Raw genomic sequence first — 288,358 nt, forward strand, 5'->3', positions numbered from 1 at the left:
AAAATCTACAGATAAATAAATTCTCCTTCCTTCAAATCATTTCAATATCATTCAACTTTCTCACAAACATAAACACAACCTATACGTGTATGCCATAACAAAATGTACAATCTCACAGATTCGGTCCCGAAACCTGCTCACTCAGCTTGCAGAACATGATAACACACTGTTAATATGCTTTCAATTAACGCCAATCTTCTGCTGGGGTGTGGAAATTTCTCCGTCCGACTTTGACCCAATTCGTACATACATTTCACGACACCTTTTCATAAAGTCAAGGGACCTCTAATTATACAGTAATTCCGAAGTAGGTAACTGACACTTTTATAAACTCGTTAATGTTTTAAAACATTTTATGCAAATTATAAAGACTTGTTTTACCCTTCGTCACTTTTTATAATGGATACAATAAACTTCTAATTTAATACCTTAATAAGCGAAAAGAAAGCACTTCTTAATAACACGAATATGCTCGTAGATAAAATCGAAAACTTTGAAAGGTATCAAAAAAGAGCTAGCCTAGAATTGAGAAACATACCTTCACGTATACCGGAATCCAAAGAAGACCTTTTTAAAATAGTTATCAACACGGGCAACTTCCTAAGTGTTCCTGTCGCTCCTTCGGATATCTTTGATGTATTCCGTACTAAAGCAAATTCACAAGGCATGAAATCTCTGATAGTTGAATTTAATTCAGTTATAACTAAAGAAAGATTTTTACAGTCATTGAAAAAATATAATCAGATAAATAAACCGAATTTCTTCAACTCTACAAATCTGGAAATTGAAGGACCGTCTAAACAGGTCTATATGTCAGAATCTCTTACCGCAAAAACAAGACACCTTTTTTATTTAGCCCGAGATTTTGCAAAAACCAATAACTATAGCTATTGTTGGACATCCCGAGGTTTTGTTTATTTGAAGAAAAAGGAGGGTAGTCAAGCAATTCGCGTAAACTCGCAAGATATTCTAACATCCTTATGTATATCAAAATGACTAATTTTTGTAAAGTTTAAATATTTTAATTTTGTAAACTATTTTTTTCTTTCAACTTATTATGTATTTATTACTAAAATGATTGTAAACAATTTCAACAAACACATAACATATACACATGTTAATTATACATTAATTATCTACAGAAACACATATTTTTATCACTTTATAAACGACACCAAATTCATCCTCCAGTACTACATCATAACTACCATTTATATTGATTGTGGATCTGAATGTTATTTGCACTTCCACTACAATACAACCGCTTTTATAATCTGTTTAAAAAAAAGTAAATATTGCTTAGCTAATTTAGACACAACTGCTTGTTGTTGTAAGGCTATAATATTAGGTTTTCTCTTTGTCGCAATTAAAAAAACCCCAATTTTAAATACACTATATACGTTTCTATGTACAAATGTAGAAGGTATCGTTATTTTGTATTGTCTTAAAAAATCGTATACGCCCTTTTATATAATGAACAATCAGTATTATATCATTTTATTTAAAATTCGATGATGTTAATCAAATACACAAAGACATAGATTCCTTTAATATAGCTGAATCTACTATGTGTGATATTGAAGACTGTCGGTCTCACCTTCCAGTTTCTAAAAAATGTTTAAAAATTTTCCAGCAAAATATACGTAGCTTAAGTTGTAATTTTGATGGTCTATTAGCGATTCTTACCAGCAGTGGAGTTTTGTGGGACTATGTTGTCTTGACGGAGTGTTGGCTGTCACTTAATTATAATATACCAATTATGGAAGGGTACCACCATCACGCTAGTACGAACAATCGTACTCAAAACGAAGGCGTCGTGGTGTATTATAGAAATGAATTAGTTACTCTGGTATCGGAACCACAAATAGTGGACGCAAACTGTGTTATTCTTCAACCAGATCGTAATACTATCGTTATTGCTATTTATAGACCTCCAGGGTATAAAAATATAAATAACTTTATTCAATCTCTAAACAGCATTTTGATGAATTATTCTTCCACTCAGAATATAATAATCGTGGGTGACATTAATATTGACATTAGCGAAAATTGCTCGGATATAAACGCCTTCACTTATTTGGAAATGCTAGCATTCCATGGCATTCAACCGGCTCATTCTCTTCCTACTCGCTATAAATCATGCTTAGATCACGTTTTACTTAAAACTAAACTAGCTGCTCATTGTCTTATACTTCCAACATCTCTTACTGATCATAACAGTGTAGTTCTTTATATTTCCATAAATAAAATCTTAAAACCCAGTAAACATGTAACACATATAAACTATGATAAATTAGGTATTGATTTAAATGAAACAGATTTTGAACCTCTTTACACATTTCCGGATATAGATGATGCTGTTGACTTCTTTATAAATAGTCTTCGAACTCTGATAGTTGCGAACTCTACTAAGACCGTAAAGTCTAAGAGAAAGAAAATTCTTAAGCCATGGATGACACAAGGAATCTTAAAATGTCTTAAAAATCGAGATAGCCTATACAAAAAAACTAAAAAAGAACCAAATAACGATATCTTAAAAGTTACTTATAAGAGATACAGAAATTTTTGTTCGTCTTTGATTAAAAAATTAAAAAGAGATTACGAGAAATTACAACTACAAAATGCTAAAAATAATAATAAAAGACTATGGAAAGCCATCAAAGAGATCACAAATACAGCGAAAATTAAAAATAATTCATCCGAACTCCTATTAAGCAATAACTCTAAGCAATCTATAAATGACGTTAATAGCTTCTTTGTTAATATTGGCGAAAAGTTGGCAGAAAAAATAAACCTGAACAAACATATCAGACGGACAGCCTCTTCAGCACATGTTTCCAACCCCCATTCTTTTGTTATGCTACCTACCACTGAAGATGAAGTCAAATCTATAATAAGGAATCTAAAAAGTGATTGCGCTGTTGGTCTCGATCTGATTTCTTCCAATATCCTAAAGAATTTCTGTGAAATTTTATCTCCTCATATAACATATATTTGTAACTTGTCAATATCGACAGGACAATTTCCTAAAGTTTTAAAAAAATCTAGAATCCATCCAATCCACAAGGGCGGAGACAGGGACTGTGTTAATAACTACAGGCCAATTTCTATCCTTCCAGCTTTGTCAAAAATTTTGGAAAGAGTCATGAATAAAAGGCTTGTTGACTTTTTAGAGAAGAATAAGCTTTTGTCTTCAGCTCAATTCGGTTTTAGAGCTAACAAATCGACTTCTGATGCTGTACACGAACTTACAAATTTTATTGTGACTAATATGAATAAAAAGAAGAAAACATTAGCAATATTTCTGGATCTGGCCAAGGCTTTTGACACAGTCTCTGTCCCGATCTTGATAAACAAACTTGAATGCTTAGGTGTTAGGGATATACAATTGAATCTGTTCAAAAGCTATTTGACTGATCGAACGCAATGTGTAATAATTGACGATGTTACCAGTGATGAGGCTCCTATCAACTATGGCGTCCCGCAGGGCAGTATTTTAGGCCCTACTTTGTTTCTCGTCTATATTAATGATTTGTGTCAACTTAAATTTCCATCAGCTAAAATCATTACCTTTGCTGATGACACATCTTTGGTATTCAGCGGTGATACGTGGAATGAAGTATTTTTAAATGCCCAACAAGGACTTGATGAAGTTACTGAGTGGTTACATGTAAATTCCCTAACTTTAAACATCGATAAGACAAAGTATATAACTTTCTCTATGAAAAATACTGATAAAACTGATATGCATAGTTTAATTTCACACTCTTGTAACAAAAATGATCCAAACTGCACATGTCCTAGAATAAATAGTACTGAATCAATAAAATACTTGGGCGTTATTATAGACGATAAATTGAATTTTCAATCACACATTAACTTAATAGCCACTCGCACCCGTAAGCTTATCTCAATTTTCAAAAATTTAAGACATGTTGCTGATGAACAGCTCATTATAACAGTATATAAAGCCCTATGCCAGTCACTGTTGACCTATTGCATAACATCTTGGGGTGGTGCTCCTAAAACTTATTTTATTAAGATAGAAAGAGCACAACGAGCTGTCTTAAAAGTTATAAAATTTCTGCCTTTCTTTCACCCTACAAAGGACGTTTATGTGATGACCAGGGTACTAACTGTACGACAGTTATTTATTCTTCACACAGCTGTACGCCAACATTCTCTTACTACCTTCAGCCTTGAGCGGGCTAACGCGTCACGCAGAAGGGGCAAAATTTGTGAAACAAATAAGTTTAGTACAAAATTTTCACATCGCTTTTTTTGTTACCAGGGCCCTAATATCTACAATAAATTAAACGAAATTCTCTCAATTTTTTCACTAACAACTGACAAATGTAAACGTGTGGTAAAGGAATGGATTCAAAAATTGGATTATGCTGCTACCGAAAACTTGCTTTAAATTGTGATGTTAGTAAATATGAAATTAATATTAATAATATAATAATAAATTATTTATTACAATAGGTAAAATGATAAAATTGCTTTCAGTGTAAATTATTTTATTTAAAATATAAATAAACAAATGGATGAATTGGAAAATATTTATGACACACAAACACAAACGCGCGCACACACACACACTCACAACACACACACACATACACACACACAACACTCACACAACACACAAACACATATGTAGGTATATTATTTTAATTTTTTTTTGGTTTTTAAATTTTAAATAACAATAAACTTATGTCGTTCTCACTACCTAAGCACAAACTCTTGAATTATGTATGTGAAACTTATTTTTGTAAGTGTTTTTTGGTTCCGAGGGCGGGGACCTGGTGATCTGTGATACCGGTTAAAACCCATTTCAGACACCAGCTCCTCCAACTCCAGCTTATTGTTTATAATTTTTTGTATGCATGTAGATTAATTTTGTGACTGGGAATTGTGAGGAGAAATAAATAAAATATTTATTATTATTATTATTATAATTAGAATTCTTTAGGAATACAATTTAACGTAAATAATTATTTTATGTAATTCTATGACAATTTTGGATCTCTAGTTTCGTAATTGACTTCAAATTACACATAGAGTCATAAATTTAATTTTAAAACAAAAATGAATTTAAAGGCCACGGGACAATTCCTATTTCTATAATAAATTTATTGATATAAATCAATCACGAAAACCGCAAACTTAACAACAAACCAATAACCAATATATTTATTGGATAATAAAGCGTTATGTTCAATGAAATCGACATACGTATAATAAAACAGCAGCGTAATTCCAAATTATATTATTTCACTTGAAAAAACTCTGACAGCACATTACTCATAGTATTCACAAGTGTATTTGGTGATTTGTTTAGGCAAATGGGGATCAATGACGTCGGGTAATTTATCAATAGCAGACGATGGGTTTAGTATTACAGCATAGACAGGCTTTTAGTGTCGACATTTTCATATAGAGCTGTATAACTATAGGTAGGTACGATTAAATATGCTTTGATCTCTGTGACTCTGTCTATAAATAAGCATACAGTGTCAACACAATCCTTGACAACTTACCACCGAACATCGACGTCTAAAATTATTCAACAAAGATAGTGTGCTAAAGATCAGTATCAGTAAAGCTATGTATATTATAGAGTTGATAAATATTTACTAAGTCAACGTACTCGTATAATCAAAACGTAAAAGGAAATGAAACTATCAAAGCAAATGAAGCTTTTAATTTTACTCAACCAACACCTCAAACGACCATCGTATGTGTTAAACGCGACCCATATCTGTTTTACCCTTATCTACGGATTATTTAACCCTTTCAGCTCGACGTGTGTTCAGAAAGTCAATAATGTCACATTCCTTGGTCCGTTAAAGTCAATTAACGGCTCCTATAGAGCGTGAAATGAAATATAAAAATGGGCCATCGGCGGTCGCCGTAAAATAACAACAATAAGTATTTAACGATAGTCCGTCCATTAGCGACTCGTATAGATCGAATACTAATATATTTTAGTACGAATAATGTGTGCACTTTATTGAATAACATTAATAAAGATACCGCTATCCTGAATACTATGACTACACGTTCAGTGATTAATGTTTCACTTCGGACATTATTGTATTCAGGAGGAATTTATTATGTTGAACAAAATAGGCCACATTTAAGGTGGCTATTTATTAAGATCGTATAAAAATAACAACATCTCAAGCTTAGGGATTACATTAAATTTTATTGCATTGCGTGTCGGAACTCGAGTAGTAAAGATATTTGAAATATACCTTAATAAATAATTATATTATTTTTCGTAAGTCGTAGACTTTACGTTTACACTTTTACTTAAACTTTTATGTCAACGTACCAATTCAAATTTTTAAAAGAATCAATCAAAACAGGATATCATATTTCTATTAACCAAATTAATTAGATACTTGCCTTGTTAAGGTGTTCGAAAAAAAATTGTCTTAATATAATATTGTTAAACCAACATAATTAAAAAGCTGCGAAAATTTCACGTAACATCCAAGATCCCGCTACACAAGTATCCACTATCCTATAAAGCCGTTACTATCACACTTGAGCTAAAAGTATTGCTTATCTCATAATATCTAATCCTATAATCCAAGAAACGTGATTATGTTCCCGTTCTGAAGCCTCATTCTCATATTTTGATCATTATTTTACATATTTCAAGTATATCGTTACACGGAATAGGAAAGCATGGATTAGTGAGCATACGATAGAGTATTATTCGATAATACAAGAAAATGGAGCACCGTTCAATACAGGTACGAGTATAGTAGTATATTATCTTTGATAAAGACATGGTTATTGTTACAGTACTTTAGAACATAGTTCGATTGTAGAGAATCGTTTGATGTTTCAGTTGAATTGCAACGTTATGTCGTCAAGAGCTTAACATGATTTAGTGAAGATAAACTGATCTCCTCCTCGCATCTATTAATAATATTGAACTTTTATTGCACTTTTACTAAGCTTTAAAATACTGATTGTTGCTTAAAAAAGTTTAGTAAAAATCTCGATCATATTTTAAATAGTTTTTTGCTATATCCAAGAAGATTTTTATGCATGTAAAAAACACTGATACACTTACGTTCTCTATATAATTTAGGTTTCTAGATTATTGGCAGACTTACTTTAAATTTGTATCAGAGAATATCATCCATACTCATCTATCTAATATCTAATATCTATATATTATAAAGGCGAAAGTTTGTATTGATGTATGGATGTTTGTTACTCTTTCACGTAAAAACTACTGAACAGATTACAATGCAATTTAGCACACATATAGAGGGTAACTTGGATTAACACATAGGATAGTTTTAATCCCGGAAATCCCACGGGAACGGGAACTATGCGGGTTTTCGGGCGAAGCCGCGGGCGGAAATCTAGTACATAATATTATACACTCTCTACATATAGGATTTTATAAGTATATGTACTTATGTGAAATGTACTTAATTGAGTCATTATTGGGGTATCAAATAAAATGAATAAATAAATAAATGTATTACTATGGGTGTACACAATTTAATACAAGCAATTATCTTATTCCTCAACATATAGCGCACACGATTTAAAGGCGCCTAACTATCAAAATCCTACCTACCGAATACGGTAATTTATATGACGTGACAGGACTTGCGGTTGTAAAATATATTTTATAAAGGTTCGCTTAATTTTGAACAACTTCTTTAATATTTACGACAGAGGCAGTTAAATGAAAAAAAAATCTTGTTTTATGACATTTTCAGACCTCTCACCGCCAAGGCTGCTTTAAGATAACGTCAGCGTACAATGTAAGTCGTAAAAGGTATATGAAGGCAAGAAAGATATTTCCGATTTCCATCAACAAGGATTTCTCTAGAGACATTCACAAAGAATTTCTACAAAGCTTTATGTAGTCACATGTTATAATGCGCTTATCTTGGACTTAGTGTTACGTTGCAAACTCAAAAACTGCAACTCAAACGTTTATTCACTGAACTAGACTTATGTAGAGAGGGTTTTCGAATCATCATGAGTAATAAAAAATATTTATTGTTTAACCACAGAATACATAATAGTAGCTAAACACTAGTACCTATAACGTACCTAATCATTGACTCTAAAAGGAAGAGCCGGCAAGATATTAAATGTTAATTTTTCTTTTCAAATCGTATCAATTGTACGTTTTAATTTTTCATTAAAAATAATAATGATTCAAAAAATTATCATTTAGTGCTTTAGCAAAAAAATTGCAAGGTTTTCAAGGATTTCATACATTTTTATACCAATCGAAAAACTTTAGTGACTGGAAAAGCGATGCCTTTTCCAACCAACTTTCACGTTGTTATTTGACTGTGCTCAGATACATGTGCAGGCGCTGCAAATTGTAGATAAAATAATCTTAATATAATATATAAATCTCGTGTCACAATGTTTGTCCTCAATGGACTCATAAACCACTTAACCGATTATAATAAAATTCGCACACCATGTGCAGTTCGATCCAACTTGAGAGATAGGATAGTTTAAACATGTAGGTACCACGGGCGAAGCCGGGGCGGACCACTAGTATTTCTATAAGTTCATTGACATTGACCTTTACTTTCAACATTCTTGTACTATAAATAGTACTGTCAAGATTTTATTCCTACTATCAAAATTGTCTTCCTATCGTAAAACTGCAATAATTCGAAAAAATAAATAAATGAGAGAGTTTTTAATGACCATAATATAAAATATATAATTAATGTTATAAATGCGAAAGTAACTCTGTCTGTCTGTCTGTTACTCAATCACGCCTAAACTAATGAACCAATTTGCATGAAATTTGGTATGGAGATATTTTGATACCCGAGAAAGGACATAGGCTACTTTTTATTGCGAAATATGTACCACGGGCGAAGCCGGGGCGGACCGCTAGTATACTATATATTAAATTCTATTAAACTACTATTTAAATACAAAATTTATATGAAGCTAATAATAAAGATATATAAAACTCAACAGTCAACTTTTCACAAGAATTACTCGCATAACATATGAAAATATAAATATGCTATAAAACTATAAAGTACCTACTGTTAATTAAAAAACATCTTCAAAAATGTACATTTTAATTACAATGAACCATATCATTATTACGTCAGAACCATAGATTAAAACCTAAACATAACTTTGCAGGCTTTTTTTTTCAACATTAGGGATATATTTTTTCATAAAAATTCTATTGTGGCATCTTGTATATAATCTTTTAAAAATTACCTCTGAAGAGAGATACTTACATCATTACAACACGAAAAGAAGTGTAATAAAAAAATATTTGTAAGAAGTCTAATTTTGCTGTTTTTATATCGGAGTTTGGCATTGTTAAAAATATTCAAATATTCAGTTTTGTTCAATGCAAAGGGAGAAAACGATTACCTTTTTAGATATAATACCTATATTGATTTCATTTTCTAAAAATTCTTCGTAAATGTTGAAGATTTTACCAGTATACCGTGGTCTCTATTGTCCATGTAGTTCCATAAAAAATAAAGGTCTCATTTTAATAGTTGCATGCAACGACTCAATTCGTCTCCCGTGACACTGAAGCGAAGCAAGGGGAGGTCATTACTATAATAACATTGACTTACAATATTACTGAACTTGACGGATAGACCTTGTACAAATTTAAATCAGCTGCTTACTTCCTTTTGCCAAAATAATCATATGTTTTCACATGTAACCGGTTAAAAATGCAAATGTACCTATTAATAAAGATAACTAGCATTCGTCTATATTTACGCTTATAAAGAATTATTAGACTTTTTTATTAATATTACGTTGAGATAAAAACATAATGAATAAATCGCGTCTAATCCGTTCAAATGTTTAATTTTTAAATGTACGATACTCGCGTAAAATCAAAGATAAGAAAATACAATATTACGACAATTCCACGCAAGGGAACAAAATTATAGAAAAATCTGTTCATCTATACTAGTACTGCAGTATGCAGTTGTTTCTCGTGGCCTAAACTAGGTATATTCATCTAAGTCTGCACCACTGGTCAACCAATACAAAACCGGGACTAGGTGCTATCCTAAATAGTTACATTACAAGAAAAATTGCGACACAGACTACAAATCATCTTGTACTCTGCCTCAGGGAGTGGCAAGTTAGTCCGATCTAGTTGGCGCCCAAAACTTGCTTTTCATTTAACATAGCCTGAGAATTTAGTTGGCTAACCGAGACAAAAGGGAAGCACTAGGCTTATATTGTAACGAATTTATAGCTCTCTTGCATTAACATTGTATATGAGGATTTCGTATGAAAGAATGTCATTGTTGAGGAATAAGAATAATTTAAAGTAAAATTTAATTCAAACTGAAATTTATTTATTGAATTAGACTTCATTTACAAGCACTTCTGAGTCTAGCTGTTGAATATTATAGATAAGCTTCGTGCAATGCACGTCATAGAGATAATTAGCATTTGAGATAATAGTGTAGAGAAAAAAGAAAGAATATATTTTACTATATTTACTTTTCAGCTATGTACTCAATTTTATTAAAATAGACCACAGCGATGCACTGTTTTTGTTATAATTTGGATAAAACTGGATTATTTGATAATCCCGACGGATCACACGACATTGAACTCCTATCAATACGAATTCAAAGTCACATTGCAAGCAAATTATTTATAAACAGTTTAGATACAAAATTTATTAACACTAGCAACACGTCCCAGCATCGCTCGAGTTAAGCTAAAAAGCCCGGAAGCCGGTATGTGTGATTTGTATGTGGTTAGGCCGGTTATTAAAAAATATATATAAAATATACAGACGTCAGCTACGAGATTTCAATATGTTTGTAAACATATAAAAGTAACCAGAGGCAAAGTTTGTCGTGTATAAGTTATATGTACTTATTTATTATTATATTGTGTATATACTTAAAATGTTAAAAGTTAACGATGCAATGTTACTATTATTGGTCCATATTGCTAACAAACTTCAAAGAACAACAATGAAGTGCTTAGAAATGTAACACGCCTCATAAAAAACTATACCCAAACGTATATTACGTAAATTCATAAAAAAATATGATCTGCATAAAAACATGGTGTTTTTATTTGTGTATTTTTGGTTGTACATTTAGGTTTTTATTGTTTTATTTTATTAGTATACCGTATTGAGGGAAAAAATTAAGTTAATAACAATTGCCATAAATTTGTTGAGTATTGAGTACATTGTAACACAATAATAACGTACATTGGAATTTGGAATATACCGACTATAAAAATTAATATATAATGTTTAAAGTTTGAATTTTAGTTTAAATTCTTCATAGGTACGAATTCAGTCGCGCGGAAACTAGCTTTGCATAGGAATACGAAAAGTTATTGGAAACTATGATAGGAAATGTTTTATGTTACATGAGACACGTATCGAATGTGTCTGTTTGATAATACAAGTTTAAAATTTAAAAACTAACCATTTATTTTACTATTATTTAAGTTTGAATGTTGTTATCATTTAAGTAGAGTTTAAGACAGTGCTCAAAAGGTAATAAAATTAACCACTATGATATCATCATATTATCATAATTCTAATTTTTGTAAATTGAAATAATATCAATAGATGGAATTATTATAACATAGTTAGATAGATAGATTTTATTTAAAATTTGAAGAGCAAATTTAAACAAAACATTAACCTTTGCCCTATTTTAGTGTTAGTTTTTCCTTTTTGTACCACTAAGAAACTTTGGCCTACAGAAATTACCTGCTTAAAATGTATATAAGATGCGGAATAAGTTGTAAAAATACTTACTTAATAAACACGTCAAACGAGTTAATGTGTTAATTAGTATGGACTTGATTTTTTTTAATGCATAGGTATATTATAACGAAACTTTAAAAGTGTAATTTTTGTAAAGTATCTACTTATACTAATTATCTGCTTAATTAAAATGAATATCTGCATCTGCAGTATACAATACAAAATATTAAATGAATAAATAAGTATAAAAAGGAAAGATTTGTATTTTTGTTAATTATAACTTAGGTACCTATTAAAAAAATTTCAAAATCCAATTTTTATTACGTCACACATGTGAAGAGGCAAGCGGCCCGTTAAAAAAACTACAACATAAGGTTGTGTCTTTGTATTAGATGACTATTGTAAAATGTAAACATACAATCTCAACCTTAAATGAAATTATCACTAATCACATTCAATATGATTGTGTTAATAGCATATAGACGAGTTTGTAATTATAGACCAATTAGTTGAAATCTGTTTAGATACGTAATAATATCTTTCTCATCACATGATACCTTAAAGACTACATTGTTTATTCTAGCTAAATTAAGATTTTAATTTATTTGGCTTACAAAATATATAAAGTTTCAAGCCATAATCATTAATCTCTCTTACTTTTTGTTACTATAGTGATACATAAGGATTAGATTCTCTATACGTATTGAATATTTTATTTTCAAATTATATCTATTTATTGCAAAAATATAATTACAAATTAATAAATTTCAGCAATGATTAGCTGTTGAACATCGACGGTGATGCAATGTAAAATAAGCTCTGCGTCAGGTGCATCTATAATAATCCGAGGGATGTGACACATTCTTTGATGTCCATAGTAAGCCTTTATATCTTTTACCTAGATACTTCTATTTCAAAAGAAGCGCTAAATTTCAATACTAAGGACGATCTGAGGACTTCTGTTGCTAAGGACGATGAAACTAAAGCCTTTTAATTATATAAATGTACCATTCATAGGCTTAACCTATAGGCTCTGTTGTAGGCAAACATGTTTAATCCCGACATTATTTCCTGATTTACTTAATTAATACAATTCTGAATCACTATAATATTATAAAAAGCTAAATAATCTAATATGGAATTTAAAAAAAAGAGCGTGAGTGCCAAACATATGTGTCAGAAGTAAAACTTCTTTGGCAAGATTCAAAGATACCAAAATCGTCGCCTTACTCCATAACGTGACGGTATTGTCATGACGCGACCTTGAAATTTTACTCTCAACGTGCTTAAAGATGTTTCACTTTAAAAAAATGGTAAATGAGAACTTCAAGGATGGGGTTCTTTTACATGTAAGAGTAACATGATCCGATATCTAGGTACTAGGTACTGTCAACTGTGGTAACCGATTTTCAATTTTTTGTTTAAAAGAGGTACAATTGGCCTTGTAGCTCATAAGCAAATCTAAGCCAGCGTAGAAGATCAAATTTACAAACACCGATATGGTAGAGCTAAAAACGGCACATTTAATACGAATTGAGCTTATTTTAAATATGACTTTAAGAAATAGACCTGAAGGTTCTTATCCGTATTTTCATACAATTTGGATCCAGTTTTAATTTCAACACCGATTTTATGTCAATTATTTACTCTTAGTAAGTAATCAATACTCTGTAATAACATAGTGTTTTCATCACCAAATAAAATACCTAGTACCAACTTCATGTGCATGTTACAGCGCAAGGTGCATACTTTTTAACTTGAAAACTTGAAAAACTTTTTATTATTCATTTCATACAATACAATATGGAGTAGTAGGGCCCTCCTAGTAAGTTTAATATAAAACCTGTGTCAGGAGGACCCGCTCTTCCTTAACTTAAAATAGGAATCTACATCAGAATAATAAACTGTTTAAATAACAAAATATTAATAGTTAAGTGTGGAGTGTATTCGTGTGTATGTGTGTAATGTGATTGTGTATTGTGTGTGTGGGCGATGTGTGCGTGTGTGTTGGTGAATGTGTGCGTGTGTGGGTGAATGTGTGCGTGTGTGGGTGTATGTGTGTGTGTTTAGATTTGTCAGTTTATGTATGAGCACGAGTTATACTTGTATTTATAAATTTTTAGGTCACATAAAAATTCGTGAACAACCCTTTTATTGGTACTTGAATACATAGCGTTAAACATAGCGTTAATAAAACAAAAACTAAATTTATTATCATGTACTATTAAATCTAATACATATTATCAATGATATAATAATTGTGATAACGACTAGCACTAATTACATGAAATGCACACGTCATTTTATGAATAAATGTAGAAATTCATTCAATACAATCGCAAAATGGTAATATTGTGTTATTATTCAAAATAAATTTAACTACAACATATAGGACGAAGCCAATGAAACTCCAAAATGAACTGTTTTAATCGCAAGCGCAGCCAGTCACGGCCAATCAGCTTCGCGTGACGGCCGGCCTTACCGAGTCGCGATTAGATATTTTTTGTTAAAAATGATTATCTAATTTTAACGTAACAACATATAAGTGCGTGAATGGAAAAAGTATAAGATAGTAGTGAATATAAAAAAATACATGAAACTGGTAAGTATGGTACGATTCATTATATTATTTTTTAGTTCCTAACTTGTTTGTCAACAAAAATATATACAATTCATTGACCGCTCGTATGTAGAATGTACCTACGGGTACAGTACCGAACAGTAGAGTTTTTTTTTTGTTGACAATAATTTATAAACGATATTATCTCAATATTAGATAAAATATATAAAATGGAATTAATCCGTGAATTAATTAACCTAATTGATTACTAATCGGGTTTTTTTCCTATGTTATTGTCATTAACGTTTTTATGTAGAGCATTTCTGCGATTCTTTAGCATTTATATGCTTTTTGTTTAATAATACCTATGATATTAATTAATTAATATGAATTCACTTTATAGATATTAAAATTAATTCAAATAGGTAATCTTTGTTTATTATTGTCAACTGGTATCCGTGAACCATGCAACTTCCACAAATCTTCCGTATAAAATCTATTTCATCGTTAAAATTTTATTGACGATAAAAATAACTGTCTTTTCATAGTTATTATCTAAATAAATGATATTATTGTAGTCAGTTTTATATTTATAACTAGCTTCCGCCCACGACTTTGTACGTGCATCCCCGTTTTTCCCTGTTCCCGCAAGAATTTCGGGAAATCCTTTCTTAGCGGATGCCTACGTCCTAACATCTACCTGCATGCCAAATTTCAGCCCGATACGTCCAGTGGTTTGGGCTGTGCGTTGATAGATCACTATATCAGTCACCTTTGAGTTTTATATATATACGTATAGATATTATTATGATAACACAGATATTCAAAAAAATGAATTTTTGATTCATATCCAGTTTCTTTTAGCCGGTGACATCGCCTGCGTTTTAAAGAAAAAACCGCATAGTTCCCTTTCCCGTGGGATTTCCGGGATAAAACTTATCCTATGTGTTAATCCAAGTTACCCTCTATATGTGTGCTAAATTGCATTGTAATCGGTACAGTAGTATTTGCGCGAAAGAGTAACAAACACATACAGGTATCCATCGTCAAAAAGTTCCGCATTTATGATATTACTAGTAGGATAGGATTCAATTGTTACTGTATAATAAGTATAATTATTTGTAGTGTAGTATATTGTAGCTTAATAATTTTATTCTTTTTTTTCTAGTAGGTAAATACATTTTAGATATTCACAAGGCCAGTCAGTGTTAGTTTTTGTTAGTTTGATTAAATTAAGGAATAATTTAATATGATTTAATTTAGCTTTTTTTGTAGTAATAAATTTCAAATGCATATTAGCATTTAATTAAAAATTTAATACCCAAATAAAATTGTTGAACTTAGAATAATTGAACGATATGTTTTTTATGAAAATCCGGTACTGAATAAAGGAAACTTAATAAAAAATTGAACTTTAATTTTTCTAAAAACTTCAAATCACTTTTAATTATTCTGTAATTAAAATATTTTTATTCCCGACATCTACGTATTATTTTTTCCTTTATTATTTGCCTTATATTATATCGTTTTAAGCACTCTCTGAGCCAAGGCCTTACGAGCTTACGAATATTGTGTTTCAGTTATATTATTTTTCACTCTTATTTCTATTGTTTCCAAATCGTGGTCTTTCAAAAATATATTTCCCAGCGCTGTAAAATATAATAAACTAGCTGCTTGCCCTGGCTATTTACGGGTTACAACTATTTTTTGGCAAAAACTACAAACTATCAGTACCTAGCAGCTTAATTTTATTGAAATCGGTTCAATAGTAGAGTCTGTAGCGGACAAATAACCTGACACATAAATAACAATATTCATATATGTAGTTATATATACAATATATCTTTCAAGTTTGTTAAAACTGCAATGTGCATAAGATGCTTAATTTTAATACAATCGATTCAGTAAAGAGTCCATAGACCATAGCAGACAAACAATATTACATACATAATTTCATTCATCCGTATTATTTTTCAGAACCATGGCACCAAACAGTAATCGGCAGCAGATTAGTTTTCCAAATCTTCCATACCCATTATTACGTGATGAGGAGCCAAAGTCAGGGCACGGATGGTTAGCAGCCAAACGAATACAAGATGGTGCTGAAGGCCTCTGGAGAATACATGATAGTCTTTACGATTTGACAGACTTAATATCTTCACACCCAGGTGGCTCGCAATGGCTTGAATGTACTAAGGTAAGAAAAATAGTAAAAGTAAAAGTAAAAATAGTAATCCACATTTGATTAATATTGGTTAATATTTCATTATGTAGTGCTTTATGTATTGATTTATTTATTTTATGTCATATACTGCTTTCCATTAACACATTTGTTTAAATTTTAATATTAGTGCATATTTCATTATGTAGTGCTTTATGTATTGATTTATTTATTTTATGTCATATACTGCTTTCCATTAACACATTTGTTTAAATTTTAATATTAGTGCATATTTCATTATGTAGTGCTTTATATATTGATTTATTTATTTTATGTCTTATACTGCTTTCCATGAACACATTTGTTTAAATTTTAATATTAGTGCATATTTCATTATGTAGTGCTTTATATATTGATTTATTTATTTTATGTCTTATACTGCTTTCCATTAACACATTTGTTTAAATTTTAATATTAGTGCATATTTCATTATGTAGTGCTTTATATATTGATTTATTTATTTTATGTCTTATACTGCTTTCCATTAACACATTTGTTTAAATTTTAATATTAGTGCATATTTCATTATGTAGTGCTTTAAGTTCTTTACGACATACTGCTTTGTATTTTTTCAATTCAAAGATATGGTAGAGATGGTAGAGTATAGTAGTAGAGTGGATGGTATCATTGGTAGAGCTGATAGTTTTTATAAAAAAATAATTTTGATGACTCAATTAACCAAATGTCTTTCCAAAAACTATCATCTACATATTCTACATGTTAACGGAACAATTGTTCTAAAAAAAAACACAAAAAAAATGTTCTATGCTCTGCTACAAAAGATAGATAGACGAAAAAAGCTTTTTATTGGAAAACACTAAAGCTAAAAGTATAAAAATATTGCAATTTTAATCCGAAGTTATGCCTGTTCTAGACTTTAGCCTGACGCTAGTTAATGTTAGGTATCTTAATTAAAATTTCCCCTCCGTCATATACGGTCTATCTCAGCTATGTAGATTTTCGAAGTCCATTTACATTTCCTTAGAATATAAACATAAAAGAGAGCATAAAAATACTTTTGACAGCAGAAAAGTATGTAAATTCTCTCTTGGGCTCTTAATTACTGAAATGAAAACATACGTCTTTATATGTTTTCTTCGAATAGACGTATATCTTACGTCTTAACAAAAACATGCTTAGATTACAGCAATTTATTTAAAGAAAAAACAAATAAAAACAGTCTCATTAACTTATGGTTATTAAGTAAACAATATAACATAACTATGAATTATTTAAGCTTTACATATACTTAACTAGCTGCTCCGCGCGGTTTCACCCCCGTGGCTGGTAGTGTAATGACACATAGCCTATATAACCTTCCTCAATAAATGGGCTATATATTATTATAGGCTATAAAATTTTTCAAATCGGACCAGTAGTTCCCGAGATAATAGTGCAGTAGGTATTCATTAGGTACATCTTATGTTTTTCTTAACAAAATTCGCAAAATTCACATAATTTCCCAAACTTAATTTATTAGATTTGATGCTCCAAATATTATAAAAGTATGATAAAATGTCAAGAATGTATGTAATATAAAAGTATGATAAAATGTAAAATCATACGATTTAATTTGTTAATCCATACTAATATTATAAATGCGAAAGTAACTCTGTCTGTTACTCAATCACGCCTAAACTACTGAACCAATTTTCATGAAATTTGAGATCATTTCGAAATAGGATATAGCCTACTTTTTCCCGGGAAAATGACGCAATCTAACATATAAATAAATCCCGCGGGAACGGGAACTATGCGGGTTTTTCTTTGACTGTGCGAGTGAAGCCGCGGGCGGAAACCTAGTAATAAATAATAGTTAAAAATATATTTATTTTTAAAATATCTCAATTGTTACAAACTAATTAAAAAGTTACGAAAGTAATACATTCTTTTATTCAAAACAAAACTATGTATATTTGATATTTGCTTCTGTGCTTATTTGCATAAAGTTTGAACTGAGGTTCCACCTTATCGCCTTCCTCTTCAATGCGTTTTCTGAAGTCGACTGTTTATTTTATCTCCTCATATTGCTACTTTAAGTTTTAAACCGACTTCAAAAAAGGGGTTTTCAATTAGGCCGGTATATTTTTTGTCCAAAATGATATGATCATACGTTTACATTTGAGTACCTAGTACCTACTATATTTTTTACAATTTCATATTTTACTTGCGTCATAAGCGTTACGATGGTTCGTTACTTACAATAAAATTTGTAATTACTTTGATGGATGTTTCTTTCGGAAACTTTAAATTATTAAAAAAATATTAGTAAAATATTTTTTAGGTTCAAGTTGTTTTCGAATTTTCTTCAATTATTATTAGTCCTCACTGAAATATTTAAATATTTATTTACGTTAAAATATCGTCATTGATCTTATTTTAAAACCTTAAAAAAAGTACACAAAAATTATCAGGATATGTTCTCCAGTAAATGCTATGACATTTCATGATAAAAAATAAAGAAATCTAATTTTTGTATATAAAATTATCAAATTACATTTTATATTGTGCAAGCCATGTACATACCTACGTATGTTGTTAATTTAATAAACATAATATTATATGAAATGATAAGAGGAATATTAAGCTTTTTTGACACAAAAAAATCGGTATAAACTATAAGCCAATATGTGTATGATATTTAGTTTAGTTATATTTACACGTCTGGACAACGTTTCACGTAATAAAGACATAATAAAAATATACAATTGAAATTGCCTACACATTTATTTACTTTAATAATACCCAGTATATTCGCGATATTTTCATTTCTCAGACAGTTTTGAAAACCTTAACCTTAACGTTGAACATTAATTGTGAACCTGTCACAAAGCTAATAGCGAAATAATCAAAACCAAGATCTATCTCATTCCGAATTATACAACTATCAAATAAATAGCACAATAGACAAAGTTTTGGTTTCAATCTACAACTTTGTCTATCACTTTGTGTAGTTATAATGCTGCAAAATTTAGAACAACGCTCTACAGCTCAAAATGTAGGTGAAAGTTCACTACATAGTTTGAGTTGTATGTTCTACAAATTAAGGTATATATTTGCTATTAAATTGAACTTTAAGACAGGCAAAAATGGGGTGAAATATAATAAGAACTTTACAAAATATAGGGAAAGACGGTGCCTTTTATTGCACGACTCGCTGATTTTGGAAAGAAAGTAGCACTGAATTGATTAAATTAATTTGAATAGTATAATGGTGGTCTGTCCTTTTAAAATTTGATTTCAATGAGTTAAATAAGTATTCTCTTTTATTTTACCTTCAAAGTTACAAGCCAAATGCTACAAACCGAAATTATATATTTTTTTGGAAAGCGTCATCTATACATATAATAAATCTGTAGAAGGGTCAATTCTGTACATTGAAAATATTGAAAAAATAACTAGCAGGGGTTGTTACTGGATCGATACCAAACCCAAATATGTGATTAAAAAAATTTTTGTCTGTCTGTCTGTCTGTCTGTCTGTCTGTCTGTATATGAAGACATCACGTGAAAACTACCGGTTCGATTTCGATGAAACTTGGTATAATTATACTTTATTATCCTGGGCGTAAAATAGGATACTTTTTATCCTGGAAAAATACGTAGAAAAAAAATTAATCTCAATTTTTCAGTTATCCATAGACGTTGTTCTGTAGTAGGTACCGCGAACACACGTTGCGTATTATTATAGACCTAGCCGTATTTGGGTCCAATAGATATTTATAAGATGTCATTGTCCGAGTTACTAAAGACAGAATCCGCGCGAACGGAGTCGCGGGCGGAAGCTAGTTAAAAATAATAAAGAGTTAAGGCAATTTTTTATCATCTAATTTTAAGAATGGCGATAAGAAATCAAGTAGTGTAAATATTGTTACTATTTTTTAAAAACAACCTTCTAATTCGTTAACTTAATAAGAGAGAATGTGTGGATACGAAAGTTTTAAATTTTGACGCAGATCACAGATGCTCAAAACTCAAAGCCCAGTAAATTAACAAGATGTTTTGCGAGAGTATTCTAATTTCTGATCCTCTTCCGCAATAGTACTTCAAATGCTATCCATGTTAATGAAATAACAAACATCTTTGCACTCACAATGATTATAATTTATACGAATCTCCTTTCAGGGCACAGATGTAACGGAACAATTCGAGACCCACCACATAAAAAGCGTCGCAGCTGAAATCCTTCCTAAATACTTTGTTCGCAAGACCTCTGCGCCTAGGAACTCCCCATTTACGTTCAACGAAGACGGTTTTTATAGAACATTGAAAATGAAAATAGCTGCAAAGCTCAAAGATGTACCAAAGGACGCTAGGAAAAAGAGTGACTTTGTTAGCGACGTTCTATTTGTTTTATTGTTAATTGGAAGTCCTTTGTGTTGCTGGACTTGGACACAGCATTTGTTATTGGGCGCTCTGTCAACGGTTGTTCTTGGTTATTTGCTGAGCGCCCTAACAATCTGCGCACATAATTACTTCCATAGATCTGACAGCTGGCGGATGTATCTATTCAACGTCAGCGGGTTTTCTTATGCGTGAGTAAATTATTAACTGAAACAATTAAAAAAAAAATATTAAGATAGATTGGCATTTGTCGTGTGGGTTCTTCCAATAAAACTTTCACGATTTTCAATGAACATTATACCTAATCATATCATCAGGTCATCATATTTAATAAAAAGCAAGTTTGATCGTACGAATCATTCTGTTGATAGAGTTTACATAATATATCTAATAAAATTATATAAATAATTAATTACTGTTTTTTTAGAGACTGGAGAATAACCCACGCTATGTCACATCATCTGCATACAAACACAGCGCAAGATATCGAGCTAAGTCTCGTAGAACCCTTCCTTCAATTCCTGCCAAACCCAAATAAACCAATTTGGGCCCAAATGGCTGCGTTTTATTATCCGATCGTATTTGCTTTCACTTCATTGGCCGTTCTGCTAAAAGAGTATGTATATTTTATAATAAATTATCCTTTAAGTTGTTAAATGTAATGTAAAGAGATTTTTTTACTAGGGAAGTATTAATACATAATATATATATCCATACTAATATTATAAATGCGAAAGTAACTCTGTCTGTCTGTCTGTCTGTTACTCAATCACGCCTTAACTACTGAACCAATTTGCATGAAATTTGGTATAGAGATATTTTGATACCCGAGAAAGGACATAGGATAGGTTTTATCCCGGAAATCCTACGGGAACGGGTTTTTCTTTGAAAAAGCGGGCGAAGCCGCGGGCGGAAAGCTAGTTGTATATATATATTGTATGTATTGAAGAGAATTGCTGATTAATCTTTGAAGACGGATAAAGAGTTAAAAGTATATAATTATGTTGATTTAATCATAAAACATTGTTTTACAGCGTTGTGCTAGGCGTCGTCGGTCATCAAGGTGTGAAAATATCATGGACAAATATGATTCCATTTATAGTACCCGTATGGATGTGGATTGGTAGTGGCTTGTTCCTTCCATGGGTGATCGTCATTTGGATTGCCACAGTGATGATCAGCAGTGAAATCTTCATGATCTTCGGCTTGACCGCTGGTCACCATGCTCATAGTAACTTCTTTGAAGGCGATGTACCTAGGTAAGAAATTAATATACCTATTAATAAGATTTTTTATATAGAGCTTGTATTATAATGTATTGAACTGTTGTTACAACTGCTCTTAAACTGAAGAACCACAGGACTACATAGCTATAAATTTATTAGATAGAGCCTCTTAAAATTGTAACCTATCTATAATTGGTTCGATTTTTATATATCTGGAAGCTACCAGCATATCATATAGTCATCAGAATGATAATAAATCTGGACTATATTATTATAGTTAAAAATAAATTAAAAATTTCAAATTTGATTTAAATGTGGTGTCTATTTCATAGTATTGTAATTTACTGCCGCTGAGTCGTTAACCTCGGCACTTTAAAATTAGGTATAAGCTGTTATGTACCATGATGATTTTGTGTTCACATTGTTTTGTACAGTTTTTGTTGACATCTCATTTTCATTTAATGATAATGAATGTAAAAAACGTAGGTAATGTTACAAATAAGCACTTGACGATTACTTCACAAGCAAATGCGCAAAAATCTAAACTAAATAACTTTATTGACTCGCTTTTTTATAAGATCTAAAAGGATTGATTAACGTATATCCGATATGTTTTTATATAGTTATAAAAATTTTAGATTTGATATCCAAAACAGAATAAATCACATTTATTCACTTCATCTTTTTCTCAATTTTTATATCATTCTGGCTAAAAATAAAAAAAAAAACTTAACTAGAGCAAGAGTGTGGAAGAATATGAGTGCAATTTATGAATGCGCAAATAATAATAATTAAATACCTACAGCTTATTTACTTTTGGCGTATTGTATCTGGGGGCACGGTAGTGCCCCCGCCAAGACGAGCCAAGCGAAAGCGAAGCGCACGGGCACTACCTACCTTTTCTCGAAGCGCTTCGACGTTTTTTTGAACCCTCATAACTTGGGTTTGGATTATGCTAGATCAACAAAATTTTCGGGATATATTGTCAATAGCGGACTTATTGAACATATTAAGTTTTAATTACATTAGCTTTTATGCTTCAGATTTTATTTATATCTAAAAAACGCTAATTTCGTCACTGACTCACTGATGATCATCAAAATTCTTAAGGTATTTCCTAATGTCCTAGAAAGCTGAAATTTTGTATGTAAGCTAGTATTAGCACACAAACAACAAAAAAATTATAAAACTTGTAACTTTCATCCCCCAACCCCTTAAACTAGGGGATGGGAGTTTGTATGAGACCTGTAATTTTAAATTAAATTTTGATGACGCTAGAGGTCTAATCTAATAATCTAAAACTTGGTTCCCCTAGATATATATATGTATAGGTACTCCTTGTTAAAAAAAAATTAAAAATTTAATCGACATATATTGAGACATATACTTCAGATCAGATCATATAAATATGAATGAATAGAAGTGCAACACTTCTCTCCAACGTCTCCTGCCTCTTACGTCCACACAGCTGTAGCTAAAAATAAAAAAAAAATTGTCCTTGACAAGAGAGTGGGCTATAAAAAAGGCGTCTCTGATGTGCAAGAAATACACCCCAAAAAAAGAAGAAAAAAATTTTGTTACAAACAACTTACAAAAAGAAATGAAATCCCACCAAAAACATTTTCATGTAAAATGTTGCCAAGACGAGCCCATAGGTATGACTCGCACTGTGAAAAAGTTATCAGATCTCATGTAGAGCCAAGCTTCTAACACTACACGCCCTAACTCTACAAGGCCTAACTTCACAAACTCTACACCTTAGTCAAAATATGTGGCTTGGCCGTTCGTTACTACAAGAACTATTGTATAACACAAAAGTAATGAACAGTGAATTAATTTTTCACCTTACGCCGATGTGAATGTAGCGAAATGGCCAAGCCACATATTTTGACTAAGGTGTAGAGTTTGTGAAGTTAGGCCTTGTAGAGTTAGGGCGTGTAGTGTTAGAAGCTTGGCTCTACATGAGATCTGATAACTTTTTGACAGTGCGAGTCATATGGGCTCGTCTTGGCAACATTTTACATGAAAATGTTTTTGGTGGGATTTTAATTTCGAATGCAATTAATGTGATTTTTTATTATTTAAACTACCTGCCTACTTATGCGGTTTAAAGTCCATGACATAAAATGATAGTAATTTTTCTATTGTTTGTGCATATTTATTATTGTCTTTTTCTATGTAAATATTTACGAAGTATGAGTAGGTACAGCCTTTAGCCTATAACCTCAATAATAGATATTTAAATTCAGGAAATTCCTTAACATTTGATTTTATCTATAAATTAACTATATTATATTCGCAATTCGAAGCATTTTGAAAATTGTGATTGATCTTTACATATAACTAGTGGGTCGCCCCGGCTTCGCCCGTGGTACCTACATATTTAAACTATCCTATCTCTCAAGTCAGATCGAACTGCACATGGTGTGCGAATTTTATTATAATCGGTTAAGTGGTTTAGGAGTCCATTGAGGACAAACATTGTGACACGAGATTTATATATATTAAGATTATGTAAATATAAAAATGAAACAAGTTTCGCGTTGTCTCGGCATAACGTGTGAACGGCTGAACCGATTTCGATAATTCTTTTTTTATTATATTCCTTGAAGTACGAGGATGGTTCTTATGTAGAGAAAACGTAAATACGGGCAAAGCCGGGGCGGACCGCTAGTTATTTATACAAATCATATTAACAGAATAGAAAAAGTACGAAATACCTTGATAATACCTTGGGCTGTTCTTAATCAAACCCTCATAATATAAAGAGCTAAAATAAAATTATTATAATATTTAATAGACAATAAACATACAATTTCAAGAACCGTGCACTTATCATCGAATTAATGCTGTTTTTGTCATACTTTGTTTAAAATGTGATAATTAAATTAGCATTGTATTGTATTGTTGCGAAGGAAACATTGTTGTTTTTATTGTTATAAAACCCAGAATATATATTTGAATCAAATTGTTAGGTTTATTTATTTTAAGTCCCAAAATAATGTAATTTAAATAAAAATCATAATCGATTAATATTGTTAAAGCTTTATTCTTTTCAAACTTACATTTTATGTAGCTTATTCCACTTGAAATTTTCAATATAATTCCCGAAATCCACGTTTATATTTTCATGCAACTGCTGCTAAAAGCGAAATTAAAATTCCCGTTATGAGTCCATTTACTTATTACGCAGAAAATTATCAATAATTTGGCAATTACGAAGGACATTCACAGATCACCAGATTTAAAGAATTATTATTATTTTCCTCGTTATGTTAAAAATGAAATTTTATAAGATAAATAGCATAATAATTTGTGAGACAACCTGTTAATTACGGAAATATCCGTGTTAATAAAAACCTTATTAAATATTCACATTGTCGTAGCCTCGACCCTGAGGTCATATAATATTATGTTTTTACTCCAAAGCAATGTTGCGACTGTAATTTTAACCGGTTAAATCGGTTTATTGTTTATCCATACTAATTACTTATATCATTGTAAATGTGGAAATTTGTATGTCTGTCGTTTCATTTAACGGAAACTGAGAGAGGTAAGATTTACAGATCTCCAGATTTCAGCCAGACTTAGATATACTAATTTTATTGATAACGGTTTAAAACGATTAGTTATATTTCAAAGATAAAACAATTATACCACTTTTGAATTTCCCTTAGTCATAAGTCTAGGAATAAAATAACTAACTTATTCTTTAGGACTAAACACGACTAACGTATTGAAAACTCCCAACGGGATTAAGAATAGGGTTTTAGGACAAGAATAAGAAATAAGTACAGACATTAGGGTCCGCAAAGTCGACGGTCCTTCATTGTCGAAGCCCTACAATTTTTTGTTACTTCAATGGATAAAAATAGCAATTTAATAATATAGTTTAGTCCTAATGCGCTGAATCAAACCGGTTGAAGCGGCTTAGTAGTTAGTTAGCGTTTATTTTTAAATACATAATTATTTATTACTAGCTTCCGCCCACGACTTTGTACGTGCATCCCCGTTTTCCCCCGTTCCCGCAAGAATTTCGGGAAATCCTTTCTTAGCGGATGCCTACGTCCTAACATCTACCTGCATGCCAAATTTCAGCCCGATAAGTCCAGTGGTTTGGGCTGTGCGTTGATAGATCACTATATCAGTCACCTTTGAGTTTTATATATATAGATTTTTAGTATTGAATTTTATGTTACTTCCAAAATTCAGTTTAATAAAATGTACTTTGAATGATTCGTGGATGAGCAAACCTTCCATATTATGCCATTTAAGTAGAAATTATTACCATAGGTATACTTATTGCCATAAGCTCTTTTTATTAATATAAAGTTAAGTATAATAAATTTACTTTTAACAAAACTGTAATTATTTTCGTCTAATTGGGTGTTATTTCTAATTCTGTTATAGTCTCCGTCGACTTCGTAACTTAATCTAACACTTAATTTGTAAAAGAAGGTCAAAGTCGCCAACTAGCTACTAAATTCTAAACTCAAATCCTTTCAAATTACCTAAGTTCCAACTATAAATTAATTTAAAATTAATTTTGTGTAGCTTTGCAGAACTCTCTATAACGCAGTTTAAATTTCAATACAAGATAACAAATGTAAAGTGGGTCGTGTTTAATATCAGTTTCTATTCACTTTGGTGTCAATGCGTTGCGATTGTGACATGCCGGTTTAATCACTCGTCTTTTGTTGCTCCAGATTTGTTCCTATTGTACAGTTGAATGCAGAACATCGAGCATGCATCGGTTTTAATTCCTTGCTTGGTTTCAAAACAAATATAACGTTTATAACCCGGAATATTGGTTGAAGTTTTGATATTAAGGCGCACCTTCATGACTGCAGATTTTTTGTGAACAAAAGCAATTTTACTTGAATTATGTGATGACTATGAACAAAATTATAAGTTCTGAATTTGCAATTTGGTCGTTGTTACGTAGGCATAAAACTGAACATGCTTGCGGTGTACTAGTTATTCTTTAGTAACGGTTGTTTGACACTTTCGTCTAAGTATTGGTAGAAGGTTTGTCACGTTATGTGGTTTTATTTCGGGGTATTGTACTAGTTTCAAACTTATCATAACCGTATACATAATATTATTTGTAACAAAATCTTGATGTGTTCCTTTTGGCGGACGATTTGCACCAATAGAGCAACGATTTGTTGGTTAGGAAGTTTCTATTATAATTATAAATGTGAACATGGATTAACATGCTTGTATTAAATTATATTAACAAGAACGTATTATAACGTAACGTATTCTATTAACTAAAAATTATTTTTGCATTCAAATATACATTTCACTTTTTCCTTATATATCTTCCATAATATTTCATTCTTTACCTATTATCATAAAATTGATGATTATTGCTCGACACACTTTAATTACTCACAGCATAAATACTCCACCAAATATTCTAATCACGCTATCAAATCAATCTGTTCTTAATTTTCAGAGAAGAATACCTGGACTGGGGCATTCATCAGCTCGACACGATCATCGAAAGGGTAGAATATGCTGGGAACCACTACAAATCCCTTACAAGATTCGGGGACCATGCCTTACATCACCTGTTTCCAACATTAGACCACGCAGAGCTCAAATACCTTTACCCGACTCTACTTGAACATTGTGAGAAATTTGAAATGCAACTGCGAATGACAAACTTCTACCAAGCTCTCCTAAGCCACAGCAAACAATTAATACGAAAACGACCAAACAATTTCACGAAAAGAAAACTCATTTCATAATAAATTGTAAAGACTGGGCTTATAGTGTGTCGTAGGGACTGAGAGAATCAATCCATTACATTACATTATCAATTATTTAATAAATTATGATATAACATTGGGACTGGATTAGAAATGTATACGTATTTTTATGTAGAAAATAAATTATGTATTACAATACCTAAGTTAAGGATACAGGCTGTTATTTTAGAAGTAAGAATCACTAAGTCATTTTTTTTTCATAATAATATATTTCATACGGATTTCGGTAATATTGATGTGGTTATACATTAGCATATTAATTAATTATATAAATTATAATATGTTTTTAAGGCCTAAGTATTAATTATCAAGTTTATACTTTACAATTTTTCTTTATGACCAAATGACCAATACTTACCTCATTGGATACAATGTAAAATTATGAAGACATAAATAAAGTTATTTTACACTGCATTATAATATTTTAATTTGTATTTTCTTGATCCCATATTATCTTTAGACACCCACACTTTGCAATAATATTTAAAAAAAATCTAGTATTTAATGAAAATTAAAACATAAATTAAATAATCGTTAAAACACACATCGATTTAGTTATTTATGATATTATTTCCTCACTAATGTCTTATAAAATAGCTTTTCAACTAAAATAGGTAAGTCTTAAGTCTTCGTTGTACACAACGATGTAGAGCCCACCTGTTACACGCTTTTTAAAATGTTTAAGAGAAAACACTCGTACTATACAACTCAACCTTACAACAGAGTGCTTCAGAAAAATAGTATGTTAATTATAAACACTCTGTAACTTTTATACGAGTTTGTTGTTTTATATCTTAACTAAGAGTTAATGTGGGCTAAAGTTCAAAGACTCACCACGCTGCTCGTCTTCTTACACGTAGCATACTAGGTATGTATCTATATAATATTATTACCAGGTATTTTTATTAGATAAATTTAATACACTGCAATGTTAATCTATTAATAATATCTTTATTATAAAACAACCTACTTAAGTAATTTAAGCATAAAACTATTTAAGAATAAAACGGTAACTAATAAGTTCAATTATTATACTTAGGTCATTATCACCAATCAAATAGGTATTAAAAATACGTTAGCTTGCAATCTTATTTAGGTGGTATACAATAACGTGACCCGAGGGATATACCTACTTGCAATTTTTTTTTTAATTGATTTAACTATGAAAAAAGTAACGGATATTAATAACCCGGATTAAATTCTATGAAAGAGAAAAATACAAACACGTCGGCAATAAAATTTATCATTTAAAAATTAAAACTCATTCTAGATATCATGACCCAGATTATCTAGGCTACTTAGTTCTAGGTACACAAATTACCGGGAATTTGCAAAAATCAATTTAAAAATAGTTATGCGATTAAAACATAATTAATTACTAGACATTAATTTTATGCTAGTCATGATTATTTGGATGTGCAACTCTTGCAGAACACTATTGTAATTATATTTTATTTATAAGTTGTTGTTATTTAGTAGTTAGGTAGGTAGTAATTGATTGTTTTATTGCATATTCAAGCATACAAAATTAAAATTAAATTTGCCGTAGATTTAATCATGAAAATGCGTTTAAATCAATAAAAATAAATTATATTCGATAAAGAAAACGTGACCAGGTACAAAAATTAACAATAAGGTACATTCAAATAACTGTGGCAGTATTGTACTAAAGTGATTACTTGGAGATAATAATATTTTTAACATATTTTATTATTTACTCGATAAAGCTTGTAGCTCACCTTAATATTTCTTGAGTAGTGCGGTATATAGTTAATAATATTATAATGCATCACGTTATAAATAAATTATTTACAAAATCGTTAAATAATAATATAAAATGAACACTCATTACACGCTTTACACTATTTATGAGCCTTAAAACGTGATTCATCCGTGATCCTGGTGGATTTACTTGCATCTGAGAGAGTTTATGGTTTCCAAGTTATATAATGTCTATAATATCATCTGCATCTCTCTGCAATTGTTTATTTAATTTACACTATATTCTGCAATATTTTTTTTTTTAATTTTAATTCATTGTTTACCAGAATACATGTTTATAGTATCAATAGTTATAGTGATTATTTGAAAATATGATATCGAATAATAATGACATTAGGGCCACTGAATAGATTATTGATGATAGATGCTGATAAATAATCAGCAGTGTAGATATTCATCTAAATGTTCTTATGATAATGTTCATAATATGTTCGAGTAGTAAAATATGAGAAACTTAATACCTATTTACATATCAGAAAGAATTACATCAAACAACAAGACAAAATAGAAATCTGGCCCACTGACATCTTCAATAAGAAAACTAAACATAGGTACTTACGTCATAGGTATACTATTTTTCCAATATTATAATAACCCTCATTCTGGTAAGTAATATTACTTACAAAATAGCCGAGGTCACTAAACTAGTAAAACAATCATCTGTCATTGGAAAGAAAAAAGAAATACACTATGAATTTTAAACCTGCATCGTGTTGCGAATAAATAATTAATGATTAAATTACAATCCACTGGACATCTCTATTTATGCTAATAGGGCAAATGATACCTGATTCCCAATCATAAATCTACAGGAAGGTACCTAATTATATGATTTCATCTAAGAGTTTGGAAATTTAAATCATTAGATGAAATACCATTCAAGAAATTCGAGCTGAAATTTTAAAGTTTTAATGTCTTTGAATTACTCTGAATTAACTTAGCAAAGATGTTTTAGGGAGCGAAACTTCGTTCTAATTTGCAGCTTTGGTGAAAATATATGGCCTACAACACTTTCCTCTTAGCAATTTCACACGAGCGCTGAATAATTAGCGAAGCAGCGAACACTTTTTAGGAATAAAAATTGCAATGGAACCTAGCTAATGTTGCTAAACTTTAGTTGGGAGTAACTTGAACAATTTCAGTAAATTTCTCGGAAACCTGCTTTACAAAGTTGGGTAAGGAATTTATTTTGTATGATACGCATTATTCTGATGATAATATATCCTTGTCGGTTATTTGTTGAAGAAAATTATGAATGGCAATTTCAGCACTTATAGTCTGGTTATATGATATATATATCTGGTTCTATTTTTAGTCTGACGCAGACTAAAAATAGAACAAATACAGTAAATTCAACTAGCTAATTATGAAACGTTGATCCATTGCAAAAAAAAAAACAATTTTGGAAACCAGTACATGTTGATAAAATGAAAATTAGCTTTTATTTTTTTTGTTACCTTCGATACGAAATATTAAGAATTAAATAAAAATTCACGATAAAATTGATCCGAACGTTTTTTTATTTTATAAGAATAGCTTCGTAAGCCCTAATCTCAAATAATTTCCCAAGAAAATGTATGACAAATTTCCAACGTTGGATAAATCTTGAAGGTAGCGTTAAAAATAATAAGAAAGGTGAATAAAAAATGACTATGGTGCGAAAAGAAGGTTGCGTTCTTTGATATAATTATAGGTTTTTTTTATATGTCAATGTTTGCATATACCTAGTAACCTATCTCTTTTTTTAGTATTTGTACTAGGATAATTTATTATTATCATACGTTTCTTGGCATTTCTGTGGAAGCGCTGTGACAAGCGGAGAGACGGAAAGCAAAGTTAGTAATAGGGTCACGCACCCTTTAGTTAGGGAACCCTAATAAAGTACCTACTTCAACGTCGATCTTTTGTGAAGGTTTGACCAATTCCTTGGTGCGAACGTGACCCAATAATCAATTAGTTGATTTGTACCAATGCATGTAAGACTACTTTCAAATAAATAATCCGGCTCCTACTGATATTATTAACTTGAAAATGTATGAGATGAGATTCATAAAAGACAGGTTTATTTTTACATGGGTACACCCGACACCGTACATCGCGATTAAAACTGCGGGCTCCAGCTATTTCACTATAAATACATTATTGCAATGGATCTTGGGGAATGTTCATTATTCAGTTAAATTGAATTCGATGCACAAGCATGCATAAATAGTTGAGAATTTCAAAATTTATCAAAGTGAAAACCATTTACTTGAATTAATTTTACAAAGCTCGCCGATTTAGTTGAACTGAGCTCTATATTTAGTAGACTTATCAAGCACTGCAGACTCATGTTTATGACATCATAAAATAAACCCGTCTTTACCAGTATTTTTGGCCGAATTTGGCGATTTCCTAAATATATTTTTATAGTGCTGATGATAAACTAGATTAAATGATTAATTTTTTATAATATGTCGCAATTATCACGGAATAAAAAAAAACAAAATAAGTACATTTCATATAGAATTGTCCAGTCATACAACCTTTATATAGCTTGTTGTACCCATTTCAAGACATAATTAATTAATTCATTACATTATTTTTAAATGGGTGAACACAAAACTAAGGATCATGTTCGTTATAATATTAAAATATTCAATAGATTTTTAAATCTTTAACGCCTTGAATACTTTTTGAGCAAAATTGTTGATAACAAACATAGCCATTCAGGCGTTATATAATGAATTGAATCGTTACCATCATGTTAAATTTATAAATACCGTTTGTTAAATGAATGAACAAAATATGTGAACACAAATAAACGTAATTCTTGGTTACAATATTTAACTAAGATCTTGGCAAAAATATAAGTCTTCTAGGCGATTGCTTCTATTTTCACACAAGAAATCAAAAACTATCTTAGAAGATTCAGTTGACTATGAAATTCCACCCAAATCATATCAATCATTCAGCGGCTACGATGCCATATTTGATACAATTAAAATAATACAAAGGTGTTGTATTATTCTTACCTAGTTACCAGTCCTTTTATAAGAGTTCAGATAGTCAGATAGAGTATAGTTTTTATTACAACTTCTGTGCCACTTTCAACTGATTAATTGCAATAATAACTATTATAACGATACTTATTACATGTGAACATGATATAGAAATTTCGGTGGAACATTATAAAGCGCTTGTATGAGATTATTACTGTGAACACGATGTTTAAGCTTGAAACCACCCTCATTACACTGTCACATAATTTGCACCCGTTAATACCTACTACAAAACCCAGACAAATTACAGAGTTAGGTATGCGAGTTAATGATCACAAGTCTTTGCATATTCCGCTTACTATTTTAATATTACAATATATTGGGATGGGAAAACCGATCTTACAATAACGCCCAATATCCCTCGTTGGAGTACCATGCGAGTTCTTTTTATTTCTTTTTCTTATGTAACAATTCATAATTTCACTTCTTTTTTTGTTTCATAATATTGATGTGCTATGTGTTTTCTGTAAGATTAGCCTAAGATTTCCACGTCCTTACGATGTGATTCCCAATATCTGCTCACTCTACTTGAATCTTACAATGTGAAAACAAACTAATTACTAACCTTTAGACAGAGAGATAATAAAAACAGTTATTGATTCAAATAAAGAAGACTATGGATCAGTTAAGATCAGAAACATAAATATTTGCGCCTGTGAATCCTTTCTTAGTATTATTTGCCTCAGTCGTTTTCGTACTAATTGGTATCCGCTACTTTTTAGTTAAAACGACCCGTTAGTTTCCATACAAGCTTCGCTAAATTCGGGATCAAATAACATGTATCCAGACATACGTCTAATCTATACTATATAATAAAATCGTAGGAGAGTCGAAACTGTGCATTGATATATTTGATAAATAATACTTGGAGCGTGATTCGCCTGTTCGTCTGTATATATGTCTAGGTTAAACTTACTGCATGTATTTACTTAACTACTGCGATAGCTTGAGACCTGATAAAGGACATAGGTTTGGTTTTATCCAGGAAAATGCCACGAGAACGAGAACTATGCGTGTTTATCTGAAACTTCGCGGGCGAAGCCGTTGACGGAAAGCTAGTTATATTATTATACATATACAAAAATGTATCCAAGTCCCTATACATCAGGTCACGCGTGAAAACGTAACAAATAGACAGTTACTTTCGCATTTATAACATTAGTATGGACACTCAAGCGGAAGTCTCCACGGTTGTATGGAAGGCTTCTGAACGGTCAACCGGCAAACGAGGAAGCCTTTGCATCGAGGTCACGGTCAGATTATTCTTATGTGAATTCATATTCTAAACGATATATTATTGTTCAAATTCGTTCATAATGATGATGCTTGAGCGACCGTTACACGAAAAAACAAAACAAAATTTTAATTAGACGATTTACTTCTCATTTTTTTATGATATCTCACACTTATCACAATCACAAAAACAGATTGTTTTTGATGTTAGTATTTATATATTATTAAAGTAACCATATTTTAATATTGTCGGGATGTGAATTAAACTATAGATATATTACACGTAGCATTAAAACTATTCAACTAACACAACTGCTAAAGGTTAAGGTAGGTGTGAAGTTGTTGGAGAGATCATAAATTCTAAGATGTTTCTCATACAAGCTTGAATCTTTACACGTTCCATTTATTTAATCTATGAATAGAATTAAATTGTATAGTTACATATTTTAACGAGATAGGACCACGAATTTGGAATATTTTAATATGGTTATTTTAATGAAATAGAAATTAAGTTTTATTTCAAAGGGAGACATAATAATTAATGCGTTAGATCTATTTTTTGTAATACCTAATTAATAATTGTATCTATGTCTATAACTCTAAATAAATACAACAAAGTAACAACAGAATGAGCAACAGAAAAATGCAACATATAGGTACAATGAAACTCTCCTATGAAAAGATCCATACGAATCTAACATTTAATTAAAGCCTCTAATTGGATATTCTTATCACGAGTCAATAACTAAGGTATGCACTGATGAAGCCCTGTATAAATTAAAAAGTAAGCCGCATCCAATAAATACAAAGTTAACCCCGTGTATGGGACTTTTTAAAAAGTAATTTACGCGAAACAGGGTTAGGGGTGAAATGAAAAAATAATAAGGCAAGTGAGTACGCAATTATCCCTTTTCATATGCGACGTGCTTAGATGCTATAACAAGGGTTTTTCCCCTGTTCAAATAAATTCTAAGTCAGTTCTCATTATGAGATTCATGGTATTGCGCTCATGGGGCATTCTTTGTGACTTTGAATGAGTATAATTTAAATTTCGGATGGAAATTGCTCTAAATTGTTATTATAAAACGAAATTTATGGATAATCTTTACGTAGTTGGTAAATAGAATTTATGTAGATTGTAGGTATTGTAGGATGAGTAACAAATATTGTAATAAAGTACATATTAGTTTTCATAAATTGAAGGATCCGAATAAAACTAGGTACATTATCTATAAATTATAGGCGTACCTATGTATCGTTAACTTGCCCTTACAAGGACAAAAATAAAGTAATTTTGCTTTATTTTAGAAATTATTTTAAGTGGAAGCGTAGGTATTTAATTTTTCGTTTTGTACTTTTTAACTACATCGTAATTTTCAATGCATTTTGGATTCTAGATATAACACCAGATGATAACTTTAATAAGCCAAAAATTCATGATCTTGTGTCCCTCGTCATTTTTATCAAGCGGCTGTAAATGTACCTACGTATCATTAAAAAGTTTTACGCAGTTCCAAAAAATAATGGAGATGAGAAAAAATTTTAATGCATGAAGTATAAAAATCAACAGATTTATGTTAATAATAAAGTTACTTGATACTAAGGCTTAGCTTCTAGATGGTCTTGATCGCTACGGAAACTTCAAGGTGTTGTAGACTTGTAAGCCGATATGAAACATGATTCTAATCATTTCCTCTGAAATATAGTCCATATCTGCGGTTTCCATCACATGAAGATTCACGTGAAAATATGTCAAGTTCAAAATTCGAATATCTGCATGTCTCTAGACGCATTACAAGGCATTGCATAAAACAAAATGTAGATACGAACGCGCATTTTAGAGGTCTGATGAAATATTGCTTCCGTGAGTTATATTTAGAACTATTATATTACTATTTGTGGACTGCATAACATAAAGGATAACACGAAAATATGTCAAGACCCTTCTCATGGGCAAATATTTACTGACAGATGCTTGAAAAAAGTTTGGTTTGGATTTACGTTAGTGTTTAGTTTAATACGTTAGTGTCCATTAAAATTTGTGAGGAAGTCTATAAAGTTTTAATTAAGGACTTTATGTCCAAATTCATTATTTCACACAACTATACTTATACTGTTACATGGTATGTTTATCCATTTTTTGCCGTACACTATGAATAGACACTATACATAATACTTATTCTAAAATATCATTGACTATAAGTGATGATAACCACATAATGTAAGAACTAAAGTAACTTAGATATTGAAATTTTATATTATGTACTGTTTCGTGAAGACATCGAAAGCTAAATTCGGTATCGAGGGTCTCTTTGAATATTTTAGACACAATAAAAAATGATAACCATCTGGGGTGCTCCAGGCAAACGGTATAAGAATTTTACAAAATAAACGAAACGATTCCAATCATTACCTCCAGCAAAATACACATCATCCTAATTCCTAATACGTATTACGTATTTAATCCAGCAAAATTGGTAGGTACACTTTTCTTTTGCGAAAAAAGGAAAACAAAAAAACGTATAAATATTGAAAGCAACAAACTCCCTGAAGAGTCGTTTCGCGCCTGTAAAAGTGAGGCGTGACTTTAATTTTAAAGCAAGTTAATGTGACACAAGAGTAGTTGCATGGTAAAGTTTTTATGAGTGTCGGCTGAGAAAAACTTCCTAATCTACTGAGTCATTTAGTCTCGACTCCTAAAAACGTGTAATTAAGACTCTCCCGGGACGCCCGGCTTGCTCATAAACGAAATAGGAGCTTTAAATCTTTCTCATTTGTTGTAATCGTCGAGGAGATACCTTATTTATGAATATTTGACTTCGGCAGTAAGAGTACCCCGGTTTTAGATTCAATTTCGCTGCAGCGTCGAAGCAACGAATTTACTTTAACAACTATTTCTACAAGTGTAACATGCATATAAATTACTTAATAACAGGCAAGAGTAAAATTCCGTATTGTCGTGCTTAGAAAAGCAGAAATACTCAAATATTTTAATAGTTAGTTAATTCAAAATTCTAGCGTTATTAAATATTTCGAAGTTGAATTATTTTTAAGTACCTACCTACCTATCACAAGCAACTGATACCTGCATAATTGGTACACTTTTTCTTTTACGAAAAAAGAAAAACAAAAAAATGTATAAATATTGAAAGCAACAAACTCCCTGAAGAGTCGTTTTGCGCCTGTAATACTGAGGCGCGACTTTAATTTTAAAGCAAGTTAATGTGACACAAGAGTAGTTGCGTGGTAAAGTTTTTATGAGTGTCGGCTGAGAAAAACTTCATCATTATTCATCTACATGTGGCAGTTATTTTATATTAGTGGTACCTAGTTATTATATACTATAATAATAAATAAAATTTGTCCAGACCAAAAAACTAATATATTTGTATGTATATGAAAAAGAATAACATAACACTTCAACACAATGGGGAAGTTTTCCACTACTAGAAGAAATAATAAGAATGAGACAAAAAGTAAGGAACAGCGTAATAATTCCATTCAACTTGTTCCCATGGAATTAACATTCAATTGTGATTTGTTTCGTAAAACTGTTCACAGTTTTAGTGATAATTAGCTGATGAGTTATGACCTGATGCGTAGAAAGTTTCATAAGATGTCGTTTATAAGCGTTCATAATATGTAAATTGGTTTATTTTTATTTGGAATTTTATTAATTTCATTAATTTATTGAAAACACATTATTAGATTAGATATTATATCTCGAAATGCAAATGTTTTGTCACTGTGTTTACCTAATTTATACTCGCTGTTAATATAAATTAATGCTGAAATGAAAGTGAAATTTCTAAGTTTTGTAGAAATATTCGTATTAACATAAGAGAGCTGCAGTGTTTGTTTGTTAGCTTGGTAAATTGAATGTAATTATCTCAGGAACAGGTACGAAGTTGAAAAAAAAATTGTTAGATGACCGTTGGAGGAACTGTAAAAGCACCCTACGAACTATAAGAGCAGAATAGTTAATAAAAAATATAGAATTGATCATTGTATTGTAGATGTTAGCTTACACGTTAAAGACACTTTAAAGTTTCATTCATTTAACTTCTGGGCAATATTGCTGACAGTAAAAATCTATATTATGTTAATACCCTTTGAAAGGTCGCTATAGAAACAAGGTTTCAATGTCAGCTGTAAAAAGGCTGACCTTGACTGTTACATAAATAAATATCGTTGGTCATTTCTTCGGGTCTCGTGCTACAGATATAACAATTATTATAACATTAAATCTATAAACCTACCTATATATGTAGAAAGCTGAGTCAGTTACACCACTTATAACTCAAGATCGGATGAACGGATTTTAATTATTAGGTATATTCGTATCGGCGGGATCCAATATAAATGATACAAATTTGAAAAAATAAATAAATAACATCCGGGCGGAGAGGGGACAAAGAGAGCTAATTACACTTAACTATGAGATAAATGTATTATGTAATTAGGTAAATAATTCAGAAAATTAATAACAAATACCTAAACTAGCCAAATTTTCTTAATATATCTTCATTTAAAATCAGGGGTTAGGTATAAAATATACTAGATTTCCGCCCGCGGTTTCGCCCGCGTTTTCAAAGAAAAACTCGCATAGTTCCCGTTCCCGTGGGATTTCCGGGATCAAACCTATCCTATGTGTCCAAGTTACCCTCTATGTGTGCTAAATTTCATTGTAATCGGTTCAGTAGTATTTGCGTGAAAGAGTAACAAACACATACACACACACATCCTCACAAACTTTCGCATTTATAATATTATTAGTAGGAAGGATATAATTTTTTTTTTAATATAACAAGCCAAAACTATTAAGTTTTTATTGCATAAGAAGATAATCCTACATACTACATACTTCATTATATAATTGTACGCAAATCGCAAGCGTAGTAAGTGCTCTAATTAATTTAACCATTTCAGGGAACTTTTAATTAAGTCAATTGCATTGGGCAATACGATTAATTGCATTACAATTCCTTAATACATATTTAAATACCATTACTCGTTAGTTAATGTTTTTCAGTCGATTATAAATTTTTATAACGATTGTTTTCAGAGAAATTAAAAAAGTGCTAATTTAAAGATGTTAATGGACAAAAGAAAGTCGGTAATGTAATACCTACTAAGTGAAATTTAAAATGTTCTCATAACTTGAGAGTATGTGAAGAACTATTATTTCTTTCAATTACTAAAACGTAAATTAGAATTTTGTTATTGTATGCGTAGATTTAGCTTTAGAGCCTCTGCGCATATTTAATAAAATAATTGAATATTTTTGTTTAGTTTACTTTCCTACTAACAAAGCAAGCGCTTTTAGCACTGAATATTAATATTTATTATCAGTTGTTTTATTTATTTATCTTGTAATAATTATATATTATAAGATAACATTGTTTTTTGCCATCATAGCAAATACTTAAAATATTCCAGGAACACCTTGTAGGCAAGAATATTCTCCTCATTGTATAAATGAATCGCTCAATCAACGTAAAAAACATAAAAAACAGAGTACCTATTTGCTAACTAACATAGGAACTAACATTTATCTACTCAACGAGGCCTTTCCTTCATCAAATTTCAAGTTTTCAAATTCTAGGTATTGGAGCCTCAATGGATACGAAATGGTGACCCATTGCATGACGTCATCGTGCCTTCGGAGAAAGTGCCGCATTCTGCATCACTCCATACAAGATTTAGGTATGTAATTTCGACGAAGATTGAGAATAAATCGGTTGTGTAATCAATAATTTACCGGTAATTTATCAGTTTAAGAACTTCGACACGTGTGAAATTGTTTGATATTACTGAACGAATGTCGTCCATTTGTCAGGAATTTTGAATAACTTATCGATACGTACGTTACGTGAAATGTGCGTAATTATAGTCGAGCCAATTTAATAGGCAACATTTGACGTCCATCAATTTTATCTTCGAAGAGAGGTAATCTGCTTAAAAACATCGATTAAAGTGAATTAATCGATACGGATTTGAAACATTTGTCAATCGAATTTATTTATTTTGTGATGATTTTTATCCACAAGTAATCAATGCATTCGATTATAAATGTCAGATTTCGATTTTAGAGAACATCTCTGGTATTTAAAAAGAAAAAATGTTTATTGACACAAAATTGTAGCGACGTCAGTTCTTCAATTCATAAATTGTTTATTATGTTTAGAATGGTTTATCATTAAAATGAAATCTTAAAATTACTTGTGTCGGTCATTATTATTATAAATATGTAATCGTGATTGAAAAAAGTTAAGCAAATGTGCAGATCTAACAAAACGAAATATCATGTTATTCTATGTCGTCGTTACTAGGTTAGGTTGTTGAATTTTGTTGAACTGTCAAATGTTGCCTATTGAAATGGCTCTACTATAATATTGGGAATTATTTTAAAATAATATCAACGCATTCGTGATTCATACAGGATTTAAACAAGATGCTTTTATACAAATAAAAATGAAAACAATTTTGTAAAATTAAATTAAAAATTAATAAAGCCGATTTGATTCTTTTTCATAAATCATCAAAATCGATTTACCATTAAGGTCTGTGTTTTTGTTTTCTTGTGTTGTGGTCGAATTGAACCACCTCCTTTTTTGAAGTCGGTTGAAAATATTCATTTCATGCTATGACCAACAAGTGCGTCACCTAACGGTCGCGGTGTGAGACAGATGGACTATAAACAGCAATCAAATAGAATAGACATACAGAAAGAAAACAAATTTTCCGTATATAAATATTACACAAAATACGGTTCTGGTGACAGTAAAAATCGTAATTTAGAACAAAATGTAAAAGATTTGTGATGTTATAAAAGCTGAAGCTTGTATTTCAAGTTTCAACAAATTATAAAAAAAAATTGTCAACAGTCAATCCTATCATATCCTATTATTTTAAGGACAGCTTAAATCAACTATTAAATAACATTACATGAGTTTGAAAGTTTTTATGTATTTACATTTTACATTTTGTAGCAAATATTATGACTTCAACAAGAGTTTAGTTTACAAATCCGGTCAAAATGTATACAGCAGGATCAATTAGGCTAACCCCAGTTACTTCACTAATGCTATTAACAGACGATACAAATTTAGTTGAAACTAGCGAACTGAAATCCTTATAAACCGAACATCTGCTAATGCCTAATACCATTAGAGTCAAAAGGGAAATAGCACTATACTACCTAAGTACCTAGCTTATCGCATGGCATAGTATACCTATAAAACAAAGTCGCTTTCTCTGTCCCTATGTCCCTTTGTATGCACGCAACGGATTTTGATGCGGTTTTTTTAATAGGTAGAGTGATTCAAGAGGAAGGTTTTAGAATATAATTTATTAGGTTTTGGATAAAGCGGGCGAAGTCGCGGGCCGTAAGCTAGTTGTATAATAGATATATAAATATGGTATAGTAAAAAAATAAGGAATGGATTTAATTTTATAGATAACTGTACTGATAAGTTATGCTACTAAGCTTTATGAACAAAAATTATATAGGATATTAGTAAACGGTAAACATGCAGTGCTATATTTTTCTTTCAGTGTTTTTTCTTTATAGTGCTAGTAATAAAACTCTTGCGTGTCATTATGTATTATTTACATACGTTTATGTTCCTACGCATGCCATGCAATTTAAGTAATTGTTCACAAGTTGGTACTATAACTAAATAGGAAGTATGCTTTATTAAGGTCTAATTGAGAAACTTGTAGCTGAGCTTGCATTATCAAGATTAACTAGTATTCATATTAAACCATTTGTATTTTATCATTGAAAATCTTTAATAGTAACTATGTATGTACATAATATTTTATCCTACTTACATTATACTAGCTGCTCCGCGCGGTTTCACCCTCTCGTGGCTCCACCCCTGTTGGTCGTAGCGTGATGATAATATATAGCCTATAACCTTCCTCGATAAATGGGCTATCTAACACCGAAAGAATTTTTCAAATCGGACCAGTAGTTCCCGAGATTAGCGCGTTCAAACAAACAAACAAACAAACTCTTCAGCTTTATAATATTAGTATAGATTATATCAAATGAAAACAACATAATACCTTTATTAGATAGATAACAGTTTAGATATAAGTAAATAGGTAGTTACTTATTATACCAAAGTTAAAAATAAAACAAACGTGTTATGTTTTAAAGCTTTATTAGCTTCTTCTTATCGTTTTGATAAGATGAAAAAGTTGAAGCTTAAACAATTATCCGCGTCGTTGTCTACTCAATTATGACGAGCCTTTTATCATTTTGAGTCTGTACTATGTTGGTAAGCCGCATCCTTGCTATGTAGTGGTAAATACGTGTAACAGTAACATGAGAATATGTCGGCGGATTGGAGAAGCGTTGTGGTTCAGTGTTTGAAACGTTTTTGTAGGTTATACGTCGTGTGTACGTTATCATAATGCAAAATAATATTAAATAAAACGTATTTTGGTAACTCTACGAATTTGTACAAGACGAAGTGTTTTCATAATTGAAATTATTTAAGGGTAAAGTTCTAATAAAGCACAGACTAGCACACTCAGTTCCGCAGAAAACTTGTTAAATCACCTGACTTAAATGTATAAAAAATAGAACATAATTTTAAAGCTTTTATTAAATCTATAATTCTCGTAAACCAATGACAAAAGTAGCTTTTCCAGAAATCAATTAAACAAAAGCTAAATAGTTCATTAGCTAAACATTATATATTGAGCTGCGTCGCTGGTTTAATCCGACGCACACAACGGTAACCCGTCAGTGTGGTGACGTTCTCATTCTTACCTGCGCGCGCGCGTGTCTCGAAGAAAGCCTCCGCCTCAGTGCTGACCTGGCGGCCGTCCCGACCGTACCGGCCTGCCGACCATGCGGCAGACATCGTGACTCCAGTGAAGTGACTTGTGTTACAGCGCAGTGCCCGTGCGTTAACCCCAACCCCTGATAGTGTAACCGGATTTTAAATTTTGGAACGCCCCGCGGCGTGAAAAAGGTTAGTACTAGCATTGTGATCATTTACGCCGATGTGAAAGTTCTGATCGGCCTGGCACACTTTTGGTTCAGGTGCTAGCAGGTGGGCGCGGTTCACAACCAAAATTCCAATCTCGTGAGACCGCTTTCGTAGACAACTTTCTTCCGAGTTTCATTGCTTATGTATCGCGTTTGATACTTTTTCGCTGGCTCGTAGTTACGTCATGTAACTTGGAGCTAACGTCCGTGTAAGAAGGGAAGACATCAACGCGCTCAAGCTTTTTTAAGCTCGTTAATGTCGGTGGTTTCGCAGACAAAAAATATTATTCGATACGCTTCCTGTCTGCCACGTAAACAAAAACTTAAAGCCTTTGTTTTATATATAGGTTTGTGCCATATTTCTTGGAGAGCATTCTAGAATGTTTGACCAAACAGTGGATGTAGATTTAGACTTGTTTTTAAAAAGACGATGCATAAGCAATGTTTACAGCGCCAAACGAGGACACTGCACATCTTGCGTCTAACCGGTCTGTTTACCGCCACGCTCTCCCTCGTATTATTTATCTAAGTGTTTCCTGTTCCTACCCTCTATACATTTTATAATTTCAATATTCTTAACGTTCGTTTTCGAGAATGTTCTTGGAAAACAGCAATTTAAATAAATAGGTATTAAATATTAATTGTTTCATTGAATTATCGATTGATCAAATCGCCGCGTTTTCACTAAGGCGCTTGTGAAACAATGTTTGAGAACGTTAATGATTGCTTTATAGATACTGCTTATAATAAATATTATAAATTGTGATATCGCAACTATTGAACAAACGCAAAATATCTACTTTACAAGCAAAATAAACGTAACGGACGGGAAACCGTAGAACGTATAAATAGAACCAGTTGCACCGCTCACAAGCAGTGCCATCGCAATATTAATTTTAAAAGGCAAAGCGGCGGAATCTCATCAGAATTCCAACCTGTGGCAGCTCGAGCGAGCCAAGTTAGCTAATTGTGATATTGCTCCACGGTGGCCGCATTACTCTGTACTCTAGCCACACGTCGCGAAAATACTTCCGAGTATCTCGTTCATACATCAAAGAGAACGAAAGAGACAAAAACTAGGTGCAATATGCAACAATGGCAAGCCAATGCTCGCTTGCACAGCTTTTTATGAACTTTGATATCTACTCTTTATTTTTAATTTAGAGGACCTTCTTGGTGTTAAGAAACTGTTCCTTAACCTTTAACTTTTAGAAATAAGAATGGTATGTATTTGTCTATTTCACCATCAAACAACTTATCCAATATTAAAAAGTATAATAAAACGTTGTAAAGAAAGACTTATACAATGTTTTAAAAATAAATCATCGAAAGCAAAATAATAGATACCGTCGCATTAAGAAAGGAGAAAATGTATTGTTTACAAAACATTTAATCCAATCCTATATAACATCGTAAGTCTACAAATGAAGACGAAAAAGTACATTAAGGGTTTCATTTATCTTGAACAGATCCAGTAACACATAGGATATTGAACTGTTGTTTTCTTTACTGAGAAATAAATGAGAATACGCTAACACTATTATTAGATGGGGTGTTACGCTTGGAGGGATTTTGCCACAGGAGTGGAATACTAGATAATATATAAGTATTCCACTTCAGTACGAAATAACTCCGTTATAAAAAGATAACGAATTGTTGATAGTAATTGCATTAATTTAAATCGTTTTAATACCTATTTTAATAACGTTTGGTGGTTTGATTGATATTGGTAAAAATTCCTACGTAATAAACATTTTAATCGTTGCAAAAATGCAGTTTTCCGAAAGAACCGCGAACAAAAAAGGGATAAGACGTTAAGCTTCCAGCGATTTTCTGGAGCCAACAGTACAATGCACCTATTGTATTGTAAATTTTATTGTATCAATTCTAGTCATGCATAAACACATAAGTTTATACGGAAACTTATTGAAGTAACTTCTTCAAAACTAAGATGTTTAATAAAAACAAGTAAAACCACATAGCTAAGTAGAAAACCGTAACCTCCTTTTCTTATGAAGCAGCTTGACAACGTTAGCTTTAACTTTGTAAACATTTTCCCAAGTTTAAGCACGGTAATAAATGAAATCCGAGGAGATGAACCCTCGAGGCGCTGCTCTTATTTTTCAGAGACACAGTTTTTATAATAATATGTTTGGTTTGTTTTTTTTTACGTATAACCTACTCAGATATCCTTTTATAAGTTTTATGTTCTAGACTTCACAATATTATTACGATTACTATGAAGCTTATTAATAAATCTATATATCCGAATTCAGATATGATAACAAAATTACATGATGACGATTTTTATTGATAAGTAAATAAATGTTACGATAATTTTTAGGATCTGAAAATAAACATCACGTTAAGCTGTCAATAGAACAGCTTAATTAACATAGTAGTAGTCTTCACCAATTACAACCTTCATTGCGTGAGAAGCTAACACCATTAAACGATTCATCTCAAAATGACTCTTAACAATTAGATTTACGAGTCATTATACCTTGGATCGTATTGACACAAATTTGTTGACCTTTGTCGTTTCTAAATCAATGAGCATCAAACTTACGGAATGTTTGTTATTCTTATATAATACGAGTAGTAGTGTAGAAGTAGAGTGTACACCTGGCAACTCAAGACTACAGTTACACTAGTCCGTTAGTGCGAAGGAGGTCACTCGTCGCGTGTCGACTTTCAATGCTAGAATTAGCGTTCGCTGAAACACTAATAAATAATCACGTTTTTAATTGACACAAATAATAGCTTCACTGAATATTAATTTAAAATAATAATTTCACATTACTCCTATTCACTAAATCGAACACGCAAACTTAGAATACGTTTCGTAAATTTGTTGCTTTTGAGCAAGGTCCTGTGGCGCAACGGATAACGCGTCTGACTACGGATCAGAAGATTCCAGGTTCGAATCCTGGCAGGATCGAGGTATACTTTTTTTATTTTAATTTTTATATTATTATTAACTACATAATATGAACCATGTAATTCGATTAATACTATTATTGATTGCGTTTTTTTAACAATATAAAATTATTAATTTTATGTTACTTACTATGAAGCATAGACGCACGTATTTCTAGTGTATTTATTGTATGATATTATTCATTATTGGAGACAAAAGGAAAACAAGTTTTTATTGCTACAATAAATTATCGATTTGTTCTCTATCATCTGTAAAATACAACGAAATGAGATAAGACAGTCTTTCCGCGCTATTTACGGAACAAAGAGCACTAATGAAATTGATTATCCAAAGGGTTTCTTTGCTTCCGTTGTCTGCAAACCATTGTCGTATAAAATACACTTCTGTTTACAAATATATTTTGAACTGTATCTGCTTTTCTTAAGTCGCAATATTGCTTAAAACCATTTGTTGACAGCTAAGTTTGTGGCAACTCATTGTATCGAAGACTATTCTTCGAAAAGTTCATAGTTGTATTTGTATTCGATCGCAAAAAACAAAGTCGTAAGTTTTCAAGATGAATGAATTGAAATGCAGGCTTAAGCTTTTGTAATGTTTACAGTAAAAATAAACTAGGAACTATGTTTTTTCAAACTGGTTGCATAGATCACTCGCAGCTCAAATATTTTTTTTAAAAACTTCTAGGTAGGTATAAAAATTGAAACAAAATTACATTTATATTAAATTCCCAATTAAATAAATTATTTAATAATATGAAAGCAAGAAATATTTAAGTAGATACAAAATAAACTACATCTCTGTTAGATTTACCAAAATACTCAGATACTTAGTTATAAACTTAGTATATAAAATGAATAAAATTGTTTAAAACCATTTACGTAATACTGATATTAGGATAAAACTGTTGCAAAGACCTCATCTGTAAGTATAGCACTAACCGTGTGCTAGCTAAGTGATTGCTATTTTATTTTCTTAAATAAACACACCTGTCTTTAAAAACATTTAAATGTGTATTGTGTAACTGAACAAACTAAACTGCAGTAAGGTCTATTCATATAGCTATAGAGTATTCTATTATGAATAAAAATATGTTTAAATATTAACACAGACATATTTCGCAAATTTATTGGATCGAAAACTCCATTGCTTTTTTGTTTATTTTATGCGGCAAATTTCATTACAACAACCGTTCTAATTTAATACACATTTTTTCAATGAAATAAACAATTTCATTCAATTTTTTAAATTCCAAGCCTGAGTAGAATAACGAAATAGTCGATCGTATGTTATCACATAAATATTTTTTTAAACAGCAGATGTAGGGACATCAGACAGCTTATGTACGTACCTACCTCTAAGCCTCTCTCAAATTGTCCTTAAAGCTGTAATTTATAAAGTAAATCCCTCATATTCAAACACGTAGGTACTTACATGGCAATATTAACTTCATTCAATATATATATAATGGGAGCACGTACAAACAGCAAGCAGTTTGTATAGGTAATGTTCTGTTGCGGTTTCTTCAAATATTCATGGCTCTAACGTTAGCCTTTCTAAACCGCTGCCCGGCGACAATTTCGATACTTAGCAAATTGAAAAGTGGATATTCAATTTGCTGCTAATTTTATAAAGCCTATTCCATGCACGAGGTATTTTTCTTTTGTATTTTTAGTGGCACTATTATTATTCTACCAAGGGTTTCTAATTTCTATGATAGAATAAGTAGGTACTGTTTCTCAAATTCTTCGGAAATCGAGTTTACTCCAATATTTATGATTTTAACTATCAAGGAGGCTTTGTATACCTACTGGCGAATGCAGCTCGAAACAGCTCTATGTTAGTGTTACCACTAACTGCCCCCTTGGCAATGTTAAAGGTCAAAGAATAAGCTGCGAAAACGTGTAACGTGGGCCGTGGCTATGGGTGAAGCATATACGCATTTGATCACCTACATTCTCCTGATTTACATTCAACTCGCATATAATATAGGTATTTAGGTGACGAAGAATCTTGATTAACGGTACAATGGTCTATCACATAAACCTGACTGAATGTTTGTTGGAATTATTAGTATATTTTAACTTTAATTTAGAGATCTATAAAACAATAATAAGCCTCGTTTTTTATAAGCAAATTACGGTTTAATTTTAACAGAAGTTTATATAAAATACAGAAAGCTTAAAGGTAATTTGTGAAAATTAATGTCAACCATACGGTTTATCCATAAATTATCCAAAGTTCGTCATTTGTTCCGTATTAGTTACGGTTTGGAGAGAACAAATTGATCTCATTTCCATGAAATACAACACTCTTTATTTTTATGTTAATTTTAATTTGTAGAACGTCTTATTTATTGTATTTTGTATTATACACAAGAAGCTTATAAATATCATTAGTTATACTTCAAGTCATTTTCAGTTTCCAAATCTACGCTTAATATTATAAAGCTGATGAGTTTGTTTGAACGGGCTAATCTCTGGAACTGCTGGTCCGATTTGAAAAATTATTTCGGTGTTTGATAGCCCATTCATCGAGGAAGGCTATAGGCTATGTGAAACCGCGGAGCGCAGGCAACTAAGTCACTACATAGTATAAAACAAAGTGGCTTTCTCTGTCCTTTTGTATGCTTAAATCTTTAAAACTACGCAACGGATTTTGATGCGGTTTTTTTTTTAATAGATAGAGTGATTCTGGATGAAGGTTTTAGTATATAATTTATTAGGTTTTAGTCAAAACAGGCGAAGACACGGATGGAAAGCTAGTTAAATATAGTATAACAAAAGTTAATCGAGTTTAACCGAATACTAATTGCTCATCAAATTATATCTAGACTCCATTTAATCTTAATTGCAAAACCATAATTATATATAACTGATATACGCAAGTAATTTGCATTAATTATAAATGTGCAGATTATTATTTTTAATTAAGTACCTAGTCTAGTTAGACAAGAATCAAATCACCTTCGTAATCTACAAGTAAACAATTTATATTATGTATGTAATTTTCAATTTGCATTAGCATTCCATAGGTACCCTGAGTAATCTAACTAATATTTCATTTTAGGTATTAACTAGGTATGTTGATATTGAAAAATTTTAATACTTACTAAGTAAGGTATTTAAGAAAATTTAGATGCAATTCATGAACCTAACTGCTGAAGTAATAAAACCACAATTCTCACTTCCGACTTATTTCATTGTTTAAAAACTACGCTCAATAATAATAATTAAAGGTTTCATTACAACTGTAATCACTTTACATTATACCAAATAGGTACGCGCAAAATTTTCTGAAATACAAATAAATATTCATACAAACTGCAAATTTTTTAGGGAACCTTAATTACTTTGCCTTTACAGTCAATATCTCTAAAAATTCTCGGCTTATTAACCCATATACGAGTTTAGGAAGTACAGCTGCGCTTATATTATTATCTAGAAGTGTTCAGGTAAGTCAGTAGTCCCCTTCTAAAGTGACCTTGCTTCATCGCAAGGCTCGCTGTCGTTCACCTCGCAGGAATGCGACCAATAATGCCGCTTTGTTGACGAACCAGGAGATAATATGAGGGAATTCACTTCCAATGACCTGAAATAATTGATACCACGCCCTACTTTTGTATTAATAAATCGCCATCTTGATACTTCAACGAAATAAAATAAAACGAGAAACATTTTAACGGCAAGACATGCAGTAAACGCAATCGAACTTATTGAGGAAAACATATATTATCAACCATATCTTATTGAAACTATATTACGTATACGTTATTCTGTAAAACATGAGAACACTAATATGATTAGAGTCATTTATATGCATAATGATCCGCTTTCTAAATCAGTCTTAATTAAAAATGCAATAGATAAAAGAAAGCTTGTGTATTACGTGTTATGTAAATCAATGCGTTATCTCATTTTGCTGACAAATTTAATCGAAAAAAAATTTTGTTTTACATTTTAATTACAGATACAGCTATTTTTATATTGGATGTTTCTCAAAGTATAGAAACATAATTAGTAAGGTATGGTAACCATTAATTTCGTATTTTATTTATTCTCCAGTAAAAAGATTCGTAAAAAGTAAATGTATTTTTAATGAAGAGTGCTTAACTTAATCCCAACTCCAGCGATCTAAATTTAATCCTATTTAATTCCAACACAAACTTATGAATTAATGAATTCACCCAATGAAGTCGACCTCGGCAAGGAATTCCGCGCCATATTGTTAAATCACCCGCCTAAATTAGTAGGCGAAATAAAGCCAACCACATCTAATTGTTTCCACTTGTAAAGTTAGCGAAATAACAATCGATTTAATTAAATCCCGGATTGGAGTGAGGTGTAATTTTAAGAATCTTTCTACGTTCACAAATAACAAAAGGCGTTGCTACTTACAATGATAGTGAAGCTTTAAGCTTTTGAGCGTTTAGCTACTATTATGTATTCTGTGCTTTTGATACGAAGACTTACGGGTACCTGCCTGCAACGAAACGAGTTGTCATTGTATACGAATAATTTGCTATAGGTACACATTTAGCACGCAGCTAATCGCTAACGTCAAGGAGATATTGCACAAAGTTATTTTAACCCACACCATGTTTCTTAACTACGTTCTCTGAAAACACATCGTATTGTTTATGAATAAGACATGTACAAATGATATTTTGATGCCATCATAATATGTATTTATAATGAATGAACAATAAATAGGAAAACGGGAAATTAAAATGATCATATCTTTTTATATCTGTTTGTTAAGATAAACAATGCCTTATATTTACATTATAAATACCATAGCTTTTCGACCTTGTTGAAATAAAAGAACAAACCACAAACCGGACTAAACGCTCATTGTGAAATGTGTATCGTGAAATCGTTTGAACTAGTTATAACTGTCGACGCTAACCATTTAGACTTTATGAATATTGTATTCTCTTTACCTTTAATAAAATGTAATACGTTAAATTTAAAAGAATATACGATGCTTCATTTCCAATTCATAATATTTCCTCGTATCATCAAATCAGCATTTTGCATAAAATGTTTGTGTCAAATAGCCTATTACTAATGCTGATTTTGCTTAGTTAAATACAAATATTCTCACGTTTATACTAGGTGTAATAAGACCTAGAGAATACGTGATCTTTCGATTCCTTTATGTTGAGTGCTCGTCATTTATTTTTATCGCACGATTATTATAAACATGCATACAAAAGTTTAGTCATGCGTTTTAATAATATTTGGTTCAAGTTCATATTATCCAGTCATTAAATTAAGTAATCGTTACAGACTATACAATTATACATCATACATGTAGGAAAGAAACATAACCTTTCGGCTTAAGCATATGTACCTACATACCTTTAATTTTCATTTTTACTGATTATTACTTATGAATGTGTTCAATCTTAGATTGCACTCTAGCACTTAATATTCCACTATCGTTCCAAAGCCATTGTCAGAATAATAAATGTTAACACAACATAGCCATTCGCTAAAGAAACCAACGATATCACCACGGCACTTTCGAGCATCGCCCGAATACAAAGTAATATTTCTGAGCCTCGTTTAAAGGGGTATAAGCGAAGTTGTTTTTTTCTATTATTTCTTTGTAATAAGATATTTCAACGTAGGCCGTTTGAAACTCGAGTTCTCTTTATAATACAAATACGGGAAAATCTTATTTGCAGAAAGCAAACTCATTTTACTAGGCAAAGATACGTATGGCATAATATTTATTTAAATAGATTTTACATTGAATTTGTTTGTATTTTAAAATAGCAATATTCTAATTCAAACAATTACGGTAAATGTTTATGTTACATCACAACTTTTCAAATAGCCCTTATTTACAATTTATTACTTTCTATAAAATCATGTTTCCAAAATATGCCACGTTATAAAGTGCTAAAAGCATTATTGAAAATGCAAGCCTGGGTTTATATTTATCGCGTGTGGGCCGTACTATTTGCTGCACTTCTTTCAATCCAATTTACAGGCGAGTCGCTGCTATGTGCCTGGATTGCCGAAGTTTATCAGCCACTACATACGATACATTGCCCATTCACAGTTTGTTGCCTTTTATTTTGCAAATACAAATCTGTGTTACTAGAGAACAATTGAAAGCACTGCAGCTAGCAGGTGAATTTACAATTGGTTAAACTTTTACGGACAGAATTGAGGGTTTGCTTTTCTTTTGACTGTGATTTCAATAATTGCCGTTTTTATTAGTCTGTGAAAGTTTCCGTCGTTTGAACAATTATTGCATCGCTTGTTGCGTAATGTGCATTAATAATGTATGTAGTTTCATTCGAACAAAATTACGTGCGAATGATTTGCTCAATTCAACAACAATACTTATTGTTGACAATTTTGTCAATGCATTATAAAATCGTTATGTCAGCGGAAGAAGTTTTCAAGGTTTTAATATCAACAAATTATAGTACGGATATACAAACAAGCACAGTGTGAAGGTTCATTTTGGTGAAATTGGTGCTTTTAAAAGTATTTTTTAATTTCGTATACGCTCATAAATTATAAATGTTCAATTAAATTTATTATGTATCTGTATACCTATACACTATCTACTATGTCTACCTGTACACTTAGCGAATAGCGATAAATATTTTGAGATACAAAATTATAACTAATAGAAAATAACGATATTGTCTGGTTCTTATAAATTGCATCTTGTATGACTTATTCTTAATCAGTAACTAAATAAATTATATCTATAAATAATTCAGTACACACAATTCCATCAGTAGGTATACACATCGAAAACATTAGGTACATTACTTGTTTGTGCAGATGTTTGGAACAACTCCAGTTTTTGTAACAATAACGTAAAAAGTTATAAACTGAGTAAATATAGGGACATACAGACAAAATATATAACCTGCGTTTTGCGAATTAAAACTAAATACATACCATTTTATTACAATGGCAGTAATTAACCAACCTATAATAAATATAGTAAAATAAAGTTTCAGGTAGTGAGAACATCTTGAATTCTTGAACCTTGAACTTTTTGCCTGAGAGCTTGCACGCCTTGCCAATACCGGTTGAGTCATTTATATATGAGTATGTGTACTAATATGTATCTGTTTTATATCCTGTTACCAAATTATTTTGAAGATTTTCAGAATCACTTGGATATTAAAATTGTAATTAATTACATACTATTTCTTGCAAATTCCTACAGGTACCATTGTTATTTAAAGGTTGATTCTAGTTATTAACGTTATCTTGTATTGATGTCTTAAAAATAACTTTTCCTGGTAACTAACTATTTTGATCTAAAATCTGCTGTGAAAGTAAGTCCTATCACAGCAGATTTTAAACCAAAATAATTTGAAAAAGTTACTTTTAAGACATCAATACAAGATTATGAATAAATTTCATGGCAGAAATAGGCAGTCGCCGACATAATAACTCATATTGTTTTAATGAGAAATAAAATTTAAATAACGTTCAATTTTAACACCTTGAAAACTTGACGTATAAATACTTATGACTCATCGTATTAGGTAATGCAAATAAATAATAGCGATGAGGTTACCGACATACCTTTATAAAGTGCAATTTTCTCGTAATAATAAACATTATTTATTGAAGGGAATGTAGATACGAGATGCTTGAGCAGATTTCTATTCAGGAATCACTTATATTAAAATAATAATAGTTTAAAAAAACTAAAAAACACGCTTTTTATAGAAAACCGAACTAAAAAATAGAAAATTTTATCAAATTAGTGTATTGTCATCGGTCCTCAATAAATCTACAAAGTTTGAACGAAATCTGGCCGTTTAAAGTGGGTCAAAATCGCGCCCAAAGAAGTCTGTTACAAACATACAAACATACAGGTGAAGCTAATATAAAGCGTGTAAAAAGGCTTAATTAATGAATACGTCTACTGTTTTATCTAACGTATTATTTTCAACATCACTACGTAAGGGTCACACGGAAATTCAAAAGCTAGTTATAATAGCATCACTTGTCTTGTTAGTTTCATTCATGCGCTTCGCCAGACTTCACAAAACCTTTTTGTTGCTCCAATCCTCTGACTCTTTTATGTAAACCCTCGCCATCGGTTTTGCCTTTTACTATTACACCGTTTTTCTACACCTTCTAACGAACGCTGTGTTCACGTTTGTTTATTCAACCCGTAGTGGAATGATTTACGAATTTATTCCTACTATTTCTTTTGGTTTAACGTCAATTTCGTCACAGACTAATAATAATATACTACGTATACAAGTTTCGTATTTTGATGGTAGAATATCGTCGTAGGTTCATAACGGAATACATATATGAATTATAGTAGAGCAGTAGTCATTTTAAAGTATTTATAACGGGTGTATCATAGAAACCCGTATTATAATAATGTAAATTCGAAGAACCTTCTATCGATCCGTTACACTTTATTAGGATAAATTAATTTAAAACGTACCTCCGTCTAAAAGTAACTATATTGAAGGTAGTTGAAGGATTAATACCAATCCTTCAAATACCTTCAAATTTATTTATAAGCAACCATTTTATTATAAATACCATTTAAAACATGAAATCCTGAAATCTCTCTCAATATTAAGTTAAATACTAGTTATAATGAACAATATGGTAAACTAAAGCTTAAAAAGATTCATTGTACGTAAGTAGCATTTCTATAAGGACGTGTTAAGGCAAAGAAAACTTTAGTTCCTCTCATCATTTACTAAATGAATGTCTAAAAGGCATACTGTAAAATAAGGCATCTGCTGGATACATTCTGCGTGGCTTGTACCGGTGCTAAAACAGCGAATTTATTGAAACCGGTTGGCCTTGCGAAACAGTCACAGACATCCTCAATTTGAATTCGAAATTGTTGGGTTAGTTCCACTATTGAATTCTTTATTCTATATTTACAATACATATATGTAGTTTCGATTTCAAATGAATAATTCTCGGAAAATTTGTTAATATCCAGTTTTACACGCTAAATTTGACGCAATAACAAAAACATTTGGTGAATCAGCGGACAGGTATTCAGGTAGATTTTTAAGTACCTAATGAAAAAAGGTACCCGGTGCATATAATCACCATTAACTCAGGGATATTCCTTTCGGCATACTTAATAATAGGATTGTAACTTACAACAATATGTTACCTTTTTAACAAAAAAATCCTAAAAGCAAATCGGTGAAGGTATGTCATGTCGCAGTATCAAATACTTACTTGTCTATGATTAATAACAGAAGGCCAATGATAATTCACTATTAATTAGTAATATTATAAGTTAATTACTAACTGTAACTACTGTAGCTTAAATCAAAGTATAATGCTAACGTATAATAGACAAAACCTGTCTCGCAGTTATTGCGGCAAAAACCATCACTTTGCATGTTCCTGAGACCGTTAACACATAAATTACAATCTCTGCTTAGACTAGAACGAACAAGAACAGTTCAATAAATGAGGTGAAAGAAATATACAGATCATAAGCATACTTAAGTCTTAAACCACAGATAATATCATATTATACAAGTACCTATACTGGAAGTTAGCAAGCAAAAAAAGAATATTTTGACTTCGAATTCTTGGAACCTTCAATATAAATATAACTATAAATAAATTAAATATTTCCAATGCATCACGCGTGCATCGTGTAGGTACATGATGAATAGGTGTGCATTAGATTATCCTGACTTCTAATATTGATTTGGTTATCTACCTAATTGATATTTACAAAAAATTATATCAATGTAAAAATATTCCCATTTCGCTCCTAATTATGCGGAATATAAAGGGTTCTAAACATGAAAAACCGTTTTATTTCTACTAGATCAAATATAATGGTCATGAATATTTCATATCTAGCGTAACATTTTATTAAAGGAAACGGTCTCATTAGAGTTCCTCGCTTTATAATTTTCCTCAAATGAAAACGCATGGTAATGGGAATGAGATGCAAACTATTTATTATAAAATAAAATGTACTACTTGATTATAATATTCTCATGCTAAAAAAGCGATTATTTGACTTTGAAAATGTAATTCTTTAGATTGGTATTGGCTAAAACTTTTTATGCATTTATTTTGATAAATTTTAGTTCCGTTACTAGACTTCCTGAGTAAAGTAGATATGTAGATTGTAGATTCAGATCGACAAAAAAGACTTGTGTTAAAAAGAAGATTGAAATGAATGTTGGCTGAATGATACCTCACCTGCCACTATTCTGATTGTAGCGGACCTTTCGACCCCGACTTCGGGAATGATATTGGGATTCCACTTGTGATTGCGAGCATACTTTAGCAATTTCTACCAAATTGGACGGTCTTCCTGGAAATTTCATCAAATTATTAATGGCTTTTTAGTACCTGAAAAAATTTGGATAGGCTCGACGTTTTTCTATACTTAATTCTAATAATTTGATAGCTTTCCTTATAGCAACCAATTTGTAATTGCCAATTACTTACCTGAATAAAATGTCCTAAAGTAGCTATTAAAATCTTCTAATAGGTTTCTTAGAAATTACCTTGTTAGGCTTATTACCTACACAATTTTAATATCGACGTTTTCTAAGATAAACTATAGAAATTAAAAAGCAATCATTATAATTTTCTTTTTTTTATTGTAAGTAGGTACTTAATAAATTATTGTTTGAAATGTGCATCGATTTATTCGATACGGAAAGATATTTTCTCATCTATTATGAAGATGCTACTTTCGAAGTTAGCAAAGCTTTAAATCTATACCTAGTATTTTTCTACGAAAACTAAATAAATCTCAGCAATGTCAGATCGTCAGCCATATTGGAAGTAAATAGCAAAACTTTTCGCCACACTGGCTTATCCAGTTCATTGACGAAACCGTGGCGAAATGTAATGCTGTTAAACTATTTTTAATTCACGCCAATTTGAAACTTAGAATGATAGGTGTAATTAACATAATCGATTGGCAATCAATCATCATACTTGTGAAATGCAATTCTAACATTAATTGGAACTTTCGGCTATAAATATAATAATAAATTAAAAGTAAATATACCAGTTTATCGCTCTAAATTAAATTGTAGTGATACCTACATAACGATCTGGTGGATATACTTAAGAGAAAAAAAAGGTTCAATATGAATCGTGTATTGTACTTAAATTGCAATAACGTTTCATTTAAAAGTAATTCAATCGTTTTCACTTTGCCATAAATAGTTACCTTTCCATAGAAATCGAAATCAGGATTAAATGCCGCAGAAAACCTCGCTAAATTACACAAGAATAATGCGGATAACATTTCATATGACTCATGGATTAAACCGGTAACATTTTTATGCTAAATAAAATGGGAACATAAATATGATTTCTGCTTTTTATCTTTATACAAGTTTTAATATTCATTACAATTTGTAATCAAGGCTAAATTAACGTGCATAGAACATTGTTGTTCAAAACTTTTAAAAAGATAAACAGCAGCAGTATTATATCCAATATCGACTACTGTTTCATAAATATTAAAATATATTTTTTTCTTTGCAGGTATGATAGTCAAAGGCTTCCGTCACACATCTGTTTCCTGTAACCGTATCTGAAACCAAATGGTAGCACTAAAACCGAGTAATAAAGTTCTTGACCTCACATTTTTGTTACACGAGTAAGTATTGAGTATAAAATCTATTATGCAACGTTTAGCACTTTCAAATCGGTAAACACGAGCTTGTGCCCCACAAAACTCAGGAACGTATTTTAAATATTTTTTAACTTACACACCTATCATAGGCGTATGTAGCCAATTGGATGATTATTATTTGTGTCATGTAGCAAGACGGCGAGAGCTAAATGCGTAAACCAGCTAACGGTGTTAGTTCAACGAACGGAAAGTAGTACTTATAATATGCCCACCTGTCTCAAAATGTTGAAGGAAGCATTCCATATAGAGCACGGTCGCCAAATGAATCGGGAAGTCAGGATGTCGGCCATATTAAATTACTTATAATTAATTCAATGCAATATACCATGTTATTACTTTGCACTCAATTGCCTTTGCAAATATCTATCAGAAATATAGCTCTCGTATTTTAGATTTCAGCCACTAAATTTGTAGTCTAACAATTGTATTTTATTTGCATTTAGTATTTGAAAGTGTAAACCAAATCCAGTTATGCATTGTCATAGCTTTACCAAAATATTGTCCGCGTTTCGGCGTTTCCATTGAATTTTACGAGTTTAATCTATCCGTAAATTTGTTGCACAACAAAAATACTTGATGAAGTAAAGCTTCAAACCAGTTCACAGCGATCGACTTCCCATTTTCTAACGAGATTTTTTTGCTCTCAAGCTCACACGGCAAAATACTACACCTTCTTTCGCGGAACTTGTAATAGAGATCTCTAACAATGTTACATTTGAAGAATAAAGTCCTGATACAAAGGCACTTTTAAATCGCTATTACAATATCCATTCGCTATTACGCTTTATTATCTAACATTAATTAAGGTCTGCGCAGTATCAGTTAGGCGATTAACTATTGCACGTATTACGTCATTTACGTTTGAACAGAATTAATAAGCTTTTATTAGTAAGTACCTAGTAAATATGTAAAGTTTTCTAACTTTTTCATATTATTTTATACCAGGAAGTGGTATTACAACTGTTGCTTGTTTGCATTGCTCTGTTTTCAAAATAGCTGTTTGCAAGTAATTAATTAACATGTAGAAAGTAGTCTATTAAAAAATAATGATAGAGGCGTATATTAACTTCCTTGATGTAAAGAAAAAATTACGCTTTACGCTGTAAAGTAATTCATTTGTCACTATGTTAATTCCTAGAGACTTTCTTAAAGCCAACAAAAACGTCATATAGGAAATGTTGACGGAACAGTGATTGTATAGTCAATAACTTTCCCCACGTATGACCTGCTAATAACTGCTTGCACGTCTCTCATTCATACCGGTTGAAGAAAAAGAAAAGATAATCACTTATAAACACTCTGGAGAGTAACAAAGTGAAGTCGGCCTACTGACCAACATTGTCCTTTTAATGTAACAAAGGCAACTCTTCTATTTTCACACAATTAGTCAAACAATTAGTAATTATTGTTATCCTTTTCCTCACCTAAGTCTCTTATGCTACGTCAAAATTAATTTTAATTATTTATTTTCATTCTGTTTCCTTCCATTCAAACTAATTATTATTTCGGGATATTCGTGTAGACATCTCAAGGTTTATAATAGATATTACAACCGAATAGCAAACACATTATGTTAAGCATAAACACAAATGTACACTTAAAATTCCCATACGGAAACGTTTAATTAATTGAACAACAACAGCGTGATAGTTTTCCATGAAAATTACATTTCATTCTAGCCGTGACGGTTTGGGTCTTTCACTTTGAAATGAAATATGAATATGGAGGACACGTCGGCTGCCATATACGAAGAGGAGATGGAAAAAAGCGGTAACTGTAAAACAGTGAACGAACGAGCGACACTGACAATGAGAAGGCGGAACGTTCCGTTTTAGGTAGCCGTCACGTATGCAGACCTACGTGGACGGTATGACCAGGCCGGGGCACGTACTGACTTTCCAACGCATTGTAGATAAATGATTCACGAGCATCACAATGTTTACTTCTCTTTCTAAAACCACACATTTAATTACGCACGATTTTTCAACACTTCCGTATGATGTACGATTTTCAGGAATATTGAGATCAAAATCTGCATAATACCACTTTCCATCACTGTTAGTTATTACACGTGTTATGTAATGATTTATTTGTAGTTAAAAGTATATTACATCCGGATATGTTCATCATCATCTAAACGATTTAGCAATATGAGCGTAGCAACAATATTAGAGATTGATAATATTAAGTTAATTAAAGTAAAATTATGAAGCGCCGTTAACATGCACGTAGTAATTACACGTTGTCTTAAATATATTTGAACTTAACTTAATCAATTAACATATTACATAAGCGAAACGTAGTTTGGACTTTAAAAAGTAAAAATATCTTCGCTGTAAGTATTAAAGTTTAATTATTTCATAAAATTGTCTCTATCGTCTCTATTTTCATAAAAATGTACCTTTATCATAAAGTCGTTTTATATAATTAGGGAAATTACATACACTAAAAATAATTGCAGCAATTGCGTCTCTGAACTTTATTCGAGTAGACTGTAATATTTAAATTTTAACCTGATTAAAATTGCGTTCAAAAATAGTATGCTCATTCTTAGAAGTTAAACGAGCAAAGAACTGAAAGTTAACATTGCTACAATTTGCAAATATCCAATTATATAACATTAATTAAAATAACAATTATTTTTACGTTATCAGTTTAATAATTACGGTAATTTTAACACAAGCTCTTATAACCATATTATGACCATAGTGACCAAATGTGAGGGATGAATAACTACCGAAGCGTAATGCGAGTCGTGTCGAAACATAAAATACGATAAACGTCTTCAAATAAGAAGCAGTTCAATAAACTAATAAACTAAACCAGACACTTTCATCAAACAATATTCAAATTCCAAACTATACGTGAATGGAAAGTGAAATTAGTTAGCATCGATTTTTATAGCTGATCGGAATGACCACTTTTTTCAAATATTGACAATCGCTTTAACGTTTGAAATATTTTCTAACTGTATGTTCATTTATAATAACCATAAATTGAATAAAATTTAAAATGTACGTAAGCGCCATTGTGTTTTCTATACACCTATAATATATAAATAACAGCAATACGCCTATCAATGCGTTTGTACTTGACCCAATATTGTGCACGTTTCAAATTATAGCTACGTTAGCTATTCTAATATAAACACCAGATATTTAACTTTATCTTCTATTCACGTTTTTAATCAAAACAAAAATAAAATACTTATTGAATTTAATTATAACAATTAGCTAAATAAATTATATTGATGATTGATCAACCAAATAATGTAGCTGCTAAATGATTCACAAATATGTAACATTTTGTAAAGCAAGTATTTATTGCTCGTAAAACGCCACATAACTGTAAAATACTTACCATACCAATATGTGAATGTGTAAACCACGATCGGCTTTATTCGGCGCACAATTTATTATTCAGGACAAATATTTAGATTCAATTTACCTAACTGTCCTTTGACACTATAACGGGCAGTTATCGGTGTCCCTAATCACCGCAGTAGCACTTTCGACCGAATATTTGATATACAAATACATAAATAGATGTTCCTTTACGTCTTCCTCTATTAAGGTTTGCCATAGCTAATTTGGGTTTGATTTAGCGGTATTTATAGACCAAAACAGCCTCCCGAACATATTTTGTCAACATCTACAATGTGTGGATTGACGCGTAGACCCGCGTAGCCCGGGTGTTCACCTAAATCCACATCAATATGTCGACGTCTTGTATAACATACCATATTCAATTAAGTAACTTAGAACTCCTGTTAGGCATGTTAACCCCAAATACGGATTGGATTAATGAAGGTCTAAATCTCAAATTAATGAATGGATATTCAATATAAACTGTTGAGGAGTGTTCCTCCTCCATTGAAGTAAAAGTTTGAAGGATATAGGAAACTGGAAACTGTATCTCTTAGTAATTTTAGATTAATTAGGAAACAATGTGGCCCATTGTTTCAATTCAATTCAATTATATACACCATTACATTTTGCAATTATTATACGTAAAAATATTTTACAAATATGCGAAGGTATCTAAATTAATACTTTTAAACAGTGAACATTATGAAATCAAGTAAGTACAGTTCATCAAACAATTGTGTGTAGCAACTGTTATCGCCTTTGCATAGTGCTAATTTTAAAGCGTGAGAGACATTTCAAAACATGTATTATTTTTGGTGAGCGATATAGAATAAAGGGGTCAGCCAATTCTCCCATTGTCACAATGGTCAATTATAAGGTACGTCTTGCTTCAGGTAGACATTGTTACGGTAATTAATATGATTTAGGTTCTGTGTACATTCTATTGGAACAGTTACTTCGAACAAAAGTAATGTTTACTATTTTTATTCGTAATTGGTTCTGGTGAATTTAATAATTTTTTTTAAATCAATTTTTTGTATCAAATGTAATATTCTCTTACGTTTCAGGTAAAAGCTTCCTTTGAAAATCGGTTGTACCTATAGTATTGTTATAGATCTGTCACATGTATACTAATCAGCTTTTCTAAGATCTTTGAATGAAGACATATTATATCTATCTTTTAAATTTAACTTTTAAACTCAAGTTAACATAAGAAGCAATCAATTGTGTAAAACACAAATAGAAAAACTCAATGCAAATTAGGCAAAGAGAAAGGCTTTTATATATTTTTACATATACCCACTTCAATTTCACTCATTATGTGGGTGTTTTAAATACACTGGATGCAAATGCGTTTTGAGTCTCATTGCAAGCAAGAGAACATGATAATTATAACACAATATGTTAGGAAAATGTTACATATTTCTTCAAATATTAAGAGCTATAGAAACATTTATCTCTAAGTATACATTAGATTTGAATTATGGGGGTTAGAGAGATAGTTTTCTCTAATATAATAAGTTAAGGGAATAAAAAAGGAAAGAAGGAAAAAATCGGGTAATGGAAAACCTTATCTAATATAATACCTATGCATCTTTCTCAAAACATACATCTATTATTGATGCTACTTAATTATTTTTATTTCAAAAAGATTGCTATCAAGTGAACGACCCAAATCTCATATCCTCCGTCACGCAGTCACGTCAAACCGTAATCTTATTCAGATTCTCAATTTCTAAAGGTTATCCGCGTCTATAAATATTTGCTCATATTGTTGAGAAAAATTCCTTTACCATACTAAAAATGCATTTAATATTTTAGTTTATACGCGTAAATATTAACGTGACATGCGAGATGCATCCGCTGTTGAAATCTGGTTTAAAAACAATGCTTGCCCGCATCGGGCCAGTTATCTGCGCAAATTATCGCATTGTAGCTATAACATTTCTGGAAACAAAAGAGATGTCAAGCCGATATCTGCGAGCCATCTGCAAATTGATCAAAACCTCTGAGAAGTGGATTAATTGTAACCTCTATTGTATTTTAACCTATGCTGTAATCTGCGTGAAATTCGGTTTGGTGTTTTTAAATTATGTTTTTATTTATTTTTCTTACCTATCTACTTTCATTTTATGACTTTGACCTTGGTTAAAATCATGAATGTCATACCGTTAAATTAATTAGTTTTATAACGAACCTAGTTTTTAAATTAAAATGTATCCAAATAAGAGTGTATTATGGTGAAGCATAGTGCTATCACACAATAGAATAATTTCTCAAGCAGCATGAGAACATACCAATGGGGTCACGCAAAGACGTAACAAATAATAAGCCACTTCCGACAATAGGTATAATATTTAATAACGAATAATCAAAGAGAAGTAAAAATTCTCAAATAGATGGCTAAGAAGTACCATTTAATTTAATACCAAAATTCATTTGGTTGCTGGAACAGGCTCTTATTGTTAAATATTGGATTTTCGCCACCCCCTAATGACGTCATCATTTCTATATAGCTGTCTTGACACTTCCTAATTTGAAGAAGGAGTTTTTTTTATACGGAAAATATAAAAGTAAAAAATAAATCAAATGTTACATTTTTACTTGATGGGATAAATACTTCATTATATAATGAAAATATGTTTTCTTAACATAATTATTATTTATTTTCATACACCAGGGTGAACACTGTCTTCAAAATTAAATATAATTAGATAAGTAATTCTCATTGTTTATTTAACAAGAAACGAGCGTAGTACCTACTTTCTGTTATAATTTTTAAAATTTAATACAATTGTGTTAAATGTTAAAGTGCGATATATCCATAAGTAGCTCTGTGAAATTATGTTAATACTTTTTTAACATTAAACAAAAATTAACTTCCTATAGAAACTAGTACAGCGTGTGTTGAATGGCGCTCTATGCGTCTGCTTTTGCTTTATCGTGGGATCTGACACTTCCCATCTTCAAAAGAAATGATGTTAAAGGCCTTTTGTCTTCAATTTATCATTCACCAATAAAATAAATTAACAAAACTAGTTTAAATCATGAAGTAGGGAAAGAACTAGGAAACTCTATCAAGGGCTTTTCAAATAACATCCGGGAGAATGTGAAGTATAGAAAGTGTAATATATATTATTGGTATAGTAGATCAATAATACAAACTTGGTATTTAGTAAACTAGTTTTGCTTGTAGAAGTAATTTATAAAAATCACACATAGTTGTGTAATAATGTCAGAAACTAATGTTGTAACGTCCTGGTACAAAACTCGACGTATTTCCTCTTTTAAAATGTGTTAAATTAAATACTTAAAAATTAATATAATTATAGCATATCTATATCCATATAAAACACACTTTATGTAGAAGGTATTTAAGATCATTTCAAACTTAACTGCAGTATTAACAAAAAATCAGAATGAATGAATAATCAAATAACTCATTACCAATATCAAGATTTTAATACTCTTAACCTGATAACGTAATATGAAAAGTAAAAAGGCGAACAATATATTATAATACAATATAACATGCAGCTTAATCGAAGCGCAGTCGGTATAGAATAATATATTATTCTGTCAGATTGACTTGCACAATCCAAAACCGGTTAACCTCTCTACGTGATATCATCAAACGATTTTGTATTATATCTAATGTGAGACTCGGTTAACATATAACCGAGTCTCACATTAGATATAATACAAAATTGTTCTCGCTAACATTATGATAGGTATTTATTTTATCCCAGCGTTTGACCTTTCTGTAACATCGCTGCACGTTAACCTCTGAAAATGGCTATGAAAAAGTCTCATATCTAAATTTAAAAGCTCGTATATAATATTTCTCTCGATAAGTAATAACTTTAAAATAACGAAGAGATACGTAATTTGTCTAAAGTACTTTTGTAGAGCGAGTACTTACTTTACTACTTACTTTTTTTTTACTTTCTCATCGCTAATCTTATTTTAAGGAATTACTCCAGTAACATTCCTTGAAACATACGTACTAGATATACGAGAAATAATGTAAATTCAAACAAAAAAGACATACACGTGCAGAAGACAACAAACTAGGATAAATAAGAAATAAAGTGGGATAAGAGAGCTTGTATATTTTGCTTAAAGAAAAACACTTCTGTTCACGAATCCTCAGTCTTATAGCAAATGTTGTACAAAAAGGAAAGTTCTCTCGACGACGACGGTTGCGTAACTTATTCAATATCAGAATATTTTGTATCAATGAACTTTACAGCGTTTTGTCACGATAGAGCTAGCGCAATATTTCATTTGCCTACCGCCCTCGTCCCCATTGTAGCAACCCACTAAATGAATTCACCGTCTCTAGACGTCTATTACGACCGTAGGTACGTGACCACGGAACAAAATTATTCCCTACTAAAACGAAAACACTCCAAAATTAACGTAGCAGGGAACCGATTAATCGTCTGTTACATAGATTAAATGGATTCATTCCACTTCTTACCTTATCCTTAATAAATTTCGACGAGCTTTTGAAGGCTCTTACTTACATTATTGCGTGTATCAAGACACAATACAAGGAATTATTAATTTGGATCTACTTGTTCGGATACCGTTATCATTTTACATTTTGTAGCTTAGAGATCAACGTTATTGTTATAATATTGTTATGGATTACTTTTAATGAGTTTAAAAGATATTTTCATGAAAATCGATAAGTATCTCCAAAGCTAATATAATATTCAGAAAGACGTATCAATTACTTAATTAAATTTAATTATGTCAATTTAAGTACTGAATACACAGCAGAGCATTAAATTTTATTAATAATTACCAATCGTCAATCACAAGTGGAATACAAACTGTGTACACTAGGTCTGATCATAAACAATCAGCTCGAAATGAAAACGAATTAACCGCATTAATTACAACGTTCAAAATACATGAGCATTCGATATTTGTACGTAGTTTTTGGAGGTGTATATTATGTTGAATTAAATACATTATCAACCACAATTCAAATAATATATTCTGCATATGAAAATAACTATAGATTTGTACTGATAGGTATATGCAACGAATCTAATATACGCAAATCATGCGGGAAGTTATAAGAAATTGAATATTTTAATAAGCCTAAATAGTAAATATATAATTGGTCTATAAACTTACTCATACTGTTTATTTATACACATTAATATACATCATAACAATTTTAAAGCTGTCAATAATTATGATAATTTATTAGGTATATTATCTATGTATATGTAATTAATGCTTTTTGAAGTACGTTAAAATTACAGTAGGTGGAAGTAGTTCTTTCCACATAAATAATACTTTCTCTGACCATAATTTCTCGTAATGGAGTACAGTACAAAGTCTTAATGACTATTTCTTTGCCTTTAAGTAGAGCAGTATGAGGTTTTCTCTTAGAACTAACTCAAGGTGTGTTTACCTTCCAGATTTACGATGTTGATAAGGTGTCGGACGGCACTGTGTGTCGTCGCGCTCCTGACACTCTACGCGACACAAGCAAACTCAGAGGTAAGCTTTAGTCTTAAGTTCAAGATAAGGCAATCGAATGTTACTTTTTATATGAGATTAACGGCCACGCTAGACAAGGCTTGGCTATTTTGGGAGAATTTTATTATCCGTTAACTTCTTAAAAGCTAAGAAAACTTAGTCCAGAAAAGATAATTCTCTTAATTCTCTCAACAAAGCTTTGTAATACAATTTAATCGCGGCCATATAATATTAGTTAGTATAGTTTTCATCGTTTAACATTCAATCGAAAATAGGCTAATTTTACACATCCCGAGCTTAATCCTTAAAATTGGAAACAATTATAATAATCATTGTTGTTAAATGATTAGTAAGTTGATTACGGTAATTAAATATAAAATATTAATATTTCATTCGCATGAATTTAATAATTAATTTTCTATTTGTATAGGTAACATCGATAAGGTACAAGTTTACTAACTATGACATGGATTAACGCAATTAAAGTTTGTTTTCCATACGCAATAGGTGTGGGTAGGCATATTGTATTTAACCAATGTAATCAAAAGACGATCATGAATGAAGAATATATTATTACAGCTTCACGTCACGCTTCTCCTCTTCTTTGTTCAATACAATTCGATCAAAATAACTTCTTTTGTTAACAAACAATGTTATCAGTGATGTTATTAACAAGTACACCTTAAAAACAATATAGGCTTAAATTTTGCAATTACAAACATGATATGTGTTCGGGAAAAAATGAAATTCTGTGTAGTAAGATTAATTAATGAATAAACCAATAACTTTGTTAACGCATTTCACGAATTAAAATACGTGAATGCTGCTTTTGCACGGATTTCATGTAAAGTAGGTACAACATATAAGACCAGAGTCAGTAATGAACCGTCAGTCTCACGTTTTCCCAAAATATGTAGAATTAATAACTTACAGCATGTTACATTTGATAAAATTAAACAGTTTTAACATGCAAAGCTTGTGAGAATGAAATTTTTCATAAGAGCTTGTCCAGTTTAATCTGATAGTTAATAAAGCATATAAAAAGTAGTATAATATAATTGTATATTAACAGAAAAAAGCTCTAATATCACTGAAATTTATAGTAGTGCACTAGAGAAGAAATTCATATTACCTAAAACACATACAAAAAGACTTACAACTTTTTTCACTGTTTGCATTAGTAAAAGCAATAACAAACATCAATATTTACAAACGCAAAACATTTCAAACTATTTACTCAATCGAGTTTAGCCTATATCGAAAACAATAATTATAAACAATTTTCTAATTCTACATTGCGATTAGCTTTCGCTCATCTACTCTGATGAATGATGAAATGAAAAGTAATTAAAACGATTCCATAAAACCTAATTGTAAAATATATTTATGATGAACACACATTAAAATTGCTTATGTATTATATGTTTATTATGATCGATCGAAGCACTAATATCACGATATGTTTACATATTGTCTCTTATCTCAATTCCAACAGCAATTTATCTTATATCATAAAGTCCGATTTGAATGTGTCCAAGTCCAACAGTCACGGACGCCGATTGTCCTCGATCTCACTTTCGCTTATTTAGCAAACCGTTACATTCCATCTTACTTCACCCACACCAATTGTCGAATGGAAAACTGTAAAAGGGACTTCTGGGCAGATTTATTGCTTTGTTACGGATCGAAACGACCCACAACGATCGTATCATCAACGTATTTATCATTGTAAATGTGTCAACGTTACCCCGTTTCGCAGATATCTACCCCCGAAACTGAAGTATATATTTTCGATAGAGCATAATATAACCACTTTAGTATTATTTACGAGTTTCACGTGCGCTATCTGTTGTAAAAGTTAGAATCATTAATATTTTCTTAGTTTAAACATGATTCTCAGATCAAACAGCAAGGCTTTATGTATTAACAATTCTAATTCTTGTTTTATTTTTGTTTTTACAGGGAAACCTCTTCACGTGTCCAAATGGTAAGTTGCATTTTATATACATATCTACTATTAGATATTTACCAACACAACATTAGTAGATTTTTTCACACATTTATCAAACTACAATATCACTTTTGAAATTAGAGTTCTATAAATTGTGCCCAAATTAACTACTATGTAAATGTGGATAAAGAGCAATTAAATTAATTACAAAGCGTGCAACCTGAAACTTTTAAATTACACAAACATACATATTCGCACCTAACACAAACATTATAGCAAAATGCATTAGCAGAAACGAGTTTTCGCTCACGAAGCTTATATAAAAGCATTTGTACTTCTAGTTGACAATAAAGCGAGATACGACTAGCTCATTCACAGCTTAACACAGCTTACGAACTAATGTGCTTAGTAAATTAATTAGTTACACAAGTTCCAAAACACTAAAAGCTCTCATAAACAAAGGTACCTGTATTCATATAATGTGATAACAGTGTCCTCTAATCTACTTTTATAAATGCACTACATAAAACATAATTATATCGTTCGTTATTAAAATGAAATTGAAATAATTCTACAAAAGCAATAAGCTGATAATATTATCTCAATGATTAAACTAATTTGCGTATATTTTAAAACACAAAATATTTAGTCTAATAAATAGATAACTGTGTCGTCACTCGTCATGTGTTATTCAATACATAAATGTAAATCATATGTCGCACGTTGGTGTTCTCATATTGACAGCCAATGAGTAAGCAAATTAAATGGTTCACCGGTCTTCGTAATCTTCATTAACCACATAATTAATCTGCGGAGATTGCCTCTCAGCACACGCTACAGTGCTTTCCTAGCCACCTAGATAGATTGGCGTACGCTTCAGGTGTCCTCATACTCCTGAGATGAATAGACAGTTAATGGGTTACCTGCCTACGTTACGGTGCGCGTTAGGTGCAGTGCACACATACAGATCTAAGATCAAAGCCCAAATAACAAGGCACTGGATTTCAACTATTATCGAAAACTACTGCTTGTTTAAGTTAATCCTGAACATAAATTAGTAAGTTATACTGAAAAGCAGTTTTTATTATTTAAAACAAAAAAGTCGCCGTATCACAGTAATTAATACACATCGTCACCATCAAAATGTCACCTATATGCTACCCACAAAAGTGCTTTTGATAATATCAATGTGTAGCCTGCAGGAACGGGTATAATATTAACCTAGGGATGATTAGTTCGTCGACCTAGGCGTGGTAATGTCCTATTAATATGCTGTAACTAAAACAACGTCTCTCCGTATGAATGTACTGCCAAAAAATGATACCTCCTGTATTTCTAGGTAAAGTTTATATAAACTGAGGATAAATTACACCTCATCATCGATTAACACAGGGGGTTGTTATACCTCCCTAATAACGAGCGGCTTAATCTATACCAATGTTCTCGCATGCAATTAATTCACATATGATGCAATGTGGGTAAATTACTTCCAATTAGAATAGGATGGTCTAATTCAATCATTCATATATATACCAGACAATAACCCTAGAATTGCATACTGTATGCATTAATAGAGGAAGTGCGTATCTGTGCATTATTAACTGAGATACAGCAGTTAGGCTATAAGAGCCTCAGATTTCAATTAGTTAATCAAATACATTATAATATAATATATTCGTCACTGTGGAGAAGTCAATATTCTATATGATGTCAATATTCTCAATAGATCATTGCTTGAAACGTAACACAAAATCATAACATCTTAAATTACCTACGAATTTCAAAAATAGCAATTTATTGGTGTAATATTTACGTAGATTTGTGCAAAATAAGGTTATTTACATAAATTTAAGGTTCAACATTAACTTATAAATTTGTATAACTATAATTTTGTTTGAGTATTATTGAGACGAATTTATTTCTCTTTTCCCGGTAACGTTGGTTTCCTTGATATTTTAGCATCCCCAAGGAAAGATTCAACGGGTCTGTATATATTTTTGCGGGCAGAAAGGCTAGTTACAACTTAATAACGCAATTAAAATCCCTTATCACGAATCCGCTGCGCCCAACTGTCGGTTTACGTGAAAATATTAGCAATGATTCTGTATTTTTATTAGTACCTATTCTCCTGAGCGATTATTAACGTTTGAATTATAAAAAAATTAATTGACTTCTAAAGGAAATGCTTGTCTTCGTTTCCAGATATAGATAATTAAGATATTAGTATCCAATTATGTTGCCAATATTGACTCATATTCCAATATCGATTTGTGTATCATTTATGTTTTCTACTTCACGATGATAAGGGTGGGTACCAGTAACAATAAACATTGAAAGAAATCAGTTACTAACGTCCTTCCTTATTTAAAAGCAATACCACGGTCTATAATTAATATTTAATACAAACGTTTTTGTACAAAGTAGAAATAGTACAATCGTTTCGTATAAGATCATCTTACATCCTAGATTATTGTACTAAGAGAAATATTAATAACACGGATAAATAGCGCTAACATAACCGCTATTGTTGGTCAAGAGGCTAGGAATTCTAACGCTTTCACCGAAGAAGTTATGAGGGCATACTGCCACAGAGAACAGCAATATACCCTCAATAACGTTTATAAAAATTATATATATAGCTGCAAATACCTGTTATCTAAATACGCAAGCGCTTTTTATTAAAAGACTGTAGTAAATGCACTCAATTAAGTGAGAATTCCCAAGTATACAACTCGTTTAGAGTTAGTATAATAGCTAAATTGAGAACTCGTTTTAAAAGGTTATATTAATAACCTTCTTAAATTGGTGCTCAATTTATCTCTTAACTAAGAACTACCGGCTCTTTTACCAAGAGAATAGACAGGAGCTCATATAAAAGAAACCCAAATACTTACTCAGCCATTATAAAGAAAGATCAAACAGAAAAATAGCTCTGCTCTATGTCCAATTAGGGAACTTTACCCTTACTGCAATCGTAGAGAAATTGCAGGCAAAAAATTTAATAACTTTTATATACTAATGTTAGCTATTAAAACTTTGTTAATCATAAAGTCTGCGCTTATGGGGATTAACTTATTAAGTAGGTTCACTTATAACTTAGCACGAGTGTTATATTCGGAGCATCACGATCTGGGTCAGTAGCTTTGTAAAACATCGTCACAAGGTTACAATGGCAGTATAAATTCAACCATTTCATTTATTTACTGTGACAAGACGTAAACTACCGTAACAACTTACTGCGACTGTATTAGATTAGCGATTTAGTTAGATAATACGCAATACCTTCGATTATTAAATTACCTTTGTATATTGTTATTTATTTTGCAATTTCTTGTTTAAAATATTTATAAGCATAACTAATTAAACGAGGGAAGTTTCACGTGTTTCATCAAAAAAATCATATCGGAGTTGAGCAATTTACCTAGGCGTTATTTTTTATGAAAATAAAAACGATAAATAATAATTTCAGTAAGTAATTAAAATGCTTGTTATACATTCGTGTGAACTAAAAGTTTATCGTTGAAAACGCCAATGATTTATTAGCTTTACAAAAATACGAAATACTTATATTAATAAAAGTACAGTTCTTATATCATAGTTCAAAATAATTTGAACTTTTTATACCCGACGCATTGCATTATAGCCTATTATGTTCGATAGACTGACATCGAGAACTAGCCTTGAAGTTTATTCACATAGAGTGAAAGGCTAACGTATCATAGGCTGAGGCTAATATTATAAGAACTTATTAACATACCTATTAATGACTCATTTTAACATCACAATCAGGCCTGTTAATCAATTTATTAAATACTATCGATATTTATTAACTCATTGTTTTAAATTTAATCATAGTTCTACGGGCTTTTTCAGATAGTAACATTTTATTTTAGATAAAAAATTAAATACGAAATACTTCTATGTTTCATAAACATCCATCCTACAAAAACTGTTCTTGCACTTAAACAACGTGATTTTGCACATATGCAATGCACTCGGCTATGTAGAGCATCTTGATAATTTGATCTTGGTGCTCTTTGTGGCAACTAGGCCTCAAAGAGACTGTTATAGGACATTTCCCTTGCTATAGCGTATCGATGATACTTGAAACCCAATCGTGCATATGCAATATTTATGTCACCCATGACCAACATGGGAACGGAATGCATGAATGCAACTCATCGCATAGGTAATATAAGTTACCAGTTACCACTAAACTTATTTAGGAAATTATGAACATGATTTTATTTAGAGCGAAGAAATTTATCTAATATCTGAACAGTATACAGTTATAGGTTCCAAATATGAAATACCCAAGTTATTTTTCTTATAAGATTTAACTTTTTACGTATTAAACTAATTATAATAAACTACTTAGGTAGTAAAGAGATGAGTCTCTAGAGATAGGTTATATATGTAGGTTGCCATGATATTGACTGAGCGGTTATTTGTGGATTTGTACAGATAATAAAAGTATTTAGCCGCATTCGTACGTACTTTTATTTCGTGCTAACACAGAAGTGGGTCAAACATTGCATCGTGTTGCGCGTTGCAGTGAAGCGTGAATCCATCGCAGTCTTCACATTCATCGGCCAGCTCACACGCTCTATTTGTCATTATTTGTTTTTTATCGTCGGCACGGAAGTACTTTGTAAGTTCGTAACGTAGTCAAAGATCTCCTAGTCTACCATCATCTGGTATTCTCTGCTGCAGTATGAACTAGTTGATACGAATCAACGTGTGTTGACCAGATAGTATATCTTAGTATCGATTGAAAAATTGCAATACCAATTCAAAAAGGCAAACTATAAGTAGGAAAGTGTAGGTACACTATGATGAAGGGTTTATTTTATTGAGATAAAAGAACACAAAATACAACTTATTTTTAATAAACTTTGAACAATATGTTCGTAATGTGGATGCGTTTACACGACGCTCAAACTCCTTACGTAAATAAACCAGATGGTATTATCATTCAAGGCTCTAATTGTTGTAAATTTCACAATAAGAGAGTTTCGAGCCCTTAGAGAAAGTCTTCTTAAGTATTTACCTGTGATACACAATTTACTCAGCAAACATGTAAAATACATAACACGTACATTTCCTTTCACCTAATAGTCATCGCACGTTTAACTTTTCCGACTACTGTTCTAAAGTTTTATGCAAATATTTTCGTGATAGAAAATTTTAAATTACACATCAGTTAAGTCATAAACATTAATAATATTATATCTTTTCTATCTTTTCAGGCTGGGACTTAAAAGGTCTACACTGTTACAAATTCTTCAACATAAGGCATTCCTGGGAAAAAGCAGCTGAATTATGTCGAAGGTAAATTGAATTTTATGAATGCTTTTAAAATAATTATCAACATTTTAAACCATTTTTAAAAAATATTAAACTGTATTAAATAAGTAATCGTTGATGATTTGTCCTTCCAGATATGGCAGTGAACTAATGGTCATTGACACTTACAACGAAAATAACATGACCGCCAGTTTGGTCCCATCTAGTCCAAGTAATAACCATTACTGGCTCGGTCTAGCTACCGTCGATGACCTAAGGACAAACACGCTCGAATCGGCAGCTGGTGGTTTAGTGTCACAGTACGCTGGGTTCTGGGATTTGAGGCAACCTAATCCTAAAGACGGAGAATGCGTGGACGTTCATGTTACTTCCGAAAGACAATCATGGGAGCTGACAACTTGCGAAACACTTCTGCCTTTTATGTGTAGGGCAAACGCTTGTCCTGAAGGTAACTATAATATGAATAATAATATATATATTATAATAATAATAATTTATCAGATCTGTTGATTATTAGGTCTATTTCTTTTTAGTTACATTGTGTATTTCTATATGCATAACATTACTAACATCTCAACATTTTCATAAATTTTCAGGAACGTTCCACTGTTCGAATGGGAAGTGCATTAACGCTGCCTTCAAATGTGATAAGCAAGATGATTGTGGAGATGCTTCTGATGAAATGGATTGTGCCTCAGAATGTCACTTCTATATGGCAAGCAGTGGAGACGTTGTTGAAAGTCCTAACTACCCTCACAAATATCCGCCTTTTAGTGAATGCAAATGGACACTCGAGGGACCTCAAGGACAAAATATCGTTTTACAGTTCCAAGATTTTGAAACTGAAAAGTCTTTCGATACTGTTCAAATCTTAGTAGGTGGCCGCACCGAAGACAAATCTGTTAACCTAGCGACTCTTTCAGGAAAACAAGATTTATCGACTAAAATTTACGTGTCAGCTTCGAACTTCATGGTAATTAAATTTAGTTCTGATGGTTCAGTGGAAAGAAAAGGTTTTAGAGCTTCATGGAAAACTGAATCATCAAATTGCGGTGGAATTTTGAGAGCGACACCTCAAGGTCAAGTTTTAACTTCACCTGGATATCCAAATAATTACCCCGGGGGATTAGAGTGCATGTACATAATTGAAGCCCAACCCGGACGGATTGTTTCTTTAGAAATTGAAGATTTAGACTTAGAAATGAATAGAGACTACATCGTAATTAAAGACGGCAATTTACCGTCCAGCCCTGTACTTGCACGGTTAACTGGTCCGGGTGAAGATAACCAAAAGGTTGTCATATCAACAACAAACCATCTATACATGTATTTCCGCACAAGCCTTGGAGACTCCAAGAAAGGATTTAATATGAGATATTCACAAGGTTGTAGGGCTACCATAATTGCCGCAAATGGTACATTTACTTCGCCCGCCTTTGGTCTTAGCAATTACCCCAATAATCAAGAATGTTTATACAGGGTCAAAAATCCGAATGGCGGCCCTCTTTCATTAAAGTTTAATGATTTTAACATCCATCCATCTGATGTTGTTCAAGTATTTGACGGTTCAAGTACAAACGGCCTTAGGTTGCATTCTGACAACGGATTTACGGTCAAACCACGGATAACTTTAACTGCCTCAAGTGGAGAAATGTTAATACGTTTTATGTCTGACGCCTTACACAATAGCATTGGATGGAAAGCAACATTTTCAGCAGGTAAATATATAGTTCTATTTATAAAAATTTACGTTTTGATTAAAATACTTCAATCTTTTAATTTAATTGTTCTTAAAAAATATTCTTAGTTTATTTTGGACCTCCGATGATGATTCTGATTATGCAAAAAAATTTTTTTTCCAGATTGTCCACCACTTAAATCTGGTATCGGAGCTCTTGCATCCAACAGAGACACAGCTTTTGGAACTACAATAACCTTCTCGTGCCCAATTGGACAGGAATTCGCTACAGGAAAATCACGAATTACCACTAAATGTTTAGATGGAGGAAATTGGTCTGTCACATACATACCTAGCTGTCAAGGTAAAATAATCTAAACAAATCTTTACAAAAACCAATAAATTATAGAAATATTTTCATTATAATCATATAACATTTGCAATTTTCAGAGGTGTACTGCGGTCCTGTACCTCAGATAGACAATGGCTTTTCAATTGGTTCAACAAACGTTACATACAAAGGAGTTGCAACATATCAGTGTTATGCAGGATTTGCATTCCCTACTGGACAACCCATTGAACGAATTTCTTGCTTATCGGATGGTCGATGGGAAAGGACCCCAACTTGTTTAGGTAACTCTATACGTTGAGCGTCCCATTAAATTATTATATCAATTAATTGTATATATTTTATTAATACATGTTTTTCTCTTTTCAGCATCTCAATGCTCCGCTCTCCCAGATGTACCTCATGCAAATGTAACCATTTTGAATGGCGGAGGTCGAAGCTATGGTACCATTGTTCGTTATGAATGTGAACCTGGCTATGTTCGTTCTGGACAACCAGTACTCCTTTGTATGAGTAACGGAACGTGGTCTGGGGACGTACCTACCTGTTCAAAAGCTTTATGCCCCAAATTTCCCGAAATTCCAAACGGTTTCTTTGTAGATCAAAGTAGAGTTTATATGTTTGGTGATGAAGCTCGTGTACAATGTTATAAAGGTAAACAATTACGATAAATAATTATCACATAATACAATAAAAAATATATCGTATAAAATTAACATTCTATTTAATAATTTCAGGATATAAACTCAACGGACCGAGCATTTTGCGATGTGGAGCTAATCAACAATTCGATGCAGTACCAACTTGTGAGGACATTAATGAATGTCTCAGCAGCCAGTGTGATTCCGTTTCAACTGAATGTAAAAATACCCTTGGTGGTTTCTACTGTCCATGCAAAGCAGGATTCACTCCGAGCTTAGATTGTAGACCAGTTGGTGATCTAGGTCTCATTAATGGCGCAATACCCGACGAGTCCATTACCACTTCTACTCCGGAACCAGGATATTATAAAGGAGTTAGTATATTATTTATTTAGTTTTAAAATATCATATTTTATTTCCACCTATTTGAATTTTGCTAATAAGATAAAATTTCTAATTTATTTATTTTTGCTTTAAAGATGATTCGACTTAACAATGGAGGTGGATGGTGTGGTAACAATCTCGAAGCTGGTGCAAATTGGGTTCTTATTGATTTACGTGCACCTACTATTGTCAGAGGATTCCGTACAATGAGCGTTATGAGAGCTGATGCTAACATTGCATTTACATCTGCCATAAGAATTCAGTATAGTAATAGTTTAACTGACGTCTTCAAAGATTATACAAATCCCGATGGTACAGCAGTTGAATTCAGAATCTTAGAACCGACCTTATCAGTATTAAATTTACCAGTCCCGATTGAAGCACAGTACGTCAAATTCAAAATTCAGGATTATGTTGGTGCTCCTTGTCTCAAACTAGAAGTTATGGGTTGTGCCAGACTTGACTGCTTAGATATTAACGAATGTAATGAAAATAATGGTGGATGTGACCAAAAATGTTTGAATACGTGAGTATATTTGAAATATAAAAAAATATTGATTTAGTATAAATATTTAACTTAAAACAAAAAATTCGTCTGTCAGTTCTATACAAAATACGTTCAATTTGTATAATTTTTTTTTCAGTCCCGGAAATTATTCATGCGCTTGCAACATTGGTTATGAACTTTATTCTTCGAACGGAACGGCCGGATTTGCGATCGAAAAATCAGAAACCGGCGAAAGAGATGGTGACACTTACCAAAGAAACAAAACATGTGTGCCCGTCATGTGTCCACCGCTAGCGCCACCTGAAAATGGTTTATTATTGGCAACAAAAAGCTCATATCATTTCGGTGATATAGTTGAATTCCAATGCGACTTTGGATACGTTATGTCTGGATTTTCTTCACTTCTTTGTACCTCTAGCGGTACATGGAATGGAACAGCACCAGAGTGTCAATGTATGTATTAACTCACTGTGTTCTTACAGCATTCTTAAATAATTTCTGTTAGAAATATATTTTTATGCTATAATCGTTTTATCTTTTAGATGCTCGTTGCGTTACATTGTCAGATGATAAGAACGATGGTCTAAAAATTATCAGAAACGATCCAGAAAGTGTATTGGTCCCATACAGGGATAATGTCACCATAACATGCGCATCTCCTGGCCGTCAATTAAGAAATACAGTGTCATCTTCATTTAGGCAATGTGTATATGATCCCAAACCGGTAATTATTTTTATTAATTCTCATCTGATACCTACTTAGATATTTATTAATTGGGATAAAGTACAATCAATTGTATCTACTTTCAGGGATTACCCGATTATTGGCTATCAGGAGCGCAACCTCAATGTCCACGTAAAGACTGCGGTGTCCCGATGCCTACACCAGGTGCTGAATATGGTCAATACTTAGACACAAGATACCAAAGTTCATTTTTCTTTGGTTGTCAAAATACCTTCAAGCTCGCTGGTCAAACCAGTAAACATGATAACGTGGTAAGATGTCAAGCCAATGGAGTCTGGGACTTTGGAGACTTGAGATGCGAAGGACCTGTTTGCGAAGATCCGGGTAGGCCTGCGGATGGATACCAAATCGCAAAAAGCTATGAACAAAGCTCAGAAGTCCTCTTTGGTTGTTCAAGACCTGGCTACATTTTAATTAATCCAAGACCTATAACTTGTATACGAGAACCGGAATGTAAAGTGATTAAACCCCTTGGCTTGGCATCCGGTAGAATTCCTGATTCTGCAATTAATGCCACTTCCGAGAGACCTAACTATGAAGCTAAAAATATACGACTAAATTCAGTCACCGGTTGGTGTGGCAAACAGGAAGCATTCACTTATGTGAGTGTTGATCTCGGAAAAGTATATAGAGTAAAGGCGATATTAGTAAAAGGTGTTGTCACTTCGGACATTGTCGGTCGACCAACTGAAATAAGATTCTTTTACAAACAAGCTGAAAACGAAAATTATGTTGTATACTTCCCTAACTTTAACTTAACAATGAGGGATCCAGGCAACTACGGTGAACTAGCCATGATAACTTTACCGAAATACGTACAAGCTCGTTTTGTTATATTAGGTATAGTTAGTTTTATGGACAACGCTTGCTTGAAATTTGAGTTAATGGGATGCGAAGAACCCTCGGTAGATCCTTTATTAGGATACGACTATGGATATTCTCCCTGCGTTGGTAAGTGGTTATCATTAATAATACTTTACGCTTTTTTATTACAAATAAATGAATCACCGTATAAATTTCGCCATAAATATAGTTAATACTTCATTTGAAACTGAAATATTTACAATTTTTTCTTTCAGACAATGAACCACCTGTTTTCCAAAATTGCCCTCAACATCCTATCGTTGTTCAGACAGACGTAAATGGAGGATTGCTTCCTGTTAACTTTACTGAACCCACTGCAACTGATAATTCGGGTGCTATTGCTAGATTGGAAGTAACTCCACAACATTTCAAAACGCCTATTCAAGTTTTCCACAATATGGTTGTGAGATACGTAGCTTTTGATTTCGATGGCAATGTTGCTATCTGTGAAGTTAATATAACTGTTCCTGATTATACACCACCTAAACTAAGTTGTCCACAAAGTTATGTAATAGAATTAGTCGACAAACAAGACAGCTATGCCGTAAATTTCAATGAAACCAGGCGAAGAATAAATGCAACTGACGCATCAGGAGAAGTTTTCCTAAAATTCATACCGGAACGAGCTGTGATACCTATTCGTGGTTATGAAAATGTTACTGTAATTGCTACAGATAAATATGGAAACAAAGCTCAATGTTACTTCCAAGTAAGAATATTTCTTGATCACATGCTTGTTTATTTTCTTAAGACTAGAAGACTTATTAAATTAAAATATTTTTTTAAATAAATTAAAAAAAAAATATACTTTAAAAATAATACTCACAACGTTAATTTTCTTTGGTATAGGTTTCCGTACAAGCTACTCCTTGCGTTGATTGGGAGTTAATGCCACCCGCAAATGGTGCTTTGAACTGTCTTCCTGGAGATAGAGGAATACAATGTATTGCCACATGTAGCCCCGGCTTCAGATTTACTGATGGTGAACCAGTGAAAACTTTCGTTTGTGAAACTAAACGGCAATGGACTCCTACAGCTGTTGTTCCGGATTGTGTATCTGAAAGTAAGTTAACAGCTTATAAAGTATATAAAAATATGCATAATATTATTCATTACTAAAATGTATGTTGTAGGCATGCAACTTCTGGTGAACAATGTTTAAATTTATAATTATTTATTTTCCAGACACTCAACAAGCTGCCTATCACGTTGTAGCTAGTGTTCAATATCGTGCACTTGGTGCAGTATCAAATGCTTGCTTACCCCAATACAAAGACCTACTAGCTCAGTACGACAACGTTCTTAATGAAAGGTTATCCCAACGATGCTCTGCAGTGAACGTTAACATCAATGTCACTTTCGTCAAAGCAATGCCAGCGCTTTTAGATGAAAATGTTGTGAAAATGGACTTTGTTTTGGCTATTATTCCTGCTATAAGGCAAACACAGTTATACGACCTTTGTGGATCAACCTTAAACCTTATATTTGACCTTTCTGTGCCATATGCAAGCGCTCTTATTGAACCCGTATTGAATGTATCTTCCATCGGCAATCAGTGTCCACCGCTACGAGCTATAAGAAGTTCTATTTCACGAGGTTTTACTTGTAGTGTTGGAGAAGTTCTTAATATGGACACAACGGATGTTCCGCGTTGCTGTAAGTATATTCAAAAACCTTTATAGTTTATTATGATTTAAAAATCATACAAAACTGATATTGATCAACAAAATATTTATATTCCAGTGCACTGTCCTGCTGGTACATTCGCTGGTGAAAAACAAAAAAGCTGTACCATGTGCCCAAGAGGTTATTTCCAAAATCAAGCACGACAAGGCTCATGTCTTAAATGTCCACAAGGCACATTTACACGAGAAGAGGGCTCCAAAGATTTATCGGACTGTGTACCCGTATGTGGTTATGGTACATATTCTCCCACGGGCTTAGTTCCTTGTTTGGAATGTCCTAGAAACAGCTATACGAGCGAGCCACCTTTGGGAGGTTTTAAGGATTGCCAAGCGTGTCCAGTTAATACTTACACATACCAACCAGCTGCATCTGGTAGAGACAAGTGTAGAGCTAAATGTGCCCCGGGAACTTATTCACCAACTGGATTGGCGCCATGCTCTCAATGTCCAAGGAATTTCTATCAAAATTTAATTGGCCAAACGCTGTGTATGGAATGTCCGACAAATATGAAAACTGTGGGAACCGGTGCCTCTGGATTAGAAGAATGTATTCCAGTAGAGTGTTCGAATAGTGCCTGTCAACACGGTGGTTTGTGTGTTCCTAAAGGACACGGTGTGCAATGCTATTGTCCAGCTGGTTTCTCCGGACGTCGATGTGAAATCGATATTGATGAATGTGAAAGTCAACCTTGTTATAACGGCGGAACATGCATTGATCTACCACAAGGATATAGATGCTCCTGCCCTACTGGGTATGGAGGAATAAATTGTCAAGAAGAAAGATCTGACTGCAGAAATGACACTTGCCCCGAACGTGCAATGTGTAAAGACGAACCAGGCTACAATAACTATACATGTTTGTGTCGATCTGGATATACTGGAATAGACTGTGATATAACGGTATGTAATAATAGTATAATATGTGTGGTTATTGTAATTTACTTAAATCTGTGACTTAAATTTATTTTTAAGGCATTTACTAACGTTAAATATTTTTGCAGATCGACCCCTGTACCGCTAACGGTAACCCTTGTAAAAACGGTGCTTCATGTACTGCATTACAACAAGGCAGATATAAGTGCGAATGCTTACCTGGATGGGAAGGACAACTTTGTGAAATAAATACGGACGATTGTATCGAAAAACCTTGTCTTCTTGGAGCTCCTTGTACAGATTTAGTAAATGATTTTAGCTGCACGTGTCCAGCTGGATTCACTGGCAAACGTTGTCATGAAAAGATTGATTTGTGCTCTAATGAACCATGCAAACACGGTATTTGTGTAGATAAACTTTTCGTGCATCAATGTATTTGTGATCCAGGTTGGACAGGACCGTCCTGCGATATAAATATCAATGAGTGTGTAATATCACCTTGTGAAAATGGTGGAAGGTGTATCGATGGCACTGACGACTTCACCTGTATTTGCGAAGCCGGATATACTGGCAAACGTTGTCAACATACCATTGATGATTGTTCTTCAGATCCTTGTCAAAACGGCGCGAGCTGCGTGGACCAGCTAGACGGATTTATATGCAAATGTCGCCCAGGATTTATAGGATTACAATGCGAAACTGAAATTGATGAATGCTTAACTGAGCCATGCAATCCAGCAGGAACTGAAAAATGTATCGACCTTGACAACAAATACATGTGTCAGTGCAAGGAAGGTTTCACTGGAGAAATGTGCGAGACAAATATTGATGACTGCGCATCTGATCCTTGCTTCAATGGAGGCTCATGCAAAGATCAAATAGGAGATTACAGATGCGTGTGCCCATCGGGATGGACTGGAAAGCGATGTGAAAAAGACATTGGCAATTGTGAAAACTTACCTTGTCAGAATAATGCTAAATGTATTGATCTATTCCAAGATTTCTTCTGTGTGTAAGTATAAAAAACAAACAAAGAACTAAAATAATACGTATTATTTTAGAAAATAATTGACTATAATGTTATTTTAATTTTTATAGATGTCCAAGCGGAACAGATGGTAAACAATGTGAAACTGCACCAGAACGTTGCATCGGAAGTCCTTGTATGCACGGTGGTAAATGTCAAGACTTCGGCTCAGGATTAAACTGCACTTGCTCGATGGACTACACAGGAATTGGATGTCAATATGAGTTCGACGCTTGTGAAGCTGGCTTATGTCAAAATGGTGCAACATGTATAGATGAGGGCGAAGGCTATTCCTGCATGTGTACCCCAGGTTTTACAGGAAAGAACTGCGATGAAGACATAATTGATTGCAAAGATAATTCGTGCCCACCTTCAGCAACTTGTATCGACTTACCTGGCAGATTCTACTGTCAATGTCCATTCAACATGACTGGAGATGACTGTAGAAAAGGTTCGTAGATAAATAGCTAAAATTACCAAAATATCAATAAACAAATTGATAATTGTTACTAACCATTTTTGTTATTTTTTACAGCAATTAGTGTAGATTACGATATGTACTTTAGCGATCCATTACGTTCAAGTGCAGCACAAGTTGTACCAATTGACACAGGCTCTGCTGACAGTTTAACGATTGCATTGTGGGTTCAATACACGCAACAGGATGAAGGCGGTGTGTTCTTCACCGCTTACGGAGTCAGGTATGTCCTATTAACAAGAAGATTACAATTAAATCTTTTGATTATCAATATTATAATTATTTAATTAACAACATTGTACATAAATTTTTCAGCAACTCTCACATCGCTTTGAACAGACGAACAATAATTCAAATTCACTCAAGCGGGGTCCAAGTATCTATATTCCCTGAATTACAAGATGTTTACTTAAGTTTCGGTGAATTTGCCACGGTAAATGATGGACAATGGCACCATGTTGCTTTAGTTTGGGATGGCAGTAACGGCGGAGAGTTAACTTTAATTACTGAAGGATTAATTGCTAGCAAGTTTGAAGGCTACGGTAGCGGACGAACGTTACCACAATAGTAAGTAATTTTATGAATTTGGTAATGATTTTTGACATGCATATAAAATGAAAATAATGAAAACAAAACGAAATACTAAAATCATATTTCTTTTTTATTCTAGTATTTGGGTGACATTGGGTAAACCTCAATCTGAAAATCCAAAGGCATATACTGAATCTGGATTCCAAGGTCATTTGACTAAAGTACAAGTTTGGAACAGAGCACTTGATGTAACAAATGAAATACAAAAACAAGTCCGAGATTGCCGAACAGAACCCGTCCTTTACAGTGGATTGGTATTGACATGGGCTGGTTATGATGATGTATTTGGTGGAGTTGAAAGAATTGTACCATCTCATTGTGGTCAAAGAGTGTGTCCAAATGGTTACGGTGGCGCTAAATGCCAACAATTACAAGTTGACAAAGAACCTCCTAAAGTGGAACGTTGTCCAGGAGACTTATGGGTAATCGCTAAAAATGGATCATCTTTAGTGAAATGGGATACACCTGCATTCAGTGACAACATTGGAGTTGTAAAAGTATTAGAAAAATCGGGACACAAACCGGGTCAGAATCTGGCATGGGGTGCATACGACATTGCTTACGTCGCTTACGATGCCGCTGGAAATGCAGCAACATGCACCTTTAAAGTAACAGTTCTATGTACGTATATTAAACAATTCACTGCCACGACTTATATATTTTGTTAAAATTTACATACAAATATAATAAAAAATATTAATATTTCAGCTGAATTCTGTCCTCCGTTACCTGATCCTTTGGGCGGATACCAATCCTGTCGCGACTGGGGTGCAGGAGGCCAGTTCAAGGTGTGCGAGATTGCTTGTCGTGACGGCCTCAGGTTCTCACAGCTAGTACCACCCTTCTACACTTGCGGTGCTGAAGGATTCTGGCGCCCAACTAATGACCCGACGCTGCCTCTCGTATATCCTGCTTGTTCACGTATGTATTATTCAATGAAAATAAATAATAATATTTTTTTAGTTCTTCGTTAAGTTTATTAAAAATGAAATTTTAATTACAGCTGCTACACCTGCTCAACGCGTTTTCAAAATATCCATGTTGTTCCCAAGTTCGGTGCTCTGCAATGACGCAGGTCAAGGAGTGCTTCGACAGAAAGTACGCAGTGCCATCAACCAACTTAATAGAGATTGGAACTTCTGTTCGTATGCAATTGATGGTATGTTTATTCCAAAATTTTAGCCAAACTTTATGCTAAAAACCTCCTCATGTAATGCGTGTTATTTTATAAATATCAATAAATTTTCCTTTACAATATAATATGTAATAAACCAAACTCACATTCAACATAGATTTTACCAGTAGTTAACAAATGCGTCTTCTGAAGTAAGAAGTCAATAGTCATATCCTATGTTACAATTCTTTCATTTGCCTCAGGAACACGCGAGTGCAAAGAACTCGACATTAACGTAAAGTGCGATCACCGAGCGAATAACCGACAAACAAGACAAGTATCTACCTCGCCAACTGTAAAATCTGAAGACACTTATGTTTTGGATGCTATCATACCAGTGGAAGAGTGAGTAATATTTGTAAAAAAAATATGCTACACATGTAGAATGTATAAATTGATTTTTTGTAGATTTTCAGGTCTGTGGTATTTATTCTTTTATAACAGTAATAAATACACGGGAAATTTTTTTAGTGGTGTTGGAGTAGTCAATAGTCATAGATATAAAGATGTAGAACTACGACACCTAAAATCTAATGTATCTAGCTCAAAAGTAGATTATTATAGCACTATTATAAATTACAATAATAGTAAAATAACTTCAAGTGCACGTATTTGCACAATGTATATTCTTTTTGCAATATTACGATGAACATTGTCTAAGCATGATTCTTATACACTATTGCATGTTTTTATCTGGCACATAGGACTAGAAGCAACAGGGAAGGACGTCAAGCCGGAGACACATATAGCGTCGAAATCTCATTCCCAGCCGTTATGTAAGTTTCTCACTAAAATTGCACTCGCACTTATTAGTTATATTACGTATACATAGATTTTAAACCTGTTTGTTTGCTAGATAGTCGCTTGTTATTAATGCTTTTATTTTTATGGTAGATAAAAGGAAGTAAAATAGATAAAGCAATTTTATTAAATGCAAAACTTTCAGTATATAGCTATTTTACTCGAAAATTCCATTGATAACAAACCGTAACGACTGAGCTTAACCAGCATTTCTCAACTTGCAGCGACCCAGTTATCCACAATGGAAACAACGAAAGATCAACTGTGAAACGACTATTGGAGAAACTAATTCTCGAAGACGAACAATTCGACGTGCGAAGTATACTACCGAACACGGTGCCCGACCCAGCGAGCTTGAAACTTGAATCGGATTATGCCTGCCCGATGGGACAGGTCGTAATGGCACCTGATTGCGGTAAGCGTACATTTAAGTTACATTGTTTAGAACTCAGAATTACGATCTATCCACATTATTTTGCGAAAGCTGCAAGTTTCACTCAAGTTATCTTTTACATAAACTATCATTGTTTGTTCGCGTTACGTAAAGCAGAGGCGTAGTCGTAAGTTACGACGATACGTGAAACTTTATAGCCGTAAACATGTGTTCGAAATCCAAGCCTCCGCTTCGATGTTTTGCGAATAATGTGTTGCCCATATTTCATATCTTTTACGCTCGCAATGTTATTCAATCTACATGGAAAATCGAATCGCATCGATTATGAGCAAACGCTTCACAAATTCTACTTCCATCATAATATTTTCGTTCATGCTTTCTATCATATTTAAACAGCTGAAATTAACATCCACGTATAATTTAGTGTCATGTGCTGTGGGCACCTTCTTGGACGCGGCAAGCGACACCTGCCAGCCGTGCCCATCTGGTACATATCAATCAGAAGCCGGCCAACTGCAATGTACCCCTTGCCCTTCGATCGCTGGCCAATCGGGAGTCACTCAATCTACTGGAGCAAGGAGTGCGGGAGATTGTAAAGGTATGGAACTATAATTCTATGGACATTTTTAGAGTTTCGTTGAATAGTATGAAAATACCTTTCACGTTTTTAATTGGAAAGACCAATAGCGTAATATTACCTACGAGTAATTAATCATTAATGGGCACAAATAGCCAATTACAGAATTCCACATTTAGGTAATGTAAAACAATACATAATTGATATCGCGCTATAAAATTAATATGTGAATCAATAATTTTGTTAATGTGATTAACTTTAAGACTAGTAAACAAAATGCGATATTATTGATGGCCACAATTTACATAATTTGTTTATATATTGATATAGTTTGGAGTACAAATCAAATGAAAACTAATTTCACATTTTTTTTATAGAACGATGCGCTGCTGGTAAATACTACGATGCCGATGCTGAATTATGCAGACCTTGTGGTCACGGATCATACCAACCGAAAGAAGGAGCATTTTCGTGCATCGCTTGTCCCAGAGGACAGACAACGCGAGCAACGGAGGCTGTATCCGCAGCGGAATGTAGAGACGATTGTCCATCAGGTAAGGAGAATTTTTAAGTAACAAAATATCCGGCTGAAAGTTTTATTGTCTTCACTAGATAATAAAACTAACTTAACACCGATAGAGATAGTTATACGAATAGAGCACTTAGCCACAACCCCAATGAAAACTTTTAAGCTTAGTAATATTTCAACTGTAATTGTATTAAACATAACGATAATATTAAATCTATGTATAAAGGTATAACTGTTAAAAAATACTTGATAATAAAATTCGTTTTTGAACACAAAGAATGCGACACATATCGTTTTAAAATGCAACTTTTTATTTTGTCATGCTGCGTTTTCTTGGCAGCTTCCAAACATCCGCAATGAAAAAAAGAATAACACCAAAATATAAAGTTTCGTTAAAAATTATTTACAAGACAATGTAAAACCACATAACTAGTTGGATAATATATTTTTACGTAATTTTTTTCGATGTATTTAACGCTCATAATATAATATGTAATTCTGTTACCAGGAGAGCAGCTAAGCAACGATGGTGGTTGTGAGCCGTGCCCGCGTGGGACGTGGCGCGCGAATGGCGCTGGGGCTGCGTGTGCCCCGTGTCCTTCCGGCACTACCACACCTCAAGTGGGCGCTGCTTCGCCTGACCAGTGCTCCTTACCAGTCTGCAAGCCTGGTAATTATTTATACCCATTTTATGTCAAAACCTTACTCGTTATTTTCATTTATTTAATAGGATGAAGGATGAATATGGCGATAGGTAAATGACCGAATGGGTTATTCGTTTATACTTACAAAATTTATTGAAGCACTTAGATATTATGAATATTATATACACGATGATATAGCTGAATCAATCACATCAGAACGCCACGAAACTTTAATCTATTTAAATGATATTATTTATGCAGTAGTTAAGCTTAAGCGGACATGAGCCAAGCTGCATCACAGTATTTCACTTTATGAATGGTATTACGTCCGAACACAATCTATAAATATATTTTAATTTAATTACACAACCGGTTTGTTGGAAATTAAATTCGCAATACTGCGATTTAAATGCTGTTTGTATTGCTAAAGCCATGAAATGATAATATCAGTGAAGGAAATTAATGAATTGCGATCGTTTATTAGTTCATGTGTTGAATTTTCACTAAAATAAAACGGTCGTAAAGGGACTCTTTAACATGCACAAAACTGAGCCGTTCATAATTAATGAAACTGCAACAAGATTCGGTGCCAAAAATTTAACTCGATATAAACCGATTGCATTCATTCAGAGTAATTCACTTATTTATTATTTCAACTGGGTAATCTTATTTAACTTGTATACTCTTAGTTAGTATTCATGCTATGAAATATTTATACTGAATTCTCTATTAATTCCATTGTCCATGTTGTAAAATTTATTCGTGTTTGATTTGACATGCTTTATAAAATAATTATAACATCTACAATATCTTCATCGGTTTAATGTGTAATATATTATCTGGAAACGTGGATCATGAATAAACAACATTCATTACCATAATTTCAGGATCATACTTGAACGCAACCCTGAATACCTGCATACAATGTAAAAAGGGTACATACCAGTCAGAAACCCAGCAAAATCAATGTATCCCGTGCCCAATCAACACCAGTACTAAAGAAGCGGGAGCCGTAAGTATTTTAAAAAACTATGTTGTTCCGTTAATACTCCAGCTTATTCTGAAGTAAATCATAGTTATAAAACTGTCTCTTATCGAAGATATCTTTTCATCTATAAATAATTTGCATCGTCCAGGGACAAAAAATAGCCTATGTCACTGAGATTTTGTAATGCTTTCTATTAGTGAACGCAAGGAATATAATCTTCCCTCTTTAGAATATAAAAATAGATAATTCACTCGTACTCCGTCAATTACTAATGATCGAAAATTTCTTGCAGACTTCAGAATCGGACTGCACAAACCCCTGTGATATGAGCGGACCAGAAATGCATTGTGATACAAACGCTTACTGTCTTCTCGTACAAGATACCAATGAATTCAAGTGTCAGTGTAAACCAGGATTCAACGGCACTGGCAAAGTGTGCACAGGTAATTATTTATCTAGGTTTCCTACCTACAGAAATCTTATCTAAATTCTAATGAACAGCAAGAAGGTCGAAAGTTTTCTAATTCAACAAATTAAATCTAAATCCTCATAAACGTTCTTCGGCGTAATGCGCCAGTACCATAAATACACACTAATGTAATTGCCACACCATTTGCATAAGTGGCCATCTAAAACGATTTAGGTAGGTTACTTGAAAACAATGTTTAGGTTTATTTTATATTGAAGGATCGGGATGTTAGTATTAGATCTTCGGTGCGGGTTTATAGATAAGATTTTAATAACAAGCATTTCTTTTTTCAGATCTGTGTATTGATTTCTGCGACAACGGTGGTGAATGTGTTAAGGACGCTCGTGGTGAACCTTCATGTAGATGTACCGGGTCCTTCACGGGAAGACATTGTAGGGAGAAGAGCGAATTCGCGTATATCGCCAGTGGTGTCGCTGGTGGTGTCATCTTTATTATATTCCTTGTGCTGCTCGTATGGATGATCTGTGCCAGGTACTATACTAATGCTTACAAGTTTATATTTTGTCTAGAAATATTCGTTTCCTAAGTTCAGAATCAAACAATTCTGTGGATTTTATTTATCAAATAAGTGTAAAACTGTAGCTTCTCAAACGACATATTGAATAGACAAAAAATAAAAAATATTTTGCAAAAGTGTAAAGTATCCAATATTTTAGTTTAAAGTATTCTAACCTATATCTTACAATATTTTCCTCCAGATCTTCAAAGAAACGGGAACCAAAGAAAACGCTAACGCCAGCTATCGACCAAAACGGTTCACAAGTGAACTTCTACTACGGAGCGCACACCCCGTACGCGGAGTCCATCGCTCCTTCACACCACTCCACATACGCTCATTACTATGACGACGAAGAAGATGGCTGGGAAATGCCTAACTTCTACAACGAAACATACATGAAGGAAAGCCTACACAATGGGATGAACGGAAAAATGAACAGTCTAGCTAGATCCAACGCTAGTATATACGGCACGAAGGAGGATCTATATGACAGATTAAAAAGGCACGCATACCCTGGTAAGAAAGGTCAGTATTTGGAGCACGCAATGTAGTGCGCACTTTATATTCTATAGCAGCCGTACACGTTTAGCTTGTAGTTGCATGTCGTAGATCTTATTTCCAATACGTAATATTATCAATAGTGTTGCCCTATTTTCTACAGTTTGATGTTTTTCCCTATAATTTACGATGCTAATTAGTTACGCTGATGTAATATAGCTTCTATTGTAGAAAATATATTAAGATAGGTTTGCTTAATATGCTTAGCCTGATGCCCGCAAAGTATAGTTTATAAAATAGTTTCATTGATAATAGATAAGGTTACTAGCTAGATATGTTGTTATTTAATTGTATGAATGATAAAGGTTTGATATTTAGCATTAGATACTATTTACTACAGATAAAAAAGTAAAGAACACTTATGGTTGATTTTGTACTTATAAAATTTAATCACTATAATTGGAATCTAGTAGAAAAGTTTAAATCTAAAGGGCAACAAAGACTAGTAAGAAGTTATCATTATAAAAAACCTATTAGGAAAAATATTATCTTCAATTTATATTCTCCTACGGTTCTTCCCTTTTATAATTTCCCCTTTTCCTACACTTAATTAGCCTCTGCTTAAAAACAATTTACTGACGTCACAATCACAACAAGCAAGTCCTTATAAACAATGACTTACATCATATAGATGATATGAAGCACAAATGTTTTGAAACAAATAATAATGATGCAACATTACTTACAGATAAGAGTGACAGTGACAGTGAGGGTCAGTAAACAGCAATGGACTGCGTTTTGTCGTATTCTGGTCAAATTTACATAATAATATAGTTTCGTGTCTCGGTGAAACTTATTTTTTTTAATGTAAACATGAAATGATTCTCACAGATGCTTATCATCTGTAAATTCGCTTATAATGGTGCTTCTTTTTAATCTCTAATTTTTTCCCTTTGTCTCTTACTACAAAATTTCGTACCTATGTCATGACAATGTAAATACTTCGTCATCTATGAGAATTGTTGCGTGTAGCCGAGATGTTATGTAGAATTTTGTACTCTGCTAGCTTTATAATTAGGTTTAGTTTAAATAACAATGTGTATTAACACACTCACTGTTTTACCCCCACCAAATGTTTAATCCCTCAGTCACAAATACGCATAATTTCGTCTTATTTTCTTCCAAAACAGTGAATGTGTTGATGTTCGTACTATATCAACGAATCGAATGCTCAAGTATTTTAGGCAAATAATGCCATATCAGACAAAACAGGGCGTTGTGACATTCCAATAAAGATAACTTCGATTTTGTTATACAATTTATTAGTGTAAATATTATTTTATAAAATATTTGTATATTTATAAACCTCATTTTACTGTCTTAGAATTAACTGATGAATTGAAGTTTTGTACATCGATAATATTTCCAAATAATAACGAGTATGCTATTGAGAAACGTTTATTATATTTTTGTATAATAATGTGGACTGTACTTAATCTATTAATAATTCAATTTAGGTATGCGAGTATTTTGTATAGATGGGTTGTATAGTTTTAGAATTATATACAAAACAATGTATTTTATTTTTACTGTAATATATACAATTTTATCATAATTTTAATAATAAATAATCAAGTGATTATATTATGTAGCCCAATTATTAAGTTTAGTTTATTCTCACAAGGGTTTAACCGGTCTACACTGATGCTTTTTACAAATAACTTCATAACAATAGTTTCAATTTTTATAAAGGTAAAATTTGTATTTAAATATAAGCACCCGCCTTCGTGAGATAGCTCGGCTACTCAAATTTAGATTTAAATAATTATTATTTCAATCAATTTCTAATTTTTATACAGAATAATAATAAATACTCATCATGTTTTAGTGGTCTGTATTCCATCACAATAATTACCACATTCGATATTAACAGTAAATAATTTTACAAAGAATAAATTAAATATGTATTTAAGTCTGTACTTTTATTTGGCCCCAATTTTATTAGCACTTGAATTTTACAATAAATCAATATTAAGTATAATTAAAATGAGTAACTACCTATATTTCTTTAAATACACCACAGACAGGACGAATATATTTAAGGAAAACAGCTGTACCCTGCATAGATGTAATAATTAAACTTTATCAGTCACCTGAAAACTGATAAAACTATTGATCACTACAAAAAACGACAAAAGCTTACTAAACTGGTATTATTTAAAGAAAATTAAAAAACATAGTTTAATATAAAATCCTCTTTTTATTAATTCCCTAGTATCAGTACCACCAGATAGTACCAAGTAAACAGATTACACAATGTGTCGCATCTGCGCGTATTGCTTAATCTTTGAACTCGGAACCTCGCCCCGCTCGTCCCGCACGTACCTACTGTTTTAATTGGAATAGCCACTCTAGTACATAGTACATAGTAACTCAATGTCATTCACTAGATTTATCTTTAGTTTTTCTTGTAATTCTGTGTACATCTATAATTGGGTCAAGCATTAGAATATTATTACTCTGAATTTATTATTAAGGAATTATGTATGCGCGATCTGTCGATGTATACCCAAATAAATAAATAAATAATAAAACCATGGAATAAAGTCATACAAAAATATAGTTTATTTTAATAATATCGATACTCAAGTTCTATTCTTGAGAAAGTGCGTCATTTCCTACATTGTATAAACAAACATACAAATATTAAATGACATTTTACTTGGCGTGCTTTTTGTAGAATTCAGTCATATATTTAACTAAAACTTCTACTTCCTCGACAGTAACTGCATTATATATAGATGCGCGAATACCACCGACGCTCCTGGAAAGAAAAAACAATTAGAAATAATCCTAGTATAATCGAAATTATTTAGAAACTAGACTACAGGGTTATAGGGTACAGATATAAATATAATATAATTAATACAAGTAGATCAATACGATGGTAATTAATTAGTAAACCTTTTATATTCAAATATAATGTAACTTATAGGTATAGTACCTAACAGTAAGTACCTAATAGTAACGGTAAGTTTACTCTTATATAATTTCAAGATTTAAAAAGGAATAATAATATATTCCGTATTCTGTTTTTATTAGTTCTTTATTTCAAACTCACTCGTTAAAAAACGGAAAACAAGTCAAAATTTGTTTATTTTTCTTGTTATAATTAGCTGATACCCCGAGGACAAAATGAAGGACAACAAAGGACAAATCGTACAAATCCCTGTATTTACTTAATGTTCCGTTTATAGACATTATAATGTATTGTTTTACGATTCGGTTCTGCAATCGTAAACAAAACGTCAAGGACAAGTTCGGAATAAAAAGGTATCAGTTTAACAAAGGAAGTATGTATACCTAGTTGATTTTCTTTTAACAATTTGTTTTTGTTTCATACATTACTCGTAATAAATGGTTTTTATTTATTTCTTATTTTCTTACATATGCTTGCATTTGCTTTTTTCAATTTTCGAGATAAAATCTTCAATTATCAAATGAAATTCAAAATTTTACTGGACACTTTCTTGTACAAACAGACAAAAATAGGTAAATACAATTTTGCTTATGTCTTGATATCAGCATAATATTTTACACAATTAAATATCCTATATCCAGCTCCCCATTCAAAAAGTATTTCCTACATAAGTATCAGAAGTAACAATATCTATGAAAAAAAGTTCATCATACTTATTATACTTAAAGAAAGAGTAAATAAAAACTTACCTATGTCCCTTCAACTGAATCAAGCCTAGAGCTTCAGCGCCCTTCAAGAACTCCTTTTCCAAAGCTTCATCACCTTTATCCGAACCAATTCTAAACGGAACATTCATTTTGCTTCTAGCGTTCTTAGCAACTGGTGCGTAGTAGAAACCATTTGAATTCTCTATTAAACCGTAAATCATGGATGCCTTCTTTGCTGCTAGTTCGGCCATTTTGTCCAAACCACCTTTGGATTCTATCCATTGGAGGCACTTGCCCATGACATAGATACTGAAAGTAATATTAGATTTTGAATCTTGGCATTTGGTAAATTTAAGAGAGTGCTCTAGCTGTGCCCCGCGTAATTCATCTACGTGCAAAATCAAGTACTTCTAGCCCATGTGTTCTTACGATGTATAACGTATCTATATTACTAAAAGTTTCATCCAAATCCTCGTACTTTTTAGTGGAAGAGTATCAAACATGCATACATCCATCCACATAAATTTTCACATTTATTCTATAAGAAGACAGGACTAGCAATTTATTCTGTGGTTATATTTGGATAAACTAGATGGAAGGCAATCTAAAATAGTTAAGGTTAGCCGCATTATGTCTCATCATACAAACCGCAATATAATGTAAATCGAGTTAACTCGAATCTGATTACGAATGTGGTTACTACGAGTAACTATGGGAATATGGGAAAATCTCTCGCTAAATGATTAAAAGTCAGTCTATTTCAAAATAAACGAGGAGGATGCTATAGAAAATTCTTTGGCAGAACCAGGTTCTCGATTGTACTGGACCAGCAACAAAGTAATAGAATACCTATCATAAATGTAATCTGACGATATATAATATACCTATGTTTCTTCTTTTTTTTTTTGTAAGGTGTCTCTCAATGTCAGCCAAAAGGGCTTCTACATTTTAACGCGGACGCAATATGTTTTATTGTGTGTGTGCAAGAGTTCAAGATTCCTATATCCTTTTCCTATTGTGTTACATCAGGTAACGATCATCAGGATATCATAACTTCTGCAGTTTAATGTAAGGGTAACCACAATGCTATTAGCAATATCGAACTCTATATAAATAATATCATTGCGAATATTACAGCATGATATTATGAATTTATTTTATTTCATCACCTAAACATACACTTCAAAAGATAAGTATAAGCCAGTTTAATACCGCTTTTAACCGGTATAATGCGAACAATGAATAAAAATTGATAACGCAATATTGATAAAAATCACAAGAAAAAACTGGATCAAAGAGCGTTTATTATTGGCACTACGTAATTCTCCTACACAATCAGAATGATTAAATTTTTACCCATACATTGCAGAAGATTTATTCGATAACCAAATTATACTATTAATAGCAACGCTTTGTTTGTGCATAATAATGAAATAAAAAGAGAAACGAAAGTGGAAATATTTTTATCCTATCCCTTATTTTTTCTGACTGCAGACTATTTTATAACAATTTTGTATATCAGACACTCTGTTATTGGTATTAAACAAATATGTAAATCCAGGTTATAAACTACTTTTGTATTAATTGTATCCAACTTTCAAAATATTATGGCAAACCGCAAAAGTAAACTGCTGTGTAGTTTGAAATTATACATTTATATACCTACCTACTTAAATATGTACGTTGAACTTAAACTCCTAAAAATTGCCTTTCAACTAATTAATTATTCATGTAAATACATATTCGATTACGTTACATGATCCAAGTTCAAAGATTACAAGAAAGACAAAACAACGTCTCGGTGTCGGGGGAATTTTTACTTTTGTATCAAAACTTCATTAGTTAATTTATCTTATGATAAAATTGTTTTGTTTCTCCGGTCATTCATTTTATCAGTTATGCGTTTCAGATTTACTTTCTTATAATTGATATTGGATCACAAAAATAATATTTTCGTCTCTTCTACTTTAAAAGCTCTGTGAAATACCTATTTGTTAAAAAGTTACTAAGCTATTAAGCTCCCTAAAACTCGATAAATATTAGACAGAACTGCTTCTAAAGCTAAACCTCTTCTATGACTAAGCCAATTCATCAATTCATCTAAAACTGTTCAAATCTTTAAAAAATGATGGACAATAGAAACTCACATATCTACATCAATTAACAATGAAAACATTATACAACTTTTAAAACAGTCCCCTAAATAAATATGCATAACCCATTGAGCCCCAAGCGGCCTAATCGGTCCCAGACACAATAGATTTTCTATTGTGTCTGTGGTTCCGGGGCCTGAGTTAATAACCATAATTATAACCTAAAACATAAATAACTTACGCAAACATAGGCGGAGTATTCAATATAGAATCAGCTTTAGCATTCGCAGTCCAGTCTAAAACAACGGGACAAATAGGCAGTGCTTGGTTGAGAAGATCCTCCCGTACTATGACTACAACTACTCCTGACGTTCCGATGTTCTTTTGAGCACCCCCGTATATTACTCCGAACTGGATAGAGAAATATAAATTATTAACAAAAAAAATGTGTGCGTGTACTAGTGGGAAGACTAACTACACACGTAAGAAGTGAAACTTCTTTATGACCTTATTTTTCAAAAAAATATTTACTATATTATACAACTTTACAGAAATAAGTCGAATCACGCGTGGTAGGGATAAGAAAAAGATGGCGCGTAAAGGAAAAATGTCACGCGTAACGAAAAAATGTAACACTAAATTTTTTTACAACCCCGATAAAGAAGTTTCACTTCAAAAAAAACCCACTCTAAGTCTATTTAATAATGTTATGGCATTTTGGCAAACTGGAGATAATATTATAATGAAGGTCTGTTAAGAATTCCAATAGGATATTGGTTAGGATAAGGCATAAATCTTAGACAATCTTTGACGTATTATTGATATTATTACGCGTGCCTAGACATTGTAACCACCAGAACCACACAAGCACGTAGATACCTAATACTCAGAACAAATAAGGTAAATAGACGGACACAAATTCAAAGATTTGTATTTATATGCATTTTTGCAATTTTATATTATACCGATATTATTATAACACAGAAAATTAATAAGTACGGTACGTGATATTTCAGTTTCTGAGCAGCTTTAAGTCCGGATTACGGTCAATATACCTATGCATACATTGAAGATGAAATATTTTATAATAAGCTAGAACATCTCAACAGAAGAAAACCCGCCGGTCTTTAACACCTTGGCCACGGGAACCGGCGACGCGACCGACGGCGCGTCGGGCGTAGGCTTGCCAGGTGTCCGGCTTTAGCCGGACATGTTAGGCTTTTTGCAGTCGCGTCCGGCCAAATATGTACGTGTTTGGCCTGTCCGGCTTTTGTCAGGCTTTTTGTCAGAGTGGCGATTCGTACGACGATGGGCGGACGAGCGCCCGACCCGAACGGACAAGGGCGAGCGTAGAGCAAACTATCTTCCGGCCGGCAAATATAACTAGATTTTGTTATTTTTTAAAGATTTTAAATTGTTCTATAAATACCTACTATAAAGTAAATTCTTACCTAGCCGTAAAATTAATATTATCTTTTTGTTACTTTCCAGAAGAATGATTATTTTTATTTGTTTTATTATATTTTTTAGTTTATAGTATTAAGAATGCCAAAAGAGAGCTATATTCATTTGTTTTTTAGTTTTAATAATATTTAATTATCTACAAAAGACTGATGATCCATTTGTAAGTAAAACTGTAATAGTGTAACTTAATAAACATTTCAAATTCGTAAACGAGTTTTTTTATTATAAATATTATGTCCATCTTTTAATAAATATCGAATATCCTCACTTTTCACCAAGTATAAATACTTTTTTCAACAGCCCAGCTGTAAAAACATTATGTTTGGCAATAAAAAAAACATGTCCGGCTTTTAGGCTAAAATGTCCGGCCTTATATAGTGCGCAGTCCGGCCTTTGCATTTTATGGCCTGGCAACCCTAGTCGGGCGGCGCGGCAATTCGCGCGGCGCGGAAAGCACGCCACGGGCAGTTGCGTTCGCCGCCGCGACCAGTGTAGACGAGGAGACGAGATGGCTTTATCAAAGTTAGCTCGACGTTAGTTTGGAGAGTAGCAGCTTTTTTGCTCAAGATTTAATGTTTGGAAGATATAGTGGAGTACACGAATTAAATAGAAATCGTGTTACAGACGGAGAATTCCACCAAAAATATGATTTTTTTCACAACATTTTTAAACTTATGTTGCGGGTGGCTAGACTTCCAAATAGCTGGTCTATCTAGAATTTCTGCAATAAAAGCTTCCGTATCCATTTTCGCGAAAAAAAAAAAACTATTTTAAATTAAGTTCGCTCCGGCACTAGTCGCCGCGTCTGCCGCTCGACTCCGTGGCCTGCGCCGTAATAACTCATACATTTGTTTCGATCGCTAGTCGTGCCGCGCGATTCGCTCGGGGAAATTCGCCGGTCGTCTCGCTGGTCGCCGCTGCGCGTGGCATGCCCAGTACATTTCCATACATTTGATTCATTCGCAAGACGCGCCGCCGGTCGCGCCGCGCGAATTTTCGCTATAGCGAATTGTCCGTGGCCAGCACGTAAAACACACATCCTATGAGATCAAGACGTAGAGAAATACCTTTCATAGACTTTGTACTCTTTTCAAACCAGGGACTGTATTCATTTCTAATGTTATTTTCTGCTTGTTATGTTGCGTATTGTAGGCGTATCTTATTTTCTTCAAAATATTGGATAGTATATCTATGAAGTAGGTAGTAAATAATCAACATCTGCTTGTTATCGGATACAGTTATTTTTAGTGAGCGTCTGACGATAACAGCTATCAAAAATAATAAAATTATTATGACGATTGCCACGCCTCACGTGTTTCGAGTCAACAAATCGACGTTGTTTATAATTTATTTACTTATTAATTTTATTTTAGGATACATATTACATTTATTACATTTAAGTACGTATCTACTGTATGTAGTATCTACTGCACCTTTAACTATAGGAAATTACAGCGTTCAAAATCAAATGATAAATACAATTACAATTTGTCAATTTATTAAAAACTAGTGGCCCGCCTCGGCTTCGCCCGTGGTACATGTTTCACAATAAAAGGTAGCCTATGTCCTTTCTCGGGTATCAAAATATCTCCATACCAAATTTCATGCAAATTGGTTCAGTAGTTTAGGCGTGATTGAGTAACAAACAGACAGACAGAGTTGCTTTCGCATTTATAATATTAGTATGGATTATTAAGAAATAGTTAAAAATAATTTAAGACATTTAATACCTAACACTAATTATATAAACAAAAAAGTATTGCAATTACAAATTTAAAACTACATTTATGTTCATCATGGTAGATATTAAAAAAATATTTAAATTTTAAGAGCAATTAATTACACTTAGGTATACATATTCCAAATAATTACTAAATTACAATTTTTATTCAATTAAAATTATATTAAAATTTATTAAAATTAATCAATACATTAAAATTATAGTATACAGGCTGGTTAAATTTTAAAAAAGGAAAAATATAAACTTTTATAATGATAAAAGTTGAATGATAAACTTCTATAATGATATTAAAATGTTAATAAAATCAAATGAGGATTAACGATTTGAAACGTTGAATTTGATATTTTTGGTTTAATCGCATTCAAATCTTAATATATAAAAATCAATGCCACTTTTCGTTGTAATTCCATAACTCGAGAACGGCTGAACCGATTTCGATAATTCTTTTTTTATTATATTCCTTGAAGTACGAGGATGGTTCTTATGTAGAGAAAACGTTAATATGTACCACGGGCGAAGCCGGGGCGGACCGCTAGTGCTTTATAAATATAAATTCCAGGACTTGAACCCGCATCCTTTGACCAATTCAGCCACGGGCGGGTCACGATTATCTATTCTTTATAAATTTTGATTTGAAACGTGTTAGAGATTGACTGAAGATGTCTATGTCTTTCGAGACGCCTGACGAATGACGATGTGAGCTTATTGTACACATGGGTGAGCCTGACTATTGGTGAGTTTTTACAAAGGTTTGTCCGATAAGGAAGACACTAAAAAGCACGAGTTTGACGAGGAACTCTACATGGTACATTGATGTTAAATCTGGTTAGTAACGCAGGACAATCGAAACCATTTTTAGCACTTTGTATAAAAACAGAAGATTAACTACCATAGTGCGACGCGATTCAAGATCTCATATATTTTATTCTGTTGTTGCTACGATGTATTGAAATTTTGTTTTAATATGTACATTAACATGAATTAGCTATGTAGCTTAAGATTATCGCATAAGGTAGATAGAAGTAGTTACGCTTCTATAAGAATACAAAAGTGAAACTTTGTTCGTCGGAACTCGAAAGTTCCACGAACATGAAGACTGTATTTATAATCGCACAGACAGTTTTTCCGGGGAAAATGGAAGCCTGTATTCTTTGAAATCGTTGTTGTACTAGTAGAAAATTATTCATTTGTTGCTTTTGACCTCCTCCTTGGTATAGAAATTAATGCGTGGTCGTAAAACTTAATTCTATTCCTGATGGTCAACTAAAAAATGTATCAGGACACAGAAGGCTAATTGATTATCTAGTTGTCCGTAAAGAAAAAAAATATTGATCAATGAAAAAATGTCAGATGCATCTTCCCCTAATGCCGGAATTTTTGATCGTATAAATTTTTGCTAATCATACATTAATATCCCAAATATCTAGATAAAAGTAAGAAAACAACGGTCTTATAACGCAACTTATTCAAGCAAAATGGAAACAGGTTATCAAAAAATGTTGATAACTGACTAATAAAGTCTATTAAAATGTATAATGTAGCTGATATCAGATCGCATAAAAAGTTACCTATTAAGAAATTTATAAGAAGAGTTCATTTTCTTAAGGTTTTTTGCCTAAGATGTTAAGAAAAATATTCCATTATTCCGCATAAGTACAACAAAATAATTACAATAAACCGAAACTGTTTTAAATTTGTAATATCTATTTACCTTGGACACATCCAATTTTTTCGACATAAAGTTAGAACTGATATCAGCAACTAATGGCACTCCCTTTGTGTCCGGAATGAAATCAAACTCAACACCTGAAACAAATAACCATATAAACGATAAATACATTATATTTATTTATTTATTTATTTAACACTTTATTGTGCAAGAAACAAAATATACAATATACAAGGTTACAAAAAAATAAGATTAAAAAGCACAAAGGGCGGCCTTATCACTATGCAGTGATCTCTGCCAGGCAACCACGGGGAGAAAGGCAAAGAAGCGCAAAATGTTGTAAAACAAATAAAACATATTTTAGAATAGGGTAGAAATAATAAAAGAATACAATAAAATATAATATAATATTCTATCCTTAACAGGGATTCAAATATCCTGTTTGTTTTGCACGTCATGTTGCGGTTGCTAACTTTTACTTAACCTCGGATACCTCGACTAAAATATCTATTTTCCTGCAGTTATAACGCGGGAACTTACATCGGCTGATATTCTTTGCATATACATAATTGGATATTTCGGCGTCATCTAGTTGAATATGTTATTTGATTGAATGACTAGCGCGTTCATTGAATGACGACATTTAATTGTTATGGAAGTCATTCAATCAAATATGAGATTCAACCAAATTATTACAACATAATATATTGTGTACCTCTAGATGGCCTCATAGTACAGTGAAATTATAACAAACAACCATAATTAACGGTTTTCAAGATAGGAGAGAGAGAGAATAATTGATGTTTAATTCTGAGGCACTAGTGGCAAAAATATTTAATTTCTGAATCGTCTAATTTTCATTTTTAATTATTCAAATACTTAATAGGTTCTTACAAAGAATAATTATACTTTATTGATATTAACCCTAATACAACTATAACTAGTTGTTTCGCGTAGTATTCAATAGATTACCAATCTCGTAAACATTTTATTACAATGAAGATGAATATAAATTTGCTATCACACACAATATAAGGCTTGTAAAAAAAGTAAAAATAAATAACATGTAGGTAAATAAGGCTAGTATTATATCAATCAAGCAATCGGATATATTTTGCATTCAAATAATACCTAAGTAGGTTTGAAGCGTTTTTCCATCATTTTCTATCAAAATTAGTCCACAAATTTTTTGCTGCAGTTTCGAAATTATTAAAATACTATTATTCGATAGTTCGATTCGAATAGTTTTTGTAAAGTAGTCAGGTACAACAAATTCCAAATTCGATTTATATAAAATAAATGGTTCCAATAAAAATATCTGTACCTATATTTAAATCACCTGCAATAAAAATGAATTATTGCCAGTTCACGATACCCTTTCCTAAAATTTGATCGTTCTTTATATTGCTATAATATTTAAAATTTGAATTGTAATAGGACTGTTTTTAGCGACAGATAATATCTGCTACTTAAGCAATGATAAAAATGTAATCAATACCAAATTACAAAGGAATTAGATAGCTGATAGTGACATACCTAATCTGCCATCACGAATTCACGAGGAGTATTGCAATAATATATTTTCTATTGGATAAAAAAAATAATGCATAATTGCATGACATTGTGGTGAAATTATTCTTAAACTAGCTTCCGCCCACGACTTTGTACGTGCATCCCCGTTTTTCCCCGTTCCCGCAAGAATTTCGGGAAATCCTTTCTTAGGGGACGCCTAAGTTATGACATCTACCTGCATGCCAAATTTCAGCCCGATACGTCCAGTGGTTTGGGCTGTGCGTTGATAGAGTACTATATCAGTCACCTTTGAGTTTTATATATATAGATATTTTATCCTGGAAGGGATTGTATTAACAGTTTTGATGAATTGTGAAAAAATTAAAATTTATGAATTATTCTGTACTTGTAGCAAAACAATTCAATTTACTCCACGATTTAATTTCCACTTCACCGAGATTGGCTAAATTGCTGTTTGTCCGAAATAACTTAATCTAAATTTACTACCTGAAAACTTAGAACTCAACGATTTTACAATTCTAAGAGAAACTGAAAAGAACTTCCTGGAACATAATATTAGTTCTAGAACGTTCTAGAAGAAAAGTTTACGTACCGTGGATAGTTTCGTTTCCACAAATATGGACGTATGAGGCATTAGGGTCCAGGTTCCAAGTCGATTGGTCTGGGATGCCCACATAACGATCTGTGGGCGGCAAAACCATGTTCACTTTGCCATATTTCTTCGCTTCTTTAGCCGCCATTGCTGACCATGATCCTGGGAACAATACGCGGTTTTAATTTTTGATACAAGATGTGTAGACATTGGAATTAAATTCAATTTTGATATTCTTGAAAATTCGGAAAGTATAGGAAACATTACTAAATCTTTGAATGATAGATAAAAATTTAGATTATGGACCGATTACGGAAGTTAAAACTTCGTAATATTACTTCTGAGTCTTATCTTATTGCTATAAAATCGCCGATATCCAACTCGACGGTTATCTAAATTTTATCCGAATGATGAAATATAAACTTAGATTAATAATAACATTTTTAGATTTAAATGATGCAACCTCTATGAAATACAGTAAGTTAATTGGCAGTTATATATTTTACTTGTGCGGTCATATAGGTACGGTAGGTACGCTTGGGTACAAACCTAACCTACATCAAGAAGGGCTGGACCGATTTGTACGATCTAATTATCAGATTCGAGTTTGGCACCCCAATTAATAAACTTAGTAAAAATCATCCCAAAAACTTGACGTAAAATTATAAGAAGTGAGTCCAAAGTAAGAGACTAAAAATCAACTTCAAGAAGGTTTCAAAGGCATTTCAATATTTTAATCCAAACTACTTCTTTATCTATCACATATCAAATATAATTCGTCCAAAATATATTTGACTTACCTGTTACAACGTAATCCGCAGTACCCGTCCTTGAAATTAAATTCATAGGTACAGCAGCAAATTGGCCCTGACCACCACCAGCGAGAAACAGGATTTTGTAGTTGCTGGGTACATTTCTGCAAATAATATTACGACTAAATTGTATTTGATCCTGTGGAATATCTAGTTTACAGATTTTAACTGGAATTATGTAAAGTAGGACTATTTTATAAGGAGTTTATTGTGTATGCCTATAATATGAGGAAGCAAGGAATTTTACTTTGTCCTGATCTATGTATTATTAAGGAAAATCTAGGATATAACTAAAACAATTTCCAACGTTTACACTTGTTGTAAAGACGACGTTATAAGGAAAAAAAGAACTGTTATTTGTAGTTTTTCTATTGTTTACACGCGAATCGAATATGTTTATAATAATTAACATAGATATTATTTATGGCATTTCTTCACTTATTCTATTTGCATGTGCCTAATTTATACAATTTGTAATACATATTCAAATTATAAATTATTAAAAAGAACAGCATATTTTGATATTATAATATTTTCAATAAATAGGACATATTTGACTTACAACAGTCTTCTAACAACATTTTGTGTCTCAGTATTAAAGGTCATATATGTAGACGTACGGTGACTTGTCTCCATCAAACTTATTCCCGATCCTTTAAAGTTTGTTAACTCCTCTCGTATTGTTTCGTACACCTAGAACCAAAAACTTGTTTGTTGTATCTATTTGTGGTATAATTTAAATTATTTCAATACATTTCAATGGATACTTACATCTTCTGGCATTTTCGCCGGACCGGCACCAAAATTGATAATTTTCGGCATATTGTAAATTTACGTAATTTGACGCAACCACTCACTACCTCATACAAAAGACAACTGGTTTGCGTTTATATGTAAACGGGCGTGACTGGTGACTGTGGCACACTATCACACTATATTATATATGTAATTACGTCGCTCGCACAACGCTTGATAAATAATTTTAATCATTCATTGATAACACGGGCGGACAAAATAGTGTCAAGTATTATTTGTTATCGTTCATGATCATTGATCTACTAGATAATTATGTTAAAGACATTCATCGAATATATCTACATATTTAAGTTTTACCCTAAGCAATCCTTAAAATAAAAATTAAAATATAGTTATAAATGCGAAAGGGTGACACACAAAATGCACGCATTCACGAAAAAGACATGATCATTTTTTATGTATACCTTTAATATATTTGATTTTACATTGTTAATAATAAATTAATTATAATTAAGTATATAGTGGTCCTAGTTCCTACCCACATATCACCTTCTTATTATTTAAAAAAACCTTACATTTTACTGGTTCTCTATTTGGACGTTTCAGACAATGCCCTACCCTACCTACCTACCTAATTTAAAACTTAAAATATGTGAACTAGTAACATCAGCCGTTTTATTAAAAGCCTAGGCTCTCTATTTTAGCCACTGCGACATACACATACCTATCGCTGTCTTCTCTCTATATAAAATTCTCGTTTTACAATGATAGTTAGAATGCTTCTCCGAAACGATTGAGCCGATTCTCTTGAAATTTTGTAAATCTATTTTTCATAGGTATCCATAAGTGATAAGATAACAAACAGTAAGGCAGAATACCTAATATTTGCCGGAACAGCCAGTTTTCTTATAAAAAATTCAAATCTATACAACATAATGTCTATGCAGTGCAGTGCATAATATAGTTTTTGAATTTCAATCATTAAAATATGATGTTAAGAAATAAGTAGTAGTTACGTATATCTACCTATATTTAAGTACTAGATTTCCGCCCGCGAATTCGCCCGCGTTTTCAAAGGAAAACCCGCATAGTTCCCGTTCCCGTTGAATTTCCGGTATAAAACCTAAGTATACTATGTGTTATTCCAAGTTACCCTCTAGCCTCCACGTATATGTGTGCTAAATTTCAGTGTATGTTATCGGTTCAGTATAATTTGCGTGAAAGATTAACAAACACACACACACACACATCCTCACAAACTTTCGCATTTATAATATTAGTAGGATAGGATAGTAAGGTACCCACAGATAGATACATGCATCATGCATGTGAGCTCGGTTCCACCCGAAGACGAACCCGCAAGCGAGTTCGAGTGGGTGGGTTATTACAATAGCTCATGTCTTTTTCTTTGTGTGATTTGATATTACTGAAAAGTTTCATCAAAATTCATCCGTAGTTATTTCGTTAAAGTGTAACAAATATAACATAGTAAAAAGGATAGTAAGGTACCCACAGATAGATACGTAAGTATGCATCATGCATGTGGAGCTCGGTTCCGTCCGAAGACGAACCCGCAAGCGAGTTCGAGTGGGTGGGTTATTACAATAACTCATGTCTTTTTCTTTGTGTGATTTGATATTACTGAAAAGTTTCATCAAAATTCATCCGTAGTTATTTCGTTAAAGTGTAACAAATCTTAATCTTAATCTAATATATATATTATAAAGGCGAAAGTTTGTAAGTATGGATGTATGGATGTTTGTTACTCTTTCACGTAAAAACTACTGAACCGATTACAATGAAATTTAGCACACATATAGAGGGTAAATTGGATTAACACATAGGATAGTTTTTATCCCGGAAATCCCACGGGAACGGGAACTATGCGGGTTTTCCTTTACAAACGCGGGCGAAGCAGCGGGCGGAAATCTAGTATAACATAATCTTATATCTTATAATATATAGGTATATAAATCTCGTGTCACAATGTTTGTCCTCAATGGACTCCTAAACCACTTAACCGATTATAATAAAATTCGCACACCATCTGCAGTTTGATCCAACTTGAGAGATAGGATAGTTTAAATCTCAAATCGTTTTAGAGAAAGCGGGCGAAGCCGCGGGCGGTAAGCTAGTATAATATAGGTACCTCCATCAGCGATCTTCAGAAACTTTTGGATTTATAATACAGTACACATATACATTATACATGGTAGCTATACATACCTACACTGCATACATACATACTTAGTGGCTGATATAATTGTATTTATTTTTATTTAGATAACTAGCTGTTAAGCATTAGACAAAATTTCATGAGAATCGGTCGAGCCGAGAATTTATTTGAGTTATTATAAAAGATGCAACTTCTAATTGATAAGTACTACCACAGACTAATAATAATATACTACGTATACAATACTACACACAATAATTGTAGGTCTATTCATTTTTGATGACACTACAAAACTATTAATTACTTAATACTTAGGTATCTTAACTACATAATATCTTTTGAACAACAGGAGACAAATATGTTTTTCTAAATAAGTACCTACCTGGTACCTATCTACTCTCAGGCTTGAGCTGGTTTCGGATTTAGGACCTGAAATGGTTTTAAAGTTATTAGCATAGAGTAAAGTAATATATTGGTTACTAGCATACCGCCCGCCCGCGGCTTCGCCCTCTTTGTTTAAAACCTAATAAATTATATACTTAAACCTTCCTCTTGAATCAATCTATTTATTACAAAAAACCGCATCAAAATCCGTTATGTAGTTTTAAAGATTTAAGCATACTAAGGGACATAGGGAAATAGGGACAGAGAAATCGACTTTGTTTTATACTATGTAGTGATTAGGTAGGTAGTTAGTAGTTACACATTCCAAAATGGCAATACTCGTGTTGCTTAAAATAGGTAGGTACATCTTAAATCTATACTAATATTATAAAGCTGAAGAGTTTGTTTGTTTGAACGCGCTAATCTCGGGAACTACTGGTCCGATTTGAAAAATTCTTTCGGTGTTAGATAGTTCATTTATCGAGGAAGGCTATAGGCTATAATTATATCATCACGCTAAGACCAACAGGAGCTGAGCCACGCGGGTGAAACCGCGGGGCATAATATAATACTTATACTAAAAATAGTTAATCGTCAGTAGTATGCTGTTTACAAAATTAATTAGAATACGGTTAAAATCATACCGTCAAATTGGCCAAAATGATGAAGAGAAATATTCGAATTCTAATACCATTCGAATCCTACATTATCCCTGATGTTCATAGGCTATAATTAATACGAAAAAAATAGAGATTCGCATGAAAATTTCGACAATGTAGGTAGGTAATACCAGTTAGTGTGATGATGTGATCCCTGTAGAACACAGATTAACTGTAGAAATCACAGTAGAAATGTGTAATCTTAAAGGCCCTACTCACGGTTCAACACAACCCACAATCTGCTGACACAATTTGTTGAAGTCGCGATTGAGCGTTCTCTACTCACGATTCATCCAACCCTCAATCTGCTGATACAATTTCATTCCGCGATTGCTTGCCACAACGTGTGCACGTCACGTTGATGCCTGGCCTGATGCTAAACCTCAACGCAATAATACGCATTATTAATGGATATACTAATTTATGAAATATAAGATAATTATCTTTGTAAAGCTTGTATTTTTTCCAATTTTATTGATAGATTTCAAGGTATAGCCCTTGAAATCTATCAATAAAATTGGAAAAAATAGTAAAAGTATAAACGGCTATAAAATATAAACATCTTCCTCAAATATGTAAAAATGTCTTTCCCGCGTTTATCTCAAAACCGCCATTTTGCGATTACTGCGCAGCGCGATTGAGCCGAGATTGGAGCAATCACAATACTCACGATTCAACACGCACACAATCTGCTGAGACAATTTGTCGGGTTGCTTCCGCGCCGATCCAATACACAACATGTTGGGTTACGCCCCCAACGTGCCCTCAACTATACTATTCAGTTATTCACGACACAATCTGTCAGCTCACTGCAGATTGTGTCAACAGATTGTTACTGAAATTGAATCGTGAGTAGGCTACTTTAAAGGCCCTACTCACGGTTCAACACAACCAACAATCTGCTGAAACAATTTGTTGCAGTCGCGATTGAGCGTTCTCTACTCACGATTCATCCAACCCTCAATCTGTTGACACAATTTCATTCCGCGATTGCTTGCCACAACGTGTGCACGTCACGTTGATGCCTGGCCTGATGCTAAACCTCAACGCAATAATACGCATTATTAATGGATATACTAATTTATGAAATATAAGATAATTATCTTTGTAAAGCTTGTATTTTTTCCAATTTTATTGATAGATTTCAAGGGCTATAAACTATAAAATATAAACATCTTCCTCAAATATGTAAAAATGTCTTTCCCGCGTTTATTTCAAAACCGCCATTTTGCGATTAACGCGGCAGCGCGATTGAGCCGAGATTGGAGCAATCACAATACTCACGTTTCAACACGCACACAATCTGCTGAGACAATTTGTCGGGTTGCTTCCGCGCCGATCCAATACGCAACATGTTGGGTTACGCCCCCAACGTGCCCTCAACTATACTATTCACGACACAATCTGTCAGCTCACTGCAGATTGTGTCAGCAGATTGTTACTGAAATTGAATCGTGAGTAGGCTACTTTACTCACACTAAACTTGTAAACAATCGTTTCCTTGCAGCGATGGATGATTTAGATGGCAATTTTTACAATACAACATAATAATTATGTGACATTGTAACAATGAAGAAAGTTCATTCACATTTCACAAATACATAATTAAAACCATAATAATTATGATGTATGTAATCCGACAATAATTTGTAATCTATTTTATTAGTTTGTCAATTCCCGCCAAAATCTGAAGACCCACAGATGAAGTTTAGTTATCTATAATCTATGCTATCTAGATAATAATATTATACCGTAGACTGAGAAACTAATAGACAAAGGTACTCTGTAACCGCGACTGAGACAAAGATAGTTTGTCAATGTATAAGTTGAATGTTGCCACAGTATCCGAGCTCCCGGATGTTTTGGAAAGGGTAAATATTTTTAGGAGCAATTAAATAAAACCAGTTATGAGATTTTTCTTTTGTCTTTATAATCAATTTAGTAGATACAAAAAATATAAGCAGATTGATTATTGATGACGAAACACATTTCTTACTTTTTCATTGGCTTGTTCATATTTTACAATATTTTGTGAGAATCCAATCTTTTCTACCACTTCGATCCATTAATTACGTAGGTCTGGATCATCTGGAAACAAATCGATAAACATAGGTTAATAATAATTAATGCTCGCAGGTAGTTCAGGTTCTCTAAAATTATAAGTGTAATTTTATGTCAATCACAATTATTACTATGAGAAATAATAAATTAAAATATGTTTTCGATGCCGAAGTCTTCCCGAAACACTGGGTTATTATGGGATTTCATATTCATTTACTTTCGAGTTTCGCCATATTGTTAAATCAATATTTTTTTATTGATGATCGGGGTATTATTTTTCCCGACACTGGCAACACTTACTTGTTGATGTTTATAGGTTATTGAATGTAAAAATCGATATTACGCTAATATTTTCCTTGTTTTAACGCGACTTGTTGTTACTTTAGGCTAAAGTATAAATAATCATCACTGAGAAACTATAAATAAGGACAATAAAGTCGTACTTACGCGTGAAAAGACACACCGGCAATTTTCTTCTCACTATCGCTTATACATGCAATAACACGACAACGCACCATTCTATTTACTTCGATGTCTATATTAAGATAATTTTACCGTCTTTTCAATGTACTCGTATCGATTTTTTACTAAATAATATCCAAAATTCGAACACCAAGCACGATGAAGGCACGAACTGTCAAAGTTTGTTTCGCAACTCAAGTTGCGGATCTTGAAAAACAGGTTACACACTAAGGGACAAAAAATTGGGTATTTGTGTCTTTGTCTTATGCATTTGTTATGGTATTTTCGCTCTCTTTCTTGTGTAAGTGAGAAAGGTATCGTCATTGGGTCTATTAGTTACTCTGTCTACGTATTATACTGTCTAAAAGGCCCTACTCACGGTTAAAGTAGCCTACTCACGATTCAATTTCAGTAACAATCTGTTGACACAATCTGCAGTGAGCTGACAGATTGTGTCGTGAATAGTATAGTTGAGGGCACGTTGGGGGCGTAACCCAACATGTTGCGTATTGGATCAGCGCGGAAGCAACCCGACAAATTGTCTCAGCAGATTGTGTGCGTGTTGAAACGTGAGTATTGTTATTACTGATTGCTCCAATCTCGGCTCAATCGCGCTCGCAAAATGGCGCGGACGGTTTTGAGATAAACGCGGGAAAGACATTTTTACATATTTGAGGAAGATGTTTATATTTTATAGCCGTTTATACTTTATAGCCCTTGAAATCTATCAATAAAATTGGAAAAAATACAAGCTTTACAAAGATAATTATCTTATATTTTATAATTTAGTATATCCATTAATAATGCGTATTATTGCGTTGAGGTTTAGCATCAGGCCAGGCATCAACGTGACGTGCACACGTTGTGGCAAGCAATCGCGGAATGAAATTGTGTCATCAGATTGAGGGTTGGATGAATCGTGAGTAGAGAACGCTCAATCGCGACTGCAACAAATTGTTTCAGCAGATTGTTGGTTGTGTTGAACCGTGAGTAGGGCCTTTTCCAGGATAATTATCTTTGTAAAGCTTGTATTTTTTCCAATTTTATTGATAGATTTCAAGGGCTATAAAGTATAAACGGCTATAAAATATAAACATCTTCCTCAAATATGTAAAAATGTCTTTCCCGCGTTTATCTCAAAACCGCCATTTTGCGAGCGCGATTGAGCCGAGATTGGAGCAATCACAATACTCACGTTTCAACACGCACACAATCTGCTGAGACAATTTGTCGGGTTGCTTCCGCGCCGATCCAATTCGCAACATGTTGGGTTACGCCCCCAACGTGCCCTCAACTATACTATTGACGACACAATCTGTCAGCTCACTGCAGATATTGCTGCAGATTGTGTCAACAGATTGTTACTGAAATTGAATCGTGAGTAGGCTACTTTAGAGTACGATCTAAGTATAGTACCTACTTCACAGACCTACTTACTCTATGACAAAATAATATTTGTTTGTTCATCCATGTAAGTGTTTTTTGTTTATCCGTTCGTAATAGCGAAGTGGAAAGATTCGTTCGTTTTTATCCACCAGTTCCGAGGAACATTAATAATTAATTTCAATCTATATAAAACATCAACTATCAGTCTGTAACATTTAGCCTATAAATAACCATAAAACCATCATAAAACAATGAAATTCAGAATTAGAACAGTATCGCATCATAGCTTGGCGTTTAATTGAAATCTAAGATTGAAATAGAATCACAAAATATTACGTAATAATGAATATAAAGCAATCTGATATGTATTTAAAAATCACTTTATCAGAGAAACAGTAAATCAAGAGAATAAATAATATAATATATTTCTGTGAAACTGTGTTTTCAGTTGTGAAATATATAAAATTATTAGGTACCTAGCCTGTGAGGTAGCCGTAATGTCTTGTGTTAGTACCCAACTTGCAAATAATCAGTAATCTTATCAAAATTTCAGTAACGTGGCAATAAAAGTAAAGTAATTAGTTAATTTTTTCAATTAACTATTATTTTACTTTGTAACATTAACTTGATTTATGTGAAAAATATTGTAAAAATGTGCTTTACCTTAACCATAGACCAAAGATCTAATCTAAGATCCACAGCTAAGATCTTAAAGGGGTGACAGACGTACGAGTAAGTACGCGAACTTGTGGCTCGACGACCTTTTTCGCTCGTGTGTCACCCCAAGTACGCGTACTTAAAAACCGTCGAGTAAGTTCGTTGACGATCCAACATGTTTGAAATCTTACTCGAAGCCCGCCTTGGCTCGCACGTCTGTCACCGCCGCGAGCCGAGTAAGTACGCGAACTTTAAAACCGCGACTTTAAAGTTCGTACGTCTATCAGCCCTATAAGTCGCACTACATAAGTAGCCTGTGGTAGCATAATTACTAATCTGTGGTCGCACTTTAAAAATCAAAGCCAAGTTCGTGCAGGTTCGTGCCGAGTTCGCTTGTTCGCTTGTCAGACTGTCAGTTGTCAAATTGCCACTTGCGGCTTGTCAGTTGTCAGTGTCAGCATAAAGTTGTCAGTTCTATAGCTTGGTTCTCGAGATATATCGAGTCCTTTTTATTTTATTCATTTTTCTCTCAAATTGACGCAAAAAATAACTCGTTTATTATTGAGTATTTCATTTAAGTTCAGTAAGAAAAAACTACAAACAAGATTCCTGTAAAGGACATGCCTCCCGTAAAAGATGAAATGATCAGAGAAATTAATTGTTTGGATATAAACCTAACTGAGAAGAGCCCAGCAAAGAATAGTGCACTGGTCGATGTGAGAGCGTGTAATAAACCTGCCGCTAAGGTAAGATTTAAATATATTTAATTTAAAAATATGTACTTATTTGTTTTGCAAGACAAGTACAAAATATCGATCGCTTCAGCTTCGTTATGATATGAATTTCGGAAAGTTACAATTCCATTGTTTATATTTTCATTGAAAATAAATTTCATCTCAGCTTTTGCCTTAGACTATGACAGTGATGAGAAGAAAAATTTATTTAAATTTAATATTTGAATGTTGTTTTCAACCGAAAGAAAAGTTAAATAAAATAAAACCACGTTTAGAAAAGTTAAAATAACTTAATAATTAATAATAAACATCAATATAGATTAAAATGTCAATGCACGAAACACAATGTAGTCTATTTTCATTTGTTATCTAACTTTATGAATCTGGTCTATTATGTGTTACAAAATTATAAGTAATTATGTAACAATAGTTCATATCTAAGCATTTAAAGTTGGTAGATGTGCTGTCAGTTTCAGTAACGCTTTGGTGCACATCATGCAACTTAAGTACATATTATGTGCTATGTAATTGCTAAGCGTTTGTATTTGAAACACCTTCACATTGTGTTTTTCAGTTCCTTATGAACTAGGTATTTCAAATATTTCTTTAACAAGTCTTATATAATAATTATATTATTAATATACCTTTTATTATAAAATAACTCATAAACAGTAGAATGGAAATTATTGGCTCGTCATTATTTTATGTTGTGCTTTTATAATGCTATATTTTTTGGCTGATTGATGCATGATCAAATTACACTACTAGGAAGTAAAATTGATTGCAGCTGATATTTTAGGTTTTGTGCCAAAATGCTTTTTGTTATTAAAGGATAAACATTGAAATTCACATATTTATTATTAATTAATGATGTTAAGGATTATAAGGTTACACACATACAATTAAAAATGTATCTTTTTAGTAGGTGTCAGAATGCTGATCATCTACTTGCTTTAGCTAAAATACACATTTCATAAATTTGTATTAACTTTTAACAAGTAGTTCATTACAAAAACAAACTGAGACCTAAGTATTCTACTTGTAAAGAAAATCAATAGTAGGATGGAAAATACATCTACTTATCAAACTATTCACTTCCTTTTTCCTTAAGATACAAATAAATTATAAACATTGTTTTATTATTATAAGTATGCATCTTTGTTTGCATACTATGCCATATTCTTAAAAACCTATCAGAATTTCACCAAACTACAAACTGTACTTAGATTATTGTCGGCAATATCTTACACAGTTACATATTTGTCTCACAAACCTTGTAGTTTTATGATGAACAAACAACATAAACCTTAGGAATGTATAGCTGTTTTGTGACCCTGTTTAATAGTTAGTATGTTCGAATTTGATTGAAGGAAATACATGAGGAGTAACAAAACTAGATATAGATGAATATTTATAATTGTCTCCAGAATATTACTCTATATCATAAAGTATCACTTATTTATAAGGGATCAATTATCTTAATATCTCCGTTCTTATTTATCCTAGAATTATAATAGTCAGATATTAAATTGTAAAAAAACCTGGCAATACATCTGGTATTTGATTGAAATTTTAAAGTTTGGTATCTAGATACCAAACTTTAAAATTTCAATCATATATTGTAGTATATTCTTATCTACATCATGTTGCGATAGTATAAAAACTATACAGCAAACCTAATATATTTTTTTTTTAATTTGTTAGCTTAGAAATAATGTTATTGTATGCTTAAATACATATTTAAGTAAAATTTTACGACTGTAAAACATGCAAATGGATAACACTTATATTAATTATGTAATGGTTTCTTCAATGTGAATGTATGAATTGGCAACTTTTTGTTTTTAATTTAATACCAAGTTTTCTAATTTTATTACAAATCTAAATAAATGTGAAAGTTCAAGCTATCATGTTTTTTTTTATTGTAAAATGAACTTGTCTCAATAGATATCTAATTATTATAATGAAAGTGTTTTATGCAATGGATTGTTTTACTTTAGACGATGGTTAAATGATATACTGCCTATAGACAGATAGTACAATGATTTTAAATTTCTCTCAGCATCAACGGCGGCTACATGTAACATGTTTTCACTTTTTTTTCGCCTCCCGCCCGCAGCACGCGTTTGTTCTTAGCGTCACTATAATCACACGTTTAATTGCCATTTCAAACCTAAGCACAAGTAAAGTGTTCAGTAGTTATGTAGAGAATGCTGTCATGATTCGCACAATTTTATGCCTTTTGGTTTCACTGTTTTTTATTAGTTCTGTTTTTTTTTATTTCTTTGAACATTTCAGTGGTCCCTTTGCCGCTCGTGATGTGGACGACTGATTTTTATGTTCCTTATGTACTTTATGTTTTATAAAATGCACAAATCGTATTCATAGTTGAGTGCTGGATCTATGTAGTGCATGCTTAAACGCACCTGAATACCGGCGCCGAAATGACTAACTCGCAGGTTTGTATTTTTTTAGTATCATTACATTATGTATCTTGAATTTCATTAATGGAGTTTATACTCGATGTACACGCTTTGAATCTTGTAGTTAGAATTTCACTACAGTTATAAAATTGTGTACCTACGACTATTTATGAACAAAGAACATTAATTGTCCCAATTCTCGCAAGTAACCCAGACAATTTATACACAGGCCATTTAAATTATGATAGGTTGAGTAGACTCCTTGTTAATCGTGCGTCTTGGAATATTTTAGAAATGTTTTTTTATTTTATTTTTTATTAAAAGCTTTATCCTTTTAAGTAGTGCTTTGCAAAGTTCAATTTTTGTTTGTTTAATGTTTTTGGCTAATGTAGAGTAATGGGTGTTATAAAGATGTTATAGAAATTTGTTTATGCATGTACCTACTTAGAAAACTCTTTATTCAGAAAACTTGAGGGTAGACATGTATAATTATTTACCTACATAGTTCCAGGTAGTTTAGTACCTATATGTTGGTATATTTTAAATTTTCACATCACATTTTCTACTCCCAAGCTCTATTATCACGTAAATAAATAATAATTTTTTATGGTAGGTATGAAATACAAAATAGTTAGAATATATTTTATTTTTCAAAGTAAGCAACAATCAAAACATTTCAGGTATGGTTTCGCGGCGTGAGAAGTTCAAAATTCCGCCATGTTTACGGTGTGCCATTCAAAAGAGAGCGATGCTATGACAATATAAAAATCACTAGAAATGCGCACGATTCAAATTTTTGCGCGGTAAATCCTAAGTTTGTGGCGATCGTGACCGAGGTCGCCGGGGGCGGGGCCTTCCTAGTTCTACCCTTGGATCATGTAAGTAGACACATATTATGTAGGTAAGTACATAGTTTTTATAGTATCCTGTAAAACGTGTTAATATTAAGACTTATGTGATGAGATTTTGATCTGCTGCGGATATGCTAAATTCATTTTGAAAGAATAAAAAATATCCATCCATAATGTCTTACCATATATTACGTTGAGAAGGAATAAGTACTTATACTTTATATGAAATATTGTAAAGCAAACATCAACATAAAATACTATTACGTCATTACGTATCATATACGAAAACCTATGAAGGGAATAGCTTGGATTTCCTATTTCCCTTGATGGAGCGGAAGTGTCTAGTCCCCTATGTATTAGTTGCCCCAATTTACTCCTAACTACGTTGACCTTATAGCACTTTATTTCGCCCAGCGCCGTGTGTAGTAAATGTAACGAAAACAAAACAAACCAAGTTTATCCGTCACAAATATTTGCTTACTCCGTGATACGTGATCGCTTATGTCATTTTTTCAAATAGAATCGGTCATGCGACGTGCAATTTTCCATATTTATGTAATAAATGGTCTCCGCTTTCCATATGATATTACTCGATTAATATATGTTGATTGATTACACACATGCATGAAATTAAACACCTCACGCATCGGTCGGGCTAGATGATATTATTGCCATGCAATCAACCTTGTCCGTTATACGTGTATAATGAATAAACCTGCTATAAATCATCACATTAGCATATTATCGCAATCAAGTAATGTGTCACTTTTCGCACTCATTGTTAACTATGAACTCTCCGTAGAATACAAATGACTTATTCATTTTAAATTATTCCAATTCTAGAAGAAACTCGACGCACGACGCGGACGTGAGAATTGGAGAGAAAAAATATTAACAGTTAGATTACTTTATCTCGAAGCGCACCTATTGTGTCGAATCGTAACGTAAATTACTTTGGGCGATCGCTGAAATCAAGCGTGTCGTTAATACTAATTGGTTCTTCCAAATTAAAACGACTGCAACTAAAGACCTAACTGTCTCTAGATTACAGTTTTAGATTTCGAATTGATTGTTACATGAATCTATCTGAACCGAATATTATTATGTTAGAGTAGGTCGTAGCTATCCAGTAAAAATTACATTTTAATAAAAAAATGTACAATATAAAGAGGTCTTTAGGTGGATTCGAATCAACAAATTTATTTACGTCGCCTTTGGTTAACATTATCGATTATTTTTGTTATTACATCATTCTATTGGTTATGGAAAACCACGCTATGACATCATTAATTAGTTACTGTAAATATATTCTTACAATTTTGTACGATTTTACAAGTTTCTACAATAGAGATATTATTAACTTAACGTTGCAAAAATGTACCCACCTATATAAGGCACCTAAACCGTACCGTTTTTTTTTTTCTAAGAACCTAATTTATATTCTCAGCATGATACGACCCTGGTCTAGGTTTTGGGTAGCTAATGAAATTAGTATAGCAAAATGGTACGCCCTGAAAATATCAGTGGAAATATTTGAACACGTAGAATATAATCATTTTAGATTTAGGTTTGTTCCATCGAACAAATGAAGAATAAGTAAATATTGGGTGACATAAACATGATGATGTAAGAACTGTGCACACGTAATATTTTTCGTAAATGGTACTGTGTTTCTACAGTAACCGAAATTTTATTATTCTGCAGTACAAATTCCCAATTAATAAGCATTTTTATAGATTACCTACTTGTATTAAAACACAGAACAGTAAGAACATAATAGAAGTGCTATAATGTCATCATTAGTATGAAAACCAGTGTCGCCAAACCCACACATTTAAACCGATAGTTATACAGTACACTACAAGTAAACTATGCCTTTGATTGGACAGCTTAATTTGAGTAAAAACTGACTTAGGTTATAAATTCAGCATTTCAATATGTACCCTAACGAACCAAGTTACGGTTTATTTTAGTATAACATCCCTAGGTATATTAGCTGTTTTGTTTCTCTTTGCTCAGAAATTCCAAATTCGAAAACATTCAGCTATTCCACAACAGATGGCGTTGGTTTTCAATACATATAACTTTGAACCTCTACACATAAAGATAAGGTTGAAATTTGTGTCACTCTAAATTAATGACATTAACTTGACATTAACCTGATGCTATGCTCTAAGGGATGTCAGCCTTGTTATCGATAATTCACAAATAAATATATTTTTGTGCATTTTTTTTTCTTTCTATTATATGAGTATAGGATAATGTGTCACATTTTGGAGTATGTTTATTACTACTAAGTACGTCTTTTCATATTATTATATTTAAATAAAAAACGGAATAGAATAGTATAAATCTATATTTACAAAACAAACAGAAAATATGCATTATTTTAAATCTTGGAACTGCCGTAGGTTTGATGTATCGGTGGCCTTTGTTAGACTGCTTATTGCTGTTCGGCATCCAGTTAACTCGTCACGTTGCATTTATTATCCATTTCTCTTTTAAATTAGGCTCTTTCGAAAATCTATAAATAAATAGGACAAATGAAAGCTAAGGAAAAATAGAATAAAATTTAATATTTATAATGTTTGTCTTTTCTAAAGTATCGATACTGTCGATATGCGCCACATGCATCACTAATCCGACATTCGTTTGTTTATTTCAATAATATTCCAGAAAGTTTTGTTTGCTGTTCATCTATATTAGTACTTATTTCTTATGGATTAAGGTTCATTTTGACTTAATATTTTTATAAATTTTTGACAAATTACGACAAGCGAAGTTGTAACATAAAATATATTTAAAATAAATTAAAATAAGACTTACCGATGGTATGAAATGCCTCGATTGCTGATATTATTTCGTCTGCTATCATTTTTCCACTCTAATACCGAACAACACACTCTAAATAATGAATAAATATGGAAATAAGGTTTGACAGTTGACAACCGACTCGAATATTTTTCTGCGCACAACTGAGAGCGAGTTAGGTGATCTTACCTTACTAGTGACACGTGGGCCACGCCCACATCGCACTTCTATTATGTTCTTACTGTTCTGTGTATTAAAAGTGCTGAGTTAAAATATGTATAGTCATAAATAATCCTGCTATAAACGCGAAGTTTGTAAGAATGTAGGTACTTATGGATTTGTTAGTTTGTTACTCTTTCACTCAAAAACCAATGAACGGAATTTTATCATACTTGCTTGTGTACAAGAACAACAAAAGCTATAACAAATACTTGCTTTTGTTCTCACAAAATAAAATAATAGTAGCATATAAATAATTATCTTTCCAGACTGGTCGTCTAGACTTCAATGCGAGCCGGGTAACTGGCCACAAAGGGCCCGTACTAGACATCAAATGGAACCCCTTCAATGATAACATCATCGCGTCTTGCTCCGATGATTGCACGGTAATTTTGGTGCTTTAATCTATACTAATATGTAAGCTGAAGAGTTTGTTTGTTTGAACGCGGTAGGATTTATGTACTGGTCCGATTTGAAATGTTTCAGTTTTAGATAGCCCATTTATTGAGAAAGGCAAGGCAGCCTATAGGCTGTATATTGGAGAGTAGCAATGCTTCATAAAACCCCGGGGCACAGCTAGTTGTTCATGAATCTCCAATTATTTATCACAATAGCTCGAGAGACGAGTAACTATCAATATCAATGAAAACATACGCGCATGCGATGATATAAGCCCTGATGTTTTTACCTATAACAGTTTAGGTACAACTTTGAGATGTATTTGTTTTAATTACCAATGATATCACCGTTCTTGTGTCATATTTTAATCGTATTTGTTACAAGACTGTATACTATAGTATAGCTCATAGGTAGGTACAAAGATACATATGTGAATACAATTATCTAAAAAATTAAAATGAATATAAGTATCTATAACTATAATTTTTTAAAGCATCATGTTATATTATCACTACTTGACTTCATTATAAAGGTATAGTAATAACATTTATATAAAATTCCTAGCTTGTGTATTATCATTTCACGCTCGGCATATTTTTTCTCTCGAAATTATATAGAGTAACGATGACCCAGCAGTTTTATGCCTCTAATATAAACTGTACTTCGGAGGCTCGACGAGAGTATATTTTTTATTTTTTAATGCTCGGGCAACGCGTCCATACCACCTGAGAAGAAGACATTGGCTTACTGAATACAAAAAATAAACATTTTAATGGAATTGACACCATAAAACCATAGAAAGAGAAAACATAAAATGTATTAATCTATACTATAAAAATGAATCGCAAAATGTGTTGGTAAGCGCATAACTCGAGAACAGCTGAACCGATTTCGTTAATTCTTTTTTTTTAATATTCCTTGAAGTATGAGGATGGTTCTTATGGATAGAAAACGTAAACATGTACCACGGGCGAAGCCGGGGCAGAACGCTAGTCTTATATATAAAAATTAATCGCAAAATGTGTTGGTAAGCGCATAACTCGAGAACGGCTGAACCGATTTCGATAATTCTTTTTTTATTATATTCCTTGAAGTACGAGGATGGTTCTTATGTAGAGAAAACGTAAACATGTACCACGGGCGAAGCCGGGGCGGACCGCTAGTAGATGTATAAAAATAACAAAACATTTGTAGACACACTTTCAACTTCAGAGCCTTTACAGAGATGAATTGTGTCGCGTATCATTCAGAAAGGTTTGTTTTACAGCATTAATATCTTGGAAACGTTTTATTATTTTATGAAAAACTATAAAATAACAAAACATATGCCTGGTGACCTAAAATACAGGTAATTTTTATTACCTAGTTTAGGCACCAGGTCTGACACTTATTTATGTGTACTGAAAATGTATTTAATGTGAGAGTCATAAACTCTTTTTTTGTGGTAGAATCTAATTAATATTATTTGACTATCAAACAGGTAAAACTATGGCATATACCAGACGGTGGTCTATCCATGCACCTGACCGATTGGCTCGTAGAACTGCACGGCCATAAGAGACGAGTTGCGTACATCGAATGGCATCCCACAGCTGAAAATATTCTGCTTAGCGCTGGTTTTGATTATTTGGTAAGGTTTTTTTAACTATTTTCTTGTATTTGGAGAAGTTATTGTACAGCGTTTTCTATAGTGAAAGTTATTTTTCACTGATACTCCAAAAAAAAAAAAAAACGCTAGAGGCGTCAAGTTGTTGCCAAATTTTTGCGTTTTCTTTTTATCAATAACTAGCCTCCTCATTATTATTTCAAAATGTACACTTGAAATGTGAATTACTTTTACCAAATTATGGAAGCAGAAAAAAAAAGAAGAATAAGTGTATATGTATTTTTTAATCCACTCGTATAATAAATCCTTGTCAATTTGAATAGAAATAATGTTCCGTTTTTGCCACACTGTCAGATGTTATCAGGTACATGTACTGAACATTATCAAGATCAATGTAGAATATGGGGTTAATGGCTTAGTATATCAGATATCTATTTATCTAACATTTGAAATACAAGTAGTGGAACTATTAACCCACTAAATTTAACAAAACAAAAACATGATACAAGGAGTATCAAAATATTTATGTTAGGAAAGTCATACTTTAATCTCATTAGATAACTAATTTCAATGAACTATCAGTATATTTTGCTATGTTTTTAGTTGATATTTTAATATTTTTCTCGTAGAAAGTATAACTAAATTCAACTATGTTTCAACTAAAGTAAAAACAAAATTATCGAACCGTAACTGCGTATTAATTGCCCACATAACGATTTTATTATTTTTGTGAGATTTTAAATTTTTGAACAATTATTATGCTCAAGCAAGCAGAGACAAATCTTAATTATCAAAAATCATTCAAATCTGTTCAGACGTTATTGCGTTATAAGCTTTATACCTACTCACAATCTTTAACATACTTTTATTTTGTTTATTATATTTTAGATAGTTACGCAACTTCACTTCATAGTATAAAACAAAGTCGCTTTTTTGCCCCCTATGTTTGCTTAAATCTATAAAACTAAACAACGGATGTTGATGCGATTTTTTTTAATAGATAGAGTGATTCAAGAGGAAGGTTTTAGTATATAATTTATTAGGTTTTTGACGAAGTGGGCGAAGCCGCGGGCGGAAAACAAGTAAAATATAAATTAAAATGTTTCAGATTTTCGTATGGGACGTCGGTAAAGGGGAGGCCGTAAAAGTCATCGACTGCCACAGTGACGTCATCTACTGCATGTCGTTCAACCGGGACGGCTCGCTCTTGGCCACCACATGCAAGGATAAGAAGCTGCGAGTGATCGAACCGAGGCGCGGTATTGTGCTCTCTGTGAGTATTGGAAAATATATTAACTTAATATAAGTACTAAAACATTATTTAATACTTTTTACAAGTATGATTAAAAGCTTAAAATTATGTAACCAATTAAAACGTTGTGTGTAATTGAAAGGAATGAGCCCGAGTTAAATAATAGCGATTTAACTTCCTGATTTGATAAAAATGTGATTTAAGTAAGTTTACAATTACATAATATTTTATGTTGAAAACAAAAAAAATTGTTATCAAGTAAAAATCTTCTATAGTCCCCAATCTAACAAAACATTAATTTTAACAAAATCTCATGTTTCTTAAAAATATATCTGCGCCTGTGTATAATCTACTTTATACTTTCAGGAAGGGCAATGCCACACGGGCACGAAAGCGTCCAAGTGCACGTTCCTCGGGAACCAAGGGCGCGTTCTCACCACGGGCTTCTCGCGATACAGCGACCGGCAGTACGCAGTGTGGGAGCAGCACGACCTCACGCGCCCGCTCGTGTGCGAGACCATCGACAGCTCCTCCGGCGTCGTGTTCCCGTACTACGACTATGACACTAATATGGTGAGCAGTAAGGTCCACATTGGCACTGCGCAGTGTGGGAGCAGCACGACCTCACGCGCCCGCTCGTGTGCGAGACCATCGACAGCTCCTCCGGCGTCGTGTTCCCGTACTACGACTATGACACTAATATGGTGAGCAGTAAGGTCCACATTGGCACTGCGCAGTGTGGGAGCAGCACGACCTCACGCGCCCGCTCGTGTGCGAGACCATGGACAGCTCCTCCGGCGTCGTGTTCCCGTACTACGACTATGACACTAATATGGTGAGCAGTAAGGTCCACATTGGCACTGCGCAGTGTGGGAGCAGCACGACCTCACGCGCCCGCTCGTGTGCGAGACCATCGACAGCTCCTCCGGCGTCGTGTTCCCGTACTACGACTATGACACTAATATGGTGAGCAGTAAGGTCCACATTGGCACTGCGCAGTGTGGGAGCAGCACGACCTCACGCGCCCGCTCGTGTGCGAGACCATCGACAGCTCCTCCGGCGTCGTGTTCCCGTACTACGACTATGACACTAATATGGTGAGCAGTAAGGTCCACATTGGCACTGCGCAGTGTGGGAGCAGCACGACCTCACGCGCCCGCTCGTGTGCGAGACCATCGACAGCTCCTCCGGCGTCGTGTTCCCGTACTACGACTATGACACTAATATGGTGAGCAGTAAGGTCCACATTGGCACTGCGCAGTGTGGGAGCAGCACGACCTCACGCGCCCGCTCGTGTGCGAGACCATCGACAGCTCCTCCGGCGTCGTGTTCCCGTACTACGACTATGACACTAATATGGTGAGCAGTAAGGTCCACATTGGCACTGCGCAGTGTGGGAGCAGCACGACCTCACGCGCCCGCTCGTGTGCGAGACCATCGACAGCTCCTCCGGCGTCGTGTTCCCGTACTACGACTATGACACTAATATGGTGAGCAGTAAGGTCCACATTGGCACTGCGCAGTGTGGGAGCAGCACGACCTCACGCGCCCGCTCGTGTGCGAGACCATCGACAGCTCCTCCGGCGTCGTGTTCCCGTACTACGACTATGACACTAATATGGTGAGCAGTAAGGTCCACATTGGCACTGCGCAGTGTGGGAGCAGCACGACCTCACGCGCCCGCTCGTGTGCGAGACCATCGACAGCTCCTCCGGCGTCGTGTTCCCGTACTACGACTATGACACTAATATGGTGAGCAGTAAGGTCCACATTGGCACAGACAATAGTAGAACTCCGTCTACCTGTAGATGTGTGTACAACTTACTCTTATATCGTGAGTATGAAGGTCCACATTAGCACTGTTACCCGAGAGAGCTTCGACTCGACTTGGCGAAGCGTTCCTTTACTGTTAGTATGACAATTATAAAAAAAAAGTTATTTCATAGTATATTAATTTTATGATTAATACATTTATTGATTTTTCAGGTTTATCTTGCGGGCAAGGGAGATGGCAACATTCGGTACTATGAAGTAGTTGATGAAGCGCCATATGTTCATTTTCTGAATCAATTTCTATCTGGTAACCCACAGGTAATAATCCTATGAAATAATTATTTATTTCTAATATTAAGATAAGTCATATTTTAAGCAGTGATTTTAATGAATGACGTATACCCAAATGACATAAAATAATAATAATTTTATGTACTTATGTACAGTTGTTATGTTAATAAATAAGCATTTAGTAATGAAAAATGGTCCCAAAAAAAAGGTATCAATATTTCACTATATAAAAATTTCAGCGCGGTCTAGGCTTCATGCCAAAACGTGGTGTGAATACAGCGGCGTGCGAAGTATTCCGCTTCTACAAGTTGCATACTTCGCGTGGCCTGTGTGAACCCATTTCCATGATTGTGCCGAGGAAGTCGGATTGTTTCCAGGTAATAAAAAGCGATAGGTATAAGATATTATATTGCAATTTTTCTTTTATTTGTACCATAATTAGTATAAGTAGGTTTTATAATAAGGATAAAAGATTGACAGCTACTGGAATTCATAGGGGAAAAAATTAGAAATGAATCCAACATGATTGAATATGATTTAATGGTGTACACTGTACAGTAGTTCCCTTCACGTGTCCAAATGATAATATAGCCCTTGTTTTCATATTAAAATTGTTAAATAAGAATTTTGACATCTAGGTTCAGTGATTAAGCCCAAAAATTGCTATATTTTCTATTTCATTCTTGTCTATTTACATCAAAACAAACTCAAACCTAATACTAAAGCAAGTTAACACAAACACAGGAGGACCTATACCCGGACACAGCGGCGCCCCAACCGGCTCTGAGCGCGCGAGACTGGCTCAGCGGGATGAACGCACCACCACTGCTCATTAGTTTGAAGACCGGTATGTATTTATAAATAAATAAATAAATAATAAATAAATAAATATTATAGGACATTATTACACAAATCGACCTAGTCCCACAGTAAGCTCAATTAAGGCTTGTGTTGTGGGTACTAGGCGACGATAAATATAATATTTAATAAATACATATATAGATAATAACACCCAGACCCAAGAGCAAATAATTGAGTTCATCACACAAATATTTGCCCTGACCGGGGAACGAACCCGGGACCGTCGGCTCAGTAGGCAGTTACTTTACCACTGCGCCAACCGCGTCGTCGGTCGTCGTTATGTTGGTTATTTTATACTAGCTTTCCGCCGGCGGCTCCGCCCGCGCTTTCAAAGAAAAACTCGCATAGTTCCCGTTCCCGTGAAATTTCCGGGATAAAACCTATCCTATATTACTCGTTGATAATGTAGCTTTCGAATGGTGAAAGAATTTTTAAAATCGGTCCAGTAGTTTATGAGCCTATTCATAACACTCAAACAAACAAAGTTTTCCTCTTTATAGGTACCTAATATTAGTGTAGATTATGTTTGGTACTGTTGACATCGTACTTGTTAACTTGTGGATGAGAGATTCAATGTTTTATTTTACTTATTAATATTAATACTTATTACAAATTACATTGTTATAAATTGTTATAATTTTAATAAAATTACAATTTATAACAATGATTACAACTTGTGCGTAGATTATTCAGATTTCTCGTATGTACAATGCCTATTTTGAAATTATTGTGTAACAAAATTAGCTGAAGAAATTTTCATTACAAAATAATTGGTTGTTTGTAAAGTGGGTTTACGATCGAGATGTTTACGTGATAACGTCTTATGATGAGATGAGACGGTAGATCGGTCCGTCTCTCTCTCGTTATACCTGCGATCGCGCTCGTGAGGTTGTGGTGTGACACAAGTTTCTGAACATGTCACCCGACTAAAACGATTTTAAAGACGTTATCACGTCAAAAAAAAAAAACAAATATTGACCTGATTTCATATGACAGGTGTAACAATATCAACGCACAAACCGCGGCAGAACAACAAGAGCGCGCCGGCCCTACAGCCGCAGGACGCGAACAACCGCAAGAAGTTCGCGTTCCTGTCGCGCGAGACCACGCCCGACTACCGCCCGCTCGCCACCTGGCAGCCCGACCACAACAACGATACCGACGTGCAGGTAATCCATAGGTTACACGATCAGTCTGGCGTCAGTTCAGTCCATCAGTTTGATCCGGCTTAGACTGATGCCAGAATGATGGATGAAAAACACGAACAATTTTTGACATTCTGAACCATCAATCCGTCAGTCAACCGGTTAGACGATAATTCTCCCGTCATTCTGAGCAGACTGAAGGACTGAACTGACGCCAGACTGAGCGTGTAACCTGTGTCTAACACGAGATAATAATAATCATAAGAAACTACATGTTTAAACGTGCTTTTCCACTAATAATATCAAAGAAGAAGTTTGCGTTTTCAAATGTACTAAATATATTATGCTATCAGCAAAAATGTCAATTTTATTAATAGGCTATTATAGTGTGGTATGTGACCGCCTCCTTGGTACAGTGGTTAACGCGTGAGCGTAGAACCGAGAGGTCCTGGGTTCGATTCCCGGAGGAGACGAAGAAGAAAAAAAATGTCTCGGTCTGGTAGGATACAGAAGGCTGTTCACCTACTTGTCCCTAAAGAAAATCGATCAGTGAAACAGATGTATAATGCATCTACCCCTTACCCCGCTAGGGGACATGGGATTGCACTTATAGTGTTACAACGTGTTTATTGTGTGTTTATTTTTATTTTTTATGAGATATGTTTTTTTTTTAATTCATAAAAGAAGTCAGTCGAATTAGGTTAACCTTTATTGATAGTAAGTTCCATATGATGTAAATAAATAAGATGCTTCATGCCTTTCCACCAAATAATGTGCGACGCTGTGTAGCGAGGAATGTGTTTGTAAATCTATACTAATATCATCGAATCACAATTTTATTTAAAAGATAATATCAGCAGCTAATTCTGACTAAAACTAAACTAATTATTGTATTATTTACGAACAGCAGGTAACCGAGAAATCGGCGAAAACGAGCGCTAACCAAAGCGCTAAGTTCCACCAATTGCAGCGCATGTTCGGCAAGCAGCCCGCCGGCGATGAGCCCGTGCCGCTCTACAAGCAGATCAGCCAGGGAGACGTGTTTACTACTGAACAAGAGGTAAACACACATACAAACACTTACATACACATATATACATACATAAATACACATTTCATTCACATATATACACGAATACACGCTCGTTTATACTGAAAGCACGCATATGTGCGTACACATACGCAACAACACGCACCATACACATCATACAAACCACACATTTAGTACAGATACAGGGTTAGTTTTCAATGACCAGCCAAAATTTAAAATTAAGATCTAGATATTAAACCAAAGGTACATTTGAAATTTTATTGTCAAATAAAATAATAGCATTCATTTGAAAATGTCTTAAAAATTTCCTAAATCGTAAACACGCGATAATCAATGCACTTGTGTGCGTGCGCGCATCGCCAAATTTATGTGTGTGCTAACTTCTACCTATCTAGGTTGTTGAACTGAATTGTGCTTTTGTAATGTCCACACGTTCGCTTTTTAGTGGCTGACAGGAATGAAATCTAATTAAAAAAAAGTGTTTTTTTTTTCGATTCTGAAAATGATTTCTGAAAATGTTATCGATTCTGAACCATTTCTGAAAATTTGGCCGGTCATTGAAAACTAACCCTGTATACACCGCACACACAATCAGACATACGTACTCGGACATGCACGTAGTACAAGCACCATATCTAAAATTCAAATAGCAAAGACATGCATCGTAATCAGAAACGCGAATTTTTAGTTTTTACATGCAGGGACCGTATTGACGTAGCATACAGACGATGTAAAATACAAAACACAAACACGCACCGCATAGTCTTGTAAAAGTCACATCGTCGAAGATCACACATCGCACCCACATATTGCATGAATACACGCTTCTACCAAACATGAAACTTATTATTATCCGGTATATAAAAATATTCATTAAATATACTGATAATTACAAACAAATACGTAATTTGGTCCTTTTTTACATGTTGTATTATAATTGTAGTAAATGGTTTACATTTCAGTTACGACTCGCGTTCAACCGCCAAGGCGAAGAATTGCGCATTGTAAAACGGCAGCTACAAATCAGCCAACAGCGTGTGCGTGAACTGGAACAACATATCGCGATGCTGCAAGCTAAGACTCCACAAAACTGAATTAAATATTGTAAATCCAACGCGATTTACTCTTAAATGTTCGGCTTTAGTACGCCTTTGAAATGTTTCCCCTGTTTGCATTATGGCTTTTATTTCAATTCACATATTGACTGTGATTGGTCGACTCAAATTATGTGAATTCTAAATTGCTGTTTATTTGCGTTGTTTCTCATGGTATGCAATATAATATGAGTCTTAATTGAACGGGCTAAAACGCTAGTTTTTTTTTTAGATCTTAAGGTATATCAACAGTTTTAAGTTAGTTCATTAGCCATTTATTTAGGCTTAAGCATTCGTCGTTCACTTAGTGTTGTGGCTGGCCACAAACTATGCTTGGCTTAAGTTGAATAATTATTATTACTAGGCCTTATTTTTACAATGTGTGATTTTTTTCACTTTGCTATGATGTATGTGATTTTAATGATGTGTTAGTGAATGTGTTTTAATGTGACTATTGTAATTCATTTTGTATTATATTATTTTGATTATTGATTTATAATGAAGATTGTAGTTTTTATATAATTGTTTTAATAATGCTTTCATGGCTAGTACGTATGTATTATTATGTAAAAAATCGTATTTACATAGTAGAATCGAAAACCGATTCATTCAAGAACAATGAATATATTACAAATGATTGGGCACAAAACTTTAACATTAATTTCAATATTTTTTAATAAATGCGTGGCCTATATAACTGTCTCGGCTAACTCGACTGAAGCACTATGTGATAATTTCATGACATTCAAAGAAATGCGAAGTGATTGTGTATATGTGGCCATTTTTATTTCATGACAAAATCATACAATAATTTTAATGTATGTGCAATTCAATTCCAGGGTTTTTTTATCTATAGTTAAGTTTATGCACTGTTTGGAATGCACGAAATTGTATTTTATTTCAATTTCATCGATTTGATTTATTGTTAGCAATGATTTAGTCTGAATTACTTTCAGTTTTTACTTGTTTGTGTTATTTTATATTATTAAGTTTACTATTTTTGTTAGGTAGCATTGTATGATCATTTTTGATAGTAGTTTTATCTATTTTAGGGTTTTGATACTTTACATATTTTCTCGATCTTGTATTCCTCAATGCATTTTATTTCAATGGAAGTTTATGTTGTGAATGTTTCTTCAATGGTTTATGAAAACTCAAAAAAATATTGTACAAAAAAGTTACCTGAACCATTTTTATAATCTACATTAGCTTTAGATTTTGACATTATTTAAGAAGTATTTTAATAGGTGCTAGATTTAACAAGCCTTGAGCAAAATTATATTAAATTTTTAATTTTGTGGCCTTTAATGACATTGGAAATGACAATTTGTTGGAAGAATGGTTTTATTCAATACGAAATGTGGATACTTACAAATTAGTAAAACAGTAGCGTGATTTTATCAGTAGATTATGTTAAAATGACGAAATATTTTTTGTACCCAGATTGTACTGTAATTCGCAATAAATTTTGGTAGAAATTTCTACACTTTAACATTCCAATATGAAGACATTGATAAAGTTTAAGTGAAACGATTGAAAGTATTATAGCATATTAGCTGAGATAGTTTAGTTTCGCTAAGTCGATGTTAATATTTATTGTGTATTTTTATATCAAGCTTGTGTAGCACAAATTTTCAATAAATATTCGAACCTTGTGGCTGGATTTTTATTAGATTCCTACTTCCTGTTCCTACTTAACGCCTATGTAAAAAATCTATGAAAAGTACCACTATTTTCCAGATACAATTTCCATGCAATTAAAATTTAATTCTACATACATGAAAGTTTGATGGACGCTTGCATTTGGCAATTTTATTCTATGACGCGATTGTAGCCTGACTACAGCTATAAAATCTTTAATAAGTATTTCTCCTTCCTTCGTAAACTGCGTAGTAATCTACACTAATATTATAAAGCTGAAGAGTTTGTTTGAACGCGCTAATCTCGGGAACTACTGGTCCGATTTGAAAAATTCTTTCGTGTTAGGTAGCCCGTTTATCGAGGAAGGTTATAAGCTACATATCATCACGCTACGACCAACAGGAGTGGAGCTACGGGGGTGAAACCGAGCGGAGCAGCTAGTTATATATAAAATGTGTAGGTTTAGTTACTATAGTAGTTCCTTTTTTTCAAGGAATTGCTATTACTTTAATATATACATGGTTTGATATCAATTAGGTTGAAAATGAAACAAAACAATAGATATAAAATATTTATTAACAAAATATAAAAAGTCAGTTTTTCTTACAATAATAAATTCTTAATCTATGGACGGATTATGGAATGCTGAAATGGCTGTCTATTTGCATAAAATAAAAACTTTACAAAACAACACTTTTAAGTACTATTGAGTAAGGCTTGTAATTTGGTTTACATTATTATTAAAAAAGACCAGTTTCACAACTTCTGGATGTCCTGATTGTCTTATCTATCAGTTAATAAATCAAAAAGAAAGTACGAAATATACCTCAAAAAGCTTTGAATTGGTAATCAGGGACATTCATCAAAAGCTGTGAAACGAGGCCTTACTTTCAAATTATACACACTTATATACAAAAAGAGCTAACATCAGCAACATTGCTGATAATTTCATAGTTATGGCGCTATTACATCCATCAGTAGTACATGTATAGATACATGTTCTATACTCCAGCTTGTCTCCAGGTTGTTGGACATATTTACACTGGTTACCTAAATCCAATGATGAGCAAAACCTTTTTGTGCCGATTCCACCTGAAAAATAATTATGTTCATTGATGTATTTTGAGTATTTAATGGTTAATACACAGGAAAAGTAATACTAAATGATATAAGTAGTGTATGTTATAAATCGATTTCGAAAATAATCCTATCCTTTTAAACATACATTAGTACTCTTTTGCAAAATTGATTAATAATGAAAAAACCAATAATTGGATATATTAATTTCATACTTATTTGAAAACTAGCGGTCCGCCCTGCCTTCGCCCGTAGTACATATTTACGTTTCTTCTACATAAGAACCATCCTCGTACTTCAAGGAATATAATAAAAAAAGAATTAACGAAATCGGTCCACCCGTTAACACGTGATGCCGTGACCAAGGAAAACGGGTTTCATTTTTATAAATATAGATGAAAGACAATATTATAAAAATTTACTCACATAATCAAATTGTGTACAAGGTGCCAAATTGATATTCACAGTGCAAAAACTGTGTAGACCTAATCATTAAACACCATGCAAAACATAAAGAAAAACCATCACCACATTATAAATTATGTTAATTTGATTAAATTGTAAGTATTTTACCATTTAGATAAGATTCAGAGCAGAATATAAGTTCTTAGAATTCAAAAATCTTTGTTTGGTTCCATCAGACTACTTTACATCATATTTGGCTTATGGCTATAAGAATTTACTTCCTTCACAACAGAATTTTAATTATTTTAATTTCAAGTCGCTTATACGCTATAAGTGAAATCAGTGCAGCACTATTATTTTGAAAGAATTCATGTCTTTATCAAGGAAAAGAAGACACATCATGCTTTAAGAATGTTAAAAAAATAAACCAGACACCAGAAACTGATTTATGTTCGACAGGGTCTATAAATAAATTAAAATGTGATGAATCTTATTTAACACCAAAGATAAATTAGCAGCAAACAACTGCTTTGACTTTATATTTACTTTTAGGTTTAGAACTTGAAAAATTGCTTTATTTTTCTAAATAGCAAAGTAAAGGCAAGGGGCCGAATAAAAATAAAAACAGGCAAGTTATACGACGTGACACAAAGCAAATAATCCAAATCTCAGTTGATAGCACTTCTATATACAGATAAATAAAAGCACCAGTGATGTTAATAAAATTACTGTCAACCTATTTCCTTGACGCAATACTGAGCATTGTAAACTTGGTCACAGGGTGTGGCCCTCAAGATGCCACCATCCAAATTCATGAGCCCATCCCCACATTCCATATCCCCTGTCGAGTTACATTGGTAGCACTCGATGGAATAACCTGCTCTTAATACCTACTATGGTTAATAAAATAATTAACTACTATGGTAAGTATAAGTATTAGTTTTGTTAGTTACAGTTAGTACGCCCAATGCTAATATCGTTATTGTATCGGTCGTACCTTCAAATCTTCCTACATGTTTAATACAAAACTGCGCGTTATGAATTAGCGAACAATCTGTAGGCACTAAACTTGATTCGGAATCTAAATATTCATTGCATTGAAATGGGTCATTTGAATCGGTTCCAGAACATTGGTAACAATTAATAGAATAAACTAAAATAAAAAAATCATATTATAACAAAGTTATATAGAATACAAATATAAAATTGAGGCAATTACCCTTTTAATTTACCTGATTTTATTGTAGTCAAACATACTGCAAGTATCAACAGATTCATAGTACCTATTTTGTTATGTTTGAAAATTGTACTAAGTTGAATGAAGCTGTAAATTTTTTGACTGAAATGTAAATGTGTGTTATAATAACAATCGTTCTCAATACAAATAGATAAAATCGAATACAATTAATTCAAATATCAACAAACACTGTCTAAAAATTTAAAACCAAGCCAACACCAAGCCAAGCCCATATTTTTGAAGTACCTGTTGACGTTTTACCATAGATTTAAATTTTGCTGTATCAATGTCAATTGTCATCTTGTACATACGCCGCACAGAGACAAAAAGACAGACTGAAAAGATTAAATATAGCAGAATATAGCACTCGCTAGATACTTTTAATAAATCTATTTGCGAGTTTTGAACTTATATTTTACTAATAATTACAAAAGTTTCAGCGATTGGCGTACTAAATTATGTTTTAAGATAAATTTTAACTGAAACGTTGCTAGTTCTACTCAAAGTGATTACACACAGTGATTACACAAAATGAATTATGTACAAGTACTTAAGTAGTACAATATTTTTTCTACGTAAGACTAAGCATTCAAAACAGCTATCGTTAAACACATAAGTAACACAGCAATGGTAAAAAATGCTTAAAAATATTAACATGGAGTCTTATTATTTTATAAATTTATAAAGAATAGAAAAAAATCGATCACGAGGCAGGACTCGAACCCGCATCCTTTCCGCCATTCCGGGGCGGATGCCTGACCAACTCGGCCACTCGTGACCCGCCAGAGCGATCGAATTTTTTCTATTCTTTATAAATTTATATTTATAAAGCATTTGAATGCTATAAAACCAAAAATATCAGTCTTATTATTTGTAAATATTCTTATTTAGAAAATCATAGCTTAGACTTAGACTTGTGTATATTGTGACTTTATCAATAGAGTGCTAAATCTTTACACACACTAACTAGGCGCATAGGTACTATGCAATCAAGCTTTCCTGATAACCTGTGGGGAAGGGAATTAGGGAAAACACACTGGTGTGGGTGGCTCTGTGGTGTGTACAATCGGGGCGAGGCGCGCGCATTGGCCGCGGGTCCGCTGTGGCCTGTGAGGCCCGGTGTTTTTTTACAAATTAAGGTTGATTAAATTTTGATGCTATGGGATTTTGAATATGACTCAGTTTTGGATAGTCTATAATTATTTATTAATTGAGCAATAAGCTCTTTGAGCGACGCCTATGTGAAAATAAATTTGTACTAAACGGAAAAAGTCAGCCTGGCAAATTGTATCCATTATTCGTATCATCGTCATAACACGAATTTTACGTTATGGCTCTTTTAGAAATATAAAACTTATTATCGCCTGAGAAACTCGAGCCCGCGGCGCCGCAGGAATTCCACGGAATTCCTGTGGCGCCGCGGGCATCCCCGCGACTCGTTAGAGTTTCTCAGGCGATAAGTTTTATAGTAATGACAATAAAGTAAAAATTCATATGACACGGAAACTGCGCTCCGCTTCGCTGCCCTTCGCCGCTCTTTCGGTGTGAGTTGACCCTTTGCGTCCAGTAGCGACAATACCTACGTTGTGAGCTATTTATTCGCTATCATTTTCGGTATATCATGCTTTAAAATTTAAAGCATAGTTTATTTAAAGTTTAAATAAAATATGCTTGCCATAATTATTGTTAATCATCGTATGTTCAAACGTCAAATCCTTTCTTAATATTCATTCTAATCAGGATATAACACAGGAAATGAAACTCCAATATTGATAGTAAAAATATTTATTCAAATATTAATTTACATTATTTTTGTAAAAAATATGGAAATAAGGACACTTAATTTTAAGTAGATTTATTAAAAAAATATTCTTATTAGTAATTATACATTTATGGACGACATAATATTTAACAATCCTATCACGCTTTTTCACACATTCACACACACACACAGGTGAGGGATTTAGAACTTATTAACTACGAATGTAATAATATTAATTAAATCACAATAGTCATGAGCGGATTCTTAAGACTCATGTTAACTTAAATTTGTACATTAAAGTCCTAAATTAAATGCGTAAATAATATTTTCTTATTATTATAGGCAGTTTAACCTAAACAAAGCTTATGTTTTAACTTATGCATCACAATGCGGGAATGTAGGAGAAAATATAAAAATATACAATTCAGTTTGAAAATTTGGCCTAGGTTATTAGATTGGCACGTTTTATTACATTGCTTAATGTATTTAAAACACACAACATTTATAAAGAGTATTTATTTATCGATATAATATAAAATTGGTCCTACGAACGCACACAATAACAGTCCTTAAATATAAATATATAGCTTTTACAAAGTGTAATTAATTCGTTGTAGAAAACGTGGGCTTTACAAGATTTATATAAATAAAGAAAATATATTTATCATTTCAGTCAGAATTTTTCTGCTTCACATTTTTACTGCCATCGCCTTTCGCCATTACAACATTATCATGTGGCGGGAACTAACGGCCATTTTGAAATCTCCAACTGTCAAATTTAAAGTGCAAAATACACTGGCGTATTGTCATCTAGTAAATAAGTTATTTAAGTAGGTATCAAGACGAAGCGTTATTTTTCACTGAGACGTTATAAGAAGTTTCTTAATTGTTGTTGAGTTGTGGCCTGAGGGGTAAGGAGCCTTCCACCCAGAAGTTCGGTCGCTGCATCATCGTTTGCCACAGGGATACTTCTTTGCCCGCGCTGTCCATCCAGTTCACGCTAGCTCCCATATAAGTACCTGTAAATGTTAATAAAGATTAACATATTGTTATAGAAATCAAGAAACCGTTTTTAATGAATTCTACAAGGACGCCATTGAAATTGTCATAAATACCCATAGAGGTGAATAGGTTAAGGTTCTACTTAAGGTTTTACATATATTTTTGCTACTGTTATTTTCTTCTTAGTGTGTAAGGCGGGGCAGCGTATCAAAAAGTGAGATAGAAACACCTAGCACTCAATTTATTTATTTATTTACTCTTTATTGTACAACAGTCTTAATTAAAGTAAAACAATACCATTAAAATGGCGGCCTTATGGCTCAAAGCCATCTCTGCCAGGCAAAGGACAAATCACAATTCCACATGAAATAAACACCAAGAATCACCATAATTGGCTATATAACTCACCAGTGCCAAGCGACAATCGCACAGCGCCCATAAAGTCATTCGACGCCAAACGATCTCTATCCCATAGACTGAGTTCTAGTGCCCTTGTAGCTAACTCGTTGAGTGTAACTCCACGGTAAGTAAAGGTGTGTTCCCATCGCGGGCTCAGTGTGCGACGAGCTACACCCGTCTTCTGTTTCGCGAGACGACCACGTTCCGGGAGGAGATAGCTGTAGGAAAATTAATAAAAAAAATTATCAAATGAACGCTACATTATTCTTTAAGAGTAGGTTGCTGTAGGGTATGTGATTCAAACTCAAACACGTATATTGTTCATGTGAACGAATCGAAAGGAGGTAGCTGTGGGATAGGTGACGTTACCAAAATTCGAATGTAAATTTTGCAACTCGACTGTGCTCTGGGAATAGGTAGCTATGGCATAATATGATAAACATGTAAAACGGGATAATTGGCGTCATTAAAACACGATTACTGATGAAATCAAACTGCACAAACAAAGTAATGAAGTCTATTAAGATGGGCTCAAATTGTATAGTTTAAACTTTTTGAAAACATCAAATCACCAATTTATTTCCTCTTTTATGTAAAACTAAGTCCTATTCTACTTTCTTAGTCACATTAACCAACATGCTAAATCTTTTATGTCATAATATATAATTAATGAAAAAACTACCAATGTACCAATATTAACAATGAAAAGGGTTATATGAATGTTCGTTTTGTTTTTATTCATTTTTTATCTGATATTACTAGTTTATATTATATTGAATAAATGGTTTTGATTGAAGTCAAGTCAAAAGGGTCGAAAGAGTCGAAAGGGTAACTACACATTTTTTCTTTATTTACTATTTCAATAACATTTAACACAAAACTCATGAATACAAAATGATACAAACAAAGTGTAATTACATTGATATGTATGTACTTAGTCACTACGCACCATTCTGAATGCTTTAGTAACATTATTAGCAGTATGATTGTAGAATGTACAGAAATGATAATATCATTGTCTTACAAGTTGTTTTGTACGCACTGTATAATCCTGTCTTTAAAGCGGCTGAAAGCAAAGAAAAGAAGCGTGATAGATATTTCTAAAATAAAATAAATCTAGAGCACATGTGGTTGTTGTTCTTGAAAATAAACCTAGTATTCATTTCATGGTCATTTAACTGGAATTCTTAAGAATGTTCAATAGCCATTTTCTATTAAACGAAAATAATATTTTTATTGTTTTATTACATAGAGCAAAGCAAAGTAAAATTAGTGCAATTAGTAGCATAGACTTTATATAAATTACTGTTAATACACATAGATCGGTTTGGACAAAGATTGCGGGGATAGAAAAAGTAAAGATTTGGTTTTATGGAGATCGGGTTATTACGGTGGCTTAAACCAGTATTATGTTCAACGTGGAAAAATTATAGATCTATCTAGCGCCATCACTTTCCCACAAAGAAAATAATACTGCTTTAAAACATCATGGTAACCCGGCGGGACTTATTAGATTCTTTTATTCATAGGTAAAAATTTGGCCGCTGTTTCACTTGATCTTAAGTGACAACGCGTCCTAAGTTGGAGCATTTACCAAAAAGGTGCATATTCGCTTACAATTTATCAATATTATAAGAAGCCGGGAAATCTTAATATGTATATACATTATACATATTATAAAGGCGAAAGTTTGTAAGTATGGATGTATGGATGTTTGTTACTCTTTCACGTAAAAACTACTCAACCGATTACAATGAAATTTAGCACACATATAGAGGGTAACTTGGATTAACACATAGGATAGTTTTTATCCCGGAAATCCCACGGGAACGGGAACTATGCGGGCGAAGTCGCGGGTGGAAATCTAGTGTAAAATATAAATCGGTAGTAAAGAAATCCTAAAGCTTTACCTCTTGCAGAAGACATCAGCGAGTCCACTAGGGCGAGTGGCGACGAGGTTCTTGGCCTCCTTGACGAGCACGTGCAGAGTGCCCTTGCCCCGCGCGCCGGCGCCGGGCTCGGGCTCGAACTTCAGCCCCACGATCAGGTCCCCGCGCGTGCCTTGCTGCTCGTCGAACTGCTCCGTCTGGTCACCAATGCATTCGTTTTATAATTGTAGTAGGGTCAGAATAATTTGATAATAGCCAGTCTATTATTTGTGGCTAGTTTAAGTGCTCCGTCTGGAAGAGTAGTTGCGTTATATACGGACTGCTATCCCAGGTGAAAGGGGAAAATAATTTGAAAGGATCCAGTCTTTTATAAGGTTGTTGTTGTACTGCTCCGCCTGGAAGAGCAGCTGGGTTATATATAGCCCATATACTTGCTTGTACGAGGGAATACGTCTTTGAAAGGGGATACGGATTTGACAGGAGCCGGCCTTTTATTAGTTGCTTGTTGAACTGATGGTCTGGGAATAGATTTTTTGATACGAGAAGAATTGTTACTTGAAAGGTGGCTTTGATCAGTTGCTCCTTGAATTACTCTTAGTTTTTGTTCTTCGGAACGAAGTTGTCTACCAACCGATCTTCACTTAGATCTCTAAACTGACCAGCAGATAAAATAATAAAAGTTCTCCTACCCGAGTTTGGTTTAAAAAATGAAAATTACGAAATATTTGATGTCTAAGTCAAAAGATGCAGTAATTAGGGAAAGGACCTTAGAGTACAAATGAGTGCATTAGACTGACCCGCTCGTGCAGCTTGTACCACTTGGGCGCGGGCTCGTCGAACACGACGTCGGCGAGCGGCAGCGCCACCTCGCCCAGGAAGTCGTTCCGCCCGAACATGTCCGCGTGCCACACGCTGAGCCACAGTGTCCGCGCGGACAGCGTGGCCAGCGGCTGCGAGAAGCTCAGCGTCTCCTCGAACACGGGGTTCAGCGTGTTCTTCTTCACCTTCGTCTTCCTCTTGCCAGCTTTCGACTTGTCGGGCAACAAGTACACCTGGATGACAGAATATTGGCATTAGATAGTGATCTTGCATGAATTCATATTTAAATACTACTAGAACTAGACTAATAATAATATACTAGCTGCGCTCCGCGGTTTCACCCACGTGGCTCCGCTTGTTGGTCTTAGCGTGATGATATATATAAAATGGGCTATCCAACACCGAAATAATTTTTCAAATCGGACCTGTAGTTCTTGAGATTAGCGCGTTCAAACATACAAACACTCTTTGTCTTTATAATATTAGTATAGATAATACTAGTATAAATGTATTTTAATAGGACAGTTCAGAAAGCAGTTTACGTATAGAAACCCGTTCCTCTTTCGGTCTTTCTGATGAACGAAAATGTCTTTTAACAGAAATAAAATTATTCGATTTTTACCTTTTACGAGCGGACGGATATAAATTAATTAATTTACAAGACTAAAAATACCTCAACACCAAAAACAAAAAGTATATAACATTCCAAAAAACCAGTTTGTTTACAGAAGAAAGAATTTAGAATACATTACAAAAACACACCTTGACATAAGGATCGGACCGGTTCCTCTTGACGTCGACCGGGGCCAGGTCTCTGCAGCGCTTCACTCCGACCTCCAGGGCTCCGAGCCTGTAGTTGTACAGGAGAGAGAACTGAACCTCTCCTCTTACGGTGACAGTACCCCGCATTCCCTCCCCGGCTCCACTGTATACGGAGGCCATGGACTCGGAACGCGCCTGCAAAAGGCATTGAAAAATAACAAAAAAATATCGTGAGGCGGGATGCTATTTTTCTCAAACTCAAACATTTATTTATTCAATTAGACTTCTTAGCACTTTTGAAGCACTTTTGAATCGTCATAACTGTTTGAACATTTGACATAGAAGTTCTTATATTTTGTTTTGCAATAGTATGTTTATACACCCAAAATTAAATCGTAATGATTTTTGACCACACCATACGTACACTTAATAACTTAAAGTTCAACAACATTTCGTACCGATAAACTTGTATTCTAGCTCCGATGAATAGAACGCAAGCGCACACAGCTCGTAATGTAAACAAATGTTCAATAAAAATATCATTTGCGGTAAACACGATATTTAATCCGACACCTTACCCGCATCTGTGTTATTGTGTCGAGTTCATGAAACCGCATTCACTTTTTGTTTGTCAACGTAATATACGCCCATTTGACTTGCAATCGAAATGGAATGGAAACATATTATATAGGGAAAATTGATTATTTTAAATCATCACATAGACATATATCAGAGAACGTGTGTAGGTATATATCTATTAAATATATATCAATACATTTATATACTGTTGGATTGTGCGTGTTAAAATTATGGTTCTTTTTTCTTAATATTTTCGTGTATTTTCGGTGATTGGACCGCTTTAGCATGGTACCTTAAATTCTAATGTATCAATTTATAAATGTTTTTTGAGAAAAAAACGACGGTATCAAGTCATTATAGTCAGATTGAATGTAAATTATTGGATTAGAGACTGATTAAAGGTCTATTTTATAGCCGTGTGAAGAATATATAAAAAATATTATAAAATAATCTATTTTAAGCAATCTAAAGAAGGTGTTATTTTGTGAAGGCGGAAACAAATGTATAAACTTTGTATTTGTGGCAAATTAACATAATATGATTATACACAATCAATTTTATCTAAATAGGTACCACATTCTACGCACCCACGATATTCAAATATTTTAAAAAATATAAATAGTATGTAATGTACCCTTATAAATTATAATACATATTTTAAAGTACTTAGATTGTACTTAGATTAAAGCGACTCAGAAAAGAACAACAAACTTTGTAAATAACATGATGATATTTTAATGAATAAACTTTGAGTTCACATAAAGATTCATTGATTTAAGAGATAAGACCTATGTATTTTTGTAGATGGACATTGGAAACATATTTTAAAGGTGCCTATTAAGAAGTTTAAATTATTGCTTGCAAAAGTCATCGGGATCACAAATATATGCAAACGATCGATAAGAAAGATAATTTTAAGATTTTAAAAAGTGTTTTTTTTTTTTTTTAATTTTAAACACGTTTTAAAACAGATTTCTTAAAGCTTATCTATAAGATCTGCGCCGCAGATTACTTTAAGTTTAGTCTTTATGTAATGTGGGTGTAATATTTCAATCATGTACATAAACAACATTATATAAAATCCGGTTTTAATAAATATATAGACCTTGAAGAAATATGCATATATCTAAAGATCGAAGTTGAAAGTAATTTATTAAACCGAATTGTTACTTAAATTTTAAATCCGTTCAACGATTAATTATTAACAGTATTCTCATTTTAACTTAATTAATCTATTGTTGTATTAAATATACGTTATAAATAAATCTATTGTTATATTTAAAAATACGTTAAAATCTAGTTAAAAGCAGTTAATTGAATTTGATACTTTAATCAGAGTACGATAAACATGGAACTGCAATTAACGATAAAACAAAGTACATACACAATAATAAAGCAGTATATTGGTACATAGAATTCGCTAGCTATGCCACGCGGTTTCACCCGTGGACGAACCCGTTACATTGTCAAAATTTTCACGCGGATCCCTATTTTTTTCGTATTAAATAAAGCCTATGAACATCAGGGATAATGTAGGATTCGAATGGTATTAGAATTCGAATTTCTCTTCATCATTCTTCTTTATAATATTGGTGTAGATTAGAACTGTGAAATTTTGCAATACACCTATACTTGTTCCTTTGAAATCGCCATAACGCGTTCGCATCTACATTAAGAATATGTTTTGCAAACCCAGTTATTCGCAGGCCATGTCGTAACAAGACATTGCCCCTAATTTCTTACAATAGCCCACGCGAGGCCTCTAAAACAATACCGAATAGCGCATACAGTTATACATACAGTGCTGTGTTCCACAAAACTCATTTTTTGTGCGCACAAGCCTACTTCATACAAAGGACGTGTGTTAAATACATGTTTGCAATTAAATACAGTACCTGCAGGCCACTTCTGTTGAGAGAAAACCTATCTCTGTCTGCATCGTGCGGTAAAGGAGAACTTGATCGTCGGGGCAAGGTGGCGTGGCCCGGAGACAGCGTTTCAGACATGTAGACTTCATCTGAAACAATTATAATACCCATATTTTAAACAACAGTTAAAAATATATTTAACAACAAACAGACAAAACATGTATGAAAATTTATTTATAAAATTCCATGTTATTTGATAAGTTGATGTGAGTAAATAAATTAAAGAATTTCATGCATATTCAAATATAACATTGTACCTAAATGTTTATATGTGTGCATTGTGCATATTTTACCATAAATAGTGACAATAATATAATAATGTAGTTAATTTATCACAATTTTATTCATAGAAAAGATTAAGAAGATAAAATAACAGCAGATTTATGCACCAAGGGTAGTTAATTACATTAATGTTTTTTTAAAGTTTATAGAAACATGTGATATAATTTTAGATACAATCCACTCAAATCATGCGTGCTCCGTGAAATCAAAACAGATTTCTTGGTACCATCGCTTTGTAATTCAAGCCATTCATCGCGCTTTACGCGGCGGCACTTTTTACGTCTCGTAAGAGAGTTATCACACCACTCAAGGGATTTTAAAAATGAATCTCGGCAGTTCAGGATGTCACTAATGAATGACTTCTCACCGGTTCTAAGAGTGCTGCACCTGCTAAAATTGCTACTGTCATCTCGGCTTTCAGATATATTATCGAGTCGTTTTGGTTTTTTCTTACTGTACGGTTCCAAGCTCAGTGCACTTGCATGTTGCTCAGACGACAGCAACAGCAAAGTTGTAGATTTTACAGAAACAGATTCGCTGTCAACATTCCTAGTATACGTTAGCTCGGGTTCCGGCTTACCGGCTAATTTGCTATAATCTTTTTTTAGAGAATAACTTCTTTTAACATGACCCACTAAGGAAGAGTTAGGATTATCTAAGAGAGCATCATTGACTTTTTTCGGAGATGATTTGCAACACGGAAAACAACACTCGATGCACTCACGTATGCATGATTTCTTATTACTATCACTTAAATCATTTGCGTCTATTCTATACACATTCACTGGCTCGTAATAAGTTGATACAGAATCATTTACAGCTGGCGAGGCATTGTTTTGTATAGACAAATAGCGCGTTTCTGGAGACGAAGTTACACGCGACATCGTTTAAACACTAGCAACTGATTTAAATAAACTAGTGATTGTTATTGTATTGTTTAAAATCCCCGATTTATCACACATCCTGCGCCATTGTTTCCTGTTACGTACTGAGTACAGTTTTAGCATTCAGTGACCAGCATAATGTGATTATGGTATACCTACAAATAATAGCAGAATTAAACACGATTGTGAGAGTGCGTAAAATTGGCATAACCACCAATAATCATAAATCTTTTTCATTTTTACATTCGATGTTTTCTTTCTTTTTATTTATCACTAGCTGTGTATCACGGTTTTACCCGCATTGCTCCTCTCTTATTGGCCTTAGCGTAATGATAATTATGTATCCTTTCTAAAAAAATAACTATCTAACATCATTTTTCTAATCGAACCCGTGGTTAGCGCGTTTGCATTGAGATTAGCGCGTTCAGGCAAACAAAACAACAAAAACTTCAACATAATAATATTATTATAGAAGGATAGATTTTAACTTACAGATAGGTAATACGTTATAGAAAAGCATACCTTCTACACTGAAAGATCGATTTGGCAAAGTCATAGTGCTCCATGTGATTGACTTGGGTGAAGACTTTTTATGAGCAGTATTCATATCTGACGACAGAGAAGTAGAAGGCATTTTTAGAATTTTCTTTTCAACTTTATTAAGTGCTGGAAGGGATGTCTTGAATGACTCGCTGACACTCAACTTTTTCATTTCTTCTGTGAGCGAAGAAATTTTTTCAGAAAGCTCATTTTCATTTGTATCTTGAACAGTAGCCACAGACCCTGCGTATCCAGATTCTGATCCATTTGAACTAACGTTATCCGCCTTTTCTTTTAAATCTTCGTTATCAGCGTTCGAATTATTGTCACTTTTTGCGAACTTTATATCAACATCTTGTTCTACAGAAAAAGATAATTTCCTTTCCTTAGGAGTTGACGTCTCCATCTGAGATTTATAAAGACCTTCATTGTCATTCGGGGTGGTAATTGCGGTGTTTTCGTTTTGAATTGCATCAGCAGTAAGTATTTGTTTAAGTGAAACCGGTGTGTTAGGATCATCTCTGTTTAATTTTCTTAGAGATAATCTTGACTTCATGAAATTATCTCCGTCCAATGACATATGACGTGCTTCCTTGATAGCTTTGATATTATCAATAGACTTTGATGTTGAAGCTGCCAGAGCTCTTGGAGTGCTAAATGACAATTGTTTTGAAATTCTTGTTACTTCCTCTCTTACATTGGACTTTTCGTTGGCTCTTCGAACGGGAGGTGTTTGTGATAGTCTGTCAATTCGAGATTGATTCATTTTACTTTTCGCAATTGCAACACCTACTTTATTTGCAGCCGACTGCTCCTCAGTAGCATATTGTTTTTGTAAGGTCGGCTTTGTATAAGATATTTCTTTGCTTTGTAGAGATGTTTGAGGTATTTCATCATCCAAAATTGCCTTTATCTTTCTTCTTACAGGCTTGTCATTAGGTTTTTGTTCGGTGAACGATGTATTCTTTGAAAAAGTTTCACTGGTAGAGCTATTACTAAAATTATTTTCAACTTCTTGTTTATATTTCTTAGGGTCAGTTTTCTTTCCAATTTTTTCATCAATTTTTTTACTTACCACGTAGGTTTCACTTATTTTCTGTTTTAAAGAAACCGCTTTTGGTTTTGAAATTTCTGCGGCTAAGAAAGAATAAAGCTTTAATTTTTCCCTCTGTTCTTCTCTTATTTTTGGCAAGGGGACCGGTTGGGGAATATCACGGTCCGAATCTTCAGAGCTAAAACAATTCCAACAGCTCACATCCGCGTCATTTTTATTGTTTTTAACACTATTATCACGATCACTTTCATGTTCACGTCTACCACCCATCACGAATAAATAAAGTTTCACGATAAACTAAAAACAAACAAATTTATCTTACAACAGCCTCGATGGCTGGTATCGGACTAAAGAATTTTCAACCAGTTTATACATTAAATAATGAAGGCTTCGGGCAGGTATAATAATGAATTTTAAACGACATATATTGACGATTAAATGTTCTAGATATAAAAGTTACGCAATCTAAAAGAACGACCGTCTAGAACATTATGTTAATACGATTTGAACGTCCTTAAGAATATTATACGTTGTAATCTATAATGATCAAAAGTCAAAACCAGTTCTTATTAATCCCTACCATTATAACACGATCGAGCGTACAACTAATGAGTTGTAATTAAATTACGATTATTTACATAGACAATGGTAGTCAATCAAAACTATAATTACTATCTGGATTTTATTTATTGCAAATAATTAAATCATTATATCTTCATATTTACAAATTATGCCAAAGAATAGATATTAAATATTTCTTTAGCTAATTGGTCTCGCTACCAAAACGTACACCGTAGTTAAAAATGATGTAAGTATAATTTAATGGGTCATGGGATCAATCCACTTAGAACACGCATGTTAAATTACTTTGTGCATTAGAAACCTGAGTAAAAATCTAAATGTGAAGTTAGCTTCATTTCACCAGGAACCGTGAAAAAAACAATTTATATTATATAATTTATCAAACTTTTGTTTGATAAATATAAAATAAATAAACTGCATAAGAATTGATATTCATTTTTAAATAAGACTTTTATTGAATAAATAGATATTTAATTATTTATTACTTTTTTGATAGAGATACTAATACTGTACATTAGTAGAATAAATAAAAAAAACAGAGGGTTATGAAAACACATCTCGTTTTATATATATGTATTGCAATTTAATCATAATAAAATATGATTGCGTGTTCATGTATAAAAAAACAATTACCGGAGTTTATAATGATATTATTATAAAGTTAATTTAAATGCAAAAAGCACCTCTTTTAATTGGAAGTATGTAGTAGGTAGGTATCTTCATTCAAATTTTCATAATTTTCAGGTTAAAATAGCTACAATAATTAAGTTTATGTATTAGGCAGGATAATATAAAATGTTAATACAACTTATTCACATTGAACAAAATCGGAGAAAAGATAATAACGTCTCAGCCTTTTGGAAACAACTCTTAGGCTGTACCGTACTGATTTGCATGCTATTGTTTTAAGTAGGCCACATTGCCTTATTTCGTTATTCACTTCTACTCCCAAAAACAGGTAGTGACCATTGGGGGTCTTATGACTTTAAATCTATCTATGCCACGGTCAAATTACCTCACGAATCCCACACGATTGTGAAATTTGTATAGAATGTAGATACTTTAGAAGAAATAGTTTCAATTACTACCTGTACTCTTTTATATATTGCGCGTGCAATAATAATTGGCAAGAGACCGCTCAGGACAGGGGAAGGTGTAAGAGTTCTCGTTTCAGAGGCCAAGACCCACTTCGGGGTTTCAGCGCCATAGGAGTTAGTATTTTAGTGTAATAGGTAAATATATAACGGCACAGAAACCTCGACCTTGATACCCACATGTGTAACACAGTTAAAAGTTTTAACCTGTTCTCCAATTAACATTATGTCGCCATATTTCATAAAGTTATGTAATGTGCTTTAAGAGTAAGTTTATACAAAATCAACCTTATAAATAGGAGAATATTTCAAGAGACGCTAAAATTGTGAAAATACGAATGAAAACGTGAAAGTAAGTAATGAAGTTTTTAAAAATAATAAAAAGTAAGAAATTATATTTTTAACTTTAACACGTTTCTTTTCTATAAATTGTTCGTAAAATAGAAATACGAAAAATATAATAAAAATAATAGGTTTTTTATAGATATCATTTTTAAATATTTTATTTAGGAATAGTTATAATTATATTTAAAACTCCGTGAAATATCTCTTCGATTGCAACAAAGTTTATCGATTTTTTTTATACTACTCGATACTTTTGTAAGAATGAGCTTGCAACATGAAATACATCGTCATGAAACGCTGTTTAGCATAATTATGCAAATATTTATTTTAGCTAAACTTGAGAAGTTGAGAGTGCAAATATTTCAGTTTGACATTTATCAAACAAGCTATTTTTAAATTATCTATTTATTTGTAACTCAGAAACGGACCACATTTTTGCTAACTCGTTTCATTGATTGAAAAACAAAGAAAAAAATAAATGCATACTTAAGTCTTCCTTAATCAAAATCGAATAAAGAATACAAATATTTCAATACTGAACTATTTTTATTACACGCAATCATTACGTGTATCAATGAGTAAGGTCATTTACTTAACCGCATTCATGAGATTCCTTGTTTGTTTTATTAATTGGTTCAAAATCATTTTCATTCTACAAATTAATCTTTCTTCAAGATAGCTGCGCTTTTAATAGCTTTTGTTATTCGTTTATTATGATGATAATAACATACCATTAAGTGTTATCTTGATAGTTATATGTATTACATTTTGATAGTTTATACGCTAAACATTTGAAGCTTTACTTATTTGAAGTACTGCGGTAGTTACCTACGGTAATGCACTATTGTTACATTTAGTTCAGTACATTACCACTCCTTATTCATATACTGGGACTTCAACAGCAGATCATTGTTTATCAACAGATTACGTTTTAACTAACGAGTCATTGTTTTGCAAGTCTCACAGTTTCAACTATCGCTAATGTGATATTCAATCAATCGTTGAGGCCATGGCCCAGAAATTGCAATACACACACTTTAGTGTATTTTATATCATTCTTTACTCGAATGTCTTTACTTGCTATAGGTAATATAAATTATTTATCTGTTTATATGTATATGCAGTTATTAAATGTTCCAACGCCTCTTGTCAACATAATGGCATTTTAATCGTTTTCTTTACGATATTTCAAGCGTATTACGAAATCTTTTGTGTCTGTGAATCTTACATCTATTTTTTATTTTCTGTAGGAGAAAGTTCTGCACATTTTACTTACATTAAATAGCTGAAAATTGGACGTGGAATAATTAGTTAAAGTCTATGTTAATTGTTTAGTGATGACCTTAAAAGCACAAAAAGGAAATTGCTTATTTTAGTATTTATATTATATTATAATAATATAATATATATTTAATACGACATATATGTAGTTAGCCGAGAATCTATATGTTTTTTTAGATAGGTATTTTTAATCAAGAAACCTGTCTTTAACATAGGTGTGTTTACATTTTATTTGTAATTTAAATGCCTGTTTTCGCACTTTATAAAAAATACGTATTCTGAACAATTATTATACATATATGATTGATAAATTAATAGCTGACAAATTTTGTAATACTATTAGAATACTAACAAGGTCTTTTAAACCAAATTTGTACGTGTTCGTGACTCTGAACAATAGTTGTTATCTCATATAAATACGAGCTAAAGTAATAACTATATCCTTCCGAACAAACTAGAGTAAAATAAACACGGTTTCTGTAATTAAATCAGCTTCAATGATAACTAGTGCATGTTTATTCACAAGCAACAACGCATGAATGATGAAAATGCTAATAAATAGTTGTAGGAATCACAATATTTAAATTTTTACTTCACGTGGGCAATGTTCATTAAAATACAAAATAACAATATCATCGATTGGTTTTTCCACTTTTCTAAAAGCGGAATAGTAATGATGATATTGTTACTTAATAATTTTGTGATGATCCAGACAAGAAGAAATACTTGAGCATCATCATTCATCTCCCTTTGAATTTAAATAAAATATAAAAAAAAAAACAAAGTTGATTTAAACCTCGAAGATGTAAATTGTAAAGCATAATATATAAATCAGAAGCCCTTAGAAATACTCTTCAAATTTTACTTGAAAGTTTAGCATCGTTGATCGCCCATTATCAGCTATCTATAGACCGTACCCGGAATTATTAAGTACCAACTCGAGATGATAAAAAACCGCATTCATATGAAGAAGGAAGTAATAATTAAGAACAACACAATGTCTGATGTCAAGTCAACGCACGGTAATCGCAAGGCATCGTTGATCGCCTATTCTTATCAGCTATCTATAGACCGTACCCGGAATTATTAAGTACCAACTCGAGATGTTAAAAAACCGCATTTATAGGAAGTTATAATTAAGAGCAACTCAATGTCCGATGTCAAGTCAACGCACGGTAATCGCAAGGCTAATGAACGCTCCACGCGGGCTTCATAAGTCTATGAAGCAACAAGAAATCTTTCCTCTAATCTGGAAGTAATAGCTTTAACGATCTTTCATACAATTTATCTTTAACAATAACAATAAAATTGTGGTCTTATTTATTTGTGCAATTCCTATTAATGATAGCAATTTTCTTTAGTTCACTGAGATCAGTTATTATCACGTAATAAGGATATGGAGTGTAAATCCGATATAGAAATGTATAAATGCTAATTGCTAATTAGGTAATATGTAGTACAGGCAGGTAATATTGGCTTATTACCTAAGCGCAGCTAAGATTAGCTACAATTTACAAATATAGTATTTTTTACTATTAAAAACCTAGAAGATAACTTTATATGAATATTAGGTACCTGCCTCTAGTCACGGTCGCGGTGGCAGAAAAAGTAAGTGTCAAATACCATAAAAAGTTAGTTAAATTCGTGTTTTTGTAGAAACTTGTATGTGATATAAAATTTAATTTACAGGAACATAAAATAAAAAGACACATTTATATTTATGTCTGTTATTTGACGGCATAACGAGTTATTTTTCGCGTGAGATTTAGAGGTTCAGAAGAAACCAGTTCCATAAACAACATACATTTCGGACAAGGTTAGGATTTTTGGTCAAATCCTGTTCGAATCTAAAAAAAAATAGTCACTGGTTGCTTAGAGCAGGCACTCCTTTCTATTGGCTTAATATTAAGCTGGTATTAATTTGTTTAAATATCTAATGTTAAAGCTAGCTATTTCATTTTGTTTTAGAATCCATATTAACTTAATTTTACATCTATTGAAAAGCTGATTCATTATAATTATTATTCTTGCACATTAAGTTTTCCATGATTCTAGAGCAACTGCCCGACATTGTCTTTATAATTTTTATTAATCTAACTCACCACTCCTCGGCATAGTGGTTAACTTGATTAAGTATGACGGAGGGGGTTTCCAGTTTCGGAGGAAACAGTACACATTTTTTTTTGATCTATCGGTGGACCGCAGGTTATCTATCAACTAGACCGTCAAAATTGATCAATGAAATCCTACCTACCCGACAAAAGGACTTCGGACTTTACTTTTTATTAATTCTAAACAGTAGCCAAAACGGTAACGAATAAACGATTCGAATATCTTTATCCGATTGGATACTTTATCAATATAACATGAATGAGTAACTGTACAACATATGACACGATTCAAAGGGACCATGTAGTACGACATTTAGAAAGTCATGCAACAGGTATGTGCATAAACAATGAAATATTACGTTTAACCTCCTGAGACCCAGGATTTTTTTCTCTTTCTTTTGTAATAAAAATTAGCTGTATCTGTTCTAATGCAATTATAGATATTCAAAAAAATGGTAAAAAAAATCTTTCGTGGAAAACTTGGATTTTCTTTATGTCATGTATATATTACAGGGGGTCCCAGTTCCAAGTGTAATAAGTTTATGAAAATGAAGAAAAACTACATGTTTTTTTAGTTATTATATATTTTTAAACTTGAATCTAAATAGTTATTATTCTATCCATTGTTCTGTGTCTATTTTTTGTACCTTGGTTCATAGATAGGTATTTTTAAGGGTGAGAAACGACCAGTTCATGTATTTTGCACCGGCGTGGTGGTGTATTTATATTGTCACGTCCACCCCTAGGTCTTATTTCTAATCCATCCTCTCGGTCAGCCTCCCCATAAGCTTGGTCCACGTCATGTGCGTCCCCGAGATGGTCTGCCAACAACTGAAGATGACATACATAGTGACGATTCTGTTCTGAAATGACTCATACTCATTGGACGAATGGAAGAAGAATCATGTTCTGGTATTTGGGCGGCTTCATCGGTATCATTTGGGGTATTACCTTCATCTCAAACATTTATTTATTCAATTAGACTTCTTCTAAAAGCAATTTTGAATCGTCACAACAGTATTAACATTTACCACCGATTCGGAAAGCAGTATCTATGGAGAAGAACCGGCAAGAAACTCCATAGGTCCATCATATAGGTCAATATTTGACTCATCCAGGTGTTGGTAGATCTCAGTATCTTATAATCCTTGGAAATTATAATAAAATCTGTAACATAAACTAAAGAATGTCATGTAGGTAATACATGGGGCTCTAGTAACCAATACCAATTTGGCAAGAATTGAGACCAAATGTCTTACCAGTATGACATAAAAGAAAACATTAATATTTTTCACAAGTTTTAGATTTATCTTACAAAATAACTATTGCAGTTGCAGAAATAATATCTATTATCATTAGATATACAAAGATATACTGCAATATACGAATGGTTCCACTAGAAATATAAGATTACTGACCACGTGTTTGCCGTCGCACAGCCACCGTCAACTTCGAAATGAGAATACTTCAAATCACTGTCACTTATAAAACCAAAAACCGTTTAGTATAGTGGATGACATACCACTACATCGATTTGAGGTATTATTCGCGCATATACGCAAAAGATGGCGTTGAAATATTTTTTTATTGTTTATGTAATATATATATGACCGCAGGCCCCAGGAGGTTAATGGCAACAAGTACGTTAGCACTGGATGTGACGCGAGAAAGTCACCTAGACGTGTTTGCGTCTGCGCCACTGTTTCCCATGATGACGATAGAAAGTTGAACAGCATCGGTCGTTTTTAATTGCTGTAATTTACGTAATGCAACAATGTTGTACAATCTGTTTCTTAACAAGTACGGTTTTTTTTTTTATTTTTTATGGTGTTTCTCAATGTTAGCCAGAAGGGCTACTACATTTTAACGCGGACGCGGGGGTGAACTGAAGGTTCACCCTGGTAGCGACATGCACAAGGGCGTCCCCCCTTGACGGGGACCACGAACCTCGGCTTGAGCTGTCGCTTGAGTGGAGGAGGCCAGAAGGGCCCTAATCGGACGGGACAAGTACGGTGCGTGCCGCTTTAATATAAATATAATGAAATAAATATTATAGATAGATAATGAAACGTTGTTAGTAATGAATAAGGTTATTCAAATCTAGGATAATCCAACATATTAATACGCTTAATAGATTATTATCTGGCTTAAACGCTAAGGACATCCTGACCTAATCTTCTCGGCTATTTGAGGCCATCTATAAACGTAGTGGATTAGAATCACCTAATATAATTAGTACCTGTATGTTCTATATAATGTTACCCCATATATTAAGTAATACAGAAGTGTGTATGGTACCTACACTAACGGTAAAATAACACAGTTGCACAAGTAAGCTCCTTTATCTGGACAATTTACTACAAGATAAGGTGAACGACTTGCCAAAGCAAGCGTGTTGCATGGAAAATATTTACATTCTTACCGGATTGCGTACAACCAACAACCAAAAAGTACTACAACTAGCATTGAGAAAAGCTTCTAAACATTGAGGTTTCATGCTGTGGATGGCGATAATTGTCGGTGTATTTTCCCACGAGTGAACTATCGTTGTGAAAAGAATAATGGTGATGAATTATAAATAATTTACAAGACATTTTATACCAATTTCTGCTTTATTTTTATTTGTAAGTTCGCATCCTTTTGTTATTTTATTTCCAGGTGCATGCAGATCTATTGAATCGATTATCATTAAAGGGGTGAATTTAAAGAAATTTTAAATAAGTGGAAAATACTGAGTCATTTATTTATAATTTTATATACTAATTTGTTCAACAAGGTAAATAGAACCAGAATCATACTGCACAAAGGATCATACGACACGTTGGAACTCTAGTATGAACTCATCCGTACTGTTACGTCATTTAGGCAGAAACAGGCTCTACCGGTTGACCTCGACTAGATCTGCAATAAGTACAGTCCGATTTGTATTGTCTAACCTCAAACAATCCCCAAAACAAAATGGCTAAATCTGTCGATTGGTAAATGTACAAAAATATTCACAGAAATCACAAGTAGCATTATTTTATTCTGAGGAAACGAACCTTAAAGTAAAGCAAGTAGTTGATGTTTTGTAATCATATTCACGTAGAACAATGCATTCTCACAGCAGACACTACTGTAATTATGTGTACCTATCAATTTACGAATCTCTGAGTAAAATATAGGTACAATCACGGTACAATACAATCGTACACGGTTACTTCATATTGCGATTCGAGTGGTCACGACGGTTTTACGACCATGTGGAGCAATTTGGTAAGGACTGAAGTCGATTTTAAAGGTTATTAGGTTATAAAATAGAACATAATGGATCCGGTTATAGGTATTCAAATATTTTGGTTATAAGTTTTAATACATTTTGGTGAACTGTGATGAATTGTAGGTATTGAAAATGAACAATGTTGCCACAAGTGTTATGAAGAACAAAATTATATGGTTGAATATTTGTATTTGTAGGTTGAATTCATTGAACAAAGGATAGCTACCATCAAGCTAATAGCTTTATGTACAACACGTATAAAGATGTAATTGTAAGTTTCGTCAGTTCTCTTTAAAACACATAGGGAGTATAATAACAGCCCAATAGCGAATACATTATTCAGTCGACCTTTCTACGCTTCGTTGGTTACGCGTTCTGTGACATTTCAACAATTTTGCAAGCCGCGTGACATGCCAGTGCCCAGTGGTTCGATCGAATGTTGCTAATATTCGGTCTAAGCTCTATTTACCCTGATTCCGTGCCCAGATATCAAGTGTTACCAGCCACAGTTTCTCACAGTTACGCAAGCATTTATTAAGGCGTTAAGATTAGCACCGCTCGATCGGTTCTCATAATGAAAAATGAAGAAATTGAGTGAAAGCACTTAATAACACATGTATAAAGACATCACGATAAAACAATTGATTGTGTTACGAATAGAAAATGTTGCACGAACAAAGGCGGACTCATTCATCGGTTGTAATGTCAAGTATGCGACAATAATTCAATTTTAATATCTTGCATATATAATTTAGTACGCCGTAGTTTTGCATGCAAAATCTTTTGTGTCTAATCGATTATTAGCTTTCGTAATTTTTTATAAATTATTTTCTTTGGTGATACTTTTTCTTCTAACGATCTAAGTATGATATTTTGTATCTAGAGTAGTAATTTACATTAGTGTTGTGTTGCTATTTTGAAGAGTAGTATTTTACATTAGTTTTGTATTACATTTTGTTAATTTATTTGCTTCCTTTTACACATCGGTATAAAATATAAATCCGTGACCGCTATTCATTGTTTGAAAATTCGTTGTTTAGCGGTAGAAGAACTGGCAGATAGTTTTGTAAGGCTAAATTAAACACCATTGGAGGAAGTAACGCTTTATGAAACCGAGTAAGCGTAAAGTTGAGCAAGAAAAGTTGAATTATGCATTTAAATTTAAACACGATGTTGCCAATACTTTATAAATAGCGATAAAACTGTACTTCAGTAGAGAGTTCAATAAAATACAGTTGAATATCAAATTTTGTCACTGTATCAGTTTTCTAAACTCCAAATAAGTCACGCTTCACGAGCGTGCATGTAAATATTTTTATTACTTCATATTTAATTATTCAATACATGTTTAAATTAATGTTGTGCAAATACCTACGTAGTACGTACTATATCAAGTATTAGTTTGAAGTAACAATAGTGGCTATAAATCATTCTATAGGACAACGATGAATTGTATTCATATACATTTAATCTTAATGAATGTAAAATATACAACTTCTTTGCATAACACACTTGTTCTGATTATGAGTTATATACATTTACATATTATATAAATTTATGTACCAGAAATCATTTCTGGTGTTTGAATTGACACGTAATCCTATTATCCGACTTGAAGCCACAGAAATGTTTTGATATCGACACGCGAACTATTTTTAATACCACTATCATATGTATAAGAATCTAAATATATTAGATATCTATTTATCAGATGAGAAGTGATTAATGGGTTATTTGGTTGATAACACATTCACGTGTTTATTATACCTAGGCCTATTTATTTTCGTAGTTTATACACAATTATTTAATTAAGAAAGAAGAAATTTTCTTGTTTCGTACATTACTTATGGACAAAGTCTATATTCATATTTATATTTATCAAATAAATTCTTAACTTATAATTAAGAAAGAACATTTGTTATCTACCTATCTAAGTTTTTGTTGTCAAATATTGAATTAAAATACAAGCAAGTTATAATCATGTCAGCTTCTATAATTAAATTTGTACGCTTAAATGTATGTTAAAAAAAACTGCATAGGTAATATAAACGACAAACAATTAAGGTGTAACAAAAACAAGGCTGTCAATATAGCACAGAGTATCCGAATAAAAAGGTACAACCAACGCAATTATAAACCGGACACAAGTCCTAATTGAGAAACGATCAACTCGTTATATTAACAAGAGCGATCTAAATGATAGGAAACATTACTGGTGAATACAAGTACTCTTACATCTACAACCGGAACATTATCAAATGACCGGTTATTGCTTTTGAAAGGTGTTACGTAGTGACCCGAAAAGAAGTATAATTCGGTGCCAAGTACCAGAGATACAAATTAAATGTTAAGTTGCGCGTCTTTTATTTTACGACATAATATCACATTGGTTGCAGGTGGAATTCTGAAGGTTTTTTGTTCCCCGAAAATGCTATAAAGCAGTCAAGTTTTAGATGCAAAATAATGTTGTTTTATTTAATTTCTTATCACTTATCTACAGGTCATATTTTTCCTATTTTTTCTAGAGTACGACCGCCTTTTATTTCGAGTTACAACCGAGTTACATCTTGAAGGAGCTCGTGTAAAATTGTCAACTAAAAATGTGTGTTAGCACGAACATTAAGGCTACCAAGCGAGGAATGTAAGCACGAACAAAGAAGATATTTACTGAACAGTTAGGTTTACTTTAACCTGGTCAGGTTGATCAAAACGCGTGACGAATTTGAAACAGATGACTTATTGAATAAATTAATGGCAAGTCAAGTATGGACGTTTTAATAACTTGCAGAACCATTTTAATAAACGTATGAACTATAATTGAGATGTATGACGAGTAAAACATGTTTATGTAGCGTAGAAACTATATTAAACTAGCGGTCCGCCCCGGCTTCGCCCGTGGTACATATTAACGTTTTCTCTACATAAGAACCATCCTCGTACTTCAAGGAATATAATAAAAAAAGAATTATCGAAATCGGTTCAGCCGTTCTCGAGTTATGGAATTACAACGAAAAGTGGCATTGATTTTTATATATTAGATTTCTGAATATTGACTATAGGAATAATCATTCCTGTTCTATTGATTAATTCCGTTTTTAATGAAAATCTACCTATTTCGGTCTGGTAGGACACAGATGGCTGATCACCTACTTATCCATAAGGAAAATCAATCAGTGAAACAGATGTATAATGCATCTGCCCCTTACCCCACTAGGAGACACGGGACTTCACTTTCTTCTATGTAAATAACATTCGTGTATAAAATAAAAAATGTTATAAGTCTAGTGAAACCAAACTTTGCTCAAGACGCGGACCGTGACTACCGAATATAGTTTAGACATTTTAGAGAATTTAGGTTTCTAAGTTCAACGACCCATTACTTGGGAAATTTGAAGATACGATCATGGTTTAACATTTATAAATTAAAAATATCATACCTACTCTCTACAGACACCATTAAAAATATCTTTTAACATTTTTAAAGATTATTAAATCGTACTTTTAGAAACTTGCAAAAATTATCAGAGAAATTTATGCAGATTGAATTAGAAACGCATCCATTGAAAAAATATTTAGTGCAAAATGCTATCACTTAATTAATTATGTGCATTTTTTCTTCGTCAAAAAGTAGGATGGTGAAGGTAATCGCGTCATTCGAATTTCCTTCCTGCCTTAATTACTTCCGAGACCTTAGTAAAATTTTAGTAAAACTATTTAAAGGCACCGTTAAGAGGAAGTCTCCGTTTTTCTTATCTGTGGCTTCTTATTTATATCGAGATATTTCGCTCATATTTACAAACTAGCTTCCGCCCACGACTTTGTACGTGCATCCCCGTTTTTCCCCGTTCCCGCAAGAATTTCGGGAAATCCTTTCTTAGGGGACGCCTACGTTATGACATCTATCTGCATGCCAAATTTCAGCCCGATACGTCCCGTGGTTTGGGCTGTGCGTTGATAGATCACTATATAAGTCACCTTTGAGTTTTATATAATTATATAGATTATGTGCTTACTCCTACTAACAGTAATATTATAAATTGGATAGTTTGTAAGGATGAATGTATGTTTGTTAGTCTTTCAATTAAAAACTAGTGGATGGATTTGGATGAAACTTTACAGTAAGTATATCAATTTTACAGTTCCCAGTTTTACATCAGAAAACCATAAGAGCTACAAGATTTTGTGTGTGTGTAACCGCGCGGCACAACTACAACTAGTAAGACATATTTAAATAATTTAGCTGCAAGTCAACTTGTTATTTTAAAGAATATTTTATTACTTCGTAAGGTTCTGAAGTAATAACAAGGTACTTTTCAAACATTAAACTAAACGAGTAGGTAAATATTATATTCTCTCTCTGTCACAATAAAAACGTGTGATTTTGTGATTAACATCAATAACGTCGTTTTGACATGTGTATGTTTACAAGTATATTTATGTGGGTATCAAATGCAATACAACATCACTAATTTATACGACTTATATTTATGTATATTTTCACATATTATATCTTTCGATGATTTCGTTTAATAAATCAATTTTTAAGGATGTGAACGTTACATAATTGCATAAGTGTTATACTGATTTATATTGGCAACGCATAGTTATTAAATAAATTGATCTTATCCGTGATAAGTTCTTCCGAAAAAGGGTATAACGTTTTATACCTAGGAAAAGACAGATTTACATAAATTAAATTACAATTAGGAGTAAGTTAAAGGCAGTTACGAATTTTTGTAATTTCTAAGTCTAAAGTAGGTAAAACAGAAGAGATAGTACCACCTAACAATTTTGAATCGCTATGTTAAAAGAAAGACGCGTGTTCAAGTCAATTATTTACATTCTTCAATCACATACCCTGCAAGCTAAGCACGTTAAGACAGACTCCTGAACACCTGTATTTTTATTTTCTTCCACGTCTTTCACTATGCGCTAATATTTTTTTCCTATTTTTCTAAGTTTATCACATACCTTGTAAGCTAGGCGCCGACGCGGGCGCGGAGGGCTGTGGTAGCTGCGGCGTAGGCGGCGGTCGTCGTCTCCTTGGGACATGGAGGCCTGGCGCGGACGCCGCTCGTGTGGCGGTCCTGAACCCGGGGGCGCGGTACCGGGCGGATTTGACCGGCCCTACGGGTACTGGGGTACCGTTGATGGAGGGTAACCGCGGGAGGGAACCAGCGCGTTGCTCCTCTTCCGACTAGAGGAAGGAATTTGTGATTTAACATCTATCTATATCACGAGCTATAAAGGCGCTCTTTTAACATCTCTATTATAAGCTTAAATCTTAACTATGCAACAAAATTTATTACTGTGCATGTACAATAAAGAGTAAAACTCATTCATTATCTATATTTTAGTGAATTGATGTGGCTTCGCACGGATATAACTATGCATGTTATAAATATAAAACATATATATAATAGAGTAGCAAGAAGATGGAAAAAAAACATTCGATTATAATCCTACTTTTGCGTTTGCAAAATGTCAAAAAATTGACTTTAAAACTGTGTAATGAATAACTACATGTTACGTTGTTTATCCGCATGGACAACCTACTAAAGTACTGAACTGATTTGTACAAAATTTTACATGAACTGTTCTTTTAAGTATGAATATGTGAATGAATATAAATTATAATCATTTACACAGATATAGTATGCTGTCGAGTTTGAACTTAGCTTGATAACACTAATTCTTTTTAAGAACCAAACTGAATATATCTTGTTACATTTTGCATATAGCCTATGTGATTTGACTTGCCAAGATACGTCGTTGATATTTTATATTGCGAAATAAGCTAGGTCAATAGAAGGTTGTTTTTATAATTCACTTTTGTAAACAAATATTATTACAGCTGGGCAAAGAAAAATGTGAAATGTATATTTCGAAAATTAGCACCAAAGTATGTTATGTGTAATTGGATGTTTTTTAGTTATTGTTCATACACTTTGTATAGTAAAAACTAAAAATTGAAATATATATAAAATGACAAAGATCTGTTTTTTGATGAACATGTTATGTTATGCAGTTAAATTTTGATTCACTGTCAGTATGACGAATTAATTTTGTAACAGGTCAATTAATCAGGTATACTTATCTATTATTATAATTTAACTTTCGACGTAATTACATTAATTATTACCTGTTTAAGTAATTATGTTTTATAGTTGCTCCATAATGAGTATTACAGCTTGTTACTTGTGTATTTTTATACCTTTACTTTTACTCAGATAATATACCATGTTAATAGAACTTTCGAATGAATAGAAACTAACTTCGATAAGATCTTTGTCAATTAGTATTTAGTATGCCTTATCTTATTGTGTATGTAATCTTAGATATGAAAGATACTGATTCGAGTTCCACGTAAAGATTTCATATATTAATGAGGAGCCATGAACACGCATAAATACATAACATTAGCTTATTATGAATTTGGATTGAACTTGAGCTTGTTATACTACATATATTAGGATGTTTAACATATTTTACCTCAGCATCTGGGGCAGAAGCTCGTCGTCTTCCGCGCCATAAGCGGTCCTCACTGCCGCTGATAGCTCCACAGCTTCTTGAATGTGACTTTAGAGCGGCCAGATCTGCTCCCGCAGGAGACCGTCTCGTCTCACCCCCACCGCCCAATGTGCCCCTCGAATCAGCAGCCAGTAAAGCCGATTCGAAACTACCACGCCACGAAAACCGTTCACTGTCACTTGCGACACTTGCTCTACTCGCTGTCGCCTCCAAAATATCGTGAGATTTACTCCGTGCCAACGCTCCCGGCTCGGATGCACTGTCCTCATCCGTGCTAGCCGATGCCCCGGCAGATACTTCATGCATGAGTGCCACCAACCGCCCGCCTATGTGCCTCATAACTTTACCAAACAACGGCGGCGAGCCGTCGCCCGCCCGACCCAACGTTGCAGCTAATCTTTGATATGCACCGACTGCATCCCGCTCTAACGAACCCGCCTCACTGTTACCTTTGTCGAATTCGTCGATTATTTCGCGACAACTTTCCGATATTTGTTTTCTCAAGGCGGATCTGTTTACGGTGCCCTCTAAGTCGGAGCCCGCGTAATCGGAGGAGTCATATGAATCACTCCACGTGTCCTCGCTAGATAAATATTCAACGATTTCGCGCACTTCTTCATCTCGTATTCCAGGAACGGTTTTCATCAACCTCGTTAGTTCACTTTCGAAATATAATAGTTGTGGAGGTTTTGGCGGTTTTGAACTTTCAGAGTTCGATGAGGCGGGTGTTGAGGTACGTACATTTGATGAATTGATCATTTGTTTGAAAAATTGTCGCATTTTCGTCATCATAAGGTTAGTTTCTTCATCCGACGACCAATTATTAAAGCTATCTTTTCGCGATAACGGGCTAGGCGGGGGTCTGGACGAGGGGGCTCTTTCTACGCGCTCATCGATGTCTGGCCTTACCTCTTCGATAATTTCTTCTAATTCTGTTTTAGGTTCATGAGATCTTGCGAAGTCAGAGCTAGAATCGCCGCTACGCAATAAATCGTCGCAGCTTCCTACAAAACCACTATCACGACTAGTTTGTTTCTTAGATTCAGATAGTTCAGATCCAAGCGGTGGGAATTCAGGTCGAGGCGTAGATCTCCCATCTTCACCTTCAGATACCGACCTTGTATCGTCACGAGTTTCCTCGGGGAATTCGACGGATTGCCGCCTTTCATCCGCGGGTGAACCACGCTTTTTGTTTTGTTTTTTACGTTTATTTTCACCCGTTAAATCTAACCGTTCGAGTGACTCATGGCGGTCTTCCGTCTCCGTACTCGACCCGTCAGATACTTCTGGATTTTCTTGTGAAGGCTCATCACCGGTTAATAAGTTGTCTAATGAAGAAGAATGTGACCTTGGAGTGCCTCGAGCACGCACTAACCGCTTTCGTCTTTGTTCAGGACTTTGTTTTCCCTCACTATCACTGCCTACACTGCCTGATCCATCGGAATCCCTTCGTTCCTGGTTAAAACCCATAAAACCGGAAAGAAAATATTTTTCTAACCTCGATGTCACAAGTTCCTCACTGTCACCACTTTTTTTTGGTTGTTCATTGTCAACTATCGATTCACCACCTTCACTACACACACTCGACGTATCCGATATGTGTTCCTCCTCATCGCGAATATGTTTTCCATCCCCTAAACCAAAGAAAAAATATTTTTCGAGTTCCGTGGCCGATAGGGGCCGCGGTTTTTTAGTTGTGGGTTCCGTTTCGCTTTCTTCACAGCTCTCTTCAACTATTGTATGCAATGTAAAATCTAAGGAACGTCTACAGTATGCGAAGTCGTCTCCCCGGGTCGGCAAGTTGGCTTCATCCCCGGAATCAGAATCTGACTGCGAAGTCGCCTCGTCATCATCGTGGCTGACGTCCTCAACCCACGAGTCGTCATCTGCGAGCCCCTCCTCGAGACACACGACCGCAGAGAGAGTGTCGGCATTACTAACAACAGTCACTCCAGCTGAAGGTTGCACCGATTCGTTGTCGGATAATCGTTCGTTTATCTCGTTTTGTTGTACGCTTGCGTTCGGTTCCGGTTCGTTGTCCAAGTTGGTGTGATGCACTGTGATGTCTTGCATGAGCCGCGTCGTGTCTGACGTGACTACGGAGACACGATCGTGCGTTATCATAACGCGGCTAGTGAAACGCGCGGACCCGTCCGCACCGGCCGTGCGCGAGCGGCAAACTGTATTCTCCACAGGTGTGCCCGCGCCCCTCTCCGTCTCAGCGCAAACCGGCCGCGAATCGTGCATTTTCTCCTCGCTGTTGTCGTCCATTAATTCTTTCTTCAATAACTCACTAAGCGTGCGTTCGATACCTTTAAACAAGTCAATTTTTTGTATCGGCGGTAATGTTGGTTTATTTGCCTCTTCGTATGTAGGTTCCGGGGATGGTACCGGAATCGGACTAATATTTGATGAAGTTTTTGAAGTATTTTCCGTATTGTTATATAAATCGGAGGGCAAATCGTCAGAAACTTTAATATTGCAATCAGAATTAAAAGAATTATCCAAGGAATCACACTCAATTATATTGGGTGCATTTCGATTTTGGGCGTTCTGTATATTGTTTAAAGAATCGTAATTGTTTTGATCCTTATCACTACACGTTGCACTGAAACTATTATATCGTTCATTTGTTTCACTTAATAGCATATTTTCATCATGAAATTGAGAAATATGTCGACTTTCACTTTCATTATTTCTTTGCAATGGGAACACGGAATACTCCTCAGTAAAGTTAACAGATTGAAGGACAACAACATTATTATTTGACGGAACTGCCTCGGCGCACTCATTTCTATTCATATTAATATCATTTTGCATTGCCACTTCCATGGCCACAATTTCTAAGCTGTCCGATTTTTTATCATAGGAGTCATCACAGTCGATACCACTACTGTCAGCGTTTTCGTCATTTTCAGAAGAGGAGTCTGCAGGGTTAACAACAAACACGCGGGAAAACTGTCCTCCCCCTCCACCAGAGTCGTCCGAGTCTTCATCAGATGTCGGGGGCTCCTCAGGGGCAGCGCTAAGCAAATCATAGCTCCTTTGCGCGACCCCTCTTTCCGAATCACTCGAACTAGCCGATGATGACGACGAAGGGAAGGCCTTTTCCGATTCTAGGTGACCAGGCATCGTATCAGCTACTTCTGACAAAACTAATAAAGAATCGTCTCCCGCAATCACTTTGATACCGTCTGACGTTTCATGTTGGACTGCGTGTTCAATATTGTTATCGCTCTTATCGTTATCACTAGGCGCAGGCACTTGCAACTCGGACTGTATAGCTTTATCGGTCCTTTCGACGGTCATCTCCAATCTATTTCGTGGTAGAGAGTTAGCTGTAGCGGCAGCGGTAACTGCCACGGCGGCTGCCGTCGTAAGACGGGCGAAAGCGGCGGCATCTAGTGATGAGAATCCCGGGTATGTATTCCAATGAGGCGCGGGCGGGTTTTGCGGTGGAAATGCGAGTAAAGCGGGCCAAAGGGCGGCAGGTACGGGCACAGGTACTGGGACGGGGACGGCGACAAACCGTGGCTCAGCGCCGCATGAGCACGCTCTTTGACAGTCTTGTGGTGTATGCTTGGGGGGCGGCTGCGGTGGTGGTGGTTGTGGCTGTACCGCCGCCGCGCCTGGTTCGAAGTAGTCCCAGTCGCAGTCGTCGGGAACGGGGGGCGCGGCGGAGGAGGCTGTGGAGGCTGAGTCTTCCGTGTCCTCGCGGCACGACGAATCCGAGCTGAGGAACACGAGGCGGTAATCCTCGGGACGCATGCGACCGGTTTCCGGTTCGCTTATTTCGCCAGGCTCAGTATTGACGCCCCAATCTGAAAGTCAAATAAACAAATTTAAAATACATAACAAATTCAACATGTTTAATGAATGAGCAAAGTTTTCGACAAGTAACTTTGCTATAAGTTTTTTGCAGGCACTCTAATTTAATGACAGGCGTTACAAATATTAAACGATTATAAACTGGTTTTTAATTGCATTACCAAACAGCTTACAACAGTGATTTAGATTAGACGAACAATTCACAAGTTTTAATGAATCAATCAGTAAATTATGTTTGTGCATTCATCTAAACTTTACAACGTTTATGGAAGAGGAAATCAATAATTAGATTGCAATAAAAATGCAATAGAAAGCACCACGGATGGGTGGCGTCTATCGTGAGTTAAAGCGACATGCTACACGAACCCAGCTTAGATACGCTATCTTCATACTAAGAGGCATAATTATTAGTCACATGGTATAAAAATGTAAGCAAAACAATTTCTTTTTCTCAGATACATTTTTCACTTAATCCATGCAATCGGAAGCCGTACTATTATTCATTACGCAGTAAAAAATACATAATATAAATAAAGCCTCATCCTTCACAGTTTTTCAAGCATCACACTCTAAAAAATCATATTTGAGAGGTACAGAATAATTATATAATTACTTTTTAACAAAAAAAAATAAATCGGACAGGGCCTGCTCCTTTTTGTGTCGGTTCAAAACACGATATATATTTATTAATTTTTGAACGTCTCATTTTGGTACCACCGCACTATAAATACGGAAACAAGATAAGAATAAATAATAACATTGAACGCATAATCTTATTATAAATAGAAGCAAATTAATTCAGATGAAGTAACGATCATTGTAACCTTAATATATTTATAATCAATTTTACAGTCAGTTACTACTTACTACCAACATAATGTACCTACATGACTTTAAATACATTGCATCGACATACCATATTAAATACATAGTAACTGAGTAAGTACTGAAAATTCAAGGTTTAAAATCGAGCTTATGTGTGTTTTTTGAATCTCCTATTGAACTATAAACAAGTTTAAACTATGCAGTAGCTATTATTTATTCATAATTAATGCGCCTTTTTACAAACATAAAATTTAAAAATGAAGTGAACTTAACATTTTATGTTCGTGTGAGAAAGTTCTTGACTATTTTTTTATTTACAATGTTATGCCATTCTCAGAATTCTAACGTTAAACCAATGCAATGTTAAAATAAATATCCTTAGCAAATAATATCGCTAGACCGTAAGACAATAACATAATTATGTGAACCTTTTGCTTCATAGCATAAAGTTCATTTTAGATTATACTCCTGAGTTTATTTATTTTTAATCCAAACTAAGTAAAATAAACATTGTTTACTTTCTTTAGATTTTTATGCAAATTCTACCACGATTCTACTGCTCTGTCAATTTTCATATTCTTTTTAGGATAAAAATTTGTACCTGCCTAAAACGGATCCCAGTACACATTTACACACTATACACACTATACACAGTATTACACACTATACATACTCGACTATATTACAACTTTTATAAAGGTATAGGTACCAAATACCATTTTAACTTTACCGATTTTATTTTGAGGCACACTTCATCGTATGAAATCGCATAAAAAAAACATAATTATTCCAAATCCAATTAATTCTAAAACCCCGTTATGTATTATAAATATAATTATAAAATTTTAATATTCACTATAATTAATTAAATTTTATGTAACGGGAAGTGCTTTATGGTTTGACGTTCGATGCGCTCAATGCTTTCATTCATTTTGAATAAAATAAACATGGCGTTAACAATTAACATTATTAAATATTTAAGCAAATACTTGTATGAAAATTATAGAGCTGTTAAAAGTAGATAATTTCAACAGTTAGTCGTCATCATAGACAAAAAAAAATCATGAAAAAAGACTTTTGTCGTGGTTATTAATTGGAAATAGTATTAGGTATCTTGATAAGATTGTGGAGTTTGAGGAGTGGTAGGGTTAACCTTTTCATTTAGTCATTTAATGATAGGTTATATTTTACTCCGTCTTCTAAAGTACAATTGCTGGGCCACGTCCTAGTGTCTAGGCACTTTTTTATTTATAACAGAAAACAAAGTTACAATAGCCTATTATATGCAGTTTAAAGCAGTTTCTAATTAAAATATTTCACCTTTGACACACGGCCGTGGATTACTTGTTCCCATAATCACTATAATCTCATTAAACTTAGTATAATCGCATTAAATTGACATTTGCAATGATATTCAAAGCTGAAAGCATATTAATAAATATTTTGAACAATGAATTTAGAACAGCTACGTTGGCTTATGTCCAAGGTTTTGTTACCTAAATCGTAGGAGGCACGAGGACATTTACCTAAGGTGTCCTTTATCTATGTTAAATTGTATTTTAAATGGTCGTTTTAGCACTCGCGAAAGTAGTGATCTAGAAAAGATTCTAGCTGAAAAATAATGTTAAAATACTACAATTCATCGCCTTAGAATAACAACTCTCTCTCTCTCTCTCTCTCTCAAATATGAGCAATAATACAAAAATACAAAAACGTTAGAAAAATAATTACTCATTAAACAATTATTTCTTTCATTTGAGATGATAAAATCACTGTGCCGACTTTCTTTTTTAATCAGATCGCATTGTAGACCTAAATGAGCGGTTCGATGGTTCCGATAGTTCTGAACGAATGAGATTTTACAAATATGTACATTCAAAAGGTAGGAGGACGTTTAAATTATAACAGTTTTTTATAAAATAATAGCGTTAAATACATTGGAATGGGATCTAATTCTCTTCTCATCTCAATTCTATTTGTTAATGCTGTTACCGTTTGCCAAATTAATGAACATATAATTAGTTATTCATAATAAACAGATACGATCTACAAACATTTTTTAAATGGAAAATTTATCATTTGTCAATGTAAAATTTCAGCTCAGCCGGATCAGTACCTTTTTTCATAAAATAACAACAAGCACATCGTTCACATCAACCAGATAGATACGAAATTCATTCCATATTTCCAAAATTAGCATAACAATAGCTAAGCAGGTATATTTTTAATAATATCTACAGCCTCTGAAAAATCGTGCCTTACGTACTGCAATAACAATCAAGATTCAATAAAAAGAGACCATTACATCAGATGAAGATACAATTCAACGAGGTCATGGTACCGATTTCGTTTTAGGTCAGCCAATACAATGTAAGCGCTATTTACAGATTCTTCCTTGGTTTTTTGATAACCATACTGAATTTATGCGCTATATGGAACAACGTTGGTACCTAAAGAGGGTGCGTTTGTTTATAACCCTTTATGTTCTGGGTTATAATCCTTGATGGTAACTGAGAAAGAGCAAGTCCATATGTGATAAGGCTGATAAAACTGATCTTATCCATAGAAAAATTTATAATAGGAACATGTGTTTCATCCACCATATGTACAAAGTGGACACGGGACTCCACTTTTTTGCAAAATACATTTAAATACATTACTCGTAGGCTCTGCTGTTGTATTACGTCATCAATTGAAACCCATGATAAAATCAATTTTGTATTTATTCGCCACGGACCACGGTTGAACCTCTCAATTATTTTAAAGCAATTTAACAAAGTATACCTTTGCTATTTCTGAGATCGATTGCGACATTGTTTTATTTTTTTTTTAATGGTTACATAAATAACGAGATGCGAATCTCTAAAATATGAGAATAAACCACATATTAACTCAATGGAATAAACATAGGTTTTAAGTAGATAAAGATAATGATCGCATTTTGTTTACACCCATATGTATTTTTAGTTAGTAGGTACCTATAAGCTTGTTTTTTTATGTGAAAGGTTTATTCACATAAAACAAAACATAAATTTTATGAAACACCTTCATTTGCTAAACAACTTCATTATTCATGGATTCGTGTTAATAGTTAAGCCTTTTGTTTGTTGCACAGCTATAAATATTGAAATGTGGGCTTTTTATATGGATGGATTATGAGAGAATCTTTCAAAGTTTTAATATAAATTAATTCTAGAAAATATTATTTAAAAGTTTACCATAAACTTTCTTTATATTCGGGTGTCTAAGGGACCCAACTTTTCATGTTGCCATCTCTGACGTCTAACTGTCTTACAGAAACCCTAATTTAAACACGTCTACATAATATTATAATTATATATAAAGTATATCAGTTTCATCCAATTACTCTATAGTTCGATATCTGATACTTACATTCGACAAGGGGAAGTTATTATACGGCTTCATTTAATGTTTTTTGCGGCTTCACTGATGAACACCGAAACAAATTCAGAACCACACACACATGCACAGATACGAAAACTTTAAGTGACGTTATACGACTTTTACGCGGGAAGAATTTGCTAAAGAACTTTTTTTTTTAATTTTGAATTATTTTGGCAATTAATTATTATTATATAGTAAGGCTTAGCAGCGGTTGTGGAGAGCACGCAAGCGGATGTGCGCAGGCAGCCGGCCGACTGCTGCGCTTGCCGCCCTAGTGTTGTGTACTTATCGATAGAAGAGTAGAAAGTACGTTTAGAGTAAGATTGAAAGGTTACCATGTGCTTATTTTGATTTTGACATTTTGATTTAATTTAGATGAAATTATTTTTTTATTAATTAAACATTAATAATTGTTTTTATTTGGTTGTCCATGTAAGGAAGATAATATCTTATATGCACACATTTAAAAAAAATGAATCTAACTCACGTTTGAAATATCCATAGGTTTATAGTTTTATATTAAAAAGAAAAGATATTCAATGTAGGGTTGATTAGTGATATCATATACATTCATTTTAAAACTCATTATATTATTACCTAGTTTCGACTGATAGTATACTCTTCTAGTAATGATACTGATACAGAACTAATGTAAACGCGGCTAAGTATTACATTGCGCAACAGTATCAAATTCATCGATAAACTTAATCGACTCTATGCTTCACTATTGCTTGACTCACCTCACGTCTCAACGCCAACAACAAAACTTGGTTCAATATTTAAAAGGTCGCAAGTGACCGATGACGATAGTACAAAAACACTTCGCCTTTACCGAGGGCTACATTTCGAAAAACAGAACGGCTGGCGTTTGGGACCTTTCTACATACTCGCTCCAACCGAACAATGAACTTGCAACTAGACCAAACAACTAGGTACTTTTGTATATAGACCACGCCACGAAAACTTCTTTGTGTGCAATCACGTAGGACGAACTCCTACGCACACATGGACATTTCTCAAAAGCCCGCTTACCTGAGGCTACAAAAGACACTTAAATCTTACAAAAAATAAATGGCAGCACTGTTATGTTACCATATGGTTTGTAACGTACTATTTACATCGACCCCTTTACAAGTGTAGAGCCGAGACAGGTGAAGTTAAGGCAAGGGGAACCAGGACAGTTTTTTAAGCTTTTGTGAATTCACACGATCTATTTTTATTCAAATAATTTCATGATTCGGATTTTTAAATAAACACACATTATACAGTTTATTTTGTGAGATAAAAATTACTATATTCTGCCATTATTCCTAATTCTAAAGTAAATTATTATTAATATTAATTCGTTATAAATCCTTGAAATTTGTGAACATCTTCCGTCAAAGACTTCGTAGCGTGACGGAGCTATTCTTACTGGAGGCACTAAAATTTTAAGCATAAAAAGCGAGGTGAATTCATAATTATAAGGTACTAGTGGTACTAGCTTATGACTGCTAAGTTATCCGCGTTTTGTTTAGATTATAATATTTATTGCGAAATGTTAAATTATTGTAAGAAGAACAATTTTGAAGTATGTACGTAAAAATTTTGGTCATACAAAAACTATGATTAATGACGCCAGTAAAGTATGATATTTTATAAATATAAATATACACCTACATTAGTTATTGTTTGCGATAGTGATAACTGATAATGTTACGGGCTTCTTAGTACTGGGTACCCTGCGGGTAGAGTGACATACAAGTAGTAGTAATTTATAAATTAAAATTGTATTTGGAACGAATTCATTTGTATTAATTTAAATACTGTCTCAAGAAGAATTTGAATAATCTCGTTTATAATTCTAAAACCCATAAATTCAACAAATAAGGTTATGAAAAATGAATAGAATAAAAAGTATGATAAGAGAAGAGTAGAGCAACAAAAATTGTGAAAAATATTAAAGACTTTTATAGAAGTACCTAATAAAAAAAAATAGTTTTTTCTTACGGTATATAGGTAGAAATCTATATACCGTAAGAAAAAACTATTTTTTATATTTATTTCTACTACAGAATCTGTACGATTATTACGAGTACGAGTAGTACAGATATAATCGAATAAAAACTTATGATTCGAGTTTCAACACCATTAACATTTTTTTTTATTAACATTAAAAATAATGTTCACAAATAATATAGCATTATACGTAATTATTCAACTTTTTATCATGATATCGTGGTTCCAACTCTAAGTTGACTTTAAGTCATTGAACACAAGCGCAAAAAATCTTCTAACTCAATGACTTTCAACAAAAACAGCCGATACGTTCAGACTATGAACAGTTAAATGATTATAGTATGATAATAATAAAATATAATATAAATAAATAATAAGATGAGTTCAACTTGCAAGTGATAGGAAGGCATACAAAAGACATCAACGATGCTCTACAATATTAGTTTTCTCAAAAAATATGTTCTTCCCAATTTTCAACAAAATGTCAGTATGTGTACATCTAATATATATTAGTTATAAAGGCGAAAGTTTGTATGGATGTATGGATGTTTGTTACTCTTTCACGTAAAAACTACTGAACCGATTACAATGAAATTTAGCACACATATAGAGGGTAACTTGGATTAACACATAGGATAGTTTTTATCCCGGAAATCCCACGGGAACGGGAACTATGCGGGTTTTCCTTTGCAAACGCGGGCGAAGCCGCGGGCGGAAATCTAGTTGTACTTATAATGTGATCATCAGCCCTTATACGTGCCCACTTCTGGGACACGGGCCTCCCTTAAGGGCATGATAATCATGATATTAATTTATGTAATATGATGTATCTGCCCTGTGTTAACAACGATGTTGATTTAAATAATTAATATTTTAAAGTCACGTAGGTAGGTAGGTACTACGGACAAGAATGGATTAATTAAGATATTGTTTGAATATTAAAACCTTAGATGTAAATTAATTTGATCATTGGGGGCTGTGTTTTTTTTTAATTGTTTAACTAAAAATTTATTCTTCTAATAAAAACATCCATTTCAAAAATGGGTTATAATTGAAGGACTACCTTTTTATAGATTATTTTTTAATTATAGTATAATAATTTCATTGTTTATCTGATAGATTGTGATTGTTAATGCTTGGGGGCCTGGTGACCCGTAACACAAGTATTTTGTACTTATCGCGGGCACCAGTCTCTCACAAATGTTAGTATTAAGATATATAGATTAACAATGTATGTGTTGATTGTACATTTGTGATGAGAAAAATAAATAAATAAAAATAAATAAAATATTTAATATTTAATTTAATACTTCATTCAATTAACTATTCCGTCTAAATGATTGGGCATAAGCAACTACACAAATTAAAAACATATGAAAACAATGTTGTGAAGTGTGTCTCTCTTATTAGTCATTACTCCACAACATAAAAATCAGCAAGTCAATGTATGTGTGCATAACATTAACAACACTGTATGCATTATCGTAATCAACTAACAATACAATACATCGTAGCATAGAAATCAATGTCATTAATATATGATTTGTTACGTAAATTGCGAAGTGTGTCAATGCTATTGCTTAGCACAAGTAAAAAGTAATGATTAAGGTGTTTAGCCTTCGGTATTGGCCAGCTACCCACTCTCGACCCACGCGCCACCTACAGGATGCACTTCCGTTTTAGACCACATTTGAACCTATTGTTGTATATATAATGTACAAGTGGGATATGGGAACTATTGCATAATCAAACCCTTTTACATTAGACTGAGATCTTGGTTGATAATTTCAATAAATTGTTAGGTAATAACGTATTTTAGAATTGATTCTTTAGTGCCTAGTAGATACTAGATACCGTATCTGGTCTCTTTGATCAACATTAGTGCCCTTATCTCGTATCCAGGATATAGAAGGGAGAGCCTCTAAGTTTTATTGAAACCTCATAACATCAACAGTCTAAGCAGCAAAAATAGTCTGAAGTAAAATTTAAATAAAAAGTACATTGATAAAAATCACCCAACAACGGATATAAGAAGCAGTCCAGAATAAAACTGCGTAGGTACATACGCTATTTCTTTATAGGTAGTTGCCTTGAAAAAATGTACCATCTAAGTTACAGATACGAAGCAAACGCCATCTAGCGTAAATTTAATAAAACACCCAGCGTTCTAGTGGCGAAGGTACTGAGAAAGTTTACTAAACAAATAATAGATGGAGCTGTACACAGTTTTCCAGTAATAAGACAAAGTACAATTAAACTAGCTACTCAATGTAAAAGCCACTTTATTAAATGACTTCGATTACTTATTAATTAATGTGTAATTGAGATATATACGTAGATATAAGATATTTTTGTATCAGGCGTGATAAATAAACCCCTTACAAATATTAAAAACAAAATGGTGAATGTTTGAACGTCCTCGACGGGTACGAAACCCTGGACTACAGATGAACAGATACGAATTCCATTGGTATGGATGTGCTGTGCGCTGCAGTGAACGTAACAATGGCATTGAACTATTATATAAATATACTAATAACGAGAATTATATGTTGGAACTTATTGGGAAGTTTCCTTTTTATTCTAATTTATATTATGTTCAAGGGATTTCCTTATTATATATTAGTTATGGCTCTTGATTATGCAAATATAATGGTGTAGAAAGATATAAATTTCATAATATATTGAATAGTTACTTGGAGTAGTGAAAGGGGTATGAATGGCTTATCTATTTTATAGCCAATAAAACATAAATATTGTTATAGCTCTATATATAGAGGCATACGCGTTATATTCCTTCTATAATAGAGTAATAATACTGTTCCGAATTCTGATTCTGATTCTTCGAAAAATATCTATCAGAGCAATCACAGATAACAAATCCTATCTTCCATCCATATCAATCTTTTCCCATGTGAAAAGTCTCTCAATAATCGTTGGAAACAGGTTCGTACGTAAAATTTATTGCAACAACAATCTATGTTGAATAAATGATATCGAAATTCACTGCACGGTTAGAAAGCAGATAATTGTAATCACTTCACAGATGGCCGTTCATCAACATGGTATTGACTCGGAGTAATTCACACCAGTCTTTTTTATTGTGATTGCCACGTGTTTCAAATGGGTATTCTGTTACTCAATATATAAAAATATTTATAAACACGTTTGTATTTACTTTAACACGCACGTTTTTGTACTATCTGTGCACTATGTTGTAATTATGACATTCTGGATTATGGCCTAAATGTTAATAGGACTTGTGTCCCTAGAGTTAGAAAAATACGCTGATGATGATAATGATGAAAACAACCCGAATGAAAGCAGGTTCTAAAACAGTCAAATATTCTGAATGACGATTATAATAAGAACATAAGTTGTATTCATCATTCCAAATACTAGCGGTCCAACCCGGCTTCGCCCGTGGTACATATTTCGCAACAAAAAGTAAAAATATCTCCATACCAAATTTCAGGCAAATTGGTTCAGTAGTTTAGGCGTGATTGAGTAACAGACAGACAGACAGAGTTACTTTCGCATTTATAATATTAGTATGGATACTTCCAAGAAAGTAAATCAATAAACAGAATGTCTTAATAGCCAAGTATATGCTAACAATCAATTGATTAGTTTAAGAGATGAAACATTTAAAATATCATTTGTCCATACATACTATTTATCCAGCACACTTACGACTAACAGGAGTAGGTAGAGAATCAATGAAAAATGAAACAAAACATTTCAATTTACAAACGGAGTTGCGTGGGTCAACTAGTTAATTATAATTGCCGCTACTTTAAAAGAAGCGGCCCAGTACTTATTATGAATAAAAACTTGCTTTCTTAAGGGAAGTCCCATAAATTCTTTTATGAGACTTCCTTGAAGCGATGTGAGAAAATCCAGTGGAAATAATGACAATTGGTGTTATATCAAATGTATACGCTTTTTTAAATGAAATATATGAGAATAATCGCAAAAAGCTCATTTATTTTAAAAGGTTCAATCATAGAATTCCGCGTCAAGAAATGAAGATTCTCGATAGCATGTTTTCATTGCTGTTTATCAGTTCAAAGAGTTACTACTATTTCACCGAACTTTGGTCATGCATATTTCTCATATTTTAGTCAAAAATCAGAATATAGACCCGGAAAACAGTTACCTCACATGCCTAAGAAAAAGTTACTCGCTTCAAAATTGAAATCAAATTCAACTCTACCATGTGAAACCTTTCAGACCGAAAACATTACAATTAGTACCCATCAGAAATGAGCGAACCTTATGTAATTAAACACCTTCACATTCATTACCAATATACTCGTAGACAGTGCGTCGCTTAAGTGAGATATATAATAACTTATCTCTATAACAAAATTGGTTTAATTGGTATACTTTTATCGATTTATTGCCTATTAGTGCTGGCAGTTTCGAGTACTCGTTTCGTCATGGCTGGTTCACTGGGCAATTGGTCTGCTATGGTTTGTGTACAATTGTGGGCGTTATTACGAAATTAACAAGGGAATGCTTTTAAATAAACAACTCTAGTGTCTAGGAGAAATTTTGTAATGTTTAACGTCGTGTTTCTAGATGAGTTTGACTTTAGTGCTGTGAAGTAGGGTAGAGAAATAGAATGTGGCTGTTTATGCGTCACATTACTTTTCATATTCTGTTTATTGGTTGGCCTATTTGATAATACATTAAATTATATTATTGAGAGCATAGTTAAGAGTTACCTTTGTTTTATCAAGAGCTTTGAGACTAATATTTCATAATGATTATATGATAAGATACTAAGCAAGCAATGGCAGTAAATAAGTAATAGAATCATGAATTATGTAATTTAATTATAGGGTAATTACTTCATTATTTCTTGACATGCGTCGGATTAATTTAACCAACTATTTTGATCACTATCAATCTTGATTATTTTTGAACTACATACTTCATACAATAAATAATCATTCTAACTAAATAAATGTTAAAATGTATATATGTATTTTAATGTTTGTACTCAATCTATCGCGCTGATTGACAAATAAATAGCACACGCAACATAATTTATTACCTGGGTTCGTAGCATAGTTTTAGATCTGTACCTCTAGTAAACAGTACTGTTCAAGCTAGTGTTTGTGTTATGTTTTTATCTAGTTACCTGAGTTGGCGGGCGTTCGGCGTCGTCGTGCCGAGGCTTTCCTCACAGCTATGGAGACCAGCGAGTCCATTTCGCTACCGGAGTCCCAGCGCGGCCTGAGCGGAGCCGGCTTGCTCTGCACACGACCATCATCCTCTGTATCCCGGTCACTACTGGTCGGGGGCACCTGGGATTCGTCACTCTCTGGAGGCACAGGATCAACTTTTATGGCACTGAACTCATCGATTGGCACTTCGTCGAAATCCGCACACGTTATCGGATGCGTTAAAGTTCTCTGTATGTTGCTTTTCCTATGCTTCACTTTCATAGAACCCTCGGATAGCGATCGCCGACCCAGTTTGTTCTCCGCTTTTGTTTCGCCGCGCACGCATTTCAAATCAGACGGCGATAAGGATTTCTTCCTTGAATTTCTTCTTTTGATGCTGCGCTTCTGCCTGCTTGACTCTCTGGTGCTCTGCATCGTTGCTGCATTGGCGATACCTGAAAAAGTTAACAATACATGTTATTACTTCATACTTAGGTACAATGTTGCATGAAATGATAAATTGCTGTTTGTTTGTGCTTTCAACATTATAATGTATGCCCGACATTTACGCTAAAATAACTTTTACACAACAAATAAATGGTGTTATGTTATTATAATTAAGCTAAATACTTTTGATAACTTTTAAAAGACAAATTCTACCTATAAATTACCTTTAATAACATATTTTGGCGGACAGCTAACAAAAACCAGAAATATATTGTCTCGTTTTTTTTATTTATATAAAATAAAACATTAACTCAAGATAAACTTTTTCGTACGTCCCTAGGTAAACCACGATTGCTTATAGATTATTATCTCAAGAAAATTATAAATAAATAATATCATATTTAATTCTTCTTAAAAAGCCTTCATAGCCAAAGTACTAAACCATAAACTACACGCCTACCCGAGACAGTGTTAATGAAAAAATATTCATTTTAAGGTCCCTTAACCAACCTTGGAGAAGTTCAAAAATAATGATTAATTAACATTGAGAATCATTGCACTGTGGGCGTCAGTAAGTAGGTACATATGTGAACATGACAATAGACGCTTCAGTTTTCAGTTCAATGCTATTTACAAGTTCTTTACATGGCACTTGGCAAACATGAACACATTATTATAATGACGAATGACGATATGAGTCTAATTTCATTTAAATCGTATCAAATTGTTAGCGCCTTTTTGTGTGCTTAACAATTTAACAATAGAAACAGGCATTTTGAAGACTAAAAGTAAATATTATTATATTTAGGTATTATATTTATTTACATTAGCTGGCTGGCTTTGTATATTTTCAATGAATATCTATTACATTAACTCCCGCCAAAGTACTGGCTTAATTCACGTTATTATGAGTAAAGGAATTAAATAATTATAGCAATCATAAAATTAGTTTAGCTAAACGAAAGATTATGCCGACCACTCAATCTGTGAGTTTAGTAACTTATTGTAGAGTCCTTAATGCTATGCATATTATAGAGGTCTAATCACGAGTTTAATCAAATGTATTATAACTAGGTAATACCACTTTACGATATTTCATATAAAGAATATGCATCTTTTATATTATGTTTTATAACGAACTCTTTCATGAATAAATGAACAATAAATAAAGCATTATACTATTTATGCTTATCTAAATAAGGTCTACTACAAATACTAATACTATACTGATATCAGAAAGGCGTAAAATTTGTTTTTTCGTTATCATTGAAACAACTAGATATACAGATTCACTTCAGTTTTCATTAACAATGCTATGTTAGCGCGAGTGAATTCGCGGAAATACAGTCACAGGTAACGTATCTAAATTAATATATATTTTTCAATTTATATTTTATAATAATGTATAGTTTATTTTTTATTATAAAAGTTTTAAAAAAATTACCTCACAACGTCGCACAAAGTACCAAAGAAATTGGAATGTTATCTAGATACTGCATCGGATCACTATTACACTAAACAAACACTCCTCACGGTCACTATCTATGCACCATTAAAATACACCTTGAAAGAACGTTTGCTTTAGTCTAATTAATTATCTTTTGCATCAAATATTTACTTTAATACATCTGCTATTTAAAATATTATTTTTAAAGTTTAAGGATAGAGAGCGCGACGTGCGCAATCGTCGGCTCCAACCTTCATACTGCCTCCGACTTTAACAGTATCCACTATCCAGATACAAACTGTTATGTTTAGTCAAGACAAACAAGGCTTCGACGGCGATATAAATTATATATTTAACGTTTAACCCATTATCAACAATTTTATTCTCATTTTAATTAGTGGCGTGACGCTAATCCACGATTCGTTTATTACAACACACGGAGTATCGCTGCATAATTTACATTTATAGATAGACGCATAATAAAAATAATTGTATCCATTTTATTACGTAATACATTAAAATGTATGTGTTAGTGTTGTTTTAGTGGTGCCTTACTTGCTTAGGTTATATAACAAACATTTAAAGATATTATACCCAATGCTTCTTCTTCTTTTATATCGACTTCCTAAGGTTAAACTGGCACATTTTGTTGACTGTTTTATAAAAGAAACAAATTGATATATATTCGGTAAGACTGTATAGGACACCAAAATTATACTCAATATAATCGTGTAGTCATAATTTAGAACATGCATAATTTTGCAAATAAATATTTGAACCGTCACATACGCCAACGCGTTTTACATATTATTTGAATAACGTCACCTTACTGAATTACATACAGTTGGCGAAAACATAAGTGCAACTGTGTAAATGTAATAAGATAGTAAATTGATTTCTAGGTACCTATGTTATAGAAACATTCTTTCGTATTAATGTAGAGAAATGTATTATAGCCATTCCTCTTCGTGATTTATTTTATAACTTATCATTTAAAAAAAGAATGAATACAATAATTTATATGGAACCGCATCATCAATAACTTTGAAATTTCAAGATCAATTTATTGTTTTTTCTTTCTTTCTAGCTATAAAGTGGCAACTAGGCAACTAAGATGAATACTAATAAGCGTATATAAGTATAAATTGATAGTTACAGACAAACATAATTAACACAACACGTCTGTAAATGTAAAACAAAAACAGCACATATTATTTGCATCCTGCACGTTGCATAGCATTCCTAATCACAATCGACCATAACTAATCTGTGAACTCCATCTATTTTACCTTATTCCTAAAAACTAACACATGTATCAATATTTAAAAAGTCATAGATAAATCGTGCAATGATCCAAAGACAATTTGAGTTTGATTTTCAATCTTTGTATGCATTTTTTCGATATGTATTTACAGTTATTGCAATTATACTTGGCAAGTTCAAGTTCCCATACAAGCTGACGCGACATAGTTTTCCCATGCTTGAGACAATGGCACGGTTATGTGGTTATGGTGTGTCAGTCCTTTGTGTAAAGTTGCTATCTTATTTGTACTCGCCTGTCTTCACTCTTCAATGTCAGAACTCAGACGTAAACATAATGCCTTGTAAGGAAAGTAGGAACTCAATATGTGCATTCTAATGACGAAAGTGTTTGAAAATAATGATTAGCTACGTTCATTTAATATGAGATATTTTTTGTACGTTGCAACGAAATAAGCTTATTAAACTTTTTCAACCTATGTTTAATCGATCTAAAAAATATTTTTTATTGACTTAGTACCTGTAACAAAAAAAACTTCCGATGTTTCACGCGTAGGTATCCGTTGTAGGTACTTGTAGGTATGATTCGTTTTAATTCTAGATTATCGATTTGATATTTTACGATATAGCTATCTTGTGAACTATTTAACAGCTTTAATAGTAGAATGTAGAGTTTTTTTGGTAAGTATTAATTTTTATTTTTTGTCTAGATAGCTTTCAAAATTGATGGTCAATATAGCGCTGTAAAACTATTAAACTACCTATAGAAGATTCTAAAAAAGTAGTGCAACTAAATGAGAGATTATAAATTTACGCGTAAACAAACTTTTTTGGTAAAAATAACCATCTTACAGATACCGAAATAAGGTTAATGTTAAAACCGGAAAAAAGTAAGTCGTTGAACCTTTAAAACATTTCACCTACATTTCGGAAATTTATTTGGTTATCAATTCAAATCGTATTTTAATTGATTGTTGAAAATAAAATCGCGTTCAAGATTAACGACATAAAAGTATTAGCACAGACTGTATTAGATATTTTTTTCATTCATTGCTACAAATACGTATAATATGGGTATAATATACCTACCATTTATTGGTTACAAGGTACCGGATGTTTAGATGAATGAAAAAATATCTTGCTTTGACTGGTCAGTTTTTGTTCCACTCTTGGAATTAACTAGAGACGATTATCATCGCAATAATCAGGCCATTGCAGTTTAAAAATAACTTAATGATTATACCCATTAGAAGAAAATTATTCATCGCATCCTCCATATACAATTTTAATGACAGTGATAAATGCCTATTCCAAATGGGAGTACATTAAAAAATGAATAGTTTGTTTATTTGATTGATAGAAATTCTTTTCAATTCTTGAGAAAGTGTGTGAGACATTTATCTGTAGGTAAATATAAACTAACTCTTTATAAATTTAACACTAGACCATAGACGACGACGCATGAATCGAGTATAATTAAACAACCAATAATAAATAGGTGTTCATGTCGTATCTGTAGTTAAAGGCACAAACCTCTCATTACACAAGTGAAACAAAGTTCAAAATATACCTATGTAATTATAATATTAGCCTCAAAACAAGTGACAGGATGCGATCTTACCCAAGAGATTGGCAAGACTTTTCATAATAAACACGAGCTTATAATCACAGGCCTATATCCTACTAATATTGTAAATGCGAAAGTTTGTGAGGATGGATGTATGTGTACGTTTGTTACTCTTTCACGCAAGTACTACTGAACCGATTAAAATGAGATTTAGCATACATATAAAGGGTAACTTGGATAAACACATAGGATAGGTTTTATCCCGAAAATCCCACGAGAACGGGAACTATGCGAGTTTTTCTTCGAAAACGCGTGCGAAGCCGCGGGCGGAACCTAGTAATACATATCACAGACGATGACTACAGGTTGCCATTTATTTTGCATACGTTAGCTCATGCTTGCTCTATGTTTTGTACATACTAATTTACATCTACCTTCCATTAGTCTTGTATATTAAAGAGTTTACTTGCAAGGAGATTTTCTATTGGAGCTTTATACAGTATAAACAAATATGATGGAACAGAAATTCCTGCTAGGGTTATTAACTTTATTTATGTTTTAGTTAATCTATTCGTTCTATAGTAGTCTTAATTCAATTTGGCTTCGTTTGTAAGTGACAAATATCGTTTAAGAAAACACTCTATCTACAAATTTCCCTCTCTACAAGTCTCCAATACCGTTAAAATCTTTAATTATTAAATTTGAGTTAAATGAGAATTATTCTATAATTTACTTTTAATTTAAGTACCTAATTCAGGTATATCTCATACTTAATGTCTTCTTATACTTGTTTCAATCAACACAAACAGTGATCGCTATTAATATTTTAAACCTCCATTAATTGCTCACACGATGAGCAGGCATTCTGTGGTAATTTTATCGTAACTGACGAAATGTTGTTACATGCACAAACCACAAGTACTCGTCGAAATATATTTTTTATAATTAAATAGTAAAGTAGGCATATTTTGAATTGCGCAATTTGACATTGAAGTTGTAAAAGTTGCTGATATGAGAGGCATTTTTAAACTGTTCACTCATGTTTTACTTCTAATGTTTTAGTAAGTCATATTTTGTACGATTCTGTAGTTGTAGTACTGCAAACTTCTTAGGAAGAACGTAAAATACTGAAACTCAATAGTAAGTTCATAAAATTTTTGCTAGAAATTAGCATTATCTTGGCATTATACGAAATAATATTTCCAATTTTTACTTTTTAGTATCCAAGATAATTTTAAAAATATTCACTTGTAATTACTTAATTAGAATCGTATTACAAAATAACTCTTTCACTTGCACGAGGTGCATTTTATTTGAACGTTTGTGAATATTTTATTCACCTTTCACGAAGCAATAAAACTTCTTTTAAGTTTTAGCTAAAACATAAGTTTATACGTACCTATACTTTTAATAGTCTGAATTTATTTCCTACCTGCCAAAGACAAAAATAGTATATTCACAGGGAATAAGAAGCTATAATTAAAAATTAGCAAGTATTATACAATTACATCCGAAGAAAAATATCACTTATTCGACATAAGAGAGTTCGTAGTACTAGTAGGTAACTGCTCTAGATATAAATATGCTTAGCAAAGTAAACGTAGAGTAAATCACAAAATTCTTCAGTCACCGTTTCTATTATATTTTATAGACGAGGCCGTAATGAAGCATGAAGATCGTATACAATTGATAATCGCAAAAATTACGAAGCCTTGCCAATGGTTTCCTGTTCTTATTGCAGTTTTTACGCTTACCTCTTCGGTCACGCACCTTAACTTGTTGTATTTCCGGTTATTTTTAGAAATTGACATATTTTTTGTTATTATATTAAATATCTCCTTGTTAATGCTTATGTTCAGAGGAAAACAATACCACCCCATTAGTTATAGTGAAGATAAAAATTTAAACTCCAGCCTGGCCGAGCATGAAAAGCTAGTCATAAGTATAAGTTATAAGTGCTAAGTTATAAGTGCTTATACGGCCGTAAAAACCTTATTAATTACGTTTTTTTTTTTATGCAATAGGAGAGCAAACGAGCAGACGCGTCGCCTGATGTTAAGCGAAACGCGCCGCCCATAAGCATCCACTGGGAAGAGGATGTGTTGCTGTCCTCAAAAAGGAAAGAGAGGGAGGGGAGGGGGGGATTACGTGAATGTTGTTCCCATATAGTTACTAATTAATGTCTATAATATCTGTATTAATTTGGATATTTTTTATACTTCCACGCAAATTAGCTTATCAAAAGATACTCCATAGTCCATTTTGGAAGGTAGAGATCATAGAGATGTAGGTACATACTAAAAAAAAAGTCAACAAAAAACCACACATATTGAGGTTAGGTAGATACTTAACAAATATTGTAAACAAGCCAAAGCACAAGTGTGACACACAAAAACTTATCTTTAAACCTTTATTTACAAATTGATTTTACTGGGAAGCTATAGAGAACACTGCACCTATATTTACTTTTTTTTGAGGACTGAAAGCACTTGAGCTATTTATAGACACATAGTTTAATAATTGTAATCACTACAGTATTGTCGTACATCTCACACATCCTCATTAAAACCTTTATGTGATCTTAGATACGAATAGTATCAGTCGGGCATAGTACATGATGCTGATCTTCAGAAAATCTTTAAGACATATATTATATATGGCAAAATGCTAATGACCTAAGTGATTTTCAAATTGGTGAAAGAACATTAATGAACTGGTAGATACGTGTTAGTGTTTTTCTTAAACATACAAATATCTTTTTCATAACTAAATATATTTACAACTACCATGAACAGCAATTTCAATCGAAGCGTGATTCTTATTGCTTCACTTACAAATAAAGTGATACATAATATATAAAACATAGGATAGTATATTACATATTATATTAATTTCCTTGATGTAAGTACGAAATCAAGACGGAGATACTTCGTGAAAAAGACGTTCAACGGGTAAGTAATATTATATAAAGGAAGTAAACGATTACATAAAATTATTCATATAATAGTTTATACGAGAAACTCAAGAATATCATCTGTAGGTTTACGATTGCGGAGATGCAAATTATTCACTATTACACACATTACAACATAGACTACTGTACTTAATTTCAAATGTTATTAAATTTAATGAGACTTGTTCGTAATTTAAAAACATTTACGTACGCACTTCATATTTTTCTCATGCCATTAAAAATATTTCAGAAAATATATTGAGTTTAGCGATTTGCACCTTTTAAAATCCTTCAAAATTTTAACCCCCAGTGGCATGGTCCACCACACAATAGATATTCTATTGTGTCTGTGATTCTAGGGGCTAAGTTATTAAAGGCGTTTATGAAACCAGAAAAGCAAAATGTTTTTGTTTTAAACATAATATTTAAGTTCCTACCTACTCTTGTCCCTCCTGCCATAAAATTTTCGCAAATTCCTTGTATTATAAATCATTTCTGTAGATATGAAAGTAGTACCATGCACATACCGCATACGTAGTTTGCCCACATGCATTGTCTTCAATTTTGTCACCTTGATCAACTTCGCCTCTCTCTATGCACAAGGTCACAGCTTAATAATTATAAGCAACAAAAACTTCTATATAATATTAAGTAAACGGCTCGTTAGATATTTAGCTGTGTAAAAACTTACGTAATGTAATTCGACACCAAAAGTAATTCAACTTAAACTGTCAATTTATCGTAAGAACTCGACTGTATAAAACACACTTAGAAAACACAGTTTAAAAAATTTGTCACTGCAATCTCAAGTAGGTAATATTAACTTGAGATAACTGGCAAATAGGTATTAAAGTTCATTATAAAGTCATCATATAAAAACAAGATGAATATTAAATAATGTTAAAAACACATTTTGTGATGTAAACTCGTAAGAAAAATGTGTTTTCCCGTCTTTTTTTTAATTAGGAAGGTACATGTTTATAATACGATAATTGCTTAGAGATTTATCTCATATAATATTATATGTACAAAAATACAAAATTACCCAGTCTTGGGAAATTAGAGTTTAAAGGCCATTATTAAAATAGGTTAAATTGCCTCTAGATTTTCTATAAATTTAATATCTAGACACGCGGCAGCGTGTCAAGCCGAGTTCAAGCGAAGAGAACTGGCGAGCAGCAGCCGTGTGTATATTTACACGAACCATTTCGAGCCACTTTTCACCTCCTTATAACTCGAAAACTATTTAAGTTAAATAAACCAAATTTGGTACATATCAAGAGGACCTCAAGATAAACAAGAACCTTAAATTTCGTAAATACAGATTAAACAGTTGCGTAGATATTAATATCCAAAAATCGCAATTTTTAAGACTGACTGACTTATAGACATATACAAAACCTAACCCACTTCCAGATGACCTAGAAAGTTCAAATTTTGTAATCAACTAGGTAATAGTGAGTGTACAAAGGAAAAAATCAGAAAATACTGAATTTATCTGTATTTAATTTTTTTTTTTCAATGACATTAATTTTGTTTGTATGGAAAAATGGAAAAGTTTATAAAAATAGAAAATATTATATTCACCTTACTAGTCTTAAAAAATAGATCAAAACTAGTCAGTGGCCGAAAAAAATTTTGAAATTCATCAATAAATGACTGAGATATAGATTATTGAAGTTTACATATTTTAGCGCGAAACATCTGTAGATTCGATGCGCCTCTGACATCACACTCACTCGCGCTAGTATCGCTAGGGCGGATTACTTCGATTGCATGATTTCTTTATTCAAAACTGTTAATAAACGTAAAATAAAAGAAAATTGTAATAAAAATATTGCTCATACAGTTAAAAATAATATATAATTTTACAAATTCACATATCTTTATTCTTTATTTATGAGTGTTTAGTTTATTTTTAATTTCAGTGTAATGGAAGAAGGCTTTGTCGAAGGTCGAAATGATTTAATTTGCGTAATATTAATATTAATATAAGTGAAACATCTTTAGGCGCGTTTAGAGTAAAATTTCAAAATCTCGTCATGGCAATACCGTAACGTCATGGAGTAAAGCGACGATTCTTCTACAACGATCTTTGCATCTTTGTAATAGTGTGTGTACATATTCACGCTGGAAATTGCAGGTAATGACGGGGCAATGTGCGCTGACATTCATAAAATACAAGAAAATATAGAAAATATTAGTATTATTTTATGAGGCTAGTTTTACATACTGTTTATATTTTGTGAAGTTCTAAAAACTAGCCTCATCAAAAATATGGGGTTCAATAGGTCATTAGTTGTTTGCTTTGTGAAAATAATTATATTATTCAAATTAAAAAAGTTATATTTTGGAATAAACATTGTTCTCTAAGGGAAAATAAAACAATTGAGTTTTCAGTCAACCTAAGAACTTAATACATCTTTGTAAATAAATTTCTGGACTGTCTGCAGAACTTGGCACACATTAATTAGATCTCATTTCTTTTTTGGCAAATTAAGTCAACGATTGAACTCGGCTCCAATTTTTACATTTATGTTTTTGGTGGGATACCAAATTACGGAGAACTTTTCATTTTAGAACCTCCTGTTATAGCGTTCGTATTAAGCGAATACAGGAAAGTATGTCATTCTTGTGACCTATTTTTTTACTTTCCTCTTATCGTTGCAATCTTTTGTGCAATACTTTTACCAAATACGGGAAGTAAGAATTAATGTGATGATTATAATTATTGGTAGAACGAACTATTTCTATTGACAAAGAATCTGTGCCGGCGTTTGAATAATAAATATTAATTATAGTTCCTACCATGATACTATGATAGGTCACTTAAATGCACGTCAAGCATTCGATATCACCTCAATGCATATTAATATAATTGCCCAAGTGTTTGGCGCCAATATTGCTGATTCACGCTCCGAGTCGTCCAAAGTTCGTCAAACGACATCGAGATTTAGAATCTGGTTTCCACAGTCCGCTCTGACCTTGTCTGAAGATCATTATTAGCTATTCTGAATATGCGTCTGGATACCTAGTCTTTAAAATATAAGAATTATATTTTAAGCGAATAACGTACCTGGAATTAATAAATATGCCTAATGCTTAATTCCCGCGACATTCGAAATTCCTCATTAGTTTTTAGACAAAGTTAAAAAGCTATAAGTAAATAACAGTTAAATATAGTTTGGCTAAAACATTTCCATGTCTTTTTTCAATTGATTATTTTTAAATTACACCATTCTATATAGCAGTAACTATATTTACAGTTAAATGGTTTTTTTTTTTTTGGTTACGTTCGCGTTGTGATATATTTCTACTTTGGCTTTTTGGCACTGATCTTTGAACCATCAACTTCATATAAATGAAAAATACTTCATTTAAATGAAATTATGCAATGAAGGAAGTTATGAAATCTTGGATCATTTATAACTTGCAGGATTATAATTTCTAGCAGCTCCACAAATCTTAGATGATAGCTCGGCATTTACAATAAGATACGGACCAGAGACGTGGTGACTCCAAGTCAATTTATTGTTTTATTATTCCCGCATACATTAACTCCTTGTTGAACATTGTTATGATTATTAATTTTATAATGAATCAAAGATAAATTTATAATTTGTTGTGGTGTGTCCCTATGATTTCAGTAACGAGAACATAGGTACATTTACATTTATTTATTATCCAATAGATAGCATTTTCACTTAAATATATTCGCATAGACATTATGGTAATTTAGCAATATCTGTTCCACTATTCTTTTAGGACAATTTTAGGATACACTTTCCCACCTAAAACTCTTGTCTATAAAAATAATATGAGTTGTGATAAATTTATACTGGCATATACTTGACATTTGGGTTGATAGGTCAGCAATTAAGAGGTCAATAAATTGGCGTTTTTATAATTTATATTCTATGCTGTTTTAATATCACAATGTTTATCAAATTCGTCTGTACAAATAAATTCGGATCTAAACGTAGAGCTTTACGCTTTTAAAACTTAAAAATAATACGCTTTCTCTCTTTCAGCAAAATTACTTTAGCCGATATTTTTTGTTACTTTCTATATAATGTCTAACTAATGATAATAATCTATTGTTCTTATGGTCATGCGATTTTATGACACGTAAATATGAATCCTCAAGCATTAGAAATTTAAGTCTAACGGTAGATCCGTACTTTATTGTAATGTTTGGAGAATTACGAAAATACAGTAGATAATCATCATGCTCAGGACGAATTGAGGAACAAATCTCTTAGGGTAGTTAGCTACCGCACTCTCAATTATATAATTTATTATTATTGTGTATATAACTATGAGAGTGCCGTTTAGTGATGGTAGTTATATTTAAGAGGCTCTATATCTATTCATATCGTCTAACTCTACTCCCACTCTACGACTTTTCGAGGATTTTTTTTTAATAATAGGTACATGGATTTCTAGGCACTAAATCATAAGAACATACCAAGAAACCCTGATCTATTAATTAACTAAATTAAAATATTTTTTCCATTTAGGTACCTAATACTAAAGTACCTTCTATGTAAGAATGACGCCATCTCCTCTATAAGTGCGTTAATAATTATTATTTGACCACATAACATCTCATCATTAAAATCAATCGCATCCTTTAAAGTTGTATTCCGTTTGTAATTAATAAATACCCACCAATTAGCTGCTAATTTTATTAATAGTCTTCCTTATTGGGTAATAAATAGTGTCTGGTCTTATATAAGTTTTATAATAAAAGTCAAGCTGTATATAATATTTCTTGATCTAGGTACATTCACTTTATCCTGAATTTAGTACGATAAAACAACTTTACAAACTAGTAGAGTCAAATAAAACAGATTAAAATTTACGAGCTTGCAAGTCGGTCTGTTGATTAAAAAATACGCTACCAATTGAACCAACGCAACGCTTTAGGTCGTTATGAACAGTGTGACATTCGACGAATTATGTAAAATGTGTATATAAAATTGTGTATATAGGTAATAAGTAAAAATTCATCCGCTAATAAATTACCTAAGGAAGTACGTTTCATCATCCAAAATTTCACGGTATTTAACAAGGAAAAATTTATTTTCTATCTTATGGTTTTAATCATATTACATCATAATCAAAACAAAATCGACATTAATATATCAATATCAGATAAAATTGCATACAAAAACAACACATATACGTACTAGTACATCATATTATTATTATAAGAGAAATAAAAAAGAGGTCGACGCAACAATGCAACTTAACAAGCGCAAAACTGGTGTTCAGGTATTTTAGTAACATTTCCGAATATAATCTCAAAAGGATATAAGAAACCGGTGGTCGTTGGAGAAAACTAACCTGTCATAGAATAAGCGGAAAGAGTATATTTCTGTGACCGATAAGCTTGGTGCAACTAAAGCTAGTATGCGTACCGATTTGTAGAAATAACGGAACAGACCAGTCGATATCCAAAGACAGATAAACATACTGCGTGCTGACGAGTGAAGATATGTCATAAATCGTACAATGAAAACGCGTATTGCCCATTCATTAAACTTTTATATTTAAAAAAGTTTAACTCACTATAATGATGGTCATGTAAATCTACATAGGTATATAAAACTCAAAGGTGACTGATATAGTGATCTATCAACGCACAGCCCAAACCACTGGACGTATCGGGCTGAAATTTGGCATGCATGTTAGGACGTAGGCATCCGCTAAGAAAGGATTTCCCGAAATTCTTGCGGGAACGGGGAAAAACGGTGATGCACGTACAAAGTCGTGGGCGGAAGCTAGTTTTTTGATAAACATGTAGAATGTAAACATAATATTAAAAAAATCTTTGTTCATAAAGTCACAAGGTGATCCTCAATGTAAAAAGCTAGGGAAAATATGTTTTCGACAAGGTTATAATTTTTAATGTTACAAATATGTGTAATAGAATAATAAATTAAACATTATAATTTATAAGTTACGACTTTTTAAATATAGAAAACGCCAGGTGTCTATTTGGTTTGATAATAATCTAATATATAAAAATCAATGCCACTTTTCGTTGTAATTCCATAACTCGAGAACGGCTGAACCGATTTCGATAATTCTTTTTTTATTATATTCCTTGAAGTACGAGGATGGTTCTTATGTAGAGAAAACGTTAATATGTACCACGGGCGAAGCCGGGGCGGACCGCTAGTAATATTATGTAATATTAAAAACTCATTATAAAGCCGTGTAGGTACCTGTTTTTATAATTTTATATTTGCTTGCTTGATGCTAGATCGAGTAGTAACATTTAATATTTTTCGATGAAGGTCAATCAGATACAAAATATTAAAACCGTTAAACGTACGTGAGGAAGTAAGTCTCACCGTGTATTCAGGACAACATGCCATTTCGAATGGCACTGTTTTGTTATATATGTTATTAATCATTATACATACTATTCATGAGAAAAAAAACCTGAACTAGCAAACGATCTGCCAGAAAACTCTACTTATCGAAATGAAACTACACGGCTAAAACCTCTGAATTAGTACCGAAAGATAATTAAATAAAATAATAAAAGTAACTCAAGCATTTTCAGGTTTTCATTACATACCTGCACCAGAATTTTTGTTAGTCCAGAAAAAGCTAGAATATCAGTTAGTTCATAAAAAGCTTTGACTTCTTCAAAAGCATGATTCCAAATGGGGAACATTCTCGAGTCTACCGTTTGTGATGCAGTTGATAAGGAACTCACTTTTTGTGCAAGTTCTAGCCACAAGAGCCTTTATTTATAACACGTATCCTGCTCTACAACTAGACCATATCTGTGACTTTTATAAAATCTTTCCAAGTAGCTCAAACAAGAACTATGAAGTTGGTAAGAAATTAGGTTCGATCAAGTCACCTTTAACCTTCTACTTACTTTCCAAATACGTTCCATCTGTTTGTGTTCACGATGTTTGAGACCAAAGATCTCTAAGATGGGAAACTTATAATATATACAACTTTTGTATTTACACAAAATTGAGCTTCTTACTAGTTATATTAAAAATTACGTTTGCGTAGCGTTATTGCTGATATCTATTTTACAATTATTAAAAACGTTATTATGTGTTAGTGCTTTGGATTTACATATTATATTTTGTTATAATGAGTAAGATTATATCAGTAAATATTGCACTGCAGTTAATTTGTTTGAAGGCCAACATTATAAGAGGTTTAATGAACCATATCATCACAATTAACATTTCTGATAATGCTTATTTTTAGAATTACGAACGGCTTTACTTTAAAAATGCTCTATAGCGACGCAATGTTAAGGTTCACAATATGAATACCTACCATATAAAATCCGACACAATCATAATGGAATCATATTTGCATGTTATTTGAATTACTTTCACAGTCGCTAGCCACAATACTAGACACGAAATTGAACACTGGAACCAATAACGATACTGAATTTCTCTTCGTACACATGTGACCTATAGGTCTATTTTTTACCAAGAACATGAACATAATATTGAAATTAGAGTCGCTTCAATAAATGTGTATGTACCCTATGTTGAATTTACTAGTTATATCAGTACAATAAAGTAATTAACGTAGTTTTTACTATCGTTCGAAGATTGAACAAAAACAAATGTATAAACAAAAACAATATTAATACCACTTTCGTTGCAGATAGCAGGTATGTGCGGCGAGGGAGGGCGGCCGAGAGCAATGTCCTGCGCCGTTCATGTGCTATGCTGCATACATAATGCGTTACCTACCGAGCCTTCTACTGACTTTTATATTTAGGCTTATGCGGTTTATTTCGTCTAGCTATGTTTTGTTTCCGGTGAAACGTGTTAAATTAATTTACAGACGTTTTTTTTTTCCTATAAACTCTACCATAGAGCAAAATACATCTTTCTATTTTTTCTGTGTATTTTTTGATATGATTTTTCATAGAGATATATCGTAATTTGGAGAAGGATTTATGTTAGTTTTAGTTGCTATAGTAAAAAAAGTCCGTGGGTAAATTGTGGAACATGTACGGGAGCTTTTAACCGAGTGTTACCACTTACCTATATCAGAATGTTAAACAAAAACTTAAATTAAGTAATAGATGTGGGCTGCAATTTTTTCTGACCTTTATGCTCTAAGGAGCAATAATATTTGTTCAGTGATGTTCATGTTGTTTACTCTCCTTAGTTACGTGATTAAAAGCTAACGGTAGTAACTTAGTAAGCCTCCTGACAAGTATATAAAATGACTCTACTCTTCATAGATTTATGTCCAACGCGTCTGAAGCTATCCGAAGACAGATTGTTATTATCATAGAGCAGTGGTTATAACAAGTATGGTGATTAGATCAATTTGTACGATTAATATTATTGCAACGAGGAAAACTTTGCCGCAGTTTTACCATACATCTACGCAACGAGATTTTGCTCACAATTTCACTGCTTTCCCTTTAATATTTTTGCTAATAATTTAGGTTTATTAAAGTTGAGAGTTCGAATATCAACGTTATTTAAAAAACTCTCTAGTTAATTTTAAAATATGCAAGCTAAAACTGGATAGTTCAATCAACCCAAAATAATGTCGTTAATATGCGCGTTGCTATTAGTAACGGTTCTATATGGAGATGTATCAGACATTTTTTGTATAATGTGGTCTTTTGCGCGGTTAATTAAAAGCAAATCTATGTTTCGTGTAATCAATTCAACAATATCAACTTACATATGAGTTTATCTGTGACATCGCGGCTCTTAATTTAAACGGATGAACGGTTACAAGCTCACGCTTTCACTGTTAGAGGCTTCTAACTAAACAATTATTTTAATATTTACAGTTCGAAGCTGTATTTAAAATTACATCGAAATGGATGATGATAAAAAGGTGCTAAAAAAACAAGACTACACGCAAGATTCACAAAAACGTAAAGTTATTTAGCAGGTAAACTAAGCATTTGATTTACATAATATTTAAAAGCTGAAAAATATTAATTAATAATTTAATACCGTCTGTATCGTTTCGCAAGAAATTATAGAGACGCTCGCAAATTAGTGAAATGTTTCGATGTCGAAACAATTTTCATCCGATCAGTCAAAGGAGATTAGATCTAACTGAATGCGGCCGATGTTGCGGTTTATAGCTAGTTAATAAACTCATTAAATATAACGCTATAACTTGTGAAAGTTTTGCACTATGTCGGTTCAATTAAATAGGTACCTATTATTAGGTCCGATCTTGTTGGGTAGTAAGTTTTATGCCATCCTAAAGACCATGTATAAAATGAAAAACAGATAGGTATTTTAAATTTATTAAAATATGCAGTATTTCAAAGATAACGAAATAACAGTAAAATTGCTGATCGTGAGCAAGGATTAGAAACCTGACTCTACATGGTGAAATGTTGCGAAATTGTATTAAAACTTCAGATTGTTTCTTTAGTTACGCTAAGCTGGATTTAAAAAAAAAGCTACATTATTCTCGGGTGACATAGCTATATTTTTCATCAGGTTCAACACGGAACCAGGACGAGTTGCTATATAACATGTAAGTGCAATATAAAATTTCAAATACAGTTTGTATCAGATTAAAACTCAAACCTTTCAGATGAAAATAATATTATGTAATATGAATTTTAACATTAGGTACACTTTCACAAAAAATTTGCATACCTAGGTACTGCACGTAAGTTACTTTACTTCAGTTTTTCTTACGAAATACGAAAGCTATGCAGCTGATGCCTCATATTAGCGATAGGTTACCTACCGTCCTACCTATAACGTAATGTCAAACGTAGTCAAGCTTTAAATCGACGTAGGTATGTATAATATAAAATATATAAAATAATAAATACGTACGATTCAAGATGTACATTTATACAGCTATGTTTTTCATTGTCTCGATTAATATCCAATGAAATATTTTGTTGAATAAGCATCAATACCGATACGAGTGCAAATTTTTCTCTAGGTCTACCTACCTACGTTCTTTTTTAATACAAAGGTAGATATTATATAAAGAAACGTGCCATAAATTCATTATTTCCATTATTTTATGCGTCATCATGAATGATTCATGGAACTGTACGTTCTTCCCATCAGCCATGTATTAGGTACCTATTACTATCCGAAATAAGGCTTAGGCGACGTTATCCTTTGTAACGGTTAATTGACGGCCAAATTTAGTTTCGATAAGCCTTTACAACCGTTTTAAGTTGATTGGCTGAATAAGACGTTGTTACCGAATGATAACATTTTAAAGATTACAAGACAAAGGCGTAGGCCTATACTTAAATAATTCTAGTTCGTTTTAAACTGGGTTTGACATCGTTAATTACACTTAATCCATATACCTACAGTGAAATGGATGAAATAGGTATCACATAGGTTTTTATTTTACCTGTAGTCGTTAAGTAAATACCTAGGTACTTACTTACGTCATGAAGGTGTAACTTATAAAAGTTAAGTAACCTTTAGTACCACTACATATTACTTGTGCAAAAATGCTAATTTTTAGCACTTTAAACTGTGGAGACAGATTTGAACTTTATGTTTTCCAGAATTTCTTTACAAACTTTTACTTTATTGATACTTAAGTAGGTACATACCTTTACATTGAAGTAAGAAAGCATCTACCTATTTCGTATAAATAGCAAAATATATGTATATCTCCACTAACAAATACAAATAGGTAGGTACTTACCTATCATGTAGGTATGTATCCCATACTGCATACAAAAATCTACTACCTACCTAGGTACCTAGTCTCTATATTCTACGAAAAACAATACCTATAATAACAAGAAGGTAGGTAGGTATTCACAAACTGGTTGTTTATCAATAATTTTTATAATATTTTCCCGTTAAAGTGAAAACGGCAAAACCTACAAAGACTTTAAAAATTAAAAGATAACATGAAAGATATTAGTGCTACAAAGTTACCAAGAGCAAAGTTCAGTCATAATTTTGAAACTGTTTAATAACAGGTACGAAGGTATTTTATTAATACTTACAAAATTATGAAAACGTTATACCTACCTACGTACCTATGCGAAACGTAGGTACTAATATGTTAAATAATAGATAGTACCTAGTATAACTTTACGAAGGGACCAAGGTGTTTTATCTCATTTTATATTTTTGGAAAATAAATTAAAAATATCTAAACATTAAATAACTTTGTACTTACAGTAAAATTTTTAATCCAAATCCAGGTTGAAGTGAAGGTTCATCACACACTAGATTTTATACCTATTTATTAAAACAACTGCGTATCGATATGGATATATCGGAATAGTCTAGTTTCTTAGAAATAGTTGCACTTTTTACTACTTTTAAAACTATACTTTGTTCGTTTATCTTTTCAAGAAAAAAAGACGTTCGTTCGATCGTTTTGTGTCGCAAAACCGGTAAGACGGGTCTGGCTGAGTCTGGCAATACCTACCTGTCCCGTCCCGATCCCAATGACTTATTGACTTCAGAGTTCAGACTTGTCGACTGTTCTGTCAGGTTCTGTCATATTTTGTCCATGCTCCGTCAAATGTCTACTTGAACTGACTGCGTCAAATATCAGTATTGCCACATAAGAATAATATTATTGATAATAATTTAGTTTCTAGCTCTATCTTGAGCTCTATGTTACTATGCTAATTTATTTTTATGGGGCGATGGGTGATTAATGATTATTCAATGCGTGGTCGAACAGATTAAAAATTTTACAATCGTCGCAATCTCCGTTCTTGCTTTTTAAAAAAAATATGAAAAAATATTGTGCATGTTCTATTAAATAATATACCAAATATATTATGTAGTATGTAAATAATAATAAATTACTGTTTTATATTGTCGTTAGCCTGTGAATTTAATGCAAAGACGTTTTAACTAGACAGTGCACTAAGGCGCAAAAACCATTCCGAGTGTGAGCGTCGCGTCCTCAAATTATTGTCTACAATGAGGTGATCATGGCCAAGCAAACTATGCTTGGGTATAAACTAAGCTTATTGCAGAAATTGCTTGTAAAACGAGCGTGTACAAAATATTATGTTCTGATACGTAACATTAATGATATGCCAATAATATAATTTAATGTATGTAAAAATAAAATAAAACATAGTTTACGTAGGTATATGTTACTATAAAATTGTAATCACCGTTATAATTTTCATACATTGCTGAATAGTACAGTTAAAAGCAGTTTCTATCATAATGTAGCATTATCTCGTTCTTGAGGGTTTTGCTAAGGTTTTGCTCAATTGAATATTTTTTTAACGATAAGGAATTATTCATAAGATCCATAGAGGTCAAACAAAATTCGTGTCACTCTAGACAAGGACCATTTACCGTTGGGAGACCTTTCGCTCGGACCGCTTGCTTAGCTTCCGCTTGTTAAGCCGGTTGCAGACCGAAAACTAAGCTATTCCAAAGCTAAGCTAGGGAAGCTAGGCTAAGCCAAACTAAGCTAACATAGAAATAAATGGCGTGCACACAAAGAGCTAAGCCAAAGCCCAGTTAGTGTTGTGGAGTTCAATTAGACGGACGACGAAGGGCGTGCGGGGAAGGCGGGAGGGACATAGCTTAGCTCGCGTAGCTGCGCATCGGCATACACAACTAACATAGCTTCGCATATTTTAGTTAGCTCACATAGCTTAGTTCACATAGTTTGCGGTCTGCACACAAGTATGGAAAACTGCGTTAGCTATGCGAGCTAAGCTAAACTAACTTAGCTTAGCTCTTGGTCTGCAACCCGCATAAATGTGGAAGAAGCAACCCTGATTTTATTTGTGTCAAAAAAAAATGTTTTTTTTTTAGCACCGTCTTGTTAATAGTCTTTGATTTAATGCCACGAAACGATTTTTTCTGATATCATTAGTCAAAATAAATTACTTGACTTTTTTATTTAATAGCATTTTCTATTGAAATTATTGCAATTTCTTCAAATAATAATTATAAAATGGCAGCACTATTACTTGCTCTGTGGCAGCACTATTATTTATGACATGTTTATGACAATATATTATGGTCAACCACAGTCACAGAACACTATGACCACAGTGACCAGTGTCCACAGTGGTCAACCGTCAACAGCAAGAGATCTGTTCAAATGCAATTCAAATTTCAAATATCGAATGATATACTCGAGTGAAATTTGTATTTTTTTACTAATAAAGTGAATAAAGTTAGTGAGCTTTTGAGCGCAATTCCACACAAGTTCGGCTTTTAAAGTTTGCTAAAAGATAACTGTGAGAATTGCTAATTAATGGATTTATGATTTGTTATAATTCATATTATTATGGTGGCAGTACACATGGGGCCAACGTGTTGGGCCAATGGGTTGGGCCAACGTGTAGAGAGCTACTTGGCGGTATGTTGGCTTCATTAACCTAGTTGGCGCCAATATTGGCAGGCCAACCGAATGTTGTCGGTTTTTTGTGCACACTTCAAAGGATCTTGGCGCGCTCCGCAAACAGCGTTCACACGTTGGTGTCTTGTTCAGTTTATTGTTACTCGTCAGTGGAGACAGTATCGTTGCGCGTCAATGAAATTTACGTTTCCATGTTCCGATAGCGATGGCGGCGCCGATGTGGACAAGCAATGAGGTTTTACAATTCGTAGAATTGTATCGACATGAAGGAATAATTTGAAATCCACTGCATGAACTACACAAAAATAAAAACCATATGACTCAATAAATTAGATGTTTTATTTTCTATTTAAGTATTATATTATTCTAGATGTTTTTCATAACTCACTTTCATACATTTGCGATAAAAAAATGAATATATTAAAAATGAGTAAAATAGTATGAAACAGTTACTTGTTCTTAAAAATTAAATAACAATAAACAATGAGCATGATTTTGATCAAAATTTGCTTTATTACATAAATAATATTATCAAATATCACCAATCAATACATCCGTCCGTAATCATTAAAGTTTCGTTTTATAGGTAGTTAAAATTAAATTAAATGTAAAATGTACACATTTTAAACATTTGAAAAAATCTAAACATATTTTTTAATAATGTTTCATTTATACAGAAATAAAAAAAAGGAAAATAGAGATTGGAAAATGGTATCATCGCAGACGGCAGAGTACACTCAAGAGTTATTGGTGCACATGTACGTAATAATTAATTATTAAACGCACTGTATAAATAAATTGCCGCGGCTGCAAGAACTTCTACGGACTACGTCCATCTTTGAAGCGCCAATGCAGAATGATCAGTACGCCAATGTGTGATCAGGAATCTTGATATCCTTCATTTTTTCCCAACACGTTGGCCCAACGCCTTGGCCCCATGTGTACTGCCGCTATTAGAATCGTTCCCACTTCCCTGTAGTAATTTTAATAGTAGAAGTAACGTAAGTCGTAGCAACTATTTAATAATATGTTTTATAAAAGTAAGTACATACATACCTACTGGTTATTACTGTTAATATAAACAAAGGTAAAACAGTGCTTGTAGGTAGTACACCATTGCTTAGTGTCGTATGATCGAATCACATAGGTATTTTATAGATATATCCGAGTAAAATTAATTGAAAATAGATAAATCGGTACATACTTACCTACCAATTAATACTTACATTGTTTAAAATTTGCTTTTTGTAGGTACCTTCATAATTTGGAAGAGATATATGTTTAAAGTACCTAGCTATGCTTTGTAATGTAGTTAAGTAGGTAGACCTCTAGTCAAAACTTATTAGTTTAATACTAATTTATTATACTTACTTAAAACATTTTCATGAAAACCATCCACCGACCAACTCAAAAAGTTATCAAAATATGCTCTATCCAATTACTTCAAAGATGAGAAGATACTATGAAGAATATAACTGTGATATTATGGTAAAGGTAAGTTTCACTCTTCAAAATACTTAAAAATAAATTCATATCTTTGTTGGGTTTATTACATTGTATAGTTGAGGGAAATATTAGTACAATGTGCAATTTAATTCTCATGAACTGTAATTAGGTAATTTTAAGTCTTCCTCCAACTAACTATGAAAAACAATTATTTAATAAAAAAAATTCTGAAGAAAAAGGTTTATGTTAGGTACTCAAATGAAAAAATAGAATAATTTTTAAGATTCATTTTATTTTTAATAACATAAAAATGTTATGTATTTTTTTCAATTTTACATATTTAGAAATGAATTTCAGTGGGGTACCAGATTTCTAGTATTCACAATAAGATCAGGATTTTTACTACATTACAATTTGGCTTTTGAATTATAGGTCATGGGTTGCATATTATTAGAATAACTTTTCACTTATTTTCAAATGCTGTTTTTACATTCGTCAAATCTACTTAGTCCACAGCAGTTCATTATATTAATCAACAAAATATATATTGTAATAATTTACTCAATTGGATGGATCATACAATATGATTCTTGTCTTCTGTTCAATGTGATATGCTCTACATTTTTATGATATTTTCAATTTAATATAAACATTAATTTTACCTAAAACAGGTAACAGTATAAAAAAGTACTATTTGGTCATTCAAAAACCACTATGATGATCCATCCAACAGCAATATTAACTACAATAAATAGAACTAGCTAACTGGAATTGAAGGTCCCTTAAAAGTATATAAATTTATTTCCGTAGCAGTGATCAATTACACATCTTGCTTTATTATGTTTTAATGTAAGTTTTTTGACAAATTTCAAAACTGTTGTAGCAAATATTTCCGTGTGATTGACCACAGCTTTTAAGTAATGCTAATTTATTGTTTTCGTAAAAGATGACTAAATCTAAAGAGGCGCCCATATAACTAGCATGTATTGAATATGCGCAAATCACCATATTTTACAATTGAATTAGAAAATAGACAGAACTTTATAAGAATCTAAGACTTTTACGATACTGCACAAAGATATCAATTAATTAAATTTCTTTTAAATATAGTTGTTAATTTTATGATGAAAGGAAATAAACATTTCTTTAAGAAATTAGCTACAACAGTGTAAAGGGATTACTTGAAAGAATTGAGGAAAATATGGCGCGCTTAGTCTGTGAAGTACAACCAAACATTTGAAAATAGGTGAAACTAGTAATATTTAGTCAACTTAATGCTCATCAGTTTGATCTCAAAGTAACAATTCATAAACCTATTTTTTGAAGTAACATGTTTATAACAAAACAAAGTAGTCATTAAATATTCTGTATCTATTGATTTATTATATTTATTGCTTTTATGTTTTCACATCACGAATTTAATTGGTAGGTAAATCATAATTATTATAGATGAGCACTATGTGATGATAAAATTTCTACTATATAAATTATTATTTAAATTGCATTATTTCTGACACAGTAAATGCATGTCAGAGTACAGATTATCAGTTAGAAATATAAATTTATTTTTAAAAGTTATTGCATGGATCAGTATTGAATAATAATGAAGCAACTATCCATAAAAAAATTATCAATTTCAAAAAACATTTTATATAGATTAGCACCCTAATATTTTTGTTTTTAAATACCTACTTAGGTCATTAATTAATTTAAGTATAATATGTAGTCTGTAAAGTTTTTGTAATGCCGATTTATTGTTAACTACCATTAAAAAATTTCAAGAATGTATAAAGAGAGATATCAATATCATTGTTACAAATAATTGTATAGTTATGTTAAAAATTAATAATTTGGTCTTTTCTTCTCCACTACAATCTGTACTCTGAATGCTTCTATGCAATTTGAATATAGTGGTGTTCTGTACATGTAAAACCATGTGTAGATTGATTGTTTTAATTTAGTTTTACTACACTAAACTGGCCGTCATATAAGTATCTGCCATGTTCTAAATATATAACTAGATCATATAATATTCTTACCTAAATCATATTTACAAATAATACAGTTCATTACTCTTTTAACATAGAAATTAAAATATATTTCTATCATTCTTCAATTCACATAACGCAAAATAATTTAACAGTGTTTTTGCACTCACATTTACAATATAGTTCAGCAACTTGTTGTCACTATATACTGATTTCAAACAACTCATTTAGAATATATCACCCAATAAGCGAGTAGCTACATACCCACAAATCCTAGCATGTCTTATATTAAAAAATGCAGAAATATGAAAAATTTAAGGAATATTTTTATTTTTGGGGCATGAACATTATAGTTCTTTTGCATATATTTAGTTTTAGGAACTATAAAATTCATACTGCCACTCGCGAGCTCCGCAACAAAATGACTACATAGCTATATTTACATATTGCATTACGGTCTCTTGACTATTGAAAGAACTAGGAAAATAAAATAAAATATCTCGCTATTTACAGTTGGTAAACTATACACAATTAGACTCAAAATATCTAATTATAGCATTATATTGAACAAGAGGATGAATTAATTTAATTAGTTTATTCTATTCTTTAGAATATTTAGAGCTCAGGTGCGCCACGGTTGTCGCGGTGGCGCGAGGAACTATACATACACAACACCGCAGTGTCTATGGCCGGTGAGGCCTTTGCCACACCTCAGACCTTATCTATATATTATAACTATAAATTTTTCTCCAACATCATTGTTTCAACAAGATGCTCTAGACAACGTCGAATGTCGCATTATGCTAGATTTACGTAGCACGTCCATTTAAGTGGGAGATTCTATTAGCTTTGCTATATCAGAAACACTTGGAGACGTCTTGCGACACTCGACGTCGACGCTCGTGGAGAAGAAACTAAAATCTAATATCACAATGTCGAGCTCCTAAACAGGAGCTAAATAGGCGTCAAACTAGGCCGCTAGATTCTACGAAAGATTGAATCCCAGCCTATTTCAGAATAGGCCTGATGGGTGTTTAATCTTCATTTCTAATGGCCTAGAAACATCCTTGTCACTCATTCAAACAGCGCTAATAAGTCATCAGATGAGGGAGCGCGTGGTGGATGCGAGCCCGCTGACGATGATGATGAAGGTGGCGTCGCTAGAAGCTCACCAAGAGCAGGGGCATCCAAGTATGAAAGTAATTCCATTGGATCAACACTTGTTTCCGGTAGCAACTGCAAAGTGAATTTTTTATTGATATATTTAAATTTTTAATGTAAAGTTTAACAAAATATATATTATGTTTATAAACGATTACAACGAATAAAATCAACGACAGAAACTTACGTTTAAGTTGTCAGTCCCCTCGCCGTCAATTACTGCGGCTGGGTCAAAATTTAAGTCGGCAGGAATATCAACGTCGTTCAAAGAATGATGTCCAACTGAAGGTGGACCTGGCGTGTGACTGGAGCCAGGTGTATGAGCGCCACCTCCTCCAGGAGTGTGAGCTGACCCAGGCGTATGAGGTGTGTGTGGAGTATGAGGCATCTAAAATATTAAAAATAGTAATCATCATCAAGAAACAAAAGAAAAACGTGATGGTTTGAAACATTTCTACATTTTTTTAAATATTTCAATGATTTATATAGAAAACTAGCTTTCGCCCACGACTTTGTACGTGCATCCCCGTTCCCGCAAGAATTTCGGGAAATCCTTTCTTAGCGGATGCCTACGTCCTAACATCTACCCGCATGCCAAATTTCAGCCCGATACGTCCAGTGGTTTGGGCTTTGCGTTGATAGATCACTATATCAGTCACCTTTGAGTTTTTTATATATATATAGACTCAACAAACCTGTTCATTTAAACTTTTTTCCATTGCGTTTAGGGGGTCTAAAGAATTGACGCTTTCATTAAGGTGCGACAAGGGCCCATTGCCTGCGTATTCATTGCTTCCAGGGCCATTGTTCATGCCGAAATCATAGTTTTGACTGTTGGAACCAGATGTTCTATTCTGGTTTCCTTGATAGGATGAGATCATAGATCCACTTGCTATCGTGTTCATATCTGGAGGGAGATATGGCGACATAGCTTGATTCATATCCCAATTGTTCATTGTAGGCATGTTCATTGAACCAGGTGATACCGCTTTCCCCCGTTTCCCACTGCTGTCATTGCTATCATCTTCTTGCTGCAAGTTACAAATTAAAATTATATAATAATGAAAATGCATCAAAATTTTATTGTTATTGTTCTAATGGCATTGAAATTGATTGTTTTTCAGTAGCTGATTGAAAAAATATGAAAATCTTACCTTTATGCCCGTGTTTGTTGATATTTTTGCTGCTTTCCAATTTGCTCCACTGTCAATAGTTACTTCGTCTACGTCAGAGCTATTTAATGTATTTAGGATGCCCCACATATATTGATCTACCTCTAATCCTTCCAATTGAGCTGGTTTACTGTAAACAATTTTTGAATATTATAAAAAATGTGTAGGTACATATTATTTTGAAAAGGTTCTACTATTCACAAATAGATGTATTTTTGTACTCAGAAAGGTAATAAATTACTTTACTTACTTGCAAACTGGACATCTCCAAGAACCTCTTTCACAGTTTAGTTGTAGGTAAGATTCCAAGTCAAAGCACTGTATATGTTTGCATTCATGACCTCGAGCAGGTAATGTTATTTTCTTAAAAGTAATAGGACATTTCAATGAAACTTTTAATGCCGTTTGTTCGATACTATCTCTTTCATTAGGAGTATTAGTGTTATTATTCCCACTGGAAGATGTTTGATTGAAGTTCATTTTAATTTTGGCAATGCAATGATCTGCTGTTAATAATCGCTTCCTTAACAATCCTTGTAATACACTTCTTACGCTGGGTCGATGTACTAATTGTAGCACAAATAAGTGTGACTGTAAAAAAAATTGGCTGTGAGAATTTGTTCCTTATTTTAATTGCGATAAAATTGTATTAAATTGGTAAGGTATACTCACACAGCAACATGCCGAAACTGTTATCTGTATTGTGTTTCTGCCAGGCTGGCACACTTCTTTCAGGTACAATGGTTTATGCGACGTTTTGTTTTCTCCTCTGTCTATTATCAACGGAGTAGCATTTACTGAAACCTGGACGCTTGCAGGCCAATTAGTATTCATCTGCCGATCTTCATGGTGGAAACATTTTAATTGAAGTTCAAGATCGGATCTAAAAAAAAAATATATACATATTAGCCACTTCTTTATTTTAACTTATTGTTTTAATATTAACTTTTCAAAATTATCTATTACCTCCATATTAACGTTGAGTGGACTGTAGGTTTTAATTGAAAAACGTGGTTGCTAACTGCCAAATTATGTTCTAACCTAAATGGTGGTAATATAATACCATCTCTTACAGGGAATGTTAATCGAAGCTCATCATCTGAAATAGATATAAAAATAGTTAAAATCATATTCTTATGAATACCATAACCACTTTTATACATTAATGGTATAGTTTTGGAATTACTTACTTTGCATACCAATCGGTGGCTTGAGCTCATTAAAATGAGGTTTAACATCAGCATTCGGACTTATATATGGTGGCATACTGCTAGCTGGAGTAAGAGGCGGTGTTGGATTTCCAGGCACAGGACTGTGCTGGTAACTATTCGTTCGCATGGCCACCTCTTGCGCAAATTGACCACTGTATTGCCCGCCATATTGTGCGGAATTCGTTTGATGTTGAGGAAAATGATTTGGGACACCGCCATTAAAATACTGTCCCTGGTTAGAATAAGGCGGCGTTGACTGTCTCATGTTTCCTCGCATAGTCGGTCCAAAGTTTCCGCTTGGACCTAACGGTTGTTGGGGAGGGTATTGTCCTTGAAAACCAGGCCGACCACCATAGCCAGAGGGGTACTGCCCAGGACCGAATCCGGGTTGACCTCCCATATATTGACTCTTTCTTGAGCCCATCAGCATAGTGCCTGTTGGGTATGGAGCATGCCTCCTCTGATATCCAGGGCCCATCTTCGTTGATCCGCCCATTTGACCGGGTCCCATTTGCGAGGTCATAATATTGGCATGCATTCCCATATTGGCCATCTGGGCCATAGGATTTATTCCGTTCATTGAAGCATTGCCCATTTGCCCCATCCCAGTCATACTTGTCATGCCATTCATCCCGTTCATTCCATTCATGCCGTTCATGCTTCCATTATTGCCCATACCCATCCCTGTCATTGCGGGATTATGGCTACGCTGCTGACCGTAACCATTCATCGCACTATATTGAGGATTTCCCATAGCCATGTTGCTTTGCATCTGTAATAATTGAAATATTTATTATAAGAAATAATCATTTTTTATTAATTTTTTTTCAGTAGATTACTGAGACAATTTGTTTACCTGCGAGAATGGCTGTGAGTCCTGCATCGCAGCCGTAGTGGCCGCGGCAACCATCGCGGCGGTGGCGCCGAACTGCGCGTTCTCGCCCCCGCCGCTCATCGCGCCCGAACCGCCGTGGCACCCATAGCTGCTAAAAAGGTAGAAATTATAATACCTGTAGGTAGCGAAAAATCGCTAGGGATTTAACCACTCATGATATAAAATGACAATATAGTGTAGAGGCATTTTTTATGATGCACTAGCATTAAAGTCTTTATTCATTTTTTTTATCAGATATCAAGAAAACAAATACAATTATTAACAAATTCGGTATAAAGTATTTATTTTGGATTGTTCATTTATGTGCTATACCGTGGCTATACCGGATATTAGTTTGAAAAAAGTGCGATTTCATGTGTGATTATCGTTTTATTAACGTCCGTCCTGATAACGTCATATTTTATTATTATATTTGTATTTTGGATACCATTGATGACATTTTAAATTGTAGGATATATTCGGAGTTTGTATTAATAATTCGGATTAAAATAACTAATTAAGTTTTTTATTAACAACAAATAAATACCTACAACTTTTATCAACCGATTCTTGATTTGAAGTTAATTTTGTTTCACTCACGATAATATGAGTAGTTTCTATTCTATTGCGAGTGGCCTTGCGAAGTCTAACATTTTACATTCCACACGTTAACGCGTCGATTATTATTAATAAACACAGTCTTCAATATTCAACCCAAATTTCATAAACGTACGCGTTTTTTTAAAACGCTGTATGATTTTATTATTTTGTGAACAATGAGACAAAAAATCAATATGGACGCGTTGTTACCCCTGTGTTTCTCTCGGGATGTTTGATTTTTTGTATGGCGCCGGAGTGGGAGACAGACTCATGTGAACTCCTTTTGGGGCGAATTCCCGAGCCCTTTCTAATAACTCCATTCGACAAAAGCCCAATAAACACGCACACGAGTTACTTATTGTTATTTGTATATGCGTTAAACAATGACTTAGAGCACACATTTTTTGCAGCTTATATGTTGCATAAAGTTATTGATATCGAAATTTATAAGTTTCTTGAAAATTATTTAATTTCAAATTGATAGTAAACTTCGATGTTATCAGATATATATGATAAATATTCTGTTTTGGTCATCTATTTGTCGATGTTATTCTATTTCTAGTAAATATTTTTAAACGAAACCACTCCGATATAACTAATACAATGCTTAACTCGTCACGTTCCTTTCATCGATACTGCAAATGATTTACAAGGACCCTTAGGTAAACCGTGCCCGTCTTTTATATCTTTTTATAGTTTGTCTGAACCTTTTTGTTGCCGACCCATAATGTGTGCCACCAAAAAAATAAACATTTCTGTATCCTGGCGTACTTTTTCTACAACTGGTACGACATCCGAATAATCACTTACGTTATATTCAAAATATTTGGGTCTATGCAAGCGGTGGACGCAGGCATATTTTAAAAGTAATTCTAAGAATTCTCCTTTATAATCCTAATCTTTTTTTGTATGTAGGTACCTATGTGTCTGGTGTGGTAGGAATTCTGTTGCCTTTTGTTTCAATACAAAATTTTACAAGGTTTATCCGTAGAATATTGTAGATTATATCACGTTACACAAAACGGGAGATTTAGATAAATCAATATGATGACTATATGGCTATTTCGAGAAGCTGGAAGGTGTTTGGCATACTATTGAGAGATGTGCGAGTAACGTGTACGTATTTTGATACATAGGCTGCAGTTAATTTTAGATAGTTGCGCAGACGTGAATTCTTAGCTAATTGGCAGTGATTATAATCACGTGTGGAATCGATTTTTGAGATGAATATTTTGGTACAATTAATGTTTTATTTATGAAATTCTCTATTTTATCATGCCATTAGTAATTTATTTGTTTTGTAGTTTTGATCATTAATTTCTTTTCTAAGTTCAATGAAGTCTTTTATTGAAATTGATTCATAATATCCTCACGAATACGTGGTATTAAGCCCCTGCATTTTGATGACAGTTGGTCACCCTCGTCTTTATATTATACCACTTCACATTATACATAGCTTGTGTGCACATTGCTAACGCGTAACACAATCATTTAAATGTAGGCAATCGATCGATGATGATGTAACTGGTGTAAAACTGAACACCCGAATATTGAATACATATTTTTTAAACCTCACGCAAAATACATGCTGTACGAAACATAATTTTCATGTAATAAAATATATAAAATATTTTGTTTAAATATATCAAGCGTTATTTATATCAATTATTATATTTCCCGCATTATTTGTTTAAGATTGTTAAGCAGGGTTTTAATTTACGTCGATTTTATCTCATTTACGTCAATTGACGCCCTGAACTGTGAGAGAATGAATCATGTTCAAGGAGCGAATTCCGGGGGTTATAAATGGAGGCGACCGTTCTAGGGTGAATGCGACACAATAAGTGAGAAGGGTCGGTTCGCGTAGTCGCCTGCTTAGGGTAAATGGGCCCGTTCACGTCAATATGGGTTTTTATTATGAAACCTCTGATACTAACAACATTTCTGCGCTTGTATTTGCGATAAGAAACTTAAGTTAATAAAAAAAAAATTAACAATAAAAATAACAATGTCGATAACGAAACAAAATACATAATATACATATTTTGTACAAGTAAAACCTCATTTAACTTCCGTTTGGCTCTAATGGGCACGTGGTGGGATTCATGTAGACAACATTACCCGGGATACGCCCCCACGAACATGCTCGTTGAAAGTCAACATTTTTTTCCCACGACTCGATTAGCGGTTACTTATTTGATATAATTCAATATACTTAAAAAAAATGGTCTTTCAAGATTCTAGTTTTTATGGATTTTAATTTTTATAGAAATTAGTTGTAGATAGACATTATTATTTTTATCCCATATGAAATTTAATTTAGTTACCGTTACTACGTCAGCCTTTCAAAGTAAAGTGACTTCCTGTGTTCGTTTTCACAATCTCGTTGGCAGCCCCATGGTAATATTATTATTAACGTATTGGTTTTTGAATGAGCGAAGTAACGATTAACAATACATATGTTGTTTCATGTTTGTAAAGGTGATTACAAACAAAGGTATAGAGTGCCCAGACTTAGCACCTGCTCAAGTTTTTGTTATTTAACCTTTATTTAGCATGATGAAGTTTTAAATATTTTTATAATAAGTAATAAACTAAAATAAAATGTTTTTAGTATAAGTTTTAAAATTTTTATTTATATCACTATTACGATAATATAAAATAAATTCCTATAGCTTTTAAATTCTTATGACGTGATTATTGATTTTTTAGAGATAGTTTCAACTATTGTTCCGAAGTCTTTAACGTATTGCTTGTTTGTGTTTATTGTAAACTAAAGTGCAGTCACCGCTTGCATTCCCAGCGCTGGCCTGTGTGAGTGCTTGTGTCAATGTGTAGGTAGTATTTCGATTGTGTGAGTGCTCTAAAGCATTAGTGTGCGTAGAGGGCGCCGAAAGCGTTTGTGCGTGTGAATGGAAGAGCACATTTCATTCTTTCATTATAATTGCAGTGATGCGCGCCATGCGATTTTAATAGATGAATATTTGTGAACGATTTATGTTCTAATTGATTTATAATTAAAATACATTTGTTTCTCTGTTCTATTAGTTTTATTGCATAAAATAATATTTTTGAAAATTAAATACCTAGGTAGTAGATCCAGTTTTTTTTTCGATTATTTTGAAGTTTTTTAATAATCGACACATTTACTTGATATTTTTTTGTTTTTTTTTTTATTATTTACGTTTTTTATGTATTACGAAAATTAAATCGTAAGTTTATTGAGGAGTTCGGTTAAAAAAATTAAACATTTTAAAATTTAAATGATACATCGCACTCTGTTTTAATGTTCGGTTTTTGTTATTTTTCAAAGCATATAAACGTGATAATGAAATTTAACGCATTAAACTTTATAATGCACTAATTAACATAAATTTTTAATTATCATTTGATAAGAATTTATTGGTTAAAACAATGGATTTAAGACCATAATAATGGAAAAAATGGAAATATATTTTTTAGATACATATTTTTAAAATTTTGCACAATTATAAGTGTACTGTACTTACCTTTGCGTGTTTACTCTGTATCCTATTGTTTCTTGGTAAGAATTATGTTTTCCAGTATCGGGAGCGACAGCTCCCTGATAGCTAATGTTGTGTCCCGCGTATCCAGCCGTATTAGCAGAATTCGCCGTCCTGTCGTTTCAAAACGCCTCCTGAAACATGACGCAGCTCTATGTATCTCCGAGGTAGTCACAACTTGTCAAGGATGATATTTTTCCTAAAAGCGATTTCACTTGCGAGTTGCAGGTCACTCGGCTTGTGTCATCCTTTGAAGGTATTTTTGCACAGATAAATAATTGCAACGTCAACAATCTGCTAATAATGCTACTGTTTTAAATATACGTATTTTTTTTGATGAAAAATATTTACTTAATTTTTCATCAAATTATAATTCAATTTCAAATTATAGAAAAAATGCAAGTTTTTTTTAAATGTGGATTTTTAGTTACATTGAAAAATATAATTTTAAAATTGTGGCATTATTAGATACTGTATTTTTTCGTTTCGTAGCTGTGCATATCTAATCGATTTATAATCCATTTTCCATGAATTATGGTATACATGTTTTCAATAGTCTTCTGAAGTTTTTTCGTAAACACACCTTAAGCAAATCCGTTCCGTTTGTTTGTTTTCCAATTTTAGGAATAACTATCACTCCAAAAAATTTCAACAGGCCAAATCCAAAACTATGTCACTTATAATTCTTTGGTTCACTGCACTGTTTATGTTTAAATATTTTTACGTCACTTCACAAATACTCCAAAAAATCCAAATCCAAGGTAAGGTCACCGTTTGTCACTGTGTTCCAGGTTTGAATGATAATAAATAAATTATTATCATTAATCCACGAGTCCAACAAAATTCATCGAAACATCATAGACGTGTTGCACGAGCGCCGACGTCGACGTCACTGGCATCAGACAACCACACGTTCGACCGTCAAAGGTAACACTGGCTGGCAAGCCGGCGACGGTGAGTGAGAGGTTGCGCCGCGGGGGGATCCCACCCCGCGCGACGTTGCCGGCTCGGTGCGATAAAGTGGCGCACCCCCTCGTCCCCCGCCAGTGTCGTCGTCTCGGCATTTCGTAGTCGGCCCCAGCTCGGACGCCGTCGTCGTCATGTCGGTTTCATGCTCCACCCCGCGCACTCGACATTTCATTTCACGTAACGGTCCTCAATCGAGCGCGATACTGCGAGTGCGATAGTCGCAGAGTACGCTAGCATACCTCATTAGTTATTCATGATAATTTACTTAGCATGACAACCAGATAAATTATGTAGTATAATTTAAACTATTTCAATTATTTTATATTCGCTTTAAAAATGATGATAGGGTTACATTAACTCAATTGTCTAAATCTCAGGTGGATTAGGAAAACTATAAATAATGATTGCCGATTTTTTGCTTGTTACGAATTTGTATCAGTTGCCGCTCTCGGAATTCGATGAGCGTCCGTCTACGTTGGGGCATAATAATTAACAGCGATAAACAATGGGCATGTCGCCTTCGTCCTCTGGTCGCTACCTGCGCATGACGATAGAGGACAAGTGACTCGTCCTGCGATGTCCTTGCTTGATCGTTGCACGCATTTCGCATTCATCTTAACTCGTATCACCTTATTCTTGTTGTGTATTTCGGCATATTTGAATAATTAGGCTGATGTAATATGAACTGGATAATTTGATATTAATTTTTGTATGCGAAATATTTGCGATACCTAGTTATTTTATAATAATGCATTGACTCATGACGCTTAAATACTAATGAGTTAGTAATGACATAACAATCAATAGAAATGTATAATAATCAGTTATCAGTAAATATTTTTATTGTATTTACGGTTTGATATTAAAATAATCAGCGGTCAAAGTTCTATTTATAAAAATGTGAAAATAAAACTTAGTTTTTTGTTATTTTCTCTTAAATTAAAATGAGCACTCGAACGAATATTAAAAGTAATTTTCGATTTGTTTTCAATATACGTGTCCATATGCCTACATTACATATACATTTGCAAAATATTTTAATACAAGTTTCGTAACATTGAAGAATAAAAATATCTAGAGTATGTTGTAAATTAGATGTAAACTTATTATGGGTAAAAACATTAATATTTTCGTCCGGCAGTTGGCGGTTACGTTGGCTGGAAAGTCGGGAAAGCGGCGCGAGCGCACTCGCGTTTCGCACGTTGTCCGCGTTCCGATGCGCCTCCCCACCTTGCCCTCGACTCCATTCATAAATAACCTTTCAAATTTTATATTACAATTTTTATTGTAAACCACGCGCTTCCCGCTCGGTAACTGGTAACTGAATTAGTTTCAGTCACACCTTCCTTAATTATTCCAAGTTTGGTGGCCTTGGATTTCATGTAAATACGACGTGTACAAAATTATTCAATATCTCATATAAATTCACCAAGTTTTTCTGTCGAAATAAAAAAAAGCAGATTCGTTTTTTTAGTGTAATTTATTTCAATGCTTTTTGCAATGCAATGGAGATTACAAATAATAGTGTAAATCGGTGGATGCAGTAAATTGTAGACACCTTAAATTGTAACACAAGGCCTTGATCATTTGAATAGAACGAGCATCTGTTGAAACTGTTTATAACATGAGCAGCGATTAAAACGTGTTTAGTTCAATTTCCTCTTGCTGTTCTGAAATCTTATCATAACTGATAATGATATGACGCTGAATTGTATCAGATAATGAATTATCAACATTAAAGCACGTAGCGCATTTCAATGTGTACTTACCTACATACTGTAAATGTTCATAATGCTAATACTTCCTACGTGATTTTATATTATGATTAATATATGTATTAGGTATTATAATATGTATATAAAATACCGGTAGAGACGAAGATATTTTGCCTTGAAACGAGTAATATTCATTTAAAGGAACTAAGTGTTATTTAATGCGATTATGTTTTGGTAAATTAAAGAATTAATTTATTTTTAATGGTGACATAATTTGCTCATAACGGTGAAATTCAGTTTGCTCACGTTAAGTTATAAGTACCATTATATTACTATAACATAATTCATAGTACCGTCAATTCAAAATAGAGTTCAGTTACAGCCTTTTGTAAAAATAACACGAGATTAATTTCCTCTTCGAAGTATAAAAATATTCAATTTCAAATATTTTAATTAATACTTTCAAATAAATTGGAAAAATATGTAAACAATTTTTACGCATAACTATAATATTTCTGCTATATCAGCATTCAGCAACAACACAAATTCAAATAACGAGTACCTATGTAAATCAGTGCCGTCTTTACCATAGGGGCACAGGGGGCCAGTGCCCAGGGCCCCCCATCGTCAGGGGGCCCCCCTGGAGGAGATGTAGGACTGACAATTTTTCTCACATAAATCTCAAAATATTTTATTAAAAAGCAATACAGCTTTTTAATGCCAGAACGTCAGATCATTTTCAGATTTATTCGAATCAAAACATCTATGTTATTACAAGGTTATTACATGGAATAATTCGAGTGATTCGAACACCATTATAATTAACTTATCAGACATTTACTCGAATTATTTATTTACTTATTAACGTAATATAATATATTTTTACTTGAATCATTTTGAGATTTATGAAATTTACTAACAAGTCTAAAAGGGGTGACAGACGTACGAGTAAGTACGCGAACTTGTGGCTCGACGACCTTTTTCGCTCGTGTGTCACCCCAAGTACGCGTACTTTAAAACCGTCGAGTAAGTTCGTTGACGATCCAACATGTTTGAAATTTTACTCGAAGCCCGCCTTGGCTCGCACGTCTGTCACCGCCGCGAGCCGAGTAAGTACGCGAACTTTAAAACCGCGACTTTAAAGTTCGTACGTCTATCAGCCCTTTAAGTTTACAGAATAGCATACAAGGGCGTTGTGACAAAACTTTAATCTCTGGGCCTCTATAGACAAGTGGCAGAAACGCTAGAGAATAGAATCCACTATTGATACTAATTGATATAAGCTTATGACGTTTTGCTAATGTTTCGGTCACACTACCAAGGACGACGACGACCACGACCAAAATTCCCATCCAGCCGAAATTTGGTGAAATTATTAAAAACACAATCTATACTTAATATAATAAAGCTGAAGAGTTTGTTTTTTTGTTTGAACGCGCTAATCTCGGGAACTACTGGTCCGATTTGAAAAATTATTTCGGTGCTAAATAGCCCACTTCTTTGGCAAGATTATAAGATACCAAAATCGTTGAATTACTCCATGACGTTACGGTATTGTTATGATGCAACCTTGAAATTTTACTCTCAACGCGCCTAAAGAAGTTTCACTTCAAAAATATATTAAAATTTAATAATAAAAAATAAAAAAATTTTTCCTAAAAGTCAACAGATATTAGCGGCCTTCACACGTACAGTTTAAACCGCGCGAAACACCCCGCGCCATTCCATCCTGCCGTCCGATCCGTGCGTGTAGATGCGATGAGCGCGTGGTGGCGTGACAGTTTTGATGCGTTGCGTCGATGCGTACGCACATCTTTATAGTTTTCCGCGGATGCCACGTGTGGATGCAAATATTAGAAAATGGCGGTTTGGAGCGTGGAAGCAGTGACGGGTTTTTTAAGGTTAAATCGGGAACATCCATGCTTATGGCAAATCTATACATATAATAAATCTGTAGAAGGGTCAATTCTGTACATTGAAAATGTTGAAAAAATAAATAGCAGGGGGTGTTACTGGATCGATACCAAACCCAAATATGTGATTTTGGTATAATTATACCTTATTAACCATTATATTTATATTATAACCCATACACGTCTCCTTTTTACATTATTATTAAAACCCACTACGAAACCAGCTAATGCTATCACCAGACGTGCATCCATTTCTACTCTACTAGTTCAAAACTGAAAGAAAACTTTTAAAATGTAAGACATTCCACGCACCAGTCCAAACTGCGATCCAAACTCTCGAAAAGCATTTATACGTACAGTTTTATCTGCAGGAAAGCGTAATAGATAGTTTGAACCGTGGTTCAAACTGAAGTTACATTTATAGCGTAAAATAGAAGAACAGATCAGCGCGCGGTCGAATCTACACAGACTTATCCGCAGATTGGCGCGCAGTCCCAGGAACGGCATTCCAAACTGTACTTGTGAAGGCCGCTAATATAGGTTTTTCGTGATTTTTACCGAAACGGTAAGTTTTATCATATAACCACTTTTACCCAAATTGTAGATCATAAAATTATCTACTTATACAAAAGAATCAATACATTATTTTCCTAAGATGTAGCTTCCTACCATTTTCTAAGATATAACGATTTATAAACTCATTCCATCCTTATAATATGCACACGTTTCTTAAATCACTTCACACCTAAATGATTTTATGATAAAACTTATCGTTTCAGTATAAATCGCGAAATCACCTATTTTTTTATTTATTTATAACCTGGAATATGTTTTTTAATTCACGTACCGGAATGACAGTTAATTTTGAATTTTATTTTTAGTAATCCTTATTCCTTTGAACAATTTTACTAATTTTCTGCTGGATATGAAATTTTGTAGTTTTAAAGGTCCTAGAATTTAGTGAACTCTGTTCACACCGGACCATTTCTATACGAATAGATGACAAGCGTTTTGACTTTTGCCATTTGCCTAGGCTTTGAATAAATTATGTTAATAACGCTCGCAATAATTTTGATCAATATGAAACGGCTACGAAAGAAAAAATCCAGATGCAAATTAAAAAGATAAATTTGAAAAAGAAAAAGGTATAAATTTATAAAGAACCGAACCGACTCGAACCCGCATCCTTCGCGCCATTCCGGGGCGGATGCTTGACCAACTCAGCCACTCGTGACCCGCCGGAGCAATCGAATTTATTCTATTCCTTCAGTTTTATGTGTCTTAAGGGACACACCGCACGCCATCTATTGAGATGATTTAACAACCATCTCAACCAATATGAAGCACTTTTCAGTGAATACAATATTGTAACGATGGAACACGACCTTTTTTGTTGAATTTATATTTTATTTATAAAGCATTTGAGTGCCATAAAACCTAAAATATAAATTCAAAGAGAAAGGTAATTTGAAAAAGTAATTCTTAAAATATTTCTTAATTAAATTTAATTAAAGTCAACTTTGGAGCGCCATTACAGCAGCAGCGTTTCAAATGAATTATATAAAAAAAAAATAAGGAAAAAAGTTTCCTCAAAAGACCATATTATAATACAACATTGGTTAGAAGTAACTTTTTTGTAAAATGTATAAAAAAATGGAGCAAAAATTTTACATAGAAATTTTCTTTAAGTTTTCTTATTACTTCTTTAAGTTTCAATTTAGGGCAAAAACATATTTAATTGTGGGAAAAAATTTGCGTACCTAGTTTGATTTCTTTATATTTCAAAGGGCCCCCAATTCTTGTGTGCCCAAGGGCCCCGGCATAGTCTAAGACGGCCCTGATGTAAATGAATGAAAATTTGATGATGCATATCTTATCTCTGTTTAGTGAAAACATCAAAATTATCCTTTATTATTTTATTGTAAATATATACACTAATGCGCAAGCACTTACATAATCATTGCATAGGTACATAACAGTAAACAATATGAGATCTGTGCACGGAAAATAATTACTGGCGAAAAAGTTTATTGTAATGATGATTAATCAAAACATGCTCTTGATAACGCTGTTTTACGCCAATCCGCTAAGTAGGTACTTCATGTTGGAAAATAGTCACGTGGAATGGAGTAACAATAAATAATTCCAAATTATTTATTGTGCATTAGCAGCGGTTTATCATGGCACAATCATCTTCATGTCAGTTGTTTTACAATGTCACCAAAGTAACCGTACTTCGATGCACCGTAAGCAAAATATGCTGTAATCTGCTCCTTCCTTAGTTTTTTGATTACATAACATAATTTCTTTTATGATCGTAGTTACGAACGACGAAAAACATATTTTTCGATAAGAGAAACATTTCGAAAAACAAAAACGTTCGTCATGCCATATTCATCTTAAAACGTGGAAGAAAAAGTTTGACAAAAATGTATTCGTATTTCCTACTCCTACATCTGAAAAATTGGAAAATCTTTAATATCAACCATAATAAGCTTGAGTTGAACATATTAATAGCGCGAGAAAATGTAGGTAATATACTAACCGAGCATGTCAGCATCGCCATCATACAAGCACCTCCCTTAAGAGTAAACCTGTTTCGCGCTTCGCTTGGAAAATATGTCGCCGATCGCGCGTGGCAACCGGCTTCGTTTCCATCACACTATATTACCACAAATTATTTCTACTATTTTTTTTTCAATTGTTTTCTGCATTACTGAGTTCAAAAGGAAATAAGTAAATGCATGTCTTAGATTACAAAATAAAGTACAGATGGAGCATGACAACCGCCCGTCGCCCTTGTCAAAGAAAATACGAAATCAAAAACAAATACGTCGCTGCACCAGTGCTATAGCCACAGGCTATAGCGCATATAGTGTCATGCAATACGTCAAAAAGGGTTTGCAATTTTAGTAAAAAAATGCCGTCTTGTGATAATAAAACGCTGTAAAATTTGTTCCCGAAAACAAAAAAAAAGATAAAACATCGTTTCACAGGTTTCCTGTAGATTATTTGGCTGATTTATTTCTTTAATACGAATAATAATTTTACAGATATGAAGGAATACAAAACTTCAACGTATGTTGCCAGTATTTTGAAAATGAATTTGCCATTTTTATTGGTAAAACGGTAAAATGGTTAAAGGATCTTCAGGGTAATGCTGTTGGATTTTTCGATCGTGAATGTGATTATTTGTATAGTGCACTAAAGGTTCATGATAATTATTAGATTATTTTAATAAGCATAATACATTATTTTGTTACTTTTATAAAGCTTAAAAACGTCATAGTCGTTTTCGCTAGCGATTTAATTTATGTGAACTCCATGATGGATATGATGAAAATAAAGTGTCCCGTATTCTCGACTAAAAACTACCACTATTCGTATTCATATATTATGAAAAATAAAAAATAATATAATTATTATAGTTAATATTGAAACTTTTTTTATGTAATTTATTTAATAAAAAATTGAATACAATTTTTTTGTCCATATATACCTAACTTTAGTAGGCAGGTACTTTATGTAATAAAAGAATTTAAATAAAAATTAAAACTTGACTTCTCATTTATGTATATAGCCTACGTCACTACCGCCACTAACATAATAATTCAGATCATTGCAATGAAACCTCACAACTCAAAATCGGTCCAACGGTTTATATTGCAGGGCGTGTCAAAGAAATATTATACATACATCCATAAACTCGAAAAACATAACCCTCTTTTTTGCGTAGTCAGGGAAAAATTTGGGAAATTTTTCAATATCTGGCAACATTACACGCACACAGAAGCACCGTGTACGTTCAGTGCAGCGGCGAAATGACAGCACACATAGCTTTATTGAAAATGACGATAAATTATTCGGTTTAGTTCGGCAACGCTCCATCTGTCTTTTATTTTGTAATCTAAGATGCATGTAATTAATTGGCAATAATTTATATTCTGGGCATAGGCTTTGTGGTGTTGTTGATTATGCTTTAACACACCTTAGGACGTCAGTTCAAGGATTAAATATTGGAAATGATAAAAAAAAAAATTGAATAAGGATGGAAATTTCCAGTAACTATATGAGATTTCGTAGAAGTATTTTTATACGCACTATTGGCTATTGCCCGGCTACCTAAAGCTCTGAGAAATCAAGATGGTCATTCTTAGATATACAAATTTATGGATGTTCTATCTCAACTTCCGTAAGCGTCCATAATTTCACAAGTGCGGAAGACAGAAGGTAAACGAAACAATGATGAGCGTTAAAGGATGAAGTATTTTACGAAAATAAAGGCTACAGAACGAGCACAATGACTCAGATGGAATTCGACGTTACCCGCCATACAGAGCTTCGTCGGAATCAGAAATACAATCCTAATTATAATCGCACGCATCCGTCCGACACCTCAACTCAATCGGTCGCAAACGTTTTGACTTAAACCACATCGGGATCAAATAAGATGGTAATCTGCGGTTCTGTGTGTTTTCAAGTGTTTCACACAAGGGAAATATGAATAATTGTCATTTGTTTATTTTCATTATTTACTTCGTTGTAATTGGAATGGAGTAGATTGATATAACTAATAATGACCTGATCTGATTGCTGTAAATAAGTTATTCATGAAATACAAATGGTGAGAAATATTTTGCAATGGCCCGTAATGGGGAAGTATTTGCAGGCTAGGTTATTCAGAATGAGATAGTCACAATAATCATGTGCGCCCAGACATGATTATTGTCATACTAAATAGTATCTAATAAATTATTGACTGCAGACGACGTAGGTATTGCAAATGTAGCTATTTGTTGTGTTTATTTTTAATTCTAGCGATCGCGTCTATACAAACTAGTCATCATTGATAGCTTAAAAATTGTTGATTTATGTAATATGTAGTCATTCAACTCTGAGATATGGGCTATTTATAAACAGTCGTTGAATACTTAAAATTTTAATGTTATTAATCATAATATATGATGGTGTGATATTTAAGTCGGGACATTGTTACCATTGAGTATCCAACTCATTATTTGAGGAAAAAATTTGATAATAATCGTAGCAATTATATTTTAACAGGATGGAAATTATCTTTACTATTTATAATAACTTACGCATCATCAAGTCATCCCGCCGTTTATTAAACTGCTTTAAATGCTCGCAGCGTTCGTAGTATTTATAAATAAAGTAGTAAGTATTAGCAAGTGTTATGGCTCATAATATAAGTATATAATATGTACATAGGAGCAACATTGCCGCATTGCGGTGCCGGCATGTGTCGACACATCACTTCTGCCCTTTACTGGCAACTTGAATACCTTTACACTAATCGTAAAAGTAACTTATAAGATTGTATTTATTCCCTTCACGCATAATATTATTTATTACTAATTATCATATTATGTGAAAATGTTAGGTAGGTTATGTTGATGTTTATAAAGTCGTACGCACACATACGAAAATATGATGGTTATTAATTAATACCATGATTAGATTATTTTAAACCAATAATTGACATTACCAGCTCTGGTAAAGCTGAGTGGTGGAAATAAATCAAAATGAATACTTTTTATTTGTTTTTTGGCCAGAACTTACTGTATCGAGTTTGTATTACATTAGTCGGGTGAAGATTTACACGGCTACGAATCGTGGGCGCGTCTATTCATAGTACTAATGAACTAAATATAGCGACGATTCCTTATTATTTCTTGAGACTGAGTCAAATGTGTGAGTTGTTCCGCTTTTAAAAGATCGTATATAATGGGTTCACTATTTACATACAGACGACGTAGTGTAGATATACGTAGCTATGCGTTTCATTATTATTATTGTAAATTGGCATTGTATATATTGTTTTTTTAATAGTACATAGTATTTTAAAAAAATCGGGGCAATTATTAATTAGCAATTAAGCTGCCTTTATTGAAATTACGTGTTTCGTAGATATTATTACAGCGTTTATTTGCAAAATATTAATAAATGAATGGGAGTGTGAATTATAAATATCCAAGGTAATCAAATAATAAGATGATAATGACGGCGTATGCAGAGGTGTGTGTGTATGCAAAGGTAGAACATAGGTGGCCGTATGCGCACATCTGTCGCTTCCCGCGCAGGCACGCGCTGCAGCCGGCTGACGCGAGTCATAAGTGACTTATTTTTTTTCTTTATCCATATCACATTTTTTACTATGTAAGGTATATATAGAATCCAGTAACCTTGGCGACCAAGAATAAATGAAAGGCAACATCCATGATGTTCGGCACGTTAAACGAAGGAATTTAATTTTTATCCATTGTTTAATTAAGGGTATTAATTTAAATTTATGGTATGTTAATAATTTAATATGGGTACACGATTTTTTTTCACCAGTTATAATTTGGAAATATACACCTACGTAGGTACGTTAACGGTTAAGTTCCTGAAAAAATTATTTGATTTATGTGGTATCCATACGTAAGATGGCTACACATTGTGATGTATATGGCGTCAAATTTAGCAAGTAAAACGTCAAACTTAGTAAAACTTATGACTTAGCTAGTACATGTGCCGCCGCTACTTCCGCTTGCCGCTTGGACCACGAGTCGCGCGGGTCGGGAGCGCGGCTAATTATAATCGACTAAACATCATCGAGTGCTCGTAAGTTAGGGTCGCGGCTCGTCAATTTATTTTTAAATACAGTTTTTCACTCTTCCTATTATGTAGACTGATGCAAATAGATTGTCTTCTCGACTTATAAGTAACAAGCAGTACCTACGTATAATTAATAAAAAATGGTAGCAAACCGTTGACTATAATATGAAACATAGCCGGGTTTTGACAGGTTTCTACACGCTCGCAATGTCATTACCTAAAAAGTAACTTGCCTATATTTAGTTTTATTTGCTACCATACTGGAATAATTAGTTAAATGTGACAAATTGATCGATTGTTGACAACGCGATAAGATCAAGCAGTCAAGTGAGTTAACGTTGAATAAGTCATGTGTCATAATAATTAATCTACCTACTCTTGGTCTATTTATTCTGCGTTTTGGGTTGTTGCCAGATTCTTCATGACTTTACTACTTATAATATGTTTAATTATATCAAACTATTTTATACGATAACTACTATTAAACAATTAAATAATTGTGACGAGTCTATAGGTACATGTTATTTCTTTTTAACAATAATCAAGCTATATCATTATAATTATGACGACGGCGACGTTATTATGTTGGTACCTATCTACAGATTAGTTGTTAGTTTGGAGCGAGCACGGCGGCTCGCAGCAATAACTCTTTTGGTTCCGTTATCATAATACCAGCGTGACACTGCGGTCGTATGTTTTCCCTGGAAACATATCACCTTGTCGCCAGGTAGCTGAGTACTTACAATTAAAAAGCGAAAAGAGCGCGGATTCCACGGTGAATTTCGAGAAATATCGACGAGGTCGTCGAACCATGTCGACGCATCGTGTCCGCGTCTTTTGGTTCTTATTATAATATTATTGTTGAAGTTTTAATTTTGATACGACTTCTAAATAAATCGTTGGTTTAAAGTCCAAAATGCTTACAAAATTCGTAGACATTTATAAATATGACAATAGCACTTGCGTTGTTTACATAAAATAAACTCGAGTAGGTACCTACCTACCTATTAGGTAAATTGCGAAAATGTCCAGTGGAGACAGAAGTTTTTAACTAAAATTATAGGTACACTGCCCAATCTGTATACGACAAATCAGTCAAATGAATGCTTAGAAGATGCATAAATATTCTTTACTCATCCTGCAATTATGTAAGCGAGCCAGAAGGGTATAATCGTTCTTACAAATTGAATTTGAATTACGTGTTTGTGTTCAGTGTTAGTGTTGCCCGCGAGCATCAGCCGTCAATGATTCTATTGAAAATTAATCCTTACGATACAAATAACCAGTTCAAATTTCATGTAATTACCGGCAACTATTTCGTATCGGCTGGATCAGTTGCACACGTTTTTCATGGGAGTGGTATTTTATCGCGATGCCACTTGATGATATGTCTCGGATCGCTTCAGAGTTTTTAAAAAGAACATTGAAAACTACATTTGGGTAAGAAAAAACACCTTTTAAAACCGTAAGATACCCGCCCGTAGTGAGTATATTAGCCACAGTTGAAGATCCTAGACTTCTTAAAAAACAACTTTAGTAGTCGAGATAAAAGTTTTTATTGAGTAAGTAGTATTTGTGAGTGCACCTAACAGCAGTTACAACAAAATTCTTAGTCATTATTAACTAAGTTTGTGTCGTTTTTAATTCGAATTTGAAAATAAAATATAGCGTTCTGGCTTCACTCGAGTTGCGCTCAGAATGCGAACAATAAAAATATCGGCGACGTTGAAATAAATAAAAAGAGCAGCCGGTCCAGGTGCGGTGGGGGCAGGTGGAATAATTGGCAATTCTTTGTCTCAGATCGTACGCCAACGACGAAAACCTACAGCCATATACCTTAAGTCACTGATGCCTTATTTTACAACTCAATGTTGCGTCTTGTTTTAGAATGTTCGTTAGTTTCAAATCGTCCGGATGACTCTCCAAACCGCCTTTGAGTTTGTTTATCAAATGCTGCAATTGATACATGATTTTTATTAAACATATTGAATTTAAAAATTGGTGCCTTTTTTAGGCATATATTGCGGAATATATCATATTGCAGCACACATACTTGTGGCACAAATTAAGAAATAACTCGTTATCTTATAATTTATTAACTGTATTTGATATTTGTAAATGTTTATGTAGTAATATAAAATATAGGGCTAATATTATTTTCTGAATAAAAATTTTAAACTAGATATTTTTAGAAGCACCTATTTACATAAAAAATTAATTATCTAATAGAAATTCAGGGAAATTACAAAATGTTGATAGGAGAAATTTTAAATAATCATGTTGTTCGCGCACGCGCGGTATTTGCGATTTCCGTTGTGACATGCTAGCTAAATGCAACAGTCTATAATCTACGAACAGAATGTAATTACAAATGTAATAACATTTACTAATATATACTCTAAGAATAACATAATTTTCCTAAAATCTATATTGTATTCTTATCTCGGGTTTCAATAAATTCCAATGTCTATGTCTAAACGGTTATTAACTCTCAAAAAGAGGTTGGATTTGTATCCTTGTATTTCGCATATTGCGCTAATGCTTTTATTAACAAGGTCGTCAATGGAATTAATACAAAAAACTTGATATATTTCATAGCATTGCTAAATACAAATTATGTTCACCAATCCTAATTTCCTTATCCAGATTCCGAAAGGTTAATCAACTTTTCGACTCATTTATTAATTAGGAAGGTAGTATGCAGCAACACAATCATTGCCGTCGTTAATAACTGTCGCTCTACACCGGATTGCAGTGCTCGCTATATACTATAATTTACGGTGTGTTACTAGCCTCATTGTGCCTGTAGATATATACAGTGCAACCCGGTCACTTAGCTAGCAGGCAGGTACGCACATTATCTCCATTTGCATGGTACGGACCACGGACTCTACAACTAGCGGTGCTGATGTTCAACGCTATGTACATAACAGTTATGCATATTGTACGGTTTAAAATAGTTAACTTACGAATTATTGTTTTATCTTCAATTTTCTGTATTAGGTTTTTAAAAGAATACTTAAGTATTGTTTATTTATTCATCACTACCAATAGGTAAGTAGGCATATTTAATTGAAGTATGTACTGTCCAGAAGTGCATAAATCAATGTGTTTCATTATAGCCAGCGATAAATAAGTTTAAGACCATTGTGAATAATAATAACTAAAACGTCAAAGATGTTAAATATGCTAGCAGTTAGAAAATAAACCGATGGTTTGAAACGTACTTTGCGCGACATTGAACAAAACACGCGATCACAACAATGGATATGAATGAATGTCGTTCACAGTATATACCCGGATAATAATGATGTTATTTACTTTACCTTCCGTCATCGTGGATCATTGCGAATTCATACGCTGTCGTCTTTTGTTTTTCTTACATATCTCGCTTAAATGCTGAAAATGAGATCTTTTATGTTAAATATTATGAACTAATGAGTGTTATTACAGACAACCTGTCCTACTTGTTCCTGATTCAGGTTCTCTATACGCGATTTCTACGCCTTCCTAGATTTGCTCGGCAAAATACCAGAACTTGTGTAAGTACCTATTTTTTGTTGTTGAAATATTCTTATTTACTACCTAAGCCGTAATCAGATCAACGCAAACAATGAATAAAAACTTTACTTCCTGTGACTAAACTTCTAAACATCATTTCCCAATTACAGAATATTACATGAAGAATAAATTGTATATCTATCACTCAATATTATTGTAATAGTATAAACCATGCATAGACATAATAAAGTGCCTCAAACATTCCATACATATTAGACGCAGCATCAATTAATTACATCGTCCTTTGTAATACGCATTGCATAGTATACAGGATGTGATGTCTGCTCATACCTATACACATAGATCATCAGACTCGTTGACATAGTTAATTTAAACGATGACATGATTTTGATATGTGCATCTTGATTATGTCCAACAGAATTGAACTGATTTACCATTTGTTTACACTTATCGTGTTCTTACGGGTTCCATTTTTTGTGTTGGAACCCTAGTATTTGACATCTTAAAATGTGCATTGATCCAGTAGCTTTACAAATCGCGCGTAAATAGTATAACTAGAAGCGAATAAAGTATCGCACAATAGCAGATAAACAACATAATTATTTTGTTGATGGGTCAATCTCTTCGTTAAATCTGCTGCTGCATGGTGGGTAAGTACCTATAATATGAATTTATTTATTCCCTGAGTTGTTTTTCCTTTGTTCTGGATTGTTATATTCTGGATTATTAAATTTTATACTTCATTTTTATTGCCCTGAAAATATTTTCATTAAATTTTTTATCTTCCTTTTAGCTGTGTACTGATGGAAAGCTCTTTATGACTCTACTCTTAAGAGATGATGTATTACAAGTCTAGTACAAAAATAATTTGAAGAATACTAACATTACGTTATATGTATTATTACATTCTACTTGTTGTATCATTTATTTACTTTGTAAAGAAAAGAGCAGACAAAAGGGCTTCGAAATGTATGGCAGTCAAAATTATAACACCTAACGTCCAAATTTAAAGAGGGAACATACAGTGTACGTAAAAAATGAGTAAAACAAAACTGAGACCATGTTGACCGCGCCGTATGAAGTCATTCGTATTTAGTTGGAAACTTTTGGGTTAAATGAGTCATTGTGACTTATACCTGTGCTTACCCAAATGCAATTGACGAGCTAAATGCATGAAACATATATTATTACCTAAGTACTGATAATCTACATAAGTATTATGGATTTATTAAAAAAAAAAGCTAGGACTCTACATGTTTCGTTCCTCCTGCTCAAATTGTAGTGGGTAGTTGTAGATGTTATAAAATAAATGAAATATTCTAATTCAAATTGTTTTATTAATTACTTGCCTATTATTTGTATGAGAAGAACTATTCGATAATAGATATTTATTGCGAAAAGCGGCGGTAGGTAAAATTTTCTAAATGTATTTATTGATTTTTTGAGGCAATAACTAACGTCCTATTTATTGTTCAGATTGTTCGTATTTATAAAAAAATGAATATTTGAAGTGATAACCGGTATTTTGTATGGATCAACAGAATGACCTTGACGCTTATCTGTATGCACTCGAATATTAGAGTATAAACTTATGGGTTATATTATGAAAACTGCAACGATTTATTGAAACACAAGGCCAGTAGGTGTTTTATTAGTGTTTGAATAATGCGTGTCCAGTTTACAAGTAGGCCTTAACCGGTGTGTTATCGTTAATTTTATGTTTGCACGCTACTCTAGTGATTTTTCTACTCTCACTGAACGTAGTATCTTGGTATGCAGCTGAGAGTGTGAAAACTTTAGAAATGTCTTGTAACTATGTACATATTCGTGGAACTTTTTTTAGCGAAGCTTCATAGACTTAAGTATAATTAGTGTAATTGTTTGTTTTGGTTCTTTAATGCGATTTGATTGACTAATAAAATTTATAGTTAGAGGAAAATGATTAATACAACAAGATTGGAGAAAAGGAGAGTCAACATTATATAAACCCTAAATGGACATACATTGTAAATGTTCAAAAATAATAAGTGTATGTAATAGAGTCGTATTGTGTGGGTATCGTATGTTGTTTGTGCTTTGTAACACTGATTACGTGAGCTTAGCCAAGTTACGAAAGCACAATAATTTGTATTGTGCTAGCACTGAAACGAATTTAGCGCATTGCGAAGAGGAAGAATCTGCGTTGTAGCATAATATACAGATACATACGTATATATCTGTCAACTGTGGTTGTAGTCTAGTACTTCTTTACGTACGTGAATAAGATCGTAAGAATCGAAGATATTACAACTATCTACGTATGAACATGCCTGATTATATGGATATATATTATGAATATCGTCATATCTGAATCTGATACATTTTAATTTATTTATGACTTTGTGTGTGGTCTAGAAATGATGTGTGGTGGTGATACATATAGAAAATATTCCATATTGTAGGTAGGTACTACTTATATTCAATCAGTGTAAGATTGTTTTTGTGATTTTTTATTTAGTGTATAATTTAAGGTTACTGATTCTTATCATTAAATTATCTATGGAAAATTGTAAATTTCTATCATTATAAACATAAATGGAATAGATAACATACCTACATTATCGTATACCTACTTGTGTATGAATGTTAAGTGTTCAAGGGTTTGATAATTTTATTTATATCCTAAATGATTCATAATATGATAATTAATATTTTATGATTATATCTACTAAACAATTTAAAAATATAAAATTATGTTGTACCTATAAATTTGTGATTGTATCAAAAATTGTAAGTACATAGCTTTATAAAAGATAAACAAAAATAATTACACAATTTATTTTATATTTTTATTGTTAAATTAAAATTAAGATGTAACGTTATGATTATAATAATCAGTCAACATTCAAATAGTTACTATAAACAGTAAACTCAGGCAACATGATGTCACACAGTGATTAAATAAATTTTATTATGTAAGATTATAATAACGGATTTATGGATTTCGCCACCTATCGATAATATAGGCGTACCTAAAATGAGCAAAACACTAAATAGTAAAGTATGTACCACATAATATAAGGTAACGAGTGAGCTGATTACCTAATAATAGGTATTATACAACGTTATCAACCCGTTCGAAGCTGTATCCACGGTGCATTTGGTAAGACGCGTAGTGAAAGTGATTGCGGCGATGTCGCGTGCGCACACCAGCCGACCTTGCCATATACGATCAGCCGCATCTACTGCACCACTTACCTTGAAACGCTTTTTTGCCTGTTTCGCCATAGTCATCGCCAGGTGTCTTCTTGCCTGTGCCTCGATGTCCGTAGTACTAATTGCATAATGTACGGTAATAGTGTGTACGTGGTCTATTCCTTTATACCTTGCCGTGTTTTGTTTTATTTTTAGTACGTATAAGGCTGTACGGAGTCGACAGCTGCCAATTCATCGATGACATGTGCGTAAACATAAATATAACATAGGATAGAAGTTAAAAGTGTTAAAAGGTTCGTTACGGATCTCTTACATTGTCATCATCGTGCAAATATTACCTATCTTGCATTGTTACGTCGCTTTTCATATAATTTGCACGAGGAAATTATCCTATTTGAAAAAAAAACAGACTTATATCAACACTGATAGCTTATCTATAACGACCTTTAAAAGATGTGCCTTATACATACCATACCTAATTGTATAAATAGCAATCAAGTTTTTTATTGTCATGTGCAAAAACGCCTCGTGTATTTGATAAAAGTAATTAAGTGTTTAAATGCATAGTGACAGTACGTAATGTGATTATAATGTATAGGTTTAAAAGAAAAAAAAAGTTGTTTAGTTTTTCATAATTTTATTGGGCGACTCGTGTATGTAACATTGACGTAGTGTAGCTTGTTATTGTTGTTAATCGCGGCCGAAGTCACGTGTACTCGAGGACGGCTGCGATCTCTCGCACTTGCAGTTTCGCAATCACACTTCCAATATGATTGAATTGTTCTAGAATGTAATCAGTAGGTACAATTTATACCTTTTGCAAAAAAAGTTATATTACGTGATTGGTATAAGATATCATTCATTACTTACGTACTTGTTTATTTATTCGTTTTTTATCATTAAAAAGATAGGTAGGTAAATAAATAAAGGAGAACAGCGATGTTACAAAATGCGATGCGCAAAATAGTAGCCCAATACGATCATAATGTATGTGTAGGTACTTAGATAACATCAGATCAAAAACGAATTTGATCAACGAAAAAAAAAAAGTTAAATTAAGAACAGTTACATCAAACGTGTGCCTATAGTGTGTAATATGTTTGCAAATAGTGCGTGGCCATTTGTTTCGGGGCCGCGGTAGAGCGGCCGACCTCTCGCCTCCGCCCGCTTCGCTTATAACAACTAACATTGAGGCATTTACCTTTCCTAGGTCGGGCCTGTCCTCAATACTGGCTAGAAGCGTTGATTTATTACGATGTATAGAATGCAGTACCAAGTTAAGACACAAATTTTGTGCAATATGCCTAATTTAACAGACACGATTACTTGCTGCGAGCTAGGCGGTCATTTGACACGATCAGTGGTTTCATTCTGGACCAGGCTTTATTTAGCGCATGATTTCATTTTGCAATAAACGATAAGTAACTAATGAATTTTTAAAGTATTTGCCACTATACTTTTAAATTTATAGCGTGAGCAAATCGGAAATTTTCTAAATACATACGTTTAATGTCACTAACTAACTAAGTAATAACTTTAATAAAAAGTTAAAATCTTTTTTTCTAATTGTAGTAATATTGTTAACTTCAGAAGATTAATAATTGATATGTGTACTGTGTAGTTACATACCTGGACATTAAAAACTTCCTCCAATCTATACAAGGTCGCTGTGATGACAAAAGTAATGAGATTTTAGTAGATATGGTACTACAAAGATTTGTCAATTGTTAACGTCATTGTTGTGAATGCAGAAAGTAATTATATTATTATATTACAATAACATACACGAAGTCTTTGTACTAATAATAGGCCAGTTTAAAGACCGAGAAGTTAGCACGATTCGATAAAAACAAAACGAATATAACGCTCTAAATCAATAAATACCTATATAAATAGTTACGACTTTTTAATATTCCTACGATAACAATGTTATAAAGTAAATTTCACTTTCACTTAGTAGTTTGCAGATTTCAACTTACGTTGTATTTTTAGCGACATTAGGTATATGTTTTTGTGTTTTATTAATTAATACAAACTGGTATGCATGTATTGTTAAGTTTAACATACTTTCTTTAAAGTCTGACTAAAGTTACGATTATTATCAATAAAATTAGATGAAACAAAAATGAGTGGCGTAAGATGCAATGAAATTTTGAAATTGATAGTAAATTGCTGCTTTGTAATGTAAAAAAATAAGTATTTACTTACACCATATTAAATACTTTATGATTTCCCTATATGTGACAAAAATTGTCAATACTTGGAAATAATGAATTATGGAATGCTATTTATTAATATTGATATTATGAGTTATTAAAAAGGAATGAAAATATTAGTACAGAGATCTTATAAACCATCTGGTATTTCTTACAAAATAATAACTGCTCTTGTTATGGTATTTTAGACGGATATGTCGTTAGGAGCTAGGAAGGTTTACTTTTCTTTGATTATGTATTTAATATATATTATTATTTATATGAAATACTACATGCTACAGTTTAGCTACCATTTATGTAAGTCGGTAGATATCTAATATTCAAACAATATATTGAAAACAGGAAAATTAAATTGGAAATTACATATTATATCACATAAAAATTAACAATTCTAATGGTATGTTTTGTAGTTAGGTACATAGGCCATAAATTTAAAGGACCTAATATATAATATATTTAATAATAATTTTTTATATGATGTCATCATTGTACAAAAATAAGTTAGTTATGAGCTTTTTTATCATATGAACCTAACTGATTGAATTTTTTTATAGATTTTAATTAATTATAAAATATAATTACGCTACAATAAATCTCTTGGCCATATGTCACGTTAACGTACAATTATATACATACGTACCTAATTAATATCTAATAATTATAAAATGAATGAAAGTTACGGGTAAAATACTGTAGTCTGATCCCTTCTATCAGGTTGCAATAACTAAAAACACAAGCTTGGACCAATAAACTACATACCTAACGACTTTAAAAATAACCTAGCTGCTTTACATTTGCTTGTATAGGTATGATCCATTTATAATATTTCGGGATATATTTTTATTTTCCCTATCCTATGCAAATTCCGTATTCGATGCGCCGGCGCTGGATATTCCGCGTACTGTGACGTCTGCGACATTGAAGCCCGATTAAGCATAGCAGATGAGTCGCGAGGTCGAATGTACGTTGTCCTTTTCTATCGCGTGTTCTTATCGTTCATTATTCCAACACGAGATTGTTGCAGACCTATATGGGACCTTCTCCTTTCCATAGGCTATCAAGGAGGATTAGTTCGTAATACGTGACTACTATGTAACATACAATTATGTAGTAGGCGGTTGTGAAAGAACAGTGATAATAATTGGACGTCCTTATTCAGGAAGCAAGGAAGATAGAAAAATGTCAGAATCGCCTTATTCAGTATTTTTATAATAAAATTATAAGAATCTCATTGTAAGTTTCGCCTTGACTTTATATATAAAAATCATACACGTTATAATAAAAATATTTTGAAATTTAAAAATTCAAAGTTTAATTTTCTTAAAAATACAGAATTTCATAATGATATTATAAATTGAAGTAATCAAGGTTATAGCTTATAACCTTTGAAATTGACGTCTTATAACAATTAAGTTACTGAGTACATAATAACAAATAAAATTAAAAATGTAATCAACTTTTCATTCTTTCTGCAGACCAAAAAGTCAGAAATTAAGAGCAGTTTAATCTTTTATGTAAGTACCTACCTAAATAAACTTGCATTAACTTAGACTTGACGTCTTATAACAATTAAGTTACTGAGTACTTAATAACAAATAAAATAAAAAATGTAATTAACTTTTCATTCTTTCTGCAGACCAAAAAGTCAGAAATTAAGAGCAGTTTAACCTTTATGTAAGTACCTACCTACCTAAATAAACTTGCATTAACTTAGTTACTGTTACTGTCTTATCGATACTAGACATACCTACTTGTATAATTGTATAATATTCAATTCAATTATCGTCTGTTTTAGTAGGTACGTAACTGTAAACATTAGGTTTAGAATAGAGGACAAAATATTTTGGTTCTTGGAACAATTAAAATGTTGCGGTTTTAAACTTCAAACGCGGCATGAACCGGAATTGATAGGTAATATTGGCGATAAGAAGATAGGGGAATACCCAAAGATGATAGATATCTGTGGAAGTTATGGGTTCGAATACCTACATGCTGATTGTGGATAAACTTGACGTAGCTTATTTTACATACAATATATAGTTCAGGATACATCGCCCATTTTTGCAAGTGACTACTATCAAACTAATTTTCCGTTTGTAGCTTTATTTTGATGAGACGCCTAATAATTTCGTGTACGAAAGTCTCGATTGTGGAAGCTAACAGAGATAACAAGGATAAAAATTTTTGATTTGATGGTTCTCAAATATTTATTACTAACTGAATTTTTTTTTGTTCAATCTCAAGATAATTACCTAAATTATTCGAAAAAATATTTGTCCTACAAAATCTATGGTTGGTTCAAAGAGTCCCCCTTTCCAAAGTGTATCGATAACGAGGTCATCATAAATGATTACTAACAAGCTGATTTTTTTGTTTTCACTTAGTTAATGTTTATTTAATTCAACAGACATATTGTCCTACAAATTGCGTAATAAATATTTGAGAACCATCAAATCAAAAAAATTTATCCTTGTTATCTCTGTTAGCTACCACAATCGAGAGTTTTGTACACGAAATTATTCGGTGTCTCATCAAAATAAAGCTACAAACGGAAAATCAGCTTGATAGTAGTCACTTGCAAAAATGGGCGATGTATCCTGAACTAATAGTTTTTAGCACTAGGGTTCACGTACCTACTTACCCAACGGTAAAAGTATTTTTGAAATCCGTCCAGTAGTAGGTACTTGAGATTAGTGCATTCAAATAAAAAAACAAACACATTCTTCAGTTTTGTATTATTACTTTATTAGTATAGATAAGGACTATCACAAGATACAATTAGTAGATTGTTACTTTATTTGGAATTTTATAATAAAAAGGGATTCGCTTCGTGATTCGTATAACTAGATAGGTACCTATGTAAGGATAACGGACTGGATGGATAACACTTATCCATATTAGCCTGTCTTCCCTGGTGAAAAATCTGTTTACATAAATATGTTTATGAAGGTAAGGTTACATAATATGCTAATTTTCTGGCGAAATGTACCTAATTAGGTACCTACTTCACATTTTCACATTTTCTTAAAATGCGTTATATTTCAGCGTATGCTTTAAAAAAGGGGATTAAATAAAATGTTCTACATTTATTGGTGTAAAATTTGCTGTTAATTATTCTTCTTTACATAAATTTTGAACGATATGTAAAGAAGAATAATTAACAGCAAAATATATATTGTCTTCTTTTTGAATTTTTTGTTGGCAGTAATTAAGTACAATAAAGTATTTAAATAAATAAATATTGAGTGAATACTTATATAGTGTACATAAATAATGTATTGATTATGCTCATTACCATTTACTAACGAGAGTCCAATATATGTTAAACAGTGTAACAAACAAAGTACCTAGTCCTCGAATGCCAATACTTTTCTGCTTTTTAATTTATGAAAATTAAAACATATATTTTTAAGACGTAACTATCTAACTTAAAAAAAAAATATTTCGAACAAGCATAGTCGCTTTGCCTAAAATCATCGTCGCGCCAATTTGCAATTTCTGGCAACTTGGTTTTTAATAATTGTGTTGACAAGATCAACCAATTATTGATGTAACGTAGATACTGAATGTTGTAAATCAATACAACTACCTCCATATTGTAAACTGTCGCGATTGTTATCGCTTCAGCTTCGTGATGTCACTAAGAACCGAGACCTTGGTGTTTATTTTTATGAAGTGCTACCTTCAACAGCAGTTCATTTTAATTAAATATATTTCCAACGACCAACGTGGATAAAACCACGCAGTGGGATGGATATGCCTCGTTACATCTAACCGACGTAAATAAAATGTACTTATAACTTACAAAACTTCGACTGTCTAAGCACCCTAAATAATAGTTTTGTGTCTACTCAAATATACAGTTCAAATATTGCCAAATTGGAATTTTCATACGTTTATTCAAAATTTTGTATCTAGTCATTAAAATCTTTTAAGTGCTGTCTTCGTGGTTGACAAAACAAAAGAAGCATTCGTAGCATTTTGGTACCATTCAAGAAACAATACAACAAACACAGGTGTCACTCCAAATTAGTTTTACGTCAGTGACAAGCCCATATTTTGTTTAAAATGCTCGGAAAAAATAATTACAAAAATTAATCTCTTATATATACCCACATAATTAATATACATCTTTGATCCGTATTTTAATTCCCTAGTGTCTATCGTATATTGATTGCTAAGTATTGTGAAAATAATAATTATTTATGTCAATAATTATGTGATCATAGTTACGTCTTTTTGAAAAATTTAACACTGACTATTTATACTATTTAGTTAGGTACATAATTTAATAAGGGTTCTGTTTGGAAATAAGAAACAAGGTAGATTTTTGAAATTTTGATTGATAAATAAGTACTTGTACGTAGTTAAGAGAGGTTTTTATAACAAAATAATTGACTGGACTCTGAATATAATAGGTATGTAGATTTATAATTTTAAGCTTTTTTATCTACGTAAGTACCTAACTATGTAAGTTTTAATCAAATAGGTATCTAATAAAATATTTTTTATAAATCTCAATGTAACGAACTTTTGCCAATGTTTATAACAAAAACAATATTCAAGACAAAGTACGAGGATTTTTATTTTCCATTTATTTTCCTGAATTCTTTGAACGTTTATATGAGATTAATTAAATCACTTGAATCTGTTTTTTTCTCGTTACAATATGTCATTGTTGAGTGGTTTGTAATTTGCGCAGTAAGTTATATAACAAGGTTAAAGTTAGGACGCAAATGATGACATCAAGTTGACGATGGTAAACGAATAAATTACATTGTGTTTATTACTCTACGCTTAACCTACTCATAAAGTTTAAGTAGATATCTACCCATGCTAAAATATAGAGGTAATAATTACATTCATGATTCCCGGAACTAAATAGTTATATTTGTCAGTAAGGATAATAAAACTTAGTGCCAAACAATTAGTTAGGTACCTACCCACGAAATTAATTGTCCTACAAACCACCTACAAATTACAATACTGTATACAAATCATGAACATACCTACTATTTTATTCTATACAAATTACATACTTACATAATGAATTAAAATTTAAAAAGTAAAACGCAGGTTTAATTTTAATCACACATACTTAATGTACCAACAAATAGATACACGTGTGTGTTTTTGTACACGAATACTTAAATATACAAAAAATACTCAAATAAAATTACAGAACAAAATGAAAATATCAATTTAAATGTTAGGTAGATATCAAATTAAATGTTAATTAATTAATAAATAACGTTATTAAATTATATAACGTTATTATATTTATCATACCGACACATACTATTATCTCCGTATTGCCTGTCGAAAATAATTCCAAACAATTGTTAATTGAAATTTGCCCTTATTCAGTTTTTCGATGTTTTTACCCAAAGTGTATGGGCCAATGCTTTTCAGTATAACCACGAACAATCAAGTCATCGTATCATTTTAATATAACCAATGATTTCGAGTTCGAAAATCCCAATCAACAAGGGCAACGACCGAGATTCAATTGTTTGTCTGAATATTATAAAATATTTCTAGTAGGTATGTACTATGTATCCGTTTCCAATCAATATCACTAAAGGCGTTAGTACACCTACACATTCGCGTGCGGCAGCGAAACAATGAAAAAACTGTCAGCAGTATGGCAGGTTTTCGCATATGATATGTCTCACTCTAGCACATAGATAGATGAAATAGTTGCGTCCTTGTCTGTATTGTTTCGCAAGGAACTGCGAAATGGCCATTACAGACGCATACGTTCCGCTAGTGATGTTTCGCATCGCTAAACGTCAGATCGCGTTCTGTCGGTGAGGACAGATTTTCGCGCCGTGGATGCCGAAAATACTGAATTATTTTTGCATTCTATTCAAGATTATCCCGTATTATACGCAATTGGACACGCAGATTATAAAAACACGTACAAAAAAGAGGTAGCATGGAGAAAACTTCAAACATGGAGAAAATTACAATGCATATCATTGCAAAAAAGTTGCGAAAACATTGCTGTGTACTAACGTTCCGCAGATATTTCGCTACGCAGTAGTTCCGCAGAGATTCGCTGCCGCAAACGAATGCGTAGGTGTACTAACGCCTTAATAGCACGTTAAATTGTTAACGATACCTACTAATATTTTTATTCAATTAAAAATTTCGGTTGCTTCAACAGATTTTTGTTTATTATATTGCACTTATGAATGAATCTATAGTTTTTGCACCACGTTGCAATAAAATTCTATATAATTTATATGGTGTATCAATATGAAGTTATTTATTTTTCTGTTGGTTTTAATAAGGCGGAGGTTCCAGTTTTATAGACAAAGTTCGATAACCTTAGTCACAGTATTACAATATTAGTCATGTTCATCAAAATATGAGATTAAATTTAAATATTTTTTAATTTTAATGGTTAATTCTTACATGTTCGTTCCAAGTTCCATAACTTGCCTGTGGTACCTAGTGCTAGTACCTAATTTCGTACTCGGTTTTATTGTAAGTATGTCTATTGAATCAGGTAACTATTAAACTTGATATTTTCTCTTTGACATTATTCATTACCTACTTAGGTTATTATTCAATTTTCAATGAATCATACTGAATTAATTCTTATGATCATTCGTGAATTTTCATAAGTTTCAGATGTTTAATCAAATCATCAATAGTTGTTTTTCTCACATTGAGTAATAATGAGAAGAATAATTGATAATAATTATTAAACATACAATAGTGTTTTGTTATTATTATTAAATATCCTAACTGCTACAGCTGTTACCGGCTTCGCATAAGTTGATTGATGTTAAAAATATTAAGTCACATCTTACTAGTTTGTTGAAGTTTTTTATATTTACTAGTTTTTATCACTAATACAACGTTTGTTATACGCAACAATCGGTCAATGCTGATTGTTAAGTAATCGATTTTTATCACCTGCTTTACATCGGTCGGAGCAAGTGTAGAGTTGTCTCCTGCCCCTTATTAAAGCGATATCCACGTTAGGACTTTAGCATAACATAATCATAATATTATAATCTCTAAAAATAACGCCGATGACAATATAATTTATTTTTAATTGTCCCACGGCAAATGTGGATATTAGGTACGTATGACGTCGGACGAAATGAACATAGCGTATGAATTTCTCTAGCATTCCCACACATTCACGTCACTAACGCAGTAGCGGTCGATGTGTGCGTGTCGGGACGGGCGAGTGTGTGGGTGGGTGAACGTAGTCACTTACTACGGCTCAATGTGATATTAGTTAGCATTTTGTACGCCTTATTACTTGACTCTTAGAGCGGATTATTCTATACGTTTGAGTTTCGGTAGAGTTTGACGGTGCCGTATTGTTTCGTATTTAAGTAGGTATGAGTGTGTTGAGGTTAAGTAGAGCGGCGTTATCTCGGAACAGGGATTCTGTAGAGCTTTGATTAACAAAACAAACATAATAAACTGTTAAACTCTTATGAATACATTTATTTTATTCTTATTTATTACTTATTCCTTAACTTATAATTACCTATGTTTTTTTATCACATCGATTAATTTAATCCATTTGAGTTTGTGTACATCTAAAACAACGAAATAGCTCTGAATAAGTTAATTCCAAACAAACGTCTATTTCAAAACAATGTAGATTGAAAAAGGCAAAATGATTTCATAATTGGCAAGTGTTAAGCGCATTGGCCATCTAGTCTAAATGTCATCGAACGGAGTTTTGCAAGAGCGTCAATCACGGGCGGTCACCTACTTTCGCGATCGGCTGACGGCGATTAGCCGACTATTTACATTCACTGAGGCCTCACTTTGCCTCCACGCAACAATTGTTTCTATAGGAATCTTTTATTTATGGCAACGCTGAGCCGCGTCTGTGTGCGTGAGCAGTAAGCGACGCTCGTGTCTTACCTGTTTAATGCCATTTAGCACGCCAATTTCGACTCTATTCGTTGCGCATTAAGGTTATTTCGAGTTTGTGTTGTCAGTGACAGAAATGCTTTACCGATAATAAGTCAACGGTCGAACTCGCCTGTTTGACAGGATTCCAACCGCGTCTGTCCCTGTTTGTTTATTGTAACGAGCTTAAGGTGCGGTTTCGAGTGATCTCCTGGATCGCCTCCTGTGATTGTTCTCTCCGCTACTCGTCGTGTGTTTGTGTTAGTATGATACGCTATTGTGTACCACCTTACTGTATTCGCCTCTTAGTGTCCATAATTGTTCGCTCGAATAACTTTAAAAGCTTTTCGTTGATTAGTTTTGCTATGATTGGTGCTGTCAAAATTTTTAATGTCTCATTTGCATAAATAAGTACGATTAACCAGTACAAAAATAATGTAAGTAACTATTTTGTACCTGTCATCAATATAATTGAATGCCTAATAAAACAGCTTTATGAGTTGCATTTATTTACATTAGTTATCATATTGTATTGATTTATAGATAGCAGTTATCAATTTGGATCAATCGAGCGACGGGAAGGTGAGTTTTGTTACATGTAATAGTGGTTTAAAGAGGGAAAATCTTAAAACAAGGATTACACATATGGTCGGAAATTGATAACAATACAAAGATAACGGATGGTCATAAAAAAGCGCGGGTGGCGGTGAGGTGTCGTTGCGTGTGTACACACGAGTAGCGTGTGTGCGTGTCCTCAAAGGCACTTCACGCTAAACTTGTTTTGATTCCACGTCGATTATTGCTTTAAATCAGTCATCAAACTTGATATCACGCACTCAATGTAAACAGTACAAAGCTGTATAGTCTAGAAATGTTTTAGAGATGATGTTCGTGGAGCGAGTGCCTTCTCGCTCGCTCGCGCCCGACCTCCTTACAAGTGCCGCCCGCAAGGTCGGCCGCCTTAATTAATAAACTCACGGTAAAGTATTCGACTCGATCGGAGACTACTACAATCTTACTCAGCCTTTGTCTAATTATTATTAACCCAGACTTGAGGAATAAATTTTAGAGCACATTGTATTTTATAAGTGCATGAATATTAAAATTGTTTTGTACATTGTATTGAAAAAGGTCTATTGAACTCATAATTTTTTGTTTATGAGTATATTGCTAGACTCATTGTGATGGGATTTTCATAAGAAGATAGCTCATGTTTTAAGGATTTTAGAATCGCTTTTCACGAATGTGCATGTTAGTTCGTAAATTAATAAGACTGTATCTTAGTACTTTTCAATATTACAATAAGTATTTATAAAATAAACATTCAGAATATGTAGGTACCTCTATAAGTAAATGTGTTTGTATTATAATTGAGTAACTAAGTACAATACTTTAATGCTTAAAACAATATTTTCCTTGATGCATTAACAAATGGAATACAGTTCGTGGTCACAAGCAAAAGCCTTCAGCGTAACGGAAACTATACGGAGAAGTATTTACCTTCATTGCGTCAACATCGACGCACTAGTAGAAGAATTTCACACGATTTTATATTTGCATTTTATTGTACCATTAATATTTAATACAATTTGTTTAATATTAATAATATTTACTACTAAGTAATTTAAACTAAAAATAACCTTATAAATTAAATACATGTTTTACTGGAACATAATATATTAATATTATGTATATTGATAAGGTTTTCGAATTTGGTGACTTAGATTATCTACCTAAATCTACTTTTTAGAAATAATAATATAATATAGCGCTTCGACATTTGGTGTACCTACCTACCCCGTTTCATAATAATGAATGCAATAGAAAATTTCTTCTGTTATACAATACGAATCTCGAAGTTATATAAATAAATGGTGACACAATTAGTGTTTAGTGGCCTGTTAAGTATGGTTTATAATCGTAAACAAGTTGAACTGTATTTAGTTCCTAAATTTATTATATCTACATTATTATATTGTTTTGATACTTATTAGATCTATTTGAATACGTGGCCTGTGTGTGTGGCCAACTAATGTTTTAGTAAAACCATTATCATTTCTATCTTCAAATGTGTAATCGAATTTATTACACTTATTATTTGATAGGCATTAAAAAACTGATCATAATTCATAATATAATGTATTGTAAGTCCATATTTTTAATAAATCGTGTGTTTGAATATACTGTGTTCTTATTCCTTTTCCATTAGTGTTTAATATCAAAATTTAGTAATACGGTACGTCATTGATATGACCCGTTTGAGTATTCTTGGAATCGATAAGCTCGAAGTCATCAACCGAATGGTTACAGCAATCGATAGGGGAAGTATATCTGTTGGATACTGGCCATGCAAATTAAATTATGTTTATCAGTAGATAATAATACAAGAGAATTATATTTAAGTATTCCTGATTGTAGCTTTTCTTTTTTTAACTTGATGAATAAATAAGTATTTGAAATGCCTTTGAATGAAAAGATTAGCTAGGTATCTTTATAACAATTGTTTCATAGATTTTATTTCCCAACCAAATTTATTTTTGTTGTGTTGGTTGAAAATATCAAAACTCAGTCTGGCAAAAGCTGAACGTAACTTTTCTGTATAAAAAATAACTTGCACATAATATTTAACATTGCTCTATAGACGGATACACAATGTCAGGTGATAAAAGCTATGAGTTGCTGATGCGAACTCTTCTTCCTGAGTACAAAAACAATCTTGTACGGTTATTTTACAAAAGTAGGTACCTAAATGACTTGCTGAGTTCAAAAAGTACAACAAATAATAAATAATAATAATAAAAAAAAATAATCATTTATTTTTCCTCAACAAACTTATATCTAATTTAACAAAAGTACAAGTAAAAATAAACTAAGAGGACTGGTGTCTGCGATAGGCCGTAGCCTGAAGTGCAGATCGCCAGGCACTCCTCAATTCGAACCGCTTCTATTTAGAGAAGTACATCGATTAGAGGATTTACATATTATGTATTTGAAGTAAATAAACAAAAGAAATAAACATAACAAATCACACAAATAAGCGATATTTGCAATATAATTTATGTCGTTCTTATCATTTCATATTCGTGAATATTTTTCCAAGGACGCGAGTTAATTTATTTATAGTTCATATCACAATATAATGATGTCATACTAATTGTATGTATTGTTAACTCAGATGTATTTTGTAACGGGGTTTATTTATAACAAAATTGCATGCAAACTTTTTTTTCAATAAACGACAAAACTATCTGGACAAGATAAAGGAGCTTTAAAAAAAACTGTCTTTTTATTATTTATGTTTAGAATGGATTGATCTAAAGTCAATCAAAAGTTTCGTCAGAAGACCCTGGGATCAACTTAAAAGTAATATTATCGATCTTTATATGGAAATATGATAAATACAATAAATACATCTTAGCCTCGTAACGCCCAGGCTATTTTTACCAAACATTGGCTTGCAGCCCAAGTACCTTTTAAAAGGTTCACATGGTGCGGACCCAGAGGTGATGAAATCTAAAAAAAGTGCCTTATTATTTCCGTATGAGCGTGGGATTTTTTCTGCATGTAAATGTATGTCAGTGGAAGGTTTTGAGACACTAAATAACCCCAAATTCGTTATTCTTTATTTAGGCATATGGGCTTTAATGTATTGCAAAACCCGATTTCGCAAAATTCGTATTTTTGATATTATTGATTAGCGGTAGACAATATAGGGTTTATTTTATATTACAAAAAACAATGAACATAAATATTTGGATTAATACATGTCTTCCAAAATTTTAATGACCAAAAACATATCTCACACTTACAATCTGAGAAAAAAATATCAATTTTTGAACACTATGATCATTATTTTCTGTACTTATTATTTTTAAAGGCTAGTTTATCACGTGTTTTAGGATTTCTATCAAAAGAAATCCACTTCCAACAGATGACAGAAGCAAAAATTAACAAGTTTCTAAATTGGACCCAAAAACACTATATAATAGCAACCCATATACCTTTTAAAATCAGAATGATAGTAGGTAAATTGATATATTTCTATAGAACTTTTAAATACTTAATTTTGCAAATAAGAGTTGGTTTTTAATAAAAAAACTATTATTTTCAGATTCTTCAGAACTGGAAGAGCTTTCTTGGTTTTGGTTTATGTTGTAATCCTCATCTCCAAATAGTTCATACTTTTCTATATCTGACTGATTTAAGCTTCATCTATTTGCTCCAAATTTGCTCATCTCTAATTGGGTTACCTGAAAAGGATAGGTACTAAAAGATTCTGTAACAGACTAAATAATTTACTTTATATTATGAAGGAGAAAACGGTCTAAATCATAAGTTGCAAAGGCAAATCAAATTGATTAGTGGTTTATTCCCTTATACCTTTTAAAATCCAATAATATGTTAATACTCTTATACCTTCTAAAAGGTATCCAGATTTTACGAGGTTTTTTACACGTATATTCTTTATTTTCGCGTAAATCTAAATGTAATTATAATATTTACTTATTTGTCAACAAGCAGAGTAAGATACTCTCAGTTAAAAACCTAAGATTGCATCAATAATCATGGATTGAACTTACCACGTCCTCTAGTCAGTCGAGATGGCCAGACTTTTCGCCGGAAATTACATATATTTTATTTTTCTATTGGCACTATTGCTTAACCATAGACAAAAACATACTTTCCAGTAGCCGGATAAAAAACAGTAATTAGATTTGGCGCGTTATTTAAAATGTTACGGCGTTTTCAAATCAGATACTGTCAGATACCTTTAAAAAGGTACCGTGGGCGTTTATGTCATAAAGTTGGATAACAGCTTGGGCCGGTACCACTATCGAGCTGCATGCCTTTTAATAGGTATCTGGGCGTTACGAGGTTAGAACATGATGTTAATTTTCAAAATTAATTTATGACTTGTAAAACACAGGTACGTCTGAAATATAAAATCATTTTAAATAATTTTCATATCTACTATGACTAAATCGTAATAAATATAAAGGCGGCCAATAATAATGACAGTCAGCAGGTTGTACATTAAATTGAACTAAGTGTGTCTAATGCTACTTGCTTATGGGATTGCTATAAATAGCGGTTTTGCAAATAACTGGATTGACGGCAAGATCCGTGGCCGATTCGAGCGAGCGTATGGCGCGAGACTTTGCAGATACGAAATGAAGGCACAATATAAATAACTATTACCTACTTAATAGCATAAAAATTAAATTAATTTCAAGTGAAGAAAGCATTCATTTAAAATTAATATTTTTGACTTTCGTAATTTTTGCCCTGATTGTTAACTATAAATTACATTTTTAATTTGGGTCCTCTACTACTTAATCAATTGCGTAAATCGTTACGTATGTAAACTTTTCACAAAAATCATTTCTATAAATGATTACGTAAACGTAGCAATAAACAAATTTCGAAATAAATAATATTTAAGAACAAAGCTCCGCGTCTGTATTATTAACGTTAATCTATACGTACGCCGCGGCGTGGCTTACATTGTTACTTGCTTATGTAAGTCGGAGCGTCTTCTACTTTCGAATCAAGTTTATTGACACGGCAAGCTCGACAAATGCCTGCTTCACAGTTACATCGCTTCGGCTTTACTTTGATTATGACTCGAAATACGCGATCATACTCCTCTGTAATGTTCTTATTTCGACACAAAACCGGTTCCGAGATGAACGGTCCAAGGGTGACGTTAAGTGAATCGCATCACACCAAATTTGGTGAACGTGTATTTATTATTTTAATATTAAATACTCGCCGCTACCGACCGAACAAGGGCGTGTTATCGCTTGTCAACATTACCCACTCGTTGCGATTTCTGAAATTAAAGTTCCTTTAGTCAATAAAATACGGGAAACTAGCAAAACAAATAACATTAACACCGCGTAACCGCAAGGTGTAATTTAGTTTTCAATAAAGATGTCATAAACGCAAACACTATTAGCAATCAATTAATCCGTTTAAGATTTATATAGTTGTATTAACAGGTTTTATGTTAATTTTATATATGCCCGGCGCAGAGTATCGGTTTCCGAGTGGCGGTTGGTTCAAGCCTTATCATTAAGTTTTTAATAGCAATAAATCTAATAGCGGCAGTACACATGGGGCCAAGGCGTTGGGCCAACGTGTTGGGAAAAAATTAAGGATATCAAGATTCCTGTTCACACATTGGCGTACTGATCATTCTGCATTGGCGCTTCAAAGATGGACGTAGTCCGTAGAAGTTCTTGCAGCCGCGGCAATTTATTTATACAGTGCGTTTAATAATTAATTATTACGTACATGTGCACCAATAACTCTTGAGTGTACTCTGCCGTCTGCGATGATACCATTTTCCAATCTCTATTTTCCTTTTTTTTATTTCTGTATAAATGAAACATTATTAAAAAATATGTTTAGATTTTTTCAAATGTTTAAAATGTGTACATTTTACATTTAATTTAATTTTAACTACCTATAAAACGAAACTTTAATGATTACGGACGGATGTATTGATTGGTGATATTTGATAATATTATTTATGTAATAAAGCAAATTTTGATCAAAATCATGCTCATTGTTTATTGTTATTTAATTTTTAAGAACAAGTAACTGTTTCATACTATTTTACTCATTTTTAATATATTCATTTTTTTATCGCAAATGTATGAAAGTGAGTTATGAAAAACATCTAGAATAATATAATACTTAAATAGAAAATAAAACATCTAATTTATTGAGTCATATGGTTTTTATTTTTGTGTAGTTCATGCAGTGGATTCCAAATTATTCCTTCATGTCGATACAATTCTACGAATTGTAAAACCTCATTGCTTGTCCACATCGGCGCCGCCATCGCTATCGGAACATGGAAACGTAAATTTCATTGACGCGCAACGATACTGTCTCCACTGACGAGTAACAATAAACTGAACAAGACACCAACGTGTGAACGCTGTTTGCGGAGCGCGCCAAGATCCTTTGAAGTGTGCACAAAAAACCGACAACATTCGGTTGGCCTGCCAATATTGGCGCCAACTAGGTTAATGAAGCCAACATACCGCCAAGTAGCTCTCTACACGTTGGCCCAACCCATTGGCCCAACACGTTGGCCCCATGTGTACTGCCACCATAATAGTGTAAACTGTTTGTTGTCGCACAATCGCACGCGGTTGGTTGATCACTGCTTCGCTAAGCTTCTTTCGTCAGGTTCTGTGAACTGAGCGGCGCGGGCGGCTTGTTAGTGACGAATTTTATTTCAACACATGATTAGGTACGGCTATTGTACCATTATATTATTATGATACAAAATTTGCCGATGTTGTCAGCCATACATCTGCAACTCTTATTCTTTTGTGTTTTAAAATGAATATATCGGTTAACAAAAACACAAAACAATGTCGCGGAACTTGAGTAAGATGTTTCTATTGTACGGAATGATGCTGGTGTTTTTTAATAAATAAAAATGTGTAAATGACTAATGATGTTTTAATTAAAGTGACTGCGTTTCAATTCGCATGATAGAGGCGGCACAGACTCTCATAAATAAGGTCGCTCTTCGAGTGTTTGACATCGAAGTATAAAATGTCACTTGAATAAAGATTTATTAGATACTACATGTATGTATTAATAAAAGATATAATATAGGATAACTTATAATCACTATATAATATTAGACTGACGTATACTTCACGTAAAATAGTAAGGTAAATCCACGCTGTATTTTTATTATAAAGGGTATGATTATGTTGACTTAAATTAGATTCATAAAATTGAAAGATACTTTATATAATAAATATAACCTATTGTTAGCATCACAGTAATTACCTACGCATTCTCGCTCGTTCAATGACCCCGAGACAAATAATATATGTATTAAAGAATTTGCGATTAATTTAACTTTTATAAATTGCGTTTAAATAACAAGCACGTACGTGAGAAAGAACGGTTAGAGGACTCGCAGAATAAATCTCTTGTTTTATTTCGCGATGGACATCTTTATGAATACATTTGTAAGCTTATATGCTTTGCTACTCGTATATTAACTGGCTGGTGTATTTGTAAAGTGGAGTGTAATCGTTAGTCACTGACATCGCAATGCATAGTTTAGTGAAATTGAACAGATGCGCCATTACACTACTTTATACATCCGAAAGTTTTTACAGCTATGACAATGAAAAGAGAAGCTTTTACAAGATATAGTGATTTAGATGTAATTTTGTAATCACGATAATGATGTTCCCAAAAATATATAGGTCAAGGGTACGCGCTAACAAAATTGAAACTTAAGCTCATTTTACATTTTAATTCGAATTAATACGTATTGTTTGTAATAGTTAATGTAAAAAACGGATTGAAGAGTATAAACAACTTACGATAACCTTTCGATACAAGACAATTGAAACCCGTAACAACTGCAGGATACGCCTGCCTTTATCACAGGAAAAAATGTCACTGTCGTTATTAATTTGAATTCAACGTTCATGTTTATAAACTTAACTTGTTAACTTAACTTAACTTAACTTGTTTTTTTTTTATAAACTTGTTATTTTTTCATTTATAAGCTCAAGTTGGACATAAATTATAGCATATCTGCTTTGTATTCATTTCGCGACAAGAGTACTCGCACAAGACGTAATTATCTGAAAAGTAAGGAGGCTAATGAATGTCGTTTCTATCCTCAGTGAGGTTTACATCATCTTTGATAATATCTCGAAAGCGCATCGGGCGTGTAGGCATTTACATAGATCGCGCCCACTATGTACCGTCCAGCGCGATTTTTACATTCAAACGAGTATTATCCGGTCGAGTTAAAATGTTTATAATTCGTGAGACAATACTAACAGGACAACCTCCCCTTTACATATCAGCGTTTGATTTCACTCGCACAGACAGGTTCTGTAGGAATGTATGCCGTGGCATACGGCCGACTTTAATAAAGCGCGCACTTGCTCGCTACTTTATTACTTTTTGTGGTCATAAATAAAAACGCTTTCGAGAAAAAACATTTTATGCTTTATTGAGTCCGTCGATTTTGTTCAGAGTGCTTGTTGTGGATTTTTTTCACAAAAGTTAACTGCGTTTTGCGCATTTATTGCAATCTGCATTGTATGTAATTGTTTTTCGCCTGTCACATTTTATGCTATTAGTTTCGTGATGAAATTTCATTTTCGGATTCTTGTTTAAATAAAAATACATTTTAATTTTACTATAACACTCCTTTTTTATTTTGGTTACTTAAATGGCGCGACAAAAACGTTGATACATATGCACTCATAAAATAAATGTGTAAATCAAACACTGTACAGAAAGTACGGCGTTATTTATTCAAATAAATTGTCATTGTTCTAATACTCTCTAAATTGTATTATTAGATTACGCTATAAATAGATCCCACGCGATCGCGTAGCGTTCGTAGGCGTTGACCAATGCTCGATGACGTCACAGCCCTACGACGCTACGTCGCGTTGTGGCGCTACGTTATTTATACTTTCCAATTTTCTAAAAACAACATAATATTATTATTGACATACTTGGAGCTTCTTAAGATGTTTCTTTTTATCATATACATTATTAATATTAAAATTAATTAGGATAAAATAATACATTAAATATAAATCGTTGTATAAAAAGTTCGTACAATAAGCACAAAAAAAAGCACAAGAAAGGACAAGAAAGGAAGGATATCACAGAAAAACTGTTATTATTAATGCAAATTTTTATTTGACTTATAATAGAAAAGTACTTATACATTTCTATCTTTTATCGATTAAAGCTTAATAATATATAGAGAGTACCTAATTATGTAAGTACGTACGGATAGAGTAATTTAAATGAGAATCGCATTACAACTGGCTTTTCAACATTATTATTAACTCACATCTTGATTTTATTTGAACATGTTTTTTATTAACTTCAAATGAAACATTTAACGCGATTAAAATGATCTATCCCCATGCTTTCACATGAAATATACTCAAAAAGTCCACTGCGACCTCGCTACCTTCACTTCACCTTAAGGTAGATGACAACAATTGTTTACCGATATATTTTGAGATGAAACGAAAGCGTGTCGCGAAAGTCCGTCACGTACCGAGTTACCAAATCGTTCCTTCAACTGGTTGTACATTACAAAAGCACTGCCCACGACCGTACTTGTGAGCCGGTCATATGAAATCATGTTTTTTGGTGACTTTCTAACATCCTAGAATTATGTTTGTGGCTTTATATTCAGCATTGTGCAGAATCCTTAATCGTGTATAAGTTAATCGTATTTGTTTATCTTATAAATGTAAAAGGCTGAAAAATTGTTCTTCATGTAGGTAATAGATTTAATGAAGGAACTTCAGTAATCAGTATGAAAAGGCGAATTACATAACTTCATATTTGTTGATTATTATTTCAATTGTTACAAAATTTAATAACACAATATCAGTCCATACTCTTTTCCAATCTTTAAAATTATAACTTAGATGAGCTACTCGATTTCCATTTGTTTAAAGATGAAGTTCATTGTGCAACATACATTTTTTGTTCCGATACCGTTATGACGTTTAAAAGACGTAGTTTACATTGCTTTGTAGCATACCAAGAAGCTGGCTTCTTCCGCATTAATATTTTAGTTACTACATCATTAAATAGATAAATTATTGATATTATTATACCAAATATGCCACCGTATGAATTTATGTCGCAACAAACTAAACCATACGATAACTTTAAAATGTTTATGTAAATTATATAGATATAATTTGTCACATCTTGTTAAGCCTTTCAGCTTAAATCATTTGAAACACGCGCCAACAAGATTATAGGAATCTATTCGATACCAAAGCCAAAGGTTTCCGGATGCTGTTTGGTAGATAAATTTATTATTCTTTTGGCAAATCAACGATAAATATTTCACTTAGCTGTCGCGACCGCGGCGCGCGCGCGTTTCAATAATAACCGTGATATTGCGAATTGCGATGATACGGACTGGAAAAACTCGTTCGCCGGATGTCGATATCCTTAAAGGCTGGTGATGTTGTTTGTTGTCGGCAACGATATTCCCTATACGTGATACATTGCGCAGCTAAAGCGTGAAACACTTGGGCAATGTGCACACAGTGCGCAATGTAGAGGTGGCCTTATCTTATGTGTACGTTGATAATGACTTATATGGGATGTTTCGTTTTAAGTACGATGGCATCGTGCGGCTTTCATTCATGCCGCCTCGGGCTACGTTCAGATCTCATCTTCCAATTACCGATGCGACTGTAAGTGTCTCTCTGCTCGTTGATTCTTGTAATTGTTTTCATATTGTCACTAGACAATAAGTGTGTAAGATTGAACTTTTCATTAATAATAATTACCAATGAATCGTTTATTTTTTAAAATTGCCATTGTTCTATTTCTTGTTTATTCGTATTTGTATTTGTTTACTTTTGCAATTTATTTTTTCTTTTAGAACTTCATGTAACAGTAACTAACAAAGCCAAAGTAAGCTTTTTTAAAGCATTACGCGCAAACAGGTCGGAGGGCAATCGACAATGCTTTCGAGTAAAATTGAAACTATACAGGCGAAGTCGGGGCTTTTAGCATACACTGTTTGTTCTACCTTGAAAGTGACGAAAGGCTGCATAGGTGAATATTTTCGAGGTCCATTTGATTTGGTGGCGCATTGTGCTTGGATTACACAAACTACTGAGCGCAATCGCTTAATGTTTCACAATCATGGGGTCACTGACCGACACCAATACCTAAATTAATTTTCTTTTCGGTCTCGCGTCACTCATTGTTCAATTTGTATCCGATTTGAGGCGAAGACATTGCTGGCACGATTTTTTACTGATGTGAGTTTTAAGAAGTACAGCTTGCAAAAGATGCTTTTGAATTGTGCGGATATGTAGAGACGTATTCAATAATATTATATTTACAATGATCGTATGAACTGTTACATTTCTAGTTTACATTTAAACGGTCTAGATGTTTCTAGCTATAGGTTGAATTAATAGTTAGAAACTAAGTATAGAAAGTTCGTTTAGTGGAACGGTTGTCGCATGCCGGCAGTCGCGTGACCTGCCCTAAGATCGGTTTTATGCATGTCAAAACAACTTGAACTAGCTGTATGCCTTAAATGAGACAGGTGTAAAATATCGAATGGGTAATTGAACGTACGAATTTTGAGAAATGCACTTTAGTACATAGAACATGTTTCACTGAGAGTTGGACAACTTTTCTACACTATCTGGTAAATAAAGTATAAATAATTTAACTGCTTCGCTGCTCTAATGGTTATCTTGTTACGCTCCTTTTTTAGATGCAGTGATACGAGGTGTAATGAAAGTGGAATATTTTATATGCTTAGCTTTAAGTAAATTAAGTAAAAACTCTAGAGTTTTGCCAATGTGGTCAAAACTGTGGCAATATTATTTTTTCTAGAGACAATATCCGCGTCATAAGTACCTAGATACAAAAAAAATAATAATTGTTATGGCATAGGGAATTATTACGACGACGTTCGAAATAAAATAGACATGAAAATAAGTTTTATTTCATATATTATACATAAATCGTTCCACTATTACTCACTCCAATCCACATGAATATTAAATTTGCTATCGAAACAGTAACATTGTCCCCAGACCAGTTGGAATATTTGTGCAGTACCACGAGGTCCGCGCTAGAATTGTTTTCCGGTACGCCAAATACATTTTGTTTATGACATAAAAATAACTGCGTTAAAAACAACCGACTTCAAAAACGGAAAAGTAAGAAATAAAAAAGATTTGATATTATTAATTACTACATATTATTTTTATGTGCTATTTACTAAAAAGGTTTGATGTCGGTGCATGGGCTTAATACTAAGTGCTTAGTGTTTGGCACCGACTTCAAACCTATTTAATAAATAGCACATAAAAATAATATGTAGTAATTAATAATATCAAATCTTTTTTATTTCTTACTTTTCCGTTTTTGAAGTCGGTTGTTTTTAACGCAGTTATTTTTATTTAATAAGTACTTTTTAGTGTATTTTTCAACACGAATCAAACGAGCCCAAACTCGATAAAGTTGAGTCAATATATTACTGAGTTCCTATGGCCACCTTCCGATTCCATCATCAGATCAGCTCCATGTCATGATAATGTTTCATCGCTATCCAATTTACATTCGTATACAAAATTTCAGCTCAATCGGTTACCGGGAAGTGAATCAAAGTTACTTGCTACATTGAAATTAAGTCATCGAGTACAGACAAAAATGCTCATAAAATAAAAACTACTAGGCCTAGCCTAATAAAATTTTTATGGGACCAATTCGACACCATCCCGCATCGAACAAAAAAAGAATCACGTAAATCGGTTCAGAAACCTCGGAGTAATCGGTGTACATACATAAAAAAAAAAAAAAAAAAAAAATATACCGGCCGAATTGATAACCTCCTCCTTTTTTTTGAAGTCGGTTAAAAACCGGATCAGTTAGAGGAATTTGGACACACGGGCATGACATTTTTACGAGCATAACTGTAACGAGGTCACTTACCGTGGCTATTGGTTTATCGTTTGACTCAAATCTATTACGCTCCTCATACAGTGCCGCATCATCGTGAATTGATGTGAAATTGTAATAGGAGCACATTTGTTTTATATGAGGTCAATTTTTACAATCAATTTAATTTTTTTTATTTTCAGGTATATGGATGGACTTATGTTTTCTGAAAGATTCCGACATATCCGAAACGCTCCTATTCGGAAGAACCAGCCAACGTACCTACCTAATCTGGTAGATGTTAGATAATATAAGTATTTTTTAATATTAATGTAAATACTAAATATACCTACATAATATCATATGATTTATAAATAATATCTCTTACTTTTACAGATATCTCCTCAGCTTTATCGATCAACGTTATTCGTGGAAATGATCATAATGTAAAGCCCATTCTTTCATTTCAGTATTTATTTAGTCAAAATATTTGAGAACATTCGTCGAGAACATCGAGAGGTTTTTTTTTACAAAATTATATAATTAAATTGTAATGGTTACACATCGCTAGTAAATATAATGTTCCTGTTGCCAGTACATAACTTGATGTACGCAATCCTACTATTGTTATATGCAGCACATGGCCCGGTTAGTGCGAACAAATGGAGAAAGTACGATTTATTCATACGCAGGTAATCTACGTTCTACCGCTTCCTATTTTCATATTCAACTGCGATGACACTAACTAGCACTGTCTGGATTTTCTCCTCCTTAATTGAATGTGGATTTAATCCTACTGATATATTATAAACGCGAAAGTTTGTAAGTATGGATGGATGGATGTTTGTTATTCTTTCACGTAAAAACTACTGAACTGATTTTAATGAAATTTGGTATGTAGGTAGAACTGAAAACCCAAAATAGGCTTTTTATCATGGAAATCCTACAGGTACAGGAACTATGCGGGTTTTTATTTGAAAGCGCGGGCGAAGCCGCGAGTGAAAATCTAGTACGATAGATATTCGCGCCAATTCTTTACTTCTGTTTGTATCTCGCGACCTTGCTAATGACATTTTAAACTGAAATAATATAATATTTGGATCTATTTACTTTTTTAGTAAATGGTGATGTTGATAAAGTGTCGTAAATATATTTCTTAAAATTGATAAAGCGGTTTCCCTGAAAGAAGATTGTTTATTTAGGTTTCCCTTTCGCTTCGAGTATTCAGATATTTGTGATTGAGCGTAACAGGGTTCCAGATCATTATAATGGATTTTATAAATCTTATGACCGCTGTAACTACACGGGTAGAGTAAATGGTAGAGTGGTAGAGTACCTACTAACTATTGGTACCCACTGCCCAGAATACACCATAATTGGTAGAGCAGAGTACTAAAATTTGGTGAGTTACTCTACTAAATCTGGTAGAGTACTGAGAACTGATAGAGTACCTAGTATGCTAGTTCACTCTACCGTTTAATCAATCCGTGTACAGCAGCCATTAATCAGGACATAAAATGTAAATAGATAGGCTCTTATTCTCAATACAGATTACATAGTCACTAGGTGAAGACGTGACCAGACCATTTTATTGCGAAATATTTTGATGTGATGTAAGTAATGACTTTTAAATTATGAACAAAACCAGTAATAACGGACAAGTTAATAATGAATATCGAACTAGTTCTTCTAGATTCGGTGGTATTTGTTGTGTAACGACGGCCAACCGTTTGGATTACCTTCCGAGAGTTTCATAAACGATTGTTACTTTCATTTCAATGCTGGTGCATAACTACTCGCTGCGAACGTTGAGAAAGTAGCATCGTACTTTTTATAAAATAGGAATTTAGCATACATTTTTCGATTATTTGATAAGCAATGAAATTATAAATCAGTTAGTTCAAAAGGCAAAGGTTATAACTGTAACAAAAATATTATCTGGTTTTTGATTTTATTGCTCAGTTTGAACTCTGATCGTATTGTTTTTGAATGCAGATAGTTACTTACTTACTTACATGTTTGATATATTATGAATTGGCTTTATCTAGATTTTAATTTAAACTAATTGGTGTGCTTATTATATAATTTGAATTGAAATTAATGCTTGATTACAACTCCATAATATACATATTTACTATTTAGAAGCATCACCGTTCTATGAGTAGGTAATCATTTCTGAGAGTAGGCGCAAGGATCAGCACGCCTCCCAATTTTTATATCGCCTTTTCATTATCTGCGAAATAATAGAGAATAACCGTGTTCATTACAATATAAATTGCTCAAGTTTGCGTCACCAGACGGTGACGTATGCGGGAGATCATTTGTTCCGTGCGCGATCGATTGCGTAACTCCATATTAGAGTAAAGCTATTGCTAATTCATAAATATGGTAATTATAATTCAGCAAAAAATTAAAATACGTAAGTGCTTGACAATGTTTATTCACCCTCTACTTATTTCATTGACTTTGTGATTTTTTTTAAGAAAAATGTATCAACACTGACTAGTTATAATATAAAGTTAACTAAAAGTTTCTTTAAATGTATCTACCACCAGTTAAATAAAACCAGCGTTAAAATAAGAACAGACACGGACTTATATGTACAAGTAAGTATGTACTGATATATTTCAAATTGTAATAATGTAACATTTACTGGCCATTAGTCATAGTTGTTCATAACTACTTATGCCTGAATAGGTAACTTGAAGGCCGTATTTAAATCGACCTATCTAATCTCCACAAGTTTCAGTAATAGTTAAAAATTATAATTAACTTCAACTCATTAAGGTATCTAAAAATAAAATTACAATCTGATTTAAGGCATTTTCTTCATCAAATAAAGTATCTACTGAAATATACATCTAACACAGAAAACCTAATTGTAGCTAACGCTGCATCTAATTCAAGTTGGTAATTCAATAAAATGCTGAATGAAAACGTCTTAATCATTCATTTGTTTTTTTTTCTGATTTATTATAATTTTTTTCTGTAAAAGTTTATTTGTTTTTGTTTGATTGTACGCACTTATCTCAGAAACCAGTAACCACGAGTCGGATTTGAAAAATTATTTCACTGTTAGATAGTCCATTTATCGAGGAAGGCTGAAGGCTATAATATCATCACACTAAGAGCAATGCGGGTGAAACCGTGGGGCACAGCTAGTACTTTAATATATTTACTAAAACTAAATACTCCCTTCTCATGTCTATGTAAGCGTAGCCACGAACATTGCAAATGAAGTAGACGTGAGCACAAAATCTTTGGGTGTGTGCGACAAATTTGCAATCTGTCAAGTAGGTCGTAAAATACGGTGTCGTACCCGTTCAGACTTCAAGCCACAGTCGCGATTAGTCACTGAAACATTCCCTGCATGCCGATCCTCTGCGCTTGCTCACATTCTACTGAACCGCGATGATCATTTTATTAATTGTCTTTTTCATGTTTATTACGCGTGACTCATTGCAGTATATCATAGAATTTAAACAAGGAAGTCCAGATTAGGTTTGATGCGTAAAATAGTACTCTATCGTTGTATTCGTCATATTAAGGACGCTATAACGTATTTTTACAAAAACACGCTGTTTTTCGGTACCATTTTAACTTAAAGCAATTACACGTGAGAACATAGTAATATCTTAATTTAAAGATAATATATTCAGCTCTACGTTCATCTTATAAAAATTGTACGACGTCATACAAAATTGTCGCTGAAATACGTTTTTTCCATCACAATAAACGCATAAAATGCAAAAAAATGGGGTCTAAACCGGTACCATTTTAGGAAAATTAAGAGCCTAATCTATCTTCTTAACTATATCTTATTGAGGGATATATAGTCCTTTATATATGGTGTAATTTTTATGAATCTAAATCAAAATTTTATTTCAATAATGAGCTAAATTAAAAATACTTGTCGATTTCTTCATACATTTTGTTCTCGCGGTTCGTCAGACCGCGCTCAGAAGCGCTCTTGGAAGGACGGGTGTATCGCTCCTCGTGCCAAAAATAAAAACGAAATAAAAAAGATTATTGTGCGTGCACTGTCTTTTTCGTGATTTGAAATATTTGATACTTTATATGAGTAAAGTTCTGTATAAGTTTCATATTCCAATTATTTGTAATTTAAAATTATGTTTTTAAAATTACCTTGCCTGAGATCCTCTTTTTTATGGGTTGTTGAATAGATTGGTGGGGTAAAACAATTCAAGATGGCGTCGACGAAAATTTGGCTTTTTTTCGTGATGGGTGTCATTTTCATAGTTTTTGGGGTAGCTATTACCGAATATGAGGTCAAAACTGAAATCCAAGATGGCGCCGACGAAAATTTTACATCTTTTCGTCATAGGTGTCATTTTCATGGTTTTTGGGGTAGCTATTAACGAATATGAGGTCAAAACTGAAATCCAAGATGGCGCCGACGAAAATTTTACATCTTTTCGTCATGGGTGTCATTTTCATGGTTTTTGGGGTAGCTATTAACGAATATGAGGTCAAAACTATAATCCAAGATGGCGCCGACAAAAATTTTACATCTTTTCGTCATGGGTGTCATTTTCATGGTTTTTGGGGTAGCTATTAACGAATATGAGGTCAAAACTATAATCCAAGATGGCGCCGACAAAAATTTTACATCTTTTCGTCATGGGTGTCATTTTCATGGTTTTTGGGGTAGCTATTAACCAATATGAGGTCAAAACTGAAATCCAAGATGGCGCCGACGAAAATTTTACATCTTTTCGTCATGGGTGTCATTTTCATGGTTTTTGGGGTAGCTATTAACGAATATGAGGTAAAAACTATAATCCAAGATGGCGCCGACAAAAATTTTACATCTTTTCGTCATGGGTGTCATTTTCATGGTTTTTGGGGTAGCTATTAACGAATATGAGGTCAAAACTATAATCCAAGATGGCGCCGACAAAAATTTTACATCTTTTCGTCATGGGTGTCATTTTCATGGTTTTTGGGGTAGCTATTAACCAATTTGAAGTCAATACTAAAATCCAAGATGGCGCCGACGAAAAATTTGACATCTTTTCATCATGGGTGTCATTTTCATGGTTTTTGGGATAGCTATTAACGAATATGAGGTCAAAACTATAATCCAAGATGGCGCTGACGAAAATTTGACATTTTTCGTGATGGGTGTCATTTTCATGGTTTTTGGGGTAGCTATTAACGAATATGAGGTCAAAACTAAAATCCAAGATGGTCGTCGAATTTCAAGATGGCGTCATGGTAATACTGTCGCGTTATGGAGCAAGGCGGCGATTTTGGTATCTATGAATCTCGCCCAAGAAGTTTCACTCCTGACACGTTTTCTCGGCACACACGTTCTTTTTTATTTTATTCTCTTTGTTTAAATGTTTTAGATAAACTTTTTTTTAAATAAAGTTTAGCGAATATATTTAAAGAATATATTTAAAGTTAATAATATCTGTCAGAATATTAACATTATTGCCACAGAGTTGCGTTTTATATTAAATTTCTAAATATGCATTTCAATGTTCTTTAAAATTGTTTTTTTTTAAGACTTTCTACAAAACTGTGGTTGTTAACGTTTTTGTTATTTTATTTAAGTTTACTTTAAAGGAGTAAGAAAAATATACCTAATTATCGACGGTTACATTGGGGATTTGGTAATAGCTGTCTCAAAAACTTTGAAAATGACACCCATGCCGAAAAGATGTAAAGTTTCGTCGACACCATCTTCGATTTTAGTTTTGACCTCATGTTGGTTAATAGCTACCCCAAAAACCATGAAAATGACACCAGTGTCGAAAAGATGTAAAATTTTCGTCGGCGCCATCTTGGATTTTAGTTTTGACCTCATATTGGTTAATAGATACCCCAATAACCATGAAAATGACACCCATGACGAAAATATGTAAAATTTTCGTCGGCGCCATCTTGGATTTTAGTTTTGACCTCATATTGGTTAATAGCTACCCCAATAACCATGAAAATGACATCCATGAAGAAAATATATAAAATTTTTGTCGGCGCCATCTTGGATTTTAGTTTTGACCTCATATTCGTTAAAAGTTACCCCAATAACCATAAAAATGACACCCATGAAGAAAATATATAAAATTTTTGTCGGCGCCATCTTGGATTTTAGTTTTGACCTCATATTCGTTAAAAGTTACCCCAATAACCATAAAAATGACACCCATGAAGAAAATATATAAAATTTTTGTCGGCGCCATCTTGGATTTTAGTTTTGACCTCATATTGGTTAATAGCTACCCCAAAAACCATGAAAATGACACCCGTGACGAAATGATGTCAAATTGTCGTCGGCGCCATTTTGGATTTTAGATTTGACCTCATATTGATTAATAGCGACTCCAACTCCTTGAAAATGACACCCATGACGAAAAGATTTCAAATTTTCGTCGGCGCCATCTTGGATTTTAGTTTTGACCTCATATTGGTTAATAGCTACCCCAAAAACCACCCACATTTGCAAATGTGTTTGCTACTTAGGAAAAGTTCAGATTTAAAGATATAGGTAATGTGAATGTGTGGTAACGAATTTAATTTATTTCATTCCGACTGTTTCTCGAAATAACATACATTTACTAAGAATTGCATACAATGCCGGGTTTAATATATTGCCGGTAACATAATATTATGTATGATAATAATTCTTAAAAAAGTATTTTATACATTTCTTAAAAAGCTTCGATATTGTATACAATAATACAATTCATATTCAAATTGTTGTAAAATAGTCACACTTTTTTAAGTTGGTTGAGTAGACTAAAATACTTATGAGGATCGTACCTACTAATAATAGTAACAAAATGAATTTTTAAAGTTCCCAGTAATCTTCTGGAATCAATTTCAATAAAAATATAAAAAAAAATAATAATATCAAGTATGAAGATGGTCTATAAAATGGAATGCGCTATGTTTACGTCTTTTACGTGAGCGTGATGTTCCCGCGAACCACGTGGCGACGTTAGATACCTAAATTTGAGTAACGCAGATTTGTGACAGCGTCCTTAAGATAAGCTTAATAATATTATGATTTGTATCAAACATGGTTTTCCATATTGTAAGGAGCACAATCAGTTATCTTACAAAAAAAAAGATGTGTACTTACTCACCTTCGATAAGCTCGGATAATGATTCAGTTTGTTTAACAGAAAAATTAATTTGTGTAACCTAAAACTATGTAAGTATATGTATTTGTAAAATAGTTTTACAAATGTTCGTTCGGCATGGAAAGGCGATGGCAGCCAGCCGTCACATTGCACAACGCGTCGCCGGCGCAGGATCCAAGTGGCCGTGATTTATCACTGAGTCGGGACTTGATTGTGGCGACAGTGTGAATAATATCGTTAGTAATTTGTTAGCTTTATGTGTAAACAAGTCTATTTAGATGCCGTTAGTTAGCTGTAAACAAAACGTGCTAACCATTTAAGCGAATGTGGATGAGATTGAGATGAAAATAGATGGAGTTATTATATCGGTTTTGTACCTATACAACTTTTTGTTGTTTAATAAAGGCCACACATTGTAGGTATAGGTGTATGCTATTTGATTTAAATAATCTAAGCTAATTCCTTTGTTTCCGAAGAGGTGTCCTAGAGCGATATAATACAAAAAAATAAATAGATGAAGAGACTAATAATTGTTGATTAAAAAAGGTACATAAAGTGATGTTAAACTCAGATGCTATTAAATACAATTAAGCACAAAAGCTAAATGTAAACTGTATAAAAACAATGTAAACTAACATAGTAATTAAGAAATAATACTTACAAGTGGACCTCTGTTGTTCTATTAATAAATAAAATAAATACTATTTCTCGAATGCAGGGAAATTAACATAAATTTAGAAAAAAGAATACATAAGAAAATAAAAAAGAACAATGTTGATAATACGCGAATTGTGTTAAGTGTATCAACAATTAGCAATAAAAAAAGTTACAGTCTAATTTATCTGAAAAAACTAATTAAGAACAGTCATTAGGTTTTCTTTATCAGCTCAGCGAGAAATTGAAAAACTAAGGTTTAAATAACTCGTTTTACACTTAACAGTTTACACTTAACACGTTTTACACTTAAAAACAGTTTATATCTATTTTATATTTGCATATATCAGGAGGTGAAATAATTCAAATGATTTGTCCAATGTTCATATTTAAATAACATTAAGTAAAACATATCAGTTACGCAGAGTAATTCCGCTATGCCCATCTAACAGACTGCGTACACAAAACTGTTTTCGTTGAAAGCCGAGTACATTGCTACTGTAGTTAGCACGAGAGAGCTAGCAGGGTGTAAACGTTCGTACGTGTGTAGCAATGTACACGTGTTGGATTGGAATAGTTTAACTCGGTCCGTGCACAATCGGCATCTGCATAGCTGAGCGGCTTCGTTCTCATTAGCCGCCCGTTACCCCGACCCGTCTCAACGGGATCCGGCGACCTCGGCTTGCCACTCTTTATCGTCTTTCGGTTTACCACTCTAATTGTAAATTGCGCTCGCATTGCTTATATAATGTGACAATACTTTTCTGATTCGGTTAACTTTATTAATCCGCCGAATTACAAAACTGCATATTTTCATCTCATACTTAAGGTTAAAGTTGCATTTTATTTAGTAACTCAGCGACCCTGTTCTCCTTATTTCAATATGCATACATTAAATGACCGTTCGTTTGGTCTTAGGAATTTGTTTTGCATAGCTCGGGTTGTGTAATTTACGGTTGCGACCTTCCCGAGTTTTGGTATACTTTGAATCTATGGAATCTCGACACGTAATAAATTAAAGGAGCTTATCTAGAAATCTGAAGCCCAATTTGTGAATACCGTTCGTGGCGTGCAAAAGAACTACAAATACTATTTATGGTGAGCCCTGTGGGTGAGGTCAAAGGCTTTCTCCGTGGGCAGCTCGATAAGTACCTCACTACCTCATCTATGGAGGGAGGTGAGTCGTCGCACGCGCGAGTAGAAAGTACTTTAACATTGTTTTCTTCATTACGACACTTATTTATCAGTTGTCAGTTCACGGCGTTATTGCATATTATATGCAAATTAACGTAGCTTACGTCTTATGTTTGATATTTGACGCGAAAACTGGTTTTAGGTTAATTTAACTTTAAGTGTATCCTGTAGTTAAAAATTGATGTCTTTAAACAAAAATAGCATAAGTACCTGAATATGTTAATAGAGGAATTAAGTTATATGTAACTGTCCTTTAAAATGTGTGTAATATGGGTAGTTTTCTAAGCTTTTTCCAGGTAAAATCATGGTCATCGATTGACAATAATCGTCGGCAGCGTCCCATAGCGGCCGGTGCCCGCAATGCCCGCATCAGCTATAGAATTTGAAGCAACACATCACTCGTTGCCAAACGGATTGGGCCATTCTTTTGTCCGCGTGGGAATGATGCAAATGAGCCGCTTCGCTATTTCTTTGTTTGATTTCGTGAAAGTTTACACGATCGAAGAGGAAACGCGGCCGGCGACGGGCCGATGTGAACGCCATTTTTATGTAATTGTTACGTCTTGAGGGTTGCATAGTACAATAAATAAGCAACGAGCGTTTTAATCGTGACCTCGCGTTCATTTTCCATACGTATTTATGATAATGATGATGCGAAGTTATAAAATAATTATTGATTGTAAAAATCTTATACTTAACGCTTGCTTACTGAAAAACGTATTAAATGAAAAATACGTTACGTGCATAAGGTATCTGTTGTTAATCAATATTACCTTATAACAAATTTATTACTCGGTTCCATGAAACGTTACTGAATCTATTTACTTCTAATTCTATTTACTTGCTTTTGTTCCAGTATGTTTCTAAATACAGTTCCAAAAGATATCGTGTATCTCATGGCTTACGTCGCGTTACGCACTACAGAGGGGAACGCCCTTTATGAAATCAGCTTCACCACACCCGGGTCAACTCGACGGAGATTTTATACTTTAGGGGAATCGAATACGTTTTTACAAGCTTTTACTTAAATTACGCAGTTGTGTCCATCCTTCCGAAATATTATAGCTACTTATAAAGCGTTACCTGAGTTTAATTAAGGATAAGGGTTGGTATTCACTATTATAATATGATTTTAGGTGTAAAAGTAATTCGCACAATTTGTCATTATAATATTCTTACTTTTCATAATCTACCAAACTACATAATATTATAATAAAACTAAGTTACTTTATAAAATAAAGTTAAGATTTTAAAATTTGGTTTGCATCGTATTTCTTATGAAATATGGAAGGTTTGAAGCAACGTATGAAGAGTAGAGTAGCGGTATCATCGACATAGCTTGCGGATCAACTAGGTCGATACGTATTATCTACCTCAAAACTATTTGGGTCACTATCGATGGGGCTGACGTTTGGATTTTGTTAAATCATGTTAACGTTTATGAAATCAAGCCTGGAGCGATTAGGTTGAGGAGGTTTAGCTATACATTTATACAACTACATAATATAGGTACCCTAATTATGAAGAGTACCTAATGCTATATGGAAAATATATAAAAAAAATATATTCTATTCTTTAAACCGTCTAATATAAAGGAATTTTTTAAAATTGTTTCAAATAAAATCAAACAGCATGATGTCAGTTTTCAAATCTACGTGTCATACCTATGTAACAACAATGTAGTACATTGTATATAGCTCGAGATTAGCTGTACATTTTATAAGCATTCCAAACAGTATTATCTATTAATTTCCCAACAATGTATCAAAGCCTTATTAGGTACCAGATGTAAGTAAATATTGTTTATCTTCTTAACTTCGCAAAGTCGAGACTTATTTGTCATGGTAACAGCGCAGAGCGAATCGAGCATCGTAGTATTACAAAACAGAGCAATCTTAGTTAAGTCTTCCTCAACTGTTACTGAAAGAGCGGCTTTTCATGTTGTCCACTGATTCATTGCGCACTTAAAATGGGCTCTTAAATCTTTCAGCTGTACAAACTCCGCAATGTAAACTAAACAGTGTTTTCATCGTTGGTTTTTATTGAAATATTGAAAATATTGTGAAAAAATTGCTGTAAATGGAGGGCATGTCACGGAATCTGAATACTTTGTTAAAGGTTTAGTAACGATACGGTTCAGCTACATTTTAGCAATTAATCTTTAATAATAAAAATCTATTTAAATTATATTTTAAGAAATACAAGTAGGACCGAATTATAAAAATCACGAGGGTTACTGAAGTAAATCTTTGTGAATGCATTCCTTTTAATTAGGTTATATTAAAATTATTTAAGCCGTCTATAATTAAATATTCCTTCCAGGAGTGATATTAATGGTCTCCTTTGAATATTAAAAAAAAAACAAAATATGTTGAACTGAGAATGGTGTTCCTAGTTATTTGCGTACTTAATTATTAATATACTATTTATTGTATTATAAGCTGTACCTTTTTATATAAAAAAAATATTACAATCTCTCTCAATACCTTGTTTACGATAGGTACATTTATCGCGCGCCTACAATAACATTGGCCAGCGAGACACAGGAGTCTAGAGGACATTGCAATTCGAATATTAGAAGTGATTGACATAATGCACCTTATATGATTGTCGCATGACCTCCGAGCGGCCTTGATGCAAACTCGCTTGCAATGATTACCTGCCCTACACTGCCTCCCTGACCTATTTCTGTATTCTGACCTTACAATATTCAGCGTTTTGTTTTTAGCACATCAAGTGCAGAGACCTGGATTTAAGTTGTAGAAAATAAGATGAACGACATTTCACCGGAAAATTTTATGGAATTTTTATTTTTAAACACAATTAAAAACGTGGTTTCAACTCTTTTTTTATTAGGTTAGAAAGTGAAATATTTTTTTCGTGAAAGAAAATCTATTAAATAGCGGTTGTAATTAAAACTAGTCGTAAAACTAGTATGTATCAGAAAGCCAACAAAACATCGATTATTTGATAAGTTGCATTGTTATCGCATAGCGCGTTTGCACGTGTAAGTGTCAGTCGTCACGCTCACTCTCAGACCATGAATACGACCGTGAAAATGACGAAAAACCACAACAATATCATTTTTGTTTTATCCTCTTGGGATTGTAAACGATACAGAGTAAATTAAAAACCCGCATATTAGTTTTTGGAGTTAGGACATTGCTAACATTGAATATCAAACAAAAAGAAGCAGGTATGTTACCAACACATACGTTTAATGTTAACGTTGACAAAAGATTTCAAGGTCATTTTTTTCCGTAATGCATGCTAAAACGTATACATTTAACTTATTACACGCTCATGTTATTGTAAATTAATTATTCAAGCTAATTTTTTTAAACAAATGAGTAAATTGTATTCTTCGCATATAGATTTCCTGGCCGATAACAATCAGGTAATGAAAGTGATGATAGTGATTGATATTGGAAACAATGCATGAAGTCAATTACTGGGAAGTAGCTGTGAAGTGAAAATCTATTCATTATACTATATTGCATCATTATGTACGACTTCATAATTTATTGAAACAATGTCAATTAAAATTGTAATATAAAAATATATTTCTATTGGTCTGATGGAATTTTGGCCATGGCGGACAATCTCCGCGGAAGCTAGGCTATTACGTAAAAAGAAGTAGGTAAATTTTAACGTTTTTTTACCTCATCATACGAGATTGTTCTTTAGGCTAATTAACATATCTTTTTTCTATTCTTCACCTTACTTCCATGACAGAAACCGATTCTTCTTGTTATTAATCCTTATCTTCCTCATGGATTATTATTATTAAAATACAATCTAACATCCCTACTAATATTATAAATGCGAAAGTAAGTCTGTCTGTCTGTCTGTTACTCAATCACGCCTAAACTACTGAACCAATTTGCATGAAATTTGGTATGGAGATATTTTGATACCCGAGAAAGGACATAGGCTACCTTTTATTGTGAAATATGTACCACGGGCGAAGCCGGGGCGGACCGCTAGTTATCTATAAATTATACTACGTGGTCCAAAGTATATTTATTGTGTATAAAAGTTTACAAATAACGATGTGTTTAAATTTCTTTATAACGTGAAAAAGAAAGTATGGGAACATGTAAGTACTACACGTAAGTATACAAAATCAAATATCGAATTAGCGATTTGTTGCCGTGCAAAGCCGAGTAATAAATAAAACAGTCATAACGTGGGAAACTGAGTTTAAATGCGTGAAGATCGTTGAAATTTATTAGCATCCAAGGTGGCTCGTGCGTAGAACAACCTTGTGAATTAGTCGGTACAGATGCAACTCATCATGATCCCAATAGCATCTTAATGACGTGTTTTCTACATTGATTATGCGTTTGTAATCCATTATTTAATGGTATTAATACTTGTAATTGATACGTAATGCCTATGAATTATTTAACCTTCTCAAAAATATAGAGCAACTGTTCCAATTATTGAAGTATGTTTAATATTTAAAACCTTGATCTAATGAAGTGATAGGTACTTATCTCATTAGACGACGTAAACATTAAAAATAGCCCTGGTAAATGGCCGATATAAACAATTGGGAGTAAAAGCCGTTATGATCAATCAGTACTAAACAGTGTGGGAGCGGACGCAGCCGTGAGAACCTTCTGTCTAGTGCATACCATTGATGGGTTCATTCTTATTGTAATTTTCCAAAACAGTATTATAGTTGGGTGTCATTCTATTTACAAGTTGAATTGTGGGTTCTTTTTTTTTTAAACTACCTAGTTTTTATAAAATTTTAAAATGTCCAGCTGTAAGAAAATTTTGCATTTTAAATATTATCTTTATAAAATATAAATTTATTTCAACACGTCATTTTTACAAAATATTTTTATTTTTTGTACAGTTTCTAGCATCCGATTTAAGTATTATATTTTATTACAAATTGGAGTCCTTCATTGATTCGAAATTTAAAGTTTTCATTGATCGAAACAATATTTAAAAAAGTTTAAAGTTTTTTCAAAAGGTAAACATAATATTTATTATAAAATTGAAGACAATAATTTACTATTTATTATATTAAGCTACCGATGAGTTCAAACTGACACTGGTCATACGAAGCAGCGTTGACCGTGACCGCTCCGTCTGAAGCCACCTACGCGAATGCCGTGACCAATAGACTTGACCCCTGATCTATGCTCTCTCTCGTACTAACGTATTGCAGGGTGTCTAGTGCAGGGATCTATTAAGCCTGGACGATCGGCAAACTCTTCTCGCCTACATCAACATGGCGCCTTTAGGCTTACTAATTAAAACTATCGGTCTTTGACACGAAAATTCTAGTTTAACAAGTGGAAAATTGTTCATGTTTTTATCATTACTAAACGTAATTATAGACAATTCAAATTCCATAATATGCAATATGAGCCGAGCTATTCAATTATCGATTTTAACATCGCCGTCAATTATTGATTGAGAATAGTAACTTTTGTAATCTAATTTCCATACTATATGGCGGTTAGTCATAACACTCAATGATATCATGTTTCTGAGGAAAAGTTCACGGATCAACATGTACCTACGGTTGCTTCATAGGTTTCTAGTTAAATCATTACGCCACTTACGTTGAAAATTCTGTACTAAGCTTTACGTTTGTTTGTTTGAATGGATGTTTATAGAACGCCTTGTCGTCGCCGGTGTGCGCAAGGCAGTGTGGTCCAAAATTAAGGAAAAACCGATCTAGAATATTTATTGTAGCATTAATTTATGCTTTTTATACTTACATTCATAAAAATTTAGTAAATATTCGCGGAGTTAATGCCTAGATATTAAATACGTTATGCCAAGGAGAGCAAGAGGTCGTTACGACCGTCAGAATGTTTTGATAATATTCTCCCCTAATGCGTATATTATTATAAAGTTTTGTATTACCATCGAAATCGCTCCTATTAAGACAATAGGTAGTTATTAATAGGTATATACAGTTTTGGGTGTTGTCTGCAAATATATCTAGAATAATCATATCGTTACGTATTGCATTGTAGATTTGCCAAATGTATGTTTCATCGCAATGCCACTAAATACAGGTGACCATTATTTAGCACAGCAATAAGGTCGACTTTCGAGAAGCCCTAACACTTTCCCATACATTAATCTATGTTCCACCAAAACCCGCTCAAAGTTCGTGAGTCACATCGCAGTGTCGTCGGATGTAAGGTTTTCTGCGGCCATGACCGACAGTCGCGGGCCAAAGTATGTAGGTGACCTTACAGGAACCTTCGAATTTTCGGACTTAAATATTGACTGGCGATAAATAAAAACACCTCGTACACTTCCAGAAGCTAAATGCATTACAGCAGGTCAATCAGGTCATAAATATTCATTGTAATGCGATTTTTATTCTGCCACTTTTTTCTTGACTTCGTTTTATTTAGTCGGGCACATATTTTTTTTTTTTTATAAATAAAATAATAAAAAGGAAACCTTGTAAATGTTGCAAGAATAGTACCTATAGAGTTTTTTTACAGGATATTATTTATGCAAAAATATTAATTTCATTACTACTTTCCGCAGGCGGCCTCGCTTGCATGCACTTGAAAATTGAAGTGCCCATTTGTAATATCAAAATAACAGTGTTTATTTAATCCGCAAGAAAGTGTAGGTATGTAAAGGTAACACTAATACTGTAACAACATTGTATTTGATCTAACCGTCGCCACACACGAGCCACGGGCCACACATTACATTAGAAACTAGTAGGTAGGTAGGTACTTTGGCAGATAATGTTAGAATTTGTGTATGTTAAGCAGCGGAAAATATACGACGCCGGACAACGTATTCATTTTTTCCTATAAATGTTATTTTCATCCGTTTCCTGGTACAATCAGTAAGCCAACTACATTTTTCAATTAGCGCCAAACCTTAGCGCAATTATGAAAAGTAATCATGCATTGTACACGTATTTGCAACAGTGCATTTCAAAACATAATATTTTGCAATATGGCTGCGACATATTTTGTTATCTGTTCCGTATCTTCAAGTGTTCAACACTATTGCGCAATATATGTTGCTAACTTAACATGATACACGTAATTTGCCATTTTATATTTGATTTATTCACGGGTTCCTTAGTGTGAATATGTGATTAAAGTATGATTCCGTTTGGAAATGTTGTTTATGGCTTTTGGATTCTCGGAGCAAGGAAATCCTTTAATGCTGTCTGTGTGTATGGGAACATGACCTTAGAATAATATTTTCAGCCAGGAGTCACTTGAATGGACAATACAAGGCAGGCAAAGCACGCATACGTAGGTACTTACTAGGGTTGAAAGTGTCAAATGGCAATGGGTGATGATCGTGATGATGGGGTATACTTATTTATTTGATTTTCTATGATATGTTAATTTATACAACATATAATTTTGACAAATCAGTACAAGTAATTTCGCAAGGGTACTAACATTCTCAGAAACAGTTGAGCTTATGATTAAAGTTACTTTACCTAATTAATATGTAGGTACCTAAATACTAACGATGTAAGACATACACGTTTTTATATATGTACGTCGTACATATATAAAAGCGTGTATGCTTCCAATTCGTCAAGTTTATATCTTGTAAGTCGTGCACTGTTGGCAAACGGGTTGAGGTGATGACCCCCATGTGTCAGCAGTCGTCGTTAGGGCTGGCTCTCTTAATTAGAAATATTTCATAAACGAAGAACTAATTTTATAGTATGATTTATTAAATAACAAAGCAAAACTACACGTATTGTTGGTCAATTTTTCATATTTCTATAGAATCAAATTTTTCATCATTTTATATAAAGAAATACAAATAATTTTATTAGATAACACACACAGCTAATCATATTTTAATTTATACTTATGTAATGATATCCTAATTTCGCTTCATATTTTCATAACCATCATAGCCATCTATCTACCGAGTAGCATTCAATTTCAGTTAATTAATTAAGTATTACGGTTTGTTTATTCTTATTTACTAGGTGTTATGGCATAAGAAAGCCTGTAATCTAGCTAGGCTAGCTAGGCATACGCTCAACGCATGTGAGAGCTAGCACGTGTCGAAGTTTTTAATGCACGAACTGTAATAAAAATGCAAACTATCGCAAAAATTACCAATAAACATAATATTATACATTTTATTAACATTCATAATGATATAATATATAAGGTGTTAATTTCGTAATTTATATTAATTGAAGATGCTACTTTTCCCGATTACTTTTCTTACGAGTAAGTTTTGGTACTATGTTAGTGAATGTTACTTTATGGAGCGTTTCTTTATAACAATTTAAATACTTAGTACACTTTTTCAAGTGTTACGTTTAATTAATTTTACTACGGAGAATCGAATTTAATACATATCGACTTTTTGAGTTTATTAACACTCTTGTAAATAGGAAAATTACACGAGACAAATTGGTTTTAATTACATAGTTAGTCACAATTAGGTAAAAGTATGCAATTAAAATGTATACCTACATACTAATTAATAACCTAATTTCCTAATTCATTAGTTTAAGTGTATTATATTCCTCGGGTAATTTATAAACACATTTTTCGCCCGCGGCTTTGCCTGCTTTATCTAAAGTCTAATAACTACATTAGGTATATACTAAACTATCTATTTAAAAAAAGGAGTCAAAATCCATTGCGTATTCTATAAAAACATTTAGATAAATAAGTGTAGTTATCTATGTGAAAAACACATTGAAATCAAAAAACTATCTAGGTAACAACTTATTTCATACTAGCTGCTCCGCGCGGTTTCACCCTCGTGGCTCCACCCCTGTTGGTTGTAGCGTGATGATATATAGCCTATAACTTTCCTCGATAAGTGGGCTAACTAACACAGAAAGGATTTTTCAAATCAGACCAGTAGTTCCCGAGATTAGCGCGTTCAAACAAACAAACAAACAAACTCTTCAGCTTTATAATATTAGTACAGATAAGATTTCCTTTGAAACAATTACTCACACATACATTTTCAATCCGAATAACGTCTAGTATAAGCATAAACACTTAATATAATGCGAAAGTTTGTGAGGATGTGTGTTTGTTTGTTACTCTTTCACGCAAATACTACTTAACCGATTAGAATGAAATTTAGCACATATAGAGGGTAACTTGGATTAACACATAGAATAGGTTTTATCCCAGAAATGCCACGGGAATGGGAACTATGTGAGTTTTTCTTTGATAACGCGGGCGAAGCCGCGGGCGGATATTTAGTGACTGTGTCTAGTAGAAACATTAAACAATGCTAAGAAGATTATTCTCAGTCAATTATAACATATAAGTATTAGTAATATTACGTCAGTAAGATCCATGTAATTTAGTCTTTGAAATGTAGATCACGGTTAAAACCTATTCTCATACTCGATGCGATAATTATAAAAATAATTTGCATTAACCATGATCTCGATACAGTTGCACATGTGGACATTATATTATTGTATCAAGTTATGTAGACGATTTATTAATAAAATGATGGAAGTTCAATGTATTTGTAGAAACTTACTTCTAGCAATAAAAAATAGCGTATTTCAAGCAAATAAGTCGGATGTTTTATGTGATTATTTATTAAATGTCGTTACATCTAAAACACCTAAATCAAATATCAGATTTTTCACATCGATTGTAAGACCATTTTTATGGAACTTTAAGAATAAGTAGGTACTTATTGAAAACGATTTCTTCGTTCTTCGATCTGTTTTCATTAAGTTATAAATTAAGAAGTAAACATTTTCCGTTATAATGGGTACATCACAGGAATTTTGACTACTTCATATCATCTTTTTTTGTAAATCGTACTTTTTGTCATCTCAATCTTAAAGAATCTCAAAACGCTTAATATATTAATAACACGGTTATCAAGTCGCAAAAATGTTTCAGATCACACGAAATCAACTGTATTCATGGAACGGTAAATATTTAGATAACAATTATCGCTACACCGCGAACCTTCAATAACATTAACTAGACTTCGATGTACTACTTATCCCGTAAGCATTGCATACATTGCCTTCTTAAAAGAGCAAAAGTTATTACAGTTAGTACAATACGAGCGTTGTAATTTGTAGAGTTCGATTCTCTCGTGGTAAATATTTTTTATTTGGACGTTAGTAGCGAGTTTGATTACTACGTAATCGTCTGGCGGTACTATGATATCATTTGTTGAACGAAGCGGTCACGCCCGCCATATTTAAAAAATACTGAACGTCACCTTTGAAGAACATGCGCTATTTTTAAAGCGGATGAGATGTTTCCAGGATTCCAGTTGTGTTTACTCCAGTCACATGATGTGTAAAGTTAAAATTTTTACCGATTTACGACACACTTGACCAAATATCCTAATTAATATGACAGTTAAATTGACTTCAATCTTTAAAAACGGATTAAAAAAAATTAAATTCTCAATAGTAAATATCTAACTATATCGAAGTAGGTAATCCTCATTGTTTGAAGGTTAACAATGTTTTACACAAACAAGAATTATCTGTAAAATATTGTAGCGGAATAACATTTTATGTCAAGGAAGAAAAACACACAGACAATAAAGAGTCGCCGCCAATAGTCAATTTAGAACCATAAGTAAGCATATATTATGTCAGTCGCGGTAGAAATAACCGATGACGCTATAGCAACACATCTTAATTAAATGATTGTGTTATATTGCATTTGTCGCAGTATGGGAATAAACATAATTAGAGAATATACAAAGTAAAGTCCCGTTTCTATAGCAAGTCATCGTGTTTTTGTTTATAATACGTAAACACTTTTTGTTGCAAATATTATAGGTATAGAATATGGACACTAAAGAAATCTAAGGATAAGAAAAACAGAGTGGTCAAGGTCAGGCTTAATGAATAAAATCGTATTACAAACCCTTGAAAAATTCATTAAATCTCTGACTGTGATAAATACTAGTAAAGATCAGATAAAACAAACCACTAGAGTGCATAAATTGTATTTACATTTTGAGGTTTTGGAAGACTAAAATGCTATTATTGCGATTGTAAGTGGAGTCGTAAAGTCACAGACCATTGGAGCCGGTCAGCGAAAGCATTGATCAGACCATACACACTACGATAGAGAGACCTATCATAATATGATTGGTCCTAAAACTATATACTAATTAGAATAGGATAGTTTTAACGTAAACATAATATATGTAGCGTTTACAGTACTCATAGGTGTATGCAAATATCTTATCAACGTCCTGTCTCGTGCGCGGCATTCGAAATGAAGGATCGCGCTAAATATACCGCGCGACAGTACTTACCGAGCAGATCTAAATAATTTGTCTTCACATCGTGCTCATTCAATTATCACTTATTAACCGACTTCCCAAAATTTGAGGTTAATTCAGCATATATACATTATGTAGAGTAAAGTAGAGTCGACGTACGAGTCATATATGATTATCTATTATGGTTTTCAAAGTGATATTACGTTTATTATAGGCTTTTGTGTATTAGGTATGTATGATTGTTGGTCGAGGTATTTATTCAGAATTTAGACAAAGATTTATAAGAACACTGAGATTTTAATGAAAAAATGATTTAGCAGATTGAATAAGTATGCAACTTCTTGTCAGACGATAAAAAAATTGAATCAGAGTCATTCAATCTTGCCATAATGTTAATGTATGCATGTATGAGGAGCATTTTTTATAAACCGTAAAACCGTCCGACCTTTGTCTAGATTTTAGGTCTAGATATTAAGGTGTTGAATACTTTTGAATTAACACAATGACCGCTAACTGTTTACAATTCAAAACGTCGGGTACATAGTAACGGGTTTAATAAAATGATTAATAGTACCTAATTATTATTTATATATGTATAATTCCGCTAGTGAAAACGAGAAGTAAATAAATGAATATTTTATATTAAATAATTATATGAAATTAAATAGAAACAGTTATCTACAATTTTATAAATTTGTGTGTTTGATTGTCATGCTTTCATACTTAAGTAATATCAAAATCATAGTAAAAGTTTAAGTAAGTACAGGGATTTAGGATTCAAATTGTTTCATTAATTAGTCTATTTCTTCTTATCGCATTTTAAACTACAATCTACTAGCAATCCCATCTATCTTTCAGATTGGGATATAAAACAGACATCCATTGAATCACAAGTCATAAGCCTACCAAAATATTCGAATGTATTTACATAATTGTGTATCAACACTGCGACATTCTTGTCTCGCTTATGATCATGTAACGTGTCTGGTCGTTTGCTTTCCTCAACCATAACAATGTTAGCAAATGTTTCAAAGATATTATCAACGGATAAATTATGTCTTTTATAACGAGCGTCACTTATTTGTTAATTCATTTAACCCCAGTAGCTACGTCGCTAGATTATACTACAGATAAAACTAGAAAACGAGTTTGTAAACTCAAAAGTCGCAATGATAATTATGATATCACAAATTATAGATAGTTTGTTTTAATAATATTTAAGGTAATAATGCACATTTTAATTTCCAGATATTTGAACCACGCGTTGGATACGTGATGTTACCGTGTTTAATAAAGAATGTAAATGTTATAAATTTGCACGTCAATAGTAATCTTTTGAGCTACCTTAACACATTATTTCTACATCATATAGACTATTTTGTAATCTATCGCCTTATGGGTGATTCTTAGTAGCTCATTAGTTTGGGACTTTCTGGTCTTTGACGTTATATTTGAGTGAAATAAGTCTATAATTGAAAATCCTGCTCATAGTTGCCATGTTCATTATAATGAATTTGACGATGCATAACATTTGTGTAAAACGGATAAGATAATAATGCAAAACCATTGTTATACCTATCTTAAAATTCAGTTATAGAATCATGCATTAACTATAATAATGTAATTTACATTTTAAAATCATACTCTAATATATTTGTTAGACAAAATGTGATGTGAATGAGACGGATCTTCTCTATAGTCGCTTACGAAAGTTTTGCGACTTAGTCGACGACAGTACTAGTAATTTACTTTGTATTTACTTTCTATTTGATTGTAGTAGGGTTTATGAGTTAGAAAGTAAAAGAACTTCTCTATATGAACTTCGAGAAAATATTGATAATTATTTGTATTAACTATTGAAAACTTAAGTTGATCACGCGATTCGAAATTTATGTTAAAACCTATCTATTGATTTAGAATGTAACGAAATTATATTTGTACCTGTATATAAAGAAGATATTTTACCTAATAGTCGATTAATAGACCTTTACACTTACCACATTAAATTCGCAAATAATTAATCAACTTTTTGTAGTCCACAATCAAGCTAACTATAAGATGACAAATCATTGGCTTTGAAAATAAACTAGAATGTAAAAAATGGAAAATATTATATCGGCTCCAAAAAGGTCAGTATCCAGACCACACATATGGCGCAGGTAAAGTGACTCAAATCGTGTCCATTTGATGAGATATTTGACTAATAACGCCATTAGTCGTAAAATCGGATAAGATTTAGGGCGTTTTAATTTTATTACTGAATTCTATGAAACGATATGCTTGTTAATCGTTTTTGATAAAATATTGTCTTCTTCCTAAACATTTCCTCAGATATGAGCTTTTAAATAGTTCTAATTGATCGTGAATTAGTGACAGTTTGTTTTTGTTGAATTGTAAGTACATAGTGACCTTAAAAAACTTAAAAAAGGTGTTCGATTTTTTATATCAAATGATAAAAATGTCTTCCCTTTTGCAGTACCTACACTCACTATTATAAATCCAAGTGACAAAGGAGAGATTTGCAATTGCAATGCCTTACGCGGTTTCTTTGATGAATCACGCTCGAATCTATAAACTCTTAATTTTTATAAAGAGCAGGTAGTGGTAATAAAAAAATGTCTTAACGTTGCCGCAGCGTCGGCGCATCAAACGAAAAAAGTCTGGCTCCCACGACATGATTTTTAAAAAATATCTCAATATGTTTAAAGGGTCCTTGAGCAACTCTTTGTGTTTATTGAATCTGTTTAGTTATTCTTCTAATGCGTACGCCAGCCGCTTGGGTGCGTTTTAGTTGTGTTTAATAATTACAATATTTACAATATTGACAATGATTTAATCTTTTTTTTTTAACAAATTATCCACTTATTTTATATTATAATTAATTGTAGGTTAGGTTACAAAATTATAAAATATTATCTAAGTATTTTAGATAATTTGTTGACATTTTTTTTACATTTTGAGAAGAATAACATCGTCATAAGTTTTTGATGAGGTTTTTTATTATAACAGAAATTTACTTTTTTGTTTAAACATAATATTATATGTAAATAATAAACAGTTACCGCTTTTTATTGCGCTTAAGTTAGCGTTTTAAGTAAAGATACGTCAATTAACTATGTTAATTTATTAATTTTATTTAAATATAATGTAGTGTTAAAACATGAACATATTACCCATTAGAATATATAAACTCTACTAATACAAATTCTCCGAAAGCTCTACTATAACTGGTAATAACTGGTTTGCAAAGTATATTCATTATTCTTTTCTTTCTCAATTATTTTTATCTCGACTACATTCAATTGCGCAGATCATATCGTACGCATTCACGGTTTTCATTCCATTGACACGGTACAGTAATATTCCGATTTCTCTCAACGGTAGGTACATCGGACACCTAAATTCCTCAGTGAGCCGCATCATAAGCCACAGTTAAATAAGCCGAGCTTACTAATCGTCGAGTTAAAACCGGCTAGAAATGGTAATAAAATAAAGGTACATACATCGCATGTCGAAACGTTCGTCGATATAAATAGTGCGAGACAGGCGGCGCACTGACCGACCATCGACATCGCTCCCGATTATCGGCCGAATGTGAATTTCTCTATTTTCAAATTGGTTCAGTGCAAGTCTGTAGGCGGACGCGTCAGCGATACAATTGCCACGCGTTTCCCAAGTGGATTAATGTGCCTTGTCAATGTTTACTACACAGTATACAGCATTGCGTGAGGTAATACTTTCGCAGTCATCGCAAAACATTTGTTAGTTTCTTTTGTAGCTGTCTACGAGGCTTTTTTATAGGTACGTCATTGAATGCTCATTTTTACGTAGGAATTCACTGACAACATCTTCAGTAAGTCAAGCAAGGTCATATACCTTTTGTTTTATTCTCTAATAAACAAATTAAACGAGGTAATTTCTATCCACATTCTGCACTTCTCACGAGAAGCGTTATTGTAAAGTTTTGTTTCAATTGATCAATCTAGTCTAAAACGCTAGTAAACTGCCCGTCGAAGACAGTTCACCCATGCGCACGCGCTCGCCGTGCGTGTGTGAACAGTCGGGCTAGTTGGTCACAGTCGAGGCACTGCACAGTATACATACTCGTATCTGCTAGGTCGAGGTGTGAGTGGCGCGCTCGTGTGAATACTCGCGATAATTGGCTAGCAGACACCGTCTCTAGGGTTGGCAGCCATAAGAAAAACAAAAACAAACCCCTGGTAAATGGTTCACTAGGAACATAATGAGGCTAATTTATTTATATTTTTTCCATGAGTTATGTTACTGCATGCTAAAGTTGTTTGTCTGTTCGATTGGCAATTACTGGGAATAATATTGCTTTTTATGTATTCACTGATACGCTTTGCACACTGCAATGAGTAAAGGTCATCATAGCTTCAGCTTAAGATTTAATAATTCGAAAAACATTTAAAGACACATGATTTAAGGTTGTATTTACAATGCTTATTGTTTACAATAGAACATAATACATATATCTATTACTAGCTGTGCTCCACGGATTTACCCGCAGTGATTCGCTACTGTTGGTCTTAGCGAGATGATAATTATTATTATAGCCTAAAGCCTTCCTCGATGAATGGGCTAACTAACAACGAAAGATTTTTTCAAATCGGACCGAGATTAGCGCGTTCAAACAACCAAACAAACCAAAATTTTCAGCTTTATAAAATACTAGCTTTCCACCCGCAGCTTCGCCCGCGCAGTCAAAGAAAAACCCGCATAGTTCCCGTTCCCGTGGGATTTCCGGGATAAAACCTATCCTATTTCCCGGGGTAAAAAGTAGCCTATGTTCTTTCTCGGGTATCAAAATATCTCTATACCAAATTTCATGCAAATTGGTTCAGTAGTTAAGGCGTGATTGAGTAACAGACAGACAGAGTTACTTTCGCATTTATAATATTAGTATCTCAGATGTATGCATGAATAGATACAATATGTACTTATTAATATATTGTCCGGTTGGCAACCATAAATACGGCTATCTTCGCGCCACGCGCCTGCGCCCCTCATCTGTATCCTATTAAATTCGATTCTACTACAATAAATTTTAATAGCAAATAAATGCTTTTTATTGATCCGCTTTCGATCCTTTATCTATTAAGAACACGCGACGTTCAAATTGAGTTGATGTTTTAAGTTTATTTACAAATTAAACGAGTGTTATTACGTTTTCGCTTCATATTAAAAAGATAAGACAATATGTCTTCAACTTTTTAATATAAAAATCTTCCTTTTATGTTATAGTACCTATATTATTTTGCCAGAATATTATTACGCGGTTATAGGTCAAGCTACAGTTTTAAAACTATTTTTAGACAGTTTCAATTTCTTCATGTCAATATTTAAAATATTTTTTTACCCGACTACGGCAAAGCAAAAGGAGGGTTATGATTTTGACAGGCTATGTATGTATGTATGTATGTATGTATGTATGTATGTATGTATGTATGTATGTATGTATGTATGTATGTTCATCTGTTCCCTCGTAACGTCTAAACTACTTATCAGAATTTGACAAATGACATATCATTAGAAGCGTCTTAATTGTCCGCTGGTTATAGGCTATATGGGGTTTCACAAAATCTAATGTGGCGTCCTCTATCGGACAAAACATACAAAGTAAAAAAATAAAGTTAAGATAAATATCCCGTGTTTGGTATCATTTGAAAGCGCTTTCTTTTTACATTTTGAATATATATATATTACTAGCATTTGCTCGTGACTTTACCTGTATTCATGGGCTGATTGCATATAATTCACATCTTTTCGTCCATAGCTTCTTTATTAGTTCATCAGTTTAACTTTTGTTAATATTATGCCCCCAAATACACTTTAACACCAAAATAGTACAAATAATATAAAGTGAAAAAACTAAAACCCAACTACGACAATAACCGGCGCTGAAAAAGTATAAAACAAGATTTCAGAATACTGAACTGAACAAAGTTGCTAATGTAGTTACAAGTAAATGGATGTGTCCATTTACTTGTAACTAAAAGGCGTAGTCACACGTTGTTGAAGTGCTACGGTAAATAGGTATATTATGTAACGTGTGACTACGCCTTTCCAAACATGAAAATTTATCTTTACATAGTGGAATATTGCATACTTCAGGATAGTATTGTATGACATTATTGTCAATTTACAACGAAGGCATCTTGGTAGAGTCTACTGTGTCCATTTACTTGTAACTACATTAGCAACTTTGTTCAGTTCAGTATTCTGAAATCTTGTTTTATACTTTTTCAGCGCCGGTTATTGTCGTAGTTGGGTTTTAGTTTTTTCACTTTATATTATTACATGAACAACAACAGCTATTAAAATTATGCCTTGTAAAGCATTAAACGTACGAAGGGACAGATAAAAAAATGACAAATTATATCTAACTCTTTAATTTAGGTTTTTCCTCTTGAAAAAGAATTGTAAAGTTTCTTAAGTACAGTCAATTAAGTAAACTGTTATTGACTCTTAGTATCAAAAGGCCAACAGAATAATATTATGAAGAATAGTGCCTCCGGATAATTTACATCAAAATCAATGGCCTGTCCATATTATTGTTATAGGTAGAATTTCTAATCTAATATAGGGCAGGCTCATTTTCATAACAAGCCAGTAATTGGCACCGCTTTCTCTCGCCACGTATTATTTATCGTCGAGGATTGAACCTAGGACTTGTCGCTAGAGGCTGCGCAGGCGCAAGTGCCATTAATTTCACCTGACAACGGTGTTTCAGCTGATTTGTTGTGGTGTAGTTTTTTTGGTTGGCTTTTGTGTAACTTATGAGACAGACGAAATATTTTATTATAAATTTCTCATTCTGTAATTCTTTATTTTAAACGAACGAAATTAGGTAAATAGATAGTAAATTGATAAAAAACTCATAATAATGCGTGTAAAGTGAAAGCCTGTTCTATGTACGCATTTACAATAAAAATTGTAGCTCTTTTTTTCATTATCAAACAATAAAACATTAAAAATAAAATTGTATGTTTAGTGACTGATTACTATACATACAGGTATGTAACTGCATATATATTTTCACACCATAAACATATAACAAAATAATTATTTCAAAACATAAAAAATCGACTGCAAATCACTGAAGCCTGTCCAAGCTTTGCATTAACTTTGATATTATTCCGACGATACATAATAATATAAACACATCATAATAGTGATAAGTTATAGCAGTCGGAAAGAAATGCACATAAAATACTGATAAATATCTACATAAATACATACATAAATTTTTCTGTAATTACAATAGTCAAGTAAACAGACTGATCAATTTACAAAAGACTTAATTTAAAAAGTATAGCAATACCAGATGCAACATACAATTCAATTTCCACAGCACTGTTATTTTTAAATTAGATTTTCTCAGACGAAGTAGCGAGTTCTTATCAATCGTTGTTTATCAAGTTTGTAAGTCGAGCAAGGACGACGATAGCAACCGCATTCGTCCTGTTGGGTTAACCACAACTTATATGAATATATGGAAGTTTTCGGGTGAAAATATTGAAAATATTCAGCTACTTTTGTGATAATTACGAGCGATGTATGATAAGCGCTGGTGGTGTGCACAAAATGCAGCTCGCTATGTTGTTATGTAGGAGATAAGTGTTTTATTTTTCATAGTTTTTAATATTTTTATTAAACTTAAGTAAGAGTGAACTATTGTTAAAAAGTCAGCTTAGACAAGGAATGTATGGGGGAAGTGATTTATTTTTAGTAACTTTGATATTGCGATTTAATTATATTAGCCAACTATAGTTGTCAATTTCGACAAGGATTAGTGTGCTTTAGAAATGTAGAGTTGTTACGGATGATAAAAAAATTTGTAATACCTACAATCAAAATATCTTTGCAATTTACACACACCTACATAGTAGATATACAATTAGTTATATGCACATTTCATTCCATTATTATCTATACTGTATAATATAATAAAGCTGAAGAGTCTGTTTGTATGAACGCGCTAATCTCAGAAACTACTGATCCGATTTGAAAAATTCTTTCGGTGTTAGGTAGCCCATTTATCGAGGAAGGCTATGGGCTATAAATCATTACGCTAAAACCAACAGGAGCGGAGCCACGCGGGTGAAACCGGGAAGCGCAGCTAGTGTACAGATAACCGTGTAAACTATACCTTGAGGACATTTTCCCTATTAGCCATATGATAAACAGAGCTTATTTTAATAAAGGCTTATAAGGAATTAATCGTAATTCGTATTCCTGTCTTATTAAAACGTTTGATCAAATGCATTCTCCAAGGACATAGAAAGGTGAAGAAATGTAATATCAATACTATCTATAAATACATCCACAATCTTATTCCCTCTCCATGAATCTTTCAACCCCAATGAAAGTATAAACATGAAACACCTTAAGAGAAACAATTGAAACATTAAGTGGAAGATGACAGTTGTAACCCAGCCATAATGTTTACATGAACAATTGATTTTATAAATTCGATAAAAAAACAATAAATGTACCTACCTATAATAATAAGAGCTATTGATACTTAGAAATACTAAGAGGGGCTAGGCTACTGGGCTAGCAAGAAAGTGCGCGCACGTAGCGACGCAACTCCCCATAGAGTTGATGGGATAGACAAAATAGTTGCGGAGACAAAAGTTGCTCTTGCGCGCTAGCTCTTATTATATGTATACCCTAAAAATAAAAATATTTTTAGGAAAAAATAAAAATATTTTTAGGGAAAAAATTTAATTCAATTCAGTTATTTATAAACTTAATCAGAGCTTTCATTGCGCATTAATAATTTATGTAGAATGTAGATGATCGTATAATTTTTTTTTAATCTATGTAGTTTACTTTTTATTTAACATAAAAATATTATTAAGTAGATAAGTAATCAATTTTTATCATTTCAACCCTGACATTTATGGCATTAAATATTATGTTATTCTTTCTCAAGATAATTATCTTTTACGTGAATCTTATTTAATGGTTTGTATAAAAAGGGTTTACTTTAATACAATTTTTAAAATTAAAAACAAAATAAATGTCTATAAAATTTATCTCAAAAACAAAAAGTAAAAAATTATACTTAAAGCATTATTACGTAGGTATCTACTAAAATAAGTCTATATTATCATGGGTAATAGGAATAAATCCTACTTGTAAAAATAATGTCTAAAATATTATTTCTGCTCTACAGTTTGGCGAAAATTTGTAAAAGCCAAGATTTTTATATCAATAAATAAATAAATAAAAAGAAAATTTGTTTTGACTTCCATATAAAAATAAATTATATTATTCCCAATAAATTTAACATTTAAAAGTATTATTGATGAGGTTACTCACAGCGCGCATCATACAACGCCATTTGTTTTTATGACATGGCTTATATGTGTTTTATTTTTATATTATATGCATTTTATTTAAGATAATTATTATGAAACTAAATTATAATTAAAACATTAGATACGGACAGGATTTGATTTCTTAATTGATAATAGACAGTCATATACCTAAATGTTATTATTTTACAGTTTGGTTATCTTTACAAAATTTGTGAGCTGCATGTAATAGTATTTTGAATAGGGTAGACTGGGTACGGTTGAAACAATTTCACTTATAACGACCATAACTTTGCTCTTTATAACCCGAGCGATGAAAAATATATGTTAAATAAAAGAACATGTATCTGTCTACTAATAGGCGCAATGATTTTAGTTCCATGTGTATTATTTTTTATAGCAGATCAAATTAAAAAAATAAATCCGATTTGTTTCAACCGTCCCCATACCAGGGGCGGTTGAAACAGTGATTGGGGTCAGTTGAAAATATGCGAATAATACAAAATATAGCATTAAAATATGTTTTATTGATTGTTTATTTTAAATCTAACAATAATTAAGTAACTCTTTTACAATAAGGTCTGCTCTCTAATATGGTGACATACAAACAAGACGGAAGTACCTACTCCTCATCTTCTGATGATATCTCCTCTTGTATTTTTTTCTTTTTTGCTTCTTCGGTGTTACTTTTACCTTTTCTTCCATTAAATTTCTTCCTTTTTCCTCTATCCAATCGCTTCTTCACTTGCTAAGCTCTTGTTCGTTTCAATATTAATTCTTGCTCTTTTCTTATCTCTTCCTTATCTGATCTGTCAGTGTAAATAGTAGACTTCCTGAGTTTTCGCCCTCTTTTATTATACCTTCTATAGTTATATCCTCTATTATATCCATTTTTTTTATTTTCTGGCTCGCAAGAGTTATCTCGCATTCGAATTTACCTTAGAAGCGATTAATTGTGCTTCTTTGCCGCTTTTCGCAATGATCTCCGGTTTTCACTTTCTCATATGCGTCTTTGTACTTTGAAAAGTATATTTATCTTCCCGAAATCTCTCTTACACGTACTATCGGCATCTAAAAACACAAAATATAATTAAAACAATGTTTCAACCGTACCTAAAAAAAATGTTTCAACCGTCCCCAACTCCTACTTTAGGTAAAATACAGTTATAGTAATAGTAACAACAATGATACACAAAAACTAGTCGCAATGTCATATTCCACAAGATTCACTTCAAACAAAAACGCACACTTAATACTGTCACTTAAATAGAAACGCCAATAATTGGAAAAATCTCCAAGCAAAAAACTTACTTTTGGTCATTAAAACATAATAGGGTCTGATAGAATCAGCTGAAGCGCGCGGAGATCGACGCAACATTGTGGTTCGTGTTTAGAACAGTTGTGCGCTTCATTTTCCCCTTGGACCCCTAACCCCCCCACCAACGGTTTGCGAGATATTCGTGTTGTTTCAACCGTCCTTTGTTTCAATCGTACCCAGTCTACCCTATGCATGGAAACATACTCAATACAAACAGAATAACTTTCTCATAAATTATAACTATGACATGTAAGTAACAACATATTTCAAGCGAAGCTTTTCGTGGAAAATAATATTATGATCGTAAAACTAATCAATCGAATGTTTGTCGCCTGGAAAATAACCACAACCCAGTCTCGGTGTGATGACGACATGTGACGTAGTCTTTTGTGAGGGAGTCTGCGAGAACATTGCAATAAAAGTACCTACCTACACTTTTTATACTGCTTATGGGAGTACTACCTTACCGCCCGCGGCTTCGCCCGCTTTGTCTAAAACCTAATAAATTATATATTTAAACCTTCCTCTTGAATCACTCTATCTATTAAAAAAAACCGCATCAAAATCCGTTGCATAGTTTTAAAAATTTAAGCATACAAAGGGACATAGGGACAGAGAAAGCGACTTTGTTTTATACTATGTAGTGAAGTGTTTAATGTAAGCTCGTTTAATATAAGTACTAGAATGTAGGCTACATTAATTAAATATTATAAAACTTTATCTTTACTTAGAAATATTTATTATTAAAAGCTTGTCAATTTTCCCCTTTTTTACAATGCTTGTACATTTCAAATAGGTGATTAATCATAATTCGTAATATATAATGACCAACTTTTACAGATCTCTGTAGAAAGAACTCCAGCTTTTCTATGATTAGTAGGGATTTGTACCAAATATTAATGTTTTTCATAAATAATACTTTCAAACCTTTACTTTCCTTGTGTAAATATATTAGTCACTAAAAAACCCTATGAAATTTTTGCTTATACATAGGTATACTTATGATGACTATAAAGAAGATAAAATATGATTCAGAACTCAAATGTATTATCACTCTGATGATTTTATCACTAAAATCAATATCTATTATCCAAATTGTCTTAAAAGTTCGATAATTTTTTAAGGACAAATTAATATTTTGGAATTTCGTAATATTTTTTACTTATTTATGAAATAAGGTGCAGTGAAAGGACACAACAATGTTCGTTCACAAATGACTAGTTTTCAGTTGCGTCTAGCGATATACTTCGATTGCAGGCTATAATTACTTTATTTATTGCCAATGAAACACCGAGTAATAAATACAAGAGTGTTAACAAGTTGTTTTGAGTGTAAATTGCTCAATACTGGCCGTTGTAGACTTTAAGGGAAGGATCATCAGAGTGTAGAACTATGTTTACTTACACTTTTTAATCTCATTAGCGATAAAATTTTTGAAAAAGTATATGCGAGTATTATATAATGTTAAAAAAAGACTATAGTAATGACATTACAGTGCAGTATGGGAGACATATTTGTTTGTTTACTCTTCCATAAATCTATGTAGGTACCTACTTAAGTACTATCAATTCTCGAACTTTTCTGAAAAGTTTAATGCCGTTATAAAACTTAAGTGCTGAACAAGAAACATAAAGGTATGTTTTTATTTATTATTGTTTCTTGTGGACTTTTTATGTTTTATATAGGTTTAACCATTAATCATTAATTTTTCTTATTTGTTTAAATAAGGTAAGGTAAGCATTACATAAAGGAGAATGCCCATGAAAGTATGGACTACAGTATAGTGTTGCGTCAATGCCAGAGTGGTTTTGGAGGGTTCTTCGATATTCAAAAGATTTTTACCAATTGATTTTTTTGTGATAAAAACAGGGGTTTTCAAGATATTGAGAAAAATGTGAATTAACCTCAAAACTTAAATAAACCCGATTTAGTTAGGTTTATGTGTGATTTAGGTAGTATTTTATCGTCTGAAGGTTATTTTTCGTTTAACATATTATTTAATCTATGCGTAGAGCTTATGCTTTCAGACAAAGTCTATCTGTTCATCGGCTAGTGTAGGTAGGCACCAGAAATCTTCCGGGACGGATTTCAAGAAAACCTAAATATATATTTTAAAAATGCCAATAGAGTTTTTATTCGGTTAACATATTATTGTTGTTGTTGTTTGAATCATTTTTTCACTACATATTCGAAGAAAGAAACAAATAAGAAATAACTGGTTACCTACCAAGCTATGTCACAATAATATTTTTTTATATATAGATATTTATATTATTTTACTTCACTATCTATGTTAAAACAACCTACAGTGTATAAACAATACCTTACAGAGTGATTTTATGTTAATTGATTTTTTTGTAATTCAATGAAAACAATAATCGATATTAATACATTTAGCTATTTACCATAGTAAATGTCATAATAGTTACCGCTTGGTTACCGTGGTAACCGATAATGGATACTAAATCTATGGTAACGGATCTAAACAATTACATGTCTTATTAGATTTTACAAAACATTCCCTGATCAAAATATTATATTTTCCGATAGTAAGAAGGCCTCTAAATTGCCGAGATTTTTTATAATAGTATTTTTATCTTGATGCATGAGAAAAACCTGTACCAAAAATGTAAACGGTAATGGACACTAAATCTATATAATAACGGATCTAAACAATTACATGTCTTATTAGATTTTACAAAACATTCCCTGTTCAAAATACATTTTCCGATGGTAAGAAGGCCTCTAAATTGCCGAGATTTTTTTTAATAGTATTGTTGTCTTGATGCATGAGAAAAATCAGTACCAAAAATGGGCATTCTCCTTTGCAGTTTCACAGGTGCAGCGAGCGTCGTTTGTTAAGCGCGTCACACACGGAGAAGATACTATAATATTTTATGTCAAGATTCTCTAATATAAAACGTTATAGTATCTTAAGGTATCTGGTATCAGCGTTCTGACCATCATTTTTCTTTTCGTCATTGCGTACCTAAGACCCCTGTAGAACCGCCATCCTGTTACAAAAGACCCGAAATTTTGTGGATCAGAACGCTGATACCGGATACCTTAAGATACTATAACGTTTTATATTAGAGAATCTTAACATAAAATATTATAGTATCTTCACCGTGTGTGACGCGCTTTATTGCATTATGCATATGACATTATTTTCTCGTGTTACTTATTTATACTAAAGCATACCCTTGTTATAGAACAATTTTCAACATGTATGAAGCTCATTGATGTGAGAAACGTGTAATTCAAGTAAGTGTCTCGAGTTCCGAAACAAGCGGCGCCAGACGGCCCGTTGTGAAAATTAATTCGTAGTTATCATTAATAATTGTCTTAGTTAAGGACTGATATTTTTATGTATAGAATGTAGTACTCAGAACAGGTGTAAGTGAAAGAAGAGAATTATGAGAAAGAGTGTGTAAGACTGTGAATAACGTTTAATAATTTCTCTGCATATAATTTTTTTAAAGAGCATTAATTTTCATAATATTTTTTTTAATGAAATAAGTGGACAATAATAGTGTTAAAAAATCTGTAAGAAGTAACGGCGGTGATTTCCAGACACTCCTATCTATACCTATTAAATATTATTAGTCAATGATATAACAGCCAATAGATTGAGCATATTACAACGTTGGTTTTGCGGTCGAATACTTGACCAATCATTGTTATATTAAGGTGATTGCTACGATCTGTTCCCAGCCAATGTCCCGCTAGATGGCGCTGAATTCTACATTTCTAGTTTATTTGAGTTTTTGCGTAATTGGAAAAGATTAAGGTCGTAGGAATAGTCATGGCGATTACTGAATATTATATTTTTTTTAAATATGTCATATCATTGCCTTAAAATCCACCCAATTCGGTAAAACCATGCGTTTTAACATCTGTCATTGCATACAGGGTCGTTTACACACACAGACGTATACAAAAATGATAAAGATTGAACTCTAGATGGCGTGAATGTAAAACAAGTTTGGCGTGTATGTATTTGAGTAGTTAGTAGCATATTATATTCTGAATTTCTGATCCATGCCTATTCACTCAAAACTACCTAATAACACTAATGATTTGTAACAGTAAATTATTTCAATAGGTAGGTATTTGAACATTTCCCAACAAGACGTAAGAATAATTATTCGTAGGTATACAAGATACAATAACAAATCTAATACACTATTTATTATTTTATTATTTACTAGCGGTCCGCCCCGGCTTCGCCCGTGGTACATGTTTACGTTTTCTCTCCATAAGAAGTAAGAACCATCCTCGTACTTCAAGGAATATAATAAAAAAAGAATTATCGAAATCGGTTCAGCCGTTCTCGAGTTATGCGCTTACCAACACATTTTGCGATTCATTTTTATATTAGACTAGCGGTCCGCCCCGGCTTCGCCCGTGGTACATGTTTACGTTTTCTCTACATAAGAACCATCCTCGTACTTCAAGGAATATAATAAAAAAAGAATTATCGAAATCGGTTCAGCCGTTCTCGAGTTATGCGCTTACCAACACATTTTGCGATTCATTTATATATATATAAGATTATGTGAAAATAACCAGGAAGGTGAAAAACATATTTACGAAAACATAGTAACATATGGCTGTCGCTACAATAATTATATTTCAATTTTATCTTTTTATACCTAGTAGAACTGGCCGACGAATAAAAAAAATCGTATTAGAATACAATATATTACGGAACAAAAAAAGGATTGTAACTGAATTAGGTAGGTATGTTTGTTTCTGGGCGCACCGTTTTCGACGACGCGACGCGACGCGCGACGTAAGCGTATAGGTATAGGTACCTACTTTGCTAAAACAAACTAATAAAATTGTGTGTCTGTCTGAAAATTCGGAAAAGCATATTTTGCAAGTTTGTGATTACTTTGATAGTTTACCGATTTATAATAATTGTAATTGTAATTGTATAATATATAATTTGCAATGTGGTGAAATTTCATAAAAATCACGGGCCAATTTTTTGTTTTGAATCCCACCGAAAATATAATTGCGTTATTAGAATAATTAATTACTATACCTACCCACGATCAATTATTACAATATAGTCTCAAATGCATACTAGAGAAATATTGCAATTTGATTCAATTAAAATGCATAGCATACAAAAATAAATTCACAACACAAGAAATTCCGCGCGCAAATCATAGCGCGTGTCAATGAAATCAAGAATGTTTTATATCAAGCCGACGCGGACGAGCGACGACGCGACGCCGAACAAAAGTACCTACGACGGACGACCACGCTTCGAGTTGCCAAACACACAGCCAAACAACAATAATGAGTAATAAATTGTTTACAAAAAAAACAAGTTTTCCATTTTTCTGTATGAGTAGACAGAACTTCAAAACGCCACCTGCTACGGTTTATATTATGAACGATGGTTATAAAAATAAAAGTTATATTTGTTGGTGTAAACTATTTTATTGATCAATAATTTTGGAATTTAAAACTGTCAACATTGATTACAATAAAACGCAGTTTTATTTTATTACACTATTGTTTTTTTATCAAAACATGTATTTGAAGTACCATATAATATTATGCTGATCCAAGCATTTTCACTCAAAACTAATATCACTAATGATTTGTAAAAGTAAATTATTTCAATATACATTTCATAACCAACAAGTAAGAATAATTATTATTATTCCTACCTACAACAACAAACCTAAAACACTATTTACTATGGGAAAATAACCAGGAAGGTGAAAAACATTATATTATTATTTACGATTTCGACGCACTCGACTTTTAGTAAAATATAGTAGGTAAACATAATATTATGGTTTTGATTTTTTGCTACTAGTATAAGAAAACTGCGTGTTCAAACTACTTGTTTGTCTGTCTGAAAATTCGGAAGTACCTAGTAGTTTACCGATTTATAATAATATTGTATATATCGTTGTTTAAAAAATATTCAAACACAATAAAATATGATATACTGATTTATCACTGGTTTCAGTGATGAACTGATGAGTCAATGTTAGCCACTATACTTTCGTCATACGTGTGTATGATTGATGTGATTTGCAACGTGGTGATATTTCAGAAAAATCACGGGTCAAAATTGTCCCACCGAAAATATAACTGCGTTATAAGAATAACTATACCTACGATAAATTATACATAATACAATATAGTCTCAAATGCATACTAGTGAAATATTTTATTTAAATCAATAAAATAAAAAAAAAAATAATAATAATAATACAAAAATAAATTCACAACACAAGAAAATCCGCGCGCAAATCATAGCGCGTGACAATGAAATCAAGAACTTTCGAGCCGACGCGACGCGGACGACGAAGGAGCCTAACAAAAGTACCTACAATCATAGGCGGCTCGTGACAAAATTGTATGGCCGTGTTCACTTGAAATAAAACAACGAAAATAGGTACCTACAATAGCGTTAGCAGTACAAAAAAAATGAGCACCACATTATAAATGTCTATTTAATATTTATACACTAAAAATTATAGAGTATTTCAAAACGAATTCAATTATTATTTAGCAATAATTAGAAAATCCCCGAATTTGCATTCGTGATCGTATTCATAGTGTTTGTCTACACTAATATTATAAAGAGGAAAACTTTGTTTGTTTGTTTGATTGTAATGAATAGGCTCATAAACTACTGGACATTTTACCAATGTTTGCAAGTTTGTGATTACTTTGATAGTTTACCGATTTATAATAATTGTATACTTATATCATTGTTTAAAAATATTCAAACACAATATGATATAGGTACTGATTTATCACTGGTTTCAGTGATGAACTGATGAGTCAATGTTAGCCACAATACTAATCACTTTCGTCATACATGTGTATGAACTATGATTGATGTGATTTGCAATGTGGTGAAATTTCATAAAAATCACGGGCCAATTTTTTGTTTTGAATCCCACCGAAAATACATATATTACTAATTGCGTTATTAGAATAATTAATTACTATACCCACGATCAATTATTACAATTTACAATATAGTCTCAAATGCATACTAGAGAAACATTGCAATTTGAATCAATTAAAATGCTTAACATACAAAAATAAATTCACAACACAAGAAATTCCGCGCGCAAATCATAGCGCGTGTCAATGAAATCAAGAATGTAATTTATATCAAGCCGACGACGACGCCGAACTAAAGTACCTACAGTACCATTTACCTTCAGTGTACAATACAGTTTACAGACCTACGACGGACGAACAATAATGAGTAATAAATTGTTTACAAAAAAAAAACATAGTTTCTAAGGTCATTAGTTTTATTTTATTTTATTGTTATTTTCTTTGAACGATTGGAAATGAAATTACTCAATTTTTACACAGAACTTTGATTTATTAGAATTATGCTCATTATGTATAAGATAACGAACGCGAATGCACGACATCTAGCGCGTCTTATGTCTAAACATCGCCTTTCGTTTAGACATTGACGCGCTAGATCTGTAATAAGTATATAGTCTATGCGCTAGATGTCGTGCTTTATGTCGTGTTTCGCTTGGCAAAAGTCACGCACACTACTGTAGAAGT

General features: G+C 32.8%; 7 protein-coding genes, 3 long non-coding RNA genes and 1 other non-coding gene across 21 annotated transcripts; 4 read left to right on the plus strand and 7 right to left on the minus strand.

Annotated features, from left to right (window-relative positions):
- The first annotated feature begins 14,209 nt into the window (after positions 1 to 14,209).
- LOC123693112 (cytochrome b5-related protein-like) lies at positions 14,210 to 28,296 on the plus strand. 2 transcript variants are annotated; one of them, XM_045638072.1, is made up of 6 exons: positions 14,210 to 14,366; positions 16,293 to 16,512; positions 20,661 to 21,070; positions 21,307 to 21,495; positions 21,914 to 22,138; positions 27,567 to 28,296. In XM_045638072.1, the coding sequence occupies exons 2-6, from the start codon at positions 16,297 to 16,299 to the stop codon at positions 27,859 to 27,861; spliced, it is 1,335 nt and encodes a 444-aa protein (XP_045494028.1). In that variant the 5' UTR covers positions 14,210 to 14,366; positions 16,293 to 16,296; the 3' UTR covers positions 27,862 to 28,296. The 2 variants fall into 2 exon arrangements, with proteins under 2 accessions (XP_045494028.1, XP_045494027.1); XM_045638071.1 differs by having other exon boundaries at positions 14,210 to 14,357.
- Positions 20,983 to 28,628, minus strand: LOC123693114. 2 transcript variants are annotated; one of them, XR_006751655.1, is made up of 3 exons: positions 28,241 to 28,628; positions 21,985 to 22,134; positions 20,983 to 21,086 (listed from the first exon to the last, which is right to left on the minus strand). It is a non-coding gene; the product is annotated as an uncharacterized LOC123693114 (long non-coding RNA). The 2 variants fall into 2 exon arrangements; XR_006751656.1 differs by lacking the exon at positions 20,983 to 21,086 and adding an exon at positions 21,397 to 21,487.
- A 14,130-nt stretch (positions 28,629 to 42,758) lies between these two features.
- On the plus strand, positions 42,759 to 92,067 carry LOC123693332 (sushi, von Willebrand factor type A, EGF and pentraxin domain-containing protein 1). Of its 3 annotated transcripts, none has more exons than XM_045638374.1 (36): positions 42,759 to 42,928; positions 66,360 to 66,441; positions 68,383 to 68,407; positions 73,621 to 73,702; positions 73,813 to 74,126; positions 74,275 to 75,396; positions 75,541 to 75,720; positions 75,807 to 75,989; positions 76,075 to 76,359; positions 76,443 to 76,720; positions 76,826 to 77,256; positions 77,375 to 77,691; positions 77,781 to 77,962; positions 78,049 to 78,934; positions 79,063 to 79,556; positions 79,697 to 79,910; positions 80,033 to 80,503; positions 80,591 to 81,432; positions 81,534 to 82,417; positions 82,504 to 82,883; positions 82,968 to 83,133; positions 83,226 to 83,477; positions 83,581 to 84,122; positions 84,210 to 84,422; positions 84,505 to 84,660; positions 84,879 to 85,020; positions 85,380 to 85,451; positions 85,701 to 85,891; positions 86,295 to 86,468; positions 86,825 to 87,001; positions 87,485 to 87,646; positions 88,508 to 88,632; positions 88,901 to 89,051; positions 89,371 to 89,569; positions 89,797 to 90,122; positions 90,844 to 92,067. In XM_045638374.1, exons 2-36 carry the CDS (start codon positions 66,367 to 66,369, stop codon positions 90,873 to 90,875), a joined length of 10,725 nt encoding a protein of 3,574 aa, XP_045494330.1. In that variant the 5' UTR covers positions 42,759 to 42,928; positions 66,360 to 66,366; the 3' UTR covers positions 90,876 to 92,067. The 3 variants fall into 3 exon arrangements, with proteins under 3 accessions (XP_045494330.1, XP_045494331.1, XP_045494332.1); XM_045638375.1 differs by having other exon boundaries at positions 89,797 to 90,113; XM_045638376.1 differs by lacking the exon at positions 85,380 to 85,451.
- Trnar-acg lies at positions 45,814 to 45,886 on the plus strand. The gene has a single exon. It is a non-coding gene; the product is annotated as a tRNA-Arg (tRNA).
- Positions 92,068 to 92,697: 630 nt separating the features above from the next.
- On the minus strand, positions 92,698 to 104,605 carry LOC123693334 (probable phosphoserine aminotransferase). Its single transcript, XM_045638377.1, has 8 exons — positions 104,458 to 104,605; positions 104,249 to 104,379; positions 103,675 to 103,790; positions 102,875 to 103,036; positions 100,792 to 100,886; positions 96,117 to 96,286; positions 93,825 to 94,091; positions 92,698 to 92,919 (listed from the first exon to the last, which is right to left on the minus strand). Exons 1-8 carry the CDS (start codon positions 104,506 to 104,508, stop codon positions 92,814 to 92,816), a joined length of 1,098 nt encoding a protein of 365 aa, XP_045494333.1. The 5' UTR covers positions 104,509 to 104,605; the 3' UTR covers positions 92,698 to 92,813.
- Positions 104,606 to 109,569: 4,964 nt separating this feature from the next.
- LOC123693134 lies at positions 109,570 to 110,534 on the minus strand. Its single transcript, XR_006751657.1, has 2 exons — positions 110,170 to 110,534; positions 109,570 to 109,749 (listed from the first exon to the last, which is right to left on the minus strand). It is a non-coding gene; the product is annotated as an uncharacterized LOC123693134 (long non-coding RNA).
- A 2,164-nt stretch (positions 110,535 to 112,698) lies between these two features.
- On the plus strand, positions 112,699 to 130,392 carry LOC123693121 (coronin-2B-like). Of its 3 annotated transcripts, XM_045638084.1 has the most exons (13): positions 112,837 to 112,973; positions 115,260 to 115,420; positions 116,065 to 116,262; positions 119,535 to 119,651; positions 121,145 to 121,294; positions 122,379 to 122,543; positions 122,889 to 123,095; positions 124,509 to 124,613; positions 124,826 to 124,963; positions 125,331 to 125,433; positions 126,444 to 126,616; positions 127,500 to 127,652; positions 128,606 to 130,392. In XM_045638084.1, exons 2-13 carry the CDS (start codon positions 115,406 to 115,408, stop codon positions 128,735 to 128,737), a joined length of 1,656 nt encoding a protein of 551 aa, XP_045494040.1. In that variant the 5' UTR covers positions 112,837 to 112,973; positions 115,260 to 115,405; the 3' UTR covers positions 128,738 to 130,392. The 3 variants fall into 3 exon arrangements, with proteins under 3 accessions (XP_045494038.1, XP_045494039.1, XP_045494040.1); XM_045638082.1 differs by lacking the exon at positions 115,260 to 115,420 and having other exon boundaries at positions 112,699 to 112,973; XM_045638083.1 differs by lacking the exon at positions 115,260 to 115,420 and having other exon boundaries at positions 112,699 to 112,973; positions 127,503 to 127,652.
- Positions 130,393 to 130,936: 544 nt separating this feature from the next.
- On the minus strand, positions 130,937 to 133,307 carry LOC123693390 (U-scoloptoxin(05)-Sm1a). 2 transcript variants are annotated; one of them, XM_045638468.1, is made up of 4 exons: positions 133,093 to 133,307; positions 132,858 to 133,013; positions 132,597 to 132,737; positions 130,937 to 131,470 (listed from the first exon to the last, which is right to left on the minus strand). In XM_045638468.1, the coding sequence occupies exons 1-4, from the start codon at positions 133,136 to 133,138 to the stop codon at positions 131,274 to 131,276; spliced, it is 540 nt and encodes a 179-aa protein (XP_045494424.1). In that variant the 5' UTR covers positions 133,139 to 133,307; the 3' UTR covers positions 130,937 to 131,273. The 2 variants fall into 2 exon arrangements, with proteins under 2 accessions (XP_045494424.1, XP_045494423.1); XM_045638467.1 differs by lacking the exon at positions 132,597 to 132,737.
- A 2,264-nt stretch (positions 133,308 to 135,571) lies between these two features.
- LOC123693450 lies at positions 135,572 to 194,539 on the minus strand. 3 transcript variants are annotated; one of them, XM_045638554.1, is made up of 10 exons: positions 194,271 to 194,539; positions 175,406 to 175,885; positions 160,162 to 164,021; positions 158,641 to 158,866; positions 142,205 to 142,326; positions 139,731 to 139,925; positions 138,947 to 139,201; positions 138,171 to 138,346; positions 136,270 to 136,478; positions 135,572 to 135,878 (listed from the first exon to the last, which is right to left on the minus strand). In XM_045638554.1, the coding sequence occupies exons 2-10, from the start codon at positions 175,863 to 175,865 to the stop codon at positions 135,742 to 135,744; spliced, it is 5,640 nt and encodes a 1,879-aa protein (XP_045494510.1). In that variant the 5' UTR covers positions 175,866 to 175,885; positions 194,271 to 194,539; the 3' UTR covers positions 135,572 to 135,741. The 3 variants fall into 3 exon arrangements, with proteins under 3 accessions (XP_045494510.1, XP_045494511.1, XP_045494512.1); XM_045638555.1 differs by lacking the exon at positions 194,271 to 194,539 and adding an exon at positions 177,322 to 177,565; XM_045638556.1 differs by lacking the exons at positions 175,406 to 175,885; positions 194,271 to 194,539 and adding an exon at positions 168,247 to 168,490.
- Positions 194,540 to 199,557: 5,018 nt separating this feature from the next.
- On the minus strand, positions 199,558 to 209,339 carry LOC123693055 (zinc finger MIZ domain-containing protein 1). 2 transcript variants are annotated; one of them, XM_045637981.1, is made up of 11 exons: positions 209,002 to 209,339; positions 208,404 to 208,552; positions 204,277 to 204,403; positions 203,400 to 204,192; positions 203,176 to 203,308; positions 202,882 to 203,092; positions 202,460 to 202,800; positions 202,192 to 202,339; positions 201,733 to 202,068; positions 201,225 to 201,425; positions 199,558 to 201,112 (listed from the first exon to the last, which is right to left on the minus strand). In XM_045637981.1, exons 3-11 carry the CDS (start codon positions 204,373 to 204,375, stop codon positions 200,951 to 200,953), a joined length of 2,424 nt encoding a protein of 807 aa, XP_045493937.1. In that variant the 5' UTR covers positions 204,376 to 204,403; positions 208,404 to 208,552; positions 209,002 to 209,339; the 3' UTR covers positions 199,558 to 200,950. The 2 variants fall into 2 exon arrangements, with proteins under 2 accessions (XP_045493937.1, XP_045493938.1); XM_045637982.1 differs by having other exon boundaries at positions 204,277 to 204,406.
- Positions 209,340 to 240,057: 30,718 nt separating this feature from the next.
- On the minus strand, positions 240,058 to 241,328 carry LOC123693398. Its single transcript, XR_006751681.1, has 2 exons — positions 241,037 to 241,328; positions 240,058 to 240,706 (listed from the first exon to the last, which is right to left on the minus strand). It is a non-coding gene; the product is annotated as an uncharacterized LOC123693398 (long non-coding RNA).
- Positions 241,329 to 288,358: the final 47,030 nt, after the last annotated feature.

This window comes from Colias croceus, chromosome 7 (assembly GCF_905220415.1).
Source record: "Colias croceus chromosome 7, ilColCroc2.1".
In the NCBI taxonomy this organism is placed as follows: Eukaryota; Metazoa; Arthropoda; class Insecta; order Lepidoptera; family Pieridae; genus Colias; species Colias croceus.

Bases quoted from the DNA above. Each gene is read 5' to 3' on its own strand.
- LOC123693112 (XM_045638072.1), top strand. From the start codon at position 16,297: ATGGCACCAAACAGTAATCGGCAGCAGATTAGTTTTCCAAATCTTCCA. The intron at 16,513-20,660 runs GTAAGAAAAATA...ATCTCCTTTCAG, and splicing joins AATGGCTTGAATGTACTAAG to GGCACAGATGTAACGGAACA. The intron at 21,071-21,306 runs GTGAGTAAATTA...CTGTTTTTTTAG, and splicing joins GTCAGCGGGTTTTCTTATGC to AGACTGGAGAATAACCCACG.
- LOC123693332 (XM_045638374.1), top strand. From the start codon at position 66,367: ATGTTGATAAGGTGTCGGACGGCACTGTGTGTCGTCGCGCTCCTGACA. The intron at 79,911-80,032 runs GTAAGTTAACAG...TTTATTTTCCAG, and splicing joins TCCGGATTGTGTATCTGAAA to ACACTCAACAAGCTGCCTAT. The intron at 87,647-88,507 runs GTAATTATTTAT...CCATAATTTCAG, and splicing joins CTTACCAGTCTGCAAGCCTG to GATCATACTTGAACGCAACC.
- LOC123693334 (XM_045638377.1), bottom strand. From the start codon at position 104,508: ATGCCGAAAATTATCAATTTTGGTGCCGGTCCGGCGAAAATGCCAGAA. The intron at 96,287-100,791 runs GTAAATAGATAT...TTCTCTATCCAG, and splicing joins AAAAATTGGATGTGTCCAAG to TTCGGAGTAATATACGGGGG. The intron at 94,092-96,116 runs GTAAGTTATTTA...TATTACTTTCAG, and splicing joins AATACTCCGCCTATGTTTGC to TATCTATGTCATGGGCAAGT.
- LOC123693121 (XM_045638082.1), top strand. From the start codon at position 112,848: ATGCCTCCCGTAAAAGATGAAATGATCAGAGAAATTAATTGTTTGGAT. The intron at 121,295-122,378 runs GTAAGGTTTTTT...AAAATGTTTCAG, and splicing joins GCGCTGGTTTTGATTATTTG to ATTTTCGTATGGGACGTCGG. The intron at 124,614-124,825 runs GTAATAATCCTA...TAAAAATTTCAG, and splicing joins TTCTATCTGGTAACCCACAG to CGCGGTCTAGGCTTCATGCC.
- LOC123693390 (XM_045638468.1), bottom strand. From the start codon at position 133,138: ATGAATCTGTTGATACTTGCAGTATGTTTGACTACAATAAAATCAG. The intron at 133,014-133,092 runs GTAAATTAAAAG...TTTTTATTTTAG, and splicing joins TTTGACTACAATAAAATCAG to TTTATTCTATTAATTGTTAC. The intron at 132,738-132,857 runs GTACGACCGATA...TATTAAGAGCAG, and splicing joins ACATGTAGGAAGATTTGAAG to GTTATTCCATCGAGTGCTAC.
- LOC123693450 (XM_045638554.1), bottom strand. From the start codon at position 175,865: ATGCAGAGCACCAGAGAGTCAAGCAGGCAGAAGCGCAGCATCAAAAGA. The intron at 158,867-160,161 runs GTAAAATATGTT...TCCTTCCTCTAG, and splicing joins CTTCTGCCCCAGATGCTGAG to TCGGAAGAGGAGCAACGCGC. The intron at 139,926-142,204 runs GTACTGTATTTA...TGCCTTTTGCAG, and splicing joins TCAACAGAAGTGGCCTGCAG to GCGCGTTCCGAGTCCATGGC.
- LOC123693055 (XM_045637981.1), bottom strand. From the start codon at position 204,375: ATGAGCGGCGGGGGCGAGAACGCGCAGTTCGGCGCCACCGCCGCGATG. The intron at 203,309-203,399 runs GTAAGTAATTCC...TATCTATTTCAG, and splicing joins GCCACCGATTGGTATGCAAA to ATGATGAGCTTCGATTAACA. The intron at 201,426-201,732 runs GTTTGTTGAGTC...TTAATATTTTAG, and splicing joins AAAAAAGTTTAAATGAACAG to ATGCCTCATACTCCACACAC.